Source organism: Lepidochelys kempii, chromosome 7, assembly GCF_965140265.1.
Source record: "Lepidochelys kempii isolate rLepKem1 chromosome 7, rLepKem1.hap2, whole genome shotgun sequence".
Taxonomy (NCBI): Eukaryota; Metazoa; Chordata; order Testudines; family Cheloniidae; genus Lepidochelys; species Lepidochelys kempii.
This window is the reverse complement of record NC_133262.1, coordinates 111,422,614-111,636,988: the sequence shown is the minus strand read 5'-3', so window position 1 is coordinate 111,636,988 and position 214,375 is coordinate 111,422,614. Positions and strand designations below refer to the sequence as shown.

General features: G+C 41.2%; 2 protein-coding genes across 6 annotated transcripts; one reads left to right on the top strand and one right to left on the bottom strand.

Annotated features, from left to right (window-relative positions):
• The first annotated feature begins 64,375 nt into the window (after positions 1 to 64,375).
• Positions 64,376 to 110,047, top strand: ENO4 (enolase 4). Of its 2 annotated transcripts, XM_073354257.1 has the most exons (13): positions 64,376 to 64,687; positions 69,562 to 69,690; positions 72,510 to 72,700; positions 74,877 to 75,022; positions 77,159 to 77,328; positions 77,613 to 77,744; positions 85,859 to 85,924; positions 93,022 to 93,189; positions 95,345 to 95,470; positions 105,122 to 105,317; positions 106,398 to 106,465; positions 107,030 to 107,147; positions 109,267 to 110,047. In XM_073354257.1, exons 1-13 carry the CDS (start codon positions 64,532 to 64,534, stop codon positions 109,476 to 109,478), a joined length of 1,878 nt encoding a protein of 625 aa, XP_073210358.1. In that variant the 5' UTR covers positions 64,376 to 64,531; the 3' UTR covers positions 109,479 to 110,047. The 2 variants fall into 2 exon arrangements, with proteins under 2 accessions (XP_073210358.1, XP_073210359.1); XM_073354258.1 differs by lacking the exon at positions 93,022 to 93,189.
• A 683-nt stretch (positions 110,048 to 110,730) lies between these two features.
• SHTN1 (shootin 1) lies at positions 110,731 to 203,263 on the bottom strand. 4 transcript variants are annotated; one of them, XM_073354253.1, is made up of 17 exons: positions 203,020 to 203,262; positions 190,386 to 190,438; positions 181,300 to 181,360; positions 176,257 to 176,351; positions 174,089 to 174,209; positions 171,452 to 171,549; positions 170,403 to 170,484; positions 163,300 to 163,394; positions 146,974 to 147,120; positions 144,968 to 145,121; positions 139,441 to 139,543; positions 135,713 to 135,795; positions 133,060 to 133,169; positions 127,689 to 127,742; positions 123,446 to 123,572; positions 122,434 to 122,617; positions 110,731 to 113,158 (listed from the first exon to the last, which is right to left on the bottom strand). In XM_073354253.1, exons 1-17 carry the CDS (start codon positions 203,081 to 203,083, stop codon positions 112,936 to 112,938), a joined length of 1,854 nt encoding a protein of 617 aa, XP_073210354.1. In that variant the 5' UTR covers positions 203,084 to 203,262; the 3' UTR covers positions 110,731 to 112,935. The 4 variants fall into 4 exon arrangements, with proteins under 4 accessions (XP_073210354.1, XP_073210356.1, XP_073210357.1 ...); XM_073354252.1 differs by having other exon boundaries at positions 110,732 to 113,158; positions 174,041 to 174,209; positions 203,020 to 203,260; XM_073354255.1 differs by lacking the exon at positions 127,689 to 127,742 and having other exon boundaries at positions 174,041 to 174,209; positions 203,020 to 203,263.
• Between the last annotated feature and the right edge of the window lie 11,112 nt (positions 203,264 to 214,375).

Sequence of the window (214,375 nt, the reverse complement as noted above, 5' to 3'; positions counted from 1 at the left end):
AGAAACTCAAATAGTCACTTGACTCCAGGAGCTGGGCATTCAAGAAAATCAAATATTTCATACCTCATGCTAAAATCATGAGTTGCCAACATTAGATAAAACTCCCTTAGAAGCAAGAAAATAAAATTAGGGCTAATTTCCTACCCTAGGGGGAAAAAACTTTTTAGTAGAAGAAAAAGTTCTCCTGAAACTCCATTGGCCTAACCCTCCAGTACCTTGTGGTTATTCACACCCATAGTAAGTAAATCCAAAGTGGGTTTTAATGTTACCAATTCTGATTGTGCAGCAATTACATCCATTTGGTACCAGTGTAAATGACCACACAAGATGCAAGGCAACACAGAAACAGGCCCTAGAATCTTGGGTTTAGAGAGTGAGATTTGAAGAAACACTTAATCATTGGCCATTACCTTTAGGTCAGTGACTGAGTGCTTTCAAAAATTCCACCCCAGAGTTTCTGCTGAATCCTCCCATTAAAGCTGCCCCTTAGAGAAGGCAGGGTCCTTGTGAAACCCCAGAAGACAGAGCATCCTTAGGCAAACCGCACATATGGCAGGTCATCTATGCAGCATGCCTTCTCCTCCTGCCAGGTCTTCCATATCTCCCCTGTAGCAAGATTGTCACAGAAGCCTTGATGCCATTAGCTCTGAGCCCTGTGGCTATGCACTGTCCCCTCTGTGGAGGAGGAGCTGTGGCAGAAGATTTACAGATTTATGATAAACAGATTTACAATAAACGTGCTTCTGACAGATATAGTGATGAGCCCTTTATAAGCAGCTAGAAAGACAGACTTCAGCCAAAAATCCACTGTGTAGCTAGGGAAGAATGCAGTGCAGTTACTGCTCCTGACCCTGCCTCCTCCTCTGTGAGTCAACCATAAGAAGGGACTTCCTGCACTGGCAGAAAGCGGAGAGGGAAGCATGCAGTATTCTCTCCTGAGCAAAGAATTGGAGTTAAAGGGTGTCTCACTCACCCCAACATTTATAATAAGCATTAGCTGACACTCTTGCACAGGGCCGGTTCCAGGCATCAGCTTTCCAAGCAGGTGTTTGGGATGGCATTTAGAATGGGGCGGCAGTCCCTGCTTGGGGCGGCAAAATTGGTAGAGCTGCCCCTACTCTTGCAGAAGCCCCAACTGCTCCAAGGTTCACATAGGGATCTCCCAGGGAGGTGAGGACACTATGCCATAGAGCTGCTGCTGCTTCCCTCCCGCTTTCCTCTGCTCCACTCATGCAGCAGAGGAGAACATCTGGCCTTTAGTCTGATTTAATTATATATTTAGAGTCTGGCTCAAAATTTGAACTGTTATTAATCAGCATAGGAAATAGGAAACAAAACAACTTTCATTTAATGTCATGGTTTCCTGACAAGCTAAAAATTTCAGATACAATTAAATACACTTTAACTGCAACTGATCTGTGGCTTTACAATCATGTATTTAAATAAATAAAAATCTAGCATTGCAGGGAAAATATGACTTACAAGCAAGTTTTCCTCTTTATCTTTGAAGCAACCAAAATGCCCACATAAAAATAGCAATTGCTAGATACAAACATCTTTTTGAATGTCAAGGCAGTGACTACATTACTGAATATCCCACCAGGTTGCCTAAGTTACAGATTCAGTTGTAGGTGTTGTGAATAATGCAGAAAGGGCATACCCAAATGTGTGTAGCAATTGGTTACAAAAATCAAATCTTTTTCTTGTACACTTAGCATCACTGTTAAAAATCTAATGAGTTGAACCACGTTAGAAATCTACTTCAGCTCAAATATATGTCCCCAGTCCAGAGCAAAAAGCGTACACAAGACTGTGGCACCTTAATTTTTTCTTGAGGCTTTATCTATAGAGAAAACTAGGTTATAGGAAAATAAAGGGGTGAAGGAAGGGTCTTTTCCCTTTGCCATCTCTCTCCCTCGTGGACAAATAAAAACAAACATTTCTCATGGTGGAATTGACTTCCACAGAAGGTCATTGAGCTGATCTGGGGCTGGGAAGGTTTCTTTCTTTTTTCCTTTCCTTTCCTTTTCTTTTCTTTAGGAGGTCTGTCATTTTTATGGTCATTTTGACATGCTGTTTGGAATTTGTGGTTTTAATGGCTAAGATTCTGATAAGCACAACTGGAAATTAGTCTAAATAAATACAAACACAAAGCTAAATATTGTGAACTGATTTCTAAAAAGACTGGATAACTATATGATCAGCAATATCCTCTGTAGTTATGAAGACTCAAATAAGATAAAAAGAAAAGGAGGACTTGTGGCACCTTAGAGACTAACAAATATATTTGAGCATAAGCTTTCGTGAGCGTAAAGCTTATGCTCAGATAAATTTGTTAGTGTCTAAGGTGACACAAGTCCTCCTTTTCTTTTTGCGGATACAGACTAACATGGCTGCTACTCTGAAACTGGTCAAATAAGATAATCACTTTATGTCCTGATGGGATTTAATCACTGCATGGGTTAGGAAGAAATTCTTACCCTTTCCAGTACAGTATTGTAACAATAATTGTGTGCTTTATGGGGGAGCAGGGATGGGGAGGGCAGGAGAGAAGAGGTTTGTTTGCCCTTGAAGCATCAGGTATTGACCATTCTCAGAGGCTTGATTCTGACTTGATGGACCATTGGTATTTCCAGGGCATCCATCAGCATAGAATCTAAACACCAAATCCTGGAATTACAATTTACAGTGCATGGACCATAATGGAAAAAGAAAAGGAGTACTTGTGGCACCTTAGTGACTAACCAATTATTTGAGCATAACTTTTCATGAGCTAAAGCTCACTTCATCAGGTGCATTCAGTGGAAAATACAGTGAGGAGATTTATGTACACACAGAACATGAAAAAATGGGTGTTATCATACACACTGTAAGGAGAGTGATCACTTAAGATGAGCTATTACCAGCAGGAGAGCGGGGGGGAGGCAGGGAGGGAGAGAAGACCTTTTGTAGTGATAATCAAGGCGGGCCATTTCCAGCAGTTAACAAGAATGTCTGAGGAACAGTGCGGGGCGGGGCGTGGGGTGGGGGAATAAACATGGGGAAATAATTTTACTTTGTGTAATGACCCATCCACTCCCAGTCTCTATTCAAGCCGAAGTTAATTGTATCCAGTTTGCAAATTAATTCTAATTCAGCAGTCTCTCGTTGGAGTCTGTTTTTGAAGTCTTTTTGTTGTAATATTGCGACTTTTAGGTCTGTAATCGAGTGACCAGAGAGATTGAAGTGTTCTCCGACTAGTTTATGAATGTTATAATTCTTGACATCTGACATTAATTTGCAAACTAGATACAATTAACTTAGGCTTGAATAGAGACTGGGAGTGGATGGGTCATTACACAAAGTAAAACTATTTCCCCATGTTTATTTACCCCCCTCCCATCCCCCATTGTTCCTCAGATGTTCTTGTTAACTGCTGGAAATGGCCCACCTTGATTATCACTACAAAAGGTTTTCTCCCCCCCGCCCCGCTCTCCTGCTGGTAATAGCTCATCTTAAGTAATCACTCTCCTTACAGTGTGTATGATAACACCCATTTTTTCATGTTCTGTGTGTATTTAAATCTCCTCACTGTATTTTCCACTGAATGCATCCGATGAAGTGAGCTTTAGCTCATGAAAGCTTATGCTCAAATAAATTGGTTAGTCTCTAAGGTGCCACAAGTCCTCCTTTTCTTTTTGTGAATACAGACTAACACGACTGCTACTCTGGGACCATAATGGATGCATCATCACCCTAATAATAGCTAGATGTGTGGGCTATGTTCCATCCCAGGTCCCTACTTGGAACTGTGACTTAATACATCATTTTTTTTCACATTTACGTAGCACCTTTCATCCCAAATGATCCTGAAGCACTATGCAAACTTAAATTGATACATAGATCAATGACTTCGGCCATACTGATATGTACCTACCTCTGGGGTGAACCACAGCAACTGTTCTCACAGCACACAGAGACGCTACACAGAACTTCAGGGCAGTGAGTGAAGAATACTCTACCAATTCAAACTACAGAGGGAATTGAAATCAGCAGAATGCAATTAATGGAGCTGGATTGTAAATTACCAGTTCCAACTCAGTACCCATTTCTCAGTCAGTCAGAAATGTTAATAAATCTAACCTTCAACAATGCTCCTGCTGCATTAAGTGAGCTTTAAGTAACAGATTTTAGGGCTTGCTTATACTAGCCTTTTGTGCCCCCAGTTTTTCACCATTACTGCCACCAGTCCAGTTCCACTGGTGGTAGCAATGGTGAGAACACTAGTACACCCAGGGGTCCAGGTGACTGCTGACATTTTATATCCTGTGTGATTTAACCTTGCTCACAGCGTGTCTATCTGACATCATGCTTACATCATTAGGATGCCACTGCCTTATTTAAGCCAAAACTTCCATGGTTGCTAACACTGGTGCAGCTGAACTGGTGGTAGCACTAGTGAGAAATTTGAAGCAAAAGAGCCAGTTGCAGGTAAGACTTCAGACTGGGGCTAGCCTAGGAAAGTCATTGACTGGGCCCAACCCTGTGAGGTGCTGAGCAGCCTTGGCACAGGAGAGAGAACACTGAAACAAGAGGGACATGGACGCATTGGCAGAAATGGATAAGAGTAATAACAACTCTTTCTAAACTATGACTTTAACAAGTGCTGTCAGTCTCTCGCTCAAACACTAATGGCCATACCCAACCCCCTATCCAAACACACAAATCCTGTTAGCATCAATTGAAGTTGCATGAGCAAATCAAGAGCAGTATATGGCCATTTTAGTGTTTTTGACAGCACTACTGACAGAAGTTATTACAGTCAAACACTAAGGGCCATATAATACCCTGAAGTCTACCACACAGCTCCTATTGGTGTCAGTGGGAGTTGTTTATATAAAACCCTAAAAATACACTGAATTTAAAGCAAAATAAAGGAAAGTTGCATACATTAAACCTGTCAAAAGTAATGACAGCATGACAATCCCTGACGTAGGGCATTGTCTACCTGCTCTCCTGGTATTCTGTAAGCAATGGATTCACAGTCCAAAGAGCTGTCGCTGTACACTTTCTGGAACATAGGACGCATTGTCTGTCTGATTTTTTTGTTGGATTTTCACAACCATTATTTCAAATTCCATGTTTTATGCTGACTGTAGATCCTCGTCCCAGATCTCAAGACTTTTCAAATTCCCTCAGTTCCTCGTGGTTCACGTACCAATCTCCTCCTCCTTCTAATATGTCTCTCCCCAAGAGCAAGTAGGCACTGGAGAATCTTCCTCCATTCCTAAAACCATTTCTTTTTATTGCTACTTGGTCCTTTGCAAAAGGTAAGAAAGCCTTGGGTGAAAAGACTAAGTGGGCACATTGAGGGAAATTAGTGGTTTCTCCAAGAGGAGTATGTTCCTCTAGTCCCCTTTCTCCAGTATCTGTCCATCTGTTTTATAAAGTTACCTATCCCTGTGGTATCTGAGCAAGTGTATGAACGATGTACAATCCTTTATTCTCAGCAGATTCACTTTACCCCTGCACCGATTAACAGAGTAGGCTTTAGGGCAAATCTATGTTGAAGATACTACAAGAGTGTTTCCAATGCTCATATGATACAGACTTCAATGGCACAGACCCTCAGTCAAAAGGTTTATTCATTTTTAGGGAAAGATTTTCAAAGGCACAAATGGTAACTACGTGACTAACTTCCACTGCTTTTTCACTTTTTATTTTCCTTTTTTCCACTCTGTAACTTTTCAAAATGGCTCCAACTTTGAAAAAGTTGCAGTGGCCAAAGGAAAAATGAACACACTGCAACTTTGCCAACCTGTAGTTTTTCCAATATTGAGTTATTATTATGTATTACTGGTATTGTGGAGCACCTAGAAGCCCTAGTCATGGAGTCATTGTGGTAGGTGCTGTACAAACACAGAGCAAAAAGATGGTCCCTGTCCCAAAGAGCTTACAATCATGCTGTACCTGTTCGGTGGAAAAAACATGGCTGTCAATCAAATCCAGTGCCTTTTGCCACCACTAGCATTTCTGAAAAATTAAAAGAAAGTGGAGATAAGGGTGCAGTTTATATGCATTATATAACTTACAGTGAGCACCCTATGAGCATACACACCCTATCGTATATATATAGTGAAAAATTCAACAGACATTTCATATCTTTAAAAGGTCAACTTAATTTTGCCTCTGAAATGACTTCTTTTATAGTACATTTCTAATTGTAGCTCCTAACCGAAACAAAGCTGCGTGTGTGTAGTGCACAATAGATAAACATAGTTTTGTTTACAGGATACGTAAGATGCACAAGAATTTACAGGCTGATTATAGAGGGGCTAAGCTCTTCAGCTCCCATTGAACTCCTCAGGAGTTATGAGTGCTCAACACCTCTGAGAATTAGGCCACTAGACAGATAGGGTCAGATTCTGGCATCCTTACTCACTATGGCCTCAATTCAGGAAAACGCTCAAGCTTGTGCTTAAGTGCTGTGCTGAATAGGGGGCACTGTGTAGTATTTTCGTCTGCAAATAGTCTCACTGATTTGAATAGGACTGCTCAAATTGTAAACTACTACCCGATGTAAGTAAAAGCAGCAGAATCTGATCCTTTAAAAATATCCCCAGCAAGGAGTGACTTTAAAAAGGTAATGTTGGGTGGTGTTAGGGGAGAGGATTCAGAAACTGAGGAACATCAACAAACATTTAGGCACACAATTGTCATTACAGAAATACATAAAGCAACAGACTCTATCTAAGCGTGTTTTCCATGGTTCAGTTAAATACTAGAACAAAAAACATAAATGCTGCAAGTTAATCAGCACATGATTCACATGATGCTCAAAACAAATTAAATACAACTGGAAAATCTGCAACTAGGAGGATATAAATTTTCCACAAACTGAATAATCTCAGAGAAAAATATTGTCCCAGATTTAGGTCCCAAGAACCACTTTCCAAAGGCATGTGTCTGGTTACATTTTTTCAGATCATCTGAGAAGATGTGTTTAGAATACACAAAAACAATAGAAGATTGTATCCAACCAGAGCCTCAGGATTAATAGAGGATAAAAGAGAATAGTATATCATAGCCTTATAGTGTGCATTTCAAAGGTCATTAGATTTTACCTTCCCTGTCTCTGTCTCTTGGCGCCTATATCACTAAATGAGTAGGAGGCAAGATAGATATCAAAGTGAGATACACGTTTTGTATGGAGGAATAAAATAAGCTCAAAAGTCAACTGAAAAAGGAGCAAGTGACGTTCAATGGTGGTATTGAACAAATAAGTGAAACAAAATGATTAATTTTAAAACAAGGTATTTACACCATACAGCGAATTTTGCACTCTGACCAAAGCTTGACCAAATCGGTTAATTAATGGATGTGGTCTTCTAACAAAGATAGGAGTGTATTTGATGATGCTTAATAAGGGTGGCCCTTTGTATAGTTTTCACTGCAGTTAAACTAGTAATAAAGCATATTTGTAACTAGTTTAGAAACTCTGATACAGGGTTTCTGTATTGTCATTGTAAGAAGGGATCTTACTTTTTAGCGAGGTGGTTGCCCCAAGTACTAAACTTGGAAATTACACTTGTAATTAAACATTTTGGGTCTGAGTCACCACTGTTACTCTGGTTTTAAGATGGTGGAATGGAGTCCCCCTGGCAAAAAAAATAATGGAGCAGTGCAGAGGTGAATCAAGCCTTTATTCTCAAACAGAATTCGGTGTTTATTTCTGGTTTGAATTGTATTTCACCATCCCTTGGGCTAAGCAAAAGGTATAGCTTTTCTTATAAGGATGAACTACAAATTTGGGTTTCTCAGAGCAAGGAGTTTCATAGGATAAATAAGATTACTCTGCATCAAAAAATTAAAAATGTTATGCACAGAATTTTCAAATTCTGCAAAATTCTGCATATTTTATTTCTCAAAATAACACAATTTAATCACACCAGTTTCAATTATCTTGGGTCATTTATTTCAAAATACCTGTCAGCAAGTATGTCTGTAACGATACAGACAACAAAAAAGATTCAGAAAATGTTTTTTGACAAGTAGATTCCTTCCTAGGCATACAGTATTAATACAGAACTCTGAGTAATAATTCATTTAAACTACAATACAGAACCATATTCACACACACACACCCCAGAAGCAATGTAAAGATTCGGGGGAGTCAAGGGTAATGGAGGAGCTAAGGGAGAGGGAAATAATTGCTGGGAAGGAGCCTGGATGCGAACTTGGAAGATTCTTGGGTATGGGTGGGGAAAAAAGTATGGAACAGGTTTTTTTGTGGGGCGGGAAGGGACTGTTAGGGAGCTTCCTCATGCAGACCCTGGCTGACCCCTAGCCTCTCCCATTCAGTCAGGCACTGTCCCTCCACCCCCACTCAGACACCCACTCCTCCCATCCCTAAATAGCTCTGCACTCCCTCCCCCATCACCATGTGGCCCTGCACCACCCTCCACCCTGTGGCCCTGTGCCTCCACTCCCACTCAGCCCCTGCCCCAGTCTGTCCTCCCCCACTAGCCCTTATGAGCACCTGTCTGACCTTCCCCAGCACCCCACAATGTCTGTCTCCCCATACCCCGTGTCTGCTGACATGGCCCGCTGTGAAGAAGCTGCTGCTGTGTTCTACTGCCACAGCCCCCTCTGGTGGGCAAAAGGCGGAACTGCAACAACTTTTCAACAGAAGCTTTTTTCTGCGCAAAAAATTAAAATTATGCACAGCTCATTAATTATGTGCACATGCAGTGACACAGAATTCCCCCAGGAGTAATAAGGTAAAGAGAACTGTGATCAATTGTTCTTCATGTCTACTGGAGGTAGGACAAGAAGTAATGGCCTTAATCTGTAGCAAGGTAGATTTCGGTTAGATATTAGGAAAAGCTTTCAAACTATAAGAGGAGTTAAGCTCTGAAATAGGCTTCCAAGGGAGAATTCCCATTATTGGAGGTTTTTAAGTAGAGGATAGACAAAAGTAGATAGTCTAGGTTTACTTGCTCCTGCCTCAGCACAGGGTGCTAGACTTGATGACGTCTTGAGGTGCCTTCCAGCCCTATAGCTCTATGATGACCTCTGAGGGAAAGAGAAGAGCTATTGGACCAAGTGTTGCTCTCATTTACACTGGTGAAAATCCAGAGTAATTCTATGGACCACACCAGTAACATACAAACAGAACTTTAGTTAAACCAGTGCAATATAATTATCTCTTATGTTGGTTTAGTTTACCTCTTTAGTGCATAGACAAGCCCTATATTAACTGGTGATGAGCAATACTCCATACTACACTGAAGCATACACCTCCCCCATTTTAATTCTGAATCACTGAATTCCCCAAGTGTCTGATTTAAAGGATGGAGAATAATATTCTTTCTTGTGGAAAGAAAATACATCAATAAGATCCAAAGTCTGATAATGCTCATTGAAAAAACATTGAATAAGGAGAGGGAATTTATAATGAATTCTACTGACCTCCAACAGATATTTGGCAGCGTCAATAGGACTTTAACTCTGGGAATTCTTATAGTTTATAGATGGAGATAAAGACTAATCAAACAAAAGCCAGTACCCAGGTCAGAAACAGAGCTGGACAAATATTGCAAAGTATCTGTGAACATTAATTTGGCTACAGACTATGAGTTGGTGTCAACAGGCTTTGCATCATTTTAGATTTATTTTCTATGAACATTCATGGCCAGTGATTGGTATTTGTAAGAATGTTTTTAGAAAGCAAAAGTGTAAGCTGTTTGTGGAATGTTATTCACACAAAGGTTTGAGACAATCATATTCATATAAAAAGTGTCATTTATCCAGTCAGGGAGTGGAAATATTGCCATGTGACTAAAGTGGCCTATCACACACCATGAATCAGGAAAAACAAAACAGAGACTACTCTAATAGCAGAAGTGAATATTTGGGACTGAAATATGTTCACACAAAATATTCAAACAATTTCAAATAATGAACAGATTTGTAAAAATCAAAGTTAAGGACAATTTGCTAACAAATAAAGGGCTAAAATCATCTATAAACTAATAATTACAAATAATTTGCTCAATGCTATTCCGAAGTACTGAAATGGATAGTGTATTGATGATTGTTACCAGGGTTTCTCCAAAGTCCTTAACATGTGGCTTTGTCTTCACTTCTGATGCACACATTTCCTTTCCTGAAATCCTCCCTCCCCCAACACTGACTCCAATTTCAAGAAGTCCAAAACAAACATTGCAACTTTGTTTAATATCTAAATTTCTCACACTTTAGGTGCCAGCCCTTGAAACCATCTGCTAGCTTTCTTCTCTTGAGCACAAATTTTTTATGGAATTGGCATTTCATCAGACACAGAAGACCAGATCACTCCATCACTAACTCCAATGATCTGCCATTCTGAAATAACAGATCAATGCCAGTTTTCAGAGATCCCTTGATACAGCTGTCTAGAACTAAACCGAAAGACCTTGCACCAACTAGAAAGCCAGTCCGTTCCTGTGAATTTAAGAATTTAACGTGAATGGTTGCAAATAATAAACAAAAAGGCCATATTCTCCAACAGGAACAGTACTGTCAAAGGTAAGTGGGGCATGACAATCCTTTCTCTAAGGAACACTGTTCACCTTATTAGAATTAGTTTCACAGAATAATTTTTCATATAATTTTATATAAAGGCTGCCTAAAAATGAATACTGGAATATGACACTATTGCTGCTTTTGCTACATAAACATAGAACAAAAAACCCACCTCTTTTTCTCTCTCTCTTTCTTTAACTCTATTAAATGCAAAAGAATTACTAGGCTGAACCACAGATTCTGTTCTTGGTTACAATAGTGTAAATACAGAGAGACTCCATTGACTTAAATGAGGTTACATAACCGTAACTGAAATCAGCCTCTGTGTCTGAAATACTTGTTTTGACAAAGTGTGCAGGGAATGCTATGATTAAGATAAATATGCTATTTATGTATCATCATTTAAATATAGCAAAATTGCACTAAAACATTTAAAGACCAGAAATATCTTTCCCCGCTGTTAAATCCATTGGGTGTGCTCACAGTACTCCCAATAAATATTTCTGATTTCAGTCATCCATGCCAGCAGAAAAGAGTGTTGTTAATGTGACTTCTAACATTTAGCCTAAACTGCTTTAGTCTGCTAATTTAATAAACCAAGAAATTATTCAGAAGAAAAACTAATACTCCCCTTAAAATGTTTGCCACTAACTACTTTTCCTTATTATCAGAAAGATGATGCTGAAGTTCCTATAGGAAATGCACTGATGACATATTCATCCACATCTTCACTGATAAAAAGAGAAATGCATCATATTGACATGACTAGCTGCAACAAAAGGCAAAAGGTCTGTTTCCTATTTCAGCTATGCGGGCAATGCATCTGATTATTTTATACGTTCTATATGGCCATATCTGAGATCCAGCTGGGACTCATGGACCTACTCAGGTCCTTTCCAAGATCCACAGAAGGACTGTGATCACAGCTTTCATACATGGCCTCATCCAAATCAATTGAAGGGCTCCAATTGACTTCAATGAACTTTGGCTCTGGCCCCAAAGCACTGGTGTTACAAGTACACTGATATCTGGACAAAATATGGTGGATTAAACACCTGTAAGAACCTGTATTTCCAACACAGGTACTGTTTAGCTATCACTTTATTAATATGTATTATTTCATAGTAACTGCAATTTTTTGTATCATCAGAATAATGGTCATGCAGTTTGTATTCACCAAAGGGTGTTTTTTTTTTTTAATTTAAAGTATGCTGCACGGTGGGACACTGTTCTAGGTCATTGTTAAAAAGGGAATGTAAGCTGAAAAAGAGACAAGATTGACTTCAGGAACCTGCAAGCCCAGCTGATCTTAGCAAGGACACTTGGAAACCCAAGCAGATCAAATGCACAGAGATTTAAGTGAGCCGTCCTTCGACTATCCTGCCTGATATAAGGTCGCCTGGCTCAAAAGGAAAGTGTTTTTAAAGCGAGTTTACATGTTTGTTAGAATAGATTTTGTGGAAAAAATACGTATGTTTAGACCGGGTGAAAGTCCAGTCAATAAGTCATTTCCAAAGATAACTGCTTGCTCGGCCCAGTGGCTTGAACAGGTCACAGGAAAAGGAATAGTTGGCACTATTTATAAAGAGTGAAATGTGTGTGAAAACAATTTTTACAATACATCTCTCAGCCTACTGCTGGTGATAGCCATGTAGTTCAAAGCTGTGCCACCAATTGTATGGTGTGTGAGCCCTCCACCACAAAAAAGGGATTATGAATCCTGCTGCTTTTAGATTGCTGAGCATAATGGACACAACCTAACATTACAAATTTAAACAGTGGGGGACTTTAGGAAGGAGAGGCCACTGCTAACAAATGCCAGGCAGTAGGAAGAATTTCACAGCAGAGTTAACCCTGGCTCTTACTTGGGTGTTGCCCCAATCCCCATCCCATTCACATATACAACCTCTGAGTTTGTGGTGCTTTTAACCAGGGCTAGCTGCTCCATCCTGGGGTACAGGCGAACATCCAAGTGAGACTTTCACTTGGGCTGGAACCTGCCCATTCTGCAGCAAGGATGCAGGCTAAAATCACTTTAGTGCTGATAGTCCTCCAATACTTTCCCACTGTTCCAATCGTGGGCACAAAGGGACTGACAAGTTCTCCTACAATTCACTGGGAAAGAATCAGAGTGCCTCAGCTTACTGCAGGAACAAGATCAATGGGATGTGTGCCCTGAAGTCCTAGCAACACACACACACGTGAGTGCAGCACCAGTCAGGACACAGTAACTTGGATACAACTTTGCAGTGCAGCTGCTCACATGAGTTAGCTCTGCAGTAAAGACATATCCTTCTTGCCTGTCAGAGACCAGGCAGCCCTGACTTGGGTAAACTTCCACTGACTTCAATGAAATGTGAAATATCTGATTTCAGTTGAAGCTTGTCTGAATAAGGATATCAGGGTTTGAGAGAGTGCATAATTTCAAAGAAAGAAAACCACTGTCATTTAGTATCTGTTAGTACGGTGCCTAGCACAATGGGGCCTCTGCCTGGATAAGGCCTCCAGGCACAACTGTGGTGTAAAGAAGAAAAAGAAACAAGAAATCAAGTGATTTCAATAGAATCCTTCTGCTGCCAGCTGCAGGAGTTTCCCAGCATATGTAAATTAAACGCAGAAGTTCAGCAAACTAAAAATACAAAAGCAGTCACTGTTTAAGAAAATGGAAATCACACATTCTGAGGAACATACAGTGAGAAGTGACTGCACAGAGAATAGTGCTGAGAGATAAGAATACTGTTTTCTAAAACAAGGTCACTGCAGAAAAGGTTTCAGATTCCTGTTGGTGTTTATAGCCTGTGGTGTAAAGCTGTCCAAAAACAGATCCAAAAGGATTGACTTTGTAAATTTTATCTGTCATCCTCTCTCTCCCCCTCGAGGTGCTACTCTGTCAAGGCCTATAAACTTCAGTGTGGATACATGATGTTGATGAGATGTGAAATAAATAGCTATAGGGAAACAAGGTTGCTTATGTCTAATACTGCTTTCTGTTCACTGATGTGAGTACTGAGAGGCTTTTTCCTTAGATAAATGAATCTGGAATGATATTATTTATAAATTATATTCCAAGTTACAAACTGAACATACAGACACCACGTGTGTGTGTGATGCAGCTGTTTCAATGAGTAATGAAATATGTTATCGCATCTTATTCTAGGTATTTAAGAACTAGCTGAAGCAATTTTGGAACTATTAGCAATTATATTTGAGAACTCATGGAGGACAGGTAAGGTCCCAGACAACTGGAGAAGGGCAAACATAGTATCTATCTGTAAAAAGAGGAACAAAGAGGATGCAGGGCATTATAGACCAGTCAGCCTAACTTTGATACCTGGAAAAGTATTGAAACAAATTAAACAATCAATATGTAAGCACCTAGAGAATAAGAGGATTATAAAGAATAGCCAGCATGGGTTTGTCAAGAAAAAAAATCATGCAAAACCAACTTAATTTTCTTCGTGGACAGGGTTACTGGCCTAGTGGATAGGGGAAAAACAGTAGATGTGATATATCTTTACTTCAGTAAGGCTTTTTACACACTCATATGCAAACTAAGGATATGTGGTCTAGATGAAATTACTATAAGGGGGGTGCACAACTGGTTGACAGATAGACCTGAAAGAGTAGTTATCAATGGTTTGCTGTCAAACTGGGAGGATGTATCTAGTGGGGTCATGCAGAGGTCAATCCTAGATCTGGTACTATTAAACATTTTCATTAATGATTTGGATAATGGAGTGGAAAGTATGCTTATAAAATAAGTCTGAAATCAACAAGATGAAATTCAATAAAGACAAGGGTGAAGTACTTCACTTAAGAAGGAAAAACCAAATGCTCAGGTACAATATGGGGAATAACTGGCTAGGTGGCTGTACTGCTGAAAAGGATCACAAATTGAATATCAGTCAACAATATGATGCAGTTGCGAAGGCGGCTAGTATTCTGAGGTGTAGTAACAGGAATGTTGTATATAAAACATGGAGGTAATTGTTCCACTCGGTACTGGAGAGGCCTCAGATGCAGTACTGTATCCAATTCTGGGTGTCTCAGTTTAGGAAAGATGTGGACAAATTGGAGAGAGTCTAGATGAGAGCAACAAAAATGATAAAATATTTAGAAAACCTGACGTATGAGGAAACGTTAAAAAACCTGGGCATGTTTAATCCTGAGAAAAGAAGACTGAGGGGTGACCTGATAACAGTCTTCAAATATATTAAGGGCTGTTATAAAGAGGACATTGATCAATTGTTCTCTATATCCACTGAACATAGGACAAAAAGTAATGGGCTTAATCTGCAACAAGGGAGATATAGGTTAGATATTAGGACAGCTTTCCAACTATAAGGGTAGTTAAATTCTGGAATAGGCTTCCAAAGGAGGTTGAGAAATCCCCACTATTGGAGGTTTTTAAGAACGGGTTAGACAAACACTTGTCAGGGATGGGACTAGGTTTACTTGGTCCTGCCTCAGATCTGGGGCTGAACTTAATGACCTCCTCCTCAAGGTCCCTACATTTCTATGATCATAGTTAGGCTTGGAAAGATTAATTTTTTATTGGTAAATGTCTGTACACATCGATTTCATCATACACACACAAGTGGATAAAAATATATTTCCATCAATAATAATCAAAATTTACAGATAGGCAAAGTAAGAAAAATGCTGCATTTCAACTTATTAGAATTTGATTTAAGAATATTTACTTTGTATAGTGACACGTGATGTTGTCAATTTGTGTGTTAATCGATATAAAGCTTTAATTTTTTTGAATCTCAGTGTCTACTGTCATTAAATAATAATTGTCTTGCTCTCATTTTCCCACAACTGTGAAAATTTAAGTAAATAAAAATTCTTAAAAATAAACATTGATATTATCCCTTGAAATTATTAAAAAAATAAACATTGAATTCTGCCAAGCCTAATTATATTGACCTTTCCATTCCTCTCCAAAGCACTTAACAGACATCATGTAAGTAATACACAGAGCACCCCAATACATAGAGTACCTCCTGTACCTGGGATATCAACATTCTGCTGCCATGTAACTGAGCCAGTTACCCTTAATTTTTGTCCCAGCTGAAAGTCTTAAGTAACTTTATGTGACTGATGTTAACTTGTCACAAAGAATCTCCCTTCTCCTGCCCCCAGCTGAAGCCCTGAATTATCAAGACTGTGTAAAAGCAATAGGTTTGAGCCACACCCCAAATTGAAGGGAAACAGACTCAATGGATCTAAAGTTGCTTGGCTGCCGGACTGCCCAGAAGAGCTGTCTCAAGGGTTGGAGAGACTGGCCATGGCCTGAGAACTAGGCCTGCCAGCCCTTAAGCAAAGCCTGCTGCAGAGTGACGGAGAATGCGGGCACTCTAGAAAAATAAGAGGAGCAAGTGAAAGATGGATTTGGACAAGCTGTTGAAATGGGTTATGGACCAGCAGCAACAACAGCAGTAGTAGCAGACCCAATTGCTCCAGCAGTTGGCTGCACAACAGCAGCAGCAAGCTTTGCAGCAGCTACAGCAACAAGTCCTCAGCAAATTAGTGGCCCAGCAAAGAGACCAACGGCAACAACTGGTGCAGCAGATGGCCACACTGTTTCATCCCCAGGGTATGCTGCGGAGTTTGGCAGCAGGTGGCTTTGGCCCAGGTCCAGCCCTAGCCCTAAGTCTTCCACTGAAGCCAACAAAAATGGGCCCAGGGGTGACCCAGAGGCATTCCTGATAACCTTTGAAAGGGTGGCCATGGCGGCTTGTGGCCCACAGATAGGGAACTAACAGAGTGACCCAGCTATCTGATAAGAGCGGCCCAGGAGGCGTACTGCAGTCTCGACATGATGGCTACACAAGACTACCTTCAACTAAAGGCAGCCGTGCTAGATGCCTTTGATATGTCCACAGACCATGGGTGGTGAGCCAGTGACTGAGAGAACATTGCTGGCTGTGGCTCCAGCCCAACAAAAAGTCAGGAACCCATGTAGCCAAAAGAACTGTCCTAGACCAGTTCACACAGATTCTCCCGGCTGGAAGATGGGAATGGGTGATATGCCACTGTCCCAAAACCCTCTCCAAGACTATAACTTAGGTGGAGAATGACAAGTTCCCAACAAGGCCCATGGTGGAAATCCCTCAGACCTGTCTAGTCCCACCTCAACTGACTCAGGCAATAGAAGGGAGAAGGAGAAAGAGGGAGGGGGAGCAGATGGACAGGGCTACGTGGGCCAGCTAGGGGGGCAGATAAAGAATGGCAGGCAGGTATGTGCCTCTGCAAAGACCAGGGCTTAAGAAAGGCAGGAGACCCAGGAGGCAGCATGTCTGTGAAGACAGTGAGGGCGGCAGAAGACCAGACCGGGCCTTGTCCAGAGCCAGGACACTTCTGCTGTGACTGCCCGCATGTAGACTGCCTCTCTAGCCAAATATGGGTGGCCAAATCCAGGGCCCATAAGAGGGGCTGATGAAACTATTAATGCCTGTACAGGTCAGTGGCATGAAGGTATGAGAACTGATTGACTTGGGGTGCTGCCAGACTCTGGTGAGGGCAAGTCTACTGGGGCCTGAAACAGTTCCAACAGGCCCTGTCTGTTTCCAATGCATTTACTGGGATGTGCGTCCTTACCTCACGAAGAAGGTGCACCAGAGGGTGCTGAATCACAATGATATGACAAAACTGTTATATTCGGTGATAATCGGGTGAGATTGGAAGTTTTTTAGGGACCTGATGAGGTCTGAACCAGTTAGGGTGACCGGATAGCAAGTGTAAAAAAATCGGGACAGGTGGTGGGGGGTAATAGGTTCCGAAACAAGAAAAAGTCCCCAAAATCAGGATTCTCCCTATAAAATCGGGACATCTGATCACCCTAGGACTAACACAGATGCCAAAGATGAGGAGACAGTGGAGACGCAAGCCATAAAAGCGAAGGAACAACACCATGGACAATATGTCAATTGGAGCGGGACAGGCTTTCTCCAAGAAGGATAAAACCACAGGAGAAATTAAGTGAGCTGGCAGCAAATGACATTTTCAGACAATGTGGATTTCATTGACAAACAAAGAAATGACCCAATGTTGGGACAAGCCTGCAAACAGCTCACCTAGGTCGATATTGAAGTGGTGGAACCTCGATTCCTGAAACAATGGTCACACTTCGAGGTATAGGGAGAGAAAACAGAGTTCAGAGAAGCTTGGGGAGGTTAAAATGTAACTGCTTGTCCCAAAGAAGTACTGCAGGGAAATACTACACCTGACACTTGCTATACCCTGTGAGGAGACATCTTGGCCAAGGGAAATCTCTTGACTGACTGATGGTTCATTTCTATTGGCCAGGAGGTAAGAGAGTACTATGTCTCCTGCCCAGAATGCCAGTGGGCAAGTCCAGGGAAGGTTCCCTGGGCCCCGCTGATACTCTCACTATGGTAGGGACCTCATCTGAAAGGACCATCATGGATCTGGTGGACCCACTGGAAAAGAGTCAGCCAGTTTCCAGGCCATACTAGTCATGTTAGGCTATGCCACATCGTACCCTGAGGCGATTCCACTCTGCTCAACGAAGGCAATGGCCCTTGCCCTGGTGGTCATGAAAGTGACCAGGTGGGGATCCCTAGGAAATAATCACAGATCAAAGTACCAACTTGATGCCCCAATTTATGAGGGAATTGTGTAGCCTTTTGAAGATAAAAGCTTTAAGAATGTCCATGTGCTGTCCCTAGTCCAATGGGCTGGTAGAGAGATTTAATAAGACTTTGAAAAGTATGTTGCAGAAGTTTGGAGCCTTGGACCCTCACCACCGGACCTGTTCATCATCTGCAAAGTCCCTCATGCATTGACGGGTTCTCCCCATTTGAATTACTATATGGGAGGTAGCTAAGAGCAATACTAGACCTTCTTTGGGAGACATAGACGGAATGAAATTCCAAGGCCACAAACTTGGTACAGTATGCGCTACGGGTGAGAGAGAGGTGTGGTGGGAGGCATAGGCGCCAACTCTGTGGGTGCTCCGGGGCTGGAGCATCCACAGGGAAAAATTGGTGGGTGCCCTCCACCCACCGGCAGCCAAGCTCCGTGCCCTGCCCCAGCTCACCTCACCTCCGCCTCCTCCCCTGAGCGCACCATGTACCCACTTCTCCTCCCAGCGCTTGCCACCGCAAAACAGCTATTTTGTGGCGTAACAAACTGTGGGAGGAAGGGGGGAGGAGACAGGGAAGAGGCAGGGCCGGGGCGGGTATTTGGGGAAGGAGTTGGAATGGGGGCAGGGCAAGGGGAAGGGGCAGGGAACAGGTAGAGTCCGGGGGGGGGGGCGGGGTTTGAGCAACCACCGGTGCCAGGAGAAGTTGGCGCCTATGGTGGGAGGAGGCCTGCAGACATAGCAAAAGTGGCAGATCCAAAAACTTGTCCAGTCTTTCTAGGTGGTCTTTTCTGCAGTTCCAGGGCAGACTCACTTAGTGTTCCACCATAAAGAGACTGAAACAGGGGAAAAGGTGAGAGGAACTTTCAGCCATTGCCAAGGCACATGTGGGAAATGGTACAGAAGGAACTGCAAGCAATGTTAGACTTCGGAGTGGGGTCCAAGAGTCACATTGTGGTGAGCCCTATAATGTTGGTACCTAAATAAGATGGGTTGACCAGATTCTGCTTCCAGAAGGCCAAGGTGGTGTCGAAATTTGATGTCTACCTGATGCTGAGGGTTGACAAATTGTTAGAGAGGTTGGGGCTGCCAGGTATATCACCACCCTTGACCTAACCATGGGTTACTGGCAGATCCTCTTGACTCCGGTGTTCCAAGAAAAGATGGTCTTCTACATGCCATTTGGCCTATATCAATTTAAGAGGATGCTGTTTGGCCTACATGGCATGGCAGCCACCTTCCAAAAGCTGATGGACAAGGTGCTTTGGCCTCATGATCAGCGTGCAGCTGTGTACATCGATGACTTCATCTATAGCAAATCTTGGAATGAGCATTTAAACCATGTTACAACAGAGTCTTGCAGGTCCTCAGAAGCTTTGGATTACAGCTAACCTTTCCATGTGCCACCTAACTAATCGAGAGGTGATGTACAGGGAGTATAGAGTGGGGAAGCCTGCGCCCCTTTGTAGGAGGGGTCCCAAACTCTGGTGTAATGCCCTGAACCCATCACAAAGAGGCAGGTATGACACTGCTTGTGACTGGAGGGCTATTATAGGTAAATTATCCCAGATTTTGCCATGAATGCAGCTCTGCTGGTGGACCTGGTGAAATATGCAGCCTTCAAGAAATTAAAAGAGCAAATGATTCTGGAGCCTGTCCTGTCCACCCTGATTTTTCAAAACCTTTAGTCTTGCAGAAGGATGCCTCTGATGTCAGCCTGGGAAGTGTCATACTCAGTGACAGAGATGGAGGCATTGGCTGTAAAATGGGCCATTAAAGCACTCCACTATTACTTATGGGGATAGCTCTTCCATCTTGTGATGAATCATGCACCCCTCCAAGGCTGAATTCCATGAAAGACCATCGCCTCCAAATTATGTGCTGCTACCTCTCACTACAGTTGTATAAGTGTGAGGTACTGCATCAAGCAGGAGGTGCCCACAAGAATGTGCACTTCTTTTCATGGGACAAAGGAGACTCAGCTGTGCAGAATGAACCTGCGGTGCTCAGTCTGAGGGGAAGGGCATGTGATGGGATTTACAGACCTCACACTAAGGTAAAAGGAGTGGTGGAACAGTACTGGAAGATGAAGCCTCACCCTTCAGCAGCTGCTGGGCATGCTGCCTATGGAGGACCTGTTTAAAAGAGAACTTCAGGACTCTGGCGTGAGGAGCATGGAGGAGAGGTTAGGTGGCCAACTCTCTAGGATCGTTCTGGAGTCTCCATGAATTAAAGACGAATCTTTAATTAAAGATTATATCACGTGATGAAACTTCCAGGAATACGTCCAACTAAATTTAGCAATCCTAGAGAGCTTGGCTGAAAAAAGGTGGACAGGCTGCAGCCACATAGGCACAAACAGGGAAGGACAGGTACTGTGAGTAAGACTTGGCCAGAATCCCCCTTCCCCCGACTAAAGAGGGGGGACAATTGGACTCTGGAGGTGAGCTGGGAAGCATCCCCACCCCCGCAGCAAAAGCCCTGAACTATTGAGATGGTGTAAGCAGTAGGCTGGGGCCATACCCCAAACTGAAGGGAAACAGGGAAGGTAGGAAGTGGCCTGGGAAGGCTGATCTGGAGTGGCAGCCAGCAGGGACTGAGCCACCTCCACCTCTCTCCCCTGAGGCCATGAGCCATGACCTGGTGGAGAGAGAGGGTCTGGGTGCCCTTATCATTCCCTCTTCTCCCTGGCTGCTTGAGAGATCCCAGAGGACTCTGTGGGGGGGATGCTATGTAATCTGTAGCTTTACTGCCAGGCTCCCAAACTGCCTGGAAGAGCTGCCTCAAGGTTTGGAGAGACTGACTGGCTGGCTGTGGCCTGACCACAAGGGCTGAAGACCCCTGAGAGAAGCCTGCTACACCATCCCTTTTCCTGATTCTCCTCTTCCCCAGTCCAAAAGACGCCACCCATGTCCTCCAACTCTTTCCCAATCACCCACAGCAACTCTTTATAATTGAATTCTTGCCTAAAATTCAGTGCATTGCAGTTAATATATTTGAATACAATACTCCTCCCTAACACCAAGCAGAAATGACTCAATTGAAACCAATGGATTTTATATCCACCCGTCTGGTGGCCTAGTAATAGAACTTTGTCTTGGGGGGCCAAATCCTGTGAGACGCTGAATCCCTGTGACTCCTAATGACTTCATTAGGAGTTTCAGATTCTCAGCACATCTTAGGCCCTGGCTGGAGAAGATGTTTAGGGCTCTGGCAGACCCCAGAGAACAAAAAACAAAACAAAAAATTTACCAGACCTCCAAGAATGGAGGAATTTGGGATGGGAGGAAGGTTCTCTGTGTTTTTACAATGAATATGTAAAATTAGAGAGGAAGGATGGTGCAGTGGTTAGAACACAAGCCTGGGACTTGGGAGACCTGGGTTTAATTCCCTGCTCTGCCACAGATGTCTTATGTTACCTCGGGCAAGTCACTTTGTCTCTTTGTACCTCAGTTCCCCATTTGTACAACAGAGATAACAGTACTTCTCTACCTCACAGGGGTATTATGAGGGTGAGTACATTAAAGATTGTGAGGTGTTCAGACAGCATGGTGATGTGGGGACATAAATATCTAAGATAGATAGATAGTAGAAAATCAAAGGATACATTTCCATTTTTGCAAAACTGCAGGGGTGGGGGAGTAATTTACAGATTAGCTAGCCCTTCATCTAACTTTACAAATTGTGTTTCAGTTGCTAGCAGTAGTGACCCACACAGAGTTTGGCCAAAAGATGTCAGTATCTTTCCAAGACATATGTATGTAAACTAAGAAGAGAGAGGGAAACAATCATGTGAGCCTTTAACAGGATACGTATCTGATTATTGTCTTTTTATGCAGGTTATGATCAATTACTAGTCAGGCTGTCTCCCTGCCTTGGCTCTGCAGCATAATATAATCTTACACATACACTCTGATGCTGCAGAAATGCCAGATTTAATTTATATGCCTGAATCTGAGTACACTTAGAATGCAAAGCTGAGGCCAAACATGGATTTACAACTAAAATAACCAAAAAGGAATAATGCATTCATATTCTATTTTTATATTGCAATGCAAAATGTCGTAATTGTCACACTTGCCTGTATGGCATCCATCCCAATGAACCTACACACGGAGCCTATTAAGATATTAGGTCCAGATTCTCATACTCTAGCTCCTGCTGAGTAGTACTTTATTCCACGAGCAGTCCCATTGAAACTAGTGAGGCTATTCTGAATCTAAACTACTTCTCAGCATGAGCAAGGGTATCATAATCTAGGTCTTCTCTTAGCATCTAATTTCTTACATAGCACAAACTCACAATGCTATGTAATGCAATTCCATCACCTTAACTGACACATGTAACTAAATCTACGTAACACATGTAGGTAAGACTGAGTTGAAAAATCCCAACGCTAGGCCTGCAACAGCTGTCAGAGAAACCCAAAGTTGTGGGGCTACCAAATCTCAAACACAGTCTTTATTCACTGAATCGGATTTAAAATGCGAGGTATACATCCAAAATTAATTAAAATCTATACACTGTACAATTGGGTCAACATTTAAAACTAAAATCCATGCTAAATCCTCACATCAGCCCCTCTCCCTCATTCAATCATTTCCACAGGAAAACCTGGGAGAACATAAAAACTTTGTGGTGTGACCTAATGGATGTGGTGTGACCCAATCAATAGATGCCGGGGGATCAACAGGGGAACCAAGTGCCAAAGTCAAGAACCCCTCGCTAAAGACTCCGTCTCCAGCTCCCTCTTGTTTAAACCAGGGGGCTGTTAGTCCAAGCCTCTCGGGTTATCCCACCTGAGGTAGCGTGGGAGAAAGGTGCTTTCAGAATCAATCCAGACTCAAATCATTTAGAGCTTTATAGGATAAGATCAACATCTTTAAACAAGTGAGCAGCCACATTCCACACCAGCTGAAGTTTCCAAGTGATCTTGAAGTGCAAGCCAATGTACAGTGCATTGCACTAATCTAATCTGGAGGTGACAAAGGAATAGAAAACTGTGGCAAGGTCCACATGTGAAAGGAAAGATTGCAACCTCTTGGGCAAATACAGAGGATAAAAACATTCCTGGCTACTACTGCTATCTAAGCATTCCAAAGCATCCAAGGACATCTTTAGAATAATGTGATGTGATCTTTAGAAAATCCTCTCCAACTATCTAATTTGTTCACACAGTGCTCAATTCGGCCCTCATATAACCCTGCATAACTCCCTTTATTGTCAGCCAACTGAATTAAAAGTGAGTAACCAAAGGAAGAAATGGAAATCTACTAGTTACCAAATTACTGTAGATGGACTTAAACTTGACTGTCAAATCTGAATCAATTCACAATTTCACAAAATACTTAGAGGTATGAAGAGTCTGCCACGTGAGGATAGATTGTAAAAATTGGGAATACAGAGGACACATAGCATACAAGTGGAGAACAACGCTCCAATGATGGAGAACACATCAAGTAGCTATATACCATATTGTAAATCACAGCTTGTGTGTTCCAGGATTTTAGATTAATTAATAATAGATAATGGACTACCATTCATGAGTGCCTCATTGCAGCAAACATCTTCGGTATATCAATTCAAGTACACCACATCAAGCCTTCACTCTGCTTAGTTGAATGGCTTTGCAGAAAAATCAGTACAACTAGTAAAAAGAAAAGGAGGACTTGTGGCACCTTAGAGACTAACAAATATATTTGAGCATAAGCTTTCGTGAGCTACAGCTCACTTCATCGGATGCATTCAGCGGAAAATACAGTGGGGAGATTTATATACATAGAGAACATGAAACAATGGGTGTTACCATACACACTGTAACAAGAGAGTGATCACTTAAGGTGAGCTATTACCAGCAGAAGAGCCGGGGGAGGAGGTGGTGATGCATTGGAGAGGTTTTAGTTGGGGGCTGAAGGTGATGGCGAGTGGCGTCCAGACCACACCACAGGATCCATTGTCTACAGCCAAGCTCTACAATACAACCGCATTTGCTCCAACCCCTCAGAGAGAGACAAACACCTATAAGATCTCCATCAAGCATTCTTACAACTACAATACCCACCTGCTGAAGTGAAGAAACAGATGGACAGAGCCAGAAGAGTACCCAGAAGTCACCTACTACAGGACAGGTCCAACAAAGATAATAACCAAACGCCACTAGCCATCACCTTCAGCCCCCAACTAAAACCTCTCCAACACATCATCAAGGATCTACAACCTATCCTGAAGGAAGACCCATCACTCTCACAGATCTTGGGAGACAGGCCAGTCCTTGCCTACAGACGGCCCCCCAACCTGAAGCAAATACTCACCAGCAACCACACACCACACAACAGAACCACTAACCCAGGAACCTATCCTTGCAACAAAGCCCATTGCCAACTGTGTCCACATATCTATTCAGGGGACACCATCATAGGGCCTAATCACATCAGCCACACTATCAGAGGCTCGTTCACCTGCACATCTACCAATGTGATATATGCCATCATGTGCCAGCAATGCCCCTTTGCCATGTACATTGGCCAAACTGGACAGTCTCTACGTAAAAGAATAAATGGACACAAATCAGACGTCAAGAATTATAACATTCAAAAACCAGTTTGAGAACACTTCAATCTCTTTGGTCACTCTATTACAGACCTAAAAGTGGCATTTCTTCAACAAAAAAACTTCAAAAACAGACTACAACGAGAGACTGCTGCATTGGAATTAATTTGCAAACTGGATACAATTAACTTAGGCTTGAATAGAGACTGGGAGTGGATGAGTCATTACACAAAGTAAAACTATTTCCCCATGTTTATTCCCACCCCCACTGTTCCTCAGATGTTCTTGTCAACTGCTGGAAATGGCCCACCTTGATTATCACTACAAAAGTTTCCCGCCCCCTCCGCGCTCCTGCTGGTAATAGCTCACCTTAAGTGATCACTCTCCTGTTACAGTGTGTATGGTAACACTCATTGTTTCATGTTCTCTGTGTATATAAATCTCCCCACTGTATTTTCCACTGAATGCATCCGATGAAGTGAGTTGTAGCTCACGAAAGCTTATGCTCAAATAAATTTGTTAGTCTCTCAGGTGCCACAAGTACTCCTTTTCTTTTTGCGAATACAGACTAACACGGCTGCTACTCTGAAACCTACAAATAGTAAAGAAGATTATAAACAAAACCCAAATGCTGGCAGAGTCAAGGGGTTTCTATTGTGAGAATATCACAACACACCTCTCAATGGTTTATTAGAATCATTGGCTCAGAGACTTGTGAACAGAAGATGGAAAACCTTAATGCCAAAAGCTTATTGAGTCAGAGACAAATAAGCCTGAAGTAGCTACAGAAGAGCCAAAAAGCCAGGAAACTAGAAAAGAAAAAATGCTGTAAGAATGCCAAACAGTTACCCCCATTGCAAGTGGGAAAGAATGTTAGATTTCGTTTCAACCAGACAGTGGCTTGCAACCTACCAAGTTAACAATTATACCATACACATCAAGCTCATACATTATAATCACCCCTCAAGGTCAGTTCAATAAGAGGAACAGAATATGTGTCTAGATGAAATGAAGGAGGCCACTGGCTCTCTGTTTCTTGAAGACATCCAAGATGCTATTGGCTGTGTGCCTGTGCTGGCAGAAATAATGCATGACAATGAAACATACAGGAGCAGCAGACACAGGCTCCAGATGATGGAGCCACCTTTGCAGCTAAACAGTCACTGAAGAAGGTTTTGAGAACAAAAAGAAGCCACGTGATCAGAAAATCCTTGAGGTTCAGAGCTAGCAGCGACTGACAAAAAGGCAGAATGATCTCATCTGGTTAGAGAGCTCAGGGTTGCCTATTCTGACCTTCCTTCTAGACCTTTCTGTGTTTGATTAAACAGTTTGAGATTATTGATGTTAGGTGATGTGTGTTTCATTTACATTTGATTTTTTTTTTAAATCAGGAGATGTAACAGTAGCTGCTGGAGTCTGTGGATACCAACCCCCTGTCTACGTGACATGATTATAACCTTTAGTTGCAACTGATAGTGACTGGGAGCAGGGAAAATAATACACATGTATTTGTGTAATGCCTAGCATTCATGGACCTGACTTAGTGGAGGCTCTAGGTGCTATCACAATATAAATATTTATTATTACTATTTATTATCTATATTTCTGTCTTTCACCTTTATCACAGCTAATTCTTGGGCTTACATATCATTCCCTCTCCCTCACAGGCTAGCTCTGCTAATCTTTTTTTGCTTCCTATGTCTGTGACAATAATTCAGCTCTGATGTCCTAATTATACGTTGCAGTGGTCTCTAGGTCCTTGGGGAGCAAAACAGGATATGGCTGCATTATGTGATAGAAAATGTTCTCTGTCACACTTGATTGTCCAGTATCAGGTCAGACATACACCAAAAGGTACCTGCTGCTTTTGTCACCCCTCAGGTAACTCCCACTATAGGCAACGAATGAGCAGTCTCCAACTGAGGGCAGCGCTTTCAAAGAGCATTCTGCCCTTTCCTAGGCCAACCTAAAACAGCCTTAAGTCTAATATGTGGCTATGTGCCTGAGCAACCACACAACTCAAGCCCCAGCATAGACACTATTATTTGACCAGGGGAAGATTTTCAAAGACACCAAGACAACGAGGTCCCCAGCTCCCACTTAAAGTCAGTAAGAGTGAGTTGTCTAACTCCCCTTGAAAAATCTCCCTCTAAATAAGTTCACTGGTGTCTACAGTAAGGAGTCCTAGATCTCATTTAACTTAGATTGATCTTTTGCTCTTCACATTAGTTGTCTTGTATGATCCTGTAGGTTTCATTTGTTTAAAATGCTTTGATTTTTTTCTGCTACTGAATGCTTTAGCACTTGCCATAGTTGTTTCTCAGAATAACTGTTTTAATGGTTTTTCTGCTGCCCTTTTGGCTTATTATTTAGCTTATTCTGAGTCATACTGCCTATTTAATCTCTTGCTGGGCCTATTGTTCTCTTCATGTTACTGTATTATTTGTTTAACTATATTAAGATGACTGAAATGGAGAAACAAGATTAAATCCTTGTTGTTAACCTTTAAGACTGTAACTAAGTCTAATGACAAACTGGAGGGAGTTCAGAGAAGAGCAACAAAAACGATTGAGGTGCTGGAGGGATTGATTTACAAGGAACAATTTTATTTAATTATTTTCCATAAGCGGTCAGTAAAGAATGTGGGGTTGCAGTGTGAACATATATATGATACCATCTACAAACATTTGAGAGATGTAGAGCCAGATTCTCCGTTAATGTAAATCAGTACAGCTTTATTGAAGTCAATGCAGATTCTCAGTTGGTATAAATGAGTTTATCTGGCCCGTAAACTCCAAGGAATTATTTGGTATCATTCAAGGAGTTATAACTATGAATAATGGGGTGAAACTAAGAAAATGAACATTTATGGTGACTATCAGGAATTTTCCAGAAAGTAAGATCTAGGTGATTGTCCAAAGTGAAGGTGTCTGCACAGTTACATGTCGTCACAAGAAACCACTAGAAAATATCCTGTAAGGAACAATTTGGCCTGAGAAGTTTTCAGAGTCTTGTGGGTTGTATCCAGTAGGAGGAGAAATTGACAGTGGATGCAGGTATTTCTTTAATGCAATCTATCTGTTTACAGAGAATGTACATAAAGTTCTGTTACCCTGAACACAATGGGAATCAGACATGGTGAGAGTTTACTTGCTCACAGTTCAAAGCCTCTTTTCAGGCAGCACTTTTCTCATATAGCTCTCTCTCTCAGCATCGTTCTACAAATACCTCTGTCTGGTTGTCAGGCTTCCTTGCTGCCTTCTCTGTGTGCTTCTGTGGTATTTCTGCTGCTTCTCTGCCTCACACACACAGCTGCAATCAAAAAATCCCCTGTCTCTGCATTTATCAGGCCCCCAGAAAACCCCTTGGACTGCATGGCCCAGCCACTGGCCTAGCTTGCATGCAGTCTAGTCCTTGGGCGATGGTTTTTGATTGTTTCAGCTATCGCTAAACAAAGGGGCATTTAATTTTACCCTAGTGTAGCCTGAATGGAAGTGAGCTTCTGTGCCCAACAGCGTCAATGAGGAGGGGCAATTGCCCAATTCTAACATAACAACACTAAGTATCTGAGGGACTTTTTGGATGACCCAGCACTCATTGAACTCATAGAAAGAGTCCCATTGATTTCACTGGGAGGTGAATCAGGGCCATTTTTCAGATCCATATATCTTTTAATGTTTTATGTTCTTCCTTAATTAATCTCAAACCCTTGCCCCTTCTGGTAGATTTTCCAACTGCAGGCCATTTGCATGCTTAGCTTCTCTGTAGTGGGAATTTCAATGTCTTATGTTTATGCAGCAGACTTTCTGGGTATTTCTAGAACAGTCCCAGGATTAACTTTTAAGATTTTTATTTTCTGTTCACCATTTGATTAACATAAACTACTTTGAATAACCTGATTAATGCTAGAGAAATAAATACTAAATAACCACAATGGCACTATATATTTTATACGCTCACATTGAAAAAAAATCCTATTGATCAGAGTTACTCACCTTCCAAAATCCACACCAGCAAACTTCCAGAAGGAGACATGCACTCTTAATGTCTCATAATTTAATCATCTCTACAGCAAACTTCTTCAGTCACTTCCAACGCAGCTGTCCTCACAGAGGATAAATGGCCATATTTTCAGCTCCACACCCAACATGCTGAGTTCTTTTGAAAATCTGGCCAGCTATTTTGGTGCCTAATTGTGAGCTGAGCTCTTCTGAGAATCTGACTCTGTCCTTCACACTCTGGAAAAGATAGAAAACATCGTTTGAGTCACACGTGTGAAGGGAGAGGGGAAATTAAACATCGCTTATTAGGTAAATGGAGGTTCTACCCTCTCCCTGGAATCAAATTCAGATTAGAAAAATAATAAATTGGATGCCAAACTTTGAATACTCAAAATAAAATTTTAAAAAATCACTTTTTGGCTGATAGGAACCATTAGAAATTTGGTAACAGTGATTGAAACTGGGTTTTAGGGGCAAATCCCTCTTGGGTGCAGGAGGCTGTAGAAGGCGCTAATCATAATGAAACAGTGGGGTGCCACTATACAGGCAGTGGCAGGGTTTTGAAAGACAAGACAAAGGGACTGAACATCCCTTTGCATATTATGGAGCAGAGCTTCATGGCAACCTCTTCAGTGAGCCCAGGGAGAAGGAATTTGGGGATGCAGCCAGTGGGTCCTCAAGTATGTGGTTCCTTGGTCAAAACCTGCATGTAGAGGCTGCACAGTGGGCTGCCATAGCAGATTCCATGCAAGTCTCCCTTGTATGGTTGTGTGACGGGTTCAATCACAGAGACCCCCCCTGGGACTGCCACCTGATGTGCTGAGACCATCTCTGAGCCAGTTTTCCCTGGCAGCTTGGGACTTCAGTACCTTGTCTTGTTGAGCCAGACATGCTAGCCTGCTGCAAACACAGACCCAAATCTGAACCACGTCCCACAAAAGCTGCAGGCTTAACTAAAAACAGCTTAAGAAACGCTCCTGTCTCCAGCGCCCAGATACCCAGTTTCCAATGGGGTCCAAACCCCAAATTAATCCATTTTACTCTGTATAAAGCTTATACGGGGTAAACTCATAAATTGTCCGCCCTCTGTAACACTGATAGAGAGATATGCACAGCTGTTTGCTCCCCCAGGAATTACTTGCTCTGGGTTAATTATTAAGCAAAAAGTGATTTTTTAAAATATAAAAAGTAGGATTTAAGTGGTTCCAAGTAATAACAGACAAAACAAAGTAAATTACCAAGCAAAATAAAACAAAACATGCAAGTCTAAGCCTAATACAGTAAGAAACTGATTACAGACGAAACCTCACCCTCCGAGATGTTGTGATAAGCTTCTTTCACAGACTAGACTCCTTTCTAGTCTGGGCCCAATCCTTTCCCCTGGTACAGTCCTTGGTCCAGGTCAGGTGGTAGCTAGGGGATTTCTCATGACTGCAGCCCCCTTTGTTCTGTTCCACCCCTTATATATTTGTTGCACAAGGTGGGAATCCTTTATCCCTGTCTGGGTTCCCACCCCACCTTCTAAATGGAAAAGCACCAGGTTAAAGACGGATTCCAGTTTAGGTGACATCATCACGTCACTGTAAGACTTCATTACCCACTTGCCAGCACACACGTTTACAGGAAGACTTACAAGTAAACAGAGCCATTTACAACCAACTGTCCTGGTTAATGGAAGCCATAAAGATTCCAAGCCACCATTAATGGCCCACACTTTGCATAATTACAATAGGACCTCAGAGTTATATTTCATATTCCTAGTTTCAGATACAAGACTGATACACTTATACAAATTGGATGACCACACTCAGTAGATTATAAGCTTTGTCATAACAATTTACAAGAGACCTTTTGCATGAAGCATATTCCAGTTACATTTTATTCACACTCATTAGCATATTTTCATAAAATCATATAGAATGCAACATCACAGGTTGCACTTGGGGTCCAAGATCTAGCCCTTAGAATGGAAGCATCACCTCAGCTTTAACCAAAGGGATTATAGTGGAGTATGGCCTTACCTATGAAGCCCTAAAACTGGGATTTTCCCAGTGCCTAAAGGAGCTAAGCACTAAAATCCCATTGGAATTCATTGGCAATGGGGTGCCTAACTCCCTTAGATACCTCTGAAAATCCCAGCCTACATTATTTAGGTTATGATTACTCCAGAGGTGGCCCCTCTCCCCTTGTAGTATCATAACTATGGAGATGAATGGAGGTTCTTGCTCTAACCCCCCCTTGGTTTAATCAGGGAGGGTTTGGAGTAGGGCTGTCGATTAATTGCAGTTAACTCAAAAAAATTAATCGCGATTAATCGCACTGTTAAACAATAGAATACCAATGGAAATTTATTAAATATTTTGGATGTTTTTCTACATTTTCAAATATATTGATTTCTATTACAACACAGAATACAGTGTAGAGTGCTCACTTTTTATTTTTATTATAAATATTTGCACTGTAAAAATGATAAAATTGTATTTTTCAATTCACCTCATACAAGTACCGTAATGCAATCTCTTTATCATGAAAGTGCAACTTACAAGTGTAGATTATTTTTGTTACATAACTGCACTTAAAAACAAAACAATGTAAAACTTTAGAGCCTACAAGTCCACTCAGTCCTATTTCTTGTTCAGCCAATCCCTAAGATGAACACGTTTGTTTATATTTACGGGAGATACGGCTGCCTGCTTCTTATTTACAATGTCACCTGAAAGTGAGAACAGGCATTCGCATGGCACTTTTGTAGCCAGCATTGCAAGGTATTTACATGCCATATATGCTAAACATTCGTATACCCCTTCATGCTTCTGCCATCATTCCAGAGGACATGCTTCCATGCTGATGATGCTCGTTAAAAAAATAATGCATTAATTAAATTTGTGACTGAACTCCTTGGGGAAGAATTGTATGTCTCCTGTTCTGTTTTACCCACATTCTGCCATATATTTCATGTTATAGCAGTCTCAGATGATGACCCAGCACATGTTCATTTTAAGAACACTTTCACAGCAGATTTGAGAAAACGCAAAGAAGGTACCAATATGAGATTTATAAAGGTAGCTACAGCACTCAACCCAAGGTTTAAGCATCTGAAGTGCCTTCCAAAATCTGAGCGGGACGAGGTGTGGTGCATGCTTTCAGAAGTCTTAAAAGAGCAATAGTCAGATGCAGAAACTACAGAACCCGAACCACCAAAAAAGAAAATCAACCTTCTGCTCGTGGCATCTGACTAAGATGATGAAAATGAACATGCGTCGGTCCGCTGTGCTTTGGATCATTATAGAGCAGAACCCATCATCAGCATAGACGCATGTCCTCTGGAATGGTGTTGAAGCACAAAGGGACATATGAATCTTTAGCGGCACGTAAATATCTTGCAACGCCTGCTAAAACAGTGCCATGAGAACGCCTGTTCTCACTTTCAGGTGACACTGTAAACAAGAAGCAGGCAGCGTTATCTCCTGCAAATTGTAACCAAACTTGTTTGTCTGAGCGACTGGCTGAAGTAGGACTGAGTGGACTTGTAGGACTTATTTTTTGTACATAATTCTACATTTGTAAGTTCAACTTTCAGGACAATGAGATTGTACTACAGAATTATAATGGGGGAACTGAAAAAATACAATTTCTTTTGTTTTTTTTACAGTGCAAATATTTGTAATAAAAAATAAATAGAAAGTGAGCACTGTACTCTTTGTATTCTGTGTTGTAACTGAAATCAATACATTTGAAAATGTAGAAAACATCAAAAAATATTTAAATAAATGGTATTCTGTTACTAACAGCGTGATTAATCACGATTAATATTTTTAATCGCTTGACAGCCCAAGTTTGGAGGCATGATGTTCTTATTGAACGATTCCTAATACTGGAATTTGCTTCTCTCTATCTACCAGAAACCAAATGTATTCACCTTTGGATCATGCTGCAAAGCTCATCTGTTCTCTCAGGCTTTTTTCTGGGTGTAGACTGAGTGAATCAAACTGGATGGCAGAAGAATCCTGAGGAATGTGGGGCTGGTAGGATCTTTTATTTTAAACCCTTGTCCTAATTTATACGTTACACTATTTAATTGTTTTGGACCCTTGTGCTGAGCTGCAGCTGGACATGTTTTAAAACAAATAGAAATAAATAAGTGGGATGGTGCTAATCTGCCATATCATTTCTTTCCCTGTTTTATATTTTCTTAGTTTAGAAGAGCAGCGGTGATTAATGAAGAAGGCATTTCCCGGCAGTTGATGTCCAAGGTAAAGGGTCACCTATTAGACATTAGCTGCCAGGAAGTGCTCTCCCCAGCAATTATCATCATCTAATCAATGCTAACAGAGATCATATTTCAAGCACTCAACCATTCTTTTATCACTATCCCCTGCCTCTGGCTGTGATTTAATCAATGCCCCTTCCTTTCTTCACCTGAACAGAACTGAAGCACCCAGAATCCCCAACTGTTGAAGCAGAGCTATAGGCAGGAATCTAGACCCACCCAATGATATTTTGGAGGATATCTTAAAAATACACAAAAAGAAAAGGAGTACTTGTGGCACCTTAGAGACTAACCAATTTATTAGAGCATAAGCTTTCGTGAGCTACAGCTCACTTCCTCAGATGCATATCGTGGAAACTGCAGCAGGCTTTATATATACACAGAGAATATGAAACAATACCTACTCCCACCCCACTGTCCTGCTGGTAATAGCTTATCTAAAGTGATCATCAGGTGGGCCATTTCCAGCACAAATCCAGGTTTTCTCCCTCCTCAGGCCCTACGCTACCAGAACTCCCAGCTACCTTCGAGACACCACTGACTTCCTGAGGAAACTTCAATCCATCGGTGATCTTCCTGATAACACCATCCTGGCCACTATGGATGTAGAAGCCCTCTACACCAACATTCCACACAAAGATGGACTACAAGCCGTCAAGAACACTATCCCCGATACTGTCACGGCTAACCTGGTAGCTGAACTTTGTGACTTTGTCCTTACCCATAACTACTTCACATTTGGGGACAATGTATACCTTCAGATCAGCGGCACTGCTATGGGTACCCGCATGGCCCCACAGTATGCCAACATCTTTATGGCTGATTTAGAACAACGCTTCCTCAGCTCTCGTCCCCTAAAGCCCCTACTCTACTTGCGCTATATTGATGACATCTTCATCATCTGGACCCATGGAAAAGAAGCCCTTGAGGAATTCCACCATGATTTCAACAATTTCCATCCCACCACCAACCTCAGCCTGGTCCAGTCCACACAAGAGATCCACTTCCTGGACACTACAGTGCTAATAAACAATGGTCACATAAACACCACCCTATACCGGAAACCTACTGACTGCTATTCCTACCTGCATGCCTCCAGCTTTCACCCTGACCACACCACACGATCCATCGTCTACAGCCAAGCTCTGCGATACAACCGCATTTGCTCCAACCCCTCAGACAGAGACAAACACCTACAAGATCTCTGTCAAGCTTTCTTACAACTACAATACCCACCTGCAGAAGTAAAGAAACAGATTGATAGAGCCAGAAGAGTTCCCAGAAGTTACCTACTACAGGACAGGCCTAACAAAGAAAATAACAGAACGCCGCTAGCCGTCACCTTCAGCCCCCAACTAAAACCCCTCCAACGCATTATTAAGGATCTACAACCTATCCTAAAGGATGACCCAACACTCTCACAAATCTTGGGAGACAGGCCAGTCCTTGCCTACAGACAGCCCCGCAACCTGAAGCAAATACTCACCAACAACCACATACCACACAACAGAACCACTAACCCAGGAACTTATCCTTGCAACAAAGCCCATTGCCAATTGTGCCCACATATCTATTCAGGGGACACCATCACAGGGCCTAATAACATCAGCCACACTATCAGAGGCTCATTCACCTGCACATCCACCAATGTGATATATGCCATCATGTGCCAGCAATGCCCCTCTGCCATATACATTGGTCAAACTGGACAGTCTCTACGTAAAAGAATAAATGGACACAAATCAGATGTCAAGAATTATAACATTCATAAACCAGTCGGAGAACACTTCAATCTCTCTGGTCACGCAATCACAGACATGAAGGTCGCTATCTTAAAACAAAAAAAACTTCAAATCCAGACTCCAGCGAGAAACTGCTGAATTGGAATTCATTTGCAAATTGGATACTATTAATTTAGGCTTAAATAGAGACTGGGAGTGGCTAAGTCATTATGCAAGGTAGCCTGTTTCCTCTTGTTTTTTCCTACCCCCCCCCCAGATGTTCTGGTTTAACTTGGATTTAAACTTGAAGAGTGGTCAGTTTGGATGAGCTATTACCAGCAGGAGAGTGAATTTGTGTGTGTATGGGGGTGAGGGGGATGTGAGAAAACCTGGATTTGTGCAGGAAATAGCCCAACTTGATTGTCATGCACATTGTGTAAAGAGTTGTCACTTTGGATGGGCTATCACCAGCAGGAGAGTGAATTTGTGTGTGGGGGGGGTGGAGGGTGAGAAAACCTGGATTTGTGCTGGAAATGGCCCACCTGATGATCACTTTAGATAAGCTATTACCAGCAGGACAGTGGGGTGGGAGTAGGTATTGTTTCATATTCTCTGTGTATATATAAAGCCTGCTGCAGTTTCCACGATATGCATCTGAGGAAGTGAGCTGTAGCTCACGAAAGCTTATGCTCTAATAAATTGGTTAGTCTCTAAGGTGCCACAAGTACTCCTTTTCTTTTTGCGAATACAGACTAACACGGCTGCTACTCTGAAACCTGTCATTAAAAATACAGCATAACTGAACTCTTTCCTTGCCCTCCCCCATCATTGGCCAGTCCAACTCTCAATAAAGACAAGGAGTTTTGCTGTTGACTTCAGTGGAACCAGAAACCCGGAATTATATTTGGCTGCCCCAAAAGTCTTCTAATGGTCATGGGATCAGAGATTCTGGACTTCAGAAGAAACTGTAGATTAAACCCCCTTGAAGTTGCTCTCATACTCCTGGATTTATAGGCTCTTTGTGCATCTATTTAACCAGATCCTCATTGCTCAATCAGTGGCCATGAATTGCAGTTTCTAAGAAATTAATAAAAGCACATTTTGTGAAGTCTCATACAGAGAATGTGAAGCAGGCTCCTAGCCTATATCCTACAATACACTGCCATCATGTGGTGCAGTACATCAATTACAGGATTCTCATAATACACCAGTGCATTAGCTCTCGTACAGTGGTTCTCATTTTTTTACTGGTGACCCCTTTCACATAGCAAGCCTCTGATTGCGACCCCGCTAATAAATTAAAAACACTTTTTAATATATTTAAACCATGATAAATGCTGGAGGCAAAGCAGGGTTTGGGGTGGAGGCTGACAGCCCCTATGTAATAACCTGACAACCCCCGAGGGATCCCAACCTCCAGTTTGAGAACTCCTGCCCTAGTATATTTTCATAGGCCTTTCATATGTCTTATTTCTATTAATCCTCCCAGTCTTCTAGTTTAAAATTACCTTGCAAAACTTCCCCATTAAAAACTATGGTTTTTTTCCTAAAATCATAATAAAGGTTACATTTTTTTGCAAAATTAGTCTATAAAAATATTTTTATTTTGTTTTAAAATTTGACTAACTCCAATTTCTGGGTATAACTAAATTTAGCTGGCACCACACGTACTTTGCTGAGACATGCAGCGTTGGCATAAGAATTATCCATCATGAAACCTAAATTACTGAGTTCTGCAATTTATATATAGTGAGTATGTCTGTCAAAAATTAAAAAGCTAAAATACCCCAGAGGATAATCAGAAGGAGTTAAAAATTACATGGACAACTTTCAAAGTGAGTATTCTTAAGGCTATGTCTACACTACGTCTTATGTTGGCATAATTTATGCCACTCAGGGGTGTGGATAAAATATCCCAAGCGACATAAATTACACCAACGTAAGCATTCCTGTGCACAGCGCTACGTCGGCAGGAGAGCTTCCCATTGGCGGAGCACCTTCAGAAGACTTGCTGCAGCAGTGTCACTGCAGCACCGTATGTGTAGACATGCCCCAACTATTGCACCGGTTTCGGTCAATGCATATGTATGCATTTTTACTTAGCTAATAATGTTTCGCAATTTTTTTTAAACCTAAATGACAGTGATTGGCTTCCTTAGATATGCCCCATCTCCATTCTCTCCTGACAACACCTTGCTGTCCTGCCACTTAAAGGACACTGCTGTGAAACCAAACAGCCTGCCCATGGAAATCAGGGGAAAGACTCATTAACCTCAATGGGTTTTAGGTCAGGCCTGTGGGGCAGAGCAGAGATGTGCTGGCAAGGAGCAGCTCTGACAGATATCGTACCTGAATTTTACAGAATGTAGGAGGGGCAGCAAGAATGGCCCTGAGTACCTAATCAGTTTTGCTTGCCACTGTGGAGATGGGCAGGGACAGCAAATGTACTAACATGGGGATAGGGCTTAACAGTCAGGAGGGCTCCTTGCCCTTTCCTCTCCTTTGTATATTCAGGACCAGATTGTGCAAGTTCCATTAACAATCTGGTCCTAGGTGCTCTGCACACAGCCATGCACAATTTCATTTTGTTCTTTATGGTACTTAAGAGCCAAGACTCTATAAAAACTCCGTCCAGCTTCTGCAATGCAGGGAAGTCAATGACAGCCGTGAAACATACTTTGTTTTTCACTTTTGGCACTGAAGTTAGATAGAGCACTTATTAAATTGGTGCTAAGATGTCATCCTAGTGCAGTCACAGCAGCACAGCCTTAGCTAAAAAAGGAACAAACCCTGAGAGTTTAAAAATTATATATATATATATATATATATATATATATATATATAGGATTATACAGATTCTCATACCAGATCCAAACCAATGGGAAGTTAATCTGGTATCCTTTTGTGTAGCAGAGACCAGTAACTTGCTTTGGAGGAGGAGGAATTTAGACCCCATAATGGACACCAGTGCAATTACATATCTATGGGAGAAGTTTCTTCCTAACAATTAATCCAAATACTATGTTCTGAAACAAATTGGGACTGATACTTCTTGTCCTCTAGATAATAATTATACAAATATCAAATCCTGTGTTTTTCCTTTACTAGTACCTTGTGGCAATGAGCTCACAGATTAATTCCACTTTGTAAAACAAAATGTTCTTGTTTTAGTTTTAAATTTGTTGCTAATTTCATTGTGCGTCCCCATGTTCTTGTATTAGGAGAAAGAATACATAGGGATGCCCAAACGACCACCATTCATTATGTTGCATATCTGTAGTCACTGCCTTCCAAATAATCCTAATCTTTATAATCTCTTCATACAGAAGTCTTTCAAAAGCCTCTAATCATTTTCATTGCTCTTCTCTGATCCTTTCCTATTTCTGCCATATCTGTTTTGAGACGGAGTGCCTGTATTCTAGGTGAGGGCATACCATATAATGGCACTGTATAGTCTCAGCATTATTCTTTATTCCTTTTTTGATACCATTTAAGATTTTACTCCCTATCCATAGTGATGCCCAGGGCCAAGATTCTGTGCTAAGAGTCCAGCGGGAGGGACATGCTAAACTGGTTTTAATTTGCCTTTGCACCCTCCTGGTCGGGGGCTGCTCTCATGTGCACGGCATAATTTAGACAGCTTTGGGAGCTAGGTTACAGCAGCCTTCTCATTCGACCCCATGGGCGGCAGTGCTGCCTCATCTCTCTGCAGTGCTGGGTGCCATGGCTCTACCACCAGCCCATCATTCCTATTTTCCCTTCCCTCTCTGCCAGCATGCCAGGACAGTCCTTGGAGGCAGTTTTACAACAGCCCTACTCGGTGCCTGCTCTGGGGGAACCCTCCGAGGACTGGAACCAAGACTTTTCGAGGGCCCTTTATTCCACTCCAGCCCTTTTACAGTGTTGTAAAGGGGCTGAAGCAGGGTGAAGAACTAACCCTAGTCTATTTTCCTGAGCAATTAATCACTAATCACTTTTGAAAATCGTGGCCTACCTTATTACAAACCTAACCTATGCTTACTATAGGGCCTACTCCTGCTTCCATGGGAACAGGACTCTGTGCTTCATGCAAGAAAAGTGTTATAGGGTCAGGCCTTAGGCCCTTATACTGCCATGAAGATCAGGAGTTCCTTCACAAACAGATGCTGTGAAAAGATTAATCACAAATTGTTAAGAAACTCCAGTGCCCCCAGACAGCATTAACATTCCACCAGGGAACTCATTTACAACAAGAATTATAAACTCCCAAGAGTTCAGTACTTTTTGAAGGAATTATGAGAGACTTCTCTAATGCTGCCTTTGGGTAACACCTAACAAATCATTTAAAAATGAAAAGGAACCTTGTCTTTAAATCAGTTTTTTAATTAATGTTTTTAATTACAAAGATTTGTTTGATTAAATTAACAGATTTTTTAATATTAAAGCATTGCTTTGCAAGGGAACAAATATTGTCTTACTAGTCAAAAAACTGCTTTTTTGACTTCTGGGAGAAGTATTTGTTCATCTAAAAACAGCACAAACATTTTAAGTCACTCAGTGTTTCAGGTCAAAAATGACTAAATAGAGGTGAATTTCAAGCAACTGATATCTGTAAAATGTATGTTTAAGTTTATTAGAGACAAGCACAAGGACTCGACTACAAATCTAGTTTCATTTGATTTTAGTGGCATTTGCAGTTCATAAATTAAATATGGTTTCAATCGCTTCTTCATTTGTTAACTGTATACTCTCATAGTTAATAGGCTTAATGCTCATGAAGAACTTTTCTTCATAGAGCGACTTTCAAAACCTCTACCAGTTTTCCCCACTGGAGATGGTGATATGTACCTTCAATATTTCCTACCTGTCAGATTTCTCTAGAGAAGCTCTGCACTCGTCATGCTCGCTATTTTCTTACGACAGCCCTCTCATTTTCAAGGGCATGCAAAATCCTAATCTAGTTTGGAGGAGATAGCAGAAGCACAAATTCCACTCCAGGTTACCCATTGAGATATCATGAGATTTTCAATTAAACTTGCTTCAGTCAGGGTCTTTTCAGGCCCGATCTTGCACCACAGACATACAGCTGATTTTTACCATTGACTACAGTAAGTGCAGGACTGAGCCTTGTGACTCTGGTCAAAGGTAAGGAACTTAGCTTCTCTTTCATCAGGATGACCTCTTTTTTTGGATGAAATGCCAAACAGAAGTCTTGACAACTTTTGGTCATTTAAAGACCTCTCTGCAATTTTCACACGAGAAGGGGATATTCTATTTCGCTGCCTTGAAAATATCCCTTCATAGTTTCAGTTTGTTAAAGTATTCACTTTCTGTGATCAACTGTGTAATGCTGCTATGCACTGTTAAACAGTTGCTGTATTTCACTCCAGAAGTGGCTGCATTTCAGCAGATGGTGTAGCAATTCTTGTAGTACACACAACACAATTTGCAAAGTGCTTTGGGTTCCTTCCACATGAAAGGTGTTATAGATTTAAGATTATCATGTTGCTTGATACACAGGTCTTAGTAGAGCCAGTTTTGTTACACTGAATTTGACCAATCCAATCTTTCTGCAATATTCACCAGGTTCTGTAATTCTCTCTTGGCAGGAGACAAAGTGTTAGGTTGCAGAACTCTTACAAATTCCCTCCTGGATCTCTCAAACGCTGAAAATCCCGCCCTGCAGGGAATGCTACTTTCCAACAGTCTCTACACAGTCTCTGAAAGAGTTCAAATTCTTTACACCAATTAAAAGTATTTCTCATCTCGTTTGAATGGCCGACTGAATGGAGATATTTGAGAGGTCTTGGTCTCCAGACATTTTAATTGATCTCTTGGCTGCAGTATACTGTAATTTGTGTGGAAATATGCATTTCTCAATTTAGGTTGTCCTGCAGTGGTCTAAGCATAGTCATGTCACTTAAGAGGAACACTTTATGAACCATAATTTTCTCCCTTCAAATTATATCTTTTGATTTAGGAGACACATGAAGAACCTTTCCAAATACACACAGAGGTGAGGACCTGTCAATACACATAGCTTTGATAGCATTCTATATTGACTCAAAATATAAACACTTCAGAAAGGCCCCCAAAAGAATAAATAGGTAATGGCCTGAAAATTTTTTTCCTACACTAATGTACTTCCCATACTATCCATGGGCCAAATTTAGCTTTGGAGTAAGCAATGCAACTCGCATTAGGCTGCTAAGTTACACTGGCAGAAATGGTCTTCTAGGGTCTGTTCTGTTGGCAGGGGGACTGGCAGAGCACAGTGCGCTTCCCTTCTTATACCTATGCTGGGGGATCTCGGGAATTCCCACTGTCCCATTATGTCAGCGTTCCCACCCAATTTTTGTAGCACAAAGCAGCTAGAAAGGAGTTGGAGATCTGGCCCATTTTTTCCTGGTAAGCAATTAATTTAATCAAGAGACGGACTCATCCAAGAGTTCTTTCCCCCTTACCTGCCCATGACTGATGGATACTTTTAATGTTCTTACTCTTTGATTTGCATTGAATGCCGCACAGAATGGGATTTGGTTTCTTCTTTTGTTTTTGTTGGCAATATTTGTGACCCAGTCCTTGCCTGCTGATTGGTTTCTCTTTATGGGTATTAAATAATATTTTAAAATACATATTTGAAGATAGTTACCTAAGATGAAAAGATGAGAACTACATTGCTGAGGCGTTTAATGCCATCCACCTGAGCAGCACTATAAAATGCTCCAGCTATTCAACGTGGAAAATATCAGAAGTTAAGTTGTCAAAGCCTTAGATCTGCAGTTACTCCTGCACCCCAGTGTTCTGGATTCTTTCCTATGTTTTCTCCCCTGGTCCCCAGGCGCTCTGTGCTTAGGTGCATTATCCACGCTCCTGGCCATTCCTAACACTCCTTTGGTGTCTGATTTTTCACCTCATTTAGAGTTATGCCAAGCAGAAGCAGTGGAAGCAACGTACTATGGGTGAAATTCACCCTTGTGCAGAGAGCCACCATTTACATCCCACTTCAGGACTTAAGTGGGAGTCTAGCGGTACACAGGGTCTCGTGGGGGTTTCCTGCAAAAGAGATAGTGTCACCCTGGATGAATAGACGCATAATGAATGGTACATTTTAGGGGTTTCTTTGCAAGCTAAAACAAAAACATAGTAAGAAAAGTGCTAAGAAACATTTTTATAGACAGGGCTTTAAGAAAACAATTCAGGTCTTGGGGCTTAACATAGCATTAGAATTTCCTCACTTGAATCCCCATCTGCAGCAACAGATTAGATAATTTTCTCTGTCTAATTAACCCTTCACATATCACAGATAGCAGCATACAGATGGAGGTTTCTTTAAGGCACAACCGTTACATCAAATGGAACTGTGCGCCTTCCAACACAAACCTAGCCCTGCAGTCCTTACATCCAAGAGCACAGTTTTGCCTGAGTAAGGAATGAAGGATCGAGCCTCAAGCACTCCTAGCCCTATGTCAGTAATGCGTGACTGCATTCATGCTGTGTGCTGTCCCTCTGAGCATTCACAAGGCTGAAAAATGTGTGACCCTGCTGCATACTATTTTAATTTCATTCAGTCAAGGATTGCATATGCTGAAGTATAAGGATTTGGGTCTATACATGGTCTAGCCTCTTACCTCCAATCAAGGAAACATTGAATTACATTTTCCTATTCATAATTATAAAAGTGTCCAGTAGACATTCCAAATAGCCAGTAAGCCTGAAAATCTAAAGTAATAATTCAGACTAACCCTTCTTTTAAACAAAATCTAAATATAAGTGTTGCCAACTTTGAAAATCCCAGTGCTGCCCAAAGGCAGCTACTGTTATAGCATAGCTATAATATTGAAAACAACAAAACAAAATCTAGAATATTTAGCTCTCCTAGCATGACTTTCATCCATAGATCTCAAAGTGCTTTTCAAAGAAAGATAAGTATAATTATTCACGATTTGCAGATGGGAAAAGCAAAAGACAAAGAAGTGACAGGACTTGCCCAAGGCTTCACAGCATGTCAATGGCAGATTTTGGAACTGAACCCATGTCCACTGGACTACACCAGTTCCCCATTTATATGTCAAAATAAATTCAGTTTCATGTAGATTTCACCATTTGGTCTCCTCCATATCAGAGCAGTGGAACCTGTATCCCTACATAATGGTCCTGTGGCCACATTTCTCTTTTGTCCATGGCCAAATGAATTTAGGCCATCCTAGACAAAAGAAGGTGTGTCAAGGACATGCTATCCATTGTATGGGCACCAGGCATTGCTACCTGCTGTCCACAAAGTGCCACAATTCCTCACTTTTGTTTACTTCTCCTTGCCCACCATCATCAATTACCTTTCCTACTGGTGTTGCACTGACCTTTAAGAACCTGAATTCAGTCCTGAAACTTATCAGAATTCAAGAACCTGGGATAATGATTCATAAACTTCTAGTAGGAATATTTACACATGAATACAACCTGCTCCTTCTCCTTACTAGCACTAAGCTGACTTATCCTCTATTAAACCTGATTCTAAAACATTTCAGGAGAAAAAACACCAAACACTTTCTCTTGCTACCAGCATTCACATACAACCAAGAACAAGATACCCAGTGGAATCTCTGCCAATACATATACCCCAAAATGAACGGCCTTATTAGAACAACCAAAGTGGGAGCTACCCAGGCACCTTGGCCAGACTTAAAACAGATACACTGGTCAGGTGGTAAGTCCAACCAGAATTGTCCATTACCACCAGCTACCTGAATGTACAGAGTTGATATCTAACAATTACTGTAAACAAGTGAAAAGAGCCGAGGGAACGAAGATTAAAGTCTCAGAGACAAACCCACCTTGGTTGTCCTGAACTCTCCCGTTAGAAACCTCCCTACTCATTTGATTCTCCTTCCTTAGCCTATCTCAACATTTTCTTCACACAGCACTAAGGGCCAGATCCTGCACCATGCCAAAGTACTTCTAAGCGAGCAGGAGCAGGCCCTAAATTTCCAATCTATGTCATGAGCAAGGCGCGCACACACAATTCTACATTGAAACTCTTTGGAGGAAAATTTTCTTAAAATATTTGCCAGCCATATGCCATGAGCTGATTTCTAGCCTAAACTGCATAAGGCCAACTTCATGAGCTCCTTTCCACACACACAGGAACTAAAATAACCCCCAAACCTCATAAGGTAATTTTAATCACAGAAAGACAGTCTGTTCCCGCCCCCACCCCCGCCCCTTACTTTTAGGTAAACTAAAGGCTTCTGGCAAACACCTAACAGAGAGGACTCCAGTAACAGGTAAATTTCATTGTCATATTTGCAGCACAGTACAACAATAATAGGAGGAGTACTCCATTTTCCTTGGTGATAATACAGCCTTCTCAACTATCCATTCAGGAACCGGATTAATACTTTATAGAACTGATCACCATTTCTATTACTTTTCCTGCCAAATTCTGTTGAAATCAACGAGGGATTTAAATATGGTTATTACAGTTTATATTTCGTCCTTTTTTACATTTGATAATTGACACCATTTTAGATAGGTTTATTTACTTCTCCCAAAAAGAGAATTAAATCCTTTTTATTATTGAAAACGTCTTGATTTTTTTCCAGAAGTGGTTCTGTTTATCAACAGTAAAGAGGTAAACTTTTTGACTATTTATGCATACTTTGCATAAATGCAAAAGCAGCTCTCATGTAATACACCTGGGATATAACTATGCAAGAGAAAATGCACAGAAAAATACAGGTTTTTCCTGTGACCAGATCTTATTATTCAAAAGTTGGGAGGCTGTAAATGCCTCCTAGTGGCAGCTCTGCAGCTATGTATTTTCCTCCAATTGATGCCTAGCAAACTAGAAATAGGCAAAAAAATACAAACTCTGTCCCTGCTGAAAAGTAATAAATACAACAGCCACCTCCAAATTCTCAGGTTTGGGACATAGCTTCTCCTCTTCCCCAGATTAAATTAAACCCCAGATGTCTAAAACTTACTTTTTATTCCCACTTTAATAGAATGTTCAGCAAATGCCAGGAATAGCTCTATTTATTTTTAATATTGTAAAAGGCTGAACATTCAGCTAGTCCAATGTGTTCAGATCTCCTGAGTGTTTCATGGAGATTTGTTAAGGATTTAAAGTAACATAGTGAACAATGAAAAAGCCCGCTTCCCATCCATATTTGTTGAAAGCTATTTTGTGCTGTTCCTATGCAACAAAAAATAAATGTATATGAGGGTGTTCCATGCTTTACAAAGTCTACTCCTTGGTTGTTATAAGATTAAAACAATTTTCTCCCTTGGTAAATGCTTCCCTTGAAAAACACTGGAAGCACATAATTCATCTGTCCATTTATAGCTTCAATTTTCTTCTGGGCACTGAAGAACTCTTGATTGTGATTGTTGTTTTCCCTTTTAAGAAGCCAATGTTGAACAAGTGACAGACAACACAATTTAATATTTCAGTGACCAAACAGATCAATTTTTCATTTATTCTGAAGTTTTTTTTAAAAAAAAAGATAGTTAAGCAACCGATGTATTACAGTGAGGATTTTGTTTGGCAAATTAGTCTTCTCTATCCAGAAAATTTAACAGGCACTCATTAAACCTGCAGGGAGTTTAAAGGTAGCTTTAGTACTAATATATTTCAAAAAATACATTAAAAGATTTTTTCCCCCTCTGAATCATTTTCTTCTCTGTGCAATCTATCAAAACAGTTTGGAGATACAGTATGTCTTTAGCTAGGAGTAATAGAAAAAGAAAAATGCATTCCCACAAAACACTGTAGATTTCAATGCAAAAGAAAGAAAAGTGGAAAAGGTGAATAATGTACAGTACAGTTTGGGAGGGAGGGAAGATGCATCTGCCTTTGGAAGAAATAAGGTGTTCAAATTGACCAGTTATGGGTTGATGCCCCCCACTAGAATTTCAGAACCAGAAGAGCAGCTCTAGAGTGACAAGAGATCCTGTTTGGATGCCTGGTTTTCTCTCTCCATCCACTTCTGTTCCATTTTTTCTCCCTGTAGCCTCCTGGCTTCTCTCTGTAGGGCCCAAACATGCTGTCTGAAGTGTGACCATATAAAATAGGTTATGGAAAGCAAAATGGGATTATAGCATTGCATTCAAACTGGCAGCGTATTTGGATCCAGCAGATTCATAGCTCGGCCTCAGTTCCAAGGTGGCAGTGCATTGCATGCAGGGCTCAGATTAGGGGGGAAAAAAAAAAAGTTCAGCCACAAGCCGCACTCCGCCCTCTCCTCATGCAAAATTAGATGTCACTCACAGCAAATTGTCCAAATCTTTATACTATGATCCTTTTATTTCTGCATGATTTTACTCACAGAAAATAGCGAATGCCGACACATTAAAATGTTATCAATAGGCTTCAGCATCAACAGCCCATTGAAATGAAAGGGAGATGTTTACAGATCTCAGAACTATTCTTACAAGCACTCTGCAGACTTCGGTAGACATCACCACATTGATTTATACTCACACAGTTCACATTATCTTTGCAACCATGAGCACCTGGGAGTAATTTAAAAAATTTAAAACTTTGATTTGGGAGTGCAAGAAAGCAGACACTCGGGAGAAGTGCTTGCTCACCCTTTATTTATTCATTCTAGTGTATAACATGAAAGTAACAGAAAAAATAGCAGCAAATTCTGCAGTCTTTATTCCTTATCTAGGCAAATTTTCTGTTGACTCTGGGCTAGAACCTGCTATCTTACTCCTCATGTGGAGTAGTCCTGTTAACCTCAGAGAGGATGTTTGTGTAAATTCACCAAAATATGTTCCTTAAACATTTATTTTGTCTGAGTAAGGTCTACAAGATTTGATCCTATATGTATCATCATTGGACTTACTGTTTATTCTCCTGTTTAAAAGCATTAAAATCTTAAACTATATTCATTACTGTGTTTGTGTGTAATTTCTCCCTAATATAGCAACATTAGTATAGTTACAACAAATGACTTTCAGGTCTGGTTAAGACTAAAAGCAGCAATTTATTGCCTCATATACTACTCGCAACCACGTCATCAGTTAATTAACCGTCATGGAATCTAATTAATTAGACAACATAGACTCTAATCATTCTGGAATTTGATCTATTATGTTCAGCTGGAATACCCTCTGTTCACAATGCACCCCCTAAAGCTTAGATAAAGACAATGAGAATTCCTGCTTCTACTCTTATCTTGCCAGATGATCTAAAATAGAGTGAGAATGTTGTAGAATAATTTCATTACAGATTTTCTGTATCAGTGACTTCTGCAATACAGTGGATGTTTTTCAGGCTTTGAAAAAGGTTGTAGCTTGTTTCACTGTTTTTTAAACACCATTTTAACCTATTGGCCAAATACGTCGCTGTCAAAAATCTTATTGCCACCATATGAAACAAGATATTTCAATGTTATAAATTATTACAACTGGATTATATAAGGAAACACCTATCCACTCCAGAGAAACCATTTTTTGTTTGAACTTCTGTATCAGCCGAGATCCTTGGATTACAATTCTTCCCAACCAGCAGATGGAGACATACCTAAATCTTTTGAAGATGTGCCTTGCAAATAATTTTCTGTCCAGCTCTCAAGGCTTGTCTACACTTACAGTGCTCCAGAGACACAGCTGTACTGTTCAGTGAAGACACTACCTACACTGATGAATTTCTTCTGTCAGCATAGTCAGTACTCCACCTCCCCGAGAGGCGGTAGCTATGTTGAGAGGAGAAGCCCTTCTGTCAACATAGCGTTGTCTACACTGGGAGTTAGGTAAGTATAACTACATCACTCGCAGTGTGCATTTTCCACACCCCTGAGCGACATAGTTATATTGACATAAGTGTGTAGTGTAGACCAGGTCCCAGGATGCAACTGTCTGTGCCTTCAGCAGGTGGATAAGCAACAGACTTTGCAGGCAGACTGAATAGAAGGGGAGGATGAAAGCATGCCTCTAAGGCCTAGAAGAGATTTCTCCTCATTACTGCATGCAGCTGCATCAACTGCTTATAGGCCCTTGGGGTCATGCACACCGTAGAGTCCAGCAAGGGACTCAGGGCCTGGTCCAAGACAATCAGCGGTGTGGGTGAGGGGTGGAATCAGACACTCTTCAGAACAGGAATGGTCTCAATTTGCCTTGTACACTGCTGAGCACACTGTCTGTCGTTAAAAAGATAACAATAATTATAATCCAGCAAGTCAAACTCATTATTAATAATGTTATACTGCTGAAGTGATACCACTTGTGCATCACATGCAGTAGTTCCTACTCTAAAATATTTATTTCATGTGGCAAACTATCAGTTGAGCTCTAAAGCCTTTTAAAAATGATTTTTAATGGTTTGATCTACAAAAGAATTACCCAGCCTATAAAGTCAGACTGTGTATGGTAATAGAATGAAAGTACCAATGGGAGACACGCTGATGAATTGGTTTGCTTGATCATTAAAACCTATCTAGCATAATTGTTTTAGCTGATCTTATTTAAATCATTCCATGAAGCTGCCAAGAGAGTTCAGGGCCAGGTTGATCTTCTATTCACATCATGAAAAGATCAGGCAGATAAAATCCAATCAGTTACCTGAGGATGCTTGCATTTCCATGTAATTATTCCCTGTTTAAAGCTTCTATCTGGAGGAAAGAAATCTGTTCCCCTTATGACCTCTTCAGAGCCTCATGTCAACAGATTTCAGCAACAACAGATTCTGCTGACTCCATACCAAAATGAAAATAAAATCTAAAACATGGGAAAAAATGGAAATTCAGTAAGGGCATGAACCATTGCTGACTCAAGACAGTGGGAGTATTCCCACTAACTTCAGCGGGAATTGGATCAGGCCCTCAGTGTTCAGTCCTGGCCTATACTGCACAGGAGGTTATCTCCCCACAAAGCAGTTTGGCACCACCTTTCCATAGCATTCCAGACAGTGAGTGGACTGGCTAATGCACACTACATCCCCAAGGGCCATATTGAGCCCCACCAGAGAGCTAGTGCATACGCTGCAGTCTATGGCAAGTGTCAGACTTAGGCTGCCCCAAACTCCATATTGGAGAAACAGCAAATACTACCCTACCCCCCAGCAAAAACGATCTGTCCTGGCTAGAAAGATTCCTGTGGCAGAGGATGCTCCCAGCTGTGCCCAGCTTCCCTTTTCTTCTCTCCACGTAACATGATTTAACCCTACACGTCTGCTTTGTTACGTTCATTTACAAAATACCTTACTTTGAAAATACTAACAGAAAGGGGCTTTTTTTTTTTATTTACACAGCAGAAATGGAGGAGAAATTGTTATACTGAAAAGCAATAGTAAATAATCAAATGACTTTCCAGACCAATGCACACATGAAATAGCTATCAACAGAGGAAAGCAAGCTGCCCACTATGTTGGAACGGTATATATGTAGGGATTTTCAAATTCACCTGGGACATGCAGTTAAATTTAAAGAGAAAACAGTTGAAGTAATGTCAAGGTTCTGTTTTGAACCCACAAATGGAAAGAAAATTCAATTAAAGGCTAGCACTCTGTCTTAACTCAGTCCATTGTGTTTAGTTTGTCCAAGGTTTTCAGCTTAAAACACGGTGACTAGATTTTTATATGCAGCAACTTTACAAAAAGCTAACTATATTAAACTAGGCTGTAGCTGTATGACCTATTGTAAAGATTCTCTGTGGGACCTGGGGCCAAGACAATATGCTTCCTTGAACTCTCCACACACGAATCATACATGCTCTTTATGCTCTAATATATGCTACAAGATGTAATTGCAAGAAGATAAATAGTCTTTCATTCTGTCCCTGTCTTAAGAAAAAAAAGCAACAATATTGATGTTGATCTGTATTTTGCTAAGTAAAAATACATAAATTAAAACCAACCTGACTCATCGCCTAGAAAACTGTTTGCATGGTCACCGCTTCTCCTTCACGTTGGTGATGGATCTTGGACAAACCTGTTCAGCAACAAGCTCCTGTGTACTGTAAACACCCAGAAAGCACACAGCATGTTTTTCAGTGCTCATCAGATAAACCACCACATGCACCTTCCATTTCAGTTAAAGGAGTTAGGTATATGTCTGGAAGAGGAACTAACTCCAGCTGATGTTAACTAAGGTCACATGCACAAGCCTAGGTATTGGTACTGCAAGTGAAGAAATCAGACAACATGCAGCTGGTTATGATGATTCAAACAAGTGGCCACCACTGTATTTAATTGAACATTTAATGGAGAAGAATCCATTGCTATTACTTTGCAGCTAACCAGTTCAATGCCATGTTTATCAACTGGCCAGAAAGGCCCAAATCTATTGTGGAAGGCTAAACCTCTATTCAGGATGCTGGAACAATGAATATTACAGTAATATTGAGCAGTCGGCTTCCGTGTCTTTGATTTCAATGTCCTCCAGGACTTTGAGCTCTACTTAAGTATTCCCACGTCCACAACACAAGCAAAAATACTTTTCCAACATAGTCCAGTTGAAAGGAAAAAGTCTCCTCTGCAAATTGCACCGTGGCTCTCTCTTGCCTAACCTGCATCTGTTCTGCATGCTGGACTATTATTAATTTCAATGAAATTAACGTTGGATATTCACTAGAGACCCACTGTGTAAATCAGAGATTTCTTTTTAATGTATCTGGATAAAACAACTCCTGAAATATTGAGATATTGCAGTTACCTCTTCACGTTAACAATAGCAACATCTCTTTTGCCAACACTGTAGTACAGTCCTGATAAAACGAATATATGAACCCTTGGCTATCCTCATTTATTATTATCTTGCTGCTTAAGGATAGTACTCCTTATTGGAAGGGAGCATTTCATAGGGTACTAGAACTGAATTACTTTCAGGAGCAGAATGTTGGTGCTTCACTCCATAGACTTTGCTGCCATAAGAGACATTGGCCCTGCAAATCCATTTGGGTTATGGGTTTCAATTTTCCACTGTTTTACAGGTACAACTTTGTTACATACAATAGAGTGGTACTTGTTTTTCTGAGAGTTGAATTTGGCAGACTTGCCTTTTGGATGGGAGAGAGAATTCAAGGGACTTTTTTTTAAAAAAGAGTAAAGATATGAAACTCAACATTCTATCTAATTCCAATTACATTCTTCCTACCTAACATTAAAAATACCATTGCTGTTGTATATTAGGGAATGCGATTATCAACACAGGATATAGCTTTTTTAATAATTTCTGGTCCAAAATTGTGTGGTATTGCTTTGTGCTGTTAAATAGTTTATCCCAGAGCTGGATGCATTTCAGTAGTGTACACAGCGATTCCTACATGCAGTGAAGTTCGGATTATTCAAACAGTGCAAGGGACATGAAATACATTTTCTTCAGTGGAAGAGTTTCTAATGGAAATCTTTAAGAAAATTGTGAAACTGGATCATATTTTGAATAAGGAAGTTTAGGATCATCTGGATTTTATTCTAATATTTTATGCATTCAGTATCTTTTGGGATTATTATTTATTAAATAGCACTATTGTGCCTTGTGCTTTCAAGACACAGGGCCAGATTCTCAGCTAATGCAGATAAGTGTAGCTCCACTGAACTCAAAACACCAATGATTTATACTAACTCAGGATGGTCCACAAAGTAAGAAATGCCCCAATGAGTTTTCAATCTAATTTATATAGATAACACATGTCAGGATGAGAGAGAGAGAGAGAGAAAGAAAGAAAGAATTCCAGCAGGAGGCAGAGGGATGAGTGTTGACAAAAGAATGGGAAGGTTTTATTTTGATTTCTGAAAGTAATATTGGGTTGCAGTTATTTGTGTGGTCTCAAAATGAGAGGTTGTATAAATGCAAGATAATTATTCATGACTGTGATAGCCTTTAAACTGTACAGCATCCAGGGTGCCTTGGCAGAGGTATTTAATAAGTGCAGGTATTATTAACTATATCTAACTGTGGTTTCTAAGGCATATCTATTAAAGATAGATCAGTAAAAGATTTTTTTTCTGGACACATCTGCATTCATTCCTCTCTCCTGTTTTTAGATTTAGACTGTGCAGTGCCTGGTTTCTGGAGCCCATTTTGTTTCTGCACCAATACCCAAGGTTTATTTGGAGGGCTGCTAATGACCTCCCAGAGATAAACGAAATTGCCGATTTAGTCAAGCCCATTCTTGACCTTGACACGAGACAGGCCAGGCAAAGGGAAGAGCTCAAAATAGAGCGAGTAAAAGAAAGGGAGATCAAACAAGAGCTCAGGTCTGGCCAAGACCCCCCCACATTCAGCTAACACCTGGCTGAGTTGGAAAACATGACCGGCACAACCTTCCCGTTGGAGCCGATTGAAGCTGTCAACTCCCAGCTTGTCACCCGCTGTATCAAGAGGCCCCCAGGCTCACACAAGAGCCCTAATTAGGCAGAAATGGCACTTCTGCAACTGACCCGCCAAGACCTTTGGCAAAGCATTTAACATCGTTAGTTAACATTTTTATTTTAAAAAGTGTGAATGTAAATGAACAGCCAGTGCATTTCAATAGGGTTTGTCGGTGGCATCCTCTCCCCTCCACCACACCCACCCACGCTTTTTTGCATGAATAGTTCTCTTGTTTTCTCCAAAGGGGGCTGGGGATGTAGGGAAGAGTTTCTCCAAGGGAACTAGATACATTCAAAGCATAAACAAGCCCTGAAATGATGAGACAATCTCTTACCTTTCCGGGTGAGGATGGGGTGGGGGGGTTTACAAACAGAACTAAACACAACCAGCCTAGCTGTGACACACCAAAAGCAGTGTCCCAAGCTGGCATAAACATAAAAACAGAGAAAAAACAAATAGGTGCATGTGTGTTCATATGTCTGCATCTTTATGTATTTGTTCTTTTCAGTTGTGTGTGCGCGCACACTGACTGGGGCCCCAATTCTTAATTGGAACGTCTAGGTGCCCTAGCAATACAAATGACGCATATATACAAGTCATATGTATAACGAGTAGGTACATGGGATTCAATTTAAAATTTTATAGCTAGCCTGTAACATTGCATCTTCTTGCCATTTACCCAGAATCATCCTTTCCCCTCGCCTCCTTATTGTTACAATTATTACCTGTGTATGTAAAACAAGTTTGGGAATCTTATTTTTATATTACAATAGGGCCTAGAGTCCCCAGTCAGAACCCATTGTACTAAGCACAACTTTATTGAGCAAAGTTACCAAAGTGCAGAAGTGTTTGCAGCATCAGGCCTAATCCTCTTAGATTCTTAAGACTATAGGTTCTACTGTAATATACAAAAATAATAAGAGATTCCCAGACTTATTTATAGAAACAGAGAGTATGGAAACATATACTTACTACATGTATACACACACACACCCCTTAGCTCTTTTTATCCATAGATCACTTTATAAAGAAGGTATTTCACACATACATTCAATATTTTTAGGCCCCCCCAAGCCACTCTGGAAATATATACTAAATAATTTACATGTCTATTTCTTTAAAAAAATAAAATAATGCAACTCTGGAAATTCTTCTCTGTAGGTAGACCCAGCCAGCCTTGTTTGGTCTGTGCTTTGTAATCACGGTAAATCAAACAGGTAGCTTATTCTGACTAGTGTTCGAAATGCTCATAATTGATAAGAAGCTGAAGGAGGAAAAATTCCTACCTGCCTTCCCAGATTAGGAATGTAAAGGGAGACGAAGTGCTGCAAGACCTACTTACTGACAATAATCAGTGGGTAGGACAACTTGCCCATCATAATGGAACAGTTAGTGCTTTTAAGCTAAATACCTCAGCATATTAAGCAAACAGAAGAAAAGCACGTTAAGAGATGTCAGAAACCTGAACTGTACAGTGCTTAGAAAGTCATTAGTGCTAAGGTGCCCATGTTTGACCTCCTTTTCCCTCACATGCCCATTCCCAGTCTAGCTGTTCAGTGTGGCTTCTTCTCTCCAGCTGGGAGCTCACTGAAAAGCTCTTGCTCCCCACCTACCTTTGTCACATTTTCTGCAGGTGCCTCCCACTGTGGCCACAATGAGCTCTGGAAGGGAGGATTCAGAGCTGTCAACAACTACAGGAGGCAACTTCACACAGTATTGTCTTAAAGGACTAGCCTCATTGTGTGCATCCCTGGACATGGCAGCACGGACACCAGCTAATGAAATGAGACCCTTTTTCTCTGTGTGTATCCCTCTGTTTCTCTTGCCTTTGTGTAATGATTTAACTTGATCGCTTTGGTCCCTTTTCGGGGGAGATTGCACCAGTGATCAGATAAAGTAATTGCCTGTAAAACACAGCTCTGAAACAACTATTACGTCTTTGGCTGAAAATGTCACCGCAATTGAAAAGCTCTTAGCACAGTTCAAGAATAAGGTTGCAAAAGAGAAGCAACTGATGCATATAGATGCATCTATGTCTATATGTAATAAGTTTACTGTGCACCCAGCTCCCTTGGTGTGTCATTTTGCTTTCTGAGGGCCACCTTCGACAAATTAGCAGTTTGCATGGGAATAAAAGGAGTTAATCATCACACACACAAATCCAGATATGGAAATATTCTTCTCAGTTACTTTAGTCCTACATGTGATTCGCTCCCACAGACATGAATCCTGGGAGGAGAATATTATACAGCTATAAATACCTAGTGCATTTATATTTTCTCCATGTTTCCTGGTCCACTGCTTAAACAACACCACACTCACAAAAGGGCTAATCTGAATGCATAGCCTTAGAAGGTTGTCTCTGTGTAGGTGGTGAGAGGGGAGGGTCTGGAGTGGGGTAGGAGGACAGGGGATTATTTGGATACTGCAGTTACAAACTGCGATGAGTTTTATGCCCTCCAAACCTGTCACTTGGCGGCAGCAGTGACACATAAAATGTTCAAATCAGAGCAAATCCACATTTTGTGAAGCTTTGCGCAATAGTTTTAATAATGACCACTTCCAAAAGAATGCTATGGCAGAGAGCAGGTTATTTAAATAAAATAGAACTCTTGTTTCTTAACTAATTAGAGTAAAATCATGAAATAGCTCGCTTCCAATATTTTATTCATCTCCCTGTCTCCCAACAGGTGACAGCATGAATTTCTGCTAAGAGTTTTTGCTAAGAGTCATATTTTGCATTGATGTAATACCACACAATTTTAAGGGCACTCCCACTGGAGAAACATAATTTTGTATCACTAGTTTATTAACAAACCTATAATCTATAATAAAAGATGAGCATATTATATATATAGCCCATAGAGATCTTGCAGGAAGAGGAGACTTGAGCAGTAAGTGGGCTTTTTGATATTATCTTTACCATCATTACTTGCAGCTAAATTTAAACAGGAGAAAGCAAGCACTTGTGTTTTAGTATATTCAAAATATGATTGAACAAAGTTGAATGTCCCCTTCAAAAAGCAACTTTTTCCAACTTTGTATATTCCAATAATTAATTTTCTATTACATATACATAATGATTTATCATATTCATGAGTATTACAGCTGTCCCAAACTCATGCTTGTAAAACTTTAAAAACTTTTATACCACACCAAACTACCATATATTCCCCATTTAATGAATGACTGTTTGAAGCTACTCAGACAATTAGAATGTTAGAATAAATTCTTTGGAAATTTATCAGAAGGCAGAGTGCAGGTGAGGCTGCCAGAAGTACAACGCAATTTACTATATGGTCCCACAATTTGTCATATGGCTAGTGTCATATGTAAGTACTAATTGTAGTGTTTAGTAAGGCACTCAAGAAGTCAGGTGAGTTGATGACGCTCAGACTTCTAGAAACATCCTGGAACTGATCCTGCAGACCATTACATCAGTTTTATTCTAGAGTAACTCTATTGACTTTAGTGGAAAGCTCCATAATCCACAGTGTATACTCAAAGACTTATTGTAGCCATTAGTAGTCACTAAATCATATCTATCCTCACACTGTTCCTATTGTTTTATAAAGGATAGTAACACAATTGGTGCCCTGGCGCCTTAATTGGTTAATTTTCTAAGTACATCACAAAACTCATCTTTTTGCATGGCTTTAGCAAAGATGTGGATTTCTTAGTGGTGGGATTGTAGACAATAAAAAGATATAGCAGGAGCCTTGGTTTTTTTCCTCCAATGGGAAGTCTGCTGACAAAACAAATTGTGGGCCTGTGTATTGGAAAAACTGAACTATTGTTTATGATGTTTTGTTAAGTAATTGGAGCTGCCTGGAGATGAGGATAAATTGTAGTAAATCCCCAGATAAATCCTAGGAAATAAATATAGTGCATATACCCTCTATTACATATATAATACATAACAGACTTTAGATATCACAGCTACATCTGGTCCTTCAGTAAGATGAATGATGTTAAGACATTGTACTGGTAGCCTTGCCATTCATTGGATGATTTAATACACCATTGTTTCTTTGCAGTGGCGAGATAAAGAGGATTCGGTAGAAGAGGGGTGGAGAATACAGTTCCCTCATACATAATTCTGTCTGCTGATTCCCAGAACAAACAACTGATTTCAGTCTTGTGTCTGGAAAGAAGACAGACAGAAGAACCGGGAAGACTGGCTCTGGACCCCTTGATATAAGTGTAACACATCCTGAGTGGAGGTGGCAACTGCTACTTTTTCCTGTCCTTAAGCAATATGGCCTTTGAGTGAATTCTCATGACTGACTGAGCGGGTGCAAGAGCAGTTTAAACACCATTTTATGGCAACCCCTGAAATTATTATTTACAGGGAGGAAACACCAAAGAAAAAGCCCAGCCACCTTCTATGGAACAAAAGCACAACAAATCTGAAAGCAGCTAGGGAATATAACTTGTTCGTCTGGCCTTTACTTTCATCTCATTATAGGCAATACTCTGAGGGGACCCAAATAAGAATTACAAAACAGAGAAACCAATATAATGTGAAGAATTTAATTCAGAGCTATGCTACTTTTTTTAAAAAAAAGTATTTTACTTCAAGAAGGTACAAATTAATTTTGAGTTAAATCTTTAAGAAACTAATTTATAGATCATCTGAAGAAGTGCCAGGTTTGCCTTTATATTTAAAATTAAATAGCAATACTTGGCACTTCTATGCAAATGTAAATAGCATAAGAAATTTGTTTACAGTTGCTTTCCAATTGTTGCAATATACCAGTTTTATCTTTTGTAAATTTTTTAAAGGAATGGGTGATAGTACATTAACTGGTGGCATCATCACTTTAACATAATGGTTTGACTCTATCTTGGTAAATACGATTGTGTATATTTATTACTTATCTCAGTCCGGTCATGAAAAGTCAACAGTATACACGTCCTCTCTCCTTGCTGTTTAAAGTAGTGTGGGTAATTCTTATGACAGATGTTTGGATACTTTAAGTACAGGGTAATTGTTTTCTGGCTGAAGCTGTGTGCGCGATTAGTTTGCTCCACATACACACAACAGAACACTGACCAAATGTACTGTATCACTACAGGAAGAGAGTTTTCTGTCAGAACATATTTTGCATCATTCTGAAGTTTTTTCACTCTGGTTTTCTGTTGATATTCATAATAAATGAGAACTAGAAAGTTGAAGTACCGTCTCTAGTTTAAATAGTTACTTTGCTGTGGCAGTGCAGATCACTGTAAGTACTATTATTATATTTCCCATTTCGACAGCTTTTCAAAGTGCTGCATATGGTTGTTCTTAAAACAATACATAAGCACTGACAGCTGAAAATGTAAAGCTTGCATTCTTTTCTCAGACAAAATCTTGACTATACTCTTTGGATCAGATTCTGATCTCTGTTACACTGAAATCAACGGTCACTCTAGATTTATACCACTGTAACTTCCATCATTATCTAGCCCAAGGACAGAAAGATCAGGTCGTTATGAAAATGTGTTCTGAGATTACACGTATCAATGTCTTTACCATTCTAGGAATCTAAAGCATTAGATTAATAATCAGTAGAATTTTTTTCTGCAAGTTGCCATATTACATATTTTGTGGTCACTCACCTGGTGCGGTTTTCAGTCACTGTGTAGCACTGAAGAATATGCTGTAAAAATCACATTACTCTGCAGTTACAGGGTTTTACTTTTCCTAAAATCCACAGAAGCAAGTAAAAATTACAACATCTATCCATATATCTGATTCTTGAGTTCTGGTTGTTGTCAGTGTTTTAATCAGGAAATGAGAGACGGCACCTGCCAACTGAGTCATCTTGTTACTCCCTCCCCACCTCAATGAAATTATATATGAAAGAGGCAGAGGGATGACTGTCAGCCACTGCTAGGGACTCAGAAATTAGGAAACTTTAAAGTTAAAGTTGCAAATGCAACCTTAATTCTGTCCCCTTGTGCAATAAAAGTAATCACACAATTCCACATATTTCTCAAATAATATCGAACTATTTTTTCTAAAATCTTATATACACATCTTGTAATACTCACACTGCTAATTTCACTGTTGTGGCATTCCAGTATATCTTTGATTTCAAGCCATCTTCTAAGAGATGATGTGGATATGGAAATCCCACTGACTTCAACAGAAATTGAACATGCTCAGCACCACTCAAGATTTGGCTATCAGATAATTTACACATTAATACGGTCTTTAAATAAATGTTATCAGTACCTAAGAACGATGCATTGAAAATACATTTTTTTTGCAGACAGATCTGCCTTTGAACAGTCATTTGTGTTAGTAGCTCAGTCAATTAAGAAATATAGACATAATTGCATTTATTGAGTACATTATTTCAATTTATGTAGGAATGTAACTATTTTTGTGTCATGTGATTTGCCCTCAAAGTTTCTTATTAAGAAGGCAGAGTTAAAAATCAGGCACACAGCATTAACGTTGGCATTTCCTGACTTTTGACTGCTTACCAATGCAACCTGACCATTCACTTAAAGCCTTTTGTGTGGAATTTCCTAGATTTTTAAAAAGGGGTTAAATGACATTTACCATTTACATTTACCATTTTTAAAAAGGGGTTAAATGACATTTACTGTGAGGTTTCACTTAATAAGGGTTATCAAGTACAGGACATGATTAAAGGCAACTGTGGAAGCAATGGGTACATAATTCAGGACTTCTTCGCTCCAAGACTTGTACAGCATTTCCCAAGGCTAAGGGAAGCTATTTACATCTGGCTTATAACAGGTCATGAGTAGGATCACATTATAGTACTGTAATATTAATTTAATATCTTGTCTGAAAATTATATTCATGTTATGTGACAATTAGTAGTAGTGAAAAGAGGTTTAGTGAACATTGAGATAAATGGGTATTGCAGAAATCTGAATTAGTGGAATGGAGAAAATAGAAAATAGTAAAATAGAAAATATTTTAACTTTATGATCTTATGGGCTTATCCCAAAGTGATAGTCAAATCTTTGCTCCAGATAGTGCCATAGTGTTTGTGACATCCACTTTGAACTACAATCTAGTTGTGTGTCAAGTAGGATAGACCATCATTCACAGCATCAGAGCTTAGGAAAGAAGGTTAAAAGTTCAAGACATGCCCCAAGCGATTAAGGTTGTAAAAGTCAGAGATGTACCCTGGGAAACAGTGTGATTTCGGAAGAAAACATGATTACTCATTTTGTCTCAAAAAAACCTATATTTATGTAAGAGAAAAATAATATGAAATAATTCTGTGTAAAAACAACAATATTAAATTATCTTCATTTTGAATTCCATAATCCAGAAGTTTCAGTTCTCTGGAAGAAAAAAAGGAATAAACACTGTTTTCCCATCAGTGATTTCCAAAAGCTGAACACTCAGCTAATAATTTTTCTTTATCATTATATTAACTTTAAAACAGACTTGTAGTTAACTGTAATTTAAAATTAGTTATTTTCAATACATAAAGGATAGTTACTTATAACTATTATATGAGTCACTGGCTCACCTGTAGTGACTGTCTCTCAATGTTCAGTCACATTGGTCAGCAGTTCAAAAGCTTACAATGGACATAACTGGCATATAAGTCTCCTTCACTAAAGTTATGCTTAGTTCAATGACAAGCCACTGGGGTCAACAGAGTTCACTTAAGTGTAGGGAAGAATATTTCCTCTCCACTGCTTGAATTGCTATATGAAATTGTGTGTCACACCAGAGATCGGTAAGGATAATCATTGTGGTACATTCTGGTCCTAAAATCTACACATGTTGGACCTATCTCCATGTAATTAATTAGAACCATATGCTTGTAGAAGTGAAAAATTTGCTGAATATATCAGAGTCTGGACTCCATTTCAAAAGTGCTCTAAAAAAGGATGAGCTGTCTCTAAGCCATTCTTTTCCCCCCAGTAAAAATCTCATTAGTTCAGGGGAGGCCAGCTCACCCAACGCTTCCATTTACAAACTCAAATATATGTTCCTATGTTTCTACTCAATGGCTCTCTCACATTAGTTGTGGGTTTTTGTGGGGATTTTTGTTCTGTTTTTTAATTTTTGTTAATCTATGCTCTTTGAATAGGTTGCAAGCTTATAAAGCTATCTTGCTCTTATTTTTGAAATAGTAACATCTTATTGCTACTTTGGTATCAAGCATAACTGATTAATAAAGATATACATTTCTGTTTATTTTCTTATCTTATTATGCTTGAAATAAGAAATTTCACAAGGATCTTTAATATATAGGCTTTGTGTACACTCACAAGTGCACTATCTCAACAGACAATAACATTGCCAAGAGAGGCATGGTTTATTGTGTCAATGATCCTTGAACTAAGAAGCAGTTAAGTAGGCCTTGACATGATCCTTCATAAATAGCCCCTTCATAACTTGTGTACAAACGAATCTTGTAAATAGGCCTTGAAAGCATAAACTGAAACTACTCCTTACTATATCAATAACCTGTATATTAAGGAAAATTATATACATCTAAATCTACACATTAGAATCTGCAAACAGATTAGAGAAATTTGAGGCCAGTTTTCTGAAAGCTTAGAAGCTACTCATGGTATGGGGACTTAAACAATTTGGTGGAATATTTCATTTTGGATTCCAGGGCTTTGGAGCAGTTCAAAATTAGGGTTTAAAATACTCATTTGATTTCCAGCTACTTTTATTAAAACATCCTTTGGAGAATGAGAATGTTAAATGAAAGGCTACTAACTCTCATATTTTAGTCCTAAAACCATCTTCTGAAAGATCTGAGCTATTGCTGCCTTGGCCAGAGCCTAACATACCCACAGGGAAGTGTCCTTGAGCTTGTGAAAGTAAATAGGACTAAAGCCACAACCTGAAATAGTCATCAAAGTTGTGGATAATTATAGGGGACAATGACCACTCATATGAGTAATATTGAAACTAAAGGAGAAACATGGAACGGATGCGTCTGAACCACTATCCTAAACCCAAATATCCCCCAGACGTGGGAAAGTTTGGATGCAGATTTGAAGCCCAACCTAAATTTCATAGCTGGCCATGTACTGTAAATAAACGACTGAACTAAAACTCCAAGTCAGACTAACCTTAACTTTATGACTCAAGCCCATGCTTCCTAATAGACTACATGAAGCTGAGAGTGATGAGGAACACTGTACAAAAGTACTGAGGGATGCGATAAAGGTTGCCTTTGCTTATCAAACTAAAATATTGCAAGAGCAATACTGTACTTTAATTTGAGAGCACTTGGATTGCAAAACATAAAAAGCAGCCTCAATTTTGCATTTCTAAAAACATGGATTTATCACATACTCAGACTTCACTCCAAAAGACCACCCTATTAATGGAAAGTGAGCACAGTGTATCCCACTATGAACTCTGACAAGAACATGGATGGCAGGGAGACTATGATCTTAGTGGATTTAAGGAGCATAGCTCATGTCTTAAATCATAGTGTGGCAAAAACAAATCTGTTATTCAGTGCTTACAGATCTATGTGAAATCTAGGTATTAGAGTGCCTCTATACTACGTTGATTGGAACCATATAACTACTTAAATCAGAAAGTGTGTTAATACCCCAAACAAGCAAACAAAGACCAATGATTCTCTGTCCATGATATGTGTATTTCCTGATATATGTCCTATAATAAAGGCAAAAAGGGATACACATTTTATTTGTTTCAGAGTAACAGCCATGTTAGTCTGCATTCGCAAAAAGAAAAGGAGTACTTGTGGCACCTTAGAGACTAACCAATGTATTTGAGCATAAGCTTGTAAGGAGAGTGATTACTTTAGATAAGCTATTGCCAGCAGGAGAGTGGGGTGGGGGAAGGTATTTTTTCATGCTTTGTGTGTATGAAAGATCTTCTACACTTTCCACAGTATGCATCCAATGAACTGAGCTGTAGCTCACGAAAGCTTATGCTCAAATAAATTGGTTAGTCTCTAAGGTGCCACAAGTACTCCTTTTCTTTTTGCGAATACAGACTAACATGGCTGTTACTCTGAAACCTATGATTTCACTATGATACAAATATATAAATACATCCTCTTTATCTGTATTAGGCATTTGGTAAAGATGTAAATGATGCAATCAATTTCTGAAATATAAAGAGAAAAATATTTTTAGTATTCTTCTGAAATTATGATATATATGAGGAAACCTGATGATCCTATTAGACTATTATTTAGACACTGAAGATGGTCTAAGAGAAATAAATTGCACAGCATCCCTTCACTGCTATACATACTCAAAAAGAAGTTATCCAGTCTGTGAACTTTTTAAACTTACGTTTACTAAGGCATATACTTTGTTGTAATGTAAATGGATTTTTACACACTGCAGTATTGATGGCAAATTTCCAATGTGTGTTTCTGTAATTTTAATCCTTAAAATATTTTTTAAATTACAGAAATTTGAACTTCTAATTATGGAAGACCAAGAAAGAACTGTCATGTATGGAAATACAATAATGACAATTTTAACAGTTGCCCAAATTCCTCCTCAGTTATAGGTGTGCAATCCAGTTAGCTTCAATAGGCTAAATTCATCCATGATATACCACCACTCAAATCCTACTGAGAAAGGAGGTGCCATTTGTACATAGTCATATATCAGAGCACAAATTTGTACAAGTGACATCTCTATCCTCAACTGATCTTTTCCTCGCAGATATTTAGTCCTGTCTGTTTACTTTAGTAAGAAATACAAGTTTTTTACTTACTTACAAGTGTTTTACTTCTCTTAGCATGGTAGATTCAACAAAGCTAAGAGAAAGAGTTGAATTCTTTTCAATTAACACAGCTGTTTACTGAGTCCCCATTAATTACACCAGTGCAAGCCTACTGACAATAATAGGGTTGCACAGGCATCACTGATAGCATGAAATGGCTTTATTAATCAATTAACTACACAATAATAGGCAGGATCATAGAATAAATCCTCCTTTTACAACATACCTGCAACTACTATCAGTGTTAATTGAAAATACAAGGGAAGAAAGAAAATACACGTCATGTTAATTTTTAATCACTAAACTAAAATGATAAATATTTCTAAGAGAATTTTTACTATTATTTCAAATGGGTTATTCAGTAAGAACCAATAATTGTTAAAACTGCTTTCTATTCCCTAAAGTTGTGTTTGAATGAAATCTTTGAGATCTTTTTTCCTATCATAGGTAGCCTCAGAAGATGATTGGGGGCTTTAATCACACCAATGCTTTATTTATACCCTTATAAAAAGGCACAAGGCAAGAAATTAACATTTTAGTAATCTGAAACTAAGTTTGAGGAACTGTATTTTCAATTTGTTAGACTGTGAAAGTGGGAAAATCCAAATAGATCTCCCCTGGGCACCTTCTTTAAGGAAGGCCTGGGGTCGGTTCAGAAGATTCTTCTGAAAAAGTAGACATAGGAAGAGGGATTATGTCTTCAGAGAAGCACTGTGATATTTTAAAGGCAAAGGGAAATAACTGTAGGGATTTTTCTTCATTACCACCCACCCCAGAGAAGTGAACATACAATGAGCAAGGTCTAGTGGTTTTAGAACAGAGGAAGTGTGCAGCTAATAGCATTTTAAGTATCTCCATTTTCAGTTACTTCAACAAAATTACCAGCGAACCAGGCAACAAAGTGAAAGTTTGTTGGTGAGAAATTGTAGACTACAAATGATCATTCAGGTTGTGAAATGTTTCTTTTTTCATGGAATGTAAAGGATTTTTAAAAGCAGAAGTAAAGTTACTGGGGCGCTTGGCAGCTTTGTCCTCACTAGATTATTTCACATACTATAATGTCTCTCTCTTTCAGGATGTTAATCTTGTGCAATTTTGTTGTTCAAAGACTCTTTTACTACACAAGGGAACTCACTTGAAAGTGTCTAGCATTAAAGATCATAACCAACCCCTGGAAGCGCCTAAGAGAGAGTGTGGACCCTCCACCTTGAAAAAGAGGAGTCCTAAACATCTGACTCGCTAACCAAAGCAAGCCCAGCACCGTGGGAGTTCATAGCCAGGGCAATTCCAATCATCTTTATTAAGTCCCAGCTGTTCACACAGCCATGGCACCTGCCATCTCTATGTGCTAGTCACCTGTAGCCCAAAGGCCACTGATAAGGAAGAGCTAGGGTGACCAGATGTCCCCATTTTATAGGGTCAGTCCCGATTTTTAGGTCTTTTTCTTATATAAGCTCCTATTATCCCCCAGCCCCCGTCGGGATCTTTCACACTTGCTCTCTGGTCACCCTCAGAAGAGCAAATACCCTCTTCCCCGTCTGGCTCCTGGGGAAAGCTGAAGGGACGGTAGGCGACTTGCCCAGGGTCACACAGCAGCGCGCTGGCGGAGGCGGGGAGAGAACCCAGGCGTCCCGGCTGCCAGGCTGAGGGCGGGGAGAGCGTGGGGGAGGGGGTCTGATCCCCGGACTCCTCGCAGAGGGCGCGCGCAAGGCAACCTCCTCCGCGGCCGCCGCCGTCGCGCGAGAAGGCGGCGCTGAGGGAACGCGCTCCGTCCCCTAGCAGCCGCCGCCGCCGCCGCCGCCTTCTCAGCCCCATGGAGCCCGGCGGGGAACGCGAGCTGCGGCGGCACCTCCTCGAACTCAGGCACCAGGCGGCCGAGTATTATCGGAGCAACGAGGTCCCGCAACGGCTGGAGGAGGCGCTCAACGCCACGTTCTACCTGCGTCCCGCCGACCTCTACGGCCATCTGGTACCTACCGGCGGGGGGGCCAGTGTGCAGGCGCCTGACTGGGGGGGGGGGGTGGCGGCTAATGCGCAGGCGCTGCACTACCGCTCTCTGCCCCCCTCCCCCCCCGACAGATCCCATAATCCCCCGCGCAAATGGCAAGTGGGCGGAGTAAGGTTGAGGCTAGGAGCTCTGCTCAGGTGCAGGAGGGAGTGAGAACGAGGCTCGCCCCTCCCCCCCCTCCACCCCAGCAGGGGCAGTGGGGTGAGGCAGGTGGGCCTGGGGGTGCCCAGCCTCCTGGCCTGGGCTGCTGTGGCATCACCCAGTGGGCGCTCCACCTGACTGACCTTCCCGTGAGATGCTGCTCCAGCCTAAGGGTACCAGCTTGCATGACGTTATCGCCAGGCTCAGCTCTTTGCTATTTTTCATAAAGCCCCAGCTCCTGGATTCTCGGGATTAGGTGACAATTTCAGATTCCACCAAAAGAGTTATTAGCTATTCTGGTTGTGGAGCAAAGCTTAATAATGAGACCTAACCTGCACCCTCGCAGCTCAGAAATCAGAGGACAAAATGGCCCTTCCTTTTATTTAACTTAAAACAGATTTGAAAACAATGTCACAGTGTGAGGCCTGGGTCATGATTTTTGAATGCTTGGGTTTGTCACTGCTGGAACGACAGTATTAGATGGCCCCTTAACAAAGCTATTCAATCATTTTAAGCTAGCTCGATTGAACTAACAAGAGATTGCAAAGTATTTTCTTCTGAGACTGTAGGCTGATGCTCCTACAGCCACAACTATTGTGCAGACCTCTGCCAAGCATCAGAAGAATGAAGATAAAGGGAGTCTGGTTAGTTTTCACGCTGCTATTGGTATTCAGATCCCTGTGGGCTTAAGTGAAATGGACAAGAATAAGGCGAGCTTTCCCCTTTGCTCTTCAGCCAGCAGCAGAGTCAGACACTGGAACTAGTGTGGCCAATAAAATATCCACTCCGTATAATAGTGGAATGGCCAACACCATACTTTAGAAAGCTGTTTTAAAAAGATTGCCTTCCAATGCTTCCTCCTACACGAATGTCTCTATGATAATGAAGTCTTACATCTCAGGCATTATTCATTGCATTGTTCCATGTTGACCTCAAGTTTCATTACTCTCTGTGATAAGGTGTGATCACTAGTTCCAGATTATGTTTTACTGGAAAGAAGGTAAATCAAACAAAATTCTATCATGCTTGTGATAGTTGATTTTTTTTTTTTATGATACTTGTTAGTTAGGTATGCCTCTGCCTCCTCACTGCAGCTTTCCATACTACGTACCACTCCATTCACCAGGATTGCATCCACAGTTACACTGGTGTTTCTAGTTTCCACCTGTTATGGTTCACTTCCTACCTCACAAATCACTCTCTGGATTTGGTGATGGTTCCTATTCTTTGCTAGGACCAGCTCTCTTTAGAAACCCACAAGATTTAGGGTGGTAGCCGTGTTAGTCTGTATCAGCAAAAACAACGAGGAGTACCTCCCAAAAGAATAAATGGACACAAATAGGACGTCAAGAATTATAAAATTCAAAAAACAGTCAGAGAACACTTCAATCTCCCTGGACACTCAATAACAGACTTAAAAGTGGCAATTCTTCAACAAAAAAACTTCAAAAACAGACTCCAACGAGAAACTGCAGAACTGGAATTAATTTGTAAACTGGACACCATCAAATTAGGCCTGAATGAAGACTGGGAGTGGATGGGTCACTTCAAAAACTAAAAACTAATTTCCCTATGCTAATTTCCCCCTACTGTTAGTCACACCTTCTTGTCAACTGTTTGAAATGAGCCACCCTGATTACCACTACAAATGTGATTTTTTTCCTCCTGTTGATAATAGCCCACTTCCACTTTCATTGAATTGTCTCGTTAGAGCTGACCGCCCCACGTGGTAAGGCAACTCCCATCTTTTCATGTATTGTGTAGATATATCTGCCTACTGTATTTTCCACTCCATGCATCTGATGAAGTGTGTTTTAGCCCACAAAAGCTTATGCCCAAATAAATTTGTTAGTCTCTAAGGTGCCACAAGTACTCCTCGTTGTTTCCACAAGGTTTAGTTCTTCGTCTTTTCTTTTCCCTCTTGGGCATTTACCACATTAACACAGATGAAACCCAACTGTAAATAACTAATGATTCCTCTGTGGCATCTTGACCAAGTCAGCTTTTGACATCATGCCAAGAGAAGCATTCAGAAACAATCCTTTTTTCTCTATCCTCTTTCTTGAAGTCAGATCTCTCATTTGCTTTCTCTGTAAACTTAGAAATATTATTTCTCTAATTATATTATGGAGGCAAAAGTGATAAGGTGGCTGAGGTAATATTGGACCAACTTCTGTTGGTGAGAGAGACAAGAGTTAAGTATCACAGGATATTTAATGCTCCTTTAAGACCAGATCTTGTGAGTCATCCTCCAAATGGCTTTAGCAGTTGTTCCTGATTAGGCTCTCTCCTCTGCCTTCTAGAGACAGACAGGTGCAGTCTTTTTTAGATGGCTTATTCAAGGACAGAGTGCCCTACACCTGCAACATCAGCAACTGCCATGAGGCAGTGAGGGGCTTATTTTGTGTGTCAGTTTTAAGAGTAACTGCACCTGTATTCCTCCTCAATGGTCCACTCTAGGAATGCCCAGTCTTACATCCATCACCTGTCTCTGGGCAGGGACCCATGTTCCACACCCTTCTGACCAGGAGCTTTAAGGATGCACACCCCCTGCCAAACATTGTGATATCCTCAGCAAGCCATTGGGTCTAACAGCCAGCACCTGTGCATTGTTCTTTCTTTCTTTCTGAGGGCTATGAACAGTGGGTTGCCAGCAGTTACAAGTAGGCTTTGCAGAATTAAATGTTTATTTTGTTCTAATTGTGGATTATCATTTTTTATTTATGATTTTTTGATGATCAATTTGCATTTTTAGGAATTTTTTTTATTTAACTATTTTTATTTTTTACAGCTGTGTGGGGTAGTGTTCAGATTAGGGCAGTGCTGACAGTGGGGATGTAGGAGGTCCTTGTGAAGCTGAGGGGCCAAAGACCCCAGGGTGGAACATTCGTGGTAAGCTTCAGTTGTTCTGGCCCCCTGCATTTGGAGCAGAGACTTCCAGCCAGGACTGGTAAGGAGGAGCATGAGCCCCAGCCACGGGGAGGCTACCCCGCTGCTGAACAGTTCCTGCCTGGGAATGGCTCCCACCCTCTTGGTTAGTGTGTGAGTGAATGGAGCCATGAGAGCAGAGCTGCAGAGGGTTCCCTGCATAGCTGAGGGGCCAGTGGCACTGGATCCCTGCAGGCACAAGGTGGAGGGAAGGCTGGGGTCCTGGTGAGGGGAAGCAGAGCTCAGGCCAGACTAGGGCCATGAGGCGGAGTTGTCACCCGGGGACAGAGCCACCACCATGTCCGGGGACAACAACTCCATGCCAGGAGCATATCCTTCTCTGTACCTTGTGTCTGCAGGTATTGGATGTCACCAATCCCACCCACCCACTCACTCACCCACCAGCCAGAAGTGTGGGAGCTGTTCCTGAGCAGGAACTGTTTGGCAGCAGAATGGCCTCCCCTATAGCTGGGGGCTCATCCTCATCTTTGCGGTTCTGGCTGGTGGTCTCTGCTTCTCTAGACCAGGATAACCACAGCCTCCCCTGCACAGCCTGCAGGGATCAGGTGTCACCAGTCATGCAGCCATGCAGGAAGCCATCTGCAGCTCTGGTGTCATGGCCCTGCTCCCTCACTACAGTGACAACAGAGCTGCAGGGCTGGTGACACCCAATCCCTGCAGGCACAAAGTGTCGGGGAGGCTGCGTTCCTGGCAGGGCAGAACAGAGTCTCTTAACACTCCGGTGCCACAAGAGCTATTGAGGGCTCCCTGTACTGCCACAGGAGGCATTCAGCAGTGGAGTGGCCTCCCCGCTGGCTAGCACCAGCTTACTCACTCCCATGACAGCAGGGTTGCAGAGGGCTCCCTGCACTGCTGCAGGGCCAGTGACACCAAATCCCTACAGATACTCTGTCTGGTACCAATTGATATTTTTTCAGTCAATTGCAGTGTGTCAGCTGAAATGGATGTTTACTGACCGTTACTGATTGAAATTGAATCCTGCCAAGCCTAATTACAAGTTATCATGCAGCTTTTTCTCAGAGCACATTTATTCTTAGGGTAAAAGCATCACAGAGAAAACATAAAAAAAAATGAAAGTTCTGACATGCTTATTAATAAACATACCAGAAATCATCCGTCAGTCTTAGGAGGTCCAGATAGCTCAACATTCTTCCAACTCCTCCCTTAAGGGTTGGTCCCCCCCTAGGATCTATGGTCCTGTCCATTTGTTGAATCAAAAGAGAGGTCACAGGTGAATTCAAGCTCATTCTTTTCTACCAAAAACCCTTTCTTTGTTTCCTAGTCTCTGAAAAACCAAGCCTAAAGCAGTATATGCAAACCACCCCAGGGGGCAGTATGTCTTGGAGTTGCATATAATCCTTGGAGTAGTCAGCTCCTACTGTTTTTAAATTTCTGGAGAAGCTGTGGTATCCCTCCCCCATGGAGTAGGACACAATCATACATAAACCATTCATAAATGTAATACAATAGTCCTCAGATATATGGCATGGGGCTGTAATATCTGTCACAATATGAACCTGAATAGAAATGAATAGTACTATATAGGTTGTAAGCAGTAAGTATAAACCCAGGTCCTAGAATGGCTCTTAAGCACACAGCATAGGAATAGGAATACTGAAGTATCCTGATGAATACCAAGGCACAAAAATAGATTTACCCAAGGATGGATTTAATGGTAACATAAAATGAAAGACTTATTTACACAGAAATTGATTTTTTTAATCAAACTCTCTCTCTTCTTCAAGGCTAACTACTTCTCTAAATTTTCAAAACCTCCAGTAATATGCAAATTAATTGGAAGGAAGGTCCTTGATGGAGTTGGTCGACCAACATTAGAAGTGGAAATATTTTGCACAGTTAAAAACCATGAGAAGGTATGAGCTACATCTTATTTTGTTATATATCCTAACAGGACATTGCAGAGATGCTCATCTCCACCATTGTTAATGATGGGTTATTTTAATTAATGAGACAAAATGGAGGAGTTAAATGTGGATCAAGTTCCTGAATGAATTATTTTTGTAAGTCAGAAGTAGCAAAACTCTGGTGAAAATTGACTACATTGCCCTACCCCTGACTATTATACAGTATTAGCTGTTTTTAGAATAATAATGCTTTGTTTATATTTTAATTTGTGACCCACATCTGATATTACATTCATGTATGTTGTTGTTTGTCATATAATTGTACCCTGGTCCTTGTCTCACAAAAACTGTCCTCTTATAGTCATAGCAGCCATAAGCAAAAACTCCTCTTGACTCCAATGGTGGCAGGAGATAGCTTTTAGCATTTGTCAGACTTGGACCCTAATTTAACTCATTCTCCCTACATAACATGAGTTTTGTGTCTTGCTTTTCTTTCTTTAAAATGTCTCAATGGCATCTTTCTCAGTCTTCTTACACTGGTAATTTGCTAGATGAGGCTCCAGTCCTGCAAACACACCCTTATGTGCTCAGTAGTCCTACTGAAGTCAACAGAATTACTCGTGCTTAAACATATACATATATGTGTTTGCAGGATCAGGGCTTTAGAACTATCCCTGTTCTTGGAGATAGCTCTGCTTGTATAAGCATTTTTTTTTACTATACATTTATTTTCATTCGTATGTTCTGAGCTACATATCTTTTTATTCCTATTACACTACTATATTTCAGAAAAAAAGCATGCAGTATAGTCTTAACACAGTTCATGTCAATAAACAGGTTTTCATGCTGAGAGTTTAGGGCAGTGTACGTTTCACTTCATTCAAAAATATTGTTGTGTGTTCCAGAAATTCAAGACTAGTTCTGTGTTCCCCTCACATTAGCATTATTCCTCATTAGCATCCAAGGTTGTTCCCTAGATGGCTGAATAGAGACACTGGATTTATGGCTTATTATAACAATCTATAACCCACTAACAACCCCCTACCCCCAAGCTACTTTTTCTTCTCCCTTCCCCCGCCCCCATGAACGGAGGGATGTTAATAGACCCTTCACCTTGAATAGTCCATTGAAACATGTGTTAACTACTTATGCTAAACAACCGATTCCATCTTATATTTGCTGTGACACTCCCAGAACTGAAGAAAAGCTCTGTGTAAGTTTAAAAGCGTCTCTCTTTCACCAAGAGAAGTTGGTCCAATAAAATATATTACCTCACCCACCTTGTCTCTCTGCTTCACTGCAGATGGTAGCTATTTACACTCTCCTTGAAGTAGAACTATGATTTACTTCACTGAAAATGCTCAGAAAAGTAGACAATTTAGGTATTTTTTTTTTTAAATCCAGTATGAAAAGTATTTAAGGTTCATTTTGTCTAACATCCTTAATGCAATCATCCTTAGGAAATCTGTAAAGGATGCACAGTAGTTAGTGACCAAAATAGAGTTCATTTGAAAGGTCACATTGTCATTATATGACACTTTTCACTGCAACAGTAGATAGCTTTTGTACCATGAATAAGGTTAAGATTCTGTCACTGGTATTTTTAGAAAAAGTCAGGGACAGGTTGGCGGCAATAAACAAAAATTCATGGAAGCCCACGACCTGTCCCAGACTTTTACTAAAAGTACCTGGGTGGATAAAGGGGGACAAACAGTGCTGCTGGGGCTTTCCGCTGCTCCAACCCTGCTGCTGCTCCTGCAGCTGGGGCTGACCACTGCTGATCCAGCCCCACAGGGGCTGACCCAGTCCCAGCTGCTGCTCCAGTGGGCCGGGGACTACTGCTCCAGCATGCCTGGGGCTGGCCGACCGCCAGCTATTCTGGGGGCTGCTGTTCTGGTGGCTCCGGGGCTGACAGCTGCTCTAGCTCTGCCCCAAAAGGAGTCATGGAGATCCTGGAAAGTCACAGATTCCATTACCTCTGTGACAGAATTATATCCATAACCATGATTCACCAGCATTTATACTTTTTTGATACTGTCATTCACCCTCAGTTGTTAATGTAATTTATAGGCACATCTTCCTAAAATATTGCCAGGTAAATAACACTTATGAAACTTATTTTGACAGATGCTTATTTCAGAAGAGGAAATGGATGCAGAGTTTTGATTTTTTTTTAAAGTTACCTATGGTCATCTTTTTTTAATTTTGTTTTGTACATTTGGCAATCTATTGTCAGTAATATTTGTAAAGAATTTCTATTGCCGAAAGATCTGGAAAAACACTAACTTACACAGAGATGTTCACACTTCAGCAGACCTGAAGAAGAGCTCTGAGTAAGCTTGAATTCTAGTGGTTAAAACACAAATTAGGACTCCTGGGTTCTATTCCTGGTGCTGTCACTGTTTTAGGTCCAGATTCTGCAATCTGATCCCTATCTCCATGCAGAGCCTCACTGAATTGGGATTGGATTGAGACACCATGTAGGTGTAAATTCTGTTGCCATTGATCAGAACTGCAGGCTCAGAGCCTTATTTTGGGCCAGTCACTAAATCACTCTGAACCTTACTTTACCATCCTTTAAAATGAGTATAAAAATTATGTGACAGGAGAATTAACACATAAGTAATATTCATAAATGGTTTGAGAATCTTAGCTGGAAAGCTGTAAGTGCAGAAGTACGAGAAACCAAGAAAAAGCTTCAATTATGGGATCAATTAAGTTCCTGGGGAGGGGGGCTATGTTTAAGCCTTTATCTTTTTAATCTTTTAAAGTGACATTTCAAAGTTAGAAATTGAACAGTTTGTAAGCTTTTCACATTAATTTTGCAGAGCATTTGTTCCATTGTGGTCTCTTCTCATTCTGAAATCCTTGAAAATGCTTCACCTGAAGCAATTGATGCTGATGAGAAAGAAAGAAATGACTCTATTAATAGAGCCCTGGAATGGGTAAATGGATCACTGAATGAAATGCTCAGAGACCTGCAACCTGCTGACCAGTGTAAAGTTGATGAGCTGCTTGGGTAGGTCTTGCATATTTTTTTCCACTGATTTTTACTGTAGTAAAACAAATTCTTGCAAATAATTGTGTTGTAAATAAAATAATTTGTGCAAAATCTCAATATTTTTTCTAATGTTGTTCCTAATTCTTTCGACACAATATTTCTGGGATATTATTGCCACTAGAAGCCTTGCACTATATTATTTCCATTGCTGTATATTTTTATATAATATGAAGTTCATCCCAGCCTGTACAAAATCCAAATAAACCAGCATTGTGCAGAAATACAAAGATGGGAGTTAGGAATACACCTCTAACACACACCACACACACCCTACTTTTGGACTTATGACCTAGAATATCAGCCACAGTCCCCACATTGGATCTATGTAAGGAACTGATCCAATGCCCATTGAAGTCAATGGGAGTGTTTCCATTGATTTCAGTATGCGTTAGTACTGATCCAATGGTCTTTCCCTCAGCAGCTCATGGAGCTTGGGTTGGAATCTTCCTCAGCCAGCAGCTCAGCCACTGCCTCTAGTGGTTTGCAGGACATAAGTGATGTGAAAGGCCTTCCATGGGACCTCAGCACTGAGATTAATTTCCCACGTAGTGTATTTACAAATCTCTGGTTTTGATGGAGTACTCTTTCAAAATAGGCCACTCTGAGAGGATACCTAAGGCTCTTACCTTGGGATCATTATCAACCTCCTTTTGTTTCTGTTTTAAGTTTCTGATTTCTGTTTTAAGCTTCCTTGAAAAATACCTATTCTGTAATCAAGTTCATTTGCATTTTTCCATACAAACTTCTTCTGATCTTAGAGAAATTATGAAGCCGTGGAGAATGGTAATACTTTTCCATTTATAATACATTTATCTGGTCTTTGGTAAGAAAAATTATAGGCTAACATATTTGAAAAAGCACCTGAAGTGCCCCAAAAGGTGTTTTGATTTTCCTAGTATCAAAAACCCCACAGATTTAGTTGAACAGTTTTAAAAAAAATAAAATTGATGTTTGCCTTGGGAATTGTCTAATAATATTTTACATGTACAAAATATAACATTTTTCATCCCAGATCATACTATAAACTGATTTTTTTTCTTTACCAAAAACCTTCTTTTTGAATGGAGTCTCACTTTAATAGGAAAGGGCCTAGTTGGTTAAAGATTGACTGCTCTTCACTCTGGGAATGGTGGTATGACCTCTCTTCATCCTCTGCAGTTGTAAGAGTTACTGGCAGCTACCTCTTGGAAGGGTTCAGCTTTCTAACAGGAGCAACTGCAGGAAGACTAGTAGCCAGGACTTCCTTTTTATTTGTTGGAATGGAGTATATCATATGCCTGACCGGTATAAACTGTTGCATTCCAAGAAAATTAACTCTGTGGAACTTGCTTAGTGGAGTAAAGCTTCACTATGGATGAAATTAATCTAATTGATGGGAGCCTGAACAAAACCATTGATTTACCACTTATATGGCCTTATTCCTACTGCACTGGGGTAAATTTCACTCTATATGTTGCTTCCATTGTATACAAACAACTAAAATACAGCCAATTCTAAAGCAGCAGCCATATAACCAGAGCTCAACTCTAGAGAAAGATGACCTTTTGGATAAGCAAATTAGGCCAAATTCTGACAATTTGGGGAAGTGCCATGGGATTTTTAATATCCGTGCAAAGCAAATAAGTCTTCCTTTTGAGGGTCTTCTCTGTATAGAGCTCACATTATTTACTGTGGAAGGATAAAGAGCTGAGTCAACCTTGCTGAGTTTGAAGGAGTTTTTGCACTTCAAGCTGGTTGTTTAGACCACTAAGCCATCTCCTCTGAGTTTCAATTCAATAGGATTTGAAATAGCTGAAAAATGAGGTTTAATTACTAAACAGCATTGCCGTCCTCATTTGAATATGTATACTTTGCTGTTCTGTTACTTCTGTCCAGAGTTTTCAAAGTACATATCTATTAAGCCTTATAACATCCCTTTGTGACGTGTATTATTAAACCTATTTTAGAGATGGCTAGACCGAGGCACAAAGAAGTTTGACTTTCTCAGGTTCACATGAGGCGTCAGCAGCAGAACCATGAATAGATCTTAATTCATTTCCCAGCATGTGCTTTTCCCACTAGCCCATACCTGCTCCTCATCTACCTAATAATATTCTTAAGCAACTAATCATTATGCCTTTTCTTTTCCCATCAGTGAATACTTTGCAAAGAAGGTAGAAGAAGAAAAAGAAAGAAAGGAAATTGAAAGGGAAGAACAAGAAGCAGCAATTTCTGCACCTGCATGCGTTCCAGCTTTATCAGCTGTAACACCATCTGGCAAAAAAAAAGGAGTCAAATTAGGTTTCAGTTGATTTTCTTCTAATATTTCGTGCAAAATAGGTATCAATAAAGATGCTAGCATTCCTTCTGTAGCTCCCCATGGGCACTGAAAGGTAGCAGTGCTTCTCTATCGTGATTTTGTAGCAGGATCCCAGACCTCCTTCCTGGCCACTAGCTGCAGTTCCTCTCTACCAGAGCACCAGTCAGCAATGAGAATAAGTCATCTCCACTGCAAAGCTTGGGGAACGGGGAGAAGAGAACAAAGCATGCTCAGTCAGCCACATGGGATAGTGTAATGGAGCCTCTTTCCAGGTTGTGATTGGCCTAGTTGTGGGGAGAGGGGGTCCACTCTTCATCCTGGGAATGAGAATGGAGGAGGATGTGGATGAAAATTATGGGGGAGGAAGTGGGAACCATAGGAATAAGCAGGAAAATGTGAGTGGAATGAAGATGGGGAGAAGAAACGAGAAATTGGGGAACACAGAAAGGGGGAAGAATGGAGGTGAGAAGGCAAACAGAATACAGAGGAAAGGGGAGGGATCTGCGAAGAGAGGGAATCAGACAGTGAGGCAGTGTGGAGAGGAGAAGCAGAAAGAATAAAAATGACTAAGGAGGGGGAAGAGAAAGTGGTATGAGCAAAGGAAAATGGGTGGTGGAGACCAAAGGTAATAAATATATGGGCAAAAGTAAGGAGAAAGAGTATGTACATGCTGGCTTCCTCACTTCCTCAGAGAAATCGTCTCCTTTCTATTATCTTCTTTCTGTGGAATTGGAGAGTGAGCCATCACCTCTTCTGATGATGATGCCTCATCATGTTTATCTTGTTATTGACTTCTTTCTTATTTTGTAAAATCAGTATAATTTCTTGAGATTGTTTTATAGATGTGCACGTTAATGCAAATATACATCTATTGTCCAATTTAGATTATTAGTTATGCTATCCACAGTTATCATGTCCATTCTCAGATGTCATCTTTTGCTTCACACAGTAGTTTTAGTGGGTTTTGATACCCAACTGTCATTGACTACTTAGTTTCAGTAGTTATCATTGATTTCTTGCTGAATGTAAAAATCGATAAATTCACACTTATTTAAGAAAGTTTTGGCTATTAGAAGTCAATGGGTGTGGCTACTGACTCACAGTGAAGGGGTAGTAGATACTCAACTGCTGTTAGCTGGTTTTAGAATGTACTCTGTCTGGTTGCATGTGGCACAAAAGACCATTTCCTACAAAGAATCTTTGGAGAACAAAACAACTGTTTGCTTTAGCTTTTGATCATTCACTTACTTCATCCCTATTGGTGCTGCACTTTACACTGTGGGTATAAGTGGTGTAGAATCTATCACATGCTGTAAATGTAGTTCAGGTCCTATTTTGGTGAATCTTCACTTACAATACTACAAATGTACTCTGTTGTATTTGTATTTTGTTACTGAAAATTGCTCTGCAATGCTGGTATGAAGGGTCAGATTTTCAAAAGAGCATGTATTTAGGAACCAAAATAAATGATAAGATTTTCAAAGGAGGTACGTTGGATGCTGAGCACTTTTGAAAAATCTAGCCCAAATTGTGGGTGTTGAACACTTGAAAATCTGGTCCCTTCAGTTCATGGCTTAAGGGTGCTATATTCTTCTTAGTGTACATGTTACTTAGCGAAAACAGAAGGTGCACTTTGTCTCAAAGAGCTTATAATGTAAACTAGATAAATGCAGAAAATGATGAGAACTAGAAAGGAAGGGAGGGGTGAGGTTTACAACAAATAAAGAACATGCAAAACATGCTTTGCGTATGGAGTTTGAAAGATCAGATTATTACATCTAAATACAGAGAAGGGCAAAAGATAAGATCTAGAAATCAGTGGTTAAAAGCTAGCTGAAGGAAGTGAATTTTGAGGGATTTAAAATCAGAAAGGAGGTAGAATGCATTGTGCAGTTGGAGATCAAGATAACCCCAAGTGATGAGAGCTGCAAGATACAACAAAAATGGATTGATTATTTGAAATAAACATCAAATTAATCCTTAAAATCATAGTGCATCAATTAATATGCATAACATTTAATGCAATATTTTACTTATTTGTAGGATGCTGATATTTTAGGTACGCAACTGAATTTTAAACTGGTAAAACATTTAGTAAATATTCTTAATCATGTCAGGGAAGAAGTGCTCTGTTGCAGAGAAACCAATCCCGCCTGCAGAACCCATTGAACCAGTGCTCTGTGGCAGCATAGCCATTGGAGGATTATCACTTGCTGTTGCTAAAACTGGTGCCACCATTAACAACACACCTTTGTATTTACATCTTGCACTGATGAAACGTGATCAGGTAATTGACAATGTATTTTTTTTTTCATTTTGTCTCAGCTGTAGTCACTGTTCCAGAGTTGTGTACTTCAGGAATGTTCAGTGAAAAGCTGTATAGTTTGATACCCATTGTCAGATGACTCCTTATATGACATAATCCAAAACTCATTGAGGTCAATGGAGGGAATCTTTCCACTCACTTCATTGGGCTTTGGATCAGGTCTGTAACGAAAATAAACAAGAAAACACTTGGTTAAACAATAAGAGTTAAACAGTCTTATTTTCACATGGCTTTCTCAATTTCAGGATTTGCCTAAGGAATTGACTGTGCCACTACCAATGGTCACTCTGTTGAGCTGTGGAAAATCGTCATCTGGAAAACTGAAGTTAATGAAAGAAGTGATGCTTATACCACCCACAGAGTTAACAGTTAAACAAGTACTGTATGCTACTATTTTCACTTTAATTTTATGACATCATAATTTATTGACCTCATACCTTTTAGATACAGTCCTGAGAAAGTGTTTTTTTTATTTCTGTTTATGGGTGAGGTCAAACTTTCCTTAACAAAATGTTATTACAGAACTGAATAGTTAGGATATGGAATCTTTTGTATTGCAGATCTCTAAATATAAAGTATGTGTGTCTAGTGGATCACAGGAATCAATTCAATTAAAAGCAGCAGCAGAGTTTTGTAATACGGTGGAAGCATATAATAGGCTTGTATAAAATGCATAATATAATTGGTATAATAGGCTTGCCATTCATAGATAATAAATCATATCATTCAGTGTATAGCACACAGTAAAAGGATGACCACAAGAAAAGTACACAATAAGATGTAAAAATCTTTGTGAACAAATCATTTTTAAAATGAAACTATGTAGAAGGGAAAGCAAAGAGGAACAAAAACCCATTAAAGTGGCAGGAAGGGTGGATAAGGGCAGGCTGGGTCAACACCTTATTTGCTTAACTGTATGTGGCATTAAAGAATGTATCTGCACAAGATGCCTACATTAAAGCTGTACTCTGTTTTGTATGCCAGTGACCTGAACAAAGTAGCTGAGCTTTACTCTTGTTGTTTATAATTGTCACCAAAACCTATTGTGCCTTTCAAAGGCATAATACCTCCTGGGTGCTTGAGTGGGGAGCAACGAGAGATTCTTTGCTACAACATGCAGTAGCAAGAATAGCATGCCCCCTGTGTGGTTATGTTATTTGACTGTGACCTCTGCCTCCACTAGTGCACCTATGTAGGCATGATTAACATAATATGAAGGCATATGATTTATGAAGGGAGGGTTAATCTTTTCCTTATTCAGTTGAAGAGGAAAGATAGTCTTGTGGTTAAGCAGTAGACTATGACTGAAGATTGGAGTTCATTTTCTGACTGCCACAGCCTTCCTGTGTGAGCTTAACCTCTTTGTTCCTCCATTCCTTGCTTGTAAAATGGAGATCGCAATACTTTCCTACTTCATGGAGTTGGGGAAGATAAATACATAAGTATTTCTGAGGTGCTTAGATGCTAATCTCCTAGGGCTTGTCTGCAAAAAGACACTCAGAAAAATTAATTCAAATTAACTAAAAGTGTGAATTTAAAGTAGAAAGAAAAGGAGTACTTGTGGCACCTTAGAGACTAACCAATTTATTTGAGCATAAGCTTTTGTGAGCTACAGCTCACTTCATCGGATGCATACTGTGGAAAGTGTAGAAGATCTTTTTATACACACAAAGCATGAAAAAATACTTCCCCCTACCCCACTCTCCTGCTGGTAATAGCTTATCTAAAGTGATCACTCTCCTTACAATGTGTATGATAATCAAGTTGGGCCATTTCCAGCACAAATCCAGGTCCCCCCCCCCCCCCCCACAAACCCACTCTCCTGTTGGTAATAGCTTATCTAAAGTGACCACTCTCCTTAGAATGTGTATGATAATCAAGGTGGGCCATTTCCAGCACAAATCCAGGGTTTAACAAGAACGTCTGTGGGGGGGAGGGGTAGGAAAAAACAAGGAGAATTAGGTTACCTTGCATAATGACTTAGCCACTCCCAGTCTCTATTCAAGCCTAAGTTAATTGTGTCCAATTTGCAAATGAATTCCAATTCAGCAGTCTCTCGCTGGAGTCTGGATTTGAAGTTTTTTTTTTGTAATATCGCAACTTTCATGTCTGTAATCGCGTGACTAGAGAGATTGAAGTGTTCTCCAACTGGTTTATGAATGTTATAATTCTTGACATCTGATTTGTGTCCATTTATTCTTTTACGTAGAGATTGTCCAGTTTGACCAATGTACATGGCAGAGGGGCATTGCTGGCACATGATGGCATATATCACATTGGTGAATGTGCAGGTGAACGAGCCCCTGATAGTGTGGCTGATGTTATTAGGCCCTGTGATGGTGTCCCCTGAATAGATATGTGGGCACAGTTGGCAACGGGCTTTGTTGCAAGGATAGGTTCCTGGGTTAGTGGTTCTGTTGTGTGGTATGTGTTTGCCGGTGAGTATTTGCTTCAGGTTGGGGGGCTGTCTGTAGGCAAGGACTGGCCTGTCTCCCAAGATTTGTGAGAGTGTTGGGTCATCCTTCAGGATAGGTTGTAGATCCTTAATAATGCGTTGGAGGGGTTTTAGTTGGGGGCTGAAGGTGACGGCTAGTGGCGTTCTGTTATTTTCTTTGTTAGGCCTGTCCTGTAGTAGGTGACTTCTGGGAACTCTTCTGCCTCTATCAGTCTGTTTCTTCACTTCTGCAGGTGGGTATTGTAATTGTAAGAATGCTTGATAGAGATCTTGTAGGTGTTTGTCTCTGTCTAAGCCCTGGTCTACACTAGGACTTTAGGTCGAATTTAGCAGCGTTATATCGATTTAAACCTGCACCCGTCCACACAATGAAGCCCTTTATTTCGACTTAAAGGGCTCTTAAAATCGATTTCCTTACTCCACCCCTGACAAGTGGATTAGCGCTTAAATCGACGTTGCCGGCTCGAATTTGGTGGACACAATTCGATGGTATTGGCCTCCGGGAGCTATCCCAGAGTGCTCCATTCTGACCGCTCTGGACAGCACTCTCAACTCAGATGCACTGGCCAGGTAGACAGGAAAAGAACCGCGAACTTTTGAATCTCATTTCCTGTTTGGCCAGCGTGGCAAGCTGCAGGTGACCATGCAGAGCTCATCAGCACAGGTGACCATGATGGAGTCCCAGAATCGCAAAAGAGCTCCAGCATGGACCGAACGGGAGGTACGGGATCTGATCGCTGTTTGGGGAGAGGAATCCGTGCTATCAGAACTCCGTTCCAGTTTTCGAAATGCCAAAACCTTTGTGAAAATCTCCCAGGGCATGAAGGACAGAGGCCATAACAGGGACCCGAAGCAGTGCCGCATGAAACTGAAGGAGCTGAGGCAAGCCTACCAGAAAACCAGAGAGGCGAACAGCCGCTCTGGGTCAGAGCCCCAAACATGCCGCTTCTATGATGAGCTGCATGCCATTTTAGGGGGTTCAGCCACCACTACCCCAGCCGTGTTGTTTGACTCCTTCAATGGAGATGGAGGCAGTACGGAAGTAGGTTTTGGGGATGAAGAAGATGATGATGATGATGAGGTTGTAGATAGCTCACAGCAAGCAAGCGGAGAAACTGGTTTTCCCGACAGCCAGGAACTGTTTCTCACCCTAGACCTGGAGCCAGTACCCCCCGAACCCACCCAAGGCTGCCTCCTGGACCAGCAGGCGGAGAAGGGACCTCTGGTGAGTGTACCTTTTAAAATGCTATACATGGTTTAAAAGCAAGCATGTGAAAGGATTACTTTGCCCTGGCATTTGCGGTTCTCCTAGATGTAGTCCTAAAGCCTTTGCAAAAGGTTTCTGGGGAGGGCAGCCTTATTTCGTCCTTCATGGTAGGACACTTTACCACTCCAGGCCAGTAACACGTACTCGGGAATCACTGTAGAACAAAGCATTGCAGTGTATGTTTGCTGGCATTCAACCAAAATCCGTTCTTTATCTCTCTGTGTTATCCTCAGGAGAGTGAGATATAATTCATGGTCACCTGGTTGAAATAGAGTGCTTTTCTTCAGGGGACACTCAGAGGAGCCCATTCCTGCTGGGCTGTTTGCCTGTGGCTAAACAGAAATGTTCCCCGCTGTTAGCCACAGGGAGGGGGGAAGGTTGAGGGGGTAGTCACGCGGTGGGAGGAGGCAAAATGCGACCTTGTAACGAAAGCACATGTGCTATGTATGTAATGTTAACAGCAAGGTTTACCCTGAAAGAGTGTAGTGACTGTTTTATAAAATGTGTCTTTTTAAATACCGCTGTCCCTTTTTTTTTCTCCACCAGCTGCATGTGTTTCAATGATCACAGGATCTTCTCCTTCCCAGAGGCTAGTGAAGCTTAGAAAGAAAAAAAACGCACTCGCGATGAAATGTTCTCCGAGCTCATGCTGTCCTCCCACACTGACAGAGCACAGACGAATGCGTGGAGGCAAATAATGTCAGAGTGCAGGAAAGCACAAAATGACCGGGAGGAGAGGTGGAAGGCTGAAGAGAGTAAGTGGCGGGCTGAAGACAGGGCTGAAGCTCAAATGTGGCGGCAGCGTGATGAGAGGAGGCAGGATTCAATGCTGAGGCTGCTGCAGGACCAAACCAGTATGCTCCAGTGTATGGTTGAGCTGCAGCAAAGGCAGCTGGAGCACAGACTGCCCCTGCTGCCCCTCTGTAACCAACCGCCCTCCTCCCCAAGTTCCATAGCCTCCACACCCAGACGCCCAAGAACGCGGTGGGGGGGCCTCCGGCCAACCAGCCACTCCACCACAGAGGATTGCCCAAAAAAAAAGAAGGCTGTCATTCAATAAATTTTAAAGTTGTCAACTTTTAAAGTGCTGTGCTTAAAGTGCTGTGTGGCATTTTCCTTCCCTCCTCCACCACCCCTCCTGGGATACCTTGGTAGTCATCTCCCTATTTGTGTGACGAATGAATAACGAATGCATGACTGTGAAGCAGCAATGACTTTATTGCCTCTGCAAGCAATGATTAAAGGGAGGAGGGGAGGGTGGTTAGCTTACAGGGAAGTAGAGTGAACCAAGGGGTGGGGGGTTTCATCAAGGAGAAACAAACAGAACTTTCACACCGTAGCCTGGCCAGTCATGAAACTGGTTTTCAAAGCTTCTCTGATGCGTACCGCGCCCTCCTGTGCTCTTGTAACTGCCCTGGTGTCTGGCTGCGCGTAACCAGCAGCTAGGCGATTTGCCTCAACCTCCCACCCCGCCATAAACGTCTCCCCCTTACTCTCACAGATATTGTGGAGCACACAGCAAGCAGTAATAACAGTGGGAATATTGGTTTCGCTGAGGTCTAAGCGAGTCAGTAAACTGCGCCAGCGCGCCTTTAAACGTCCAAATGCACATTCTACCACCATTCTGCACTTGCTCAGCCTGTAGTTGAACAGCTCCTGACTACTGTCCAGGCTGCCTGTGTACAGCTTCATGAGCCATGGCATTAAGGGGTAGGCTGGGTCCCCAAGGATACATATAGGCATTTCAACATCCCCAACAGTTATTTTCTGGTCTGGGAATAAAGTCCCTTCCTGCAGCTTTTGAAACAGACCAGAGTTCCTGAAGATGCGAGCATCATGCACCTTTCCCGGCCATCCCACGTTGATGTTGGTGAAACGTCCCTTGTGATCCACCAGAGCTTGCAGCACTATCGAAAAGTACCCCTTGCGGTTTATGTACTCGGCGGCTTGGTGCTCCGGTGCCAAGATAGGGATATGGGTTCCGTCTATAGCCCCACCACAGTTAGGGAATCCCATTGCAGCAAAGCCATCCACTATGACCTGCACATTTCCCAGGGTCACTACCCTTGATATCAGCAGATCTTTGATTGCGTGGGCTACTTGCATCACAGCAGCCCCCACAGTAGATTTGCCCACTCCAAATTGATTCCCAACTGACCGGTAGCTGTCTGGCGTTGCAAGCTTCCACAGGGCTATCACCACTCGCTTCTCAACTGTGAGGGCTGCTCTCATCTTGGTATTCATGCACTTCAGGGCAGGGGAAAGCAAGTCACAAAGTTCCTTGAAAGTGCCCCTACGCATGCGAAAGTTTCGCAGCCACTGGGAATCGTCCCAGACCTGCAACACTATGCGGTCCCACCAGTCTGTGCTTGTTTCCCGAGCCCAGAATCGGCGTTCCACAGCATGAACCTGCCCCATTAGCACCATGATGCATGCATTGTCAGGGCCCATGCTTTCAGAGAAATCTGTGTCCATGTCCTGATCACTCACGGGACCGCGCTGACGTCGCCTCCTCGCCCGGTATCGCGTTGCCATGTTCTGGTGCTGCATATACTGCTGGATAATGCGTGTGGTGGTTAATGTGCTCCTAATTGCCAAAGTGAGCTGAGCGGCCTCCATGCTTGCCTTGGTATGGCGTCCGCACAGAAAAAAGGCGCGGAACGATTGTCTGCCGTTGCTCTGACGGAGGGAGGGGCGACTGACGACACGGCTTACAGGGTTGGCTTCAGGGAGCTAAAATCAACAAAGGGTGTGCCTGTACATCAAGGAGTATTTCAGGCAGGACTGCACGGAGGGTTCCAATAAGAAATGGTGCACCTAAGTTATTGTCCTTATTGGAACAAGAAGGTTAGCCTGGCCTCTGATTGATACATGGCTAGATTTACCTCGCTGCACCTTCTCTGTAAGTGACTGCAGTGTGATCTAGAAGAATGAGTCCCCTAGACAGGGGATGGGGGGAAGCAAATGAGTACAAAACAAATCTGGTCTATTTCTTGTTTTGATCCACTCCATCTATCTTTTACATCTTTGGCTGGCAGCAGACGGTGCAGAAGGACTGCATGCCATCCACATCTCATGGCTGCTTGGCAGAAGATGGTACAGTACGACTGCTAGCAGTCCGTATCGCCTGCCCGCTCACCATAAGACGGTTCAATAGGACTGACTGTAGGACTAAAGAGAATGACCTGCTCAAGTCACTCCAAATTTAGTCCCTGCGCCCATGTCTGCCCAGGCGCTCCTGATCGACCTCACAGAGGCGACCAGGAGCACCTCAGACATGACGATGACGGCTACCAGTCGTACTGTACCGTCTGCTGCCACAAGGCAAGGGGTTGCTGCTACTGTGTAGCAATGCCGTACCGCGTCTGCCAGCACCCAGGAGACATAGGGTGACGGTTACCTGAGCGGGCTCCATGCTTGCCGTGGTATGGCGCCTGCACAGGTAACTCAGGAAAAAAGGCGCAAAATGATTGTCTGCCCTTGCTTTCACGGGGGGAGGGAGGGAACGGGGGCCTGACGATATGTACCCAGAACCACCTGCGACAATGTTTTAGCCCCATCAGGCATTGGGATCTCAACCCAGAATTCCAATGGGCAGTGGAGACTGCAGGAACTGTGGGATAGCTACCCACAGTGCAACGCTCCGGAAGTCGACGCTTGCCTCGGTACTGTGGAAGCGCTCCGCCGAGTTAATGCACTTAGAGCATTTTCTGTGGGGACACACACACTCGAATATATAAAACCGATTTCTAAAAAACCGACTTCTATAAATTCGACCTAATTTCTTAGTGTAGACATACCCTGAGGGGTTGGAGCAAATGCGGTTGTATCACAGAGCTTGGCTGTAGACAATGGATTGCGTGGTGTGGTCAGGGTGAAAGCTGGAGGCATGTAGGTAGGAATAGCAGTCAGTAGGTTTCCGGGATAGGGTGGTGTTTATGTGACCATCGTTTAGGTTATTTAAACTGCATTAAAACCCTGGGTGGACACTTTGATTCAGAAAGAAAGTGGCCTTAATTCACTTTAGCACAATTGGAAGTGAATTACTCTAAAACAAATTAAGACCATTTTAATTCTGAATAAGAGTGTCCACCCAGGGGTTCCATGCAGTTTAACTAATCCACTTTAAGAATTAATTCAGATTAATTTACCAGAGTATCCTTGTATAGACAAGCCCTTACATAGATAGATCTAGGGAGGTGCTGATTAGTAGGCATGGGCAGTTATACAGATGATATTTGGTCCCTGAATATCATCTTCCCAACAGGCTTGTGATCCTATCCACTGGGGACTCCTTCTCCCAGCACATCCCCTTAGTTGAAGTTATATATTATGATGTGGAGCATAGACAGGTAGCCTCCTTTCCTGGTGCCTACATCACTTTTTGAGTTTTGAGGCAGTCATCTAGCTTTTCCCCTCCTCTTAGATCTTAAGGGGGCAGACCAATGTGTCTATTGGTTGTTAATTCAGGTAGGGTTCTTCTTAGGGTTCTGCTTACTTCCATTCAGCAAGACAAGGAATCATTGGTCCTAGCTCCACTGCTACTGGCCCTCTAGCACTGGAGAAGCTTGACCATATCAAAAGGCCATGGATAATTTGGGATTTGTGTTTGTGCTAATCAGACCTACAGAATAAAAATGTGCACTGGAATGTGTGCATTAGGAGCTACATTTTTTTTAAATAAAAGAAAATTTTCTCATGTTTTAATTTACATTCTTAATGCAAAATAATAATTCTGTTTTGGATGACTATTGTTATTTAATTTAAAGGGTACTGAAAGGCTTCTGGAGATTCAGAAACAAATGATGAGGTTGCTGGATCCTGTAGCCAAAGGGGTAAGATAAAAACTAATCCTAATTTAATAACTTGTGGAGTTAATACTGTAGATATGCTTCATATGGCCTCTCCAATACTGAACATAAGATTTATTATTTGACATTCATATCTGTCACCTGTGTATATTGAAAAACGGGCCTTGTATCACATTTCTATCGGTTTTGTGGCATTAGGGTAACCAGATTTCCTGATAGTATGAGCCCCGATATTAGGGGCTTTGTCTTATATACCCAACTATCCCTTCCCCGCCTCCCCCTGAAAAAAAAGTGTCCTGATTTTTCACACTTGCTATCTGGTCACCCTAGGCACAATATAGTAAATGCATTTATTTCACACACCCACATATTATACACACATTATAGCAGAGCAATAGCTCTACTATAGTTAAGATTAAGGCCAGCTTTCCGTTTAAAGCTTGATTGTTCTAAGTGCCCTAAAATCTGTAGGGTAATTAGATCGCCTTGAAATTTGGTTTTTTGAATGGGGCGGTGAGGTAAGGTCAGTGACCCAAATTTGGAACCATTTAACAAAGGTTTTCTGAGATACAGTTCCAAGAAAAGTACAAACAAAAAATAGTGTTTTATGAAATTCACAGATTCTAGCAATTTTGAAGTTTGAAATCCACCCTAGGCAGAAATCTAAGCATGAACTGTAAACAGTTGTGAAAAATCTGCTTCTGTCAAGGGTGTTTTTTGCGGTATGTAATCTAAGTGTAGCAAAGTACTCAGAAGGTGCTGTGACTATTTTTGAAAAGAAAATAAATTACACATGTGAGTACTCACTGGGAGGGAAGGGGTGATGGGTGCAAGAGTAAGTGGTAACAAGGGAAGAGAGGGTTGGGTCTTCAGTGAGGGATGGGAGTATTATGGGAAGGGGAGATAAATGGAAATGGGTGGAGGGAAGGGAAGAGGGCTTGGGGACTCAGCTAAAGAGGAGAGGGCCGGAACTGGAGGGTGGGAAAGGAAAAGACAGGAGGGGTTGGAGAATATGAGGGGTAGCAGAGGAAGTTGGGGTTTTAGGGAACTGTGGACTTGTCAGCCCTTCTGTGTACATGCTGGACTGTGGTGGAGCTCTACACCATTGCTGGCTGTGTATTCTGGGATCTAGAGGACCCTGCTCGTCTTTAGGTGTCTGAGCCCCTCTCCCTGAAATCCAGAAAATGAGTAGTTAACATACACCTCACCTGTGTGTGGAGTGGGTGTGAATGGGCAGGGCTAGCCAGACCGTGTGGTGGAGGGAGCCCGGTTTGGAGGAGGGTTGGATTGGGTGGAGTTGGGGCAGGCTGGGGAAGCCTGACTGAAGCAGGGGCAGCGTCCCAGCTTGGGATGGGTAGTGGGAGTGAGGAGCCAGCTCAGTGCAGCTTGGGCTATATAACTAAGGTGGTGTGCCACCTTCCGGTAAGCTGCTGCCTGTGATATATGCATGCAGCAGCACAGGGCAGGAGATAGGAAGGAGCAACTTCTGGCTTCTGAAGTGCTAACTAATGGCTTAATGGGATGGGGAAGGTTGGGGAGGGGGAGCTGGAAATGTTGGTGGAAGGGCTATATGTTGTGAGGAATGGTGGGATAGAGGGTGGAGAAGGAGTGAAACACACCAGTCTCTCACACTCAAAGTTATTGTAACCACCATGCGTTAAAACTGTCAAGGTTTGGGGACGTAGACCATGGATAAGTTTTCTATGACCGGCCTTGGTAGCAACTACACATTGCAAACATTTCAAAGCACAACATTATCCCTATTCCACAATAAAATGTACAGAATGGGGGAGGAGCTATGAAGAATCACATTGCAACTATGTGATCTAGTGGAAGACTACTGAACTGGGCCTGTTCCTAGCTCTTCCATTGGCCTGCTGGGAGACTGTGGGCAAGTCACTTCACCTCTCAGTGTCCCATCTGTAAAATGGGGATAATGACGTAAAGTTCTTTGAAGTCTAGTGATGAAAAGCACTATGTAAAACTAGGGGGTTTTAATTATTACCTAGCCACAGAAGCATATCCGGTACAAACCTAGGTGAAAACTACAACTGTCTGAATGAACACAAACATCTACCAACAAACCCCTTTCTCCAGATCATTTACCAATCCTATTCAACTTATTCATAAATGATCTGAAGAAAGGGGTAAACAGTGAGGTGGCAAAGTTTGCAGATGATACTAGACGGCTCAAGATAGTTAAGACCAAAGCAGACTGTGAAGTACTTCAAAAAGATTGCACAAAACCAAGTGATTGGGCAACAAAATTGCAAATGAAATTTCATGTGGATAAATGTAAAGTAATGCACATTGGAAAAAATAACCCCAACTATACATACAATATGATGGGGGCTAATTTAGCTACAACTAATCAGGAGAAAGATCTTGGAGTCATCATGGATAGTTCTCTGAAGACGTCCACGCAGTGTGCAGCGGCAGTCAAAAAAGCAAACGGAATGTTAGGAATCATTAAAAAAGGGATGGAGAATATCTTATTGCCCTTATATAAATCCATGATATGCCCACATCTTGAATACTGCGTACAGATGTGGCATTAGAAAAGGTTCAGAAAAGGGCAACTAAAATGATTAGGGGTTTGGAACGGGTCCCATATGAGGAGAGATTAAAGAGGCTAAGACTTTTCAGCTTGAAAAAGAGGAGACTAAGGGGGATATGATAGAGGTATATAAAATCGTGAGTGGTGTGGAGAAAGTGAATAAGTAAAAGTTATTTACTTGTTCCCATAATATAAGAACTGGGGGCCACCAAGTGAAATTAATGGGTAGCAGGTTTAAAACAAATAAAAGGAAGTTCTTCACTCAGCGCACAGTCAATCTGTGGAACTCCTTGCCGGAGGAGATTGTGAAGGCTAGGACTATAACAGGGTTTAAAAGAGATCTGGATCAATTCATGGAAGTTAAGTCCATTAATGGCCAGGATGAGTAAGGAATGGTTTCCCTAGCCTCTGTTTGTCAGAGGGAAGAGATGGATGGCAGGAGAGAGATCACTAGATCATTACCTGTTAGGTTAGGTACCTCTGGGGCACCTGGCATTGGCCACCGTCAGTAGACAGGATACTGGGCTGGATGGACCTTTGGTCTGACCCAGTATGGCCGTTCTTATGTTCTTAAACATTTCTCTTTGTTTAAAAAAATTAGAAAATGGCAATAAATTTTGTTAACACTGAGGTAAGGTTGCCTGATGATATCTTGTGCACTTCCAGAACATCGAGTTCATCAAAACTCAAACATCTGAAAGCCAGGAAATAAGAGTTCAAGTAAATGCTCATACAGCCTTAATTGTACTCTCTCTGAGTGGTGCCCATAATACACACACTCCCAAGTGTTACCTGGACTTGCCCTACGCCCAAACACACAGCCTACTCCCCTGACAGAGTATCACAGTTGTCAAATTTTACAACTCCTTCACACTTGCACATAAGATACCACCTAAACCTATATTTTCCCCTACCCAACATTAAACCCACAGAGTTCTTTCATATCCCACCTTTCTACTGTCAATACCCATGGCAAGAAGACCCCAGTGCCCTACTACTGACACAACCTACACAATTCTGTATTGAAATGATGCAGATTGGAACCTCAAGGTACCCATAAATCTCTCTCCTTTGACAACATACATGAGAGGACTCAGACCCAGATCTCTTCATATCAGAATCACAGCTCTTCCAAGCTACTGCATTTTATTCTTCCAGCATTTAGTACAGCTACACTACACAGTGAACCCAGATAATTTCCAGTGGTTATTGCCAGCTGTAGGGGGCATTTACCTTAATTCTGTATTTCCTGGTTTTCAGAAGTTTTAGTTTCACTGCACTTGACGTTCTGGAAGGGCATGAACCAGGCAACCTTAAGTGCGTTAACAATGTCTTTTGCCATTTGTCTCTCTCTCTCACACACACACATAAACAAACCCCTGTTTGGTGACATTGAACTTTAATCAGAAATGTAGAATAGAACATTTTCACAAATGCGAGACAACCCTCTATTCCATTATCCTTACAAGAAAAACTGCAATAAGAAGAAAACACATTCCAGCATAAGTACAATGTAAAAGAAATGACCCTGCTCCTGCAAAGGCACTTTTAACTTTACACACAAAATAGTTCTACTAAAGTCAGTAGGATTATTGACAAAGTGTGTAAAGTTAAGTGTGTGCATACATTTTTTGCGGGATTGGGGCCCTAGTTATTCTTCAGGTGCATAGTCAGTCCAGATCCACACTTTTGGGAGAACATATGCAGTTGGCACAGAAAGTGAAAATTTTCTGGAAAAAGCAGCAATGCACATTCTTCATTGAAATGAACATTTGGAGAGGAGTTATTGTGTGGTATAAAACAATATCATTACTTTGTACTGTACACAGAATACTCCTCTTCTATGTTTTCCAAAATAATGTTTTCTAAACCTAAAGGAGTACACTTAATGTTATGAGATCAAAGTTTGATCAACTCTTTTTCTTTTCGTTTCTCTTCCTGAAATAATTATGTAATTCTTGGATTTTCCCAAACGAAACTGCTTCATTGCTTTTTCTTCAGTGCCAACAGTCCAACCCTCAGCTAACAGATAGTAAAAAAGGCAGTGCACGTAGTGCAGTGAAAAGGGCTCCGGTAAGAAAACAGATTTTAGTTTTAAGCTTCCAGAGGATTATCATGAACAACAGGAAGCCCAAACATTCTACGTTATAAAATGTTCATTTACAGCAGCCCCTTTAAAAGGTCAAAGTGAAGACTTCTAAATTCCAGATAGGACACATTTTGTATAATCTAATAGGAAGTGTTTTTTTGGATTCTATTAGCTAACACTTCACCCCCCCCCCCCCGGCAAAAAAAGCCATGAGGGGATACTCCACATAGTTCATCACAGGGAGCCCCGATGCATCATATGCATAGGGGAGGGATTTGGGAGGCCAGTGAGGAGGCAAAGAGCATGACCTTCTCACTACATAGATCCTTGAGACAACTGCATGTAAGGATTGTCCCTCTGTGTTGCTTCCTATCCTTGGCAGCACAACTGCCTGGGAACCCACTCTACCTTTGATTTACCACACCCCTCTGAAACTAGTAGAAAATAGTATTGTCAAGCTTCTATTTAGGTATTATAAACAATTAAAATCAAAGCTATTAAAATAGATTTTGGGGTGAGGATTGTTATACTGAAGTTTTGGGGCTTTTGCTTAATACAGAAGGTGGGTTTTTTGGTTTCATTCATTTTTAGCCTGAAAAGGTTGATAAAACCTCCCCTGTCGACTCTGGCTGCGCCTCTCGCGGTGGCGGAGTACAGGAGTCAACAGGAGAGCGCTCAGGGGTCTATTTATCGCATCTAGACTAGATGCGATAAATTGACCCCCGCTGGATTGGTCGCTGCCCGCCAAACTGGCGGGTAGTATAGACATACCCTAAAACTGCAGTGTAGATGTTTGGGCTAGGACTGGAGCTTGAGCTCTGGGGCCCTCCTCTCTTGAAGTGTCTGAGAACTCGGGCTCCAGCCCAAGCCTGAACATCTACACCACAATTACACAGCCCTGCAAGCCCAATCCCTGCGAGCTCAAGTCAGATGACATAGACCAGCCATGGGTGTCTAATTGCAACGTAGATGTAACCTTAGCGGTATCTGTACTGGGGCTTAGGTCAGCTTAACTACTTCTCTTAGCGACATAGTTAGGTCAACCTAAGTTTTAGGTGTAGACCAGGCCTCAGGAGGAAACAAAAATAAAGAAATTGAAAAGAAACAATTTAGAGAAATCATATGAAAATACAAATTTAAGCCTTATCCTGGGAATATGATAGCATTCAGGTGGACTCATGCACTATCCGTTGCAGGATCATATTCTTATCTTAATGCTATATCTAGATAACTATGAGTGAAATAAATTGCCTTTCACTTCTTCCATCTGGTACAAGACTCTTTCTCTCTCACACAGTAATCTGAACTGTACCCATCTCTCCAAATTTTATATTTGAGAGAAGGTCCCCAACTCAGTCTCTGTAGCTAGTCTTCTGCTCCTTCTTATGGGTCTTACTCCTTCAAGACCTCTTGAGTTTAGGCAGAGACACTGTGTCACCTTCCCAACTAACTCTCTCCTCAACAGAACCCAGTTCTGCTGAGTTACCTTGGCAACCTCACGATGTCATTCAATCTGTTTAGGTGGTAGCAACAGTTTACCAGTGTATTACATAGACATAGACCCATGAGGTCCCTGAAGGAGAACTCTATGTAAGCTCGAAAGCTTGTCTGTATTACCAACAGAAGTTGGTCTAATAAAAGTTATTACCTCACCCATCTTGTCTCTCTAATATCCTGGGACTAACACAGCTACAACACTCATTTATTACGTAACATTTATAGCAGTAGAGTTTATAAAGCAACAACTTTTGTAGCTGGTTAAACACCAAAGCAGAGCTGAGATACTTGATTTAGTGCAAATCTGCTTATGGCTAGTATATTCCCACATCAGAAACATTATGCCTGATGTTCAACAAGATAAAGACCATACCATAGCTATATTTCCTGCAACATTTTGTTTCCTCATGAGGGCTTGAAAGAGCTGTACTATGTCTTGAATGTTCCAATAGTGTCACGCTGAGGTACCGGATGAGGATAACTGAGTGGGAAGTGAGTTTGAAATGTAAATGACCGTTGGAAGGAAAAGGCATGATCTATAACAAGGAAAACTTTTTCATAGCATTCACCACTTCTTAATGGAGATTGGGAGGGGAGGGGATCCACAGGGCAATCACAGATTGCAGACCAACTTCCATTTGTAATTTCATAACAGACTTTTGGCAATTACAAAATTTGCTTATGTGGAAAGGCAGTATTAAGAGGGCCTTTATAGTATTTTGGCTGTCTTTTAATGAACTATAGCAGCTGGAAACAGGTGAGCCAGAACCATGGGACCAGCCTTAGTTTTCAGGCTAGCCTTCCTTCCATGGACCAGCTTTTGGGAACCTCTCATTACATAGTGTATTGTCCATAAGGTTTTCAGTATCATTTGTGAGAGGAGAACATTATATTTTTCTGAGCTGATGTTGACTGAAATCCTACTGTCCTATAGCTACATATATGTTAATACAGATATTGTTTCTATTTTATTTCCAGCCATCAGTTTTAAGGAGAATATCCCATTTGGGGTGCTTAATAACAGGGTGTGATAGTCTAGAACAACCTCTGATCTTAATGCAAACAGCTTGCAGGAATCTCGGTCTGGAACTAGGAATAGATGTACATTTAGCAATAAACTGTGCTGCTCATGAATTGATGGACTATGTAAGTTATTTTTAATATCTGTTCTTTAACTGATTTTAAAGTGATTGCTTATTTGTTCTGTGGTAGCACATAGATGTCACAACCGCATTGTGTTGGCAGTGTACAAATATACAACAAACACAAGTCTTATGCCCTGATACACGAGGCTTTGAACATGTAGCCCCCGGTGGTGTTCACCACCCAAGACAACAGAAATGTTATGGGTAAGTGGAGGGAAGCAAGCTTCAGGGAGACCACTCAGTTGTCTCAGCCCCTTGTGTACTATGCAGCAGAGCTCTGTAGTGACTCTCTGCATATGAACATGGGGAACAAGGGGCAGCTAGTGTGATGAGATATACCCATACCTACTAACAGAATGGGTCCACAGGAATAAAACCTTGCATGGAGCAAGGCACAATGGGCCATGGCAGCTATTCCTCCTTATGACCTGGCGTAGCAGCTGTGGCTTGCTTCAGAGACACTTGGGACAGTTGCGACGAAGTCATCCATCCCTTTTCATGTGGGGTGTGGTCCATTATTCAGGATTTGGCCTTGAGAACTTAAACACTGAAAAGCTAATTGTGCCAGCCAGCTCACTCTTATTTTTCTTTGTTTGAGACTTTTCTGATCAATCGTAGCAAACTGCTTTAATGGACAAATATTCATTACTAGTTAAATTGAGCAAGCTAAATTCATTTCACTTATGACCTAAGCTGGATGCGAGTCCAAGTTTCCAAAAGAGCCTTCGCTCATACCAATGTGCAGATTAATTATATGCCTAGCTTCCACCCCCTCTTGCCTTTAAAAGTTTAAATATCTTCATATTCTGCAAAGTAATGGATTCCTGCTGTAATCCATTCACACTATTCTTCCCCTGCCCCCGTATTTTATTGTATAACACCTGTTATGTTTTAAGGCTATACACACATCAAGGTGTAGGGTACAATCTACTCTGTAAAACAAAAAAATGTGCAGCAGCGAGTCTCAGATGTGGGCCCATGACAGGGCTAAAAATAGCAGTCTAGATGTTCCTGCTGGGGCTGAAGCCTGAGCTCTGAGACCCAGGGAGGGGGGTGAGTCTCAGAACCAGGCTCCAGCCTAGCAGGAATGGCTACACTGCTATTTTTAGTCCTGTAGCACAAGCCCTGTGAACCCAAGTTAGTCGACCCAGTCTCTGAGACTTGTTGCTGCAGGTTTTTTGTTTCTTGCAGTGTAGATGTACTCAAAGACCTGTTATTGCTTAGTACAACTTCACCTATTGAACAGGAATATGTGGCACTCTTATAATTGGCTGTCAACATTTCTATGACATATTCCTATTTTAGCAGTGTCTATAACTTTGTCAGATTTATTTACCTCAGGCTGAATTTTTTGGGTGTTTTTAAAGTTTAGAAATCAGTCAGGATGCTTTTTATTTAGAAAAGATTATGTACTATTCTGTCTGGCTTAGTATTTAGGTTTTTTATGTTCTGAGTGCTGTCAATGACAGAAACCCTTCATTGTTAATATCAGACATTTTATAAGACGCTTGTGGTGTGTAACAGAAACTGTGCCAATTGATGCCAATTTGGCACACACAGAAATCCTATTTTAAGATGAACAGAACCTTAAATGATGAAACAACGGGAACTGTCATAACATTAATGGTATGTGAAGATGATGAAAGCTAAAAGTTCTCCTGCAGTTTGACATTCTGCCATTAATTCTACCTCTACCTAGATAGAATTGCCAACCTCAAGTGTGCAAAAATCATGAGTCAGGTCCCACAAATCACAAGAATGGCATAAAAACAATATATTTTGCTTCTTTTTCTTTGCCCTCTGGTTTCTGAGCCTTTAGAGTGTGCTCATTTCATGTTTTCAAGGTTTTTTCTGCACTCATTAAGGCTAGAAACTTTGTGTGGGGTATGTGTGTGAAAAGCTCACAATAAAATCATGAGAGTTGGCAACACTGCCTTGGACATGCAGAGGTCTAAAAATAGCAGGAGGTAAACTCCATCCACCTCACACAAAGCCTGAGTAAATAGCTAATGGTCTGTGGACTGAAATAAGGGCTGTGTACCCTGCATTCACCTCAGATGGGTTTTGTGGCCACTGGATCTGCATGATTGCATGGAAATTGTTTACACAAAATTGCTACCGTTTTTATCTTTTACACATTTAACTTATGTTTTTAGACCAAAGGAAAATATGAAATACTGACTGGAACACTCAAGAGTCCTGATGAAATGGTCGATATGTATGTGGACCTAATTAATAAATACCCCTCTATTATTGCATTAGTAGATCCCCTGAGGAAAGAGGTAAGAGATATTTTGAAAGCTTTTAGATTATGCTTTGGGAAATATATTTTCTAAGGGAAATAAGAAGCCATACATAAACACTCGTGGGTGAAATTCACACCTATCCAGAGGGCCAGTACACCATTTATACACCACCTATATCCTACTTAATCCCCATTCTGAGAGCTTAAGTTGTACAAATGTGATGCATAGGCCATATGTTAACTCTCTGCACAGGCCTTTTGTACTCATCAGGAACCGTGGAAGGAATTTCACTGAGCTTGCATGTGTTTACCAAAAATTAAAACCATAAGGAAAAAGTGGCATTTTTCACTCTCTTGGAGACACACAGAATGAAAATTTATGTCAGACTTCATTCACATGTCCACAAATTGGTAATATGGCCCTTACTTTATATACATTTGACATGACACTTGATAGAAATTAATCCTGATTAGTGTGAGCATAATGCAGATATACAATATATAATGTGTTTTAAAGAATTAAATGAAAATGAAGTTCTGGCAGATTCTACTTGCTAAGCCACTGTCATTTTAATTACACATCCTTTCTTGGGTGCTCATATAGTATTTTAGATACATTGCAAAAGTGAAAAACTACTTGTGAAGCAGGAAAAAAGAATTAGACATAGCTGTACATTCCTAAGAATCATTTAGTAATAAGTTGCTATGATACTATCGCACCAACATTTACACTCATACTGCAATATAAACCTATATTTGACAGTGCTGCTCAACAGCATTAAAAGGAGTGGTAGAACCACATAGAATTAACTGGAGTTGTCATAAATATAAAGGGAAGGGTAAACCCCTTTGAAATCCCTCCTGGCCAGGGGAAAGCTCCTCTCACCTGTAAAGGGTTAAGAAGCTAAAGGTAACCTCGCTGGCACCTGACCAAAATGACCAATGAGGAGACAAGATACTTTCAAAAGCTGGGAGGAGGGAGAGAAACAAAGGGTCTGTGTCTGTCTGTAGTCGTTTTGGCCGGGGACAGAACAGGAATGGAGTCTTAGAACTTTTAGTAAGTAATCTAGCTAGGTATGTGTTAGATTATGATTTCTTTAAATGGCTGAGAAAAGAATTGTGCTGAATAGAATAACTATTTCTGTCTGTGTATCTTTTTTGTAACTTAAGGTTTTGCCTAGAGGGGTTCTCTATGTTTTGAATCTAATTACCCTGTAAGATATCTACCATCCTGATTTTACAGGGGGGATTTCTTTATTTCTGTTTACTTCTATTTTTTATTAAAAGTCTTCTTGTAAAACACTGAATGCTTTTTCATTGTTCTCAGATCCAAGGGTTTGGGTCTGTGGTCACCTATGCAAATTGGTGAGGCTTTTTATCCAACATTCCCCAGGAAAGGGGGGGTGCAAGTGTTGGGAGGATTGTTCATTGTTCTTAAGATCCAAGGGTCTGGGTCTGTAGTCACCTAGGCAAATTGGTGAGGCTTTTTACCAAACCTTGTCCAGGAAGTGGGGTGCAAGGTTTTGGGAAGTATTTTGGGGGGAAGGACGCGTCCAAACAGCTCTTCCCCAGTAACCAGTATTAGTTTGGTGGTGGTAGCGGCCAGTCCAAGGATAACGGATGTAATATTTTGTACCTTGGGGAAGTTTTGACCTAAGCTGGTAAAGATAAGCTTAGGAGGTTTTTCATGCAGGTCCCCACATCTGTACCCTAGAGTTCAGAGTGGGGGAGGAACCTTGACATGGTGGCACAGTGGTGGGATTAACCTGAAATCATTTTGAGATCCAGTTGAGATTTTTTGAACTAGAAATACAGATTTTAAAAAGGAATTTTTAGGAAGTCCAGAAAGCAGCTTTGAAACTGAAAGCAGCTTGGTTTCTCTCTGCTTTGTGGCCAAGCAGAGACAAAAGGGGATTATCTTGTGAATTGCAGGTTTTCTTTGCCTGGAGGCAGGGTACTTAACTCCTGCAGGGAAATTCACAGTCTTCCAACCCAGAGGTTTTTTTTTTCTTTTCTTCCTAAAAGTAAATAGGGGGTGTGTGCTCTACCCATTTGCCTGGAGACAAAAGTGGCAGGGTTTTTTTTAGGATTTTGATTATTTTTTGTTTTACAAGGAGCACAGGTTTGAAAAGAAATTTTTTTTTCTTTGGGCTGGGTAAGCAGGTTTCCAAGTAGTTGGAGGTTTTTTGCTTTAATTTGGGCCCAGAGCAGAGACAAGGGAATTGTCTTTTTCTGTAGGCTGACAATCACTATCAGAGAATAGGTATTCTATTCCAGCACAGCAAAATTTTACAGCCAAGTTTTGTTTGTTTATTTCTAAACTTCGGGTGTAAAGTTAGTTAAAAACAGAGAGGTTAGAATGGCCAAATCCTCAGCTCGACTACAGCTGGAATTAGCCAAATTTCAGGCTAAGGAAAAACAAAGGGAACATGAAAGACAGATAGAACTCATGCGGCTGGAGAAGGAGGTACAGGAGGCTGCCCACAAGAGGGAAATGGAGGCAAGGAAGCATGTGGAGGAGATGGAGAGGATAAAGGCCCAGCAGAATATACCAACAAACCCTAGCAATCCTTCTCCAGGTACCACTTCCCATCCCAGAAAGTTCCCCACCTACAAGGCAGGTGATGATACTGAGGCCTTCTTAGAAAACTTCGAAAGGGCCTGCCTTGGGTACAACATCTCTACTGACGAATACATGGTAGAGCTGAGGCCGCAGCTCAGTGGACCCTTAGCTGAGGTGGCAGCTGAAATGCCTAAAGAACATATGAACAAGTATGAACTGTTTAAATCCAAGGCGAGAGTCAGAATGGGGATAACACCCGAGCAGTCTCGTCGGAGGTTCCGAGCCCTAAGGTGGAAACCAGACATGTCATTTACCCGACATGCCTACCACATTGTGAAACATTGGGATGCCTGGATATCAGGAGCAAGTGTTGAATCTCCAGTAAATTTGCCCTTCCTAATGCAAATGGAACAATTCTTAGAGGGTGTTCCTGAGGAAATAGAAAGATACATCCTAGATGGGAAACCCAAAACTGTAATCGAGGCAGGAGAGATTGGAGCCAGATGGGTGGAGGTGGCAGAGAAGAAGAAAACTGGTCGCAGTTGGAGCGGAGACCAGAAGGGACCACCCCAGACCACACCCTATTACCGGGGGCCGCCCAAAGCCCCACCTACCTCCCAAAGAACCCTCCAGACCCCTTATCGTCCCACCACCCCGTTCTCCAGCAACCCACCTCGCCCCGGTGACCTGTCTGCTGGACGATGTTTTAAATGTAACGAGCTGGGGCATGTAAAGGCCAACTGCCCCAAGAACCCCAACAGATTACAGTTCATTGCACCGGAATCACACCAGAGGTCCACAGGCCCAGATACCTCCCAGATACCCTTGGAGCGGAGGGAAACTGTGAGTGTGGGCGGGAAAAAGGTCACCGCGTGGAGGGACACCGGAGCACAAGTGTCAGCTATCCATGCTTCCTTAGTGGACCCCAATTTAATCAACCCAGAGATCCAAGTGACGATTCAACCCTTCAAGTCCAACTCTTTCAATTTGCCTACAGCCAAGTTGCCTGTCCAGTACAAGGGCTGGTCAGGAATGTGGACTTTTGCAGTCTATGATGATTATCCCATCCCCATGCTGTTGGGGGAAGACTTGGCCAATCACGTGAAGCAGGCCAAGAGGGTGGGAACGGTCACCCGCAGCCAGGCTAAACAAGCCGTGGGGCCTAGCTCTGTTCCGGAAACTTCTATCAGGGCCCGGTCAGAGGTGATGGACCCGGACCCCAGGCCAATGTCTGCAACAGCAGTAGTGGATCCAGTCCCAGAGACCCAGACGGAACCAGTCCCAGAACCGGAACCAGCCAAACAACCAACACCAGATCCCGTGCCAGCACTGAATCCAGTACTTGCAACCTCAACACCAGAGGGCCCCACCGAACCTGAACTGGCAGCAGCCGATAACCCTACACAAGAGGCTCAGCCGGAGCCTGAATCCCAACATAGTGCACCAGCGGAGAGCGGTTCACAGTCAACAGAAACAGCTCCATCCCCTATATCGCTTCCAGAGGGACCAAGCCTATGTCCCCAATCCAAGGAGGAACTGATGTCTCCAACATCAAGGGAACAGTTCCAGACCGAACAGGAAGCAGATGAAAGCCTCCAGAGAGCGTGGACGGCGGCACGGAGCAACCCACCGCCTCTCAGCTCTTCTAATCGATCCAGGTTTGTTGTAGAAAGAGGACTTTTATACAAGGAAACTCTTTCTGGGGGACACCAGGAAGACTGGCATCCTCAGAGACAGTTGGTAGTTCCAACTAAATACCGGGCCAAGCTCTTGAGCTTAGCCCATGATCACCCTAGTGGCCATGCTGGGGTGAACAGGACCAAAGACCGTTTGGGGGGGTCATTCCACTGGGAGGGAATGGGCAAGGATGTTTCTACCTATGTCCAGTCTTGTGAGGTGTGCCAAAGAGTGGGAAAACCCCAAGACCAGGTCAAAGCTCCTCTCCAGCCACTCCCCATCATTGAAGTTCCATTTCAGCGAGTAGCTGTGGATATTCTGGGTCCTTTTCCGAAAAAGACACCCAGAGGAAAGCAGTACATACTGACTTTCATGGATTTTGCCACCCGATGGCCGGAAGCAGTAGCTCTAAGCAACACCAGGGCTAAAAGTGTGTGCCAGGCACTAGCAGACATTTTTGCCAGGGTAGGTTGGCCCTCCGACATCCTCACAGATGCAGGGACTAATTTCCTGGCAGGAACTATGAAAAACCTTTGGGAAGCTCATGGGGTAAATCACTTGGTTGCCACTCCTTACCATCATCAAACAAATGGCATGGTGGAGAAGTTTAATGGAACTTTGGGGGCCATGATACGTAAATTCATAAATGAGCACTCCAATGATTGGGACCTAGTATTGCAGCAGTTGCTCTTTGCCTACAGAGCTGTACCACATCCCAGTTTAGGGTTTTCCCCATTTGAACTTGTATATGGCCGTGAGGTTAAGGGGCCATTGCAGTTGGTGAAGCAGCAATGGGAGGGATTTACACCTTCTCCAGGAACTAACATTCTGGACTTTGTAGCCAACCTACAAAACACCCTCCGAACCTCTTTAGCCCTTGCTAGAGAAAACTTACAGGATGCTCAAAAAGAGCAAAAAGCCTGGTATGATAAACATGCCAGAGAGCGTTCCTTCAAAGTAGGAGACCAGGTCATGGTCTTAAAGGCGCTCCAGGCCCATAAAATGGAAGCATCGTGGGAAGGGCCATTCACGGTCCAGGAGCGCCTGGGAGCTGTTAATTATCTCATAGCATTCCCCACCTCCAACCGAAAGCCTAAGGTGTATCATATTAATTCTCTAAAGCCCTTTTATTCCAGAGAATTAAAGGTTTGTCAGTTTACAGCCCAGGGAGGAGACGACGCTGAGTGGCCTGAAGGTGTCTATTACGAAGGGAAATGTGCTGGTGGTGTGGAAGAGGTGAACCTCTCCATGACCCTTGGGCGTATGCAGCGACAGCAGATCCAGGAGCTGTGCACTAGCTACGCGCCAACGTTCTCAGCCACCCCAGGACTGACTGAACGGGCATACCACTCCATTGACACAGGTAATGCTCACCCGATTAGGGTCCACCCTTACCGGGTGTCTCCTCAAGCTAAAACTGCTATAGAACGGGAGATCCAGGATATGTTACAGATGGGTGTAATCCGCCCCTCTGAAAGTGCATGGGCATCTCCAGTGGTTCTAGTTCCCAAACCAGATGGGGAAATACGTTTTTGCGTGGACTACCGTAAGCTAAATGCTGTAACTCCCCAGACAACTATCCAATGCCACGCACTGATGAACTATTAGAGAAACTGGGACGGGCCCAGTTCATCTCTACCTTGGACTTAACCAAGGGGTACTGGCAGGTACCGCTAGATGAATCTGCCAAGGAAAGGTCAGCCTTCATCACACATCTCGGGCTGTATGAATTTAATGTACTCCCTTTCGGGCTGCGAAATGCACCCGCCACTTTCCAAAGACTTGTAGATGGTCTCCTAGCGGGATTAGGAGAATATGCAGTCGCCTACCTTGACGATGTGGCCATATTTTCGGATTCCTGGGCAGACCACCTGGAACATCTACAAAAAGTCCTTGAGCGCATAAGGGAGGCAGGACTAACTGTTAAGTCTAAGAAGTGTCAAATAGGCCTAAACAGAGTGACTTACCTTGGACACCAGGTGGGTCAAGGAACTATCAGCCCCCTACAGGCCAAAGTGGATGCTATCCAAAAGTGGCCTGTCCCAAAGTCAAAGAAACAGGTTCAATCCTTCTTAGGCTTGGCCGGTTATTACAGACGATTTGTACCGCACTACAGCCAAATCGCTGCCCCACTGACAGACCTAACCAAAAAGAAACAGCCAAATGCTGTTCAGTGGACCGGAAAGTGTCAGAAGGCCTTTAACAAGCTTAAAGCGACACTCATGTCTGACCCTGTACTAAGGGCCCCAGACTTTGACAAACCGTTCCTAGTAACCACAGATGCATCCGAGCGTGGTGTGGGAGCAGTTTTAATGCAGAAAGGACCTGATCAAGAACTCCACCCTGTAGTGTTTCTCAGCAAAAAACTGTCTGAGAGGGAAAGCAACTGGTCAGTCACTGAAAAAGAATGTTATGCTATTGTCTACGCTCTGGAAAAGCTACGCCCATATGTTTGGGGACGACGTTTCCACCTGCAAACCGACCATGCTGCACTAAAGTGGCTTCACACCGTCAAAGAAACTAACAAAAAACTTCTTCGGTGGAGTTTAGCTCTCCAAGATTTTGATTTCGACATCCAACACATCTCAGGAGCTTCTAACAAAGTGGCTGATGCACTCTCCCGTGAAAGTTTCCCAGAATCAACTGGTTAAAATCGTCCTTGAGATGTGGAAAATATTGTTAGTCTTTATGTACTTGGTAGTATATTTAGAGATGCATGTGTCTTATTAACTCTGTTTTCCTAGAGCTCCAGGAAGAAATCCCAGCCAGTGTTTCACCCTAGCTGAGATTTGGGGGGCGTGTCATAAATATAAAGGGAAGGGTAAACCCCTTTGAAATCCCTCCTGGCCAGGGGAAAGCTCCTCTCACCTGTAAAGGGTTAAGAAGCTAAAGGTAACCTCGCTGGCACCTGACCAAAATGACCAATGAGGAGACAAGATACTTTCAAAAGCTGGGAGGAGGGAGAGAAACAAAGGGTCTGTGTCTGTCTGTAGTCGTTTTGGCCGGGGACAGAACAGGAATGGAGTCTTAGAACTTTTAGTAAGTAATCTAGCTAGGTATGTGTTAGATTATGATTTCTTTAAATGGCTGAGAAAAGAATTGTGCTGAATAGAATAACTATTTCTGTCTGTGTATCTTTTTTGTAACTTAAGGTTTTGCCTAGAGGGGTTCTCTATGTTTTGAATCTAATTACCCTGTAAGATATCTACCATCCTGATTTTACAGGGGGGGTTTCTTTATTTCTATTTACTTCTATTTTTTATTAAAAGTCTTCTTGTAAAACACTGAATGCTTTTTCATTGTTCTCAGATCCAAGGGTTTGGGTCTGTGGTCACCTATGCAAATTGGTGAGGCTTTTTATCCAACATTTCCCAGGAAAGGGGGGGGTGCAAGTGTTGGGAGGATTGTTCATTGTTCTTAAGATCCAAGGGTCTGGGTCTGTAGTCACCTAGGCAAATTGGTGAGGCTTTTTACCAAACCTTGTCCAGGAAGTGGGGTGCAAGGTTTTGGGAAGTATTTTGGGGGGAAGGACGTGTCCAAACAGCTCTTCCCCAGTAACCAGTATTAGTTTGGTGGTGGTAGCGGCCAGTCCAAGGATAACGGATGTAATATTTTGTACCTTGGGGAAGTTTTGACCTAAGCTGGTAAAGATAAGCTTAGGAGGTTTTTCATGCAGGTCCCCACATCTGTACCCTAGAGTTCAGAGTGGGGGAGGAACCTTGACAGGAGTATATTAACATTAGATTTAACTACCAATAAAATCAAAATTAGAAGAGACAAATGGATTTGGCCAATAAATTATAATTAAGTGGAATATTAAATATGATATTAAGATTTATATGGATGAAAGGGACAGATTTTATACATTTAAATATCAATAGTTTTATCATTGTTTCTAATTATGTTAATATATAGGTTTGCTATATTTCAAAAAGACAAAAACCCAACTATAGCCATGGAAACATATTTTCCACTGTTCTGCAGCCACATAATTTAATGTGGAATCTATCCTTCGGAGCAGAATTGTGCACCAAATCCCTAAGCTTTCATTTAAAAACAATGTAGCTTTCTAGCCTTCATGCTTATGAAGAAAGCCTTAAAAATGTGAACCAAGGGTAAACCAATGCAATGTTGTCTTCCTGAATCTGCCCATAGCCTGAAACAATAGCTCTGAGAGGAGTGAACTGCCCCATTCATCTCAATGAGTTGACTCTGAAACCTAAAGCTGACCATTTAAATATGAACGTTTAAAACAATTTCATTGCTGATCATCCTAGCAGAAATGTATAGCTAGCTTTGCTTCTCTCAAAGTTCTAAACTGATTCACGCCCTTCCCAAGGTGCCAGAAGCCCAGATTGTTCCTTAGCTGCCGAAACTTCCGACTTCCCCTGACAGCTGCTGTGATGAAGTTACATGCTTTCAATATAGAAATCTGCAGAATATCAAAAATTGAATATGGGGCAGCTTAAAATAGTTCACTATTTAACAAAAACGAATGACCAAGCTTATTCACAACACAGCTTTTCCACAAACATTTGAGCATTTTAGAATTATCACTAATCTGGACCCATTTCCTCTGTTCATTCTTATACAGCAAAACACTTTAGTGAGTGCTTAACTTTAGGCATGTGCTTAAGTGCCATTATCTTCAATGTGACTTAAGCATGTGCTTAAATGCTTTGCTGAATTGGAGCCCCACATAGTGCAAATTTCTAATTACAGATACAGATTCTGTGTGATTGGTAGAGCAAGAATTATGAACTGAGGAAATTCACAAACCTCAAATACATCTGAGAATTTTACCATCTATTCAGAGATAATTTGTGAACAGAAAAAAGGCAAACTTTATTTGCTGTTCTCTCTGAGTCTGACTGCAGCTCTTATCTTCCTGTCTTGATACATGTCATCAGGCCGATTATATGGCTACTTCCTGTTTCACTATTTCATATTTAAATGAGATATGGATTTTAAAATAAATAATTTCTAGCTATTTAGCCATATTTTATATTGGATCAAGTGCCTGGAAACTATTTTATATTCCATTAGTTTTCCTTTAATCCAAGTCTGCAGGAGTGTAATCTGGGTAGCAGACACCTACATTCAATTCATTTTGCAGTAATATATTAGCTGATGCTTTTTACCTGTGACTAGCTCTCTTTTTGCCTTTAGCAAAATCCCTACAGCCAAACAAAATGCCAGTGATATATTTGATTTGTGTCCTCTAATAAAAATAATTTCTCTGTGTGAATGATAGCCCTGGGGCGAAATCCTGGTCCCACTGAAGTCAATGGCTGCTTTGCCATCAACGTTACTGAGGTCAAGATTTCACACTTGGTGTTCCCTGTGCCCCCCCCCCACCACCTTATTTTCACCCCTCAACGTTTTTTTTTATTGTTTTTCTAAATTTGTCCTTTAAACAACTAATTATTTACTTTACTGTTTATCCAGGATGGCCAGCAATGGAGCAATATATGTAATGCTGTTGGTTCCAGATGTTATTTGATTGCAGAAGATGCAGCCAAAAGTATTTCTAAACTTGTGGAGGATCAAAATATAAACGTACCAAAATGCAGTGGCCTTATAATAAAATATACAAATCAAACCAAGATATCTGACCTCACTGAACTTACCCGACTTCTAGATGGTGAGTAGTGGGAAAGTCTGAATTTCAAATGAATACATAAGACAGCTACACCTATGCAATCTATAAATATGTAATATTTTACATTTAAATACAGCAGTTGACAGTTTAGGATGTGCTTGTTAAAAGAAATTAAAACTCATGGCTTGATTGCCAAATATATTTAGGAGTTCATATATTCTGAAAATATTTAAGGAATCCTTATAATATATTTCAGTGCTTCAAATGCACCTGAGTGATACTGTGCCTGTCTTAAATGTGTATGTATTTTCAAGCTATGGCTAAACTTTATATATTCAGACACCAGAACTGAAAAAGAAACATACAAACAAAAGCTGAACTGGAGGAAGCTGAAATGTTACGTGTAACAAACAAAACCAGATTAGACTACATTTGTGGACCCGATAGATAAATTAATGATTCTCTGTTATTGACCCTTGGTCATTACTGTATGTAATGCTTATGGGGGGGGGGGGGAGAGGAGTTACATTTGTCAATATCTTATTTTGTTCTTTATAGGTTCCCAGAGACTTTATGATGGATACGTTTTTATATATCTAACTGTTCCCATCCTCCCTAAAATAAAACAAAATAAAAAACCACCATGTCAAAAATCAATGAACAGTGAGCTTTAGGATTTAAATCACACCAGGTGGGAGGGCTGCTTTTCATAGTGAAGAGAAATCACTTCTGCTATGCTAGAGAATACATTTAGAATTAGAATACAGTACCTAGAACCCCATTCTACCATCTGGAATACATTGCCAGAATGATCAGCTCAGCCTGTAGTAGTTATAAGAATTCGAGCACAGATGCTCCGTCTCACCTTAGCCAGGCTGAAAGGAAATAGTTTTAACAAAGTAAAAAGAGAAATAATAAAAATGCAGACAGGTATTATATTGCAACAGTTAAACTGATGTTATTGTGTACTTTTCTATTAGGAGGGCATTTACTCCATCTTTCCCCTATTTGTATTTAACCTCAGAGTGAGCCAAAGGACTTAATGTATAAAAAGTGAAATCTATATTTTTGTGAAATATATCAAATATTTACTAATGAAGGTTAAAAACTCTTATTATATAGGTCAAAAACATATTGCCATATTAGGAAGTCCAGCTGGAGAATCTTCTGATGATAGCCTTGTAGATCTGGTATGTATTGAAAGCTGTTCAGTTGCAGAATTGCTAAACCATTGCTTTTATCATGAACTGGTATTTAGGAGAAAGGCTGTCTGTGTTTGAGAAAGGCATATAACCTATTAAAAGGGGTTTTTTCCTTAGAAAGTCACCTTTTACAGAGAGTTGATCTTTGAACTTTTATTATTTTTAAAAGCAAGAAAATAGCCAAAGCAGGATAAAGAGAACATACTTAAGTGTGTATTATCTATTTGCTTGCATTAGTCTGTAAAAATGTAAATGAATTACTGAAATTATATCTGAGTAGTAATAACCATCTTGTATAGTACATCTTAGCTCTGATAGTCTGTTTGTATTGACATTGCATTTGCAAATAAAGTTTCATTTCTTATGATAGTGATAATTAGTGTGCAACTCCAACTATACATTTAACTAAAGGAAGGTTTTATTCCCACAGAGAAAGATGAGAAGTATTGTGAGTAGGGGTTTACTTTAGGACACCAAATTAAATAACTAGGAAGAAAGTGACTTCATTGCTAAACCGTGGAATTTTAAAATATGCACTTTTTTTGTCCTAAGGCTGTTGGCCTGGGTGCCAGGTTTATCAAGTTGGGAGGTCTTTCCCGTGGAGAAAGGGTGACCAAATACAACCGCCTTCTTGCAATAGAGGAAGAACTGGCCAAGAACGGAACACTGCGTATGAGCTTCTTTCTTACTTGTTTTCAGCTTGCAATGAATAAGAGAACAAAGATTGGAGGAGGAATGATTGAAACTGCTCCACGGGAGGGAAAAGGAATGAAAAGACTATAAATAAGCAATGACAAAAAACTAGGATGGCACTTGCCACAACGTATATTGTTGTCCTAATGGATTATCTGTTTACCTGAATGTTAAAATAGTCCCCTTCTTGAGGAGTAGCCTACATCACATTTTGCAGCAGAATTAATTGGTTAGAATCTTCAAGCACATGTTGGCAAAAATAAGATAAAAATTAAATTAAATTAAGGTTTCTCCTCACAAAAAATTTTAGTCAAAAGCAGATGTGTCGCCACCATAGCTTCAGTTTACAACCCATTTCACAGTAATATTCTTTACAAAAACTATGCTGAGAAAGTTCAGGTTGCATGAATAAGCACTCAAAAGTCAGGAAATGCTAATGTTAAGGATGCATGTGCAACGTTAGCTGTGCTCCTTATAAAGAACAGGAGTACTTGCAACACCTTAGAGACTAACAAATTTATTAGAGCATAAGCTTTTGTGAGCTACAGCGGATGCATCTGATGAAGTGAGCTGTAGCTCACGAAAACTTATGCTCTAATAAATTTGTTAGTCTCTAAGGTGTTGCAAGTACTCCTTTTCTTTTTACGGATACAGACTAACACGGCTGCTACTCTGAAACCTGTGCTCCTTATATGTACCAGGATGAATGACATGGCCTGCATCTTCTCTCACTCCAGTTTTATGCTGGTATAACTTCACTAACTTCAGTGGAGTCACTCCTGATTTTTACCTGTGTAAGTGAGAGAATAAAAGCCCCAAACCTTTAACCCTTTGATAGCGTATTATTTCTTGCATATCTCAGATTTTTTTCATACAACTTTATATTCACATGTGTAGCATGTAATATATTTTCATTCTTTTATACTTACACTAACTCTAGATTTTTCTTATAGTCTAAGACATGTATAACTGTCAACAACCATGTATTCTACATGTTCTGTTACAAGTGTAATAGCCTTCCTTATGTTCAATTCAGAGGGTGAGGCAGCTAAAGGAACACAGCCCGTTTAATTTTTTTTTTTTTGGTAAATAAAATGTTTACCTATTATTAACACTTCAGATTATTAATATATATATATACACACACACACACACACACACACACTACTTACTTTCCCTACCACCACCACCACCATTTTTTGCATTGGTCTTGGTTAGGACTATGAAAAAAAAAAATCTATGAAATCAGTTTACTTTACACATATGTTAAAACTGTAACAACTAACAGCAATATAGTAATACAATAGCCCACATATAAGTTCACCATGTCCATGTTACTAGGAAAGAGACTTAGCTGAACGTGCATGTGTAGCACAACCTTTCTTAGGTGCATTTCAAGTGACGGGGCACATAACTACAGCGGTATGAACTTAACTGGCTCATCAGTACTTTAGTATGCAGTACTTTAGTACACTAAAAAAAAAATACCAAGCACTGACAAATGTTTAAAAATACACCTCAAACTTCAGCAGTTTCTTGCAGATAACACTGCTCTAGCTGTAATAAACCCAAGTAGCAAAGTCCACATCCACCTCTAACTACTCCCGTCTCCACATAGAAGGGATGGGCCTATCACTATGCCCTGAAGATTAACAAAGTCAGGCTGTTATGGACCAAGGTTCTGATCCTGCAACCAACAGTGTACTGGTGAACTGCTACACCTGCATTTAGCCCCATTAGACTCTAAGGGCCAGATTGCGGAAAGTATTTAGGCACCTAAAGATGCAGATAGGTGACTAGTGGGTTTTTCAGAAGTGCCAAGGCATCTAGGAGTTAGGTACCCTGCCACTTTTAAAAATCCCATTAAGCACCTATCAGCATCTCTAGGCACCTTAATACCTTTAACAATCTGGCCTAGCTTCTCTGTCAGTTGCAGATCAGTCCCAAGGGAGGTAGTGAGTTTTCATTCATATTAAAACTGTGTACTTATGTAAATTAAGCATAATACATGCATCATTTGGGATTATATTTTTTAAATCTAATGTAGTGTCTGCAAATTTGTTTAGAACAATCAAGGAACTTTTTTTCCATTGCAGGTTCAGGAGAAAACCATGAATTTGTTGATTTTGCTGAAGAGGCAGAAACAGCGGAAGAACTTCTCGATGCACTCCCTCCCATAGAGCAGGACTCATGGCCTTCACAGCATTCTCAGCCTCTGCTGGCCCAGGACCAAAATCCTGTTTCCTTATGTGGTAGTACACTGCATCTCAACGAGGCTACCAAGATGGACCCATCAATATTTCCTTAATGACAGTTTGGCACTAAGTTGATATCAAAGGTCTAGTCCATCAAGGTGCTGAGCATCCTCAGCTCTCATTAAAGTTAATAGGAGTTGAAGGTGCTCAGCACCACACAGGATTGGATCCTAAATTTTGAGTTTTAGGTTCTGATGATGCCATTAGGTCTGTGAGGAGGTTAATCATGTGCTTGTGTGGAACCCTACTTAAGTTTCCACATGGTTGCAAGGGGTTCCCCCTTGTGCCAATGCAATAAGGCGAGAGCTCTAGTGAATTCTCAGTGAACCAAACTTCAATTGTTTGATTGCCATTAATTCTACCGTTACATCTACCTAACAATAAACTATTTTTAAATGCCTGAAGTTCAGCATTACTTTGTTTTCATTCAAACGCATCCTATTTTGATAGTTTTTGTACCTGTGCATGTTTTATTAGTCTCTAATTCTGCTGTATCTGCTACACCTTGTATTTAGCTGTGACATGCTGAGTACTTTCCCAGACTGAGAAGAGCTCTGTGTAAGCTCAAATGTATGTCTCTCTCACCAACAGAAGTTGGTATAATAAAAGATATTACTTCCCACTCACCCTGTCTCTATAATTCTGCTATAAGACACTGCACTACTAAAATAGGGGTTTATATTTCTTTGTATATATTTTAGCCCGGGTAAATTTGTAACACAAAATAATCCTACACAGTAAGTCATTTCTTATTTTAGATATTCTATAACACTTACCTGAAGATACTTTGTGTGGGATTTTCAAAAACTGCTCCACAATGACCTATCTCTGCTCCCACTGACTTTAGTAGAAACAGAGTTAGGCCAGTAGGGAGAAGTTTTTGAAAATCTTACCCATCATCTGCAAAACAAGATTTTGGAGTACTGGATGTTTTAACAGCATTATTTTCTCTCAACTCTGCATAACTATATTTACTTTTTAAACAATAACAGTCTATTCATTTTAAAATGATCCTTAAGGTTTATATATAAGAACAACAAACTATGGACAAGTAATAAGCAAACATTTTATGAAAACAAAGAAACTTGGCTGTTATGCTATTTCATCACACAACACATCCTCAACACCTCTCATCAGCCTGGTGTACATCAGGAATTTTGTCCTGATTTGAGCAATTGATGGCCAGTTACATCAGTGTAAACCCCAAGTGTAGACAAAAAGAGCTGCACTTTGCACAGGTAGAAGAGGTTACCCCATTTTCAAGTAAGGAATAACAATAACAAGATTTCATAGTGTTTGGGAAATTGTCAGTAAGATTTTTTAATAAGCAACAGTGAAAAGATAAATAATTTATATCAGTGTAACAGAAATAGTTTACATAAAAAGAAGTATTCTTTAAAAAAAACCTTCTGTTTTAGGATAGCTTGCGGTTAACATATACAGCAGCAGTAATAATTTGAGGAAAAATACATTTATAAAATTTTACATTTTAAATTCAGTGTAAGCAAACAGATACCTAAGTGTAAAATTAACTACTAAAAAACCCACAGAAATGTAGATCTACAATAAAGTGACAAATTTCCCCAAATTTAGGAAATACATTGAGTTAACTAATTAGATCAACCCCAAGATTTGCTTCGCAAACATGCCAAAAAAAAAAAAAAAAAAGCACAACCACCACATTCATGACTATCATTTTCTTTCTAAAAGAGAAGCACCAGACAGCTCCATGCAAAGCCAAGCTAACAAACTGAACATATTCATCCTTTTCAATAGTTAAAATACTATCACTGTTTCTTATGGGCATTAAAAAAAACTCCAACAGTGCATTCAGGTATATTACCACTCAACATCAGTAACACCAATCTTCAGTTTAAGTTAAAAAATAAATCCCTGATTACATTTGTTTGTTCAATGTAGTCGACAAGTAGAGTGAAATATTGTGCTGATTTTTAAAAATGTCTATGGAATGGGGATTGGTAGTGAAGAGTAAGTTATATACCTGTAGCTCTATCTTCATGGGAGAGAAGGGCCTTGATAAAATGTGGTACTTGTGTTATCACATGATAACACAACTCATGCCACCACAGTATAAGGCTTACAAGAATCATGTTGTAAGTTTGTGCATTAGTAATACTGGACCTGCTCTTGAAGTCAATGGGAGCTCTGAGTGCAGATCAATTGCAAGACTGACAGAGAGGCCCAATCCTGTATACATTTACTCACAGGAGTCCAGTAAAATTTATTATTTATTACAGTAGCCCCAAGAGGCTCCAACCAACTTCAGATCCCCACTGTGCTGGGTGCTGTCTGTGCCCAGAAAAGTTTACAATCCAAACAGACAAGATGGACAGAAGTTGGGAGAACAAAACGGGGAACTGAGGCACAGAAAAATTAAGTGATTTGCTCAACAACATATAGGAAGCTGTGTCAGAGCTGGGAACAGAATCCAGATCTCCTAAGTCCCAACCCAGTGCATTAACCACAGGCCCATCCTTCATCTTCAACTCAAAAGGATTTACATTTACTTCAGCGGGAGTTAGCTCATTAAAGCCAAACTACAATGGACTCCTATGCATAAGGATTATTTACATGTCTAATGATGTGCAGGAATGTATTGTCACACTGTGATCCAGTAAAGGGGGAGTGGAAATGTCTTCATAGGCACAGCTTTTCAGGATTGGGCCTTGTTCATTATTTTCCTATTCCCATTCTATATTGAGGACCTTATTCCATTGAAATCAATAGGAGTCTTTCCATTGATTACAATGGAAGTGGGATCAGAACTTAACAGAGTTTCAATTCCCACAGGCTAAGGAAGCATCAGTTTAATATTCTAAATTTAGAAACAGTTACCAAAACTCCTGGTACCAAACTGGCAAACTGCACTGCCTGTTTTCACTGCTCATGTCAACTGTTTACTGGAGAGACCATTTCACGTTTGTGCTTTAAAATGATTTAAAATAGCTTGTGTGAAGATGTTAGTGAGGAGGAGATCAGTAGAAGCCCTGTATTAAACAGGAATCAAAACATTTTTAAGGCAGTGTCTCAAACTGATTTGTATTGATATTACCCAGTCTAAATGACGAAAGGTACTTCTTTGTGATTACCTACTTAGGGCCTGATCCAAAGCCCACTGAAATCAGAGGGAGGCCTTTCCACTGACTTTAGTGGGCTTTGGATCAGTCCCTTATTGGCTTTTACAAAGTGTCCAGCTAACACACACACACACAAAAAGTGGGATTTTTTTGATAAAATTAAAAAATAATATTGTGAGTAACCTATTATCTAGGAAAATACACATACGAGACCAAAACAAAAAGGGATTTTGAGTTGTATATAGTTATGTAACTTGCTAATGCATATACCAAAACTGCATACAATAGGCCATTTCAGTAAGCTATTACTGAATATACTTCTGAGTGCAGAATATAGCCCTTGCCAATTCACCTAAGCAATTTACACTTACTGAGAAGGACTTCCAAAAATCTCAGCCTTTTGGCATAACAATTAGCAGTTAGAGCTGTCTGAATCTTTTGCTTTATTAACAGTAGTTTCTTTACATAATTGTTTATTTTTTTCTTCTTTCATCCTGTGTTGATTTATGATTTTTTCAAGCATCTGGTCTTTGGTTTGTGCTTCACTGGTGGAAACAGGATCTAAAACTACAATCGATTCCGTTTGATTTTCACGGTTAATAGATTTTCTTGCAAATCCCAAGTAACTAGGTGACCTGGGAAGAAAAGTAGAATAAATAAATACACAGATAAAAGGTTTCTTTATCACATTTTTGGAACAAAAGTGAGCAGAAATGTATTTAAATTATTAGCAGCTTAGATGACCAGGATAGTTGCATTGTACTGACAATGACAGACAAGTATAATAATCAGTTAATATACTAAATACACTATGAATTTAAGAAGTGAGCTAGGAAAATTTAAGTTATACAGCAGCAAACAAGGGCTTTCAGACTATGAAGGAGAACATCATTTTTAAGTGACATTCTCTTTTCTGTGATCTCTCTACATCAGCTCATAGCTGGACCCCAGGTTTTAGGTTCTACATGTCAGTCAGAGAGGTGGCAGTAAATAAAACTCGGGATTTTCACACCATAATCCTGTAGTGAAGTAGGGAGAACGTGGCTTCTTGTCCACAACTGCATTCTGCCCCCTCAAAGAGGATGAACACAGCCTATATGTCCTAAACTCTGCCACATGCTACAGAGGTAGACTGAGATGGTCAGATATTCAAATTTTGCTCACCACTCTGCATCATTCTCAATGTAGAGCACTTCTGACAATCCAGCCATGAGATTCACTAACATGCAGAGGGTAATGAGCCCAGATTCTACACTTTTTGAGATAGGCTAATTCTCTGATAGTTTGCTGTGGGGAGATCCTCACAGGAAGAAGAATATTGTGGGTGCTTGCCTAGGGAGACCACCATGAAGCCAACTGAAAGGACTTGACTACTAGTTTTCTACTAGTGAAGTTACAAGTGTGCAACCCCCTAGTGTAGATAACTGCACCAGTGTAGAATAGGGCTAGCACTGGTATGACTTTGCCTAAATGAGACTACAAAAGGGGTCTACTTGGGGCAGCTACATCCCTGTGACTAGGTAAGCATGGGCAGATGAACTACCTCAGTGCAAAAATCCCTAATGTAGATAACCCCTAGATTCACCAACAAGTTGGTGGCTCTGCTCTCATGAAGAGCTAACTACACATGACTGCTGGGTTCAGCTGCACATGCTTGCCTGGAGCCATTTTTTGTCCATCTCCAACACAATCAGCAATGCAGCTCCAAGCTGCCAGTAAGTGAACTCGAGTTACTGAAAGGAAAAACTAGAATCTACAGAAGGAAAAGAAGTGAACGTGATGGTTCCATCTGTTATGAGCTGCCCTCTCATGTGACTGTCTGAGACAGAAAGACAACAGGGAGAGAGGACACCTGGTTCAGCAACAAACTCAAGCGATGAGATTTCATGGGCTCCTATCGGACAGATAGGGAGGTAGTAAATTCTGCAACCTGAACCGATGCAAGTAAAGTCACAGAAATGGCAAGTTGTACTGAAGGTTTGTATTCTACACCCTAAGAGTGAAATTTCTCATCTGGTTTACGCAAGAGACGAATGTTTTGCATTTACATTTCAAACGACACATGGTTGTTTGCATTTAGTGAAATTCCACGTTCAAGCAACCTTCACAAGCTTCATGTCTAACATAAGAGCTTCAGTACAAGTTAATTAATTCTGAAATTGGCACTAATAGATACAGTTGCAGACTCACTTGAATACAGTCAAAACACACAAAATTAAGAAGGAAAATGCTGCTTATTTTATGCAAATGATGCCTCACTCAAGTATTTTCAGCAAAAATAAGCAAGGTGGGATATTGTGAACATTACAGTGAATGAAACTTTTCAGAGCACTGTAACTACAAGAGGGTTATTTTAGAAAGTGCTACGTCTGAAAAGCTGATTGCCCAACACTATAAAAATGGTCAAAGCCATAAATGCCACGTTCATTTTTATTTCACTTCGGAGGTAACTATCTTTCAAATCTCAACAGCTGGACTATTTAATACAATCTGGTGAATCAAAGTATAATTCTGCACTGGGCTCACAGCAGGGAGTCTGCATTAGTGCGTGGCAGCCATCCAACAACTGATGCACAGCCAAACTGAAGTCTGTTTCACTTACAATAAAAATGGATAAAACTGCAATCATATTTACCACCTTCAAGGACAGAAAAATGAAAGATTTAAATCTGTCGATATAAAATAGTTTAATGGAGAAATCCAGTGATTAAGTCCAGTGTTATATTTTCTAGTGTAAAAGAAGGACTATTCACAATTCATTTTACTAGTATTTCCTTCGTCAAGTCCTTTACACAGCTACACCAGTTTGTCAGGACTGCTGCTAGGGAGGGTTATTGTTTAAATTATAAATCCCATTTATATATCTCACTCGTAACAGTTCAAATACAGCTGAAATTTGGAATGATATAGTTTCAGCCCAAGAGTAAATATAAAGTCATTTTTAAAAAGCGAAGAAAATTCCACGCTTTGTCAAAAAAAAAAAAAAATCAACTTTTATTGCCACAAATAAAGATTGGGAGAGCAATTAGTGCATAATATGGTTAATTGCCTTTAAAATATATTTTACTACAAATCCAACTGACTCAGATATTTACTTCCAGCTCTACACAAAGCATCTTTCCATTCAGAATTTTATTTTGGATGTCAAACTCAAATTATTAGCTGTGCAAATACGTGTTGAAGACTGAAATATTCTCCGAGTTCATATTTACAACAGAATAGTGCAGAAATCCAGACACTATATTTTTCAAAGCGACTAAATGTTTTTAATCTATTATATGAAACCTAAATACATTTTTACAGGACAAACGGTAATATAACTGGCAGTCTAATGCGTCAGCTCCCCGGCAGTTTCGAGCAGGAGTGCTTGTCATTTTAACCCAGAAATACCCACAGTAACACCGTGACACAAGCCAACAAAACAAAGAGTTATGCCTGACGGTCAATCTGAGAAATAGTGGCACTGTTGCTTTTGCAGTAGCTCTGACCTTGGGGGCAGCTGCAGTAAACAGAGCAAACTGAGGACCAGTTCCGTCAGCTCTGATGTGGATTTTCCTTTTCGTCACTGGTTTGCAATGAAACTTCCAGATTATTAAAATCTGGTTTTCTGTTAATTATATCATTTTGTTATAGACATTGAAAGCTAAAGATTCCTAAATTCACGTCTGGACAGAGTCCTGATCGTTTGCAAAAGCACAAGCCCAAAAGGACAACATTAAGAGAGTGAAAAAACACCGTTGAAACATTCATGTTTTGATCCCACAGTTTGATGACATTAACACAATTCTACGCTAACTATGATTTCAGGAGAAACAACCAGGAGTCCTTGTGGCACCCTAGAAACTAATAAATTTAGTTTCTAAAGTGCCACAAGGACTCCTCCTTCTTTCTGCTGATACAGACTAACACGGCTACCACTCTGAAACCTATGCTTTCAGGATTTCCCTATTAATTTACCATATCGAAGCAAAATCCCCTGAAAAGAGTGTTGTCCTCATCCAAAACTAAATATGGTTTGAAGCTTTATGAAAGTTGGGACTAGATTAACATCATATTATGGGACACTGCAGCTTACGCTACCTAGAAACCAAACCTGCGACTCAGGTTCAGGTTTGAGCATTGTTGTAGCTGTGTCGGGCCTGAGAGACAAGCTGGGTGAGGCAATACGTTTAATCGGAGCAATTTCTGTTAGCGAAAGAGAGAAAATTTCCAGCTACTCAGAGCTTGTCTCTAAGGGTATGTCTATACTACCCGCCGGATTGGCGGGCAGAGATCGATCAAGCAGGGGTCGATTTATTGCATCTAGTCTAGACGCGACAAATCAACCCGAGTGCTCTCCCGTCGACTCCAGTGCTCCACCAGGGTGAGAGACGCAGGCAGAGTCAACGGGGAAGCGTCAGCAGTTGACTCACCGCAGTGAAGACACCGCGGTGAATAGATCTAAGTACGTCGACTTCAGCTACGTTATTCACATAGCTGAAGTTGTGTCACTTAGATCGATCCTCCCTCCCATCCAGTATAGACCAGGCCTGAGACTTGGTTTGTCATATCTTTGTCTACTAAGGGTATGTCTACACTACCCGCCGGATTGGCGGATAGTGATCGATCTATCAGGGATCGATTTATCGCGTCTAATGTAGACACGATAAATCGATCCCCGATCGCTCTGCCATCGACTCCTGTAATCCACTGCGGCAAGAGGCGAAAGCGGAGTTGACGGGGAGCAGCAGCAGTCAACCCCAAGCCGTGAGGACGCGAGGTAAGTTGACCTAAGATATGTCAACTTCAGCTACGCTATTCTCTTAGGTGAAATTGCGTACCTTACATCGACTCCCTCCCCAGTGTAGACCAGGCCTAAGAAAAACTTTCCTACAACCTCCCCCAGAAACTAAGGTGAAATTCACTCCTGTACTACAAAACTTAAGGAAATGGGCTGTATGCACAGAACTGAACAGGGGGTCAGTGTTTGTGACATTTATCTCCCTTAATCCACAAGGCTGCAATGCAACTTTCCACAGGCTACTAGTCCAACCTATGTGCTCTTTACAACTCCCTAAACCATGGATTTGGGCCAAATCACAGATCAGTAACCTGTCTCTGTACCCACCTTCATTGACCCTCTTCTGCACCAGGCTATTTAGGGAAGCACAGGCCAACTGTGGCCCTCTACAGAGGTGTGGTAGACATCAGCCTGAGAGTAAATTAACCCTTAGAGCATTAACACAGCAAGTGCTGCAGAAATACATATGAGAACATTTCAGAATCTGTAGCAGAGAAGTGAATAAAATTCAAAGGACTAAAGGCAAACACCTGTTATATTACTATATAGAGATAATGAATTTTCACAAAACCTTCTTTACACTCTAGTTCTTTTCAAATGTGAGTTTCGGGAATGAAGAAATTGCCACAGTGGATAAGAACAGTGGTCCAGCTATTTCTTTTTCCTATCTCTGACAGTTGCCAATACCAGGAGAAAGAAATCTTATAATAGACAATCATAGAATACCTTGCCCATGTTGGAAGTTCTTTCCTAAGCCTAGGCAGGTAGTAGTTAGCTACAAGGAATTTCATGCTCAACAGAACTGAATTTTTAGAAATACTCCATAGTCAGTGGGCTGGACTATCAAACCACCTAAAAACCATTGGTTTTAGAGTAACAGCTGTGTTAGTCTGTATTCTCAAAAAGAAAAGGAGTACTTGTGGCACCTTAGAGACTAACCAGTGCATCCGATGAAGTGAGCTGTAGCTCACGAAAGCTTATGCTCAGATAAATTGGTTAGTCTCTAAGGTGCCACAAGTCCTCCTTTTCTTTTTCTAAAAACCATTGTCACTTTTATGCCTGCCGTAGCATGTACTTGAATAATCAGTGAAAGTCACTGAAATGGAATGGTTTTGAATATCGTTTCAGTGTCAACTATCTGCACTATAATTTAGGGTATTTTTATACATTTTATACACACACACACACGAGAGAGAGAATTTATGTCAGCTACTTTTAAAACTATTTGTTAAAAATAAGAAGATTCTCAACTTCCAGAACATCCCATTGTCCTCCTCATTTTGTTCTTCAAGCTTAATTGTCCATGTTCAACCTGCATACGGAAAACCTTTGTAGTTGTGTCTTGCTGAGGCCGAGCTGTTTCCTGCAGTGTCAGTAGACAATTCAGTGGTACTAAGATTACAGCTGAGAGGAGGAGAACAAATCCTTTAATTGTATAAAATCATCAGATTAAGCCTTCCCCTCTGCGTAGTTCATTCTGTTAACTGAGTCATCTACTGCCTGGAAACAAATGTTTACTAAGAGGGGGAGGGGGAAAAAAAAAAGGAAGAGCGAGGCACACCTTTCCTTTCTATGTGTACACACCACAGGAGCCATGGGAACTCCCGTGGCTTCCAACCGAACAAAACATTAACCAGTCTCTCTTGAGGAATTGCCATTAAATTAAGACCCCTGCTGGGATAAATGTTTGGGAGGACAGTTGTATGGGGAGTCGTCTTAAAGTTGAGCTAAGGCCCACAGTTTGTTTGTGACCCATTCCTTCCTGTGCCTCTCCTCCCCACCCCCCAGCTCCTGATTCCACACCAGTTTATTAACAGCTTCTAGCCTTCAATTTATTAACCTGTTGTATTGAAATCACTGGACTGATAGTCAAAAACAAAGCATTGTCCTCTGAACTAATTTTTCCAAATTCTGAAATATGATCAGTTAGTCTGTTTACAGGGATGTTTTAGAACTGACTTGCATCTACTCACATGAGGCCCAGTTCTAGAATCCTGGCTCAGACTGTGGAGCGCTTACATATATGTGAGTACTCCAATTACTTTATTTAAGTCACTATCTTGTAAGCACTTATAAACAAGAAACTTTATTCATGTGTTTAGTTCCATTTAAGCCAATGGGTGAAATTCTGGCCGCACTGAAGTCAATGGCAAAACTCCCATTGAGACCAGTGAGGCGTGAGTCTACTAGTGTCAGTAAATTATTCATGTGTTTGGATTGCAAAGTTGGGCCTTCACTGACTACATGATCCCCTTCTTCAGTGGGACTACTCACATGAGTGAAAGCTATTCAACGTGAGTAAATGTTGCAGAATTGGGCGTTTAATATTAGCTAACATTCTTTACATACCACTCAGACGATGGGCTTCAGAAGACTGACAATAAAGCAAAAAGCAATACGTCATGCAGGACTATTTACTTGATTTTTTCAATAGGGATGCTGTAGATCTTTACATTTAAAGTTAGAGCAAACCAAAGAAAAACAGATTACATGGGAAAAGAGTTCCTGTAATTAGGGAACCTGTACTCTTGCATGGCAGGGTGCACTGTCGGTGGTCTGACAAACCACTGAAAACAATAATAAAGGTCAAACCTTTGTCAGGGTTTAAAGAAATGTAAATGGTAATGAGATGGACAAAGCTTCTCATCTTGGGCTGGAAGAAGGACAGTGACAGTTAATAATTTGCTTGTACCTCTTGCTTAGGTGTCTGGTCAAAGCAGAGTGTTGTTTGTTTCTTACCAGCCTGGTTAACCATGAAGTAAATCTAGGATGCTACTTAATTACAGTTTCAAGTTGTCAGCTGTGTTCAGCAAAATGATTTTGCCCTGACTTCAGTCCTCCTTCCAAAGCAACATACATTAGTGCCTAGGGCAGGGATCGGCAACCTTTGGCATGAGGCCCATCAGAAAACTTCGCCGGTGGGCTCGGACGGTTTGTTTACCTGCAGCGTCCGCAGGTTCGGCCAATCGCAGCTCCCACTGGCTGTGGTTCGCCGTTCCAGGCCAATGGGGGCTGCAGGAAGCGGCACGGGCCGAGGGATGTGCTGGCCGCTGCTTCCCACAACCCCCATTGGCCTGGAACGGCGAACCGCGGCCAGTGGGAGCTGCGATTGGCCGAACCTGCGGACACCGAAGTAAGCAAACCATCCCGGCCTGCCAGCGGATTCCCCTGACAGGCTGCGTGCCAAAGGTTGCCGACCCCTGGCCTAGGGGCTGCTCCAATGAATCCTGGCTGCGAACAACCCCAACTGACCAAAAATGCAGTTAGGTATCAATATGATGCAAGGCACCCTGGCCAGGTCCTCTTTTCCCTCCCAGCCCAGCAGCCTTTTCCCAGGGAATGGCACCAGAGTCCCTACACCATCTGTATTCCACTGGAGGATCTTGCTTGACAATAGCTTTGGGATGGTTCCCCCCAGTTAGGCCAGTTTACACCAATGGAACAGCATACCTCACTAGAGAACCTGGCCCACAGCATTTGTATTGGTGCATTAACAGATAGATTAAAATTAAATGTGTCTTTTAGGTTCCCACAGAATAGGCAAGCTGCAAAATAAATTAAGCTTCACATATGCTTTTATAGCACGTAACAACTGTGACTGTCAGCACAAGATCCTTTTCACTGTCAATTCACCACGCATTCTGCAAGACCTTGGGCCTGCAATTATTTCATTTCCTTTCTTGCAAATGTAATTTCCACTTAGTTTGGTGGAATAAAAGGTAGACAAAAAGTGGTAAGAGTCGCAGAATCTTCTGATTAAGGTTATCTGTTCAAAATGGTAAATATCTATAGGATAACAATGCAGTGTTTCTCAGAAACAAACTCACCTCTGCCGAATTGCCTCTGTATCAGGGTATTGGTTAAAAAAAAAAAAAAAAAAAAAAAAAAACCACACAGCTACATTGTGGAGGTCAAATTAATTGTTAAACAAATTTAAAATCAGAAAGATAAAGAGTAAGTATAGATCACATTTCTTTTAAGGACTCTTATTGAATATATTTCAGTGGAGGAAGACACCTGATTGGAGAGAGAAATTTGCTTTTAAAATTCAATTGGGATTAAATAAAATTATAAGGCACAGAAAGGATATAAGGCCTTTCATTAAATAAAAACAAAACAAAGAGAGAGAGACAGAGAGAGATGAAAGCACCAACAAGAAAATAAAGCAAATATCAGTTCACAAAAAATATATCTGAATTGAATTTCCAGTTCATTTGTCCTGATTCTCCCCTTTGAACTAAGCAATGGAGACCTACGAGAATAGGTGTTCTTTTTCTACTGATGGAACAGGAAATCAGAGGTTTAATTAACCATGATTATAATATTCTGCTGATCTGATTTGTCTCACCTATTTCCTTTTTCTTTAAGTGACAGACTACCTGACAAACATCCTGGCAAGAGAACTAAAGCAAATCTGCAGACTAATTTCAAAAAGAGGTTTGCATTGTTATAAAACAAACTGATCCTCAACCGGATCTGTCTGAAATGTATATTTCTGAAGCAGGATTAACTCTTTGATCCTTAAATGGAACTTTGAAGCTTCAATCTGTTGTACCAAAAGAATCCTCTGTCTGTTGTGCCAAAATAGTATCTGATTCTACATTTTCTTTCAGCATCTAAATCCTGTGACTTCCGGATAGTTCGACATTTCCATTTCCTGCTGTTAAATCTTATTTTGAGATTGTGAAAATGTGCATTCCTTTTCGTCCACAGGGGGCAAAAACCAAAAGTAACAATTTTCAATTGGTCAGGTTTATTTAACACTAATGTTGGATTTACAAACTTGCTGTTTGTTTTTTAAAACCAAGAATACACTGCCCACCTATATCCCCTCTTCTTTATTAAGAATGGGGAAAATACCTCAAGTATTCCTCCAAAAGTCCCACTATCTTTTTGTAGTGAGAGATCCTGAATATCTCTGGGCAGTAGACTCATTGACTCTAGGGTGACAAGAGCCTTGTTATAATGGAGAGTTCAATCTCCAAGCGGGACTGAGTGATAACTTGTATGAACAGTTACATATTGCAATTTTTCCTGATTAACAAAGTGATGTAAATGGCATAAATATACACCAGTGAGATAGGTTTGGCATTAACATCTGACTGGATGTCCATAAATAGAATTACTTACTGAAATGTAACCTTAGAACTTGCGCTTTCCTTCATTTGAAGAGACCCTTCGCCCAACTCAGGTGTTTTGGAGCTGAATTCTGCCTCCAGAGTTTTCTTGTTCAGTGCTGTTTGTGTAGTACCGGATTCTGAACCTAACACTGGCATGGATTTGGATTCTGATGTGGCCAAGACTCCAGCTGGACCTAAAACCCAAACAGAGTTTAGCATTTTTGTTACCCCTGCTTGTCATGGGTATTGAATCACAGATCAGCCCAATGTAATTCCACTCAATTAGGTAGGTCAAATCAGTTCCTTAAAGAGTAGCTTCTAATTCATGGAAAGTGCTGAAATGCATTCCATTTAGAATCAGCCTCTCTCTCTCTCTCCAGTGTCAAAATGCCATGGCTCAGTGCAGCCAAGCCTAGGATTTCGAAGGGTCCCACAGGAACTACAGAACCCCAGCTGCTGTCTGAATTCACTCAGCTGAGAAGTGTGGACTGGTGAGTATACTGAAGGTGTTAATGTTTCTCTTTTCTGCTATAAAAGGATATTTGAACAAAGCTTTAGAACCATTAAAAGCTGCCACCAGCTGGCGGCTGTAAGCTATCATTCCCCTATTTTACATTAGTTTATGAAACACACCTTTGCAGGAAGCACAGAGCAGCAAAGTCAGTCCAAGGACTTCAGTAATGCTGTCTGAACTCAGGAGCAGAAGGTTTACAAGGGTGGGCGGAGAGCACTGACACACAAAATAAATCTGTTAGTCTTTAAGGTGCCACCCGACTCCTTGTAGTTTTTGTCGATACAGGCTAACACGGCTACCCCCCGATACTTATACTAGAGAAAATTGTGATGGCAGAGTGAAGCTATTAAGGGGAAGTGGATCAGCTGGGAAGCAATTAGAGCTCTCCCAAATAACATTGGGTGAACCTGGAAAGGTCTTAAAGACAGAGTAATTTGGCTTTAAATAGCTTTAATGCAAGTTCTATGAAACTCAACAGTAGGACTATGAAGGGATCGAGCCAACTTACTACTGCTGTCTTGCTCGGCTGTCACTTTCCTGCGCCGTAAAATTCTTTCTAACTCAGTTTCATTGTTCTCGGTGTCTGTTTCAAGAGATTTTAAGCTTCTTGAACTGGTGGATTTGTTGAGTGTTTCCTGTAGTAAGAAATATACACAGAGGGTCATTAGAAGACAGGCTCTTCCAAAACAGTAGATAAGGTCAAACAAGTGAAACAGGTATTGGAGATGGTAAGTGTTACCACTTTAGATTAAGTAAGTAACAGTTCTGCTCAGTCAGCACTACGAACCAGGAACTCCTGATTCTAATACTATCACAGAGTCCCTCCGGGACACTGGGCAGGTCACTTAACCTTTCTACCTCAATTTACCTATCAGTAAAATGGGAAGAACCGTGATTACAGAGCGTTTGTGAGGCTTACTGACCCATAATCCGCACAGGAGGAGGCCCCTGGCAGTGGAAAATTCGATCTGTGGGGAAGCCTGCAAGGGATCTGGGCTGGCCAAAAATGAGGCAGTGCTGGCGAGGGAGACATTAGGTCTAGGTAATTTAGCACAACCCCTGAACAGACTCCGTGAAGACCTGACCTCAAGCTAACAATGCCCTTTCCTGGTGAATCCCACTCTGTAGCAAGGAATCAGGCTAGCTCTGTGTGGGTAAATCTGGTAGATTATTTCTAAAGCGCTATGTAAATGCTAAGTATAATTACCGGAACAAACCCAACTATTTACACAAATACTGGAATACTCCCCCCGTTAAAGCTGTGAGGATCTTAACAATATTTTACAAGAGGAATATCTTGTTAGTAACAAACCTTCTCTATTAGCTGAAAGCCAAAGAAACACATTTAATTGACTCCTATAGTATGCTACCTTTTCTAAATGAAGTTTATTTATAGGTGACACACACTGTCTTACAAATCAGTGTGCTAAACTGCCCTACTAATCAAGGTTACAGCAGGTTCATTTAATTTACCAAAAGAAATACCCACTATGCTCATGCTGATCTCACAAATCCTTCAATGCCCACTAAAAACCTCAAGTATTTTCATAGGCCTGGCTGTGTCTTTTGGTGGCAGAATCAGATCTCTGGTTACAGCTTCCTTTTAGCATACACAGAATACAGACCAACGTCATCGCTGCCTCATATTGAGGTTAACACTTTTGTAGCCTCTGGCTTAGGCCAAAAGGCAGGGTCTGATTTTACAGCCCTCCTAAGAAAAAAAGTCTTCCTAAGCCGAAACCTCTAAAAATGCTGCCACTGGAATTTTAACTGGCACAAAGCATGCTCAGCATGCTCCTCCAGTCTGGCAGGAGTTACACTGCCACCTTGTCAAATACCAAATTGACTGTAAAATTGCCCTAAATGTTTATAAATGGAGCTCAAAATTTGGGACGTGTATTTATTGCTCTCTCTCTCTCTCTCTGAGCCTCACCATTGTTTGTGAGCCTTGTAAAGCCTGTTTGCTGGCAGTTGCAAAAAACACATTTAGAGACCCACACAGCAGGTTTTCAGCGGTGTATCCCAGCTCAACTCAGGCTAGGTCCAAAATGCGATGTCAAAAAAATCTCAAGACTAATATTTAAAATAAAATAAAATACAAAAACAAAAACAAAAAACAACCACCCCAACAACCTCCTTACGGACAGAATCTTTCATATGGTACATGGGCCTGATTCTCAGAAGTGGTGGATACACTCAAGGAGAGTTGTGAGTAATCATCTAATACACTAGGTTTACCCATGAGGATGTAAAGCTCATTTGAATGAAAGCAGCAAAATGCATTTATTCACTGTGTTACTAAGTTTATGAACCGTGTTACTAAGTGGGAATGAGTTGTCAAAAATTATTATTAAAACACAGCAATCCAGCTTATTCCTCGCAATATTACACATGTGACAAGAAATAAGGTTACAAGAACACGTGTATTCTTTCCAGATGTTTATAACTACACCCCTCTCACTGTAATATCTCAATGCCTCACACAGAGTTAAAAAGAAATTCACCAATGGCAATGGCCTTAATGTTTTCCCTACTTCCTTCTGATGGAGTTTGGGGTACTCTCCCCGTTCCCCATTTCCTTCTTCTCTTCTCTTCCAAATTCCTTCTCTCTTTTTCCTCCTGATTGTCTTTACCTTCCTTTTGTTCCTCTTCTTGCTTCTCCCTCCTTCGCTAATTCTAGTGGTGTCTGTGAGAAAGCCAGGCCAAAAGAGTGAGTGTACAAAGTCCTTGAGACCTGTGGTCATACAGATATCCTCCTGTATGAATGCAAAGTCTTGGATCTGTTGTCAGACAAGCCCGGTCTCGCATTGTCATGAGATTCACATTGAAATTGATAACTTTATAGCGTCTCACAATTCCTCCCAAAAGGCATCATGTATCCTTTTAAAGAGACATGGGCAGACAATTAGTCTTGTGGGAGTCCACAAGGGAATACTGTGGAAGTGGAGTTACCTGGCTCTGATCTCCGGGACAACATGACCAATATCATCTGTTTCTAGGCTCTGCATTGTGTAACTCATTGCTAACCAGCTGAGCTTATGGACCTTGAGTTGGTTGCTTGCTGGTCTGAGATAGCACACCACTGGTATCTTCAGCTCAGTCCTATACACGGTCTTCTATGGATCAATTGTTCCATTGGCTCTATTTTCTGATATGGTATTGCCTTCCTACAGAGTTCCAACATGCATGAGCAACTGTTACTTATTGTCTTGGCTGCCAGGAAAAGTCTGGACTCCAGAAGTGGTCTATTTCTTCAGAGAGTAATCAGTGAAGAGATACAAGATACAGTGTTGTACATGTACTCTCATGAACGGGGGCATTAGATTTCAAAATCAAACAGCAGCTTATAAGTCAGAGGCAGCACTATTTCCAGGACTCCATCAAAACAGCTTTTCCCTCAATAAGTTAAAATATTTTACTTTGTAGCTATTCCGAAATTAACTGAGCTGGGGTATTATTAATGAGTAATATTCCTCAGCATTGCACTAATGTTACAGACCTAAAAGTAAACCAAACAACTGAGTTGCTTTCCTTGAACTCTGCAATTTACAGAATGAATATAAATGTGTTTATAACAATTATACGGAGGTCTGCATGGAATGCACAATTAGCACAGTAACAACAAACACGTAAGTATTTATTTCTTCCGTATCCACCCCCATGTTTGTCATCTGACTGTGCATAATGATTAGTCTCAAGAATAGATTAGAATTTAGTTTATATAACACCTCTCATACTCTAAATATCCTGAAGAGTTACAAAAGGCATTGAGCTAGACACTGATAGCACAGTGATCATCGGTCTCCTCTTGCTCAGATTGAAATCAATGGCAAAGGACACACCGAGTTCAGTCATGAAGAACCGGCCCCTGACAGCAAATGAAATAGTCATTATGTACACTGCAATAGTTGACTCGAAGCCTTGGATAACAGAAGTTAGCTCCTAACAGATTGAACGCTAGCCAGGACACCAGGATGATCCTCCAGTCGCTTCACAAAGGTGCCATTGGATCTTTAACTTATAGTTAAAGAATAATTTCTGCCAAAGATGGACAGAACTACCTCCAGTTTAATATTACCCCAAGATTGCCACCCTTGCTGCAAATTCCCCTTTCTCAGCACATCACACTGCAGGACTTGAACTCAAAATCTTCTGGACTAGAAGAGAGAGTAACCAGGTAAGCCAAAGATGGTGGCATAAAACATCATTCCTTGTTTTAAAATAACATTGTAATGGCCCTTAACACTGCAGTAGCAACACAGTCAGCTGTAGTATTTTGGACCATTGCTGTACAATACTATAGTATATATTAATAAAGGTTATGTAAATCCTAGCATTGATTGTTAGTAACTGCAACATTGCCTACTGAGCATGTGTGCAATAATATTAACATATTATGGATAAAACCATGGGCTCACTGAAATCTATTGCAAAACTTCCATTGGCTTCAATGAGGATAGGACTTCACTCTATACAGTGTAATTACATTACAAAACAGAAATAAACTGAGCACAGTTTGTTAAAGCTGAGCAAAATATCAAATATGACTGCTTCACTTCGTGACAATCAAATACATATATGTAACTATAGATGTAAATTTTTATATATTTATATCAATAAATACAGATGGAGAGAGAAGAGTTCTGGGTCTTTAGAACTCTCTCTATGGCTCTATTTATATCCATCCATCCTCAAAAAGTCCTCTCATCTCCCATGAAAAGAGAGCAACAGAATGTAACATGTGTTCTTACCAGTATTCCCTTTAGTTCTTTCACTGCACTATCACAGGCTTTTGGTGCTTCCGGCTGTAATTAAACAAAACACACACATCAAATCTGATTCTGCAAATACTGACTGTGTAAGATGTGTGTGTTTGTTTTGTATTGTATTTTAGGACAAACACCACATGAATCTGCAATTTGTTGGTAAGGCCTATGTAAATTTATTAACTCACCACCCCTCAATGGACAGCACTGGGATACTTAAAATGCTAGTACTTCTGAAAATATTCCAATGCTTGGAAAGATATTAACTAGGAATGAAGGAGAAAATTAAGTAACTTGAATTCTAGCAAGTGTACTTTAGTAAATTTGAATATTAATGTTTTAGCATAAAACTATATTAAATACAAATGAATGCAACAGAACCAGGGAGTTCAAATAAAGTTCCCTTTTTTACTACTGCTGATCTTGGTTCCCTACTTTTAGTGGCATCCCCACCTCTCCCATACCACTAGAGGCAGGACAGATGTGGAAGGGGACAGGTGAGGGGACATACCTTCAGCAGCCTTCTTTCTCATCTCAGAATCCTCCTCCCAGTGGGGGTGTGGAGAAGGGAACATGGGAATTTAGAGACAGCTACTGTGAATGGCAACCAGGTAGCAATACAAGAAGGTGCAGGGGGAGTCTTCTTGCTCTGTCCTCTGCCCCATATTGTTCATATTAAGACAGACTATTGCTTATGTCACACCAGTGCCACATCATCATAGAACCCCTCCCTCTACAGCTACTTGCAATGTCCCCACCCTTTTCCAGGCTGTCTCATGCTGCCCTGGTGACAACTTTGGGTGCCATTATAGGAGTGGCTGGTGCTCAGCACCCTGCAGGATTGGGCCCAGTGCACTCATTGGGAGATGCAGGTTCCCTGCTCTTCTCAGGATCAGGACTGCTGGGAAGCAGCAGTAAAATGTCAGCTTTCATTCAGACACAGCAGAACAAAATCAGCAGGTTAGGGTCTATTAACTGAGTAGCATCTACCCCTTGAAATATTTCTGAGTGTTAAGGTTTGGTTTTTAAAATTTTTTTTTTTTTTACACAATAAATATTTATAAGGTTCTCTAGGATACTAATTTCGGCTCTTTTCCTTTCAAGGTGCATAAATCTGACTACCTTAATTATTTTAATCCCCTCAGCAAAATGGGAGCAAAGTGGAACAGATCCAACTGCTATCCAATGCAGGGGCCCAGGCATACCTCTACATACAGGTCTGACAGAGGGCTCATTATCCTGTAACTCATATCAGTCCTGACACCACCTCTGTTGTCACTAACTCTGGCAGACCAGGTGCCAGCTCATGCCAAGGCCCCTAGGTCTCAGTGAACACTGAGAACTGCATAGCTGGAAACCAGTATGGCTCACCTGTGTATTAGCATTGTTAAAACAGATGTTACTTTTATAAAAATGTGTTTAGACTTTATTCAATGCTCATAGAATACTGGATGTATTGATCTCACTTATAACATCTGTATCCCATGGGTATAAAAGTTATATCAAGTGTTCGTATTATACATCTCCGTAACTGGGTAACTAACCAAACAGGAAAGGAGCATTAATTAATGTAAAATGCTGGTCCTGCACACAAGAAGCCCCACTGAAACCAAATGAGCCACTGTGAAATAAAGACTTTGCTGATTGCCCCACACACACCCATGAAGAGGAGAGAGGTGCAAATACTTGTGCCATGAGTTTGAACTCTGGGGGCAGGAAATAAAAGTCCCTGGCCAGAAGGAACTGTATCACTATGCTGCCTGGAATTTGGAGATTGAAAGGGAGCCCCAAACTGCTAAGCTTGAGTTCGCACTGAAGGACATAGAAAACTTGCATATCGCAGCAGCTTCCATGATGTTCTGGAACCTAAAACTGTAACTCATTATGTTTACCTGCTTCAACCTTATAAATAACTCATTTCTTTTTCTTTATTAATAAATATTTAGTTAGTTTATTATAGGATTGGCTACAAGCATTGTCTTTGGTGTGAGGTCTAAGATGCAATTGACCTAGGATAAGTGACTGGTCCTTTGGGACTGGGAGTAACCAGAATATTGTGATTTTTGGTGTAAGGGACCATATCTCAGAAAGGCAAGTTTGCTTGGGTGGCAAGATAGACCAGAGTACCCAAGGGGACTTTCTGTCACTGCATTGTTAGACTGTTATAGTGCTTGAAGAATTAACATCTGTTACTTGGTTGGTGAAATCTATGTATAGGACTCACTACCAATTTGGGATTTATGCCTTGCTTCTTGACAGTCTGCCCTGAGGTTGACTCCAGACAGCTTGGCAGTCATAATATGTATCCAAAAGATATCTTGTAAGGTATTATATGTAAACTGGTGATGTGCTGGTCAGGAATACATTGCATGTACATAATCCATACAAATCTCAAAGAGAATCATGTATGTGTGCTGGGAATATGTTCTTAAAATCTTAAAATGTGTTTGAGAGACCGTGCATAAATCATGCTGGCCCAAGACAAAGGACTGTGGATTTACCTGTCTCATGGGCTTGATTACAGGCAGAAGATGATGAAAGTATATTTACATATAAGTTAAACTAAGCAATCACGCTAACAAGCAGCAGAGGAAATTTATAAGCACTCTGGGGCACAGAGTCTATACTCCCAGCAAGTCTTCCTGGCTCTTGAGGCAAGCAAATATAAAGAGGAACAAAAAGACATTTTAATTATCCATCACATAGGGGATAAATGGGACAGCACCTTCTGATTCTATGAATGTTGAATCCTCTAATCTGGAGGGCTGGAGATGCTGGTAACCTGATGTGACTAAGAAAACTGCTTAGGCAAAGATTGTAACTTGCTAAGATTCAGATTTAGCCACTAGAAAGTGTGTTTTGTTAGCAAGAGAAAGAAGAGAGATATAGTTACTAAGTATCACTTAAATCTCTGTTCTTTGTAAATAAACTTCTTTGTTTCACTATAAACCATCTGAGTGCTCTTATATTGAAGAGAAGAGTGAGTCCTCAGCTAGCCTAACAGGCTAGTGTGTGCACTGTGTCTTTGGAGGCAAACTTGACTGTGAGCATCCAGGGAGAGGGACTGGACATCTCTGGGGACCTGAGGAACTGGAGTTCACTGATAGTTACCTGCAAGGCAAGGATTAACCTGGCAGAGTATCGAGGGGTTTGTTTATGAGGCAGACAGAGTGGAGTGGCAGGGAACTGACACACAGTCTAAGCTCCAGCAAAGCTCTCCCTTGTTGAGGCAGAGAGGTAACACAGAGGCTCATGGTTCTGGGTGCCCTGAGGAAAGTGTCACAGGGTTCCTCAAACCCCATAAAGGGGCAGCAGGGCCGCAGCCAAGCAGAGAGCTTGATCTGCATTGGTGATGGGTGTGGGCTCAGACAGCTTCCTTTGAGGCTCTAACAGCTCCTGTGCCTTCAGACATCACTGTCTTGGTTACACCTAGGTAATGCTTCCATGCTTTTCTTTACAACATGAAGACTAGAAATATAATTTCTTTTAATGAAAGCTGGAATTCTGATGTCACCAGAAAATTCTCTGAGCTAAGGCTGGAGGTAAGAACTTGAAGGATCTGGGCCTTTATCTTAATGAACATTCTGAGGTCTGATCATCCTGCAAACACTTATGGCCACAAAGAACTTCTCACATTAGTAGTCCCACTGCATTCCAAGTTACTCGTTTGCATAAGTGCAGAATTGTCAACCCAATTATTCAAAAATCACGAGTAAGGTCTTAAAAAAAAATCATGAGAGATCTTTTTAAAATGTTTGGCTTAAAAATACTGAGGCATCGTGGATGCATTGTATTTGTTAACTAGTTTCTGAGCTTCTCCGTTTCACTTGGGATTATATTTTCAAGGTCACTTCCGCAACCATAAGGATTAGAAATGTACTTTCTAAAAAAACCCAAAACAAAACATCAGAGTCTCACATAATCACATGACTCTGGGAGCTGCAGCTTTACAAAAAAACACCAAGAATCACATGAACTGTGACAAAATCACAAGAGCTGGCAAGACTCTCAGCATTTCTAGGATCAAACTTTCACGGTGGTGAAAAAGCTTTACTTTTTGGCACAGGGCTAACTTTTCATTTATTTTCTTAAGATAATTGCTACTTTAATCAAGAGAAGATTTACTTAGCTTAAATATAAACACTTCAAAACCACTATCCCATTATCTTACTTTTGTGTACAGGTTATTTCAAGCATTTTATGCTTTTATGCAGACATTAAACAACACTTTGCTGCAGGCAGGTTCACACATTACTGCTGTGTCTTGCATAAGGGGAAAGAAAAGAAATACTGATGAGATGGAAAGTACATGAGTCTGTGTTGTTTAAGGATCAAGTCTTTTGGAACGTTCCCTTTAAATAATCCAATCACATTCCTTTTCAGATTGTTATTTTTGTTCAGTTTCTTAATAGTTATGTTTGCTTAGGATTTCTAAAAGCGTGGCCTCTATTGTATTGTTAGGCTTGAGAAGGTGCTCTCTTTTACTTTCTCTCTGTATCAAGGCAAATGCACCCGAGACCTTTCTTGATACTTCACATACCAAAAGACATTATGAATTTGAGAAAGTTCAAAGAGGATCAACGAAAATCATTTAAGGGCTGGAGGAATAACATGAAGATAAAAATAGTACAATATTTATAGCTGGATTACATGACGACTAAGGCCTCTATCTTCAAAAGTGACTCATGATTTTGGGTACTCAATTCGGGAACCTAGCAACTGAGGCACACAAAAGTAACTAGTCACTTTTGAAAACTCAGGCTTGAGTGTGTACATGTGTACACCTGGGCATAGAGGGAGGCATAGCAAGCGTATAACAACATTTGAAGACTATCGGGGGGGGGGGGAGAATTCATAAACTTGAGGTCCGTTAGAATGGGGAAATAGGCTTTCTAAGGAACTGAGCCGTTGCCTGAGTCATTTAAAACTGCACTAGACAAAACTCTGGAGAATAAACTGTCAGAGCAAATCTTGCACTAGCAGGGAGATGAATGAAATGACAAAGTAGCTATTCCATCTCTAATTTCTGTGATTCAGGAATAGCTCTTTTAGATTTACTTTTTAAAAACACATCTTGTTTGGGAATCACTGCCTTATTTTTGTACCTTCTCTCTACTATTTTCTCCTCCTTCAATCTTTTAGGCTGAATGGTGTATAGTCCAACAATTAAACCCACAACTTTATGTTATTCTAGTCAAACAAGCAGCAAAGGAAAAGGAACACCCCCACCCCCAAATTGTGCTCTGATGAATGTATTATGGTACACTTAATTTGTTTTCAACATACATTACGGTACTAGGCTTCCCCCAGTGTAAGACTAAACACACAAAGAAATCAGTGTATAATTATTCCAAACCTTTGTCTTAGGTCTGCTTGACTGATTAACTGGCCTTAGGTGAACTCCCTTTTTAATTCTATCCATCATTTCTTCAACTGCTTGTCTCTTCAGGTCTCCTACTTCTTCCCCTGTTCATAAGGCATAGATCGTGTCAGGTTAAAGATACTAGATATTAGGAAGAAACATCAAGAAAACACTCATTTTAAAGAGATACATTATAAAAAAGAGTAACATTCACAGCATGCTGCAAGTTATAAATAGTTAGTAATTTAGTCATAAAAATCAATGATCAAGCAACAATTAACGTACGATGCAGATAGCTGTATAACTGAAAAAATTCCTCATGTCAATGTGAGCAGGTGGAATATATACGCACTATATATAATCGAATCTTCAGTTTGGCTGTATTATTAATGGAAATGAAAATTACATTTAAACATAAGCCTTGTTTTTAACTCAAATCTTGGCTGTCCATGGGGTTTTCCCATAGGACCTCCTCTGTCACAGCCCCTAGCTTCCCTGCCCCAGAGAGGCACCCCTTACATCACTTTAAGGTATGTCCAGATGGAGATAACATGATCCACATGCTAGCAGAACTCAGAAGAATTTACTTTGTATCTTTTTGTAGAGTTGTAGCACCTGGATTTAGGGTGATTCAGGAACCTCACAATCATATGCAGGATCCTACAGACAGTTCCTCAATTGGTGTAAATGGTTACAGCCCCATTGTCTTCAACTGAACTATGACAATTTACACAAAGTTGATGATCTGGCCCTCAACCTTTCCATCCTGTTATAGTCAGATCATTATTATTTATTATTTGTATTATCATAGCACCTAGGAGCCCCAGTCATGGACTAGGACCCATTGTGATAGGTGCTGTACAAACAGAAGAAAAAGATAGTGCAGTATATAAATGCAGACCTGGAACCAGGGGCCTGATCCTGAGCAGTTGGAGTTGCATGTCTTCAGACCCCAAGAAATTGGCAACCCTGGTTAAATCAGGAGGTCAGATTCTGATCTCACTTAAACCACTGTAAATGGAAACAATCCCATTGGCTTCATTAGAGTTGGTCAAGATGGTCAAGTCAATGATGCCTACAGATGAGGCAGTATCAAGGCCCTGATTCAGCAAGGTACTTAAGCACATGTTTAACTTAAGCAATGGGGCTACTAAATGTGCTAAAAGTTATGGGCATGCTTAAGAATCTTGTGAATCCGTGCCCAAAAGTCTAAAAGAAAAAAAAATAGAACAATGTGGCATTGATACAAAACTGAAAAACCTAAATACCACCAAGCGATCTGGCTTCCAAGAGACCCAACAGCAGACCTGTGAAATATTCAAGTAAAACTGAAAATCCTATCTGATGAATTTGAGCTTTTCATACTAGCATATTGATGCACTAGAAGACATGACTAAAACCATGTAGTTGCAGCATACAAAAAAGGCCAACCTAATTGAGAGAGACAGATGGAGAAATATGGTCAACACTATTAAAATCTGCTGTGGTGCCTAATATACAGGCATGTAAAGTAGACCCTCTCTCCTGGTAACACTGAAGATCCACAGAAGTGCAGTTCCTATACTGTATATCAATTTAATGCCACGCTTTAATTTCCCAAACAGTCTGTTTCAAATGTAAAAGCTTAACTGGCTGTGAGAAATAGGAACCACTCATTGTAAGTCCTTAACAAGGGTCAAAATAAGCCTGAAGTTAGATACAGTAACCAGAGCAAGAGAGACCTTTTCTATTCTTTTTTATGACCACTCAACCATTAAGGGAAGAAGCAATTTATGTGTGATTGAAGAAAGATCAGAACTGTTAAAAAGTTTACTAATAAATAATGGAAGAATGGGGTGTACTATTCACAGTATTTCCTGCAATCACAGCTAGTAACAGTCAACGAAAAGGTATAATCAAAACATCTAAAACGCTTGAAGTTAAAAAAACATGATACATGAAGACAACATAGGTCGAGCATTATTGAACAGTTGCTGGAAAATAAGATTAGCTCTTTATAAGATATACAGCTAAAAGGTCATTTCTCTACTAGTAACTGGACCAAGATCACCAATCTCATTTTTCATGGGCTGGTAAACAGCTAACATCCATAGACTTCCTGTATGACCTTGGCCAAATCACTTAAAGGCTCTGCGCCTCAGTTACCGCATCTGTAAAATGAGAACCATACAACTTCCTTACTCTCACTCTGTCTTGTCTATTTCGGCCACACTCCTGCAGACCATTACACACAATGGGAAAACAGTAACAATCCCGCAAATAATTACCTATGCACTTTCTTTATGTGCACAAGGATTAATGGGACTACTCACCTGCATAAAGTTAAGCTTGGGTGTAACTGTTTACAGGACTGGGGTCTTACAATGTATGTTCTTCAGGGCAGACACAATCTCTTACTATGCGTATGCACAGCACTTTGCACATGTGGTCCTCCACGTGCCGCTATCCTATTACTACGAATGGATGGTAACCATCATTAGTCTTTACAAACCTGTTTTGCATTAAAACTGGTGCCAGAGGCGAATGCTTCCAAAATGGATAGGTTGTTGAAAACTATTATTTTTAATTATTCTTTTTAATTTCACACAAATATTGTTTGAATTTTCTAATAAGTGACCCACATTGCTTGAAATAGGATGAGCCATACCTGATTCTTGCTGAGGAGCTCTCTCTTTTTTGCTCACACTGCTGCTAGGATGAGACTTCTTACGAATCATGGACATAAGGGACCTTTTCAGGACAATTAAAATGAAGATAGTCACACTGCTTTCTCTTATGAGCAACATCTATACTTTTAACATTAACCCTGAACGTAAGTCATATATTGTAAAACGAGCCAGAATTGAATGTTTGCTTCACTGATTTATAGTTCTCCTATTTACAAAAGAGGTGTTAATCATTTCCATGCAGAGGCGAAGCACCCCTAAAAATACAAAGATATTATTTACTTTTCTTTTATTGTTGCCAGGCAACATGCAGAACACTTAAGATCGGGGTATTAAAAGGTAACATGGCATTGTGACACGTAACAAATTAAAGCCCTCCCGCACAGCAAAAAAACCGAATTGCACATATTAATGGCAAGCATTATTCTCTAGAGGACATTGCAAGAGGGTGATCATATCACTCCCTCATTTTTCAATGAATATTTGTTAGCCTACATTTACCAGATCAAAAGAAAAAGCAGAGCCTATGCATTCTATTCAAAAATAAATAAATAAAAAAACCCCACCATGATATGCACTGTGAAATAGATATCTTAAGGCTAAGTATGCCACCAGCATTTAGGGGTTATTTTTAAAATAAACTTATGACCAAAAGAGGTGTTTAATTCCATTGATTAGAAAAAACATAAAACATTCTTCTGTAGTGTTTGCAAAACAAGCACTTCACAGTTATGCTAACACATGAAACCTAAAAGTGAAAAACTAGAAACTGACCAGAAACAGAATGTGAAACTGACCAGTCTATTTTCATTGTCCAGATTGAAAGAGAAATGCAAAAAGGAAACAGCCACCCTATACAATTCAGAGAAAATTCTCTCTTTAATACTCTTTCAGTTTTAGTTTAAGTTATTAACAACACAGAAAGACTTTTGCTTTTAAAATTGTATCTTTGAACTTGGCAATGTACCCTTTTACCAAAAACACTGTAGAGATGTTTACACTGCTACATAATCTTCTATGGCTAAATTTTATTGGTATATTCCTCATATACTATGAGAAAACATCCCAAGAATGCTTCAGAAAAACATTTTTTTCCAGTCCAGGAGACAGCCAGACAAAAAAAAATACAGTTTCATTAAATAATACTGATTCCTTATTAAGGTAAAATAATTTACATCTGGTTCATGTCAAGTTTTGAAATACCCATTTATATTTTAATAATCGTAAGTTGATGATGAATACTCTACTTACACTTACATTGTTGTTGCTGTCTTTCTTTGAACTACCTGTCATGGCAGCTGTAGCATGCGCGCATGTATAAAATTAAAAATAAACTTCAGAAAAGAACCCACTTACTGCCCCTATGTGTCATTACGGATTTTGTTTTTTTCTGTCAATCTGGGCTGTTACATAATATGCAAGTTCTTTTGGTTCTACAGACAGTAGATGATACACTTAAGATGAAATAGACTGTCTGCAATCATTCCTGTTTAATTGTTCATAGCCTTCACAAAAAGAATCTACGTCACAATTTAGCTACTTCCAACGTTAAGACACTCTTCAGTGTTTCTCTCATCACCAATTCCAAGGTCTAGGCTTGAAATTTTCCATATCAGATCATTACACCTTATTGAAAAGAAAAGAACCAAACTAAAGATCCAGAACCCTATCCTAAAATAATGATGTATTTAACTCCCAACTTTTAAAGCAATCCATAAAATATGTCCTGCAAAGGTAGCTGTGTATGACAGTTACTTTGCACTTTTGAAATTCCTTCATCTGAGTTTCAGATCACATGTAAAAGTTACTCTGCTTTAGCTACTTCAGGCATTTAAATAGTTTGTGTCATCCACCCTGATTAGCTATGGAATTTGTCTTTCAAGAGGTGCAGTTCTGTTCCTGGCATGGAAGGAATTTACTTACTAAACATTCTATTCAAATGTGTATATAACTGTAATGGAAGTGAATAAAGTAGTTGGGATTGTGTAAAAGAATTAAACAAGTGACATGAGCTAATGAAAGGTAAAAGCAGCTAGAGTCGAAATACGGCTGTTCAAAAGTATATTTTACAGAATCAGCTAAACAATGACAGAACAGGTTGAATTTTCATTGCTAAGCATTGGAATTTTTGTACATTATTCCAATAACTTAACAAGATTTGCAGATGTGCAGTATGACAGAAAATTTCATTCTTAATCTATTAACAGCAAAAAGCAAAGGCCAAGATTTTCAAAAATGCATCTGAAGTATGACTTCACTGGCAGACGGCAAGTGCTCTGCAGTTTTGAAAAATCAAGCCACTTACTCGGGTGTCTAATTGTAGGCATCTAGGCTGAGATTTTCACAGGAGTCTAAGTGAGTTGAGCAATCCAGCAAAGCACTGGAGCACATACTTAACTTTAAGCATGTGAATAGTCTTAATGTAGGCCTCTTCAAGCACTTAAAAGATCACGCAGTTCAGTGCTTTGCTGGATTTGGTGCCTCACCTGTCAGTAAGTTTCAGTGGGATTTGGGTGCCACTATGAAAAACTTGTCTAATCTGTTGGATGCTGAGAAGCCTGATTATCCTACCTAAAACCTGGGATCCCACAAATTTAGCTATTTCCATCATCCACACTGGATGGAGAGGCAGACAGACCAAACCCAACCCTTTTGCTTGCATAGGATACCCTAACAGCAGTGATTCAGATACGCACTTCTCTAGGTCACAAAGGAGTCTAACTACAGCGATCAGATAAACAGGAAGAACAACCTTTCAAATTCAGATCAAAGAGGTAGAATCATAGAATCACAGAATATCAGGGTTGGAAGGGACCTCAGGAGGTCATGTACTCCAACCCCCTGCTCAAAGCAGGACCAATCCCCAATTAAATCATCCCAGCCAGGGCTTTGTCAAGCCAGACCTTAAAAACTTCTAAGGAAGGAGATTCCACCACCTCCCTAGGTAACGCATTCCAGTGTTTCACCACCCTCCTAGTGAAAAAGTTTTTCCTAATATCCAACCTAAACCTCCCCCACGGCAAATTGAGACCATTACTCCTTGTTCTGTCATCTGCTACCACTGAGAACAGTTTAGATCCATCCTCTTTGGAACCCCCTTTCAGGTAGTTGAGAGCAGCTATCAAATCCCCCCTCATTCTTCTCTTCCGCAGACTAAACATCCCCAGTTCCCTCAGCCTCTCCTCATAAGTCATATGTTCCAGTCCCCTAATCATTTTTGTTGCCCTCTGCTGGACTCTTTCCAATTTTTCCACATCCTTCTTGTAGTGTGGGACCCAAAACTGGACACAGTACTCCAGATGAGGCCTCACCAATGTCGAATAGAGGGGAACGATCACCTCCCTCGATCTGCTGGCAATGCCCCTACTTATACATCCCAAAATGCCATTGGCCTTCTTGGCAACAAGGGCACACTGTTGACTCATATCCAGCTTCTCGTCCATTGTAACCCCTAGGTCCTTTTCTGCAGAACTGCTGCCTAGCCATTTGGTCCCTAGTCTGTAGTGGTACATGGGATTCTTCCGTCCTAAGTGCAGGACTCTGCACTTGTCCTTGTTGAACCTCATCAGATTTCTTTTGGCTCAATCCTCTAATTTGTCTAGGGCCCTCTATATCCTATCCCTACCCTCCAGCGTACCCCTCCTTCCCTCAGAATCACTGTCTAAACAGGCCACTGAACTTGAGTACTTCTTGGAGGATGAACACTTACCGAATTGGATTGGGAGGGGGAGGAGGAAGCGGAGGTGGCGGTGGGGGCGGAGGCGGCGGTGCTGGATTTTCTGACCTGTGTATTCGTTTCTGGAGTTCATCAACTGCATGAGAGCAACAGAAAAGCAGAATGAGTTCTCAGCAAAAGCAGTTCCCCATTTGCTAGTGGGTGATTTGAAACCAGAGTCCTAAACAGAAGTTTTGCCTGCAAAGAAAGCCACTGATTCATTCAAAAGCAAAATGGCAGCACTTCTCAATGGCTGACCTGCTATCACACTTGGTTAGTGGTAGTTTTTACACTCATCTTCACCAAGAACACTGATCTAGCTGCATACAATTTCTACAATCAAGGCAACTTCTGAGAATTGAATGCCCAGCTGCATATTATTAAACTCTTCATACACAGTGATTGGAGCCTTAAGGAGAAACCAGAGTGACTGCTACATTTCCTAGTTGTGAAAGGGACATCACATCAACTGGAAATCTGGTCAATTTAAAAAAAAAAAAAACATTTCAGTTTCTACTCTTTACTCTGCATCGCTTTGATAATTTTTTGCAGCTTTACAGTCATATTCTTTAAAAGAAGTTTTTCCTCTTCTGTTGCTGTGTGAGAGATCCACACAATCAATGGGGGAAGCTACCCCAGTATAAAGGGGAGACAGTGAAAGAGACTATATATAAGTGCTGTCAAGTGAACTTAGTGTGGGGGGAGAAAAAAAGAGGAAAAATATATTTTTCTCTAATGTCATTTAGTTACAATAAATCTTAGCAGCTGCTTTTAAGTATAGAGGGAATTTCAGACAGATGGATTGGGTGGGACTCCCAAAGTGGATCCTCAATTCCTATTAATTATAAATTAATTACATTTTAAATTTAAATCCTTTATGTGGCTTTACAAACCCATCTGAGATTCTTATGCTGATGGTGCCCTTTTTAATAATAAAATATGTAAAAGGGAAAAGGAGTACTGTGAATGCACATTCAAATCCACTTTGTGCTTTATGTAAATGAGTGATGTGAGGTTTAAAGAATCTCTGTATAGCCATTCATAAAGAACCCACTATCACACAGAACAGCACCCGCATATCTTTACTGAAAATCCTGTGCAATATTCACCACACCAAAGAATTTTCTCCAACACTAAAGACTATTCAAATGACTTCAACAGGACTACTCACGTATTTCCAGGTAAGCCTGGGCTTGAGCTTCTGATTCAGGAAAGCAGTTAGGCCTGAACAGGGATGGACTTCAGCATGTTTTTAAGGGCTTTTCTGAATCAGAGCCTGAGTTATGGGTTCCCCATAGAATCACCGCAATATAGGACTGGAAAGGACCTCAAGAAGTCATCAAATCCAGACACCTGCTCCATTGCAGGACCAAGTAAATCTAGGCCATGCCTGACAGGTGTTTGTCCAACCTGCTCCTAAAAATCTTCAACGATGGGGATTCCACAACCTCCTTTTGAAGCTATTCCAGAGCTCAACTACCTTTATATATACCCTTTTCCTAATATCGAACCAAAATTTCCCTTGCTGATGATTAAGTCCATTATTTCTTGTTCTATCTCCAGTGGATATGGAGAACAATTGATCACTGTTCTCTTTATAATAGCCCTTAACATATTTGCAGACTGTTATCAGGCCCCCTCCCACCCAGTCTTCTTTTCTTAAGACTAAAGATGCCCAGTTTTCTTAACCTTTCCTCACAGATCACGTTTTATAAACTTTTTATCATTTTTGTTGCTCTCCTCAGGACTCTCTCCAATTTGTCCACCTCTTTCCTAAAGTGTGGCATGCAGACCTGGACATGGTACTCCAACTGAGGCTCACCTGTGCTGAGTAGAGCAGGACAAATATCTCCCATGTCTTACATACGACATTCCTGTTAATACACCCCAGAACAACAATACCGTTTTTCACAGCTGCATCATATTGTTGACTAATATCCAATTTGTGATCCACAGTAACACCCAGATCCTTGTCAGCAATACCACCACCTGGCCAGTTATTCCCCATTTTGTATTTGAGCATCTGATTTTTCCTTCCTAAGTGAAGTTCTTTGCAGTTGTATTTATTGAATTTTATCTTGTTGACTTCAGACCAACTCTCCAATTTATAAAGGTATTTTTTAATTAATTCTTATCTTGTCCTTTAACATGCTTGCTACCCCTTCTAGCTTGGTGTCATCTGAAGATTTTATAAGCGCTCTATCCACCTCATTATTCAAGTCATTAATGAAAATATTGAATAGTACCAGATCCAGGACTGACCCGTGAGAAACTCCACTAGATACAACCTCCCAGTTTGGTAATGAACCATTGATAACTACAGTAGGGTCTTTCAAAAAGTTGTGCACTCATCTTATAATAATTTTATCTAGACTACACCTTCCTAGTTTGCCAATGAAAATGCCATGACGGACTTCGTTAGAAGCTTTACTATGATCAAGATATATCACATCTACTGCTTCCCCCCTACTCACTAGGCCAGTAACCCTGTCAAAGAAGGAAATTAGGTTGGTTTGGCATCATTTGTTATTGCCAAATCCATGCTGGCTATTCCTTATAGTCCTATTATCCTCCAGATGCTTACAAAATGATGGCTTAATAATTTGTTCCAGTGTCTTTCCAGGTATCAAAGTTCAGCTGACTAGTCATGAATTCCCCAGATCCTCTTTGCTCCCCTTTTTAAAATTAGGTACTATGTTTGCCCTTCTCCTGTCTTGACAGACCTCACTTGTCCTTCATGAGTTCTCAAAGATAATTGCTATCAGTTCCAAGATTGCTTCAGCTAGTTCCTTAAGTACTCTGATGAATTTCATCAGGCCCTGCCAACTTGAGTACTTCTAACTTATCTAAATATCCTTTAACCTGACCTTCCCTATTTTGGCCTGCATTCCTTCCCCCTTGCTGTTAATTTTAATTAATTATACGTTGAGTATCTGATCTGACTTATAGTGAAAATGCCTACCCACAGTATCCAGAATGACCTTATTAGTGTCAGTATAATGACAACAGCCTGGGTTACATTTTCGAAGCATTGCATATGATAGGCACACACAATTCCCCATTCAAAATAATGGTATTTCCACATGTATCTCACATGTTTTGGACATCTGGCTGCCTTCTAGCCACATTGCACATGAAACAAACTGTGACCGAATCAGAATCTGGTGGAAGCTGGGATCAATTTTCAATTTCCCCACTCTCAGAGACACACTATAACGATGGGAAACTTACACAAGTGTTCAATTCTCAGCATCTTAGAACTTTCATTTAATTCTTTAGGGAAGAGCAAAAACAATGAAGTTAAAAATGTATGGAAAAACTGAACTATCTAAATGTGTGTAGCTTGGCTAACCAATGACTCAGCGGGGAGATAATGGAATATAATGATATGACAGATGTAAAACCAAAGGATGGAAAGGAATTCTTTAGTTTTCAGGTTTTTAAACTTAATCACATACCAAATTTAGAATGGCTATCAGAAAATACCATGGCAACCATGTTATCTAGGACTTTTAAAAATAGACTGAACAAGCGAGCCCTAAGAAAATATATTCTAGGGAATTTTATCTGCTTATATGTGCTTATCATGGTAAGCAAGCACCTAACAATCCTGCATTGATTGTGTGAGATGGACTGCATGATCTAATACGTCTGTCCACCTAAATTCTATGAATCTGATTAATTTGACACACACAAAATTGTAAAATATTTTTTCCAGAAGCTCACACCACCACATCGGTATGCTTTTTCTCTCTGACATTTTCCATCTACACATTCCAGCTGTGTTTGGATAGTTAAACAGTAGTTCACCAGCTGCTAACTATATTTTGAATTTATTATGAAATGGCAATTTTAAATAAAGAGTTAAATTACAGTTTTTAGCATTTAATAGGCATGATGCTGTAAGCTGGTCAGGCACCATTCTAGCATATAAGACTTTGATAACTAAATTACAGTACTTGCTCCACACTGTATGTACTGTAAGTGATTTTTGTCAGTGTTCTTGAGGCTTTGGTTTAGCCTATAAACGGGACAAATAGCAGTCAGAAAGCCAGACAATTTTTTCAGTCAGATAGTAAGGGGATAAATGTTTAGCATGATGCACAGGGAATTAGACACACAATTCCCAAGGATTTCAGCCATTGAAACCCACATGAGTCATGTAGTTAATTCCCTCTGCCAAGTTCTGAATAAAGTATTTACCCTTTAAATGTCAGTATCAGAACAGCCGGTAATATGAGGAAAAAACCTCACTTCAGCAGGAGTTGTTTTCTCACAATTCAGTCTGAAGGGCTAAATCATTCCCATAAATTCACCGATAACTGCTAGATCAAGACTACTAAATGCTTGTGTGGTTTCCTAAGTTGCTTGATAACTTCCACATATGGAAACATGAGAGCTTTCCCCTTCATCATCTGTACAATAGGGGTGCTACATGATAAGCCATGGTGCATTATGTGTGTATCTCTGTGAAAGAGTTAACAGGATTGTCATGTTCTATTTATTTATGTCTTTTGAGTCAATGAAAGATATAAGTTTCAGCTGAACTTAAAAGGATTATCCTTTCACATGTAAACAGTGCATTGAATCGTCACGTACCGTAGACTCAGAGTTACCTCAAGATTTCATTTTATATACCTGTGGAAGGTGAACAACCACCGACCATGCTGCTTAGTGGTCAGACAGGAGGGTGACAGGCCATCTCCCTCTTGAAAACACAGTCCAGTCCTTCAGTGCTTCCCCCATCTCTCCCAGAATTTCCAGTCCTTCCCTTTTAACATAGGGACTTGGGGTCTAGGCCCTTGAACAGTCAAAGTCTTTTCCAGCTGGGTTCTCAACCGAGGTGAATGCTCTTATAATTGTAATATCCTCTTGAAGGGAAACCCTGGTCCACCTCCTCTACTGCTCCAGTCCAGGGCCCTATGGTGGGCAGCTACACTCTACCTTGCAGTGCTATACAACTGCCCCCCAGGCCATCTCCTACCCAAGCCTCCTTTAGCTTCCTAGAGTAAACCAAAGAATTTTCTTCAATAAAGTCTCTGACCTGCACACTCAGTCACCTGACTCTCCTTTATAGGTTTGCACAAGTCTGCACGGTCAGATCTGAGACAATGAGTTCCTGGGCAACACTTCTCCCTCAGAGCAGATGTCTGCTCCCTTCCACGACTCGCCTGCCTCTGAGCTGCTCTGCTTCCCTTTTTAAAGCCCCTGCCTCCAGTTTGTGCAGGCCCTGCAAGCGTTGCTGGACAGGGCTACCTGAGACCAGAGCTGTTCCTTAACCCCTTGTTCTCCAGTGAGGTTTGTATGCCCCATCACAATGCCACAAAAATTTTACAAATTTTTCTACTGAATAGATTCTAGACATGTTGAGTTGAGTCTGAACTTCATACTGTGAAATAACAATTATGCACAGATGTTCATGGTTTCATCTCAAAAGTATCTTGCATAATTCTATTAGGTCTGCACCAGTAACACTTGAGAAAATTTCACTTCTAAACTTAATTTAATTAAGTGATTTTACCTGAATGCTTCAGGTTTTTAACTTTTTCTTCAGAGTTCTGCCACTTTAGTTCTAACTCCTTTTTATCTTCTTCCAGAAGTCCCAGCTGCTGCTGTAGACAACTGATCTCCTTATGTAGTGCTTCATTTTCTAACTTCTCTTCTAATTCTTTAACCTGCAGATGGCAAACACTGGACATTGTTACAATAAAAAATAAATGCTCATTCTGTCTTTTGCCTTGTTGAATAGCTGGGCCATCTACCAGACACTGTAGGCCTTGAGAATATGAGATTAGCAGGAACGCTGTAAACTGCAGTAATATACATGAGAAGACTTTTTAAGCAAACATTTTTGAAAGCGAGTGACAAAGATCTCACTATTAATTTTCTAATCTAACCCCAATTTTGTTTTTACAAACATCTCCAGACCTCAAATGTCTAACTAAGACATTTTTTTTCTTTAGAGATTTGATTGTCTTATTTGAACAGAGTTTCTTCATTTGAAGCAAATATTAATGAGCTGTTTTTTTTTTTTTTTAGTTAACTGGTTCTGTTTAAAGGTTCTAATTTAAACTCACTCCTTCCGCAGTTCATGCAGTTGTCAATGGATGAACTACAGAATGACATCAGATTGAGTGGCAGCATTCAAGTATGTTGAAGCAACCACTTCCATTACTATTAAATATATACAATTTGGTCTAGTTTACAAAAATCAGAGCTTTTCTAAAAGCCAGCTATTACACCTCAAGTATTTTTTTTAAATAAATATATTAAGTGAATGTACCTTTACTGTACACATGAAGAAGGTGCAGCTACTGAGCATTACCTTATGGCAGTGGTCCCCAAACTGTGGTGTGGGGGTCATGGAAGAACGTTCAGGGGAGCGCGGCAGGGCCCAGGCCAGACCCCATGTACCACTCAGCCCTTCTCTGCCCCCACGCTCAGTTCCCACCGCAGCCCCTGGCCCCGGCCCCTGGCTGCAGCCCCTGGCTCCCAACTGCAGGCCCCGGCTCCCAGCACCGACCGCGGGTTTGCTTGTACCCCAACTCCCAGCCAAGGCCCCAGCTGCAGCACCAGCCCCACTCCTGACTGTGGCCCCAACTCCAATGTGGCCTCCGGGGGGGCATGGACAAAAAAGTTTGGGGACCACTGCCCTATGGCATACACACACTAAAAACTAAAGTGATTTATGGGTGCAGATCCTCAGCTAGTGGAAATGGTCATAGATCCACAGATACCATACTACATAGTCTCTTACTTCAGAGATGCCATCTTTCTCATGCCTTTAATAACTATGGGGTTTTCCACAGCACCATATACACACCATTTTGTATAATTTTTATCTTTTTCTATAGTTCCCCGATACTGTGGAATTTATACTTCCTTCTACTGCTCTCATTTTCCTGTATCTCTGGAACCAGGAACCACCTTCTCATTGCAGGATGCCTGGATCCTGCCTTCTCTTCATTTAAATCCTTCCTGAAAAATCCCTGCTTTCCCCAAGGCACATAAATATTAACGCATGTCAATGTGACATCATCATCACCCCTATTAATTTAAAAAGCAACACTCAAACTTATCATCCATTGAGCCTCCTAGTGCTTTGGTAATCCATACTAGCACATGCCTTTATCAGGTTTAGTGGCTGGTTCACAGAAGAGTTAAGCGCCTACTACCAACTACCAGCTAGCGGGGTAATTCCTTTACCTCCAGTGTTAAAGGAGCATGCTTTCAAGACTTTATTCAGGAAAGAACATGCTTAACTCCATCCCTATTCAGGACATAATTTTAAAGTACATGCTTAGCTTTAAGCATGTGCTTACCTGCAGTCTTGAAGAGAGATCCTTTCCTGAATCAGGGTGTAAGTGCTGAAGATTTTGTGTTCAGACCCTATCAATGACCCAAAGAGACAGGGCAGGGACCAGATCTTTGCATTTAACTGTGCTGAGCACATTTAATAAATGGCAATTAATATGAGCTTTGAGAAGCTATCTAAAATCCTACAGTAGGTGAAAAATCTTACACTACCTTTTGCTGGTGTTGATGTCTCTCTTCTTCCAGTGTTTGGGTCAACTTGGCATTTTCATCTAAAGCTTTCAATAGCTGCTGATCAGGAGCAGAATTTTGCAGAAGCAGATGACTTTGTCTTTTCAACTTGTTTTGTTCAATATACATCTGCCGAAAACAACACCCCCGCCAAAAAAAAACTGAATGGTTAAGTAAAGTCTCCCATTTTAACAGGAACCAGATAAATAATAATAAACATAGCGAATCATCTAGCACTGGTTAAGAAACTTGGGGCGGGGGGTAGTTTACAATAGCTAAGTGCATAAAGTGCCTCCTTGTTAAGAGAACTATGTCATTTATTATTAAAATTGTGCGTGTTTGCAACATACTGAAATTAAAGTTCACAGATTTAAATTAGTATTCTCTTAAGAGATTAAAGCTCACTTGGTATACAAGCACTTAGACAGTCAGTTCTTCACTAGATGAGAAATTCAGTCACTGGGATAGGAGCCAAAAGAGCATGGGGTCTGTAACAGTGAACATAGAGAGGCTCATGCCCAATCTAAGTGTCAGGTGGTAGATTTTATTCCTGAAACACTTGCCTAGCTCCCAACACAAGGTGAGTGGGTGGGGTGTGTGCGTGCACGCCTACTCCACAAAGAAGGTGGTGCATTATGGTGTGATTTTAGGCTAGTAAAAATGGGGCTGAGAGAAAGTCTCAACAACTTGCCTTTAAAGCCATTGTTTCCCTTTTAATTTTGAACTTGTTACTTTTCACTTTCCCAAATGTTGATACTCTCGGCCCCATTTCTAGTTCAGGATGTGGGGGTAAATCATCAGGTCGGTGTCACTACTCCAAGCCTTTTAAATAGGCCACTGGGCCCTTGCAAGGGATTGCACAGGCCTTTGCACAGATCAAATATAGAGGGTACTTCCCTTTGTCTGCTGGAGAGCTCCAGGGAGAATTCTGCTTTCTTGCAATAAAATTCCCCAAGGAGATACCCCTGCAGCTCTATGCTGCCACTAACATGGGCTGTGCCTGAAGTCGGGGGGGGTTGGGTGAGCAAGGAATCCAGGACGGGCCCCAAGAGAACCCCATCTTTGTAGCAGAAATGACACGTGTAACTAGGAGAGGAGATTTCTGATGACAATGCTGGGTGTACCAGCACAGCCAGTGTTTATTCTGTGGGAGACACTTTTGATCATTTATGAAAAAAACACCGAGTACAGTGATTGTCCCCGAATTGTTGAAAAACTGATCCACTGTTCAGCAGAATGATTTATGACCAAATTATTATAAATGCAAAGCTCTATGAAATCTTGACAGTTTCCCTCACTGCTTATTTCCTGGCCAAAGTTACCACCACAACAGTCTGACAAACTATTTCTTCCAGTCCACTATTATTGGACTTACTGGTATATTATTAATAAAACGAAATGCAATCAGATGTCTCTGTATTTATTTATTTGGCTAAGTTTTGTAGCAAGTTTCTATCCAGCATTCTGTTGGGCTACATAATGTATTATGGAGGTTGATAATAAAAAGGGAAGCTACTGACCTCACTGAACTTAAAGGCCTTGTCTACACTCCCACTTACTTCGGTGTAACTTATGTCGCTCAGCGGTGTGAATAAGCCACTCCCTTGAGCGACGTAAGTTACACCAACCTAAGCACCAGTGTGGACAGTGCTATGTCGGCAGGAGAATTACCACTGTAGCGCTTCTAATGTAGACCAGCCCTAACTTTTGATACAGTCTAGATGACTCACAAATGCAATCTGATTGCAAAAACAGAGAGAGAATCAATGTGACCTTAATATTAAAAAAGCCAACAAAGAACACCTCTTTGGGTAGAGCTATGCAGTGGGAAAGGCACTAAAGAACGGAAAGCACTCAGTGAAGAGAAAACTATGACTACAGGCTCCAGTCCTGCACTTATATAAAAACAGGGACTGTTGTGGGGGTGTGGGACCACAACACAGCAGAAGTTAGCTTCCTGTGACAACTGCAGTGACGATTCTCTGAAGCAAAGTAATGGTTTATCTTCCTCATGGTCACTTTGAGTAGTGGGCCAGGATTAGGTTTAAGTCAGCCTTGCCCCACCCTTGGTCACCTTCACTTTCAATACAAATCCTGGTCCCCTTCACCTTCCTTTAGAAAAGAAGAAAGAAGAGAGCACAGTGCAGCAAATGGATCAGAGATTTCCTCTGAAGAACTCGCTACATGGAACTAATTGTCCTGGGAAGTACTTATATACTACAGTGATGGGTGCTATACAAAACACTAAGATGGGCAGATGGCTGTATTTCTGCACAGCATTCCCTTCTGCACACTGAAACATGATCGGGGGCCATACTGTCCTACAAATATATGTTAAAAGACCCATTACACAATACTAAAACTGTGCCATAAACTGACCAAAAACAAAGAAGAAATTCAGATTTAAAGCTGACTGCCCATCTGAAATTTTGAATGTCTGGCAGGATTTGTTGGTAGCCCATTATATTACATATACTTGGGTTTTCTAGATCAGGAGATTAAATACATAAAACATCTTTGAAGAGTAATAATTTAACAGCTTACAGGTATTTCTAGAGCATTCCTCACCAGAGTATAAAATCTATTGCCTGCCTGGGAGAGCAAGACAATTGAGTCAGGTAAAGACAATACAGCATTTAATGTTTACAGATTCTCATTACTTGACAGTGGAAGGGATCTTTGACCCTGATATGGCAATGAGCTCCATCCTGGCACCTATGTAGCACCCCACTGACTTCAATGAGGGTCTGCATGGACCCAGTGATCTGACCACACAGATCCCAACTGACTCCATTGAGGTAGCATTCTGAGTCACATATGGAAAATAAAAGACATATTAGAAAAATTGCTTCTATTTTACACCCTCATTTTTACAGCCAGGATCTGTTGGTACCCTGAATGCTTTCTTTTGTGCCTATAATTGATGCTGTCTGCAGTTTACTGCAGCCACTAAATTAGAATCAGAGCGAAAACTTCTTTAAATATCTCTAAAAAAGGCACACTGAAAATCCAGCACGCAGTTATTGTGCATGAGCAGAAGCCATTTTAAAAAGGTTTAATTTCTGTGCCATATTATTTTGGTTTGCACAATATAAGAACTATTAGGCTATCTGGTGGGCTAATATTTAGCAAGGTTTCATTTTTCAGTTGTACTAGAATGAAGCAACATTGCAAATATGTACATTTAAAAATTGCTTCTGGATTGAAATATTTTATGGCCACTTTCAGCCTGTATCACCATTTTATAATTCATCCATAAACCTATGGAAACAAAGGTTATTAATGGAGAGGATGTCACAGTCTTAAACTGGGATAACACATTTCCAGTAAGAATGACAGGCTTGGTTTATTGGAAGGAGAGAGCATTCTTTACTCAGAACCTACACTAACTCAATGCTTCACCAACAGGAGCTTACCATAGTATAAGTGGAGTCTTGGAATCAAACTGATCCCTGAATTTGCACTGCCCTGCACCCTCAATTGTGGTTTAGGATCTGATCCAGCTCTACTGTAGTCTATGGGAATCTTTCCATTGACTTCAAAAGGTGCCGGATTGGGTCCTCAAATGGGGTGTGTAATGCTACAAAACCACAATGGTCGCATTTTACACTCACTTTGCACTGGTGTCTGTGATTTACAGAAGAGGCAAGGTAAAGAAGAATCAGGACTGGGAACTTCAAAGTTACACCACAGATCAATTTGGCATATGGAGTCTTGAAACCAATAATGCCACTGATAAACAACAAAGTCACTCAGTCACACAGAATAGTTGCCCCCAGTGAAATTTAAGTCCTCTCTGAAAAGAAGGACAGAACACGAGAAAACAGCATAACAGTTTCTCTATAATTCTGATGTGGAAAAGTGTTTAGTAGCCCAAATTAAGGTGCATGCAATATGTTATTAATAGAGCTGGTCACAGGGTTTTCAGTCAACACACTTTCCTGCTGAAAAACGGGATTTTGTCAAAAAACTCAAGTGTATTCATGTGAAAAAAACTGAATTTTTTTTCAAAATTTTCTTGACAAGTTTCAAAGCTAAATGAAAATTTTTACTTCAGAATTGAAAAATTTGTTTTCAAAATTCCAGATTTCGATCCCTTCACTCCCTTTTTTGCCAACAAATCTAAAGGACTGAATGATGGCTATAATTTGGGGAGGGTTCTGGTTCCCTTTGTGCACTCTAACTTTTCCAAACTACCTCAGCTTTTGAAAGCCTACTGAGTGGCAAAAGGAAACATTAAACACTGCAACTTAGCCCATCAGTAGATTTTGAAAAAAAACGGAGAAAATTGTAATAATTTTATTTCAAGGTTTTCCTGTGAAAATCAAACACTTTCTATCAAAAAACTGAGTGAAAACTTTTTGTTCAAAAATTTCACAGAAAACTGCCTGGGTTTTTCGACTACCTCTACTTTATTACTTTTTTAAGCATCACAGATAATGTACATGGTGCTTACAATATGGAGAAATGGAGATTTCTAAGCCAGAAAATACTTCGTATGTATGAGCTTGATTCTGTAATCGTGCATGGGAATAATTTATTCACATGAATAGTCCCACTGACTTAAAATATTATACCTATGCTTAAGTATTTGCAAGATCAGGCGCTAAATTAAGGGAACAAAACAGGATAGGACAGAAAATATTAAGTGAAGCAAAATGAGAGGGTAAAATATGATTATACGCTCACTTGGGAGGTCAGTTTGTCTGCACTAAATAAAAGACAATTTTTATTATATATAAAAATTAAATGTCCAGGACCATCTAATTAAAACACATTTCAGCAGCACAGAAACTTGCACATAGCACCAAAATATCAAAGTGTTTGCCGACAGGGCAAAAGAATGTTCTCCAATTAACATTTTCCTGTTTTAGCATCATATAGAATGGATTATACTACTCTATATATTTCTAAGGCACCTAGCCTTGTTGTATTTGGATGCCACTGAATCCATTTAGAAACAGATCAGATGCTTCTTGGAAGAGGAGCAAATCTCTTAACCCTCTTCCCAACAGATTAAATGGCTGACTTCAGAGGAATCAGATCTAGGCGGTACACTTTCTAGTGCACACAGCTTTGGCCATTTCACAAGTCTGTTCCCAGATGAAAGCTTGATGAGAGAGATTAGTCTTGTATCATGCTCTAAAGGTGGCAAGATTCAAGCTCAGGGTCTAAGACCTAAACATATCCCTCCTCTATTTCAATTATTTTCAGTTCAACCAGCTAGGCAGTGAATTAATTATTGTTACTAGGCTTGGAAGGATTACCTTATCAATAAATGTCAATTTTGTCATTTTCACATAAAAATATTTCCTCAGAAGATAATCAAAATTTATAGATAGACAAAGAAAAATGCTGCTGGAAAGATTAGTAGAGTTTGATGTAAGGATATTTATTTTGTATATTTGACAGGAGATGTTGACAATTTGTGTTTTAACAGTTACAAAGCTTTAACTTTTTGAATCTCAACATCTACTGTCATTAAATAATTCTTGTCTGACTCCTCCCATTATTCCCTGCAACTGTGAAAATTTAAATACATAAAAGTAAAAAAAAAAATGCTTAAAAATAAACAGATATTATCCATCAAAAGTTAAAAGTTGAATTCTGCCAAGCTTAATTATTACATACCAGCTTTTCTTAAGCCGTCCTTGGCAATACATAGACGCAGGTTTGCATAACAGAAAAGTCTTTCCAGGAGCACAGGTCTTGTGGTATCCACTTGCAGACATGCCACATGGTCATTATAAATGACTCAAACGCTATTAATGGCTCCAAACGAGAGTTCTGGTGCAGCTCATCACTAATGCAACACACTCAGATCTCTGACTCAATTGCATGGAATTGCATGAGGGGCACAGGTCATCATCGTTTGTAGCAATTATGACAGTCCTTCTTAACAGTCACAAAAAGAATAACAGCATCTGTGCTTTTTATATAGGAAGCTTCAATCCTGGATTAAATAAAGTGCCAACCAAGCACTTTCACTGGACCCCATAATGAGAAGGGGCATCCCGAAGATAAAGTTAAACACAGACACTGTACTGTACAGTTGATGTACACATACAGACACATTGTACTGTATATACACACTTTTAAAATGCATCTGTAACAGTCAGGCATTGAGAGGAAAATTAAAGCAAGCTGCAGGCAGGGCATGGTACAGGGTTCTTTCAAAACCTATATTAAAAAGGGGACTATAAAAATGTGAATTTACCCCTGGATATATCCTAGGTTGGCCTCTCAAAATATACCAGCTGAATCCAAACCATTCTGCCGCTCACTATAAACATTTACAGAAGCCTCTTTCTTTCACCAAGTGATGTGTTTCAGGCAGTGACTGTACCATACCCAAAGTAAGAGCAGCCCTAATAAACCTGCACAGCAACTCTACACTTGCTTTTCATTTCTTTCACATACAGGCAGCATAAAACAACAGCCTTGCACTCTAATTTGGAGGAACATACTACCCCATTTCTCAGCAAGGTTTCAAAAGTAATTTCAGGTGCAGGTATTGTATAGGAGCCAACGAGAGATGCTAACAAAGTGTCTACAAGAACTTTACAAGTATCATTGTAAAGCAAGATACATGCTTAATAAATCTTTTATATTTAATATTTTATTAAGCATATGTGATTGCAGCATTAAGATCCTTAGCTCTGCTCCCCCTCCCTCCTCACCCCACCCCTCGTCCAGCACCGTCATATCTTCCTTTTCATTTGTGTTTATGGTACCTAACAGTTTGCTTTCCTTTGTGGAATATTGTTTTTCAGGTCTAGCCTCTACATTATTGCTGTGGCCTTCAAGATCCCCTCTCTGCGCCTTTGTTTTCTTGTATAGCATTTCACAAAAAACTGATGAATCTTAAAATGTCTCTTAAAACATGACACTAGCATTTTGATTACGCTTGCCAAGATCCCTAGGTTAACAGCCCTTGCTTATTCAGGTGGATACAGATTTTCTATTCCCTCATCTGTCCTGTCCCCCCCACTCCCCCCGCACCATTTATTTAGTCCTTTTATTCAGATTCCTGTAGCTTTTACAAAGGATGACTCACTTTAAACCCTTTTTCTTTCTCCCCCCTTCCTCACCACAGCTGACAATATTTACTCAGTTTCTTCAGAACCTCTAAAGAGAATGAATTCTAATGTTTGAAGTTACATCATTTTTGATTAATTAAATACATATTATGGTGGTGCTAGCAGAACGACTATAATTAAAGCTGCACTGGATTTTTTTTTTTTAAATCAAAAGCTTTGATTTTCAAGTGTTCTCTCATTCCTATGTGTGTGCGCGCTCGCTCTCTCTCTCACCTGCACCAAGCACACACACTCCCCTCCCAACTGCCTGCACTTCAGAGGCAGATCCTCATCCCTTATAGCAAAGACAGGGGGCACAAACAGCATCACACATAAATGCACCCTATTCCAGCTGCCGGCACGGTTTCCTGACTCCCACTATCTCAGTAGTAATGGTATCCTAAGAGTGTCACCTGGGAGATGCATAACCACACAGGGAAGGGTTTGATTTGAATGGGTGGGCCCTGTCCTCCACCTACTAGACATGCAGAGCTCCCACTGAAATTAAGAGGAGCTGCAGGTGTTCAATCTCTTTAAATAAATAAATAAATAAATAAATAAATAAATAAATAAATAAAGGCCCCTCTAGGTAAAGGGCCCCTGTTTTCAAAATAAAAAGCCAGGACAATATTTCTTGGCTCACAAAATAGTCATATAAAAGACAGAAGTGCACTATGATAAAGCATGTTTGCTGGCATTGCTATTACTCAACAGGGACACATGCATATTACTTAGAGTGGTGGCTTCTTTCCAGGAACAGTGTTCAGAATGAGTTTATCATGAAGCTCTCAATAAGTGTGGTTAACATTAACTTTGAGCGAAAGAATGGCTTTGACAGGGTCTCCGCTCACTCCAAATACCTTTCATCACAATGAACGCTCGCTCCACTGGCCTATGTGTTCCTGGTATACTCAAAGCAAATTCTATTCCATTTAGCAAAATTTTTAACACCTATTCTACAGTTATAAAGAAAAAATCCACCTTACTGACAAAATGAGACATCAGAGCACTTCAAGACATCCCAAAAGATATTCCTGGCATAGGCGCTGACTCTGTGGGTGCTCTGGGGCTCAAGCACCCACCGAAAAAAATAGGGGGTGCTCAACACCCACAGGGCTGGATTAATTTTTTGTGGGCCCCATCACCCAAACTGTGGCCCCGCCCCCTGCTGTACCCCAAGGCCCCACCAGCCACTTCACCCCGCCCTCTGCCCCCCCGATGCTCCACCCCACCCCCACTCTGCCTCTTCACCCCAAGGCTCTGCCAGCGCTCTGCCCCAAGGCCCCGCCCCTGCTCGGCCTCTTCCTATGAAGCCCCACCCCCACTCGGCCTCTTCCCGAAATGCCAGAGATAACATCATGCAGTCATTATAAAATCATATCCAACCAATGTGTTAAAAATCATATTTTGTTAAACACATTTCTTCTATGCCTCCAATCCTGCAGTCAGCTGTGTGAGTGTATTCTTGTGCCCACATGAAGCCCCACTGAGCTTCACATGAGTGCCAGGATCTGCTTGCATAGATGTGACTGCAAGGTCGTGGTCTGTGCATTTAACACCACCTCATATTATTAAAGGGATACCAACTAGAAATCGACGTCAAAATTATTAAAAGTAGTTTCAAATACTCCTGTCCCTGAGTCCCTCTAAAAATGCTGATTTTACAATCATATTTTCCAATATTTTAACATTTTTTCTCTCTCCCGCTGCTCATAAAAGACCCAAACTAACAATAGGGGAAATTGAATATACAGGGGAAACAGTAAAATGGACTTCATACTAATTGCCGCTATCTCGGCTTGTACACCAGGGATTGAACCAGGGACCTCCAGCGCGGAAAAGATTTAGTAGAGCACTTGAGCTAAAGAGTCAGGCTCTCCACATGAGAGCTGTGACAGACCCATATCCTCTATGGGTTGGTCACAAAGGAGGAGATGCAACACACTGACCAGTGGGTTATGCTGTCAAATGCATAACATAAACCAAACTGAAAAAACAAATAATCTTAGGTGTTATTTGCAACAATAGATTAAAAATTAATAAAGGAGTGATTTTAAGATTAAAATCCCCCCTTTTAATATATACTTTACTTTTTGCCACTTTTCTTTGTTTAGTCTTTCTTCAGTGTCAGAATTCAGTGAAGTCAAAAAAGTAATCACTTACACTCTTATGGCAGTTTCTACAGTCAATTTCACTTTTATGTTCTCTTACACTGGCACAATACTGCAGTGTTTGGGTAACAAACTTTGAATTTATACTAAAACACAGCTTACATATTTTTTTTTCAATTTTGAAAATATTTCAGTTCTGTAGGTACTTTTGTTTTGCTTTTATTTTCATTCAGTTTGGCCCATAATACCAAACAGTGTCCCTGTACATTTTGACAAATATCCTAGCTCCGTAGATACAAATTGCTTATCTCTGACAGAGGCAACAATCTCTGCATCATCCAGTATTCAGAAGTAAATAACTGTGCTGCACTTCAGAAGGGAAAGCTAAAGGAGTGGTAAGAAGTGCAAAAGACTTAGCAAAATGTAGGGTCTGAAAGGTGATCCTTCATAACCCTGTATGTTGGTTTTCAGGATATAAAAATTATATGGACATAATCGCAGGCAAACATGGGGGGAAATGGTAATAAAACAGCAGCAACTGTATACTCCCAGGAGACTTAAAGGAGGAGAAAAATTGCGGCCACTTACCCATGGTAAGTGTGATGAGTAAGTTAAACTATCCGAAGATCAAAGTATTCAGAGCAAGACAACACAATCTAGAGGTAAATATTTTTATTATATAGAGAGAGATGATAATTCACTTCAGTTTCCACATCTGTAACTGCTTTTGTTTTAAATACACTGAGGTGGAGTTTCAGGTATGGTTTTTGATCTATAAAAGACCATTAGGCCCCGATTCAAAACTCTTTAAAAAAATAAAATAAAATAACCCAACGGAAAGGTTCCCATTGACTTCAACTAGCCATAAATGGTCAGAGAAGCTCCTACCGGAGACTGCCCATCTCCCCTTGCCATACTTCCACAGTTGTGACCAGTGGAAGCATTCAAGCTCCAGGTCCCTTGATATTAAAAGAAGAGGGTCTGCCAGCAAGATGTTCAAGAGCTTCAGGACTTTGGAAAACTCTCCCCTTCTTGGTCCAAACAGACCCCAAGGCAGGGGCGGGCAAACTTTTTGGCCTGAGAGCCGCATTGGGTTTTGGAAATTGTATGGAAAGCTGGTTAGGGGAGGCTGTGCCCAACCCCCCTGCTCCCTGCCCCCTTACCGTGCTGCCTGGAGCACTGGTGGCTGGCGGCGTGACAGCTGCGCTACCCGGCTGGAGCCGGCCACACACCGCGCAGCACAGAGCACCGGGTCAGGCCAGGCTCTGCAGCTGCGCTGCCTCAGGAGCTCACAGCCCCATCACCGCAATGAGTTGAGGCTGCAAGGGAGGGAGAACAACGGGGGAGGGGCCGGGGGCTAGCCTCCCAGGCCCGGAGCTCAGGGGCCGGGCAGGAGGGTCCCACGGGCCGAATGTGGCCCGTGGGCCATAGTTTGCACATCTCTGCCCTAAGGGCATACTTCAAAGACCATCTCTTTCCCTAGGCGTTTGTGGTTGGAAGGGTGTGTGCTGAGGGCCATATAAGAAAGAATGATTTTTGTTCTGTTCAGTGGATGATTTTTGTTTCCCTTTTGACTGGTCATTCGGGGGAGGCTGCTAGATTTACTCTAGTTGGTACTGTACAAGAGCATTTTTAACATATGGCAGATGCCTTCAGGCACTCTCTTATGTATCACGTAAATCCAAATCTGCTTTGGTTACTAACTCATTAATCAAACAATTAAGGGTTTAGTAACTGAACTGTACCTGACTGAAACACGCCTGTACGCAGTGGTTCAAGACTATGGGCTTGTCTACACAGAGACACTGGTCCTGACTGTCAGTGGGATTCGGGCTCCTAGCTACCTAAATCCTTTTTGAAAATGAGATTTAGGCTTTCAAGCCAGGTAGGCATTGCAACAGTAAGTGTAGTAATGCCTAAATACTAGAGCTGTTGATTAAATGCAGTTAACTCATGCAATTAACTAAAAAAAAATTAATTGCAATTGCCGTTTTAATCGCATTGTTAAACAATAGAATACCCATTGAAACAGTATTTTTCAACTCACCTCATAAAAGTACCGTAATGCAATCTCTTTATCGTGAAAATGCAACTACAAATGTAGATTATTTTTTGTTACATAACTGCACTCAAAAATAAAACAATGCAAAACTTTAGAGCCTACAAGTCCACTCAGTCCTACTTCTTGTTCAGCCAATTGCTAAGACAAACAAGTTGGTTTACATTTACAGGCGATAATGCTGCCCGCTTCTTATTTACAATGTCACCGGAAAGTGAGAACAGGCATTTGCATGGGACTTTTGCAGCCGGCATTGCAAGGTATTACATGCCAGACATGCTAAACATTCATCTGCCCCTTCGTGCTTCAGCCACCATTCAAGAGGACATGCTTCCATGCTGATGATGCTAGTTAAAAAAATAATGCATTAATTAAATTTGTGACTGAACTCCTTAGGGGAAAATTGTATGTCTCCGGCTCTATTTTATCTGCATTCTGCCATATATTTCATGTTATAGCAGTCTCGGATGATGACTTAGCACACGTTCATTTTAAGAACACTTTCGCTGTAGATTTGACAAAATGCAAAGAAGGTACCAATGTGAGATTTCTAAAGATAGCTACAGCACTTGACCCAAGGTTTAAGAATCTGAAGTGCCTTCCAAAATTTGAGAGGGACGAGGTGTGGAGCATGCTTTCAGAAGTCTTAAAAGAGCAACACTCCATTGCGGAAACTACAGAACCCAGACCACCGAAAAAGAAAATCAACCTTCTGCTGGTGACATCTGACTCAGATGATGAAAATGAACATGCGTCAGTCCGCACTGCTTTGGATTGTTATAGAGCAGAACCCATCATCAGCATGGACGCATGTCACCTGGAATGGTGGCTGAAGCACGAAGGGACATATGAATCTTTAGAGCACCTGACATGTAAATATCTTGCGACACCAGCTACAACAGTGCCATGAGAACACCTGTTTTCACTTTCAGGTGACATCGTGAACAAGAAACGGGCAGCATTATCTCCTGCAAATGTAAACAAACTTGTTTGTCTGAGCGATTAGCTGAACAAGAAATAGGACTGAGTGGATTTGTGAGCGCTACAGTTTTACATTGTTTTGTTTTTGAATGCAGGTTTTTTTTGTACATAGTTCTACATTTGTAAGTTCAATTTTCATGATAAAGAGGTTGCACTACAATACTTGTATTAGGTGAATTGAAAAATACAATTTCTTTAGTTTTTTACAGTGCAAATATTTGTAATCAAAAATAAAGTGAGCACTGTACACTTTGTATTCTGTGTTATAATGGAAATCAATATATTTGAAAATGCAGAAAACATCCAAAAATATTTAAATAAATGGTATTTTATTATTAACAGTGTGATTAATCACAATTTTTTTAATCGCTTGACAGCCCTACTAAATACCTTTAAAAATCTGGGCCAAGGTGCACGGTAAGCCAGGGTGTTTTCAATTTCAAAAGAACAGTAATACCAAAGTACACCATGGAACTTTCACTGCACAGAGCAGGGTCCACATGGCTAGCTAGCATGTGGCAAGGTAGCGCACTGTAGATTCACACCCCAACTTGCTGCACACAAAGTCTCCATGTAGACAACCCCTTACTGTTACTCTCAGACATACTATATCTTTACTAGTTTAAGTAGCTGAAACATTGTTCCACAGTTTCTGGGATTATTGGGAGCAGGTTTTTTGTTTTTTTTTTTAAAATACAGTAACAGCATAAGACATGTTTCCTGAAGAACGATGTGTTGCAGATCTAGTTCAGCATGTTGTCGTTCTTGTTGACATATTCATTAGGATTGTCCTTGGCAACAGGCTGCAGTTCTCTGAAAAAAGTGTATAGCCAATGACACTTGATAACCTGCCAGCTGTCTAATGAAGGCTTTTCTTTTTAGAGTGGTTCACTGTCATCCTTGTCTCGCTTTTCTATTTTCAGTGTGGATATGATGCACAGGAATGCAAAAGGGGCAGTGTGCTCGTTGAGCTGACTGTGACGTGTATCAGAAGATGGTAGATGCCTGTATTTGACTATTTTAATTATAAATATATAGGAAAAAAAATCAGACCAACCACCTGCAAACAAATAAACACGGGAATCTTCTCTGGCAAATGCTGGCCTCCTTCGCCCTACTCTTACTCTATTTCTGTTGCCTGTACTAGTCTTTTTTTGATACAATTTTCAAAGGAACAATAGGTAATTCATGTCTATGTAGACAGTCCAATCCTGCAAAGCCTTAAAAACATGAGTACTCCTTATTCGCTGAAGCAGTCCGATTGAAGTCAATGGGACAGATCCTACACTGAAGTAAATTGTTACAGCTTTGAAATTATTGGAAGCTAAATGCCTAGATGCTTTTGAAAATCCCACTAGATATGCATCTTGTCTTAAGCTACCTAACTACCCTTTAATATCTGGCCCTAAATGAATGAGTGATAATCTAGTGGAACAGAATACCCTCGTCTCTGAAACTCTTATCTTTCTCCGTGACTATCTGTACTAACGAATAGCTGGTCCAATTATTCAAATGCAAAGCTGAACAGGAACTAGAAACAGTTTTTGCTGTGCGTACAGCAGCAATGCACTAGTTGTGGAGCTGGAAAGCCTTATAAGCGTCATGCTGTCAGCAGAGACCCTCTCTTGGCTTATGGGCTGTTGGGAGGGGAGACTGAACCTGGTACCTTTGGTTCTAAAAGCCTCTAAGAAACCCAGCTCTGCTAGCCAAGGCTATAGCAGGCTCATCAACCTCTGTATGTGGCCCAGTCACCAGCAGGAGGAGGACAAAGCATAGCACTGTGTGGTTGTGGGCTACACTCGCAGTGTCTTCCTCCCCTAAAGAGCCCCCAGTTCTTTAAGGATTCAGAGTGGTAGACATGTTAGTCTGTGTCAGCAAAAAGAACGAGGAGTCCTTGTGGCACCTTAGAAACTAAAATTTATTTGGGCATAAGCTTTCGTGTACACAAACGAAAAACTATTTCCCTATGCTAATTTTTCCCCTACTGTTACTCACACCTTCTTGTCAACTGTTTGAAATGGGCCCTCCTGATTATCACTACAAAAGTGTTTTCTCTCCTGCTGATAATAGCCCACCTTAATTGATTAGTCTCGTTAGAGTTGGTATGGCAACACCCATTTTTTCATGTTCTCTGTGTGTGTGTGCGTGTCTTCCTACTGTATTTTCCACTGCATGCATCCGATGAAGTGGGTTTTAGCCCACGAAAGCTTATGCCCAAATAAATTTGTTAGTCTCTAAGGTGCCACAAGAACTCCTCATTCTTTCAGTTCTTTAAGTTCATACATAGCCTACCTCGGGCTCTCAGATCAACAAAGCTTGGGGGTTTTTGGAGGTTTTTTTTTTTTAAAAAATTTTCTACAACTCGCTTCACAGATGAAGCATTATGAATACCCAGGTCAAGACAAAGATGTAGTTGGCAAACACTGCATCCAGTAAACATATCCACTCCCTTCCATAATCTCCTAGTCAAAAAATGCCCTTAAACACACAATATGATCACTAGCATAGTGGGTGTAGTTAGATGCACAGGAGTTATCAAGCAGAGATTTCATGAAAGACTTGGTTAAAAAAATAAAAAGCCTGCCAGTTGGCCAAAAGAAATTTCATGCCCAGGAAACCACGTTCTATTTGCCTGCCTGCACCCAGGTGTTCAAATTGAACGGACATTTCAAATGAGACCTAACATGCTTCTACCGTTCACAACACTGCAGTTTTTCCAATTCTTATTTTACTATGAGTCTTGCAATATTTGGTGTTCTCCTTAAAACCCTGGGTTCCAGAGTCACATGATTATTTGAGAATCTCAGCTTCCATTAAAGAAAAGTTTTCTAGCCCACATAGTTATGGAGAAAATGCTTGATAACATAACCCACGTGTACCCTAAAGCTCAAAAACCAGGAAGCAAAGAAGAAGAGCATTATTTTTTTATATTGCATGAGTTTTAAGCCAATCTAATGATTTTTCAGTGCTTGGGATTGGCAAGATTGCGCTAGAGTTTATTAGAATTCCCATGGCGAACAATATGGCCACCTAAAACAGTAGTTTTCAACCTTTTTTCCTTTGCAGACCCCTACAAAATGTAAAATGGAGGTGCGGACCCCTTTGGAAATATTAGACAGTCTGCAGACCCCCAAGGGTTGGCCGACCACAGGTTGAAACTCACTGACCAAGAAGGTATTGGGACAGTTATCACAGACATTCCATAATGTTCTCTCAAAGCTCATTTTCTTCTTGCAGAGTAACAGCCGTGTTAGTCTGTATTCACAAAAAGAAAAGGAGTACTTGTGGCACCTTAGAGACTAACCAATTTATTTGAGCATAAGCTTTCGTGAGCTACAGCTTATGCTCAGATAAATTGGTTAGTCTCTAAGGTGCCCCAAGTATTCCTTTTCTATTTCCGTCTTTGTATTTTCACAACACTGAAATCTGCTCATGCCTCTCCCCCGCGCAGAGGATTGTTTGAAGTCTTCACCAACACTGGGTCTCTTCTGAAGACATATTCCAAACTGCAGACATATTTGCACATATCTGAATATCAAACTGTCTCATATTTCTTTGGCTGGGTTCACATATTTTGCCAGTAAATGTATTCCACTCCAAACCAGAGTGAAAAAAGAAAGTCGTCCTTGCAACATTAAGCCCATATTCTGGGAATATAAATTCTCATGTTATGACTGTCTGAGCCCTCTCAAATTTAATAGCAAAACTTAAAAAATGAAATAGAGGGAAATGTTACATTTATATTAATAAATTAAATTGGTAAAATGTATTACAGTTTGCACTTCTATGGCACTTACCACACAATGATCCTAAAATGTCTAATGAACATTGTAGAATTACTCCTCAAACATACCTGTGAAGTAGGTATCGTTAGATCCATTTTACAGATGGGGAAATGGACGCACAAAGGTTAAGTGACTTGCTCAAGGCCACAGAAAATGGTCCGTAAGAGGTCTGGGTTCCAAACAGTCTGCTTTAGCCATAAAACCATCAAAACCTGTTCTCACCTCTTTGTTTTTTACAAGACCCATATTTTATGGAATTCTTTCATCTGCAGGATTTCTGTTGATCTACCCACCTCTTGTGCAAATGACTCCGCTTTCTTCCGTAGATTCTTTTCCAACTCAAAGTTTTCCTGGAGTTCTTCATATTCTTCCACAGCCAGTACAGACACTATTTAAAAAACGAAAACAAAAACAGACAAGGATGAATAAAAACAGGCTAGCAAAGAAATTAACAAAGGTACAGTTTGTTTGATCAGGCCATGGGATAAGATTGCTCAATATATTTTGATCCCTTACAAAGAACATAAAAATGTTTAGTTTTATAGGTCCATATTTCCAACCACCTGTACTATTCTGATTTTGTTTTGCCCTCCTTTTCTCCCCTAAACTTCCTCTTTATATGTGTAACCACTGGACTATTCGATACTGCATTATTTCCCTCTAGTCCTAAACTGTTGTGTAGTGTTGTTACGGACTGCTACCGAATTGAATTCCACTCAGAGATGGTTACCTGTCAATGGTGGGTGATATGACACACACAATTTACTTATAATTTATGTACGTCTCTGTGTGTACACACAGAATCATAGAATATCAGGGCTGGAAGGGACCTCAGGAGGTCATCTAGTCCAACCCCCTGCCTGAAGCAGGACCAATCCCCAATTTTTGCCCCGATCCCTAAATGGCACCCTCAAGGCCTGAACTCACAACCCTGGGTTTAGCAGGCCAATGCTCAAACCACTGAGCTATCCCTCCCCGCTGTGCACATGCTCCCCATGTGTACATGCACATCCCAAGCTTTGTAATGTATGGAAAGTACTTTGGGATATTTCTGGTTATATAAACATAAAAAAGGACATTATTTCTATTATTTGTCTCATGTCCTGTAACACTTGCAGTACATGGTGCGAAGTTGACTATACCCCATATCGAATTCTCTAAATTAACTTTTCCTCCCATAAAAATTTCAACAATACTTATTCATGTATTAAGACCTACGAAGTATGCTATTACCCCAACACCTTTATCCATCCATCTAGGCTTTTAATAATGGGACCCACTCTGACGGGTTGGATCACAGAAACCCTCTTGGGGGTGCCACTCATGTGCCAAGGCTACTTCTGCCCCTGCTTTCCCTGCCAGCTTGGGACTCCAGCACCCTGTCTTGCTGAGCCAGACACGCCAGTCTGCTCCAGCACAGACCCAGGGTCTGAACCACGTGCCCCAAAGCTGCAGACTAACTGAAAGCAACTTAGGAAGTGTTCCTGTCTTTGACTCTCAGATGCCCAACTCCCAATGGGGTCCAAACCCCAAATAAATCCGTTTTACCCTGTATAAAGCTTATACAGGGTAAACTCAAATTGTTCGCCCTCTATAACACTGATAGAGAGGTATGCACAGCTGTTTGCGCCCCCCAGGTATTAATACATATTCTGGGTTAAGTAAAAAGTGATTTTATTAAATACAGAAAGTAGGATTTAAGTGGTTCCAAGCAGTAACAGACAGAACAAAGTGAATTACCAAGTAAAATAAAATAGAACACGCAAGCCTACGTTTAAGAAAACTGAATGCAGATAAAATCTCACCCTCAGAGATATTTCAATACGTTTCTTTCACAGACTGGATGCCTTCCTAGTCTGGGCACAATCCTTTCCCCTGGTACAGCCCTTGCTCCAGTTCAGGTGGTAGCTAGGGGATTTCTCATGATGGCTGCCCCCTTCATTCTGTTCCACCCACTTGTATCTCTTCTGCATAAGGTGGGAATCCTTTGTCCCTCCGGGGTTCCCACCCCTCCTTCTCAATGGAAAAAGCACCAGGTTAAAGATGGATTCCAGTTCAAGTGACATGATCACATGTCACTGTAAGACTTCATTACCCACTTGGCCAGCACACATGTATACAAGAAGACTTACAAGTAAAACAGAGTCATCTACAGTCAATTGTCCTGGTTGATGGGAGCCATCAAGATTCCAAACCACCATTAATGGCCCACACTTTGCATAATTACAATAGGCCCTCAGAGTTATATTTCATATTTCTAGTTTCTGATACAAGAGTTATACATTTATACAAATAGGATGACCACACTCAGTAGGTTATAAGCTTTGTAATGATACCTTACAAGAGATCTTTTGTATGAAGCATATTTCAGTTACATTATATTCACACTCAACCACATACTTTCATAAATTCACACCCACCACTGTGGCTAGTTAAAACCAAATCCATGAAAGGTCACTGGCTTAAATTTCATTCTTATTTTCCATGAGGCTGTTAAGCTCAGAAAAAAATCAGCCACGTTTTGCTTCTTTCCACCCTCCTACCTCTTCCTCTTTTTCTCTGGTAATGACGTTGCAATATTTCGAGAGACAGATTGTTATTTCATTGTTGTTGCATACCACTGAGCAAGGGATAAGACGAGGCTGCGCCATTCCTCCACCCACATATTATAGGAAGGAATAAGCAAGTGCACTATATCTACTTACTCTGTCATACCTGGACTCAAGTTACCCTGTAACGAGCACAGGGATGTAAATGGGGACCTATTCCCCTGTGTCAGGATGCTCCACAATCTAGCCCTATAAGCATAATACTCAATCCATAAAAAATTGTTGCATATTTTGTAAAGCAGAATGCATTTCCAGGAAACTGACATTTGGCTACCAGAGATTAATGGGCTCTGTATCAACGGGTCTCCTTACATCAGAGACCAATGAGATCGCAACAAGAAGGTAATATCAGTACAATTGAGTGTAATGTATTAAAACAATGGTCATACAAGTGAGACTGATATCGCTGCCTAAAAAATTAGCCATAGCGAGGCATTGTGCAAACTTCCTCATATTGTTCTGCCCATACACCTCAATCCTGACCTGCGAGTAATATCAATAAACCCTTAAAAAAAGTCTCTTAATGACTACTTGCACACATTGCTCTCTCAATGCACTTCAGCTCTAACTGACTAAGGACTAGTTTTCAGAGTAATGACATACAATTTCAAACACCACCCTCAGTAAATCCCCTGCCTCTTTGGAGACCAGCTTAACTATGTCTAAAGCAAAGCACTGTCAGTGGTACTTTGTGACATGGATTATAGGCTGCTAAAATCCAACTGATTATCAAACTACATTTCAAAAAGAAAATTCTTGAACAAAACAATTAGAAAAACTTACGATAATTCACCAATCCTGGCCAAAATCATTCATTCATTCTACATGTACAGAACTCTGCAACAGAGTTGCACGGTATACAAGAGTTAACAGGAATAGGGTGTATGACAACTAGCAAATCGGTAATCTCCAGTGCTCTGCTAGCTCACACAAAGCATAGAGGGATCAGCCTATGTTCAAGTAATTTCGGCTGTCTATGTATACTATCTTCGAGGTAGTAGGGCATTTCTACTACATGCATCATAGAATCATAGACTTTAAGGTCAGAAGGGACCATTATGATAGTCTAGTCTGACGTCCTGCACAACGCAGGCCTCAGAATCTCACCCACCCACTCCTGTAACAAACCCCTAACCTATGTCTGAGCTACTGAAGTCCTCAAATCGTGGTTTAAAGACTTCAAAGTGCAGAGACTCCTTCAGCAAGTGACCCGTGCCCCACGCTGCAGAGGAAGGCAAATAACCCCCAGGGCCTCTGCAAATCTGCCCTGCAGGAAAATTCCTTCCTGACCCCAAATATGGCGATCAGCTAAATCCTGAGCATGTGCGCTAGACTCACCAGCCAGACACCCAGGAAAGAATTCTCTGTAGTAACTCAGATCCCACCCCATCTAACATCCCATCACAGGCCATTGGGCTTATCTACTGCTAATAGCCGAAGATTAATTAATTGCCAAAATTAAGCTATCCCATCATATCATTCCTTCCATAAACCTATCAAGCTTAGTCTTGAAGCCAGATATATCTTTTGCTCCCACTGCTCCCCTTGGAAGGCTGTTCCAGAACTTCACTCCTCTGATGGTTAGAAACCTTCATCTAATTTCAAGTCTAAACTTCCTGATGGTCAGTTTATATCCATTTGTTCTTGTGTCCATATTGGTACTGAGCTTAAATAATTCTTCTCCTTCCATGGTATTTATCCCTCTGATATATTTGTAGAGAGCAATTATATCTCCTCTCAGCCTTCTTTTGGTTAAGCTAAACAAGCCAAGCTCTTTGAGTCTCTTTTCATAAGACAGGTTCTCCGTTCCTCAGATCATCCTAGTAGCCCTTCTCTGTACCTGTTCCAGTTTGAATTCATTTTTCTTGAACATGGGAGATCAGAACTGCACACACTATTCCAGATGAGGTCTCACCAGTGCCTTGTATAACGGTACTAACACCTCCTTATCTCTACTGGAAATACCTCACCTGATGCATCCCAAGACTGCGTTAGCTTTTTTCACGGCAATATCACATTGGTAGCTCATAGTCATCCTGTGATCAACAAGTACTCCGAGGTCCTTCTCCTCCTCTGTTACTTCCAAGTGATGCGTCCCCAGTTTATAACAAAAATTCTTATTAATCCCTGACTGCATGACCTTGCACTTTTCACTATTAAATTTCATCCTATTACTATTACTCCAGTTTACAAGGTCATCCAGCTCTTCCTGTATGATATTGTGGTCCTTCTCTGTATTGGCAATACCTCCCAGCTTTGTGTCATTCACAAACTTTAGTATATTCCCGCTTTTTGTGCCAAGATCAGTTATTAAAAGATTAAATAAGACTGGTCCCAAAACCGATCCTGAGGAATTCCACTAGTAACCTCCTTCCAGCCTGACAGTTCACCTTTCAGTGTGACCCGTTGTAGTCTCCCCTTTAACCAGTTCCTTATCCACCTTTCAATTTTCATATTGATCCCCATCTTTTCCAATTTAGCTAATAATTCCTCATGTGGAACCGTATCAAATGCCTTACTGAAATTGAGGTAAGTTATCTAAATTGTCTAAAAAATCTGTTACTTTCTCAAAGAAGGAGATCAGGTTGGTTTGGCATGATCTACCTTTTGTAAAACCACGTTGTATTTTGTCCCAATTACCATTGACCTCAATGTCCTTAACTACTTTTGCCTTCAAAATTTTTTCCAAGACCTTGCATACTACAGGTGTCAAACTAACAGGCCTGTAGTTCCCCAGATCACTTCCCCCCCCCACTTTCTTAAAAAACAGGGACTATGTTAGCAATTCTCCAGTCATATGGTACAACCCCTGAGTTTATAGATTCATTAAAAATTTTTGCTAATAGGGTTGCAATTTCATGTGCCAGTTCCTTTAATATTCTTGGATGAATCACCACTCAAAAATAACTGAAATATATTGCTACACTAGACACTGGGCCTACTATTTGGGGGGGAGGGATAGCTCAGTGGTTTGAGCATTGGCCTGCTAAACCCAGGGTTGAGGGGGCCATTTAGGGATCAGGGGCAAAAATTGGGGATTGGTCCTGCTTTGAGCAGGGGGTTGGACTAGATGACCTCCTGAGGTCCCTTCCAACCCTGATATTCTAGGATTCTATGATTCTGCTCCATTGGATCTGGGCAGATGGATTACCCTTTTGCTCAAGCACAAGAAGATATTTCAACAAAACATTGTAGAAGGTGTTAAGAAGAGCCCCTGCTTCCATTCATCACAACGTACCAGCAGACACTCCCTTGGCACAGTCTATCATGCTGATGATGCTTTTAGGGTACATCCACATGGCAAGCAGGAAGCTGCAACAGCGAGTTTCAGAGCCCAAGTCTACAGATTCAGACACATGGGGCTCATGCTACGGCATTAAAAATAGCTGCATAGACATTCAAGCTCTGACTGGAACATCTATATAGCTATTTTTAGCACCGTTGTGTGAGCCCTGCAAGCCCAAGTCCATAGACCTGGGCTCCAAGACTCGCTGCTATGTTTCTCTGCTTGCCATGCAGACGTACCTCTAGAGTCCTCAAAGTGCTGCCTTCATATTCTCTGATGCTCAAGAAATGGAACTGCATGTGAAAGTGAGGAAGTACACAGAATCACAGAACCACAGGGTTAGAAGGGAACACAAGGGTCATCTAGTCTAACCCCCCTGCCAAGATGTAGGATTTATTGTGTCTAAACCACCAAGACAAATGGCTATCCAACCTCTTTTTGAAAACCTCTAGTGAAGGAGTTTCCATGACTTCCCTGGCAGTTTGTTCCATCATCCTATTGTTCTTACAAGATCTATGAAAGCTTCCAGAAAGCCCACTGATGTTTCTGCAAACTCTTTCCCTGTGCTCAACAACAGCCTGTGGGATTCACAAATCAACAACAAATACAAGCATTTCCTGCTAAATAGTCAAGCCAACAGCAGAATCCTGAATTTCACAACACTGCAGAAGGACACAGACTACGCGGATCCTGTGTACATCTTCCTATGACATCATAAATGGTCTGGAATCCTCACTACTTGAGAGACCACATCTGTCTCTCAATGTGACATTTGCCAGCTGATGGATTCAAATTAATAGTCCCCTCTTGGTGTAAAAGGACAGAGCTGGTTGGAGAACATTCTGTGAGAGGACCATGGCCTTTGGAACTCACTGTGCTCCTTGGTCTGTAATAGCCTGAGCTGGAAGATTTTGGGGGGGATGCTGCAGGACCTACCTACCTGTTTTCCCATGGGAGTTGGTGGAGAATGATTGTGGGGGAATGAGTTGGAGAAGACTTCAAACAGGAAATGCTGTATGAGTGGGGAAGATCTCTCTTTGAATATTGATGGGTGTAGCCCTTGTGTGTGCTGTTTTGAATGTAAAACTTTGTAATGCATCAGGAATTGTAGATATTTAAAATTAAGTACCTAAGTTAAGAGGAAGGTTGGTCCTTGTGGTTAAGACAACAAACTGGGACTCAGGAGATCTGGGTTTAAATTTCCACCTCTGCCACAGACTCCCTGTGAAGTCCTGGGTAAAGTCACTTAAATCTTTCTGTGCCTTGGTTCCCCATCGCTCACACCTTTCACCTGTCTTAACTATGTAAAGAATGAGATTTTTTTAGAGAAGGGACTGTCTCCTACGTGTTTACACAGTGCCTAGCACAACATGGCCCGAACGTCACTTCAGTCACTATGAAGATAAATTATAACACAATTTAAGAAAAAGCTCTGCAGATTATCTGGAGATAAAGTAGCAAGGGAGGGAGATGGTGAAAAAACAATATTGAGAACACACACCTCGGTTACATTTTTCCAATAGTTTCCTCTGTTCATGAACTTCTGCTGTCAGAACAGCTTTTTCTTCCTTTACTTTATTTACCTAGAAGAGTATAAAGAAGACACAAACAGATGAATAATAAATCAGTGAGAATCTAATTAACAGCATATTATTGCATCTTATTTTACATGCAAAGATTTATTTTTAATAATTGATTTCGAACTGGAAGACTTACTTTCAGCTTCACATTATAATTTTCAAAGGGGTTTAAAGGGAGTTCCCCACCTGACATTGATATTTCCCTCCTCCAGATAATATTGTTTTCAAACGTTACGAAGTACTGCAGAACCAAATGGTTCTTCTGGAGATTGCATTGCCCACTTTCATGACACAAACCAATTACAGCAGCAAATACAACATATTTGTACTTCTACATTGTCTTTATCCTGGCAGATTCCAAGGTAACAGGTTAAAGTTATTAGCTTACCCACTATTGACTGAATTTTAACACAAGCAAGCTACTGTTATGCAAATTTTTTGTGCGGGGAGAGGGACAAAGGGAGGGAGTGGATGTCTCTGTTTATTGGCCAAGAGCTGCTGCTTGTCATACTGAATGCAGGTGTAGGGCAGACAGGACAAATGACTATAAGTGGTGATTTGCATCGGTACATAGCTTACCCCAGTATGAAACAAAGGTACATGCCATTGGCTCAAAACAGCCCCTTTGCCTGTCTAGTTACATTGGTGAGTGACTACTGATGGCTAAAAATCAGGGCAAGATCCAACGCAGACAACATCACAGTTTAGAGCAGAGAATAACAATCCTTGGTCCACACAGCCCTTCCTGGACATCCACACAAAACCAAATAATTTGGGAGGCAGGGGGGTACATTAAGGTGGTCAATGAAAGGACCAGTCTCTTACGAAGTGGTCCATAGTACAAGGCTAGTGAACCCTCCGATTAGATAGTATTCAATTAACTTCACAACTGACAGTTTTCAACCAACACTACATACAAAAGGTATTGAATGCACACAAATGGTCTCGCCTTCCATGCTACAATACATACTTCTTCAATTACTTCTACAAGTTTGCGCCTCAGGTTTTCCAGTTCAATGGCCAAGGTCTTCTTTTGCTCCTGAACAGATATAATTTGATCTTGCAGCTCTACATTTTCAGGAGAGGAAAAAAATTTTTTTTTCATCTTATACTCGGGGGGAAGGTGAGGAGGGAAGAAATCCAACAATTATGTGGATACAGCCGAGCATGAAACACACTGGGCTGCAAAGACAAAACGTCAGTCATAGCCCAGGTTCCATAAATACATACACAGACATGCTTCTCTTAGGTGTCATATAACAGAACTGCAACGCGGCTACAGTTTCAGATTTGCTCTACTAAGGTAATCTCCCTTGTCCAGTTCTTTTGTCTTTGCTTTTATTGCATTCTGCTGAAAACTCTCTTTCTGCAAGGCAATATGCTGTTATGGGTGCAATGCTGCCAGATGCTGAAGACCCTCAGTCCCCTCAGAAGATGATCAGCACCTCACAAGATGAGGCCATGTGGCAACAGAAAAATATTTTTAGAGGCTGCCTGTAAAACAAATTAATACACTTGAATTCCTTTCGGATCATGATCTCTTTCTTGTCACAAACAACAGGCACTTAATACTTTGGGAGGTTTTCTGTGAAGAAATACTCCTGAATAGCTGCCAATTTATAACCCTTGTAACATTATTTGAAGTGAGTCAGCATATAACCTTTTTACTGATAGCAGAGGTAATTTTGGTAAATTCTCTCCTCAGAATTTGTTTCTTAATTTACTTCATATTTTGCTAATTCAATTACAATGGAATAAAACATTTGATTACAATCACTTCTTATTGGGACCATAAGGGTTTAGTTTAAAATTGTTGCTTAACCCTTTTAAAAAAAATAAAAAATAAATAAAAAAAATAAAGGAGACACAAAGATACAGACTTACTGGTTGTATTAGTTCTCACTGAACCCTCTCATTCCCCACCTGCCTTCCATTTTTCATAGTGCTGCTACTCTTTGAATACCAAACTATTAGCTTCAACATCTGTTCCTAGTCAACTGCAGACTGGGCAGAGATGGTTGCTGGACATATTGCATATTGGGAGCAGTGATTAAAATTATTTAAAATCCCTGGAAATATTGGGTTTTTCAAACTTTTTCTTTTTGTCTGAATAGCAGCCTCCACCCTGCTCTCTCTGAGATGGGCACCCATGGAACTTTCCATATAAGTGGCCGGGAAGTACATTGACAAGAACTGGGGGTGTTTTCTGTGTGCTGGTTTTTGGAGCAAAGATCTCCCTGCTTAAACAAATGTGATCTCTCTCCAGGCAATGGGACAATACATCCCCTCCTACTACAGTGACTATTATACCACTGCTAAAATACTTCGCACTTCCATTCAAGTATCACAAACATTTAACAATGTTAAGGAAGACTCCCAGCACCCATGTGAGTTAGGCAGGATTATTTATTATCCTTCTACTGTGCAGAAGGAAAGTCTGAGACACAGGGAGGTTGTAAGTTGCCCAAGGCCTCACAGTGAGTCAGTGACAGAGCAGGGAATAGAAACAAGCTATTCTAACTCCTGGACAACAGACCGCATTTCCTTCTGTAATGGTGTCATCAACAGTGACAGGAGATACAATGCACCCCTCCCTTCTCCCGGCCCCCACTGTGCACATGCTTATCTGAACCTTTGACCTTTCAGTTATTCTCTCCTCTTCAACTTCCTTAGTACCCTTCTCAGTACCCAGCCAGGCTTCTCCCTGTTTCCACTCTCCTCAACCTCCAACAGGATCCTTGGCTTTCCTCTCCAAGGGGAAGTACTAGGAACTCTGGAGTTTGATCCCAGCTCTGACAGTGATTCGCTGTGCAGTGTTAGAGAAAGCATTTAACTGTTCTGTGCCTCAGCTTTCTCATTGGTAAAATGGGGAGAATCATACTTCCCTACTACACGGGAATTATCTATGTTCTATAGCTATTAACTATGCTATTAAAATTAGAAAGAGTAGAGGTTCTTTTAAAAAGGGAGCATTTTAACCTGTCTCATAATGATGAATTTGGGAAATCCATACATGCCCCTTGTTAGAAGCCTTGCCATCATAATCAACACAAGCTTGCAAAACAAGAAAAGGGAACTCAGAAACTTACTAGTAAAGTAAAGGAGAGTTCTCTAGGATGAACACCCTTTGTCACCCTCAAGTTTTGCTGTTTGTCCCAGTGCAAAAGTCCCTGTTTAACCCATTTTTGGTAGTGCCTCATGCAAAGTTAGATGGACATATAGGTTTTCATGGAAGGAAATACAGAGATACTAAATGAAAACTGGCAAGGAACGCTGCCTTATATGCCTACTGAGGAAACTTTACACAAACAGCAGCTGAAAAAATGCCACAGGTGACCCTGCCCTCAGTCTTTTGTGTATGTAAAAAGTACCAAGTGACTGACCTATTGCTGTTACTAGACTAATGCAAATGTTTATTTTATTGAGTCAACAACACTGAAATCTCTCATCTGAGTGTAGGACTACTCCATCATTGCATTGTAACTTGTTCTACAGTATGTATGTTTGATATGGTAACTGTTATGCAGCACAATGCGGTCTATTCAACAGCAGAGCTCACCTTTCATTTGCTGTTGACAATGCACTGAGTTGCATGAACCCGAGCTACCTTCAGTTTCTGTGGATGAATCATCGTCATCAATGTTAATTTCTTCTGTAATGATATCTGGCCCCAGTTTCGCCATATACAACATGCTAATTCTTTTCAGGGTCTTATTTTCTTTGTTCAACTGAAAAGTAAAAGATACGCACAGTATGTAGCTAAGTATATTCTTTTTCTTCTCTATTTTAACCAGAAGATTTATCAATCATGCAGCAAGCAAGACAAAGTGATATTAGTTTAAAATACAGCACCTAACACTAAAGAAGGGCCCAAGCCATGAAGTTTGGCCCCCTACTACTTTGAAGTGGTTTGGATCTGACATTATGGTTCAGTCAGGCCCATTTCTTACTTCATATAAGAAATGTTTCTCTCTGGTACTCCTGGTTAGTGAATATCCTAGATGGCTCAAATCAATTAACTAGCATGCTTACTTTAATCTTATATATTCTTTGTGATAGCTGCCACAGCTCCTGTCCTCCACCATACATTGGCATTAATAAAAAGTGCTAATCCTAAAGAAGTCATAATTAACTTCTAATTATTTTGATGCCAGAGAGTTAATAACATAGGTTCAATATACATAAAAAGACAGTCGTAACACAGAATTGAAATCATCGAATGCACTATGGGTCATAACCACAGGCCAATGCCCATCTCCAGTAGTTGGGCTGGATGCTAAGCAGATGCATGGCTAGGAAAGAACAATGAGGGAGCTTAAATGCATCCCTACCATGAAGCAAGTTGGTGCTGCCAGGAAGAACTGGAGGATCCAGACAGCAAAAGATGCTTCAGTCTCCCTCCCAGCCTTTCCTTGGTTGCTCCACATCTGTACTCTGCCTGCATGCACATAGGCCCCCAAAGCTAAGGTCCACATTGCACAAGGGGTGTGCAATGTTTGCATGCCCTTGTGCCAAGCACCCCTCTCTGCCCCCACAGAGATCAGGTCCAGATCTGCCCACAAGGACACGCACTGCACCCTGGCCTATACAATCTGAAAAATGCAGCCAGAGACCATACTTCCTCCTTTGATTAGAAGGGATACCCTACAGTTACTGTATTGGGGAAATGATCCTGAATTCTTTACCTAGGCAAAACTCCCTTCCATAAAAATGGGAGATTTGCTTGAGTACAGAGCTTCTTCAAACACATCTCACTTCCAAAGACTGAAATAAAGGAAGCAAGAGGAATCTTGCATGTTTTAGTCAGCACATACTAACAAGCACATCAGCCCTACTGGACAGTGCAAGTCTTTTAACCACCCATGTGTGTCACTATGTATGTTACAAATAATGAACAGAGGAGAAGAAAGTTACATACATAAATTACTTTTCTTAGTTATATGCTGATTGACTACCTTATGAATTCTAATATCGTGTCATTATGCAAACAATTAAGTAAATACCTCTGGAAAGTACATTGCTAATGCATCCTAATTAAAGAGATTTCTTATTGGTGCGATTTCTGCCACATCCCAAGTAGTACTCTGGGCAGACAAAAAAAACAGCTGGCATTGCTAATGAAATTTGGTTCAAAATTGCTGTAATCCATTTTCTGATGAAGTGGCTCAGATGCATTTTGCACAACCAAAAATACATAACACATAGATAAAAAACATTCTTTTATAAATAATGTACTTCTGATGAGATGGAATATAGAAAATTACACACTTGGTAAATTCATCAGACTAGATGCAATCAACAGAGCACTGGAGGTCACCTTTTGCCTGCCCTCAGTTAGCTTTCATGAACAATCACCTGAAATGTAATGCTTTGGCAGACTTTCATTTGATTCAGATACTGAGATGCCCATTATTCCTTTATGTCACATGTAGGATAGTTTTAAACTTGTTTACCATTTAGCCTAAACACATATAAAATGGGCTATAAAAAGTAATGCTCCATGAATTACTGGTATCTTGCTTGCGGTTTCAAAAGCATAACTAAATAGACACTTCTAAAAGGAGGGCACCTTACATCAAAACAACAAATACATTTTACAGTGTTTCACATATGAATTATAGTTTTTACTATCTTAAAGTTATTTCATCTCTCAAAGAATGCAAACAGGCATCTGCTGTGCTTACAGAGACACACACACCCAACACCCTTTTTTCAGAATGAGAACATAAAATCAGAATACAGATACAACTGAACAATTGTATTAATTGTTCTCACCTTAGAAGCCAAAGCTTCAGCACTTTCACGGCACGTCTTTTCAATTTCAAGGTGGTTCTGCATACAATTTACTTCCTCGATAACCATGTGAGAAACTAGAAAATGGGGAAATGTGTTTCTTACAAAGATGAAAAAGCTGACTAATTTTTTACTGTAATTGACACACTCATCCCATGATTATGACTACACTGTCTTGCACATCAACAACTTTTGAAAATGGTATTACAAACTTGGAAAAGCACAGCCCATATAAATGCATGTAGAGAGGAAAGGTTATGAAAACAGAGTGAGAGATATACTTTGTAAGCAACAATCAGATTATTATTAACCATGCTAGCAAAATTACAGGAGTTTCGGATAGCTAAAAGCAAGTCATAAATTGATAGTTTTTAAGGCCAGAAGGGACAATTTTGACAATGATCATCATTTATTAATTGCTTTGTAGTAGCACATAGGAGCTCTAGTTAGACCAGAACCCCCATCATGCCAGGTGTTATACAAAGAAAAGAAAGGGGGTGGTGGTTGTGGAAGGGAGAGTCTCTGCCCCAAAGTGTGAGTTCCTTCAGAACACAGGGCACTCACATGGAGTAGTATCTTACTCCGCAAGTGGGCTCACTGACTTCATTGAGACCATCCCAGGCATAATATAAGTTTCTGTTGTTGGCTGAACACTATACCCTAAAAGCCACAGAATGGGCATGCAACACAGCTTAGTTAATACTGCTGTTGAAAGCCTAACTTGGGCATTTCTTGACTTTCTTTGTAATTTAAACTGTACAATCGGAACAATGGCATGACAAAGGTTTTTGTACTTTAAATTATTATTTATGGCTTGAGTTCTCTCTGCACCTGGCACTGTACTAACATAAACTGAAGACTTTACAACCTGTGCTCCCAGTCCTGCTAAAATACACATAGACAGATCCCAACACTCACATGGATCCTTTTGTGGGACTGGGGTCTAAATAAGACACAGTGATGATCAGATAGTAACACACAATGGAAATATCCACATTAGAACTTTTGAGATCATGTCAGAGTGATTGTGAAACAGGTAATTTGATTTCTTAGGTGCTTATATGGTCCCCATTACCATGGTATCTGAGCACCTCCCAATGTTCAAATGTATTTATCCTCAAAACCCCATAAAATAGGGAAGTACAATTATCCCCATCTTACAGGGGGGGAACTAAGGCACAGAGGGACTAAAGGGGGATTTTCAAAGCACAGATGGCAGTTAGGTCCCAAACTCCCATTGACTTTCAGTGAGCGTTAAGCACCAAACACCATTTATGGCTTGGAAAATCTCCCCCCTAAGTGACTTGCCCAAGGTCACACAGGAAGCCTGTGGCAGAGCAGGGACTTGAATCTGGGTCTCTCGAGTCCTCAGGTTAGCAACTTAACCACTGCACCATCCTTACTCTGAGGGCTAGATTCTGACACCCTCAGTGTCCTGGGGCCCTGATTCTGCAGCCGACTCTGTGGTGGCAGATTGCTTTCCTTGCACTGAGTCAACCGCAGAATCAAGACTTTAATATGGAAATAGGACTATTCACAGACTGTGATACTACACTATGTCAGTAGGGGTGGCAGAATTTAGCTTGAAGAGAGGGAAACTGAAAAATTCATTTGTATTAATTATTGCCAGAGTTAAAACTTAACAGCTTCATACACTAAAGAAATAGATATATTTCTTCCCCCGAAACAAGCTTCAGAATTGTGATTGGAAAAATATTTTCAGACCATGCAGTTCATTAGACAAAGATATAAAAAAATGGGAACAGACACTACCAGTGCCCAGACACCACACTGATGGGCACAACAGAGATTAAATAGTTTAGGAAGATAGCAAAGTGCTGTCAGCTGAGAAGTTTTACCATTATTTTACAAATGTACTTTTGCCCTAATGCTATTTAGTCAATAATACAAGAAAATTTTATGTTTTGAAGTTAAAAATAACTTGGAGATTATAGGGCAAGTCTTTGGCTACAGGTGAAAGGCAGGCCATGCAAGTTGGGCCAAAGTGACATAAAACACTCACCTCGACGTGCCCGGATTCTGGGATCACTCTGTGCAGGGTTAGTCCTCCATCATAAATAAATCTTGGTCCACACTACGCACCTTTTAGCAACACAGCTGTGTCGCTACAGTCATGCTGCTATAAGGTGTGCAGCGTAGCCACTGTTTGTCAGCAGGAGAGAGCTTTCTCGCTGACAAAAAGCTTCCACTCCCAACTAGTGGAAGGCAGGAGAGCGCTCCTGCCGACAAAGCGCTGTTCACACTGGCACTTTTCGTTGGTTTGTGGGGAGGTTTTTTTTGTCGCTTGTGGGGGTGTTTTTTTCACATCCCTGAACGACAAAAGTTGTGTCGTTCAGTTTCCAGCGTAGACTAATCCTTAAAGTAGCCCTTAGTCTGCTCTAATTTCTGCTGGCCACCAACAGCCTGAAAAGACCAAAAGAACAGCTGGATATTTGCAAAACATTGAGGAATCCTGGCCAACAATCTCTATCTATCCTCAGACCACGTCCCCTAAACTGGCAGTAGAGAGAAGAGGAACACTGGAGTCCCTCGATCGTCGTGAAACCTCCTACGCTGGGGTGATCTTTCCGTGGCCAGTTACACTTGCTTTACAGAAAAGCTACACTATTGGTATGGAGCAAAGCTGCTGCCCTTCACAGGAGGCTGTGGAGGAATATATTTTATAGAGTAAAACTTAAGAAATTGACTATTTGTGCTTTTCCTTTCGTTGTTGTTGCATCATAAACTCAGAAATTGAGGAAGGATGGATATATTATATATATCCACCAAGAGGGAAAGAACCCTATCTCAAATCCTGCATGCAAAACTAGTTAAAGTTAGAAAATCAGGACCAGGTCACATAGCACAACTAGAGATTACTCTTGGTTCACTTAAGCTTCATTAACCTCCAATTATGATTAAACTCAGGAAAAAAATTCTTTCCAAATTAAATACAAAAATATATTACTTCCTAAATCTGCCCAAAGTTCTTATTATGTTAATATTAAAATTCATAAAGCAGCACTAAGTGGCCAGAAACATCTCTAACCTTGATGTTTTTTCAGGGGTAATATTAATCTGCAGCAAATGCAGGCCAGCCAAAAACCACTTAACTAATTAGTAGTTGCAGTCACCGAGAAAACATGAATCAACACTGTTATTACAAGTGGCACATTTGAGTGGCATCTAATTATGACTTGATGAGCACGATACTTGCATTATCAACATTACTACTGCATCCCATCAGGGCCTAAAAGCTGCTGATGGCATTGACTGCGAGAAACTCCCACTCAATGGTACCGCAGCACCCAACAATCTCCTTGGCAGGGGCACCCTCACTAAATGACACGTTAAGCGTAATTACTGGTAGACATTGTAAATAAACAGGATTGGAAGTGAAAATTGTACCAAGTGCATAAGACACAATCTGACACATTGGAAGTGGCAGCCTTAATTGAGAGTTTCTTTGACTGCTCAAGATCATTTCAACTGCATTTCTCGGAGGACAGTGATTATAACTGTGGAGACAGACGGCATAATGGTATCAGCACTGCTGACAGAGCAGTGAATTAAATTGTATCTGCTGTTGTGTGAAAGCCTTGATGAGAGGTACAGATCCTTAGTGGTCTTATCATTATAACACAATGGTCATGTTGTCATCAACCTTGCTGGCTCCAATTGAAAAGAAATGATTGTGTGTTGAAGCTTTCCCCCCCTCCACCACCACCACCTTCTATCTCTTGTGCTGAATAGAACCAATTTTCAGAGAGCTATGAAATCACGCAATAGGGCCTAAAATGCAGCTGCTTGGCATACAAACGGGGCCCCATTAAACTGGAATCACACACAATATGTGTTTATGCCAGGAGAACAAATAGAAGCTGAGTACAGGCCAAGTTTATTCACAGACACAAAGCCGGTGTAGCTCTTCATCAATATAATTGCCTTTTATATTGTCATTTAAATAATGGGCTCTATTATTGCCTTAAAATCCTAATATTCCTGGCATTTTATCACTATGTTTACAAGGTATGTTCTTTAAAAATGTGAAAGGAAGATAAAGGAAACCTATAAAATTTTACAGCAAATATTACTTTGAATTTTAAGCCTTAACTACTTGACATTTTTGCCACACTCTGGTATTCACACTATCATAACAAAAACCCGAACAGGCTGTGTTTTTTTCCCACAGGAATTAGACTTCTTATTTCCGAATATCCTTGCCTTATGGCGCAATTATACAAGATCATTTGAGGATAGTAAAAGTTACCATTTTTTAGGTTCATTTTCTATAATTGTATTTGCGAACAATTGCCAAAAAAAAATAAATTTAAATTAACTTAGTCTCACTCTGTATATTTTTGTGTGTGCTTTCCATGTCCTGTATTTTTAATGGTCATCATGCATTGACACAAACCAGACATAACAGACCAAAATCCCATTGTAATGGTCCCTTATGAGGAGCTTTTCCACTAGGATACTTACACTCCCATTAGCTGTGCTTTGTTACTTCCAGACACCATACAGTGTCAATAGAACCATTACCATAAAAGTGTAAAACTGATCTTGACATTTTTCACAGGATAAAATATGACTTGCTATAAAAATTACCAAGGGACATCAGTAATTTCTTTTAGCAGCTTGACTCCCTTCCCACCAAAAAAATACAGCTATTCAATCTACATGGGTATAATAGCTATTCAGTTTACATGTGTATAATTTCAGAATAACTCAGCTGAGTTATACTGAGGAGACAGAGCAGAATTTGGCTACTATCTTTTGAGCACTTCCCACCTGAAGATGGCTTAACTGATTTCACCTATTGAGCCAACAACTGCTGCGCCAGCATTTAACCTGATGTAAGCTGAAATGGTGTGTGACAAACCCCTTTAAAACCAGGCTTTGAAGGAGAAAATGCAATTGAATCTGAACCCCGGCATTGTCACTGCTGCATGGCAATGCTGAGTGCTATGGTTGTAGCTATTACTCTTAAGTGTTAATATTCCCATTCAAATGCCAACTTACTTTTTTGAAACTCTTCAAGTTTTTTGACTGCCTCATCACGCTCTTGTTTAATTTTGTCACACTGTACAGGGAAGAGAAGACAGGAATTCACGTAAAGCTGTGAACATGGTCATATAAATTAATAATCTGTACAATATTAATGTAAAACCATAGGGAAGAGATAACGTATATGAACCTAAAAAGCAATAGTCTTTTTGTTCTCATTCCCCCAAGATCTGTGGAGGATATGTATTTAAAAGTTGTTGTCCAAGATGTTTCAAATCACAGCTGACAAAAAACCTCTGGAGTTCAATCAGTATTGTTACTAGTGAACTGTTCCTGAAACAAGCACAGCTAGTCTGCAATTATTTTAGAAGCATCACATTGACCGGTCCAGATGTAAGTAAATTCTACCATGCATTTTACAATAATAGAAATAACATTAATGGCATGTGAGATATACATTATATTTATCAGAGATGCCAACCACTTTTTGCACAGTGTCCTACATTTCTATACAAATATATATAGAATATCTGTATCTTGGGGGTTTATATTGCTGCCCATCATCACAGTATCTGAGTGCCTTCCGTGTAAACTCAACAGCAATAGCGAAGTCCATCGTGCACTGCATAAAGTCTCTGGCACCTCTCCCTTTTTGGGATCAAAACTGCATTTAGGATTGGTGTTAGGGGGGTGTCTTTGTGGGAATAAGGGTTGTGACAGTTTTAGAGCAAAAGAGGTGTCAGTGTTCTCAGTGTCATTCTTATGATGGAAAGGATTTTTCAAAGGAGAAGAATAAAATGAACACTTAATTGGTAACTTGCCTCTACCGCTTTCACAACTCCATATAATAGATATAATTCCACGAAACAATGAGTACAGCTCACATGACACATACTGTAAGTGATCATCCAAATCATGGAAAATACAAGACTTTATGGGGAAGAATGACACCATTACAGAAAAATAGAACGTCATGAGATTTTTCCACATAATGTATCTTACACGCCCAAAGCAAGTAGGCAGTGTTCTTGTAGCTGTCCTGGTCCCAGCATATTAGTGACACAAGGGGGGTGGGTAATATTTTTTATTGAAATAACTTCTGTTGATGAGAGAGACAAGCTTTCGAGCTTACATAGAGCTCTTCTTATTCCTGGACCTGAAGAAGAGCTCCGTGTAAGATCAAAAGCTTATTTCTCTCACCAACAGAAGTCGGTCCAATAAAAATGTTACCCACCCACCTTCGGTCTCTAATGCCCAGCGTAAATACATTCTCTCTCACATGTAGCTATAGAGGACCACAGTAACTAGAGATGGAAGGGACCCACCAGATCAGTATCCTTACAGTGTAACTATATTTCCAGTTTATACTTTCAACATTTCAGAAGTTCATGACAGGTTAAACAGTTTTTGATTTTTAAAAGAAAAAAATCGTTAAATTTATGTTTCTATTTTCAGTTTGCCCACTAGGGGCCCCACTTCCAGACAACTAGGAGAGGGGCCCACAGCAACAAAGGGCCTGATCCAAAGTCAGTCAGTCAAAGTCAACTCGAATCTTTCCATTGACCCCAATGGGCTTTGGATCAGGCCCTCAGATAGGACCCGCTCTTCAGCAGAAGCGGGTGCCACAGAGGATATCTCCGCCGCAGCTGGAAGCCAGGCCTCAGCAGAAGCCACTTTGGGGGGCATCCTATGGAAAACATGAGGAAGAGGAGCTGCACTGAGCAAGTGGCTGCCTATCTCAACATGTGAGGTGAAGGGAGTGTGAGTAGCTTCAAAGTGGGGAGAGGATCAGACACCTGTTGCTGCAGGGTCGGCTGCTGCTGAGGAGGGCAGCGAGGGCAGGAAGAGGATGGAGAAAGAAAGCTGTAGTGATTGGCAGGGAGCTGGAAGGAATGGGGAGCTTCTTACTCTAACTGCTGGGGGGAGGGAGACAACCAGCTCCAAAGCAGCTAAAGAGGGAGAAACAGCCAGGCGGAAAAAGGCTGAATGAAGCGCTGTCTCAGTACTGTCTGTCTTTTTATGTATGACTGAATCTTTTCCCCAAAAAAGAAAGGAAGGGAGGACAAAGGAGAGTGACACCTCAGTTTCCATTTACTAAGAATTAAACTAAGGTCTTGTTGCTTCCTCCCCTCCCTCTCAGTTTTTCCAGCAGGAAGCCTCTGTCCTACCTCACTGCTAGGAGAGGGGCCTGTACGAGGGAAGTGGAGAAATGCATAATAAGATATAAAAATTATGTACTTAAAATTGTTGTTTCACTTGCCACTGTCACTGGAGAGCACCGCTCTCTTGCGAGGGGATTCTGTGTGATCCACGGCCAGCTAATGCTTAATACTGTAGAGCAATGACATGGTGCACTGATCCACCACACCTCACCCAAGGATCTCAAAGTGCTTCACAAGCTTTCAGCCTCACAACACCCAGGGACGTGGATAAGCATTATTATCGGAGTTGTAAATATACAAAGAGATTAAGGGCCTGATCTGAAGCCTAATGAAATCAATGGGAGTCTTTCCAGCGAGTTCAGTGGGCACTGGTTTGGATCCTTGGTGATTTGCCCAGGGACACATTGAGTCACTGCCAGTCAAGAATAGGACCCAGAAAACCCAATGCTGTCCCTGGCCCTAACCGCTAAATAGAACACCCTCCAAATCTCCTCATAAAACATTTTGTTAAGATAATGTAACAACAAGGAAAGTTAATGACCCAGTCCTCCAGACCTTTACTCACATGGGTTGTCTTTGCACAAGCAGTCCCCACTGAAGCCTCTTTAGGACTACTCACATGAATAAGGATTAATTACATGACTAAAGCAAACACTTATGTACATGAGTAGTCCCTCTGAAGGCAACGTGATTACTCACATGCCCAGTTATTCATATGTGTTTGCAGGATGAGGGCCTACAGGCTTGGCTCCTAACTTTCCAAACAATTTCCATTCTAAGTCATCATTTTCTCACACGATTTCATTTGCTGCTGCTATGCCTCACGGCAAAGACAGGGGGTTTTGACATTGATTTAAGTGAGGGCAGCAGCGAGCACACTGACTTCAACCATGCAATCAGATCTACACAGGTAGACCCTCCACCCCAATCCCACCCCTACTCAAAGTCCATTGAACTTACTATGAAGATTAGTCCATCCCATTTCTTAATATGAGGAAAAAAAATAAAAAACTGTCTTCTTTTACTTCTACAAAAGTAGAAATAAAAGTTGCAAACAAACATTGAAATCTCAGTAAACAACATTTTCAGCTCAAGAAACATATTGATAAGTGATAACAATGCAGTTACTTATCACAATTTAAACAAACCAATCAACCTTGCATTTAAAAGAAGAAAATGAATAGTTAAGGACATCAAATCTAGAACTGCCAGTTGCTCCCAAAGCTACTATTCTTTCTCCAGTGTTAGCAAAATATGAAACACAATGACGCTGTTGAAAGAGAAACTTTAAAAGTATATACTTTGTTTTCATCAATAATCACACTGATCAGCATCAAATGCAAGAACACATGTACATAGCATTACCATTCATTTGAAAAAAGTGTGTTGTTGATTTTAAATACACATAAAACAAACGTTCTTGTGGAACAGTAATTGTAAGTACTTTACCAAACCTTCTGCTGTCAGTATTAACTAACAATTCCCATTTAGCAGTAGCCCTTAAAAGAGAAATGTTTAGATATCAAAATCAAAAATGGGTATGTAAGAAATCACCAACATCCATGGGTCAGAGTTAAGGCTTCTTTGCCGTGATAAAATATGAGTTTAAGACAGAGGTGTTTAGGACGTCAGTAGTGTAATATTTATAGTGTCCTTACTTGGGTTTTTTATGAAGTACTACAGCTGATTATTATGTTATTATTACATAATTGTCATTTAACAACTCAATCTGAATTTCTTAGCAAGAAAACAAATCTGTTGATATTTTAACAACTAGATTCTTTTAGTTCAATTTATTGAATTAGTTTTATATTAATTTCTCTCCAGGACCTGATCTTTCAAGAGTGGTACACGTAAGGATCATACTCCAGAGACTTGGCAACCGGCTAGTACTAAGGTTTAGATTTCTGCCTTCTGGTTATTCAAGTTACTAAGCAATTCTTCAGTGGCAATTAGCAGATCCTCTAGCTGCCTGCAAGTCTCAAGCTGTGGAATCTCAAAGGCCTTCTGTTTTTCTGAAATTTCAGTACTCCTAGCTGGTAGCCATGGAATCTGCCAGCCAGCATTCCCTTTTTAAAGAAAAGATAATTTCTGATATAGCTTACTTCTTACAAGAGGAAATATGTGAATACTGAAGATATCCATGCAGTATAGTATTGGACATGTTAGGAGAGGGATGGAAGACTTCAAAATTGACCAGCATCTTGGGTCAGCACAGCACAAAACCTGTCATTGCCTATTCTACACTCTGATCCTACAATGTGATGTGTTTAAGTGGTTGCCTGCGCCCACGTCAAGCTCCACTGACTTAAATGAGACTCCGCATGGATACATGAGCCCACCAGGCAAACCACACTGGAAGTCTGGAGCACTAGGGTGAAATCTGAGCCATGTTGATGTCAATGGGAATTTTGCATCGATTTGAATGAAGCCAGAATTTCACCCCTAGATCCTTGCAACTGGCTCAGTTATCCAGCTGTGAATCTGATCCTGCACTCACTGACATCAATGGCAAAGCTCCCATTAAGTGCAATGGTGCAAGATCAGGCCCTAGGAGAGAAAAGTCAACTTATTTTTCACTTAAAACAAGAGAGCAGACTTTGAGCCACGTATTAGATAGAACGGCTTACTACATTTTAATTCATCTAAATAATCACGGGATATTATTTATCCTAGATGTCTGGATGCATCAAAGTTTACATAGTCATCACACAGTGAATTAAGTCACTTCCACAGTTTAGCCAAAAATTCCTTTTTTCTTGACATGGTTATTTTATGAAGGACTTTGAAATGTTACAATTTTAGTGAAAATATCAAATTAAAAATTAAGTATTGTCCAAGAAGGAATCACATGGCATTTGTCACGTCCAACGTAAAGAGAAAGAGACATGCCATCAATATAGGGATCCATCTTCTTTGTTTCTAGACAGACGGTTGCTAATAGGAGATTCATTTTCAAACAGCCAAGTAATTACTTTCCTTTTCCCACTGCAGTACCATGTGCCATTTGGTCTCAGAGAAACTGCATATATACAGAAAACACAATGAAAACATACAGTTTCCCCTTTTAAAAAAATTTTTTTTACTGAAATTTAAAGTACTCCAAATTAACAATCCCTACTCAGTGAAAGCCACACAAGGAAAGGGAAATTAACAATGACAAACAGTATCAAAGATACTGTATTACATACACTGTTTCTTGAAAGGTTCTGTCTCAGTTCCTTTTCTGCTGGCAGGGTGACAAAACACTGCCCATGCTGATGCACAAAAGTAGTTCCTGTATGATCTATAGCAAGTATTCATAAATATGTATTCGTTCCCTGACTTTGAATGCTTCAGAGCTGCATATTACGTATCTAAGGGGAGAGGGGGAGTTCAGTTGACTGTTAAGTTACCTTGACGTTTTTAGTCCTAGTTTGTTTTTGTTTTTTAAATAAGAAGGTGACCTATAAAGGAAAATAATTGGGGCTGTGCCTTTTTTACTCCATTAAGATGTGTAAACCAGGCTGGAAAGGAATTTTTTTGAGGAAGAAGGGGGGACAGATTATTTGATTTTACCTTAAAATATTAGGAATGTCAGTCTTATTTTGCTGGATAACTCACTGGAGATCTCAATGTTGATTGTGTACTTTCTCACACCTTAATAAGATGGGCGAGGGGGAATTTTTGACTCAGATATCTTTCCTTCTATTACTTGCTTGAGTTTTAAAATGTTAGCCAAAAAGTGTTTTAAAATGCCCAATTTAAAACCACTTCCTCTCTCAATCAGGTTTTCCCTGGTGTCTCTGACATCATGCTCTAGTTCTTCATAGAATCTTCCAGGGGAAAACAGGATAGAAATTAAGGTCTAGTCTAATATAAAACCAGGCAGGAAAAAACCTTAACACAAAACAAAAAAGTTTTTCAGGCCTTCTTTCTACATTAAAGATGTACAAAGGGCACAGATCTAGTTTTCAGTTTTCTTTTCAGGTTACTTTTGACCCTAGCTGTTTGTTGCGTGATGAACTCTGCTTGAATTTGTAATATATACTAAATTCTTTTCCAAGAAAGAAAAATATCTGGCATGGCATCTTCCATATTCACAGAAGAATGCACATCTTCATTTTGGGAAAATGGCCAATAAACTGCGGTAGAAGCACATACACTACTACCTAGCTTTTATATAGTGCTTTCCACATGTAGGTCTCAAAGCAAAGCAGTTATCTGTCATTATCTCCATTCTACAAATGGGCAGAGATGCAGAGGGGTGAAGCAACTTTCTCAAGGTCACAGTGAGAGAATGGCACAGCAAAGAATAGCAATGAGAACTCCTGACTTCAAGTTCTATGCCCGGTCAACTGGACCAGTGGTTCTCAACCAGAGGTCTGGGGCCCCTTGCGGGGGCAGCGAGCAGGTTCCAGGGGGTCCAGCAATCAGGACTAGCATTAGACTCGCTGTGGCCCAGGGCAGAAAGCCGAAGCCCCACTGCATGGGGTTGAAGCCCGGGGCCCTGAGTCAAGCCACCTGGAGCTGAAGCTGAAGCCTGAGCAATGTAGTTTTGCAGGGGTCCCTGTGGTGTGGGGCCCCAGGCAACTGCCCTGCTTGTTACCCCCTAATGCCAGCCCTGGCTTTTATATGCAGAAAACCAGTTGTTGTGGCACAGGTAGGTTGTGGAGTTTTTATAGCATGTTGGGGGGGGGGGGCGGGTCAGAGGCTCAGAAAGAAAAAGGTTGAGAACTCTTGCACTGGACCATGCTTTCTCCCATTCACGCTAAGGGCTTGATGCGGCAAATTCCGGAGCATTTTGACCTGTCTCCTGCAAAAAACACCGGCACATACATAACTTTAAGCAAATAAGCAGTCCCATTAAAATAAAGTTAAAATGTGTTTAGGTGTTTTGCAGAATCAGAACCACAATGCTCAGCACTAGCACTAGGCAAAAGAAATCATCAAAAACCAAACTAATTTTTAATTTGGGGGGAAATTCTGAACAATTATATTTATTTATTTGAAAAAAAAATCATTTTGTTGGGGGGAAGAGAAGGAGGAAAGCTTTGACAAAAAATGTTGATCAGTCCTGCTGGAAGCTCTCTGAAGACAGATATGACCAGTTCTCCTAGACTGCAGGATGAATCACTATGATACCAGGGTTGGGAGGGTTTGGCGTGGGAGAGGTATGCTGGGAGCAAAAGAAGGAACCGGATGGAAAAATTAGAAAAACTTTAGCCAGGGAAGAGAGATGGATTTTGTCAGGGGGAGGGAGGGCAGGCAAGAGAGGGAGAAGAGAAATGCATTCAGCACAACAGAAGGCAAAAGAGAGTCAAATAGCTACAGACATCGCTGAATTTTAGTGGGGAAAACCAGTTTTGAGTTTCCTTTACTAGTCTATCCATTAACATTTTGCACCATATTTGCAACGTGGTTGCAACATATTTCATAGAATGAGATCTAGAGTGTCCATACAACAACTTTCTTCCAAGATGTAAAAACTATCCCATGTGCATTAACTGCCAAACACTCATAAAGAAGAGGGAGAACTTTCACTGTTTGCCCACACTCCCTCCCTCACCCCCAGCTACTTCCCACGCTTTCTTTTATTGCAGATATCCACAATAAAACTACTTCCTCATTTACATGGTGCATTTACTGAATGGCAAGACCACCACCACACTCCACCTCATTTTAACGAATCAGGTCCCCCCCACTCCGCAGTCAGCTGTTCGTCTACAGCGTAGTCCAGGTTCACGATTTCCCACCGCTTGGAGAGTCTCAGGCACCTCTGAAAAAGCCTTGGGCACACGCCCCTCCTCCTCAGCCAGCCCAGTCCGAGCTGGGCTGCCTCCTTTTATCTGTCCCTTCCACCTGGAGCATGCGCAGCAGGGGTAAGGGGTCGTGGTCTCCAGGCCCCACAGTGATTAGTCAGGCCCCATTACCCAGTGCGGGATTAGTATACACAGACCAGGTACTGAGTCTCCCAGTCCGGATCAACTCACTTTGGGTAGTGGGGCTTGCCCTAAAACTCTAAAAATAGCTGCAGCTTGGGCTGGAGCTCAGGTTCTGAAGTCTAGGGAGGATGAGCTTCAGAGCCTGAGCAGCAAACTTGATGCACTCCCAGAGTCACTGGCTGAGATTTCGAAACTGACTCAGGGATTTAGCAACTAACAATTTCCACTGAAAGGCCGCAGAACCCTCAACTGATTCCAGTGGAAGTAGCCTGGCTAAATCCCTGAGTTACTTTGGGGATTTCCAATGATTCTGAGACCTCCATTACTTTACTTCTTACTTTAAGAAGTCCAATCCTGCAGTTCTGACTTGTCCATATGAAGTCCAGGGGAGTTTCACCTTCATCAAGGCTATAGGCTCAGGTTCATCTATAATCCTTAATTCTATTAAAATGAATTAAAAATCTGGATGGGAGACTGATTTCAAATGCTTCTTTTTTAAAAAAAGATTGCATTCCTACATTCACAAGATATTTTTAGATTTAAAAAAATAAATAAATATGCATTTCATAAAATGGTTCTGACAAATGAGATTCAGACCTGGGGGAAGCAAGTCTTCCTGAGATATTTTTGAATGATTCACTTAGTCCACATTCATATCTGAACCACTTTTACACTGGGTGCTGCTGCACCCAAAGTTAAAAACATACATAATTTTCTAATGTAGACTAGGCTTGGCTGTGTGATTGTTGAGATATAAATTTACAATTCAGGTATTGGAGGCATAAGGCCAAGAAGGATCTTGCTACATCCTTGAGGCACGTGTTTGTCTCACAACAATCATACACATTGCTGTATGTTATTCTTCACCTCTTAGCATACAGTTAGCCTTCAGCTGCTACAAGAGACAACAAAATTTCCCTCGATATATTTGGACTCAGCTGAAGTCAGTAGACAAACAAAGACTTCCAATATCTAGTACATTAGGTGTTAAGGAAACATATTGCAGAGTACAAACCTCCTCTTTCTTTTTGTTGTTTGCTGCTCTAAGATCTTCATATTCACCGATAGCTATAAAAAAGAATTAAAAACATATTTTAGTAGTACACTCATGGCCTGATTCCATAGCTGCTCCATGCACAGAATTCCCATTGACTTTCTTATTCATTCATTTTAAAGCTATCATGGTTATCTAATCTGACCTCCTATGTTACACAGGCCAGGGAACTTTATGTAATAACTCCTGCCTTAAACCCAATAACGTGTGGTTGAACTAGAGCATTTCTTTAGACTTCAGGAACCTATGGAGTGTCTGCAGAAGAAGATGGGTCCTAATAATCAACGAATTTCGTCAATCAACAGTTAGAAAGAATCAGTGACAGGGATTCACGTTTTTAAATCCAAATTAGAACAGATTAGGGATCAGATATTGTTTTAGTGCTGGTGTCTCATGAATCATCCTATCTAAGATACTTCTATGGCTCCCAGTACTGTAATCTCGGAGTACATCACAACCTTTAATGTGTTTATCTTCACAACACCACTGTGACGTAGGGAAGTTCTATTAGCCACATTTCACAGATGGGGAATGGAGTCACAGAGAGCCTAACTTCCACCGATTTAAATTGGGAGTTGGACACAAATACCTTTAAAAATCTGACCCTTGGTGACTTGCCCAGGGACACCCAGGAAGTCAGTGGAGAAGGGGGGCATGGAACCTGGTCTTCAGTGTCTCAAGACAGAGCCCAAACCACTGGACCATATTTCTATCCCAATCATAAATGTAGTATATTACCTGAGAACTAGGAATTCCAGCTTCCATTTTATTGTCAAAGGACTTTGATTTATACATATATTTATAAACGACATTTGTTTCCTCAACCTGCAGTGCACACAACTTTGCTGAATAGTTGCTTAAGCTCAATGCAATGACCTCTGTCTTCTTTGACCTATTCCCACCCCCAGAGGTTTGTCATCCCTTCATTATGTCATGTGACATTACATATTTTGGTCTTTAGGACAGGGACCATGTGCAATCTGTCTGTCTTCTGAGGTACTGTGGACATCTTGTGGAAATAAATTAAAGAATACAAAAAAATATGGTGCAACTCTCCAGAGGGATGCATCATTAAACACAGCAACCAGAGTATCTGAATATGGTAGCCATTGTTCCTACCTCACCCACTTAAGCACTCACTATCTGTCACTATCTTTTTCTTTTGTCTTCACAAAAAAGTGGCACTGGTTTAACTTAAGCAAGGTGATACTTTTAAACTGATATAGTTAATCTGGTGCAAAAGGCTGTGTGAACATTTATTTTTGTTTAAACCAGACTTATTTCAGTTTGCCTAAGTCAATTAGGAATGGTCTTTAAAACAAAATAAGAGTGTCCACACCGCTTTTTGCGCCAGTTTAACTAAAGTGGTTTAAAAACCAATTTAAGTTAAACTGATGCAACTCTCTCTTTAAACGAAGCCCAAGATGGTAAACTTGTTGGCAATCTGCAAAAGTGTTTTTCTATCTAAGGTATTTATATATGCCCTCTGCCCCCATTACTGTCTTATCTAAGCACTTTATAAGGATAGATACATTAAAAAGAATTGCAACATTCCAGTGAGGTAGAGAAGTGCTATTATCCCCATTTTACAGATGGGTAACTGAGGCACAGAGACTTGCCCAAGGTCACACAGGAAGTCTGTGCCAGAGCAGGGAACTAAACCCAGGTCTCGCAAGTTCTAGGCCAGTGCCCTAACGACTGGACCATCTTAGCTAATCTGCAGACACACAGAGGCAACTGGCCATGTCAACTGCAAAAGGTAATTCAAGGATGCTGGGCTCCTTAAAAGTAGCTTAGGCTACGTCTACACTGCAGGCAGGAGGTGCCACTGCAGCATATGTGCATATACCCAAGCTAGCATTGAGTTAGCTAACCCATTAAAAACTAGTAGCCACAATAGCTCAGGCAGCTACATGAGCTAGCCACCCAAGTACAATCCTGCGCAGATTACGTACTCTGAAAACTAGCCTGTGGCCACTGTGGCTACACTGTTATTTTTAGCAGGCTAGCTCGCCCAAAGCTAGTTCAGGTATGCGTACACGTGCTACAATCACACGTGCCAACTGCAATGTAGACACGCTCTTTGTTAGCCATTTACAAGAGAGTGTGTTGCGAAAACGAATACTCTGGGCTACCAGAACAATGAATCTACCTCTATTTCCTAACAGAGGTTCTCCCCCCCTCCCAACCTTTGCTTGGCTACAAACTGTGGCAACCCCAAAACCACAGTGTCTGTACAGAGCCACCCAGGACTTTCAAAGAGAAAAGCACAACAAAACCACTGAAAATGTGACCACAAACCACATGCAAACTCACCAGATATCTGCAGATCTGAGAGATAAGGAAATTATATGGAAAAAATATACACACAGAGATAACAGAGCAATAAAATTAAGTTCTCTCTTAGGGAATTAAAAATGAATTGCCACTAGCTAATATCCTATTTATAAGAAATTTCTGGGTTTGCTTTATGACCATGAAAGACGACGTTTGTAATCTCAATAGACCCCAGCCAAAGATGTGAAAATAGAGGTTCTTGTTGTCTTGGTAGGTATAGCTCCTTGGAAGATGCTAACAGTTTCTAGGTATATTTAAGGATAATGCAAACTTGGTATGTAGGACTTAAAATGACTGGATCAACAAACCAGTTTTAAGCCTGGAATTCCTACTGCATTCCATCCTACTGTTTAGTTAGCCCCATACACAAATCAGTCAGTCAATCAAGGCCTGTCAGGCCATGATCTTTTATTGTCATTAAGAAGTTGCCCCCTTTTCCCCGTTTTAATGCTCCTGACATGGACTCAGAAGAACCTCGTTTCATATTGAGACCTCTGCTAACATTATATGGATGACAGCTTCCAGAGGACACATGTAGACCCCTTTTACGGAATCTTTAGGTGAAGCGTTCTTAATAAATCTCTTCCCTAAGATAGCTCACAAAAGTTTTAAAAAGTGGATCTATGCTGTGAATCAAATTCTTGGTTAGAGTGGAACAAGGGTGGCACTTAAAAGGTATCCGATGAAAGATGCAACAACCTTTTTCTAGTGGAGCCTTTATGCAGGTTTTTGGTTTTTAAGCATTAAGTCCATACTGTATGCACTTGGATACCAAACAAAGTTCAGTGGCATCCCTAACTCAAGTTAGCCAGGATCAGATGTCTACAAGATTCACTTAACTCTAAAATTCCATGTGTGACTGATAATCATCTTCTCATAATTCAACAATGTACTGGGTAAACTCATGACAATTAATAATAGTACCATATACTTATGTAGCACTTTGTTTAAAGTCCTATACCAATATTAATTACAGGCAGGCAGAAAATATATTACAGATGGAGAACAGAAACAGAATGGTGAAGTGATTTGCCCAAACCCTCACAGTCAGTCAGTGGCAGAGCCAGGATTTTATTCTAGTCTACTAAGGTTCTTCTACTATATTCATCATTGTGGTACCTGAGCCCTTCAAGAGTTCCTGGCTCCCAGCCCTGTGCTATTTCATACTGATTATGTGAATGTGAATTAGTGTATAGTAGAACTTCACTAATCTGCACAAAGAAAATGGTGCTCTCTTCCCAGCACAACATCACATTATCACAACCATGGTCAGAAGAGGGAGAAAGTGGTGATGCTCTTCCCAAACTACTCCCATAAAATTCTGGAATAGCTGCATGAAAGACTCAACAGTGTAACATCTTATCACTGTACACTGTCTATACTGTAAACATTAACTTTCAGAATAACCACCTCACATATAGTTTTTATGTATAATAGGGATATATCACACTTTTCATAGTTACTGTCATTCTGATATCAGTTATGCTAATGTAAATAAGGATTAACTATTGAAGTCAATGGACTTAAATTAGCGTAAAAATCAGTGAGATCAGAATGATGCCTACTGTTCCTGACTAGCTGTTTGCAGACTCAGGAACACATGACTGCTTTGGTTCAAGTCTGCAAAAATACCATGGGGCCACCAGAAGAGTGCTGATATGCTGGCCCACCACCACCCTGCTGAAAATATTATTATTATTTAAAATATTCAAGCCACAAATTATCAAAATGATTGAACAAAATACATTCCGTGTCTACACATTGATACCATGTTCACTTGGTCCCAAAATTCAATTGTCCCCCCCAGAAACAGGTATTAGTGAGGTTCTGCTAGGCTGAACTGTAGCATACAACTAAAGCAAAAGACAAAAATATAAATGTAGTGGTCGCTGTTTTACTGATAATGAGGTTAAAGATACATTTCCCCTGGAACTGAGTGTGCTAAAAGCAGATCATTATTTTATATTAATTTATTACACAAATGCTAAAAGTGGATTTATTACTGGAACAATGTCATACAAGCAGAAGTATGAGATGATGAATCTGCTTTACAGTGAACATTAGACAGACACACCTATGCTTATTATATAAAAAAGTGCTCTAGTAGTGCTCTCTCTATCACCCTTTTTTGCAGTTGCATATGACTTTTTGAAATGTTCACCTTTTGGGCCAAAAATGTTCATGCTTAATCTCAGTCGACAGGCGTAATATTTTCTGTTTGAGCAAACGCCATTCAGCTGATTTTGAATAGATGAAAAATCTCCATTTTAATGTTAAGACTCTTTTCTCCCTCCCCAACTCTCAGACAGTTTGCAGTTTTCTGGGTTAAAAAATGTCTTTATTGACAACTAGATGTGTATAGGAGTGGGGGGGGGGGATTGGTTATAAATTCACTTGTATGTGTGGGTGGTAATAACTTGTGCAACTACCATTTACCATCATAGCCAATGTCACTATGGACTGAAGGTTCCCTTAGTCAAGTCAGATCCTCAGCTGGTGTAAACCAGCATGGTTCCATTGACTTCAGAGGAGCTACATAGAATTACCTCAAGTAAGGATCAGCCCACATGATCTGATATGCTCTTAATTCTCCAGCAGAAGGGAGCTTCTCTCTAATTTATAAAGCCTCTAGCACATCTGAATGCTCAGAAGACAGAAAATGCAATAGTATTTGTATTGTATACAAAATTGTAGTAACTTTAATTCTGTCCGCTTTTAAATATGCATAATGATGTAGCCTTTAATTACCTAATACCTCAAAAATATTATCCTATTTTTTGTTGCCATCTTTAGATGCACTAATGCAAGTTACTCCATGAATGCCAGACAGACACCATATAAAACATACACAGTAAAATGTACTCAGACAATATAAAGTTATAATAAAGGAAAGCATTATGTGTTGACACACGCAAACACATACAACCGTAATTCTAAGTGGTCAGTCCTGCAAGGGGCTGGGCAACCAAGAGAGTCAATAGGGCTGGCCCTTGCAGGGGTGAAACCTATGTCACTATTAATGGTGTTTCATTCATTTAACCTTACTCTAAAATATTTTATTAGCAACACATATATTATGTCAGCTTACAGAAAAATTCAGTTTCCAGCTTACTTGATTGTGAAGTTTGAAATATACTGAGAGCTTATAAATTAACAGGGTACAAATACTGTATACAACAAATTCTTGTGTGAAATAAAAGAAAAACATTCTACAATATTTTAAACAACGTCAGTGAAAGTAATATTTGAACTTTAGGAATGTTTGAGGATGTATCACATGAAAAACAAGCCAGCTAAACTTATACACAGACACAGTAAAATAGGAATTATAAGCCATATAAACCGTTAATGCAACTTATAGTATTCCTCTGAGAGACAGCTTGCAAGACATACCATTCAACAATTGTTAGTGTCAGTCTCCAAAGAAAACAAATATCCTAGTTAAGTGTACTGTGCATGCATGATCATAAATCAGAAAAGAAGTTATATAGACAGTCTAAGCCAATGAGGCTCTTCTAGTATGGTAAGTATACAATAAAATATGATATTACATACAAAAAACAAAATTGAAAATGTTAAGGTTGCTAAGATGCACAGGATGGCCTATTTAAGGATTCATCAGCAACCTTTATTCTGGCATTTCCTTACTTCTGAGTGCTAGACTTTGCAACCTTATATTCCTTTAATGTATTTTTGGTATGTAATTTTCTAGATTTAAAAAAAACAAAGCAAACAGAAATTCTACCATGTGAAACCATATGGATTCCCACATGATTCATCAGCAGAGTTAGAATCTTTAGGTTCGCACCACAGACCTCTGCCACTTGAACTAACAGAGTAACTGACAGCAATAGCAGGCTGTCACCTTCTTTGTAGGCCAGCACTGGAAGAGGGATGAGACACTTTGCCAGTGGGTTTTTACAGCTATTTGCTGACAGAAATGGAATACAGAGTCTCTGGAATCCTGGGTTCTATTCCAGGTTCTGAGAGGAGCATGCTCGAGCGGTTACAGACCCTTCTGCACGTTCCCCTCTAAGCCTGCCCCCAGCCTGTCCTCATCCAAATCTCCACTCCCCACTCTTGACTGCACATGCCAGTTCCAGCCCCCAACCTTACCATTTCCAGTCTTCCCCCTCACCTCCCTGCTTGGGCCTGTCTTAGGGTTGCCAGGGGTCGGGTTTTCGAGCGGAACACCAGGTCGAAAAAGGACCCTTGTGGTTCCAGTCAGCACCACTGACCGAGCCGTTAAAAGTCCAGTTGGTCCGGGGCTGGCTGGCTCTCTACCTGGCTCTGCACGGCTCCTCGGAAGCAGCAACATGTCCCTTGGCTCCTAGGCATAGGGATGGCCAGACGGTCTCCGTGCGCTGCCCCCACTCCGAGCACCAGCTTCGCAGATCCCACCGGCTGGGAACTGTGGCCAATGGGAGCTGCAGGGGCGGCGTCTGTAGGCAGAGGCAGTGCACCTAGGAGCGAGAGGGTGATGTCACTGCTTCCGAGGAGCTACCCAAGGTAAGCGCCGCCCCGCACCCGCACCCCGCCCTGTGCCCCAGCCCTGAGTATCCCTCAGTTCCTGTGCCTGGCACCACATCAGTCCCAGATGAATGGAAGGAGCAATTGTAGGAAGAGTTCTGCTCAGTCCCTGGCGCCCCAGGATGGAGAACACTCAGTACCAATGAAATCTTCAGTGACTCTACCTGTCAAATTCCAACAAGTCTCTATCGACCATGTGTGAACTGCAATTTTCAGAGTCTCATTAGTTGGCCAGATTCACGGGGGTTTTCACACAGACAGCAAAAAAAGCACATCTCTACGGCTGCTACTCTGAAACCTGATCTCTGAAATCAGACTCACTGCACCACCCTACCCTACCAAATTTCAAGTCCTTGTTCCAAAGCATGGAGACACTACAGCTTTAAAATGAAACCCTTTTGAGGGTGGTTGTTTTTTTAAATAGGAAAATCATATTTTTCCCTCACCTCATTTTGAGAAATGACTAAACAGTTTTTGTTGAAGTTTTCCAAAAATTCAGCCTAAGGCAGATACCTGGTATGGAAAATTAGGCTTTACAAAGCAATAAGCAACCCAAACCAGGGTCTTACAATGGAAAGTGTTGGGCAACATTCACAACAGGTGGCAGTACCTACACCAACTAAAATCACAAGCTAAAATGTTTGTGCGTCTAATGTTTCACATTTCCCTGCTTGCAAACATTCAAGTAACCTCAATGCTACATTCGTGTCCGTTTTTGTATTTTTATTTTAAAGAGGTTCAAATGACTTCCACAGAATATGGTTGAGTGTCCTTCCATGTCAAATCAACCAAGGATTCCACTTAATCAGAGTAACCGGGTTGAAATGGTCATTTAATCAGATTGTAAATAAAATTGTCAAGGAAAGCAAAGCTCAGTCCATCATACACTCCTCTAGATGAATATCTAATCTACACCAGAAAAGGTTTGCAGCAGATCCAGCCTATAGTGGCAAGAGTGTTTTTGCCAGTATAGCTTACACTGGTTCTCTGAATGAAATAGGTTACGCTGGGCAAAAGACCGAGTCTCACCAGGATAAATGTGTCCACACTAGCGCTTTTGCTAGTACAGAAATGATGTTTAAATAAATCGCATGCTTAACCAACTTTACTTAAGCAGTAAAAGGTTTATGTGCAGACCTGCCCTAAAGGGGTGATGGTGTTGTGCTTCCAGTTCCTGCAAGCCTGGAAAGCAAGAGATTAGGCCCAAGAATCATACTGGGTCTGTCCCATAGCACATTTCTCAAACAATAGTACCCCACCATAGCAAAACAGAAGCGTAGCAAAGATAAGAACTGTTAATCGCTGTTAGGGCATCAAAGGAGGATAACAGAGGCTCTACTTTATGTTCCTTCTCCTCTTCCAAACTCCAGAGTCAACACCTTAAAGTGTTTCAGGTAAGGGTGAGTAGTGTGGACCCCACTGGAGATATAGATAGCCCCCTGGACTCACACTTAGTACTGCCAGAAAAACAATGTTATGCTCCCCATGTGTGCTCTTGCGGGGTGGGTAGATTTGTGTAAGTGCACAGTGGGCAGCAATATAAGCAAAACTCCTGTAGCAGCCATACTTTTGTAGGGGAAAGGAGAAAAAGCAGCACAGAGAATACACTATAAAGATGCCAGTCATCCACAGGACTTGATCTCCCATTCTATACAGATCTCCAGGATCCCTGGGGCTGGGAGGCCTCTGCCACAGCCCCCATAACCCAACCACTGAGATTTAATTGGGAGCTTCCATGCTGGTTTACCTTGTGGAGTTTGAGCAGCATTATGTTTGGAGAAATACCATTACCCACTCCTATACAAAGTGTCAGTAAGATTTCAAAACATTTATTTTAGTTACATGTTGCCTGCAGTTACTGAGTGTCCCTAAAGCCAATTTATCTCTATTATCTGAGAAAGGTCATAAATGTCTAAAATGGTTTCCCTTTTTCTTTTATCTGAAATATTAATGGGACAGTGTTAGATTAAACTTGCTTCCTTTATATAAAAAGTTTTAGTTAGCTGTTTAACAATACATAGTTGATTACAAATAAAATAACTTTTAAAATTTTATTATTTAGGTTATTCACCTTTGGCATTTCCCAGAACTTGGACATGTCAGTAGAACTTTACAGGCCCATGTCCTGGTAAAATGCTGCTATATGTAAACTACAAGGGAATAAATGTTTACAAATATTTTCCATTGGAATATTTTTTCCTTTTAAAAAAATCCCAAACTCACATGAGCATGACAATATTTCTGCTGTTCTTAGGTTTTGTAATAGCATCGGAAAACTCCCACATTTAAAATAAATGTATATAATTTATGATAAAATATTGCTCTTCATCTGCATGTGACAGTGTCCCATTTCAAGAACAGATGTGGATCTAGGGCAGAACATACTTGAGCCATGATATCTTTTCCCCAACCTATTTCCTGGAGTGCCATAAGCTCCATTAGATAGTTAACAGTGTTACGGTTGTCTGGCTGGAGATCCCTAGACATCATGGGTGAAATCCTGGCCTTATTCCAACCGAGTTCAATAAGAACAGGATTTTCTCCAAAGTGCCTGTGAGGAATACTCCAAAATGTGTAGTCATTTCAGTGATTGTTGGTATTTTGGAACCAACGGTGCTGATGGACAGCAGTGAGGACTAGTTGTTTAGAATAACTTTATCTAAATTTGTGTATTTGGTGTTGAATTACAGAAGTGTGTCCATTTGAGAATCATGAATGAACACTTATTGAACTTGTTCACAGGCCGGAATACAAGTTAGAGCAGCAGTGGATCCAGCAGTTGGGTTAGTTACTGGGAAATTTAAAAAAAAAAAAAAAAACCACCTTTAAAACTATCTGAAGTCTTAGAGCTGACGCTCAAAAAAATTCAGCTGTACAGCGGAGGAGAGGAGGTAAATTTATACGTCAGACTCATACACAATGTAAGCACCCATGCCAATCACCAGACCTACACCATTCCCACTCAAGAGAAAATTGCATCATACTATTCTGTCCAATATATCCATGCAAATTACTACCAGCTATAGTTAAAAATTTCCTTTTCAAAACAAAGCCATCTCATGATGTGCAGAGGACAGTTTAAGTACAGCTGAAGGAACTGTGATGTAGTGTAAACAAATAAAATGCATCTCAAGTCATAAATCTGCTTCAAAAATTAAAGGTAGAGCTACAAACCCTTTGTATCTGACCACTACAAAGCTGCAAACCCTTTGTATGTTAGGGTATGAGCTGTACTGATCAAGTAGATGCATAACTGAAATGCAAGCAGCTGATAAAGCCAATTCTTCCAGTTCATCTGGCTACTTATAGATTGAACCAAACATCATGGCACAATATGTGTGACAGATTGACAATAGCCTTTCATAACCTGAACAAAGCCTTATCGAATTAAGAAACCTTATTGAATTAGGGTTAATACTTTTGGGGTACACTGTCTGAAAAACACAATTGAGTATGTGTTATTTTGGCATTGTATGCATCTTCTCTAGTAGGGAGGTGTATGCTAATGGACTTCTTCCATTAACAGCCCTTTGAAGCTATCCCCTTGGAGAGGTATCCATATACGTGTTCAAACTGGATTCTCCAGGGGCAAGAGACAAAGAAAGGTTTGTGTTTTTGTTTTGGTTTTTTTTTTTTAAAAAAAGCCTGCTTTTAAACTAGCTCAGGGCCTTCTTCCTGATTCAACAAAGGCACGGGACCCCTGGTCCACAGAGGGCACCAATCCTTATGGTAGGGTTGGGAGTACTGGGCCTACTGAGGTCCCATAAGCCCGGGTGCTTGTTCTAAACTGAAACTGTGGTGAACCTGCAATCATAATGCATCCCCTTGGAGGGGGATTTGAAGGACTGCTCCTATTAGAATCCATAGAGTTGGGATGGACTCTGGTAAGCTCATTAGAATGCATGTAGCTGTTTAGCTGTTTTTAATGTTTAGCTGTTTTTAATGTTTTCACTGTAATGCTTTTTTACCTTAAGAACAAAGTAAGCTTGCCTAGGAAGCACTGTGTGGCAGTTTAAACTGTAGCAATTACACCTATTAACCGTCTCTGAAGAGTAAGCAAGCAGGTGTCTTCAGGCAACTGGTCTGTGCTGGGAATAACAGGGTGAAGGCAGGAACTATGAAGCCTGGAAATACCTGGGTCAGCAGGGAGAGACATGTGGGTCTCCATCTTGGAGGGCAATAGCTGGGGAGTTGGAAGTCTGAGAGTGAGTGCCCTTGTTGTATGACTATGGGGAAATACTGGTGCAGTTGTCCTGAAGTGTGCCAATATGCATTCAAGAGACCTCAACATCTACAGAGCTGGAACACTGTATGCCTTTATGAAAAGCAGAAGACAGCAACTAAAGCAGGGGTATCAAACTCATTTGGTAGCAAGGGCCAAATTCCATTTTCAATTTAATTTAGGACTCCATGCTACACTTAAGGCACAAGAGAACTCACACTGATGTCAGTGTGAGGTTTGCATCCAGATCAAGAGTGGATTATAATTCTTATGCAGCCAATGAACTTTTAGTTGTCATTATTTGTTCAGTACTTTAACACGTCCGGCCTTGCTGAGAGGGATAAATGACTCTGGAAGTTACTTCAGAAATGGCAAGGAATGGTATATGGTTTTAGCTTCCCTTGGAAGACTGTTGGGTAGCTGGATTCTTACCTCATGAAACAAATGATTATCATACACATTGTAAGGAGAGTGATCACTTTAGATAAGCTATTACCAGCAGGAGAGTGGGGGGAGGTATTTTTTCATGCTTTGTGTGTATAAAAAGATCTTCTACACTTTCCACAGTATGCATCCGATGAAATGAGCTGTAGCTCACAAAAGCTTATGCTCAAATAAATTGATTAGTCTCTAAGGTGCCACAAGTACTCCTTTTCTTTTTGCGAATACAGACTAACACGGCTGTTACTCTGAAACCTGTCATTTCTGCACAGAAACATTTTGCCTAATGAGCCTCCTTTTGGCAGATATGTCTGGAGTTCACTGGGGTCCATTTTAGGAAATTTATTTAGGCATTTGATATTGGGTTTATTGTACAGGATTATTTTGCACTTGCTGGGAGGAAGAAAGAGACAGGTTAACCTATGTACATCTTAAAATATTTCATTATCCCATCAACCCAAATCAGCCCACATCTATTATTCCAATGCCAACAGCTGACCTAGCTGCGGCAATCAAGCAAAAACAGATGAGTGCTGGAAGGTGATTTATATGCCCTGAAAAGGGAAGAGATTAACCATTAGAACCATACAAGCCTTCACGAGAGAGAATGGGGAACAAGAGAAAAATCTCAAATCGGGGGAGGTTGGGAGGAGAATCAAACAGGCCTCAAAGTTAGGCCCTCCGGTGACTACCCTGGTTGAAATCGCTGCCTTAGGGGGCCCTGTGCTAGCTCCACGGTGGAGGCGTGAAGCTGGTGCCCAAGGCAATTCGTCTGCAGCGTGCCTTTCTCCCCACCCTTCCTCTGAGGCTGAGTCACACATCAGTGAGCCAGGAGAGTCCCACACCCGCCTGGCCCGGCTTGCGCCCAGCCCCGCTTGTTTCAGGCCGGAGCCCCGGCCGCAAGCGCGGGCGGGGGGTGGCCGGTTGCACGGGGGCTCAGCCGGTGCAATTGTCCCCTCGCCTGCCTGACCCTGCCACGGAGCCCGAGGCGGCGGCGGCCGCCGCAATGGCAGCAGCCGCTCCCTGAAACGCACCAGCTCATCTCCCCGCCCGCCGCTGCCTTACCTCGCGCCTTCAGGCTGGTGAGACGCTCCAGCTGCTTCTCCTCCTCCTGCTCCGGCCCGCTCATGCCGCCGGCTGCGCCCGGAGCTGGCCCGGGGCCGCAAAGAGGCTGGGGCCGCCGGCTGCGCCCGCCCGCTCCGCACCTCACCCTGCCCGGCGCAGCCTCACCTGGGAGGGACCGGGGCGCGCCAGGCAGAGCCCCCGGGCGGCGGCGGCGGCGGCGGCCCCCCCCCTGCACATGCTCAGAGCGCCGCCGCCGGCCCAGGGAGCATGGGCGAGGGGGCTGCACACGGGCGGCGGCTGCCCTGCCCGGCTCCGAGCGGCAGGGGCAGGGCCGGGCGATGAGGCCCAAGACAAGGAGCCCAGGGGGGAAATAAGGAGCCAGGACTTGGAGGAGGAGAGCGGGGGGTGGGGGCAGCAACGGGGTGAGGCCATCAGGGGAGGCTGCGGGGGGGAGGAGAAGCTCCTGCCACCCGTCAGAAATTGCACCTGTGCCGCTAGGTCTATATAATGAGACAGCCCCTGCCCCAGAGCGTTAATCCACATCGACCAGAGGGGCAGAGGATGGGAGAAAGGAAGTATTATCCCCGTTTTACAGATGGGGAACTGAGGCACAGGGAGGTGCAGTGACTTGCCCAAGGGTCTAAGGCAGAGGTAGGAACTGCATTCAGCGCCCCCAGGTCCATTGCTTTAAGCACAGAAGGTCCTGCCTTAGGACAGACTCAGAGCAGATTAGGGGTGCAGGAGGAAGACATGGCATGTTCGGGGGGGGGGCAGTGTAAAAGTAACATGTTGGGGCAGATGAGAGATAGAGAGTAGTTGAAGGTAGGAGCAATATAAAGCAATAGGCTTTAGCATTCTGATTTTTATTAAAGGAACAGAAACACACAAGTGTCATAAAGAATCTAAATGTACCCTTAATAATCATCCCCATTAATGTGATCAATTGTTATGGGGTCAGATTGTGAACATCCCTAGTACAGGCATGGAGAGGTATTGTTAGAAACCCCACATCACCCTAAGGCAGTTACCTCTCACAGTAGCAGATCCCAGGCTCCTGGGAAGCATGTGTTTTTTCTTAAGTATGTTTAGAAGAATTTGCTTTTTATTTTCTATAATTGACACATAGCACTGTTTATTTTTAATCATTTCCCCCTATTTTTAGCCATTTACATTTTCACAGTTGTGGGAAATTATGGGGTGGTTGGACAATTATTTAGTGACAGTAGGATGTTGAGATTCAAAAAGTTAAAGCTTTATAACTAGAGCCCTAACAAATTCATGGCCATGAAAATGCATCACAGACCATGAAACGTTGTCCGTCCCCCCTGTGAAATCTGTATAGTATAGGGTAAAAGCACACAAAAGTCCAAATTTCACGGGAGATCAGTGTTTCTCAAATTGGGGGTCCTGCCCAAAAGGGAGTTGTGGGGGGGGTGTCACAAGGTTATTTTAGGGGGGGGTTACAGTATTGCCGCTATTACTTCTGCGCTGCACTCAGAGCCGGGCAGTCAGAGAGCTGTGGCTGTTGGCTGGGTGCCCAGTTCTGAAGGCAGCATCCCGCCAGCAGCAACGCAGAAGTAATAGGGGCAATAACACATCATGCCACCCTTCTGCACTGCTGCCTTCAGAGCTGGGCGGCCAAAGAGTGGCGGCTGCTGGCTGAGGGCCCAGCTCTGCATGCAGCAGCTCTGCCTTCAGAGCTGGGCTCCTGGCCAGCAGGCACCGCTTTCTGGCCACACATCTCTGAAGGCAGTGCTGCAACCAGCAGCAGCGCAGAAGTAAGAGTAGCAGTACCGCAGCCCCCGCCCCCTTACAATAACCTTGTAACCTCCTGCCCCCAGTTCCTTTTTGGGTCAGGACCCCTACAATTACAACACGGTGACATTTCAGATTTAAGTAGCTGAAATAATGAAATTCACAACTTTAAAAATCCCATGACTGTGAAACTGACCAAAATGGACCATGAATTTGGTAGGGCCCTATTTATAACCATTAAAACAAACTTTTCACATCACATGTCAAACTATACAAAGAAAATATCCTTAAATCAACAGATCACACCTGTCTTTTTGAGCTTATGCTCAGATAAATTTGTTAGTCTCTAAGGTGCCACAAGTACTGCTTTTCTTTTTGCCTGTCTTTACTATTCATTCATTGTGAGAAGCCTAATTCAAAAATCTAAATCATTGGATTTTGACGCCAATAAGTACTCAGAAAAGAAAAACATGCTGCCTAGATTTCAATTATTATTATTGGAAATATTTTTCCATGGGTTTGTGTGTGTGGTGAAATACACATTTACTGACATTTACCAATAAAAATCTAATCTTTCCACACCTACCCTTATGCCAGAAAGGGGCAGGAAGGAAACTCTTTCCATGCCAGTCCGCAGTGTAGTTGTGTGTGCACCATTCTGTGTACATTTAATGAGCTTATTTGCATATAACAAACTTCCATTTATCATCAACACACCTTCCCCTGTACAGTGATGGGAAGAGGATACAAAGCTGAGCCATGAGGCAAGGTAGCAGGAGACAGGTAAAACAAGCCAGAAAGGTGCACCAGTGGCACATGGTGGCCAGGAGGAGCAGCTGCAGGTCATTTGTCCTAGCATTCAAAACTTCCCCCCTGCTTGGAAGGATGTTTGGATCAAGGATTTTGGTCCAGGCCCATCTCTGAAGCATAGTGTCTCCTCGTGGGATAGCATGCTTCTGCCCTGCCCCCAATGTAGATCCGTGCCTTAAAAGGTACAATTGAGCCCTAAGGTAGTGAAAATATCCCAGCTTATCCTGCAGTTTTCATGTCACACAATGTTTAAGATAGCCAACCTGCAGAAATTTGGTTGAGCCTGTCTACCTTTTTCACTGACCTTGGTCAGTTTAGAAACCAAACATTTACTGACGGAAGTGTTAAACTTTCAGAGTGAAATACAGAAGTTAATGCAATATATACAATGCATAACACATACCCCAAGAGTGAATTTAAGGTTGAACTTACTCTTAGAGACCAACTGCCAGTCATAAACTGCTGGAGGTGCAGTCCTGTGGTTCATGGTATCAACAAAGCCTCTCAAGTGAATTACAGCTCTTGTGTTCACTCCAGGAATATCTATTAAACTAGGGGCATAGCTAGCAATTTGAACTTTAGTCTCACACTGACCAATCAATTGCATCTCCCTTTCCCTTCCTCGAGTATACCCATAATTTACTAAGGCATACATAAAAAGAAAAGGAATACTTGTGGCACCTTAGAGACTAAAATTTATTTGAGCATGAGCTTTCATGAGATGCATTGGATGCATTCAGTGCATACATGTCATTACACAAAATATGCTCATAAACATAGCAGGTGAAAGATAAATTTAGATAAAGATATCCACAGTAACAAACAAATAACAAAACAAACTCATGAGAGTAAACTACAAAAACCTGTTCAGTGTTTCTTTCTCCTCCCCACTTCTTCATTCTCTTGTCCTCTCTTCCCAATTTTGTAGGATCTATTGCAGTGAGATGTTCAGTTTGTTCACATGCACATCAAACACCTACTATGTATTTCTCCACTTCCTATCTCTTAGCTAATTCTTGATCATTCTAATGCCCAAGTTCTGGAAAAAAAGCAGATCTGAATGAACTTATACTTGCAGTGAGTTTTTTTCTACCTTTGAACATTCATATTTGTTCTTTGTGTGTGTGAAGTTCTCTAAACTCCAGTGTGATGTGGGCAGGTATTGGTCTGATCCCTTCATTTACAAAATCAGGTAACATCTGATACTGTACGAGATGCAGAGTACACTAAAAATGACTGAGGGCTTGGCTACACTTGCAAGTTAGAGCACATTAAAGCAGCCCAGGGGCCCTAACTCTTGATGTGCCACACTCGCAAGGCACGTAGAGCGCCCAGACTCCACAGCTGGAGTCCACCACCTTTGTAATCCACCTCCACGAGAAGCATAATACTTGCTGCGCCCCGTGTGGAGCACCGCGACACCAGTGTGGACACCCTGGTCTGTTAGTGCATTCTGAGCGGCCTCCAGAAGTGTCCCACAATGCCTGTTCTAGCCACTCTGGTCATCACTTTGACCTCTACTGCCCTGCCCTCAGATGACCAACCGTCAGACGCCACCCTTTAAATTCTCTGGGACTTTTGAAAATCCCGTTCCTGTTTGCTCAGCCAGGTGTGAAGTGCTCTCAGCGAATCTTTCCAGATGACCATGCCTCCACGCGCCAGACAATCCCCAGTATGGAGCAATGGCGAGGTGCTGGACCTCATCAGCGTTTGGGGGGAGGAAGCTGTCCAGTCCCAGCTGAGCTCCAGCTGTAGGAATTATGATACCTTCAGGCAGATATCAAGGGACACAATGGAAATGGGCCATGACCGGTACACATTGCAGTGCAGGGTTAAAGTGAAGGAGCTGCGGAATGCCTACCGCAATGCCCGCAAGGCAAACAGCCGCTCCGGTGCTGCCCCCGCGACCTGCCATTTCTACAAAGAGCTGGACGCGATACTTGGAGGCAACCCCACCTCCACTCTGAAGACCACCATGGATAATTCAGAGCCCAGTTCAACAAGGCAGGAGGAGGAAAGTGGGAGCGAGGGTGCTGAGGAGGAGGGGGACAGCCCATCATCCTAGATGCATGCACCCGGGAGCTGGTTTCAAGCCAGGAGGAAGGTAGCCAGTTGCAGCGGACGGTGCTTGGGGAAGGACAAACAGCAGAGGAGGTGCCCGGTAAGTGGCTTTTATTTTGGGAAGGAAGTTGTTCAGTGCGGACTCTTGGGGCGAGGAGGGTTAGGACTACATGCATGCCTAGATGCGGAATAGGGAGTTGATGTGCTCTCTCACATCGCAATAATCGGCCTTAGTGATCTCTTCAAAGGTCTCATGCAGAAGCTGGGCAATCCACTTGCGCAGGTTCCTTGGCAGAGCTACTGTGCTCCTTGTCCCAGTAAGGCTAACATATCCGCGCCACTGTGCTGTGATGGGTGGGGGGCCATTGTTGCACACAGGCAAGCTGCATATGAGCCAGGGTGGAAAGCCGCATTGTAGTAGAAGACACTCCCTTGCTTTCCAGGTCACCCTCAGCAGCGAGATATCTTCCAGGATGAACTCATCCTGTGGAAAATGTGGGGACAGTGTTCAGTATAGGGGCCCCCTACAGCTGTTGGCTCTCCCCAAGGCACAGAACCCCAGAGGATAGTACGGCTGTGAAACAATCAGTCCCCCTTGCCCCTGTGCTTACTCACCATTTTGGGGCTCCCATGGGTTAAGTGTGCTCGCTTTGGGACAGGCAATTTCTGCTATTGTATACATTGTCTTTAACTACAGCCGAATCATTGCTGCCTCTGTTAAGTGTTGCATTTTGGCTTTACAGATGCAACCTTGAGATCCCAGCTGTCCTTGTTATCAACGGCCGAAACACTGCAAAGAATCAGGAAGCATCCGCGAAGATGCAAAGAGGACATGCTGAATGAAGTCATGTAGAAGTACCTTAATGAAAATAAAAAAGTGCAGGAGTGGTGGGAAAGTGAAAGGAGGGTCCGCCAGCAGAATGCGGATTGCCGGCACCAAAGCACTGAGTGGCTGCTAAGCATCATGGAGCGCCAAGCAGACTCGATACAGGCGCTCATAGCAATGCAGGAGGAGCACATCTGCACCCACCCCTTGTCCCTGCAGCCCTTGTCCCAAAATTCTTTCCCTTGTGCCCCCGTGTCACCGCCAACCACTTTCCCCAACATCTGGGTTCTTATCGCCACCAGCTGCCTCCAACACCTGTAGCTTCACCACCCAGCCCTGCAAACTATGACCTTTACCCAATGCACTCAACCCCCATCACTGTGCATTTTAGCCAGCCTGAAGTGCAGCACTCATTGCACGGCCCTCCAGACAGGAAGGCTGAGTATGATAACAGGACATACGCAAATCTCTGATTGTCCCGTTCCCCACTCCACCCCATTCCCACGTCCCACACAGCACAGATGTGTTATGCCCTTTCTGTTTCCTAAGTAGTTGTGTTTCTTTTCAATAAAAAAATTTGGCTTTGAAAACCGTCTTTATTATTGCATTAAGTAAAAGATACAGTAGCCCAGGAAAGCAACAGGCACTGCAAGTCAGTGCATCATACGTAGCAAACACAGATTTCTACTAACATTGGAACCACTGCACTTCACTCCCATGCAAGGCACTAAACATTACTGGTGGCTTTCAGCATCAAATTGCTCCCTCAAGGCATCCGTAATCCTTGCAGCCACACACTGGGCCCCTCTAATAATCCTGCTCTCAGGCTGTTCAAATTCAGCCTCCAGGTGTTGAACCTCCAAGGTCCATGCTTGAGTGAAGCTTTCACCCTTCCCTTCACAAATGTTATGGAGGGTACAGCACGCGGATATAACCATGGGAATGTTGTCATAGGCCAGGTCCAGCTTCCCATACAGACAGCACCAGCATCCCTTTAAACGGCCAAAAGCACACTCCAGTCTTTCTGCACCAACTCAGCCTGTTGTTGAACTGCTCCTTGCTGCTGTCAAGACTCTCTGTTTAGGGTTTCATGAGCCACGGCATTAAAGGGTAAGCGAGGTCTCCAAGGATCACAGTGGGCATTTCGACTTCTCCTACGGTGATCTTCTGGTCTGGGAAGAAAGTCCCAGCTTGCAGCTTCCTGAACAGATCTGTGTTCTGAAAGATGCGTGTGTCATGCACCTTTCCGGACCAGCCTGCGTTAATGTCAATGAAACGCCCACGGTGATCCACCAGCACCTGGCAAACCATAGAGAAATACCCCTTCCGATTTATGTACTCGGAGGCTAGGTGGGCTGGTGCTAGAATTGGAATATGCGTCCCATCTATTGCCCCTCCACAGTTAGGGAAACCCATTTGTGCAAAGCCAGCCACAATGTCATGCATGTTACTCAGAGTCATGGTTCTTCTGAGCAGGATGTGATTAATGGCTGGGCAAACTTGCATCAACACGATTCCAACCGTCGACTTCCCCACTCCAAACTGGTTAGTGACCGATTGGTAGCTGTCTGGAGTTGCCAGCTTCCAGATTGCAATAGCCACCCACTTCTCCACCATCAGGGCAGCTCTCAATCTCATGTCCTTGGGTGGGGGCGAGCTCCTCACACAGTCACATGAAAGTGGCTTTTCTCATCCGAAAGTTCTGCAGCCACTGCTCGTCATCCCAGACTTGCATGACGATGTGATCCCACTGCTCAGTGCTTGTTTCCTGAGCCCAAAAGTGGCGTTCCACTGTGGTGAGCATGTCCGTGAATGCCACAAGCAATCTCGTGTCTTATGCGTTATGCGAGTTGACATCATCGTCGGACTCCTCCTCATCAGTTTGTAGCTTAAGGAGTAACTCGACTGCAGTTCGTGACGTGCTGGCGAGACTCGTCAGCATATTCCTCAGCAGTTTGGGCTCCATTCCCGCAGACTGAAGGGGAAGACAGGGCGCGCAGTACAAAAAATGTTGAAAGATGGCACCAAATATGGACGGAAGCACAGGGTTTGCTGGGATGTGAACCGATGCATCCTGGGGCATTGGGACAGGACCCAGAATGCCCCACAAGCCCACACCCCCTTCCCACAAGCCACTGTGCCAGAATGGGAAGAGGTGCTCTGTGGGATAGCTGCCCATAATGCACCACTCCCAATGCCGCTGCAAGTGCCGCAAATGTGGACATGCCAGTGCGCCTGCCGCTGTCAGTGTGAACACACAGCAGCGCTTTCCCTGCTGCAGTGTCCGAGTGCTGGTTTAACTCCCAGCACTCTACACCTGCAAGTGTAGCCACGCCCTGAGTGGCTGATTTAATCACGCCCATGCTCAAGCCCACTAGGGATATGACTGCAACTGGAGTGCAAGAAAGATAAGCAATTGATTATTAAAACCGGTAAATAAAGTGAACAGAACATATGCATTTCCCAGAAAATTTTAGATTAGCTGGATCCAACATGTCTGATTTTACTGAAATTGTGAACCATGTGTTCAAATCTAAAAATACACTGAGTCCAGGACTGCTCCCACTGAATTCAGGGGGCCCAATTCTGATTTCACTCCACTGACTGATGGAATTACTCTGGATTTGCACCAATGTAAGTAAACTCAAAATCAGGCTTATTGACCTAGGAGTAGGAATTATCAGTCTATAGGAAATCACAGTCCATCCTGCACAGGAGGAATTTAATAAACAGGAGCAAACAAACAGGATTCCACTCTGCTTGCATTTCAGTTTTTCCTTCCTTGTTTATCAAGGAACATACTCTGTTTTAGCCTAGTACATCACAGTTAGTGAGTGAATGACAGATTACAAGTAAAAATATCAAAGAACTGGACCCCCTAAGATTGCAGTAAACTGATGTAAGCCTGAGATTTTCCCTTCCCTTTTATGTATCTATTACTTGCATGCCCTATGTTGAAATGTTTATAATGATATAGGAAAAACCATAAACCTTTGTATTTTGTTTTAGAAGATCAGCATACAAATTCCTGGGGTTTACCTACCTTCTTCTTAACCTGAACTACCAACCTTGCTCTGCATTAAAAAAAACTGGAGCCACTCAGCAATACCCTAAAAGGAATTCTAGGAGAAAACTATGGCTGAGCTGAAATGTGCTCAGGGAGCCAGCCTCTCCTTGGTCATGTTAGTCATTGTGAAAACTCAGCACACAGACATATTATAGTTCAAATGATGCAAAGACTCAAAAATTATTTAATGTTTTAAAGAAAACAGGAACCTGTTTAATGGTTGGCATGGTAGATAGTAGCTGAGTCACAAGGAGTTTGAGATTGGAAGCAGAGGATTTAAAGTGAGGAAATATGGTGAGGTCTTCAATGCGGTCAGGGATGAAGACAGGCGCTGGTGACAAAAATTAATCAGCCACATTCTCTCCAGCAATGTAATGACATATGGGTGTGTGTGGAGGGGGTGAGGGGTGGTAAACTCATAGAATTGGCTGCCAAAGCTCCTATCAGGGTCAGTGTTTACTCCCCGCCCCTTGCGAAAGAGCAAGGGTTTCATGCCTCCAGATCTGGTCAGATTTTGCAGAAGGCTCCACAAAATTGCACTTTGCCTGCACTTTGTCAGCCCCAGTGACACCTGCACAGTACAAGTCCCACAGGAACCTGTGTATTATTCGAAATATAGGCTGCGTTCCAACCATGTCATGCACTGAGGGCTTAATCCTGAAAGTTGATGAGATTACTCAGGTGCTTAAGTTTAAAAACATGCTTCATTGGATCAATGCCAAGAGCGCTCGCCCCATTGCACAAGCAAGCCTTAATCCTCCTTTGGGGAATTTCATTGTTTAAAAGACAGACTCATATTTAAACGTTTCATTCACAACTTCTAACAACAGACTAAAAATAACCTTATGTGCATCACTGAGTAACACCTTACAAACCTATTTTGCAATACAGGGTAAACCTCCCTCTCGCACATTTAATATATATATTTCCTTCAAAAAAACTACTGCAAGCTGCTGGAATCCCTGAGTCCAAACTACACGCTCCTTGTAAAGCATCAGAAAGTCCCTTTCCCTCCGTTTGGTTTTATTAACCAATGCACGGGCTGGTTTTCAGATGTTGAGCACTCACAACTTCAGTCCGCAGTCAAAGGCATCTGCAGATGCGCCTCAACTCGTAAGACCTTGCTCAAAATTGGAGGCATCCAAAACCAGTTTTTAATCACTTTTAAAAATGTACGCCTCCATTTGCTTTTACCGTCACAAAACTAATATGACAGGCCTCAGTATAAGTTACATCAGCCCGGGGGTGGGGAGCACTGCTTTAGGCCTCCAGTGCCGGGGACAGAAATTGTCCTGATGTTATGAAAGAAGATACTCAGTCAAACCCCCCATTAAAAATATTTTAAAATTAATAGGTTACTATGGAATTGTGCCAAAATATTTCATTTAATAGAATCATAGAAGATTAGGGTTGGAAGAGACCTCAGGAGGTCATCTAGTCCAACCCCCTGCTCACAGCAGGACCAGTCCTCAACTAAATCATCCCAGCCAGGGCTTTGTCAAGCTGGACCTTAAAAACCTCTAAGGATGGAGGTTCCACCACCCTCCTAGTGAAATAGTGTTTCCTAATATCCAACCTAAACCTCCCCCATTGCAACTTGAGACCATTGGTTCTTGTTCTGTCATCTGCCACCACTGAGAACAGCCTAGATCCATCCTCTTTGGAACCCTCCTTCAGGTAGTTGAAGGCTGCTATCAAATCTCCCCTCACTCTTCTCTTTCTGCAGACCAAATAACCCCAGTTCCTTCAGCCTCTCCTCATAAGTCATGTGCCCCAGCCCCCTAAACATTTTTGTTGTCCTCCGCTGGACTCTCTCCAATTTGTTCACATCCCTTCTGTAGTGGGGGGTCCAAAACTGGACACAGTACTTCAGATGTGGCCTCACCAGTGCCAAATAGAAGGGAATAATCACTTCCCTCGATCTGCTGGCAATGCTCCTACTAATGCAGCCCAATATTCAGTTGGCCTTCTTGGCGATACAAAGGCTGTTTTACATTTTCTGTGACGCTCTCTCTTTGCAGGGGTGATTTAATATAGGCTCCATGAAGTCTTGGGTTGGAAGTGGCCCACAGACCCTCAAACTTTGTATTGAGGGGGAAGGCTGTCAGCTGACTCAGGCTCACAGGGCTTGGGCTGCAGGGCTGTTGTAGAGGCTAGGGCTTAGGCTGGAGCCCAAGCTCTAGGCCCACATGATGGGGGAGGGTCCCAAAGCCTGGGCTGCAGCCTGAGCCCGAATATCTACACCACAATTTTACAGCCCCCTGAGTCTTAGTCAACGGACATGGACCAGCCATGCAATGTAGACATACACTTGGAGTCATTACGTGAGGGATGGGATGGGGGCTTTGGTTTGTTGACAGCCCTTTGGATCAAATCAAGGCCAGATGTCCCATCCTGGAATTCAGAAACTGTTCTGTCCTTAGCAAATGAATTTAAACAGTTTTTTCTGAAAAAAATCTAAGCTGTTGTATCCATTTATTTTTTTAAGTAGAGATTCAAGACCGATTGCTTTGGTTAAGGTAGCAAAGTATTTTTAAAATAGCCTATCGATGGCAGGTATATGGCCCCCCATCATTCGAGTGCCTCACAATCTTTAATGTAACTCATCCTTACAGCATCCCTGTGAGGTAGGGAAGTACTATTTGCCCCATTTTACAGATGGGGAACTGAGGCACAGAGGGGCATCTTTTTAAAGACATTTAAGTGCCTAAAGATGTGATAGGCACCTAGTGGGATTTTAAAAAGCACTTAGGCATCCAAGTGCTTTTGAATATCCTACTAGGCAACTATCTGCACCTTTAGACACCTAAGTACTTTTAAAAATCTGTCCCTAAGTG

Excerpts from the sequence above, each read along its gene's own strand:
- ENO4 (XM_073354257.1), top strand. The coding sequence starts at position 64,532 with ATGGAGCCCGGCGGGGAACGCGAGCTGCGGCGGCACCTCCTCGAACTC. Across the intron at positions 75,023-77,158 it reads AAAAAAAGGAGTCAAATTAG|GGAAGAAGTGCTCTGTTGCA; the intron begins GTTTCAGTTGAT and ends TAATCATGTCAG. Across the intron at positions 95,471-105,121 it reads TAGATCCCCTGAGGAAAGAG|GATGGCCAGCAATGGAGCAA; the intron begins GTAAGAGATATT and ends CTGTTTATCCAG.
- SHTN1 (XM_073354252.1), bottom strand. The coding sequence starts at position 203,083 with ATGAGCGGGCCGGAGCAGGAGGAGGAGAAGCAGCTGGAGCGTCTCACC. Across the intron at positions 190,439-203,019 it reads CACCAGCCTGAAGGCGCGAG|CTATCGGTGAATATGAAGAT; the intron begins GTAAGGCAGCGG and ends TCTTTTTTATAG. Across the intron at positions 181,361-190,385 it reads ACAACAAAAAGAAAGAGGAG|TGTGACAAAATTAAACAAGA; the intron begins GTTTGTACTCTG and ends TTCCCTGTACAG.